The following is a 202,360-nucleotide window of genomic DNA, read 5'->3' as shown; positions in this document are numbered from 1 at the left end:
GCATAGGAAACAATCACTGACAGAAATAAAATGGAAAAATTCATTCGTGCTGTGCTTTGCATATCTCACTTTATTCCAAAAATAGCTTGCATTTCTGTTTCCAGCCTTTAGCTCTGCGTGCTTTTTTTCTTTCGTATTTCCATAAAACACACAGACAGGCACAAAGCAAAACAGATAATTTAAGCAAGAATAATACAGTATGTTCAGTTATTTCACTGGTGCAACTCCGTGTGACTCAGACATGATCCCTTCGCAGCAAAATGACACAAAATGAGGTAAATGATCCCTTCTTGTGAAAGAAACCAACACATACAGTCTATAAATGGTCAAGCACTGATAGCAACCTAGTAGCTTACCAAAATACATGCACAACAAAGACATCGAGAAAAAGAAACGTTAACCTTAACATACAACTTAGCAAATAAAAAACAAGAGGAAATTAAGAAGGTCAAGAACAAAGACGATTCTGAAACCGAAGCAAATTTGGGTATTTTATTTTTCGTTTTTATTAATTTAATATTGATATCAACTTAACAAGGATGTAAAGAAGTGAAGAATGGAATGTGTTGCTCATATGCATGAATTGGACACTAGCACATTCTGATTTTTCAGAAGGCAAGGTAAAGTCAAATCTTGTCTTATAAACTTCACCTCTTGGTCACTCTGATAAAGAAAACGTGCATCGAAACGATTTGTTTTCCTGCAGGACACTGATAGAGTAGGTCTGGTGTTGTTTGTGTATTAAAACAGCTGCGTAATGGAGTGGAAAATTAATAGTTTTTTGTGACTTAAAATGTATTTTGTAAACTGCAGAAACCTAATAACACTCCATGGAATATTGCCCACAGCATTCCTTAGACAGAAACATATTATTCCAGCAGCACCTTTGTAAAAATAAGTATCATAATCACATATCCAGTTTTGTTTCTGGACAGAAAACTAATCATTTTAAGGGTGTTCTCTAACAGAATTGACCTGTGGTAAAAAGCTTTTTCTTACATCTGTAGGTTCGGAAATTCTTTGGTTTGCAGATCTTTTGACTTGGTTTATTCCACGACACAAGCCAAATTCCTGATTGTGATGATTTACACTAGAAAGGAGAACACTGACGTTTGAGATGACATAAAAGTAGGTATTGTGGATTAATGATGTGCTGCGGGGTGTGAAAGAAAAGAATACAATGGGCATGTTCAGCCCTCCTTCAAAACTATGCAATCAAACTGTAGATTGTTTGTGTCCTGATCTGTTTTGATATTTTTCAACATTTTCCCATTGACGTTTACCTAGAAAGTCACCCCAGCCCACAGACAGTTACGTACGATTTGCTAAATTGCAGTCTGGTCTTTCTCTAAATGTCATGCCACTTTCATTTGAATCTGTGAAACACTGTGCTGCTTTTGCAATCTATCAGCACAACAAATGGTCACATATATCACAAAGTCTAAATGTAGAACTGTTTGACAGACAAAAGCATCCTATCTCTTCCTCAGAGCATGTCCAAGTCACTGTGAGATAGACCTAGTCACAAGCTTATTTATGCTGTTTCTGTGAAAGGCTTTTATTTTCCTTATTTTTATTTTGCTTTAATGATAACTTATTCCTTTATCATCAAACAAAAAAAGCAAACAGTGGCATTTTTTAAATTTCATTTTTGTATAGTCATGATTTATGCTTTTTTGGTTTCGTGCTCTAATGCCAGCTGTGCCAGTGGAATGCTTCTTTACATTAAAACCACCTTGAATCTTTCATTTAATGTCAGCTTAAAATGAGCATCTTGTCACCCCCCTGAATGAGCATATGGCCCTTCCCAAACCCATATAAAAAAAACTGCAGTGTATGTGCCTGCTCTGTTTTGTGCTTTGTATTCTGCTGCATGCATACCTGGGTTATACCCATGTAGTGGCTGTTCTTTTGAATATGGCAGTGCTACTATAGGGTACAGAATGTACTCACTACCACAAGCAGTGGATTTTGAAATACAAGTTCTATGGCTTTAAAAGGGTGCTAATTTACGACATCAGTGCCTTGTACTTTCATTTAAAAACAAATGTGAGATCATCTTGGTAAACTTTATATGCATTATCCCAAACTTTTGGTTTTTATTTTATTTTTGCTCAGTGGTAGGGGACCACTGCTGGCAAAGATGTTGGATTTACAGAGAAGAGAACATCTGCAGCAATCTCCAATGTAGCGCAGCAATAATGTTAGAGACTAGGGGTTGTCGGCGTGGGAAACTGTCAGTCCAGAAGATATATAACACCCTTTCCAAACTCCCTCGGAGTCCACTTGATTGTTCATAACACAACCCACCTTTTCGACTTTAAGCATGTGCTTAAATGCGTTAACAATGAAAAATAACTCTAGAATCCCATGACAATGAAACATTCTCGATGAAACGATGTTAGATTTGCGCCATATTAAATACCTCTCTCTTTAACTATGTTAATTTGTATGTTTTCTAGCCATTAATTTAAAATGTGACGTCTGACATTTGTCATCTTACAATACCTGTCATTGTACTTGAAATTTCAGTAAAACGATTGGACTTATTAAATCTTAAATCCAAATCTTGAAATATTTGGGTTTTACGGCGTTTATTACACATCTAAGACAAAACTATTACAATCTGAGAACAGTAAACAGCGCCACCTGCACCCTAGTCCTTATACTTTTGCAAACGTTTCCTTTCACGTTTAAAGCCAAAATTGCATTGACAGGAAAACGGTTTTGACAGAGATCCTTAGAATGTAGTTGCAAGATACAGTAGTTTTTTTTTCAATTACTCTACACATCAGGCCCTCAGTATTTTTGTAAAATAACATTTTGAAGCAGTAGTTGCAATGGAAACGACAAGACTTTTGGATGGAGTGGGTAACAGTCGGCTAATGTAAACAACACTTATTAATATATTTTCATTGAAAAAGCGTCTTTCGCTCTGCATTTATTTACAAAATGGAACAAAGTTCACACCACTTTTTCACGGCAACCTTCAATTGCTTCTACATGGCCAATGGCTTTATAGCAGATACGGGGAATGAAACGTCCTCAGAGCACATCTGGTAGCCTGTTCAAGGTTTGCTGTCGGTGAGGAATCATCCGTGTTTATGTAACGTCTACCTGCCTGATTTGTATTTTTTGTACTCATTTTTCTTTGGTCTAGAATTAATATCAGCATTACCCATCTTTATTAGCCCGCATTTATGTTTTTGTGTAAAACGGACGTACATAGGTACACATCACATTGATTACAAATCAAAACTCTGTAATCCGTTCGGGTTTTTTTTTACATTGGCGGGAACGGGAAACCTAAAGTAGTATCTCGCTGCCAACAAAGATGGCTAAAAATAATCCATAAAATCACTTCACGACTGTCGACATGTAAACAATGTAGATAAAGAGGATTTGTAGTATATCTATCACCGCATATTAAATGTCTAATAGTAAAATGTAGTTTAAAATAACATTGAATTCAGTTATACAGTATCGACTACAGTAACGCAGTTGAACACACCTCAGACTCTGCAGCTTTGGCGCCGAACCTTTCACCTTATGTGGTGCATACCAACTGTCACACATAGGGTGGGTGTTAAACACTAATGACGAGAGCTTTTCTTTAATTAAATTTCATAAACTTAAAATGATATTCTGGAATCATACAGAATTATTTTTGTTTACAAATATTATTGACGTCCAGTGTCCGCCATGCTTGGTTTCATAATTATTTAATTTAACCGACCTCCCCTACACTGGACAATTCAAGCATACCCAATTTGCTCCCTCCTCCTGTCGCCATCTTGGTGCCTGTTGTTTCTGTGTTTTCATGGGGGGGGAGAGTTTGCTTTTTCCGAATAGTTTGCTTTAAATAACTTCATTCTAACCATTTATTGATTAAAATTGATAGCTTTTCGCTCCTTCCATTCGGTGGAAGGAGAGGAATTTTCCAGTTCCCTATCGTCTCGTTGATTTGTCTTTTGTGAGGGAAAATTACCTGGGAATCCGAACATGTACATTAAACAGGTACAGTAAAAACTGCTCTTCTTCTTTGGTGGAGAAAAACGTATTCGAGAGGGAAATTAGAAACAACGCCTTTCAGATTAGACAGAGTTCCTTTGCCTTTGTAGCTGTTGGTGACTTGAATAAAATTGTGAAATGGTTAAAAATAGTTGCAACTTGGGCAATGAATGAGTTGACGTCCGTGTTTACAAGCCTTCATCGGGTAGACGTTGGAGTTTCTGTACGTCGGGTTTGAGCCTTGAAATACGACGGGAATACTGTAATCTTTTTTATAAAGGGGTAGTATGTTGCTTGCTGAACCAATATTGTTTTGCAACCAGGAGTTCGTCAGCTGAAAGAAGTAGGCCTCAGGCTATCTAAATATCTGCAGGAAAAGGGGATTTTTTCAGAGATGAGTGCTTAAACTAGCTTTCTTAGATGGCGAGCTGCTGCTGTTGTTGTTGATTCTCTTGCTGAACATTTGGCTTGTGATGTTTCTGTGCTGAATGACGTAGAACGATGGGAGCAGGGGAGAGGGCTGTCACATTGTGTGATCCGGAAAGACAAACGAACCGAGGAGAAAGTTCAAAGGTCCATCCCGCATCCCAACACCACCGGTGTTTCAATCTAAATGATTTAAAAACAAGTTTCAAATCTTAAGAGTGATTTGAGGTCCGAAAGTCTTCAAGTGCTTGAAGTTGCAGCCTGTGTTGTATCTACCCAAGTGTGCAGTTTCTTTTGCCTAGAGGCAGGTTAAGCAAAAGTGGACAGTAAACCCCAGCTCGAAATGAATACTGTTAGCTTTACCTGGGATCATACTTGCAGTACGTAGGAGGTTTTGCTCCGAACGTGACTCTGATATCGAAACTCATCGGTAGTAGCTTGGTAGTTGATAGAAGCGATGACTGCATTGTGTTTGTGTGGGTGCTTGTGAGGGGGTTCCTGGAGTCCATGAACATCCCCCAAACTGCAGCTCAAGGGTGATTTATGAAATTCAGCAACTATTGTGCTGGAGTTTGAACCATACTGGTTTTAAACATAAATGCCGCTTGCCATTTTGGGTGCCAAAGAAGCAAATAAGAAAGTAAAAGCAAAAGCAAAGTGTGAGATAAAGGAAAAAAGAATTCAGAGCTACAATTTCACAGGTTACAACAACATCCTTTTCAGAGAGAAGAGGTAATCGGGGAATTGAACATGGGGTTCAACAGATAGTGTCTCGGACAACTAAGATAAGATAAGATCACTTTATTGGCCATATACAGTTTCCTGCATTAGGAATTCATCTTTTTGCATACCCCAGCTTGCTCTCCATGAGACACAGACACACAGACAGAGAGAGAAGCTTGGTGTCAGAGCGCAGGGTCAGCCATTGTACAGCACCCCTGGAGCAGTTAGGGTTAAGGGCCTTGCTCAGGGGCCCAATGGAGTAGGATTCCTCTGCCGGCCGTGGGATTTGAACCGGCAACCTTCCAGCCACAGGCGCAGATCCTAAGCCACAGAGCAACCGCTATTTCTATTTCTATTTGCACTATTTCTGATACACATGCTTTTACCAGTGCATGTTAATACACACACACATTTATTACATAAATCAAAGAAGTAGAAATCTCTAAAATCCTATGGTTTTTACAAAAATCTCTATAGTGACAACGTGAGACACCTGATAGTAGACGGCAAGCATTTCCACCAAAGGGAAGCTAGATGGCTGATATAATGACTTAAGTCAACTTTTCTATGTTGAATAAACCAATATGTCTGGATTTTCTGAGAGAAAATACAATTAACACATTTCATTTAGCACAGTTTTAAGTATATAATACTTTGCTTTATTAAGTTATTGAAATGTTATTATTCATTATTGAATTATTATTCATTTTTGTCATTTGAAATATTTTAAGTTGAAAAATTGAAAGACTGTTTGCCTTTAATGGTTGGTTTCAGAAATTGAAATTGAAAGCGTTCTAGAATTTAGCATAATCTCTATGCAATATGATGGGTGTCACAATTTCTCCTGAATGTTTATCTTTTCAGGGTGGTGCTTAAACACTGACAATGCCTGTAAGATAAGTGTCTTTCCCCCCTGTGTAAATTAACCAGTTGTTTAGAAAACTATAGAAACCCAAAAATTGTAAAATAATTTTTAATTATAGGTGTGTTTGAAACATTTTTTCTTAAATTGAATACACATAAAGTGTATTAATAAATTGTGGAAACTAAGACCTGAGTGTTGAAATTAAATGCCTGGTTCAGTAAATTAAATTAATCAACAGCTCTTTTGGTACAAAAAACATAAGGTGCTTGGTACACTAGGACAAAGGCTGGAGAATTTCATCTAGATGTCTCCACTAAAAGTGCTGTTTTCATCTTCCTTCAGTAATTACAGCTTAAAGCACATGAAGTCATTCTATGTGGCTCATAACATGCAGTGTCTTGAAATTAACTATATTTGAATTGCAGATTTGATTTAGTTCTTTGTTTATACGGGTAGTAGAAACTGATGTAGAGGTAAGGATTTGAGATTGTAGCAGTGTATGAGAACCAACCTGGGTGAACTTCCAAAATTATCTCTACATTTACTTTACCATAATCCCTGCTCCAAGAGAGCACCTTTTCAGCACCTCCCATTAAATCATACATTTAAAACATTGCTGTGATCAGTTAAACAGGTGACAGTCACAGTAGTGATCTGACAATTAGCAATCTTTTAGAAGAAAAATGTAATGACCCTTGAGTTTCCAAGGGTTCTTAATTGGTATAAATCTTAATAAAATCAATTCTTAATTGAGAAATCACTTGACTAATAATGATCCTAACCGGACTGGTCTCACTGGGTGGTTGAGGCTGATTCCAGTGAATTCTTCAGGAATTGTCTGGATGAGATATTGGTTAAATTAAACCCAATAAAATAGAAAAACTAAATGGCCTTTCTTTTTGTAAACGTTGTATATTGTGGATTCCATATATTAGAAAGTACATTGATATAACGCTGAGTAAATATATCTGAATGTTTATTGAAAACATTTTAAAGTCTGTTCTTAATTTCTACATTTGGATTTTGATAGTTTGAGGCTAATTTCATATTCTCCATTAAAAAGACATGAAGATGTTAACATTTTAAGTTTTTTTTTTAAAAAATCAAGAATTTCTAGTATGATCATGCTTTGGGTATTTTTTAATACTTAATAGAGACTGTTTTTGTTTGGTCAAATGTGATTCTGTCATCGATTCAGAAGGGAGCCACAGGCTACAGAAGGAATCATAAATCGTTTTGTTTTTTCTCTAGGTAATTATACAAGGTTTCCGAAGTTACAGGGATCAAACTGTTGTTGATCCATTTAGTCCAAAGCACAATGTTATCGGTAAGTTGTTTGGCTTCTGAATATTTGTAAGTTGTACAAGGATTAAAAAAATATAAGTATTTAAATGTATTGAAACAAGGACAATTTGAACGATGGGCTTGACTTAGATTAACATGTAAATTGAAGCAGCAGTGGATATTCTGAATTTCTGTGTAGAGAATAACATGCATAATGAGCTTTTCGCTTGTTTTATTTTTAGTTGGACGAAATGGATCTGGGAAAAGTAACTTTTTCTATGGTATGTACTGTGTTCTAAACACGTCTGCTATACTCTTAAACATATTACCACACATGATGGTTTTTTAAATGCCACACTAATGTTCCCTATTGTTTATTATTCTCATTAAAAGAATGTAAATATTAACATTTATTTTTTCATGGATTATCGCATCTTGTCTGATAAGAATATTGTTTCTTACCAAAGCAGATGTTTTGAGCTCTGACCTATCTGTTGCTGCCTGATGATTTTCTTGACTTTGTTAACCACATTTTTCTTCATTTGCAGCCATACAGTTTGTGCTCAGTGATGAGTTCAGCCACCTTCGCCCAGAGCAGAGGCTGGCTTTGCTGCACGTAAGTTTAGAATTTCTTACAAGCAATATGCCGATAATTTACTTTGTTTTGTATCGAAATTAGTATATTACAGTACTTTTGCAATGTGATTGTTTGTATAATATGTGAACAAGCAGTAACTAATTGTTTTCTTTTTAATGTATAGGAGGGGACTGGTCCTCGTGTTATCTCAGCTTTTGTGGAGATTATATTTGACAATTCTGACAACAGGTTACCAGTAAGTATGTCAAAATGGTGAAAAATAGGATTTACTTGGAATTTTTTATAGTACTTGTAGGTTGATTTAAATTTAAAAGGATATTTAAAGTAGCACTGTTAAGAGAAAAAAATATATACTTGGAACTTATTTTTTGAGCAGTGGTTGCTCACTCTTTCTAAAATACAAGAATAAATTCCATATTTCTTCACATCATTTAATATTAATCACTGATTTCTACATGCATTTTGAAGACCGCTTACCATATGAATCATTTACTGAGTGAGCACAGGTAAAATATATATCTAATGTGTTTATAGATCGACAAAGAGGAAGTCTCTCTCCGTCGTGTCATTGGAGCGAAAAAAGATCAGTATTTCTTAGACAAAAAAATGGTGACGTAAGTACATTTTACAGTGCATTTATTATTCATCGGATGATCTTAATACAAGTTTTAAAATGTTTGGCATGTATTTTTGATTAATGTGTTTTTTCATCACAAAGCAGTCTCACAGTAAGATATCTAACATAGAAATGATCCCATTTCAGGAAAAATGATGTCATGAACCTCTTGGAGAGTGCTGGCTTTTCTCGCAGTAATCCATATTATATTGTCAAACAAGGAAAGGTGAGGTTTTACAAGTAACAGAAAAGGTTGAGGTTTTACACGTTTTCTATTATTCTAATTGCCTTCAATTTCCAATTTCATTTCATAATTTCTAATTTTAAGGATATCAGGATTTTGGTCAAGAACAGTGTTTAATCTGGATAGATTATTCAGTATGTTTTATGTTTTTTATATGAATTTCCGTGTGTGTTTTCCAGAGGTTGCTTGTTTTCTCTGTATGGTTGCTTTGATTGTTGATATCTGATAGCGTTAGTTCTTAATCCTTTATCCTGTTTTTCCAGGGAAGGGATTGTTAGAAGGTTATTAACTTTAATGATAATAATTATATGGAACTGGTTATTAGTTTGATAAGGTTAATGTTCTTTGTAAGTACTGTTAATGACTTCCTCTATTTAACTATTTTAATAAAATAAACAAGATTGCTTATGAAAAATAATTTTATCATCAGGTAATTAACATCTGACTTTTTTTGTATGTTTTAAAATTGTGAAATTGACAGTGTGACTGCCTGTTTATTAGTAATGATAGAAAATACCTTGTCATTATTCTTCAGATCAATCAAATGGCTACAGCTCCAGACTCTCAGCGTTTGAAACTACTGAGGGAAGTGGCAGGGACAAGAGTGTATGATGAACGGAAGGAAGAGAGTATCTCCCTGATGAAAGAAACTGGTAAAATTCAAATAGGGATTTTTAAAAGATTAAACTAATACTCCGAAATTTAACCAATACGTATGAACCATTTTAAAGGCTATTTAGAATATTGGAGTAACATTATTCAGTGACTGAATTCCTCCTTTTTGGAGAGAAGCAACATTTTGCTTATGTTTCAAAGCCCAGTAAATCCCAATTGGTAAAAGGAAATTATCAGGTTAAGGAATACAAGAAACAAAACTGCAATTGTAATAATTCAGTTAGACCTTTTATGACCTTAATCCAGGATTAAGTTGTATTTGTACCATTTGTTTTTGTTGTTGTTTACCAATTGCCAACTGATAATTAAACCATTCAGTCTGGAAAGGGATATGTAGTTGTATCAAATATTTGTAGCAGTATTTAGATACATTTATTTAAATTAGTTTATATTAATTAAAGAATATAATAAAGGTTACAAACAAAAGGAGGTCAACCCATTTGTAGATAATTGATCTGATGATCTCTTTCAGCTGATTCTTAATGCTGCCATTGTATTTGCTTCAACCACATTGCTAGGTAACTTGTTCCACACTACCTCAACCCTCTGTGTAACGTAGCATCTCCAAATGTTTTTTTAGATGTATAGTGGTTTCTACTTGTATACTCTTGTTCATGTTTCACTAAATTCCAATTGAAAATAAGAATTTAAAACTTAAAGAATTTAATTTAAAGAATAAAGCTTTTTCTTCCTTCAAATTTGCTTTAATTGTACAGATTTTTTTCATCATTTAGATCCTCATAAATCCCCCTTTTGATTGAACATTTCCCTGAGACTGAAAATAACCAGTAGTCTTGTGTTCTTGCTTAGAGGGAAAAAGAGAGAAAATTAATGAGCTGCTGAAATACATAGAGGAGAGACTTCACACCCTGGAGGATGAAAAGGAGGAGCTGGCCCAGTACCAGAAATGGGACAAAATGAGAAGAGCCCTCGAATACACTATTTATAACCAGGAGCTAAATGAGACCCGGGCCAAACTTGATGAGGTACATTCATAATGCATATTTTAAAAAAATCCAGATGTGAATGCATAGGGTCAGGTGTTTTTTGTTTTGATTTTTATGGATTTTTTTGTAGTCTATATTTTATTATTCCAAGATAACGTATATACTGCCAAAAATCTACAACAATGACTTTTGAGATAAAAATATATTCAGATAAAATATTCACAGTTTCTCCTACTATTTCTATTCTAAAATGAACCTCCAGAAAATAATACGCATGCTTAGCTCAAATCCCAAATGACCTGCTGCTGTGGACAGTGAAGGGGTTGAAGGAAAAAGAAGTGTAGCAAATGTTTAAATAAGTACTACAGTTCTGGAGGAGATGGTCCTTGTTAAACTGTTTTTTTAATATATTTTTTTTAAGCTGTCTTCTAAACGAGAGACATGTGGAGACAAATCCAGACAATTGCGTGATGCTCAGCAGGATGCTCGAGACAAAGTTGAGGTAAAGAACAATGAAGCAGTGTCAAGGAGAAAATGTTTGTCACTGCCAAGTACAATTTCATTTCTAAAGGCTGAATAGAACTGATCTGAGAGTGTTTAATGGTATATTGAACTGCTTTTGGAAATAATCACTGGATTTACTGTTCTTTTTCCTTCTTTCCGTCTTCAGGAAACGGAGCGTGTTGTTCGAGAACTCAAAGCCAAAATCTCTGCCATGAAAGAAGAAAAGGAGCAGCTTAGTGCTGAAAGACAGGAGCAGATCAAACAGAGGACCAAACTAGAACTGAAGGCGAAGGATCTGCAGGATGAGCTGGCAGGCAACAGTGAGCAGAGGGTAAGAAACTCAACTTAACGATTGCTAAAGGTAGATAAGAAATCAATGTTCTCTTCAATATAAGGAAATCGGTTAAGTGCCTTAATCTGAGATATTAAAGGACTTGCAGGATTCAATAGGTTTCTTTATAAACTGGATGCACCCTACTAGGACCCTCACCAGGAAAAGTGTACAGAAAATGTATGTATCTCATGGCTTTTCATTTACAGGAAACCTGAAGAGTTAAGACAGTGGAGCAAAATGTCATTAATTTCCCTTAAATCAATGTTCTTCCATTTTTTTTTGTCTTGCTTGTGGCTTTTTTCCCAGAATTGCAAGGTTAGACCCTTGCTAAAACTCTGGAGAACTGTGGTTTCCTTTTACAGTGAAGTAGGAACTGGCTGTGTCTCCACACTTCTCCGTGCCTAAGCGTACAAATACCTATCATCTACATCATTCTGTCATGCTTTATTTCATGGGTTTTGTAGAAATGGACAATATGAAAGTAAATGAATTTGTATAAGAAATAATGTTGTACTAATATAACAAAATAAAAGGAACTGTGTTTCTCTTTTTTGGGTTTATTTTTTCCCTACCACAGAAACGGTTGCTTAAGGAAAGGCAGAAATTACTGGAAAAGATTGAAGAGAAACAGAAGGAGCTTCAAGAAACTGAGCCCAAATTCAATGCTGTAAAGGAAAAAGAAGAAAAAGGAATAGCAAGGTTTGTGTACCAAAGTGATACTAGATTGAAAACTATAATGTAAATACAACTGCCAAAAGCTCAACAGTGTAGTTGGTAAGCATTCTGTGACAGCCTTTTCAGATAGTGTCCAAGAAAATGCACAGGAGACATAGGGCTGTCTATCATGATTGTAATGTCACGACATTTGTCTCCTAGTCAAAAGTTATTGTGCGGGTTTTAAGAAAAGTAGAAGTTAATATCTCCACACCTTTCATAAATCATACGAGTTCATACACTAAATGTGTTTCATTCCATCTTTATTAATTTCTCAACTGTTCCACCAGACTGGCCCAGGCCACGCAGGAGAGGACAGATTTGTATGCCAAGCAAGGCCGTGGCAGTCAGTTCACTTCTAAGGAGGAAAGAGACAAATGGATTAAGAAAGAGCTGAAGTCCCTTGATCAGGCCATCAATGATAAGAAGCGTCAGATTGCAGCCATTCACAAAGATCTGGAAGACACAGAGGCCAATAAAGAGAAGAACCTGGAACAGTACAGTGTATGAAGTTCACTTTTGCAAAATACAACTTAATTTGGAAAGAAGTGCATCTACCCTTTAATATAGGCTTCTGTTGTTAATCTGTTGTGCAGCTGAGGTGAATTTTAATTGGGGAATATTGTTTTAGTTGATTCTTTTCATGCATCACTTCAAACTAGAACAGACCTTTGCTTAAAAATATGTGGATATGATTAACGTGTTCATGGGAAAATACATTTTATCCTTTCGAGTAAGGTGAAATAATCAGTTAAAGTTATGTATCTGACAAGTAAACATTAGCCTGTAGTTTACCAGACCTTAACTGTCACTTACATTGAGCTGTATATTGCTATTTTAGTTATGCAAGAATACAACTAATTCTAATAAGGGACTAAATAATGACATCCTGAGGTTTAGCTGTTAGTTTATAGTTAATTTTGTAACATTTTTTACATTGGTAAAAAAGTATATTTTAAATACAAAGATTTAAGTGTAATTTAAATTAAGGTAAGCAAGTGCTAGACTCAAAAATATATTTTTTTGCACAAATTTACAAAATGATTCTATTGTTATTTTAATATGTTGAGGTCATGAGAAGTGACATGAGATTTTGTGTTTTTTTTAGAAACTAGATCAGGATCTGAACGAAGTAAAGACTCGTGTGGAGGAGCTAGACAAGAAGTACTATGAAGTGAAGAACAAAAAAGATGAGCTTCAGAGTGAAAGAAAGTAAGATATTTTCAAAACGATGCCTTATAACTGACGCTGGTACTTTTCTTGAATGTTCAGCATGTCCATTTTGCTAAAGGCTATCTCTTTAATCTTTCCATCAGCTTTACCTTTTTTATCTCCTTTAAGTGCAGTGCATTTGACATATCTCACATAACTGAAGAATACACTCCCTTTAGTCTTATTTAGTATAATGTTGTTACAGGTAATTAATTTTAAGCCTGGTGAGGTATAGGAGATGTTTTTTCTTGTAAAAGAAAAACGTCTGAGCTCAATGAACAGCATTTTCATTATGAGCCCAAGAGGTTTCTTTTGGGTGTTTAAAAACAGTCTTGATCTTGATTATCAGGGAGGGTTAATGGTTTTGGAAGCATGAAAGTAAAAGGTAAAAAAAAGTATTACTTTTTTCTGAGGTGTTCTTTGTGGTTTGTATCCACAGTTACCTGTGGAGAGAGGAAAACGCAGAACAGCAGGCATTGGCTGCGAAAAGGGAGGATCTGGAGAAGAAACAACAGCTTCTGAGAGCAGCAACTGGGAAGGTCAGGCACTGTTAGGTTTCCACAGGTTACCATACTGTATCCAATGTATTACCATAAGGATATATTTTTCTTGTCATTGTTTCCTGCGCATTGTTCTAGCATTGCATTTTTTTGGAGATTATAGCTCAGACAATTAAACAAGTGTTGTTTAAATGAGAGTGTTTTTTTATGTGTCAATGCATTCAACAGACGTTGATGCTGAAATTAACCTGGAACAAAAAAAAGCTGATGGGTGGGTTATTAATTCAATATTGTTGTGACTGCAGGCTATTCTGAATGGGATTGACAGCATTAATAAAGTACTGGAGCACTTCCGCAGAAAAGGCATCAACCAGCATGTCATTAATGGCTACTATGGGATAGTGATGAATAACTTTGAGTGTGAGCCTGCATTCTACACCTGTGTGGAGGTTACTGCTGGGACCAGGTAAGCAGTATAAAGGGCCCACTATTTCTGGAGTAAAAACTACAAATCGGGCTTAACTTTTGAAACTTTCAGTATTTGTATGTGCTTTACATTTCATTGAGTGGTAAAAATGTGAAGTGTGTTACATGATGTGTTTTGGTCCCCCCAAAAAAACATTTGGCAGTAAACAATTTTTCATTTGAATTTTTCACAATTATTGCTTTCCTTAGGTTGTTTTATCATATTGTGGAGACTGATGAAGTCAGCACCAAAATCCTGATGGAGTTCAATAAAATGAATCTGCCTGGAGAAGTGACCTTCCTTCCTCTGAGTAAACTGGATGTCAGAGATACAGCGTATCCAGAGACCAATGTAAGGCATCCACTCAGAAACTAGCCAACTGTATACACAGATCTATCTTATGCACTTCATTGTTTTGCACATTTCACTATTTTCTGAAATTTCCAACATGTTTCGAATAGAAAATGTACAGTAATCATATTTGCAAAGGACCGTAAATGGAGAAAATTGATTTGACAGGTCGGGGTTTAATGGTGCAGAAGCTTATTAGCACCCTGGAGAAAAAAATATTGTTTTGCATTTAAATGAGAAACTTGCATTTATAAAAGATAATATTGTGTTAGAAAACAAAACTTTTTGTGTTTATATTAGATAGTATTGCTTCAAAATGCAATAGTTAATTTGTGAACATTATTGTCTACTATATTAATACCTTGCATTATACAGTATATGCAATAATATTGGATTGTTCAGTGCAAAGTAGCATTGACATTAACAACTGAAGAATATCGGCACACTCCTCTTTGTGCAAAAGAGTTGATCTAAAGGTGCACATGAAATGTCTTTAATTCTCATGAATTAATTATAGTGTATTTATACAATGTTATCTTTTTCTTTTCTTCTCAGTGGTTCTCCTTTTATTGGTTGTGAAAATTTGGCAAAAGTTTTCCTTTAGTTATAAAATGTGAAGTTTGTTTTAAATGTATTATGTTTTCCTAACATCATGTTAAAATCATGTTTTAAAATAGACAATTATATCTATAAGCTATAAACTCTGGGTAATAAGTTTTTTTTAATGAATGAACTTTATGATTCTTCCACATTTCAGGATGCTATTCCAATGATCAGCAAATTGCGTTACAATCCTAAATTTGATAAGGCTTTCAAGCACGTATTTGGCAAGACCCTTATTTGTCGTAGCATGGAAGTCTCGACTCAGCTGGCCCGGGCTTTTACAATGGACTGCATCACTTTGGAAGGTATGCATTTGCATTTACTTTAGAGGAAACCTTTTAAGTGAAAGAGTCACATTTGTTCTTGGATTAAACAGACTCTAAGTGACTTTTGGTTTTTGGTGGATTTTGCGAGACCAAAGCGGTGTAATGTACAGGTTAAGCTTCAAATGTTTAATTCAATACCATGCTGTTTGCAGGATGAGAAGATTAGTCATAACGGATTCTTGAGTTTCCATCTGCTGATGTTTGCCTGGTTGATGATAATTGGCCCAGGATAGGTCATTTCTGACTCAGAGCAAATATCACTAACGAATTGATCAATCACCTGGTGTTTGTGCAGTTGAATGAGTAGGATTAAAAAAAAAGTGCACAGGTGTTTCATTTTGTTGTATTGTTTAGAATCCTATTTGCCTAGAACTGCCTTTCCGTTAAAAAAAATGAGTAGGAGATCATTTTCACTAAACTATAGAAATGACCCTAGGTGAGTCACTATTCTTCAGTAAGATAGCCTGCATCATTTTAAATGTTGAGCATTGTGCCTATCTAATGTAAAAGCACAGTCTTTCTAAATCTCATGTACCTATACTAACAGGTGGAAAAATGTTTTTATTTTCTTCCCATATACAGTATTAACACTACTGTAATATTAATGCTATATTGCTATTCTTGTATTATACTTCGGGTAATTCAATATAATGATCAACTAACAGTTTCTAGAATATGCCTTTATAAACAAGGCCTATATGAAATATTGGCTGTATCAGGATTAAAGCACTGGGAGGCATCATGTTGGTATGATCTGCAGAAAACTTAAGAACAAGTTGTCTATTTTTTGAAAATACCTTTAAAAATCCATGGAAATAGTCTTGGTCTAGATATGCTGTTTAAGAACTCAATTAAAAAAAATCCAAGGGAAAAATCATGGAATGCAGGTGATCAGAAGGTTAAAATGTGTGCATTAATTTAAAGTCTTTCTCTTTGGGCAGTAATTAAAAGTGACTGAAAAGCTCTGAGTTGAAGAGGGTTTTTCTGCCAATTGTCAATAAGGTTAAATTGTCACGCATCCATTTAAAAGCAGTTTCCACGATGCGTTTCTGGTTGCATTTTGTTATTCATACATTTTGAACAGGCTCATGTATAGCAGACAAGATTATTCAACGATTTGTTGATTATTTTGCTCATCTTTGTTGGGGATGATATTTAAGAATCTCAGTTCTGATAATTGAAATGGACAAGCTCATCTGCATTCAAATGTGATTTGTGTCAAGTCCTTCTGAATGTAATTTAACACTGCAGTGCTTCTATGGAGATAAGTTTCTTTCTTGACTTGGTGGGTAATCACAACCTTTTACACTGAATTGAAGTAGTAGTAATTCTAATAGAAAAAATACTTTAAGAAAAGCAGTACTTCCTGTAATATTTTTTCATCTTTGACAGTCATTCTATTAAGTGCTTTCATAAGTAAAAGGTGTGTAATATAGGTACCATGTTGTTATTGGAAATTGGATAGTTAGGAATCCAAGTCTGGATTTGGAGGATGAAGACAAAAGAAAATGAACAGAAAATGGAAAGTAACTATAGTTACAAATTGTCACAGGTAAAATAATGTAAATATTAATTCACTATTTAGGCTAAAAATAGCTGATTTCACTGTTGCTTCAAGGTAACAAAATGTAAGTTAACAGTGTAACATTCTAAATTCCCAAATGCAACTTGCATATACAGTATTAAACTTTTAAAAACTTTTATTATAAACTTTTACAGTAATAAAGATAAACCATATTCTCTTAGTAAACAGTACTTTTGTCAAATTACTGTGCTGCTTGTATCCACATTTCCCAGATTCATGATATTTGTAAAGGTGGTCTGGAACATTGACCTAATGGTGTGTACACAAGACAGACGGAGCTAAATTGGTACTTGTCTTAATATTTAAAGAAGTGTTTTATTGCTGTTCTTCAACGTGTAATGAAATAAGAAGTAAGGAGTTCAGAATACCCTTAAAGGTAAAAAGAAATGAAATGGAGCTTTTTTTTCCCTGACTCAAAGGTGACCAGGTGAGCCATCGAGGTGCTCTGACAGGAGGTTACTATGACACCAGGAAGTCCAGGCTGGAACTGCAGAAGGATGTGAGGAAAGCTGAGGAAGAACTCGGTGAACTGGAAGCCAAGCTGAATGAAAACCTGCGACGAAATATTGAAAATATCCTTTATTGACCATACTGGAACTGCAAGTGCTTTTGATTAGTTTGAATGCTCAAAGCTTAAGTAAAAGATATTTCTGTTTCGTTAATTATTCTGAGTTTTTTTTAGATTAAGATAAAAATGTACTCCTTTTCAATATATATATATATTTTTAAATGTAAACCACATACAGTATAAACACTGTATTCTAGCAATATTTAAAAGTTATCCATCAGTCATTTTTAACTCTATTATGATGAAAGGTGAATTTAGGTTGTTTACATAACATACCTTGTGGGTGGTATGAAGGTTCAGGATGAGTTAGAATCCTATATTTTATGTTTATTACAGAGGATTAAATTGTAAAGGCAATTAGGAGATACCATGGTGAGTCATTTTAAAGAGGCATCCTGCTGGGACTGCTGTGTCATAGCCCCAGATAGCAGAGCCCAGCAGTACAGGTGAAGGAACATGCTGGGTTGAAGGGATGAATAGCCTGATTGACATGATGTGATTGTTAGGATAAGAGCTGAAACTGTTTTTCAGAAATATCAATTTTATAAAGTAACAAATATAGTTATTTGTGCAAAAAATGTTATTTTACTCCAAAACAATGCTTGTTTTTAAATGTAGGTTTTACACATCGGTTTTCAAACCACTTTATCCAGTAAAGGATCGTGGGATAGTTGGAGCCCATCCTACCAACCGATGAGTGCAGGACAGGATACACACAGTCCATCGTAGGGCACGCACACACTCACACCAGGGCCAGTTTTCCTAAAAGCCAGCAAATCAGTATGTCTTGGACTATGGGAGGAAACTAGAGCACATGGAGGAAACTCATGCAAATACAAGGAGAACATACAAACTTCTTGCACACAGCATTCCAAGAATTGAACCCAGGGTCCCAGTGCCACTGCACCACTGTGCCTCCCTAAATAGGGGATTAAAATGATCATTTATAAAAAAAGTTTTAGCAAAATTGCACTTTATTTTTGATTGCTTTTAATATGAATGGAATATTTTTCAAATAACTCTAGTTATAATAAGCCTTTCTAATTAAGTTTATTTTTATTTCTAAGTACAGGTTGTTTTTCTTTGGATCAAGTTGTAATCCACTGTGTTTGTTCAGCTTTTATAAAAATACTTTAGTAATATTGCAACTGGTGTGTTAGAAAATCCTCTTTTTTTAGCTTTTGTAATGTCAAAGGCATATTTTTCTTAGTGCTTTGTATGGATCAATAATGAGATTGACCAGCTAATGAACCAGATGCAGCAGATTGAGACACAACAAAGGAAGTTTAAGGCCTCCCGTGACAGTATCCTCTCTGAGATGAAGATGTTGAAGGAAAAAAGGCAACAGTCGGAGAAAACCTTCATGCCAAAGGTAATCCTTTGGGGTCCCTTCTGGTTCCAGGCTAATTGATTTATGTTGTCTATGTGAGGGACAATTTTAAATTTGCTTTAATCTCTTAAAATATTAAATGGGAGTTGTGTTTGGTATGAGTAATCAAGTAGATCAATTAAAGGTATTACTCAGCGCCGATTAACAGCTCAGTTAGAAAAAAAAATTAACTACTGTGTCTGCCAGTATTTAAGATTGCACATATTGGTTGAAGAATTGTCATTTGCTTAATTCAATTGCGACAAAAGAATTCTGAGCTTTCGTTTAGCTTTTTCGTTTGTATTGAAAGTTGTGTTCTTTCCAAGTCTTGTCATAATGTATGAATGATACAGTTAAGGGTAAAATAGATGATAATCTGTATTTTGTTGTGAACATAATTATTGTAAACAGGTTTATTGTAACATGGATAATCTTCTTATTCTGGTTTATTACAGAAAAAGAGGGGAGTTATTTTTTTATTAATCTTTTTAAACTTTCTGCTTCTCATAGGCATTTGTTTTTTTTGTACAAAAAAGTACAAAAGCCACCAATAGGGTTGCCTCTAGTTTCTTCACACTTATATGGAAGCATGTGTATGAATAAGCTTAATTTGAGCAGATCTGGCTTGCTTTATATTAGCAACACAAACACATTACATAACAGAAGCACAAAACCCAACAAAAATATTTTTTAAGAAATAGGAGTAAATTAAGGTTATAGTAATAAGGACAATCGTTTCAGGAACTCTGTCTTCCAAATGTCCAGTGTCCCATTGTCCTGAGTTACAAATGATATGTACACAATTTTAAAATAATATTTTTAATCAAAACTGAAACAGAAGACAAATAAGTTAAACGTTATCAAAAACTGTGAATTAACAGTGAAATGTTGATGGCATAATTTGTGGTCTTAAGCTGAAAGTTGTGTGCTTATAATTGTGTCTTTCAGCAACGTAGCTTGCAGAGCTTGGAGGCGAGTTTGCATGCCATGGAGTCAACACGCGAGTCGCTGAAAGCAGAGCTGGGTACTGACCTCCTGTCACAGCTGAGTCTGGAGGATCAGAGACGAGTCGATGATCTTAATGATGAGATTCGCCAGCTTCAGCAGGTAGGAGGCAAATCAAAAGCACTAGATTACAGCTGTCTAAAATTCAGTATCTGTTGATCTAGCTGAAAGCTTATTCATGCTTATTGTGTGAGTTCAGGCAAAAGGGTGTCTCCGAAAGGGAGTCTTTTGCAATTTTAATAGACTGAGTAGGTGTAAGGCTTTGATTCAGATCTTATAAATACAAAACCTTCTATTGTTAGAGCATCTAAAACTGATTAGTAGTAATCTGGTTTCACTGACAGTCAGAAACATTTTCTTTTGTGTTTTAAGTTTTACAATACAAATGTTTTTCTTAGCTCCTTTAAAAATGTTATATTAAAACGACATTCTGAATGTTATATATTGCTCTCTGGTTGTTTGGGTGTTACTGAGTTTAACAATAGTCCTGACACCATTTATATACAAGTAAAGTATAAAAGTTTAACAATAAAACAGGAATACCAAGTAAGGACTTGTAGCTTCTATAATTTTCTGTCAACAATTTTGTTGTTGAGAAATAAACAGTTGTATAAAGGACTAATTCATATTGCTATGTACATAAGGCTATGAATTCCAGAGCTCAAGCATTACAAATCTTGACACTTAACTAATATTGACAAACTAATACATTCAGTATTAGACAAATTAACTTTTCATAAAATAAGTAATCCCTTATCTTCTAGTGTAAACTCACACTTTAGAGTGCTAAAGTACTAAACAAATGCTAAAAAAGCAGTTCCTGTACATTAATGCATCTGAATCCAAATGGGAATGGCAAGCTTTACCTACTGGATTGAGATATTTCCACAATTATGGCAGGCACAGCTACTTAAGTTTAAAGCTGCATCCCTTCTTTGCCACATACGTGATTGGTTTCTCTTCATCATTGAGGAATGTAAGTGGTGGAATTTGTAGTGCTGAAAATGTGTCACTCCTTCAACTTACTCCTAGTTTTACTCCTTTGTAAGTACATGGTAAATAAATCTCATACTGGCCTCCCATATCTAGGCTAAAAGGTGTCAGTTTGGTTGAGGTGTCACTCATTTGAGGGTTGCTGGTTTAATTGAAGTATTAAGGTTAAGGTATAGAGTATAATTAAGCTTATGGTATATAATGGTGGTACAGTGGTAAGCATTGCTGCCTTGCAGAGCTGTGGGCCCTGGGTTCAGTTCTGGACTTGGGTACCAACTGTGTGGAGTTTGTATGTTCTCCCCATGTTTGCATGAGTTTTCCCCAGGTGCTCCAGTTTCATTCCAGAGTATAAAGACATACTGGTATGTTAATTGGCTTCCAGGAAAATTGCTTCTAGCTGCAAGTCTGTGCATGTCTGTGTTTGTATCCGTGTGTGCCCTGTGATGCTCTAGCGTCCCATCCAGGGTGTATCCCATCTGGCACCCGTTGCTTGCTGGGATCAGCTCCAGCTCCCCCACACCCCTGAATTAGCGTAGACGTTTATGAAATGGATGAATGGTATAATGTTAACCAAGGGAACTTTGAAGTAATGATGGAATATAGGAGTTTTAAAAATAATTATGATAGATTTCACATTTATGATTTTAAAATGTTAAGGCTATGAAGGGAAAATTGTATTAAAGTCATTGGGTTTAGTATCCTACTGTAATTAGGTTTTGATTAAAAGGAATAACTTTTTTCCCCCTCTTCTCCTTTTAGGACAACAGGCAGTTGTTAAATGAAAGAATAAAACTTGAAGGTATAATAACCAGAGTGGAAACTTATCTCAATGAAAATTTGAGGAAACGTCTGGACCAAGTTGAACAGGTGAAGTATTTTGTATGAAACTGAAGATACCCATTAAGGTAATAATAACAGCGTATTCAACATTGTGTTATTGGTGTTTATATTTATAGGAATTGAATGAGTTAAGAGAGACAGAAGGTGGCACTGTACTTACAGCTACCACATCGGAATTGGAGGGTATTAACAAACGCATCAAGGATACCATGGCACGCTCAGAAGGTGAGTTAGAGTTGTCAAAATTAAAGATCACTACCTGTGGTTGAAGAAGCTTGATGAGTATTACAAATATACAAACATTTTCATTTTGGATAGCATGCATTTAATGGTTTTTCATTGTACATAATTGTAATATAACAAAAAGGTGATTTGTGTTGAGTTTGTGTAATGCTTTTTTACAAAACAAGTTAATAAGCTTAGGCAATAAAATTTGTATAAAAACTTTATCATACATTAATAGAATATAAGGACATTGAGTAAATGTTGTAAAAGCTGTCTTTTGTCCAGATGCATTTAAGTAATTGATCATTTTGTGCGCAACAAACATCATGAGCATCTTCTTCCAGACTTGGATGGGCTCATTGACAAAACTGAAATTGAGATTAAGGACCATCTGAAGAGCATGGAGCGCTGGAAGAATATTGAAAAAGAGCAGAATGACGCAATTAATCATGACACCAAGGAGCTGGAGAAGATGACGAACCGGCAGGGTATGCTGCTGAAGAAAAAGGAGGAATGCATGAAGAAGATTAGGGAGCTTGGGTCCCTTCCACAAGAGGCCTTTGAGAAGTACCAGACTCTCACACTCAAACAGGTAGCACATTAGTGTTTTGCGTTGTAAAAGGCAGGTGATGAAGCTTTGTTGTTTTTACCAGAGGATTTGTGTTCTGTACAGACATTCATTGCAGTCCTCTCATGTTCCAAGACCCCAGACTTGTGACAAATTGCATGAAACAGTGCTGCTGTGTCTTTACAATAAAATGTCTTACTACAGAAGTTGTTTTTATCTTCCGTATAAGAAGAATCGATTCTTATTTAGAAATGTTCAGTGTCCAGTCATGTGCGTGGTTTCTGTCCTTTCTTTATCAAAGAATCAGCAAGTGGTTACTTTGGAATCTTCAGTGACTCAACCCCTATCGCTGTCTTTGTCATTGGAACATCCTTCAACATGTTTTGAAATATACTAGACACAACAACTAGGGTCTAATTGACATTCACCCTTTTCCACAAACCTTCACAGTAAAGGAAAGTGCTTTAAATGACAGGAGAGTTAGCAAAAGAAATTACAAAGGTAGTGGAGGATATGAAGACTGACAGTCTTAGGAAAAAAATTAAAGCATTGCAGTGTTCTTGGAACAACCAGCACTTTAAAGGAGCATAGACATGATAAATAATGAAAACTGAGCTGTCAAGAGATCCATTTCTTGCTTTTCTGGGTTGGGGAAAAATACAGAAAGTGCTTCTACTGATGTTTAGCAATTGTCAGCTTTTTTTCCTTACTGAAATGTTGATTTCAATTGAATCCTTCCATGCTTATTATTTTTCCAGGATACTGGTTTCGTCTAATACTGTATACGTTAATGGTAATTTCTTAAGCCGGAAACAATGAATTTGTAAATGTGAATGGTGAATAAGAATTTTGGCAAACATTTTAATTTCTTTGTTTCATTTCTGTAGCTGTTTCGTAAACTGGAGCAGTGCAACACTGAGCTTAAAAAGTACAGCCATGTCAATAAGAAAGCTTTGGACCAGTTTGTGAACTTCTCTGAACAGAAAGAGAAATTGATTAAGAGGCAAGAGGAACTGGATCGGGGCTACAAGTCCATCATGGAACTGATGAATGTTCTTGAGCTGCGCAAATATGAAGCCATACAACTGACTTTTAAACAGGTAACACCGATACAATCCAGTACTCAATGTAGCGTTCAATCCCACATTCTCATAGTACAAACAAGCAGAATGTTCTTTTTTGTACATTTGGAAGACAAGTGATGACATTTTTTGTAAGCTTTGAATAAAGGCGCAGACAAGGTGAAAAGATTTTGTTTGGATGTCTTAGTTTTGCGACTGTCCTTAAGGTCAAATGAGTACTTTTATGTGCCGTTCTGACAATTTGCTTTCTCTTGAACTTGATCCACACTGCTAGCCTAAACACTGACTCCATTACCTGACCTGAATATTCTCTTCTGATTGCCTTCAGGTGTCAAAGAATTTCAGCGAAGTTTTCCAAAAGCTGGTCCCAGGTGGTAAGGCCACCCTGGTGATGAAGAAAGGAGATGCAGAGGGAAGCCAGTCCCAGGACGAGGGAGAAGGAGGGGGTGACAGCGAGAGAGGATCGGGCTCACAGAGCAGTGTGCCATCAGTAGACCAGTTCACTGGAGTAGGAATAAGGGTAATATAAAAATCCTGGCTATTGACTACAGACCTCTTACATCATTTAATGACCGAGATGGGAAATGTGCTTTGCAGGCAAATAAAAAACAAAACGCAACACATAATACATTTAACACCTCATTAACCCCCTAACACAAAACATATATGCATAACATGAGAACAACAAGTTAGTAGCTTCAGTAATATTAACAGTTTAGAAAAGGAAACAGAGAAGTTGGGTCATCAGTGTGTGAAACGGATACACGCATGATGAAAAAATAAAAGTAAAATACACAATTACTTGTCCCAAATTAAACAGGTTAATAGCCGCTGGAATTGAGAATAACTTGGGTTTTTGGTTATTGGGTGGTCTAAATCAGACCCGGAAATCAGACCTGTATGGAAGGTGCTCATATTCACTATGCAAGGGGTGGTCATGCCAGTCAATGATAATATTTTCCTTCTACACCATTTATTTGGAATACATGTCTATCAGCTGTGTAGTCAGGTTACCAAACTGGGCTACCACAGTGAAATTTAGAACAGATTTAATCAAAGTTCTACTGAATGAAGTCATTGTTGTAGTACACACACTAAAAGAATGGAGTTTTCTTTGGAAGAACATTCACCATTGGCTCTTTTTAAGTATGGCATTTGCTAAGGTTAGCTTGTAATCAACAACAGGCCAAGAACGTATAACTGTTAACAATTTCAATTTCTTGCTCGTGTGTGATTGTTGGATTTGCTACTGGTAGTTGTTTTTTATAATCTCGGCCCATATCTCTGATTTTTGACACATTACATTGAAGGAAGACATTATTAAACATTAAAAATAATCCATCACAGGCCCATGATCAGGATCTGCACCTTGGAGTAGGTTGACAATGACAGAGTCATCTGTAAACGTGTTGAGGTGTTTTCTACAGCTGTCTGTATAAAGAAGTACAGGATGAGGGATAACACCCTGACCTGGGGAGACTTGGTGGAAGAAATATACCTCTTTCTCAGATTGTGTCATGTGTGTATTTCTCAGCTAAAGATGTGAATCGTTTAATTTCTTTTTTGAGAGAGGTCGCTCATATTTAAGTGAACTTTGGTGTTGTGATAGGTCTTTTTTGTGTGGTGTAAGTTACTGACTCACATTAGTGATTTAAGTCCCAGTCTCATGTATATGTATCTGTGGGGGTACTGCTGGTTTTGATATAGTCTCTTGAGGTTTAGGAAAAATGGATGGGGTTAATCTTGCATCCCTACAAGGATATCAACTTCTGGATTACCACAGTTCCTTCTAAAGGTCTTTTTTGTGAAGGGGTGGGAAGCGTGGATTGTAGAAGAGTTTTATCAGAGACCACTGCAGATTGAATTTCCTCTGTCTTTTATGCATTGTTAAGCACTGATAACACAAGTTGCAAGGATAATCAAAAACCAGTTATTAGTCTAACTCCATTTAGACATCTAATGTGCTTAGGGTCTTTATGAAATTACTGTTATGTCCTACAATTTCTGGCCTGTACAGTACTTTGTCAGCTTTTAGGTATGAGATGTCAATACTGATGCTGCGAGCTGAACCCGCTCTGTTTGTGCACAGGTGTCGTTCACTGGGAAGCAGGGTGAAATGAGGGAGATGCAGCAGCTCTCTGGAGGACAGAAATCCTTGGTTGCTCTTGCTCTCATCTTTGCCATTCAGAAATGTGATCCTGCTCCTTTCTACCTTTTTGATGAAATTGACCAGGCCCTGGATGCCCAGCACAGAAAGGCTGTATCTGGTAAAACTACTAGAAATCATAATGAGTTGGGCCCAAAATGAAATTGTTAAAACTGCTATAAATGAAAAATATATTTTCACATTGAACACAGTGGTTTTATCCATTTAATAAAAAAGACAAACTACAGTAAATTTCAACAAACAATTACTCTGTGTTTAGTGTGTCTTTGGTTACAGGAGTATTGAGTATACTTACAATGCTTTAACAGCATTTTTCTCAATAATAAAGAAACTAATAATGACATGAAGAAATAAACAATCTTGGAGATGCTTCGAATTTGTATTTGGTATTTCTGCATTTAATATTCTGAGATATTATTAATTTGAACTCTTTGTTTCTCTTTAATGTACCAGATATGATTGTGGAATTAGCAGGGCATGCCCAGTTTATCACAACTACTTTCAGACCTGAACTTCTCGAGTCTGCTGATAAATTTTATGGAGTCAAGTTCCGCAACAAGGTGATTGGTTAAATCTTGTTTTAAAAAGCATTACACTGTATGATGTTTGTATAGATGAAGAACATGCTAGAATGTTTTGTTATTATGACAGCCATTTAATTTACCTATTTAAATTACATAGTCTTTTACAATTCATATTTTTTAACATGGAATTAATGCTTGTTTATTCTGTGGTGTGGGATATTATTCCTCTCTGGACTGTAGAATGTGAATTCTAGAATGACCACCTGTTTTTTCATGTGCTGTTATTTCTTTCCCTTTGCCATGAAGACATTTTGACTTATTCGCAGTGGTTCTGAAAGAACAGCTCACTCAATATTTTTTTGGGGGGGGGTGTTTGCAGGTGAGTCACATTGATGTAATCTCCGCTGAGCAGGCAAAGGACTTTGTGGAGGATGATACCACGCACGGATAAGAAACTGGACATCCCAGCCTGCAATTCGCTCTGTACCTGGCTTTATGTACTGCAGTCCAATAGAATGCACTGCTTGCTTTGCTTGACTTGTTAGTTGTACAGTTCTTTATTTACTGTTTTCTGTACTTGGTTTCTTTAAAGATAACTGCTGTGAAGACAAATACTTTTATGTATTCAGGGATGTCCTGTTTTAGAAGTTCATGGATAGTTTTGTATACATCTTCATAGATTTCAAGTTTTGGATCTGGGAAAACATATTTGGAAGAAAAAAAATAAATGGAAACCTTCGCAGTCTGTGTTTTTGTTGAGATTTTTCCACAGCCCCGACATACTTTTAATGTGCAGTTCCTGTAAATTTTTATATTAAACATTTTTTGTACTTGCAGTTACAGTCCTTTTGGAAACATTACTCTCATTTTTAATTTTGTTGACTATGCTATTTACCTTTTCCCATTTTAAGTCATTTCAATAAAATATAACCTGTTTTAGTGCATAAGTGTGTTAATGCATTTTTTATCTAACTTATGGTTTCACATGTTGCATTAGATGAAATAAAAAAATCTGAAAACCTCTTGAATCAATTGTGTTTCTTTTTTATTAAGCCAGAATCATTTTACATCTGCTAGTTTAATGTGTTTTGGGGATGTTTTTCAAATTTGTATTGTAGACAATTTTTGATGGAATAGCTGTGTTTTAAGACAGAAATAAAATTTAGGAAAAGTGATATTTCAGTGTATTGGTCACTTTTTCTTTCTTGCATATATGGCTAAATAAGTGCTTTGACCTAAAAAGGAATGTCTTCTAAATTGCCCTAAAAACAAAAGCATGAAAGGAAGTGATTGTACTTGCAAACTTTTCCATTTGGCTTTGAATGCATAGGCCTATTAACAACTAAAGCCAACATTTATTGGGTATTCCTGACTCTTAAGCCTATTGAATTGCGAAAACATCCTCATCAAGAGCAGCATTCAGCATAATATTCCAATAATAATAAACATAGAATGTTACCATTGTTGATTCTCTTTGGTTTGGTGAGGTTACTTAGGCATTTCAGACTAAGATTTTGATTCGGGGAAGAATATTTTCCATTCAAATGAGTCGAAGATTGTGGAATCTCTCTGAAGAAAGTCTTAACCCTAATCCTAACCTAAGCCAAATCCTTAGCTAGGCTAAGGGTTAAGATTCTCACAAAACGTAATGCATGTTATTTTGTATATGATGTTAATAATTTGGGTGGAACTGTGCACAGTGGTTAACATTGCTGCCTCACAGAGCTGGGTTCAATTTTAGGGTGCTATCTGTGTAAAGTTTGTATGCTCTCCCCACATTTGTGTGGGATTCCTTTAGGTGCTCTGTTTTCTTCCCACAGTCTGAAGCCACTGGTAGGTTAATTGGCTTCTGGGAAGATTTCCCCTGGTGTGTGTTTGTTTCTGTATGTGCCCACCCAGGGAGTATCCTGCCTTGCATCCATTGACTGCTGGGATAGGCTGCAACTCTGCTGTGACCTTGAATTGCGTTTTGAAACCAATATAAGATAAAGTATACAATTCAAGAATTATCCAATTCATTTATGAATTATCCAGTGCAGCATGGATGTGCTATGTCAAATTCTACAGCTTAAAACCAGCTAAGAACTGTAGAGGTGTTGCATGTTTGACCTGCAGCAATCAATGGTGCTTCTGGGCTACTGAAGGAAGCTGATCGTTATAAGCGTTTCAGTTATAATCATTCAAGATGCAGTAGTACGATTTTTTGCCTTTTGTTTTCTGTTTTTATTACAACAGCAAACAAAGATACAATACAGACAAGAGTACACATATATATATATGTAAATACATAAAAGTTGATGACAAATTATATTTTGGTATTTCAATGGATTAAAAAGTAACATCTATGTCTTTAAAAGCAAAGTCAGTATTAGAATATATCATTCAGAATGTTTTAAAAAATGGACATAATCAAAACAAATGTAATGTTTCAGAGCTGCTTTTATCATCTATATTCATCTTAAATCAATGCACAACCAGGGTAAATTTGAATAACATTTTTTTTTGTACGTCCTTAACTTTATTTGTAAACATATTTGCTTGACATCATCCATATTTTATTCCAAAATAGTTGGAATAGGATATAACTCAATATATCCTTCCCCTGTAGTTTAATACAGGCTGTACATTATTCTATAGTTTTCTAATGGACTACTATTAAGGTTTCTTAAAAGAGTCAATACCTCTCTAGAGATCGCATTGGTCACGTTATTCTATTATTCCTGATGGTATGTCTATGGAGGGTGGATGTATATTTATACATAAGAGACCATGAGAGGAGAAGTTGTTTATGGAAGCTGACAAGTTTCAGGGGAATTGTCCCCAATATCAAAGCTGCATTTAAAAAACTCCATACCTCCTACGTCTTTAAATATTAAATTGGGGAATATGGACCACATACAGTACATTGCTTATTTTAAAACATAATTCTGCATCCATTTTATCTTAAAAATAGTATTAGATGTTCTAAAATTGAAAGCATTTAGGCCCCTAGTAGTGCATTCTGTTAAAGTTCCAAAGGTTTGGCTTTTTTAAACTAAATTATTGAGATGCATAACTTCTGCATAACATGTGCTGTAAAGCACATCTTTTAGCATGCGCAGAACAATTCATGGCACTGGTGCACGACGGCGTGCTACTGTAGTTACCACTGCTGTCGCAGAGCAGAGATCGGTGTGGAGTTTGCATGTTTTTCTTTTATCCGGATGTATTGATTTCGTCAGACCTTCAAACGAGTTTGTGAACCGATTAATTGACCTCTCTAAATTAGCACATGTGCGTGTGCTCCGCGATGGACTAGTATCCTTTCCAGGGTGAGAGTGTAGTCCTACCTTTTCGGGCTTGCATCACTACGACACACTAGGATCAAGCGGTTTTTGTAGTTGGATTGTTGGAATGGTGCAGCATTGTTGACCTTTGAAATCGCATTGAATTAAAGTCTATCAATTGCATTAATTTAAATACTTCATTTAATCTCGTGACCAAAAACCGGAAGCTTCAAAAAATGTATTGCTAATTTATTTAGTAATGAAATTTAATAGCCGTAACAATTCATACGAACCAAAAATGTAGTCATATATTGAACGGTTTTGATTTAACATTTTGGTGAGGTGATCACAATTGCTGTTATAATTAGATTTTTTTTATTTGGTTAATCCGACTTGACTGCACATTGCATGATGGTGATAATGAATGATCTGCGTTTTAATGAAGCAATTAAAAATTATACGCAGCTTTAACAGAAAACCTGTCTAGCTTTCATCTTTAGACTGCAGTTTGCAAATGGCGTTGAAAGAGGTGTTATTGCTCACGTATTTTATTTTTTCAAAGGTAGGTACAGAAAGTTTGTATTGATAAAAATAAACGTTGTCAAGAAATGGGCAATGTTTACTTGTTAAATACTTTATTTTAAAACTTGATCACTCGTTATAAACAAGTCTCAGGAAAATACGAACATTTTATTAAATTTTAGCTTTCGTGAGTCTTTTTCTGAAAAACTGACTTCACGTGTTTCTTTAGTAATTAAAGCGAGACCCATTGAGACTGATTCAGAGGACTTTCAACAAAAGTTATGAAACTTAACAAAGGTGAGTGAAAGAACCCTAATTGAAGAAAATAGCCTTTAATGTTTTAGTATGGTTAAACTAACCGCAACCCCCCGCACAGAACCAGTTTTCAAACTGCAGGAATGGAGTGACATTCCGAAATCAAACTTTGGCTTTAGCCCCAAAATCAGCTGTCTTAATGAGCTCTTGCACACCATTTGTCTCCCAGCGCTGCTTACTTGTTTTTTTTTTTAATGTAATCCATATGAAAATGTCACCCTTTCTGAATCTTCCATGCGTTTTTCTTAATTGGTCAGTGAAGGGCATATTTTAGCTGGGTCCTACTTGATCTAAAATTGCTCAGATAATTTTTCTTTGTTCTTATGAATGTGATCCTGGGAAAGTTTTTAGAATTGAGAATTTTCAAGGTTATATTACACCTCCAAATGCCTGTTTCAATCTGGGGCAAATTTTACAGATATCCTTCTTGGCCTCACACCAACTCAGATTTTTAATTAATGGTGACGTCTTTGTTGATGTGAGTATAAATTGAAATTATTTGGTAATAAACATTTTCCTCAAAATGGTAATCTGAAACGTCTCAAACATTATTTTGAATTACAGTTACTGGATTTTTATCTGTGCGGTATATTTGTTGTTTTACTTTTGTCAAATGGGAAGAAGCAAGTTAATTCTAGTTCTTGAGCCTTCAGATAATGATTTCATCTTTGTGAATGAAAACGCTTTTTTCAGCTGTTCCGACTCCACAGAAAGAAGCAAAAGTCGCAGTTTCTTTATGAAATATATCAATCATTTTTGTTTTCCATAGAGTACTATTGCTTTAAGTTCAATGGGAAGGTTTCCTGTTTTGTTTTTCCGTCTACTTTTGGCCTTTGATGATGATGGTGTACAAAAGGAACAATTGTGGACAAGGAATGGAGAACTAGACACTGATGTGATTTTAGACATAACTTTAAGGACTGTGCAAATGTAGCATATTAATAAAACAAATTGACAGCTGAGAATTAATCTGATTTTTGTGACAATCTACAGAGTTCACAAACAAAAGGGGGCTTTTGGCACATCTAGTTAAAGTTAGTTAAAGTTGGTTACTAATTGATCCAAGGATCTCATGTGGCAGTTTCTTGAAGGAAGCCAGGGTGTTGGCTTTAACGAAGCTAGTTCCAAACTCCTACAACTCTTTGGGTAAAGATTTGCCTTATATTCCTAGTTTAAGATACTTTTCCACTTTTGTTCTCTGGTTCATGCTTCTCCGTTCATTCTGAAGAAATACGCTAGGTTGAATCTGTCAGTTCTTTTGAGGATTTTTAATATTTTATTGCTTTGCCTTATGAACAGAGAAAAGTAAAACTAAAATGTATGCAATGGCATGTCATCTTACAGGGAGAAATACAAACTACATGGTTCTTCTGTGTGTTCCTGGACAGAGGTATTTTTTGCAAGGTTTGTTTCTTCTTGTTTTGCCCTCAATTTATGTTTTTATATTGTTCTAATTTGTCTTGGATTCAGGAAATTGCAAGAAACAAAACAGACCTAAAATGTACAGGCTCTGAACTGAAATCATTTGGATAGCAAAAGGGAACCATGGAAAACAATGGAGTTGCAGAAGTATTAACATTTGTGCCAGGGAGCTGTGATGCTTACCAGGTGACTATTTATCGGCTTCACAGTTGTATTTTTAGTATAAGTTTATGCTGCATGTCTGTAATTCTACAGTCATTTTACATAAACTCTTCCATCGTTTCCATTGTACACCTACGTATTGTTCACATAGTATTTCAAATTAATTATGTCCTTTAATCTGCATGGATAAATCCTACACATTCTAAAAAATAATGCACTTTTAAAGGGAGTGATTTGAGTACCATTAATTTTTTTTCTATTAGTTCACAGTATGTAATGTTGTGCCTACCTCAAAGTCTTACAGATTACCAAAAAGACGTGTTATACTGAGATTTCCTTTGAATGAGTTAATCATGATTCATTTATATGTAGCACTAACTGTGAGTTCACATGGAATGAAGCAGTACAGTATATGAGTTTTGTTTGGCAAAAGCATGCATACAGGCCTACAGAAGCAGAAAGGTGCCGATTTCAGTTAACCCTGATTCTTTGTGTCCACATTGTCATGTCCAACTCTACCACTAGGTGGAGCTAAATAGCAAATTGCAGCTGAGCTGAAGGAAATGAAACAGGACATTAATTTACTTAAGAATTTGGAAGCTTGCCTTTAGAGTGTGCCCAGTGTATTTATGCCCATACACTTGACATATGAATATAATTGTTTAACGACTGTTTGTTAACACTTTGCGTCTTTTAACTTGATCATTGTGAATTTGAACAAGTAAAGGTTTATTCCATGCCGAAAAGAGAAGAAACGCAACATTTCGGCTGTGGAGCCTTGTTCAGGTGTGAGGGAGAGAAGAAAATCGTTTTCAACCTCTACTTGTTCCTTTGTAGCCTATGCATAGTGATGCAGCTACTGTACCTACTTGAACTACTACAGTGAATTTGATATCCCTGAATGCTTTCAGCCTCGAAGCCTGCAGGTTTTGTGTGCTTAAATTGGGAAAAACTTGGTGTAAATTTGTTGTTTTGATGCTCACAGCAAAAAGTGTTGTGTTGAACAGTTTATAAATTGCAGGATTTTTCTTCTTTGCTTGACGTGAGTATGCTCTGTAACACACTTGAAGATGAATGAATACCAGGGTAGCAGTGAATTGGGCTCCCATGCTCGTGCCATTTGTAGAGTAATGGAGTGCCTGGTAATGTTCTCTGCAGGTTGTCTTTGAGGGAGTGGTCGGGGATGGTCCTGCAAGTTATGGTGCTATTGATGATATCCACATTCAGAAGGAGTGCTTCTCCTGCATCGATATGGTGACGCTCTACTGTGCTTGAGAGCATGGTCTGGAAATGGCCACTCACAGCTTCCTTTCTGGGGGCTTTCAAACAAAGCTTTATTAGAAGAAACGTTGAAAAATAATAGTTCTTAACATGATACAGTGAATAAGTTTGGTTAGTACTTATAACTCCTCACATTTACTTTGTACTTCATGGGCAACAAAGGGACGCATTTTTTAACATCCCTGTGAATGTTGGGGTGGCATTGTGGTTAACACAGTGTTGGGGCCATGGGTTCAGTTCCTGGGGTAGTGTCTGCAAGGAGTTTGTATGTTCATATGGGTTTCATTCCCACTGTCCCGGGTGTGTGTTTCCCGTCCAGGGTGTGCCCTGCCTTGTACCCGTTGCTTGCTGGGATAGGTTCTGGTTCTCCTGTGACCCTTTATTAGATAACCCAGTTTAAAAAATGCAGGGACAGATGAAACCATTCTGAAGTCTGTCGCTTAAATGCGTATGCATATTTTGATTGTATTTTACTCACAGCCTACAGTTTAAACTGATATCTAGACTTCAAACCATTAAGATAAAGAATTTGTGCAACTGTTAATATACTTTAGTTTTTCAGTTTTGGACAGCATATATTAGCAATGTGTATGATAAAACAGAGATGCTTAGAAAGCCACAAACACAGCAGTTGAATTGTGTAAATACAGTACTAGGACATGCTCTGGAAAAGAGATTTTATTTTTTCCCTTTCTCCGCATTTACAGCCTGGGTGTAGCTTGACCTTTTCACTGGCTTAACCTCCTGTGCTGTAAGAACAGGCAGGAGGAAAGACACTTAAGTAGCAGGTCTCAAAAACCGCCCACAGTGAGGGAACTGTGGCCCGCATTTGGTAAAGTTATCCTTCTACTTCAGATAACACAAGCTCTCTTTCTCACAATTTCAGAATAGCTAACGCCTCTGTTAATGTTAACAAATGCTCAGACTCATAAGTGAGGAAAGCACTTAAATCTAATTTCAATGCATTTATTCAGAGTTAAAAATAACAAGCTCGTTTGCAGGTATTAAGAATGAAGGACAAAGCTGGCAATTAGTCATGAGCTGGTATTTTTATGTTTTGTGGGGATTTAAAGGTCACTCGTGACTCACTGGAAAAACAAAGATGGGTCTGAGCTTTTGACTTCCTTGTTCTTCCCACAAGTACTCTGCTTTATCCTGAGGAATGTGCAGTATAGTGCTTGTGTTCTGTATATTTTTGCCAAACAATTGGTGTAATAAAATGTTTACTACCAAAATTATGTCAATGTTCTTAATGGAAGAGAGAATGTGATGGTGATAATATACCACCATTGTATATATATAGATATATTGTTGCAGATGCATCTTGCTTTGTGTAAGAGGAGAATACCTATTTCCAGAAGATTGCAGGCACCAGTCTTGATGATGTGATTTCATTGGAAATTTGGAGATTGGGCCATTCAGAATGCCAACCAAGAAAGAAAGAAAAACGTATTTTGGCATCCATGGGTAAAGACTGTCTGTGTAAGACTTGAATGAAAAACAAAATTGTTATTCTGCTTTATGAGGCTTATTGCTCTCTACTTGTAATTTTCTATTTATTTCACTTTGATCACTAAGTTTATTGAGTTCTAGTTTCCTGCACCAGAGGTGCAGATAATCTGACCATTTGGGTGGGTGAGGAAATCTTAACCACACATAAATCTGTCTGGATTTCTCCTGAACTGCAACTAATGTAATTTGTTGTCCAACAGGTGTGTTCTGCTTCCTTCTGGTAAACAGTGTCCTCTTCTGTCCTTGTGTGACGATCTCTCCTTTGGCCAATCTACAAAACAATTGATGGAAGTGGTCAAGTGTGAAAGCAGGAAAAAAGTCTGTTTAAGGCAGTAATTTACAGTCTAGGGATCTTCATCTTGTGCGTCAGAGAACCAATCAACTTGTCAGCTATGTGGCCTGTCTTGGAAGGAACAGTTGCAGCTCCTTAGTTTCCCATAAAAGTCCCATTCCTGTAGTGACTTGATTTATGTCTCTTCTTTTTTACTGGGGGTGTGCCTATTTCTAGAAGGCTAATATGATGTGAGCGAAAGTTAAATATATATTTAAGCATCTGTCTATTTTATGAAGCTACTCCAAATTCCATGGAGGTGGTCAAGTTTGTATACTTTTAAAAGCCTGACTCCGTAAATGAAGCCCTTGTTTGAAGAATGTTGAAACCAATGTTTCTCGGCTCTATTTCCAGGTTTCAGTTGCTATTCCAGTCTTCTTTCCCTTTCAGTTTTAAATCTGGACTGGTTCTCATGAAACATAGAAGGTCATTGCCCTAACATTTTGCGTAAAAAAATAAAACTTTTTATTTGGAAAGAGTAACTGCCATGGTGGTAGTTTATAAAATATTAGGGATTTTTTTTTTTGCTAAATGCTATAGCTATTACCTGCGTTAAGATGCCCTTGTTAAATTACATTGCGTTTTAAATTTTAAGATGAAGGTGTATTTTTTTTTTACATGCTATACAAACCAGTACCCGAGATGTTGCAGTTACGAATGCAACATCTGAATTATAGTGTCATGCTCCTGCACAAGGCTGCTTCTGTTCTTTATCTTTATCTGAATGAAGCATGTTTCCTTGCTGCATGCAAGATGGCCCCCTTACAATGCATCCCAGATTTGTTCAGAGAGCACATTGAGGCCTGTAGTCCAGACACTGCTGGAATTATCTGGATTGCTGCATGAATGGCTCCTAAAATGTGATCTGATCTTCATCTAAGTCATAATAATAAATAAAGACAGTCTTATTTAACAAACAACACACACAACATCTTTCGAACAAATGGTTTATACAGTCAAGGTCATTGATGGAAAAAGTATGTGAACCTTTATATGTTGTAACTAGGGAGAGTAGCAGTGGTGCTGAATTTCTTCCATTTGTAAACTATCTGCCTGACTGTGGACTGAGGGGAGGCCCAAGTCTTTAGAATTCCTTTTGTAACCCTTTCCAGTCTTATGAGCTTCAGCAACTCTTCTTCTGTCTTTATTTATTATTATGACTTACATGATCAGATGACATTTTAGGAGCCATTCATGCTGAAATCCAGATAATTCCAAAGGGTTCACAAACTTTTTTCTCACAGATGTACATCATTAAGGTGCCAGTGGCCAGGACTTCCAAACTGAGCTCATGCTTTTTGGGTGGACTTGAGTCACCCACCACTGTCTTAACTTGAAGTACAGCAGTGCAAGATTGAGCTGGCTGGGACTCTGGTCAGGGCGAGCAGCATCTGTAGCTACTGGATACGACAGTGGGCATAGTGGAGTAGTGTGTGCAATTACCCCTTCCTCCCTGTGCCGTTTGCAGGAGGTACAGAGATGGGGTGAGTGGAGCAACTGGCAGCTCTCTTGGATAGGTATAGAGTAATTTAAGGATTTAAAAAATCAGGTGCACTTACTGGGCACTTGCCACTGTGTGGTAAATCGCAGATGGTAAATAAACTGGAATGAAAAATGGTCTCACAAACCTTATGAAATCAATGCTCAGTTCCTGAGGAGGAAAGAACGTGCTCTGTGCCTCATATATTTCTACTGCCTTCATAATCTTACTGCTGTCATTGCTAGTTCTCTAGTTTGTCCAGTCTAAGAATGGGAGATGAATGATTAAAGCAAATACCATCATCTGGTGTGTCATTTTATTTCTCGTGTCTTCTTTATCGGTGTTGCATGTATAGCAGGATGTGCTACAGTGAAATATCAGGAGTGGCTGGAGGATACTGCTTCTTAAAATGGTTAGATATACCATCCCCCTCTTCACTGGTACTGAACAAAGTGTAAATGGAATGCATAATGAAATGCTTTCACATTTGTTATGCTGCAACTTGACCTTGTCATTTTGTGTGTGTGTGTAATCCTGTTGGCTGTTCTTGCTTGGCAAAGACATTTACAACCAATGTTGTGTGTTGCGGCTTTGAGTTCATTCTTTTTATAATCCAGTTTTATTATGGTTGGAGTCATGTGTATTGCACGCTGTAGGACCTGCACTGTTAGCCAAGGGAAGGAATTCAGCATCAGAGTGGCAAAGATTTGTGAATTCCTACCGAGCTATCTAAAGTTCACATTTTACTTATAGAGAAAAAACACACTTGGGGGGGGTTATTAACATTTTTCATATTCTGCATTTATGGTGACAATTCTTATGTTTTTGTACTTCCTTTTATGCGAGTAACATTTTCATATATTCACAAATGGGATATTCAGGTTAAGTTCCCTTTTCATTACTACCATTAACCTTTGAGGTTCCTACTGTATATAAAAGAAACATTTTATTAATCAGGATAGAGACAATGCAAGGACCAGTCTCTCAAAGCACTATAATCTAATCATCGATAAATGTAAAATGAGAGAAGGGAAAATGCTGTAGCCCTTTCAATATCTGAGCTCATGTTGAGGCAAAATACTGTACCTCATTCTGTCTGGCGTATTGCTTTTTGAAAGGAAAAGCGGGAACTGGGTATTTTTAAGAGCTAGCAGCCTGCTCCATGTGCTCTGTGAAACTGTTCTTAGCATTCATCACAATCATCTTAATGTCAAATTTCACAGATATGACTAAGAAACATGCAACAATTAGTAATTCAGAGTATGAATTAAAATGAGGAATATAGCTCTAGTTCATTTTTTATCATTTATGGCGGAAAGGACAGGTGGTTTGTTTTTGGGATGACACTCTAGCCTTTGGTGAAAATTCACCAACAAAACACATAAGTACACAATTCTTAATTTTCTCTTCAAAGTCCCAGTTCTGTAATATTTAGTATCTTAACTTGCATTATAAAGTAGAAACAATCTACAGTCTCTTTCTGTTGTATTATTTCAATATTACTGTATATTAAAGTGATTCCCAAAAGCTTGCTGTAGTCATTTGGAAAAGAAACATCCCTTTTTATTTTGAAAATTCTAATTGTGACTGATATGAACAGCTGTAAAGTGCAGTTTTTCAGAGAAAGACTAATGCAAAGAGAGCCATTTTATTAACAAAGTCATCTGTAGTACAGTATATGTTGTGCTGGCAGAGGCTTAACGGGAATATATTTATGTACCGTGAAATCATCAGTCTTCTGTTAATTTCCTTAGTTAGGAAAACATTGCTTTAAATTACACTTTGGATATTACTGCTGAATAATAAGAGAAAAATTCTCAGCCCCACAGTTTTCATTTCCTTGAGTGAACAAATCCAGATGGTTAATTTGTAAATGTAGAGGAAAAATGACAAATGCATGAGCAAATGTGATAAAACAAGGGCTTAATCTTATATCTGCATAAAGGAGCTGTAGTTAGTTTGGAAATACTTTTTAAACTGAGATTTTGGACTCTGTCCATTTTTATGTGCTCGTGTAGCACTTTTGTCAGAAGGATATCCAATGGGATTTTCAAGAAATTATGAAGAAAAAAATAGATTTTTTTTTGTAAGAGTTTTGCTCTCAAGCTGAATGAAATTTCAAACCATGTGTACTTGGTGCCCACAATAAAATCTGTTCCTTTCTGCTTTTCACTGTGCCATGACACTACTTGTTACTCCAGTTCTACATTGGGCCAAAAGAAAATCAGTTTTGTTATTCAGGACTGCGATCTTGTGCTCTGTACATAAGCTTGTAGAGATCATGGTTGTCGACAGCAGCCTGTGCCCCCAGAGATGGAAGGAATTTGCCAGGTATGTTCCATGAACTTTTCCATCTGTCATTAAAACAGATGATGTGAAGAAAGGCTGAAATTATTACAGTAATTGGCTTTGCCTGACTGAAGATTTTTTGCTTTTTGACTTACCCTACACGTGGAATGAAGCCGGTTAATAATAAAATTCACTTGTTTCATTCTTCCGAGTTTTCTCCCAAGTATTTAGTTCCTATTCCAATTGTGTCATCTTTTCATAATCCTTTTGTTTCTGTTTGGAACTGAATAGTTTTTCAATTTGCTTTCTGGATTAGGACTATAATGTAACGTATGTGCTACAGAGATTTACTAGGAATTATATTTCAGCTTTCTATTTAAAAAAATGGGAACTGTTTTAGAGTGCTTTTTAGTGCACGTTTTTTTACGGATCCAGAAAAAGTGTGATGGTCATTAATTACAGCGTGCACATTCATTTTTTGTTGTGAAAGCAGTTGCAGTTACTGTTCAGGCTTGCTCCTTTATGATTGATTTCATACTTTTTTTACTTTTTACTTTCATACTTTTAAATTTTTTTTTAAAGAATCTCAAGTACCCCTTTTGGGTTATTGATACTCATAACCAACAGTTTTTCTTAAAAGCAGAATGGCAACAACTTTAAAAATTCCTGTTGTGAAGATGTTAGACATACTTTCAAAGTGGCAGGAAAATAATCTAACATGGCAAGAGAGTTACAGAAGGCAGAAGGTGTGTAGGTATAGGATAACACTAACTGGCCCATGGGCAGATATTTGAAATTGCTGATTAATTAATTGGCTTTAGAGCTCTTACTGCAACATTTTGGCTTTTCAGCATCTTACATTAATAGAAATTACTGCCACTGATGGGAATTTGTACACTAAAAAGTAAAAGCAAGGGAAAATCCCTATTTGCTTTGTTATACATCATGATCTTTGCCATTGAAGGACACAATCGTGGAACTAAGGTTTTATGTACTGGACCTTTGTGAAAAATAAACAGTCTATTTGCAGTTTGCCTATTTGCAGTTTAATTAAAGCAATTCCTTTATCGTTTTGAATGATTTTTTTAATTTGAAAGTTAGGCAGATGTTACAATGTTAATCTCATTTTTTTCAAAGGGGGTGGGTCACCCGTTGACCTGTTGATATTTTACTTATTATACTGAGACGCTTTAAAAACGCAGCAGATGTTGATGGTTTCAAATACTAATCTGTTGCATTTTAAATGCCTCTCAAGTATAGATAATGTCATAAAAATTTCTGGATCTATCGTGTGCTCACTGTATGGATTTCAGAGGCCCAGCTATGATTACTTGGATATAAGCCTACCATTCTAGCTGGAAAGGACCATGTCTGTGAAACATTTGATGTAGTGATACCCGTCAGAAAGATTGATGGTCACTTCTGTAATGAATATGAAATCCATGTTTTGCACATCCTTGTAAGAAAGGGTCTTCCCGTAAAAAAAAGTTCTAAACTGTGTATTTACTTTTTCTCCAGGAAAACTGAAGCACTTTGGATGATGCTTTTGTCATTAATACTTCATGTTTTATATGAATACATGTCTTGCATTGCTGAAAACAATTGTCAGCTGTCAAGAAAATACAAGATTTCTTTAGTGTTGTGTCGTATGGTTGGAAGTAATTTAATTTGGTCATGTTTTCTTTGCGGTTTAGCTGTATTGCAAAGCGCTATTATGACTCTGTCATACATTTAGTGTTATTGGAAATCATCGTGGTTTTCAGTGCCAGATAATACAGAAATTAATTTACGATCCAGCACTTCTGTGGTTTGCTCTCTAGTAAAAGTGCGACTGACGGTGCTTGATGAAGAACAGCACTTTCATTTTGAATGGTTATTCTTCCCAGTGAATGATTTATTTAATGCATTCTAGCTTTCGGCACACAGATGTGTCACCTCAGACAAACGGCCACCACAAAGTGTCAATAATCTGACCCTGCTCTCAGTCCAGGGACGAGCTCCAAGTGATACAGCTGCTAAATTGATCCAGCACCTCCTGAGTGACTAATGGCATTCCTCACGCTTGGACTCCCCTGTGCCTCACTGAGGAAGACTGATAGGAAGCGGGGCTCTCCACTCAGTGTGTGGGCTTGGGGCTCCTATTGGCTAAGTGGCTTTCAACTTGCTTCCTGTCATTTCCTTTAAATCTTCATCCAGTCCAGTGTCGCTTCTCCTAAAGAGCGTTTCTTCTGGCCTTCTTTTTTTTTAATTGGAGAAAGGAGGGGGGAGGGGGTGGTGGTGTTGGTGGCAGTTGCTGATATTCCTGATCCAAAACTGGAGAAGTTTGCTGAGCTTATCAAGAGCAGAGAAGTGCTGCCACAGGCTACTGCACTGTTACTTTAATACAAGATAAACTTTTTTTTCCCCAGGATCTTAGTTTGGCCTTTGTTGTGTAGGAGAAAGCTCTGTGTAAGGGGGGGGTCAGGGGTGGGAAAGGTGGACAAAACTCCATATCTGCCATGAAACAGACACGGGAAAGTGGTTTTGAAGCTCGCTACCAAGGTTTCAGGAATGGGGCAACAAAAGCGCCCAGTCGTGGTTCCAAGGAAGTTTCAGGGGCCACAGGCCTCTCCAGTCAAGTCCAGAGGTAAGAAAAATTAAATATTCAAGTTGTGCCACTCGAGAATAGCAATGTCTTAAATTGTAATTAGTTTGAGACAAGTTTGAGTGATGTGCCGTGTAGCCCGAAATTACACCTTAACTTACAGTGTCCAGGTAGTTCTATGTCTCTTGAAATCACTGTTGATTAGTTCTAGTTCTCATTTTAAGGAATGAGGATTATGTTAAAGGTTTAAAATTGTGTATGACACACTGGAAGACATGCAAACGAAGAGTAAATTATACAGTATAAGCCAATATTTCATATGCTAGATAGGAAGTAATATGTTTAGTCAAGCAGTTTTTAACTTCATCCTTTTTTAGCATCCTGTGCAGAATTTAATCTGTTAATGTGAAAATGTTTTGAGTAATTTAGGTTAGCTAGCTAAGAGAATAAGTCTAGATTTATTTAATGCAGAGTAGTATTTTGTAATCAATATTTGTATTAAATTAGTATTTATATTTAAATGCACAAAAACTGCAGGTAGCTACTTTGTAGAGCTTTGATTGGAGTAAGTAGTAAGTAGTAAGTAGAATATTTCTACTATTGTAATGGGATGCTTAGCAGTAGAGTTCAGTTTATCTCTCCATAAAGACAAATTACAGGCTGCAAAGCCTGTAAAATGGTGATATATTCAACCAAGAACATGCAAATATGGAGAATTATTAGGCTATTGTGTTAGTTTCCGATTTGCTAAATTGCACAGTTATTATTTCGTCTGGAAAGGCAACGTTTTATATTTGTCTGAGTAGTTTTTTAAAAACGTCTCTCAGTACATTAACATATTCTGATCATGTGCAAAGTTTTAGAGGACCTCTTTCGAAGCTTTATTTCTTCGGTGCAAAATTTGCTATATTTTTGCTAAATTAAATGTTCTAAAACGGAACATTGAGTTTTCTCTCTTGATGGATTATATTACCTTCAGTAAATGTTTTAACTGAAAAAATGAAGGAAATTGAGCTTTTAATCTTCTTACAATCTGAGACCAGAAATGAATAATTCGGCTAGTTATGATTCTGTCAAATCCATTGTAGTGATGCAGGCAAATATGAAGCCTTACAACTTAAATGTAACTTTTAGCATTTTATTGATTGTATCATATACTTGGAAGTAATTTAATTTGCTTGTGTTCAGATTTCTTTGTGGTTTGTAATTTATTGAAAAACTTTTTCATTTTCATAAAGAATACATTTTAGTTTCTAATCAGTAGAGAAATAGTGTAATGAATTTCTGTTTTTGCAATTTATTGAACGGATTAATAAAATCCCATTGACAATTTATCATAATCATGATCATAATCCTCCACAAATTTAAGATTAGTTTTATCCTTTTCCATGACTAAGGCATGTACATTGTTGTCACAAGTTGTGGTATTGATTTTTTTTAGGTAATTGAATCGTCCCTAAATCGCACATCCTTGCAGTAGTAGACCATCTAATTTTTGTTAATAATTTTTGGTCATTTTATAATATGATGTAGCATTTTTTTTATTTGAAAGTTTTATTGAGCATTACATTTCAGATTTCATAAATGCAGTGTGTGAATATTGTGGATTTGTAAACACGTGTGTTACCAAATAAGATTAAGGGATCTACTTAATTCCAGTAGTATTATTTATAAGACAAAAATTACCCTAGATTACATGATGGTCATCTCTTTTTTTGCATCTACAATATTCTTATTTTATTTTAGTAATTATGCCAAAGGAAAAGTTGACAATAAAATTGTCCTATCTAAATAAGGGTCACAAGGAATTTTGTTAATTTAAGACTTTTAAGCTTCATTTTGTAGATCATCTATCTCTAAAGAAAGAAATGTAAGTTACTTTTAAAAAGTAACTTACACAGCAGAGAAAAAGTAGAGAGCTGCTAATGTCCAGAGGGTTACAGCTTTGTCTTTTGCAGTTCTTTCCAAGTTCATGTTCCAGATATACAGATTGCCAAAAGGTTATGAGCAAACATCGGTGAGGGGGTTAAATAGTTTTTTTTTTCAGTAGTCAGTACTTTCAAATTTGGGATGTTTGAAACGTTCTGCAAGACCTGGAAATGCTCAAACTGACCTTGATAAGTAAGGCAATTACTTTTTTCATGTAGGATATCCTGAACAAAATAAACACAATTTGAGTATACCAGGACCGGAATCAAAGGAACTAACTCTGAGAAAACCAAATCCCAGCTGCTTTTTGTTCCTAGTGGTCCCAGTTGGCTATTAGGTTGTCTTGTTTGATGTTTGTCATTAATATTGTTGAAAATGAGGTGAAGGAGTGATCCAGTCGTTGAAGTGTGTCAGATAATATATTTAAACAAAAACAATTTACATATTTGCATAATCTGTCATTTGAATAGTTTTACTTTTTTCCCCCAGATACTGAGTGAAATGCTTTTTTGAACAATTTAAGATGTTTTTGAATTGGCTTATATTTCCTATAAACATCTCTGATTTAGGTGAAGTTTTATGTGTAAATTTAATGTTTAATAATATAATATTTGAGATTTGCTGCCGTTTCCAAAATACAAATTGAGAAAAGCTCTGATACTATAATAGACCAAACACACAGCCTTTTCTTCCAGATAAATGAGCATTTATCTTCATCTTTGTCTTCATTTCTAACATTCAGAATTAAAGTCCATTTGATCTGAAATATTTGCTGCACATAATTAGCAATTTGTTAAATTATTTAGTATGTAATAATAAATGTTGTATTATTTAACATATTTACAACTGTATATTAGTAAAGGAATTAGTTCTAATAATGATGAAGTCTTAGCAAGACCTTGACATTATTTTATGTCTAATATATCTGCTAACAATATTTTACTTTATACCTTTTAAGGCAATTAAATGATTCCGTTTTATGTGACAATCTGCAAGAGGCACAAATTGCAATTTTCCAAATTCTTACTTTCTTACACTTTTTGTTGAAGTTTTTTTAGTTACTTTTGACTCAGAAGTGTATGAAGCACATTGTTAAACCTTTAGGGGTTCCAGTTTAAAGTATCTTTCGTACATTGCCACACATAGATTAATGCTTATGAATAAAACTACAAGGAAATTTTATTTTTTAATCCAGAGATTCTCATATTTTGTGTGTAGAATATCCAATAAAGCCAAAGGAAGAATAATTTTTGCAGTATTTCACTTTAAACAATGATTTATGTTAATACTTCTGTTGGCGACCTGGTTATAGTTTTCACATTGTTTGCTTTTCTTTGGAAATATTTTTTTTCTGTGCTTGTTGTTATGAAGATTACTTTTAAAATTAAGCATCCTGCTAATAAGTGCTTTAACATACAGAGTAAAAACCAAAGTTTTAAAACTTTTATCCAAATGTAGATTTCCACTTTTTCATTTTACAGTCCGATTTTAAGCATATAAACACAATATTTTCTACTTAACACATTTTAATTTCATAATCTTGTTTGTATTGTTAATGAATGGTCATACTTATAAATTATTTCCCTGTAAGAAATATAATTTTACATTTCCTACTGTTAATTGGACTTTAAATCTGAGGATTTGCATTCTTCTATTTCCTTAAAGTTAAAGCGATTAAAATTTAGCTTTATGATCTGCACTAATGTACACATTTAATTTTGTTAGAAATTTTGGCAATTAAGAGGTTCTGGTCTGTGTCGCTGCCAAAGATTCATCAGGGTGGTGTTTGGATTGCCAAACCAGAGATACTCCAGGTTGTTTTAAATTGCAATCATCCCTGCTCAGTACGGAAAGCAGTGGTGAAGTTTTGTCTCCCTGTGCACAGCACTGCTGGAGTCTGTGTGCCTTCATCGCTCTTCCTCCCACCTGCTCCCTCTATATCACCCCGAGTGCTTGTCATGCTGGGGAAGTTGCCTCTGACCTGTCACTGGGGAGTTTGGATGATAGGCACGGAGGCACCGTTCAGGGACAAAACTTTAGTGTTTTTTTTTTCCTCGCTGCATGGTCTTTCGCAGAACATCAGCTTGAACCCCATACCACACCATTGTCAGAGCCATTGAGTAGAAAATGCCGCGGGAAAGGTAATGTAACAACGACCGAGCTTTGGGTAATGGAGTCGGCCGAGCGCGTTGCTCGATTGCTAACTGCTGCTGTGCCACATTGGGAATTTCTGGTGGGGAAAAAGGATCTTGTACATTCCCGACTACAAAACGTAACCATAAAACTTTAAGTGCTTTATTTAGGAATGGATCGCTTAGTCTTACAACCATGTTCTTGACCTTGGCCCTTAAGAGTTTTGCAGAGTTACGGTAGCTCCTTAACTTTCTGAAAAATAGTGACGGCGAATGAGCGTTTTGATTGCTTTGCCTCTTCAAGAACTTGAAATTACTGTGGCTCAAGTGGCGATCATCTAGCATTTTTGCCTCGAATCTGGATTCACGGTGAAGGTTTAGAGGTGGAAATATTCTTTCATTTTAAGGAATGAGCTTTTTATGAGCTGCAGATGACAGGAGCGTTAGCCGTTTTGCAAACGAAACAAGCACTTTGGGAACGGATCTCCATTTAAAACTTGTTTGCTGTCGTTCTGTCAGAATCAGGCCTTCCATGTTGTAGAGTCATCTAAACCCCAGGTCAGCATCAAATATCACTGCTGGAGACTGCCATCAAAGCATTGAGGAAACACAATGATGTAGATCAAATCAGTTTAAGTTCTCAAGAACAACGAATGCTCTTAGATATATGCTGCTTGTGTAACATGTCAAGTGCTCTTAATCCTTTTGCTTTGGTGAAAAATAACTTACCAAGGCATGGTATTTACTAGACTAATAAAACCGTAATCACTATACCAGTTGTCTCTTGTAAAACAGACTTAGCAGTACAGTTAAAGTGCACACGCAAAATGATTGTATGAAGGACAGATGACAAGCTGAAGTTTCACTGCTGAAGCAAAGAGAGAAGTAAAATGTTCCGAAAAATAGTTTCTTCTTAGAAAGCATGTTGTGCTTTTTTTCTGTCATATTTGTGGGTCCAGACTAAATGTTTTTGAGCTATATTTGTGTGATTTAAGGATGGTGGTAAGATTGTTTGTACCCTATGCTTTAAACTTAGTACCACAGCTTTTCAAGTAATTAAGCATTTTAATAATACCTCCCAAGGTACAAAAAATCAGAGTTGCTGTTTCAGTTGCTCAGAAAAACGAGAAATGGTATTCTATAATTACAATTGTTGAAATTCATTCTCCTTTAGTTTACATAATCGTTCACCTTCTTAATATCCCCATAGGAAAAGTTATGGAATTAGTTAATTGGGGTCACGGTGAGCTTGATTTTTTTTTTTCCCCCCAAACTGTGACAGTGATCACTCACTGAATGTATTGAGATCTTTTGTCAAAGTGGTTTTTACTTTATGGCAGCTAGAGGCAATTGGTTAAAAGATCATCTTACTTTGTCTAAACACAAGCTGGTTTTACGGAGAAGAAACACTATCAATGAGGGATAAGCACATGCTTCATTAAAGCAATTAAAAAAGTAATATTTTGAACTGTGGCATTTTTATTAATTTATTTTTATAAAGTTAATTGAGAAGAAAATGGTCACTGGAAGTTAGAACCTTGAGACCCATTTTTACTGCTGGGAATTTCCTGGAGCAGTAAAAGCTGCCTTAAATGTACAGCGGGATCCAGCATATCTGAACCCACGATGCTTTGCCTTTGATTCCAGATCTCTTACGTTTTCAGTTTTCTCATTAAACTCAATCCAGAATACGCAACTGCTGTAGGACACTCCTGGAGTAACCAGTGGATTTAAGAACTGAAGTAACTTCATGCAGTATAGCGTACAGTATACCGTATTTAATTTCTAGTAATTAAAACAAAACAACACATACAGTATAGCAGAACTGTGTAAATGAATGGTGTAATAGTAAGAGCCGGTGTCTTATATCCTGAGTCCGAGTTACAGAGGAAATAAGGTAATGGGGAACGATGGATAAACTATACTTGTTGTAAAAGCCTTGGGTATGGACAGATTACACTCAAACACAAGAATTACTAATGCGAGCTTAAGATACAGCTTTTAAATTGAAAAGCTAACACAAAATTTAATACAAACTAAAATATACTTTTTTCCTCTCCCCTCAGCAATGGATTTCTGTGGTATTAGTGGCTAGGATTGCCTTCGTCATTTATCGATAGTCTTTTTTTTTTCCCAAACAGGAAACTTAAAAGTAACCCAAACTTACCCAATTGGGTCTTAATTCTAGGATCGTGGTACATCCAGCTATCTCAGAGGATAGAAGTAACAAAAGCAAAGAAACAATCTGGGGAGAATGGGTTTCTAAACGTGAATTTACTGTATTGTACTTGGCGTGTACAAGTAAACTTGAAATAGCTTCCCAGTGGAGACCCATCAAAGAATAAAGCAGAATGCATTACAATTGCTGTGCCACTTGGTGAGCAAAATGCCTTTTACTTTTCTAGGAGTGATTTAATTAGCCGACAGGTGGTAGTGAATTTTGTCAAAGGAGCAATAGAAAAGACTTCTGACGGAGATTTTCAGGTATTAAAGGTTGTTACAATGGCCCCAGCTCAAGCTCTTGTGGGCTGTTATTTGGTCAGCCGGTATAACCATGTTCGCAACCGATTGCCTCATTATGCAGAAAGTAATCCAAACTTTTTTTTTTACAATGGAGAGATTTAATTTTCTGACATCTATATTTGCAAATAAAATCGTTATCATAGAAAATGAATCTCCACTGCATTAACAGTGTATGATTCTAGATGTTATAAAATTACAGTCAAGCCAAACTTATGTTTGTTTTCCAGTGTCTTAATCCTCACAGTCAGGAAGGTAATTTTGTTGAAAACAGTCATCTTAGTATTGACATTAAGGGGGGGATACAGTTTCAGCACCAAACACTAACCAGTGGTTAAACAGAACCTGAAAAAAACCCTAAAGGTCATACACACTTCTTCAGAACAAGTGAGCGAAACAAAGCTGTCATTTTATGTTATGAATGTGTAGCTCAGTGGGAATTATCCTGGATACATACTGAAAAGGTCTTAACATTTCATTCGTCATTGTCAAATGAAAAGTAAAAAAATAGTCAAATAGTCAGGTGGAATGATGTTTTAATGCCACCTATTCAATGGAAATGTCAGTGATTGTGGATTAATTCTCCAGGTTTCAGCAGTTTAGAGAAGTTATTTTTTAAAGAGTAAAGTGTCTAAAAGCATTACCCTCTGAACGGTTAGGTTTATAAAATCTCCAAGGCCTTATTTAAACTGCCTTGCGATGCCCATTGCCAGTGTTTAAGGCCTAGCGAGCAAGCTGCTTCACTGTTAAAAATAAAGTAAGGAATGCTTTGTGTGCTGCTAATTAAAGTCTGTTTCACATTCATTAGAATAAGCTTAGGAAAAGGCTGCGTTAACAGAACGTAATGCCCATCATGGTGGGGAGCAAATTTATTAATAGAAATTTCTCTGTTCTATCCCGTGAAAAAATATGCGTAGCAGAACTGGCAGAGGTGAAAGGTCCCTCAGCAAGATTATCACAAGCTAAATTTAAATAGAGGGTCATGGTTTATAGAAATATTTTAATGAATAAAAGAATTCTCTGAAGAGAGAATAAAAATGTAATAGCTGAGATAATGATCATGACAATGCACTGAGTACAACAGGAAGGAAAAGATAAGGCCCGGCATCTGTCATTGTAAAACATGCTACAGTATATGTTTAATTCAATTAGCTAAATCAATGTGATGTAGGTAATTAAAAGCTGAATTAAAATTAATCAACAGATTTTCTGGTTTTGTTGGGTGTTTTTTCTTCATTTCATAAAGGCTAGATACTTTTGTTATCCACACGAAGAGCTGTGTGTTCTGTCGCTCATCACATCGTGACTTAAGAGGTCTCGGTAATGAAAGCATGCATTGCACAGTCACATAGCAGGCCTACCAGACAATGTGTTTATCTCTGATTTATTGCATCAGACAGCCAGTGTTGATAAATTAAAAAAACAACAGCAGGAGCATTGCATTAAGAAACATGTAGGCTATTCTTAGTGGCAGCAAGCAGCTGGGTTGTCTTTTTCAAAGAGGTCATTTGTTTTCTTCTGGGTGTGCAGTGAATGCTGGAGACAAGCTTCTGTGAGTTTTAGTTAAATCCCATAACAATAATATTAGGAGTGTTGATGATGGAAGTGGTCCCTGTTTTTTTTTTTTTAAAAAACAGAGTAAATCCCGGAATAAAGCACTTCTACTACAGCCACAGTTCCGTGCCTGCCCTGAACAGCTGAGCAGGAGACTTAGCAGCATTTGTAGTCACTCCAATGGCATTTTGCTTTGATCTCCTTGGGAATTATTGCGGGAAATCAAGTTAAAACTGTCACGCATGTTTCAAAGGCAGCCCGCTAAGCACGTTCAGAACCATCAGGCCGAGACTGACCTTCTACATGTGTTCTGGTTTTGCGAGTCTCACTTTTACAGTTAGCAAGTCAACATCCTATGTTGCCTCACTCATTATACAGTATGTCATGGTCATTATGACCATTCCTTCCCTTGTACACTGAGATGCACTGTTTTTGATTAACTGTTGTAAGCTTTGTAACAGCAGAATTTATATTAGAAACAGTCATGTTAAGTATAATATTGTTACAACAACCAACAAATAGGGCCGGGTTCAGGAATTTTATCAGATGCTCTGGTTTCCTCCTAATCTTCCAGGTCTGCTTATCTGTCTCTCAATCCTACCCTCCTGTGCTGTGCAATAGACCGGTATACCATACAGGATATAGTCCCCATGTCATATATGCTTCAGCCATTGGCTACAGGATACTGGAACAACCAGTTTTATAATAATGGATGGCTGAACACAATTACACTGGTTCTTAATAGTCTTCCTTCCACATTTTTTTTATTTTATAACCATTTGATCAGCTGTAGGAAAATTTTGAAGGATAAGAAGGTGGCATTTTGGACTTGGTTTGAACTCAAGCTACTTAATTAAATCTTCACCTGTGTAACTCATTATCAAAAAGAAACTTCACTTTGGGGTGAACACAGTTTCACTTTTATTCACTTTAAATTGTATTTTACTACAGGTGTGATGTAGTGAAACATAAATTTGTGTTCAGATATTCTTAAATTGGCTTTGTTTGGAAGGAATGAATAGTTCCTAAGCTCTGTTTAAAATAAATGAGACATAGAATGATTCAATTGGGATTGGTGAAGCCCAGTCTCCATCAGATTTCTGTTAAATAAAATTAGGTTTGAGATTTTTAATGACCTTATGAACTGAAACTGGGAGCTGAAATCCTCTTTAGTTCTGCAGCGAATTTGATCTTACTTGGATTTATTTGTGCTGGCTCATAGAAAGTATTCTAACTGACTCGGAATTAATCCCAGAATGCATTATTTGGTCCTCGTAAATAAAGGCCTTGTCCATATAAATTAAGAATGACTCCTGCCAGCTGGCCGTGTTCACACACATCTGATACTTGCCCAGAGTCCTGCAAGGATGTGTAAGAGGCAATGTTCAAGTGTGTGCAGAAAACAATGCGGGTTTCCAAATCCCAATAACTACATTCTTTTGCTTGAAAACACTTCTAAACCATTCTATTCATCCATCAATTTTCTGACTGCTTTTTCCAATACAGCCTATCCCAGTAAGCAACAGGCGCAAGGCAGGATACACCCTGGATGGGATGCCAGTCCATTGCAGGGCAGACACAAACACACACAATCTCGCAACAGGGCTAATTTTCCCAGAAGCCAAACTGGGGCACCCAATAGAAACCCAAGCAAAGTGTACAAATTCCACACAATAAACATTTACTGTTATCTTTTCCATTGGATGTGATATACTGTATGCTAATATATTGTTGCTCAGCCTATATATGTGTACATGGCTGCAGATTCAATAAAGTAATTTCCCATTAAGGTACCATTTGGTTGCACTTAACTTTATATTTAATTTACAACACTTCTAAAATCTTTATAAGCTGTAATGCAGAAAGGGAACATTAATAGCATTGATATCCTGGTAGGACTTAACCTTGGCAGGTGATTGCATTGCACATTTATTAATATAAGTAATACTATTTTCACACATAAATGATCTGGTGAATATTTGAATTATAAAGCATACTTTGTGACCCGTAAGGTGTTACACAACAGTACTAATACAAGGCAGCAGCAGAACTTAACAACTTCACACTTACGTGAGCAGTTTAGTTTCCTCCCACTCCGGCATAACATGTGATGTGTGTCTTTGAAAGTCATGCTGTCATCCCAGCTTTAAATACTGCTATGGTAAGTGATGAAACGATGCCTTGACGTATGCTCCAAGAACACTAAACATGTTCTGAGTACGCCAAATTGTCATGCTGTCCCGTAAAAGCAGCTTCTAATGCCAAACTACAAAAAAACTGTGGTTCTAGCTCTAACATTTGAGTATGTTTAGTAAATACACAATACTCCATTGTGGAGTTTCTAATTCTGGAACTGTCAGGTTAAGTAGCTTATACCCATTACATACCCCACATACCCACAGGGAATTAGTTATCTATATCCAGACAGTATTGCTGGTACTTGATGCAGATTTATAACTTTGTGTGAGGTTATCCTGCCCGGGAGGAAAGATTGAAGTGTTTTGTCTTACTGGACAGCTAAAAATGGATTCTGTCTGAATATTTTTTTAAAGAATCACTTCTGGGGCATGTTTTTCAGTTCATGCCCAGGATAAAATGTGCAATATATGTGGATGCAGAAAACAATCCATCATTCTTGATCTGATGTCAGTAAAAATTGAAAATTTCAAATCTTTGGGCAGTGCTGCAAGAGATTGACCAGTATTTAATGTTGTTGTGCCAGGACAGATTGGCAGACAGTGATCACTATGAAATAATCTCTCCTAGAGGCTTGTGGGATTCAGATAAGAACATGTATCAGGTAATAGCACTCCTATACTGGCCAAATATTTTTGTTATTGTGAAGAATGTGGTTGAACAAAATGAGCACTAACCCCTCTTCAGGGATATAAAATGATCTTTCAGGGATATGAAGAGGCAATATCTAGATAAGATCAGACCTGGGTACAAGATATTTAAGGTGGTGTTGCACTTCCAGAAATCAATCCTTGCCCACTTCTTAGAGCTTGGAGTCCGCAATTTTCAACAATTGAAGAACCCATTGATGCTAGCTGTTTTGTATAAAACCAATTCAAGGCATTCTCTTGCAGCATGACAATGTGAGAACAAGCAGAACTCAAGCATCTGTTGACACTTTGAAATCTGATTTGCACATCTTTAGATCCCAGAAAATCATGGAAGATCATATTGTTCTACAGTGACCTTGATAAGGTTAAACGCGTGCAATCTCATGACGTACATTTAACAGTTGTCCTCTCTTCCAAGAGCTAGAAACCAGACATGTTCTTTTGTGTTATGTTTAATAGATATTAGTTATACCTGGCAAAGTACAAGTATTATACCAAGGTGGACGAATAAGCAAGAGAATTAGGCACTGTGATTGTTAAATTGAGTAGGAATATATACCAGCATCTTCCTGCTTCAACAGTTTTATTCATCAGCTAAATGTGTGTGATTGTTGAGATCGTATTATTTATTATCCTTATGTATCATAAATCACTAACAGTTGAAGAGGTGGGGGTTCCAATACAGTGGTGAAAAAATGTTTGTGAACTCCAGTATAATTATGGAAATTACATTTTCTTGCCATGATACCTTTGTTTAATTGAGACAAGTCTTTTCCTATCTAACCAAAAGGGTTTATATTGACCAATTCCACATTTATCCACAATGGTGTATGAAGTAGAAAAAATGTAATTGAAAATCAGTGTACAGTTAGTGAAATAAGTGAAACCCTAGTCTGCTTAATTAATGGGGTAGTTAGAAGAAGGTAAATATTTTGGTAACAAATAAGAACTGAGTTTGGGCAGCCTTCTTGAATATAATGGTCTTCACTATACAGATTAATGAAAATACTTCTTGCCATAACCAAAACAGATTTCAGAGGGCCTCAGAAAATGAGTAATTGATACTCATTAGTCTGGAGAGAGTTACAAAAACATTTTTTAAACATTTGGGGATCCATCCGTCTGGTGTCAAACAGTCTACAAATGGAGAATATCCAAGACCAGTTATCCTGCCAAGACCTTCCCATGAGCAACCCAGAAAATCATCCTGGAAATGACAAAGAGAAACATCGGAGGGTCTGTTAGTCTCTCTCACTGTGTTGAATGTTTGTGTTCACGCCTCTACCACCAGAAAAACACTGCACATGAATGCTTTTCATGGGTGTAAGACACTCTCTAAAAAGAGCATTGTATTAATATTAAAAATAATTAAGTAACTTTGTGGAATTGTAATAAAGAGAATTTTGTATAAACTAAAACAATTGATGTATATCATCATGGAGAGTTACTTCTGAAAGAAGCACAGGTCATTTCCATAGTGGATTGCTCTATATTAGTAGCTTAATCATTAAGATAAAACTAGAAGAATGTCGAACGTCTATTTTGAGCAAGCTAGTCATGCTCAGGTGGCTTGCTCTATCTGTGCAGTCCAGCCACAGACTTTGAACTGTTTTTCATCATGCAGATGACAAGCTGTTTCTAACTCCATGACGTGGGCGTTTTAGGCCGAGATAAAATTAACGGGTTCAGGCAACGTGCTGTGGATATCCAAACCTTGTTGGGGCCAAGACTGAGGTTTTGGTTTGTTTTTACAAATTTGGGTTGTGCCTGTGGATTCTCTCCAGAGGCAAAGCAGATTTGGACAGAGAGGAGTGGGCTGGAGGTTACAGGAACCTTAACTTGCCATATACTTGGCAACTGGTCTTGCAGTGTGACCAGTGAAATCCGCGCCTGTCATCGGCTGGCTCCCCCGCGCTGCCGCAGGCAGTGTGGGGCCAGCCATGTGTGAAGAGGCGCAGAGTGGGACGCTGTCTTTCAGAAGGAGAGTGCGCCCACATGTCCCTTGTCCCTCCTGTTCCACTGAGAGTCATAGTGATGTAACAGGTGGATTGATAATCGAAGAGCCCAAACTGGCAGTTGAAAGGAAAAATAATTTGGCCGTAGAAGACTTTGAAAGAGAAAAAAATGAAGATTTGCAGAAACTTTATTTTTTATCAGAACTGCCATGCAAACTCCCCAGTACCTAGGATTAGGAAGTCACTGGACGTCACAGACATTGCATTAAGGTCACACCTAAAAAAATCCCCTTTAAGTAATACATTATCATCTGTTTTGCAGAGAGCAAAGAACATTTTTTTTTCAAATATCTTCACCCTTTTTCCTGGGTGAGAGATACGCCATAGGAATGTTCTGACAAATTTAGCCCTAGTCTTGGTGGTGCACTGTAAATTGAACACCAATTCTTAAAGAAAACCTGTCACAGCTAGATAGTGGTCATCACTTGTTTTTGAGGAAATGTTACACTAGTCTAATCGAGACCCAGTTGCAACTTTAAAAATTGAGTTTTTTTATCTATAGATAAAACACTGCTCCATTTAAAAAGAATCAGTTAGGCAGTTGGCTACCGTAGCTGTCAAAGTCAAATTAATTTTCCTTTTTTTTTAATTAAAAGCCTGGCATTTTTCTGTAAGTAGTGAGCAGCAAAGGCACTTTCCAAAGTGCTGAACTCTTCATGATTAATGAACAAGTTATTAGACAGAAAGAAGACTTTTGAAATTTGTGATTGTAAATAACATCTGGTTATTAGTTCATGCAAAAAGGTCCTAAGGATTTTAGTTGCTATTTAATTAAAGTATCTATGAGATGATGACAGTGTCCTTCTTTACTCCTGTTAATAGTTACATGTAAGTTATTACCATGATATACTGGTTTATTAATTTGACAGAGTACCTCTAAAGCAAATGGGACTACACAGTGTACATTCTCTATCTGGTATCCAAATGGTTTTTGAATGTACACATCTGTTTCTTGGAGAGGATCCCTGGAATATCAGGTTACGCTGTCTTAGGATGAGCTAAGTCCTTTTGCTGAGGCTTGCTATAGTTAGCCAAAAATTCTTTGAGAAAACTTCAGTCACTCTGAGCTGGTCAGGGAAATTGTGTCCACTTCAAAATGAGAGTCTCGGAAACATAAAGGAAGAGTGAACAGTAGAGTTTTTTAATTCTTTCCACGTCTCCGTTAAGCTTGCCTCTTAAACAGACTAAACCAGAGAGTGTTCCAAATCCGGTAAATAACTCTTTGTGTGCTGGTGTAAAGCTCTTCAGAAATATAGAAAGTTCTTGTGGAGATAGATCACGTGGGGCGTGTGCTGCAGATTCCTTCAGGCTGCATTAGAAAACTAGTGAAACCCGATTCTCGCATCTGAGAGAACTATCTCCCTGTCAGCAAACTCATCTGCCTGTCATTAACTGTCACCCAAAAAGACATGACTTAACCCTTCAGAGTGCGTTTCACTGCTGCATGTCCTAAAATAAATAGCCTACTTATACGTGCAGTGAGCTAAGTGAAACTTAGACATTGCATTAAGGTCACATCTGAGTATTTAATTATCATATGATTTGACATGAGCATTTTTTTTTTTTCATAGATGTTCACCCTCTTTCCTGGGTGAAGGATATGCCATAAGAAAGTTTTAAAGAAAGAAGATTTTATTTTTAGATCTTATTTCTGCAAATTAAACAGTTTTAGTGTTGTAAGGATGAGCTGTGTAGTTTTGTGAATTTTCTTTATAGTGTTTGTTAGTTTGTTCCTCCGTGTTAGTTGTCCTATTTTCTCACTGGTACAGTTGTGCCAGTTTAATCTACTGTGGTTTTAGTGCCACATCAAGAAATAGACAAACAAGCTGTTAATATCTTCACAGCTTCTAGAAAACATCTGGATGCACAAGGCAGCTGGGAATGGACATTACAGTCAGCGATTCAAGTGTTTATTTCCATGTCTTGCACAATTGTGGCATTTTAACTGCCTTAAAACTGTCTTCTGCATGATACAGGCAGTTAAGTCAATTTTGCCACAAAGCTTCCATTATTTTTCATTTGGAAAGAAATCAAAACGGCATTTTAGTATTTTCTTCTCCGAGGAACCGGAAAGTGAAATCTGTGGGTATGCTGCCTCTCCTACATCTGCTGCAACAGGTCACAGTTAAAGGGATGATGAAAATTCATGTAGAATTTAAGTGTACAGTATTTCTTCAGATCGTCAGTGCTCACTGGGCAAAGAAATACCACGGGTAGTGTTTGTGAGAATTCTTTTAATCTTCGGTGTGCCACTTTTCTTCAAAGTGCGCTATGGTAGTAGCATTTCTCTTTAATCTTAGTCTTGAATTTTCTTTTTAATGTGACCTACTAAGGACAAAAAAACAAGCACTTATGTTTTATTGTATATGTATAAGCCTGTTTATTGTGTTTATTGCGTATGTATAAGTTTTTTTATCCTTCTCACTAGCAGTCCCTTGATAGGAGACATGTTCCGACAGCAGCTTGATCTATTCAGAAATGGCTTCAGAAATTGTCTGCACGCCATGCGGAATAAGCTTCAGTTCCTCAGTAGGAATTACTTGGGACTTGATCTGGGCTGTGGAGTGGGTGATTCACTTTTTCCAAACCCACAGTCGCGAAAGGCCACCAGTGTAGCCCTGGTTTAGAACAGTGGCAAATTGTCAATTCCACATCAGCAGCATCTCCCAATGTTTTTTTCACAGATTGCTTTACATAACTGAGCTGGCAAGTCGTATAATATTGAGCTGTAATATTTACTTTTGTGCCACGTATTTGTAGTGGAGAAACTCTGCACTCCGTCACTAATACCTGTCCATTAATGTGAAATCTCTTAGTGCAGTTCTTTGAAAGATAAGATTTTTATTGTTGGTTACATGTAAGGACCCTGACATGAAAATCCTGAAAAGGGAACTTAACGTTGCTGTGAAGCTTCTTTCTTGCTAGATTGGGCTGCACGTTGAGATTGACGATTGTGATTTGTTTTACACATTTTATTTTGTGGAGGGGGTGCTCAAATGTGTAATACAAATGGATTTCAGCTTTAACAGATGGCTCCTCTATTTCCTTTTGTGACAAAGTGCTGGAAAGACCTGTAAGCTTGCTTTTTAAAAAAGATCAACTGAGAGGTTATTGTTGTTGGTTAACTCAGGACTTCCAGGCTAATTGTACATGTCTGGATATGAAATCAAAATATACCTGTGAGAAAACAATTATCAATACGTATTGCCATTTTCCAATTTCTAACCACTTTAATACAGTACAGGGTCATGGGAGAGCCTAGCAAAGGGATAGACACTGGACTGGGACGCCAGTCCATCACAGAGCAGACACAGACACACAGACTCACACCAGAGCCAATTTTTCCAGAAGCAAATTAACCAGTATAATCTTTGGACTGTGAGAGGAAATTTGAGCACCCAGATGAAACCCACATGAACACGTGGAGCACATACAAACTCCATGCAAATAGCACTCCAGGAATTTAACCCAGGGCCTGAAATGTAAACAATATTAAACAAACTAAATAATTTAACATATATATACTGTATATCTACAGTGCGTAGCTGCATCAGCATGCGTAGACTGCAAAGGAACAAGTAATAGGTTTATTCCATGCTGAAAAGAGAAGAAAGAAAACACAAAACAAGGCAGTGAAGCCTTCTTTGGGTGTGTATATATATAAATATACATATATTTACACCTGTAATGTTGAGCTGAATTAATGAAATGGTGTATTTATTGAATACAAAGTTTAAAACACATAAATACATTGAAATACATTGATATTAATGTTTGAATTTACTATTGTTTAGTCCGGTGAAGTAGCTTAATCCATATAATGATATAAATCCCTTAAAATAGCTTGTGAGCGTTAGTAGGAGCAGGAGATAGATATATATTGTGATCTAATGTGTATGCTTTTCTTTTGCAAATGTCTTAAGGGTTACATGTGTGTTGTCTAATAATACATTTAACCAAGTATGATTTTTATCTACAGTATTTATACAGTTAATTTTTCTACATTCATGAAAATTTGTACTTAAATTTCAAGAATGTTTCAACCATATATCCATAGATCTGCTGCACAGTACCATACAGTGTACCCTTATTTACACAAAACATGGGCAGTGGATAGCTGATGTTGCATTTAGTGTGTTAGGGACTATATTACGGTACTAACAACAGTATTTATGGTGCCAAAATAGAAACTGTACACATTTCTAAACACGTCACACGTTTTTTTTTCATTATATATTATTATCATTAAATTATCAACAGCAGCCAGCAGCTATATAACCCTGCAATTCTCAACTGGCTACCCACTGAAGCTAAGGTTGAGCCTGGTCAGTACCTGGATGTGAGACCTCCCAGGAAGCTATGGTTGCTGCTGGAAGTGGTGTTAGTGAGGGAGTGTCAGCGGGGAGTGCCCACTCTGCGGTCTGTGTGGGTCCTAATGGCCTGGTATAGTGGCGCGGACACTATACTGTAGTGGGCGCCGTCTTTCAGATGAGACGCCAAACCAAGTCCTGACTCTCAGTGGTTATTAAAGATCCTCCGGCAGTTCTCAATAAGATTAGGGACTTATACTGGTGTCCAGGCCAAATTTCTCCCCTGGGCCTTTACTGTGGCCTCCAAATTGTCTCCATGTATGATTGGCTTGCAGTTGCCCTGCGATGGACTGGCGCCCCATCCCAGGTGTACCCTGCCTTGAGCTCGTTGCTTGCTGGGTAGGCTCCGGCTTCTCATGACACCGTATGTTAAATGACATGGTTTGGTAAATGACATGACATGACATATTATCACCAAACTTGTTTTTCACATGAGAACTGGAGACAAATGAGAGCATTCAAGCTCTGTGCTGTAAGTGAATGTAAGGGTTTAGTGTACCATTGGAATAACACCTTAAACATAGGTCACAGTTGAGCTTCAAGCTGGAAAGTCCGGAAAACTGTTGCAAACCATTTCAGATGTCACAAAAACACAAAAAGTGCTCTTCTGTTACGTTACAATCCCATTCATCATATTGGCAACAGTGCACGTTTATGCTTCACGTATAACTACACCGGCATGATACAGATGCCTCATGGAAGCACGTTCCATCATTGAACTTCCTTCCAGCAGCATCTGCAACAGACAGTGCTGCCTAGCAACCAGAGAATCCTGCTTCCAGCAGTCATCAGTTTTTAAGGCATGAATATGGAATTTGTCCCCTTTCAGCAGCAATAGGTCCAATACTTTAGCACCATCACCATGAAGCATGTTTCCAGTGTGCAGACAGCTCTTACTGTACGTCAGCCTCGTTATTGGTGGAACATCATCTTCACTGAAGAATCTGGATTCAGCTTACAGTATAGCGGTGATGGATGATAGCAAGTGTGCCAATGTCACAATGAATGCTATGCACAGGACTGTGGTTTGGAGAGGAGCCACTGGTGGAGGGGTTCTGTGATGGTCTGCTGAGGCATAACATCCATCCTAGATTAGTGATTATTAGTGGTCCATGATTATTAGTGGTCTAACTGTGATTGCATACAATGATGATGTATGCAAAACAATCTTTGTTCAGCACAGTCATGGTGCAGTACAGTAACAGGAAAATGACTGCACCCACACTGCACCTGTTGGCCAATTTTTTTTTTCCAACGGCTGTAAATTTCACCCTGTCCAGCAAATAACTCTAGATTTGTCCCAGATGAAGCATGTGAGAGGAGGAGTGGGCACCTATCTTTGCTGCCTAGCATACCGTAGCAGACACATCCATACTTGTGCAGAGGGGGGGCAGCACTTTGAATAACATTCCATGGGTGTTGCACATCAGTGTGGCAGCCTTTTGCAATCATTGAGGCTAGGAGTAGCCATATACAATATTGCTTTTGAATTTACACCTCCAAACATGGCTGATGGAGATGTATACCTGTTTTAGAAAGACTTCAGAAATCATTGATTTAGTTACTTTTTTACATTGTACACCTCAGAAACACACCACTCTGCCATCTCACACAGTCTCTTTTAGAATGCAGCGTATATTAAAAAAAAGGAATCTGCACTTGCTGAATTTGAGATGTCCTCAGACGGCGATAAACATGAAAGCTTGACGTCCTTTCTTTTGAGAGCCTTGAGCTGGAGTAACTGTACCTTGCTGAAAAGATATTTTTTCACATAAGTGACTAAAATGTAAAATACATAAAGATTCAAAGAGATACATTTGGACATATAGCCCTCTGTGCAAAAACTGGTCTGTGCTTTATAAGAGTCATTCATAAGCTTCTTCTGTCAATAAAGAAAAGTTGCCAAACTCTCCAATATTGTATCTGCAGGGACATGGCTGCCCCATTTCTTTCTGTGGTGACTATCTCCTCCTCTAGACAGTGTAAAGTGCATGGATTATTGTGTATGTGTAACGTATAACAGGTAATGTGCAACCTGTACACTGCCGCATCATGCCATAGTGAGGATATACTAGAAGATGTGTTGTACAGTAGGTTAATTTGCTTTTAGCTGCTAGCTCACTTGTAATTTTAGATAACCACACTGATGTTAATGGACAGTGATGCCTGATATTTGGTATTGGATATCTCAACAAGTTTCCCATGTCAGCCACCTGACCTGTAACAGTTAGCCAATTAGGCTTCAATATGGCTGTGCCTTGTAGATGTTTTGTCAACCTGGTGACAGTTAAGACCGAGCCACCATTAATTTGTAGCAAGAGTGAAGTGTGGTCAGTTACAGTGCATTACAGTGGAATAAAATATAAGGGCTCCAAGTGAAGAACAATTTTGCTTTGATAGCCTGGAATAGGTGACTGTAAAACAGCAATGATCCTATTTGCCACTAAATTAAGGCCATGTATTTTAATTTGAAATTAAAATGTATTGTCTAAAAATAAATTATTTATGGATGTATTATGTATCAAGGACCTGTGAACTAGGAATAATTGCTCCAGAAAAAAAGGCAAGAAACAACTCAGATAAGAAAGAATGGTTCCATTTATAATAGGTTAAGCATTTGAAGCATCGGATTGATCCTTTCTGCTAGCAAAGTTACAATGTTGACAAAATAAGCCATTTTAAATGAAGGAGAGCTCTAATACTGTGTATATGTACAGCTCTAATACAAATGTTTTTAGCTTCTTTAATGATCCTATAATCAATAAAACGTACTGTGGATATTGGATTCGTTATTTTTTTCTCTGTGATCTGATCATTCCCACACTGACCATTTGTCCTTTTTGTCATTATCATTTCTGGTATTTATTGTTCAGACTTTAAAGTGCTTTGAAATTTAAAAATAATTATACACAAGTAACAGCGGCACGTGTACTGTACATGTGGAGCAAGGAGAATGTGCACAGCAGAGGCAGAAGAATGATTAGCTACTGCTGATCACAGATTACTGAAAGTCAGCACATTGTCGCCTCACAGCACATGACAAATACTTGTAAATAGACTAGATAAACTAGTTAATTCTGCTCTCAGGTTTATTTACCTGCTGTTCTTTGGGGGATAATTTGGATATAATGAAAATTCTCCTTATACTGTAGGTATATATAGGATATACAGTATACTATCTTACAACAGGTTTAAGAGCCTTGTCACCTTTGCCTAATCAAATCTCTCTTACAAATGAGGTGATTTATTGTGAGGACTGGCAGAATTATTTGGTCAGATTTGCCATTTTTACACAGTGCCATTTTTATCATAAATAAAATATTAATTCTGTAATGGTAATTATTATTTACAACAATCATATAATAATTTTACAACAACAGTGCCAATTTTATCATAAGCAGTCATGAATGATTCATTAATGAAAATGTAAAAAACGAACCAATATACCCCAAATCGATTTATTTTTAGTTTTAGAAAATATGTTTAGAAAAAACATACATGCATCAATAGGGATCATCATTTTTTGGTGTTCAGTTATAGATCATTGTAAAAACCAGATTAACCAAACAATTTATGTTCATGAAGTATAAACTATGTATTAATGGCCGTTGCGTAAGAGATGGGAAAGAAAGCAGAGACTTACATACTTACAAGCATGTGGTTTATTTTACAATATTGGAAATCTAACACCCATGTTTATGCCTATAGAGTGGATCTGGTAGATTGAACAGCCAAGATGCTATGATGTGTTTTCAAATACAGTAATCCCATTTTGGCACTATACAATACAAAGACACCTGGCTCATTATAAGAGTGAACCAACTGGATTCCTTCACAGAAAAACAAAACATCCGACAACTGAAACAAAATTCCATCATAATGGATATGTAGAAAAAGTGCTTGGACTCTTGTGTAAAATGAATATGATTTTCTCAGGGGAAATTCCTATTATAGTAATCTGAAACTTGGAACTAAATTCTAGGTATTTGTAAATGAGTTGGAGAAATGAAAACTGTAATTCCTTTCTTTTCAGTTGCAGAGGGGTTTCCCTCAGGAATGTCATGTATCTGGTGTGAGGAATACTGTAGGTTCATGGGGAAACTTGCGGGTTTTGATTTACTTTTGCAATGTAGAACAAAGAGCGCCTGACAGATTGTATGGTGTCAGGTGAAGAGAAAAAAAAATATCTATGGTAGAAACATTTTTTTTCTCTTGAGCCATGGATCTGAGGCCAGCAATGTTAAAGGTTGGGAAATGACAAAGCTTGCAGGAAACAAGGCAATGTATCTAATCTTTCAAGAATATTCTAATATAAGACCCCTGTTCACCTTCTGGTGAAAGTACGCTGCTCTGCACAAATGTTTTTGATAGACCCGTGGCCTTCATGCCTTTTTCATGATTTAAAAAATGATAATATCAGGGATCCTGAAAGTGGAGTGCTGCTTAGTGTGAAGTGAGTCACAGGAAAGGCGATTTACATCCCAGTGACGTCAATTCCACCCACGCCTTCTATAAGGCTGAATATAAATGACTTCTTAACTCCTTTGAATTGCAGTGTGTGACACTATACCATATTTTCAGACAAACCACAGAAAATAAATCTGCAATTCCTGTGACATTTATTTAGGATAAACACCTTGTTTTGTTTTGTTTTTTGTTTCACGAGTTCTGAAATGAATTTCTTTCTTGATGCAGTAGATACAGTCCGCTCAGAATCTATAACATTGGTACCGGAAGCCGATGCACTTGAAACATCATAAAAACCTTCAGTTAAAAGAAGGGCTAAGTAGCAGTAGTTGTTGCTGCTGCCACTTATTAACGGTGTCCATCATTCTCATTCTGAGCCCATGGCTCTTTTCACTAAGCTGGCAGCTCATTCACTTTGGGAAAAGGACAGGTTTACTTCACATGATGAACGATGAACTCTGATAAGCTCTCCCTATATCAGTGCCCAGTGCTGAGGAGAATGGGCCTTGGGGATAAAATATGGTAATTTCAGTTCTCTGAATATTTATTGTGAGCATGAATATTTATGTAGCATGTATGGCTGGTGGCTCCCGAGGCCCTTAAGTCTCCAAGTTGCCACACATATCTTGGAACTATTCCTAGTCACCGCCTAAGGGTATGGCTCCACTGTTCAGTGTGCCAGCAAGCGTGTTTGTCTGGTGAAGTGCAAGTGTTATCTGAATGGCGCATGTTAATTACTGGCAGAGCTCAAAAATTCAAATTCATCTGTGAATAAAGGCGACTGGATAAAATTGGCTTGTCATCACAAAAGGTCATAGCTTGACCAGAAGAGTATGTTGCCAGTTAACTTCTGCACAGCAACTTCAGGCTTTGGGGAGGGGAGGAGGTAGTTAATTTTACATGTTGATAGCTCACATGAAATTGGATTTAACTGCCCTCCCCTCCTATGCATTCTATTTTAATCCACAGTGCACTGTTTACTTTTACATATAATAAGTGCTGATGGGGTGGGTTGGTCATGGCTGTCAGCAAGCTGTGGTCTTTCTGGAACATGATAACCGGTTGGAAGAATTGTCTGGAACATTGGAGACTTCTTGATTTCCCAAGTATTTCTTACAGAAGCCTTTGCAACTAATTTGAAACCAAAAAGGTTTGCAGGGCTTCTTGCAGTGGGAGGTTTATTTTAAACGTGATATCAGTGGAAACACCAGTATCATAGAGTGAGGAGAAACATATATCAGAACTGGATATAGAGACAATTGATAAGCTCATTGGTAAATGTAACTCATTTGTCATGTAGTGACATTTATATGTCCTTTATTTTATTGCTCAGTGTACGGTGCACTCTACCCTATCAGCTAGCTGACCTCATTAAAAACAAACATTTAATTTAAACTAGTATAAATATGTGTTCAATTGATTCATACTTAACAGATAAACTGTGTTTATTTAAGTCCATTTATGTTGGGTAAAATATCTGTACTATATACTGTCTTTCTATAGCTGTAGTATCCATTTGGAACTTGAAAGCACCATGTTTCCGAAATAATGTTTCTGAACAAATGTCTTAAATATATTATAAAATTACATTAATCCTAACTGAGTAAGCAACTAATTAGTTTAGTTACTTACAGCACTGTTTTAATAAAAACAATTCCCCTCAACTTGTTTGAGACCAGTGGGGAGAGACTGTACATTTTTAAGACTGCAGGTATGTCTTTCTTCAACCAGGCTTAAACTGACAGGTTAAAGGAACAGTCTTGAACAAAGGAGACTGTGAGGGGATGCGATTTAAGTATTCAATATTTTCAAAGGCATTCTTTACACAAAGGTCTGCAGGAGTCTGGAACACAACTACCTAAAATCACTCTTTTAGCTGATACCCTGGTATTCCTTCAGGAATGGCTGTATGACATCCTGTACATAAAGTACTAGCAAAATACCCAGAGCATAAAACTTGAGCAAGAATCTTAATTGTGTACCTACATAATATCACTTGGAACCTATCTTGTTGACACTATTTTAAACAATAACACTCTCGAAGATCTATGTACATTATACATTTTTTTCCACAATGAACTCTTTTATGTGACATTTAGCCCAAGAGGTACATCCTTGTACGTCCTTGTGTTCACTTGGCTGACAGTTAATTTCACCTGTCCTTTCTACTTCTTCTTAGGCTAATTGTACCTTAAGCACTTAAAATAGTTCCTGTGACTTCTCTCCTTGAAGTACCTTTGCCATTGAATTTGTCACTTGCTCTGTGTGGGCCCTTGCTGTGAAATGCTATCATCAGTTGTGGTGAAAAGAACTGAAAATAAGTCTGAGGAACATTAATTTACATTATCTCGGTTGTCTATAAGTATTTCAGGGTATTAAAAATAACACTTTGTGCAATAAGGTAATTGTGATAGGCTGGAGATGAATTCAAGCTGAATTCAAACACAGTGCTGATACTGTAGCTTTCTCAAAGAGCAAACTCTATTATTAAATAAGTTATTATTATTTCTTGTTTACAATGAAATGCATCCCCCACTGTACCACACAGGCATATCATCCCTCTCACTCCCCCAGATAAGCGAAGAGCTGTCAATCTGGCCTTGTTTTTTTAACTAGGACTAACAGCAAATAAATAAACATAAGGTCTTGACAGCTGCCTATTCTCAAATACTCCAGTGGGTCTTATCTGGCGCTGGGTGTCATTCCTGATGATCCTGGCCTGATAATTTGACAATCTGTCTGGATGGGTTGGCTATCAAGCACCCTGTGACACAGGCTTGTCCAGCGGATTCTGCCCCTCATTTCCCAGTAAAAGTAGCCTTAGCGATCAGATGTTATTTCCGAAACATGAGGAATAGGAGCGAATCATTCATCAAAATTTTCAATGAAATGTTTCATTAACAATTGCTTGTCATAACTATGTCTTTATTTTTATATTTCTAAAATGATCTTATTATATACTGTATGTAGCAGTAAAAGCAATACACATTTGCAGAAACTGTCTTTCAAAGATTGAAATATTTTATAAATTATTAGTCATTAAAAAAAATTGAATATGTAATTTGATTTGAATTTACTTTCAAAATCACAGTACAGTGTTTTTCAGTTAGGTACCCTACTGTTTTACAAGAAACTGTCTTGAATACTGACATTAGTGGGATATGTTAACTAGATATTAATATTAAGTCTGGCTAGGATTATATATTTTTTATGAAGACATTGCTTTTTGTCAATATTTCGGCTGAGGAAATCCAAATATTTTTCATTCATCCTTTTTCACAAATACACTGCAGAAACAGCACTTTTCTAATTGCATCAGTTCTGTGGGGTTTGAAATTAGTTTCTGAGGCGAATTTGCAACAGTGTGGAAGCACATTCTTTTAAAATCTAATTTCCAGTAAAGTAACTTTTGTGGTCAGAGCCAAAAGTAATGAATAGAATCATAATACTCCCACTCTATCCACTGGTTTTGAAAGACAGTGCTCAATAAGATTATTTTCCAAGTATTAACACAGCTGTTCAGCATTGATGGGTTATCTTGTGAAGTTTTTGTGAGGTTATTGTTTATGTCCGCTTTGTATAGGGAAATGTTGCCAGTTTGCAGACTTTGTTTGCTGTATTTCTCTTGGGGGTCATGTGCTTGTTGTAAGTCTCATCACTTTTCTCTTGCTAAATCCCATAATGAAGGGCAAGAAAAGACATTTTGCTACGTGTTCAACCATCGTTATTTTGTTTTTATCAAACAGAACTTATTACCTTGCTTTGTACAACCTGACCATCGTTGATGAAACAGGGAGACCTGCAACAGTGGAAGAATGATCTTTCATTTTAAAATGAGATCTTTCACTCCTACATTTGATATACATTAAGAAAGGGAATTGACCCCCATTTTCATATGATCATTCATTACAGATGGGGGGTTTTCATACTTAAGAGCTTTAGAAAGATTACAAACAAGATTTGGCTCATCCAGCTCATTTTGTAGATATTAGTTAGTTGATCCAAGAACCTCTTACTGCTGTTTCCTGAAAGACACCAGGATAATGGCCTCAATAAAATTGCTCGGCAGCTCGTTCCGAACCTCCACCATCCTTTATGTAAAGTTGTCTGGCTGTTCTCAGTTTTAAATGCACTTCCAGACGTTTCCACTTGTACCCTCTGTTTTGTGTTTCATGTCCCTTATCTACTCCTTCATTCTTTTCAAGGTATGTTTATTATGGCATTTATCCAACAAAAGTTACTCAAATATGTATGGAAAGAAATTAACAATAAACAACTTGTTTTGTCAAAATACTCAAAAACAAAATGGTTATTATAATAATTGACAGTTTTAAGAAAAAGAGAACAGCAAACCACGTTTGATGTCGAAGGCACTTGACAGGTAAGAAAAGACGATATTGTGCAATTTCCTCTTGATTAGCTTTCCACATTACAGTGATTATTTTTGTCTTGTGTTTAACTTTAAACTTTAAATTGTGTTTTCCAGTTTAAACATTGAAATTCTGTTCATTACAAAACACTGCCTTACTTTTTGCTTAACATCTCAGTCACTGAAGGTTTTACTTCAAACTCTCATGTTGAGTTTAGAGGTGAACCTGCAATAATCCAGAGCTCATCTACAGTAACTTTCAAGTCTGACCTGCAGTTTTCTGTTTGATAAATCATATTGTTGCACACTTATTTTGTTTAATCAGACAACTATTACTGTATTTTCAAAACAACATAGATTCATATACAGGAATACAGCTTAAATATTTAAAATAATTGTATAATAATGATAAAGAAAACATCTATTACCCTTGGTTTTCTTTATTTGGATCTTAAAAGGATAATTGTGATTCCTAAAAGTAACCTCTGCTGTCTCTCCCCTTGGCGCCTGCTGGGTACTGCACACCTTCTGCAGAAAAATATTTGTTGCACCTGGGTTACCTCTACTCTTCTTAACATATAGTGTGAGTTACTACATAAATACTGTACAGTATATATATATATTGGTGGAGCTCCTATGCCAAAAATGAAAAAGTAAAAAAAAAATGTTCAAGTGAGGAAATGTTATCTTAAGGTTTCCAGAAATTACTGTATATTTGTTGAGAAGTTTAATCTACTCTCTGAAGAGTATCATTTTTGACTTATGCTGATTTTTATGGCAGTTTAAGAAAGCTGAAGTGTTGAATGACAATAAGCTGCCATGTTAGCAAGTATGATCATGTACTAAAATATTCTTGTTGATTTAGGACATAAGATGCTAACAGAAGGTAGGACGCACAGGTCAGTGATAGATTATATGAGATTTCTAAACTATTTTAAGAATGTTACAGACGTTTCTTAATGCTCATGTATGGTTTAGTCTTTAGAATTGGTGTTTCACTAACAGAGCTTTACAGTATTTTTTGCTGTCTGACACCTGTTGTGTACAGTGTAACTCTGCAAACACTTATTAGAAATGAGTGCAAACAACAAACAGCTTTTTGCTGGCAAGTGTCTGTAAAGAAATACCCCTTCTGAACTGTGAATCCAGGCCAGACTTAAAGGCAGGTCAAGTTTCACTGGGGTGTAGATAGGACACCCAGGCAGATAAGGATAAAGAAAAGGTGTCTACAGCCTGAGAATGTGAGAGGAGTGGATAATAAATGGCTCCCACTCAGCGCTTAGTGGAGATAAGTTTCCATTTTCCATGCAAACAAAGTAATCGCAAATGATAGTTTATATATGAAATTGCTATAGGATTGGAATGGATAAGTAGGCTCCAAAAATGCCCAAGTAGGCTCCAAAAATGGGCTGCCAGCTACCCACCCAAACAGCTGCCTGGCTCCAGGCTAACCTGGCTAGTCCACAAGCTCCCTGTAGCACAGGCCTTGATCTTAGCACAGCATGAGAATCAGTGATATTGAAAAAACCTTAGAGAAGCACAGACTTCAACTCAACCCAAATCGCAGTGCCTTAAACAGGAGTGGTAATATTGGCTGAAAACACGGACAACCACAAGCGTCAAACAGTTTTGTATCTGTCTAGCAAGGATCAGTATTAGGCTGATCTTAATTTATGAAATCACTTATTTATGATAGTAAACCTTATATTTGCAGACAATACAAAACAGGAAAGGGTCAGTAAATATTGGAGAAGTAAAAAAGTAAATCAATTGCATTGCACTTACAGTACAAGAATTACAATACAGACATCAAGTGAGTGGCAAAGAAATGATTCCTGAAAAGGATTTATACATGGGAGTTCATGCAGATTCATCATATATACTGTTTACTACATAGTAATAGAACTGAACTCCATTAATTGACCTGGAATCGTCACTTATTTTTGCTAGAATAACTGAGCATTCCCTAAACATAAAAGTCTGTAAATGGTAAACAAGTATGGTTTCATAAAAAATATTAAATGAAATTAGTTAAATTTAATTAGTAAATTGCACCATTTTGAAAAAACAGGTCTTAACTACCAGTGCTAAAAGGATTCAGAACTGAACTGTTTTGGATTTATATGAAATGTACATGCTTATGAAGATGACAAAATCAATAAACACAGTATCAACCCCAAAAATAATAACAGTATGATGAATTGCTGTGGGGGTGTAGCATGTCTTTTCATGTGTTTGCTGGATGTTTATCAATCGCAGAAAGATGCCTTTCTTGAAAAACGAGAAGAAGTAATCTAACCCAAGGGGAACAGTGCTGGAGTTGGTAACGTTGCTGCCTCACAATGGGTTCAGTTCTGCATCCGTGGAGCTTGCATGCTCTCCTAGTGTTTGCATGGGTTCCCTCTGGGTACTCTAGGTTTCTCCCACAGTCCAAAGATTGATTAGCTTCGAGAGAATAATTACCCCTAGTGTGAGATGTGTGTTTGTATCTGTTGCACCTTTCCAGAGTATTTCCTGCTTTGTGCCCATTTCTAGCCGGGACAGGCTCCTGCTCCCCCAAGATCCTGTTGTTAGGAAAAGGGATGCATGGATAATTCGCCCATATAAATGGAAACTAAATGGAATTAATCGGCACATCAGAATAATGGCAACCTTTTGTACCTTATCTCTCTTCTTTTGTACATGTGAGATATCTGAAGACACCATCTGCCCTTTACGTGAATTAACTAGTGGGAGCACAGCACAGGTAAAGAATACCCGCACACTGCCCAGCACCAAAAGTAATGTTCCAGGTGCCTTAGAGCAGGCGGTCCCTCAAGCCGCGGTTTTCCAGAGTCTCTTACAAGCTACAGGAAGTCAGTATCTCAGCAGTTGCTGCGGTTCAGGAGTGCCGGCAGATTCTTCCTGCCAGCGGGAGAGCAGGGCTCGGCTGGCGGATGGCAAGCCCAGGTCCTCTGGCTAAGCCAGGGCAGGGACCCCTGCGAAAGGCAGGGTGATTGACAGCCACAGACTGGGGCTGCTGACAGATGGCAATGTGCTGTGCTTGCTCATCTCGTCCGGCCTGTCGGAAGGGAGGTGGGCTGGAGGGTCTCTCACTCCTGAGTCGGTGCCAGTGTGGGGGGAAAAAAAAAGCAGCCTACATTCGGACCGGCCCGCCCAAATGCGGAGGCGTTTTTTTTCTGCCTCACCTATCAGTTTTCTCTGTTGAATGCCCAGACGTTAATTCTTCACCCAGCCTTTCTAATGCTGACTCTACTTTTGCATACTAATACACATCTATTTAATTCCAAATAAAACAATACTAGTTGGAGATTTGTCTGAGATATGATTATCATGCTTTAGATAGTTTGGTTGGGATATTATTGTTATTATATATCTAGTTCAGTGTCAGAACAGCTCAAGATATATTTACCATACCAGTTAAATCAATTAAAGTCAAAGTGTCTGGGTTCATTCTTCCCTCCAAAGACACATGCGCTAGATTAATTGGTGTCTCTAAATTGTCCATTGTGAATTAATACTTGGAGGGTTTGCTCCCAGTACATCCAGTCCCAACTTTCAGACTTTACAGTGATTCAGTTCTCAGTGTCTGTGGTAGGTGGAGGCAAAGTATTTTCATAGTAAGGAAGTATTGAATCATTACTGAACACAATTGTGTTAAAAGTGACAAACATTTAAAACTGTACTATTTAGTTGCCTAAAGAACAGGGAAGACTTAAAAAAGTCAAGAAAGGTTTCAGTAATTAGTTTGGTAATACTACCTTTTATATGAAAGGCATTTTGTCTCTTCTTCTCCAGGCATACAGTTGTAAAGCCCTGCTATATTAGAAGTTTAGATAACTGCTGCCATGTCCTTTCTTTGTGTTTGTTCCAAGTTGCACCAGAGTCATCTGTCTCTTGGTTTCATCACTGTGTTTGACAGAAACTGTCAGCAGGTTCTATATAATTTTGTTTCTTTCACTGGCTCTTCAGTGGATTCAGTTGCTCTTTCAAATTTTAGTTACTTTAGTGTCTATTGGCTATAGAGTAGATAGTTCAGGATCCTATTGGCCTTGGTACCTTTTTCGTGGTGCATGGTAGAAAAAAAGGGATTCAAATTAAAAATACTCTATGCAAACCTCAGGAAACAGAATCTTTATACTTAGTAGTTCAGGTGGGTAGCTGTGTCAGCATGCGTAGGCTGCAAAGGAACAAGTAATAGGTTTATTCCATGCTGAAAAAAAGAAGAAAGACAACACAACGTTTCGGCCTTGGAGCCTTCTTCAGCTGTTAGGCTGCTTATTATTGAGTTTTCTTTCTTATTTTTTTCATCTTTATACTTAGTCATAGTAGTAGGTTTTAGATGTGTTAATGTATAAGAAATTTTTACATTGGGAGTTCATGTGGGCCTTCTATTGACAGAATGCCAAGCCGAATAATTAACAGCAAGTTTGGTATCCATCAGTTTATTTGGTTCTTAGCTCATAACAAGTGAGTTGGCTGGTTTCTGTTTGAATTTGGAGAAGTAAAACAGCTTGTCAATGAGGAAGATCAGTAGGAATACAACTAGAAATGTTAACAATTGTTTCAGTATATTTTAACACTGAGCAAAATGGATGCATTTTGACAAATGTAAAAATATTAACCAATATTTGGCTCTCAGATGCAACATGCTTGACAGTGAGGATTGGAGTCAAATGCCGTTGCAATTTCTTGAATGCTTTGGAATTACAATGACAGTGATTCGCAAAAGAGACGTACTGTAGCAAAAAATGCACTAAAACTAACAATTTAATGATTTCCAGAGGGTAGCCTTTAGTCCTTTAAATTGTGAAGAAAAAAGATTTTGTTCATTTTCTAGTAGCTGAAGCTCAATCAAGTGTGAACCATTATGGTCAAATTTTCTTTGCAAACTTTTTTTGTGCTTTCTGTACAATGTTATTTGCCCATTGTGATTTAATCCATCCATTTACCTATTTCTGGTCTGCTTCCCTTTGTGCGGTTTATAATATTATTGTTTTTAACAACATAAATAGTTTGTCTTCTAATTACTTGTATTTTTATTTTAGGACTCTTGATTTTATGAAATACTTCTTATAACACTTCATTTTCTACCTTTTTTTCTGTACTGAGGCACAATATAAACAGAACAGAACATAATGTTAAATTCTAAATAGCAATCAGGTGTGTTTCTGTTTTTTTTAAATATTATTACTCCTGTGGATAACAAAATACTTAGCTCAGGTTATGTTGTTTCATAAACAATTATAGATGCTCAGTGCTTAATATTTGAGTTTAAATTTCTAAAATAAACCAATTAAGAATTTGTGTAACCTTTCAAATTGTCTTGACTGAAGATCAGCTGTCTCTACGTTCTCACAGACACTTGTCACGGACAAGTTTCCCGGACATTGAAATGTTTTACTACAACAATAACTAGACTCACAAAAAAAAAACACCCTATGAGGGTGCAATTATTTTCAGAGTGGGATGGCTTCAGCATGGGAAATACTAAATGGACAAAACCCGTGCATCATCAGAATGACTATAGGTCAATGCTTTAAAACGATATGCATGCTCAGAGGCCATTAATGTGTAACATGTTGACCAAGAAATAAAATGGCATTTTCTGCAGACCAGAGTGTGAGGTGGCAGCAGAGAGAATGATTAAGTGTTTTCTTCATAGACAAATGCCATTTTCCCCTCGACAAACCTGACTGTAAAGACAGGTGGAGACATTGCATTGAGCGTTAAGATGACATTTGCATTGTTCAGGCCAGTTGGTGAGGCATTGTAAGTGTGATCATGTTCGGATGAATCTGCTTTAACACAACTTCACCTTTGGTGCAGACTGAGTGCAATATAAGATTTACTACTCAAATATACATTGATGAAGTCCTTGAGCCACCAGTTTTTCCTTTCCCGCAGGCCTCTTTGGAACTTTTTATTATCTGACAGGACAAAAGAGTACACAGTGCTAGGATTGCAATAGCACAACTTCCTAACTGCTTCAGGAGGAAACAATTTTGACCGGTCTACCTTCACCTATTGTCTGCAGTGGCACAGGGCAAGAGTATAAATCTAACAGCAGTCTTTCCAGAGGCTGTTCAGATCTACAGTACGTGTCTTTCTTGCCATGATTCTTCATGCTCAGAGTAATTGATGCTAGCTTAGTAACACTTTCATTTTGATGTTTTTTCACAATTTTATATTGTATCAGGATTCTTAATCTGTACTTTTGTCCATGTTGTTCTGTGATTGTGTTCGATAGCTATGTTTGAAATATTTGATTACAGGCATTAGACCTGAGCATTGCTATTCTCTTTTGTGCATCACTATCCACATAAAAAGGAATCAAAATTCAAAAGGTCAAATGGAAAATCAGAAAAGGTAGATTTTAGGCTGATATTCTCCAAATATGACTTTTGGATTTTTCTGCCATAAGGAAACAAGTAGAAAATGCAGGATGCATATTCAATTTATGATATTCATGGCCGTGACTAATAGTTTAAATATCTAACCATCCCCCACATAGTCTCACATTCCATCTTCAAATTCTAGGTTGAAATTTTATTAGGCCGGATTAATTGCAGTAAGTTACTGTGGCAGTTTTTAATGAGTTTTGTGGTTCCATTTAAATACCAGGAATGCAGTCCATTAACAGAGACAATGTACTTTTATAGTGGGTTTGAGATTGCATAATCACCTATTACCAGTCACACTCTCTATACACTGTAAGAGGCAGGGTTAAGAATGTATTTTTCTTCCATTTATAAGAGCAGATTCCTATTATTCATAACTGTATAAAAGTTCACCAAAGAAAGGTAATCCAAAACAAAAATTTCCTTGATATACATTACAAGATAAAGTGATAACAAGATAAAAATAAAGGGAGTCAATACAGAGTAACAGAATATCTGATATTAATTCCAGTGCCTTTATTATCTCTTTCATATAAATAATGGAAGTGAGTTTTAGCGCATGTGAGAGAGGAACTTTTTATTACTGTGCTCTGTTACTTATTTGAAAAACTGTTTCTATTAATGTAGTCTGGGAATGTGAACAGATGAATTGCACTTTATCTGAAAGATTAAAATTTCAAGCAAAGAAAGCTTTTCAAATTTTCAGAAAAAATACTATAAATGTATGTGCTGTGGGCCTTTATTGTAACAAATAATATTTAAAAAATACAATAATCTACAACAGCTGTAAGTGATGACACTCTGGAATGAGTCCAACAAAACATATTTTGTTGGAATGGAAAATCAAGTGTCTGTAAGGCTCATAGATAACTACATTGCTTCCTTAATGTTTTTTTTTAGCCTTTCAATTTTTTTGAATGTGTCATGCCTTCTTTCCACTCTTTTTCCCCCTGCCATGATTTTTCAAGGATTAGTGCAGTTCTGAATGACAAGCGTTTCAGTTTTATTTCTGTCAGCCTAATGAATTTTTATAATGGGATGAAGTTAACTATTAGGTCACAGTAAGAATGTTGAAAACATAGTGTTAGACTGGATTTTCACAGGAAAACAAAACAAAACTAGAAATGAGTTTTTAGTGCATGTAACAGCAGTGATTGTTTTACAACATGAGCAGTTTCAACTCAAAACCATTCCTTTCCCACTACCCGGGTACCTATGGAAATCTCACACATGTCTATTTACTGCTGTCTCTGGACTGAAGAGATGCGTTACCTGTGGCAAAAACACAAAGTAGTCTGCTGTTTCTCCATTCTAAACACTGCAACACAGAAGCTTGTTGGAGATGATGTGACATAGAGCAGCTGGAGAATTGCAAGTCATGTGAAGAGAGAATTTGCATAATGAAATGAGCGAAGTCATTTCTGTTTGGATTTTCACTAATGCTGACAAGTCATTAGTGAAACCTCTCTGGGGGTACCTGGGAAAGTTATATCTTCTTCCCAGTTTTTTTCAAGCCAGACCCAAATTGTTTGCAGAAACCACAGGTCATGCACTTATCCCCTAATCCTCCCAACTTGCCCTTCTGAACATAAAGATTTGAGTTACAATTAATGTCATCCATCCATTTTCTAACTGCTCTATCCAATACTGCATTGTGGGGGAACCAGTGCCTATCCCAACATACAATGGGCACCAGGTTGTGTCAAGAAGCGTTCTTTCAGGACCCTATGCAGACAGCACAGGAGAAAAAAGCATGTAAAGGGGGCTGGAAGGAAAACAGGGGGCGTGTCCAAGGTGTGCTGGTGTTCAGGGGGTGTGTCCGAGGCAAACAGTCCAAAGGAGTCCAAGGCAAATCCGAGATAGTTCCAATGTCCAAAACCGGGAGATCATCCTGACAGACAAACAGAGTTAAAAGGCCGGAGCGGGATCCGGCAGAGGGTCAGGGGAATAAAAGGGGGGTCAAGGGACCAGACGCTACCAGTCCCAGACTCAGAGGGTCAGGACGCCATTGAAGCCGATAACGCCGAGTCGCTCCTGGACTCGCGGGTAGGCGGGCTTCCGGGCGTCAATCTTCCAAAGCTGAGCCCAGATTGGCAGGAATGCCTGGCTTTTATAGGACGGGGGGCAGGAACCGGAGGCAGGTGCAGGAGATAAATACAAAACTAGGAAGGGGTGGAGCATCCTTAAGGGGAGGGGTTTACGAGCGTGACAGGTTGGATACACCCTGGACGGGATGTCGGTCCATCACATGGCAGACACAGACACAAATACACACGCTCACATGCTCACACCAGAGACAATTTTCCCAGAAGCCATTTAACCTACCAAGCCAATTAACCTTGAACTGTGGGAGGAAACCAGAGTGCTCAGAGGAAGCCCCCATGAGCATGGGGAGAACATACTCCACATGGATAGCACCCCAGGAACTGAGCCCAGAGCTCTGTTACTGCAAGGCAGCAATGCTAACCACTGTGCTCCCATGCCTTCCTATTGCCATATGTACATTTACAAAAATCCATCCTTTTCAAAACCTTCCCTCCATTTTGTATTGAGCATGCCTTTGCCATAAAATACAGTAATTCACTAGTCTCCCCATGTGGGGATTTGTTTATTTGAAGAGAGAAACCTGTAGTCCAAGCCCATGACCCTGGCCCTAAGTGTCCACCCAGTGCTCCAGGGTCATAAATCTCTCAGGTTTTCAGCTGTGCTGGATACCATTTGGAGCCAGCCTGAGGGAAGCTGATGCAGCTTTCGTCTTTTTGGGCTCCTTGTGATGACTGAGCAGTTGGGCCGTGTTCTTGAATCAATTTCCTGGAGGAGTCAGGCCCTTATGTCATATATGAGAGATGGGTATGAAACCAAGAGTTTTGTAAAAAAATGTAAAGGACTTTTACATCTTGGCTACCTTGACTTTTTGCTCTGTCTTACGTGATCATCTGAAAACATTTTGTAATGCACAGTCTGCCTCCATGTGTCAGTGAGGACAGAGCTATGTGGAGTGCCTTTTTTAAGAGTGAAATATTTCTAAACTATCCATTTATAATTTTGCACTTTTGCAATTAAGAAACTAGGAATGGCATGGCTCTCTTGATAAAGTATATAGTGCCCTCAAATGGATGAAAGATAATATCGATTTTTTTAAGAGTTGCATGTTCTGTTAGTGCCATCTAGTGGATCCTGGGCATATCAGTCTATGAAATAAACCTCATAAAAATGCAAGATTCATGCAGTGTGTACAGTAACTGAGAGCTGTTTTGTGGCACAGTTTGACCAAAGCCCATCAGTGTACAATAATCTGCTCATTTAGAGTGCAGGGCAGCTATAAACACGTTATTTTCAATTATGGATAGTTAACGGCTCTCAAACACAATCTGTTAAGTACACGAACATTCTGCAATGAAAATACATAGCCCCAGGAGTATAATCAAGCAAAATGCTAAAAGCCTTTAGTGGACGGTCAGCTCGGCAGCCGTGTATTCTCACAGCACAAAAAGCGGCTGTCAGAAAGTAGAATGTGTTAACAAGTTGGAGGGGGAAGGGTGGCTGACTGATTCTCTTTGCACTGCCTTTCATGAAAATATAGCAAAGGCTAAGAAATGAATAAATATGCTTGGCCTATCTTAATCAACTTGCTTGGCTGCCAGGATCTTATTGACATGGGAACTTCATTCTTTCATTTCTGCGACGAGTCCATTTTTATTACTGCTTTCTCAGTGTTAACCCTGCTGATCAGACACTTTGGTCAATTATTGATTTAGTAAGTATTGTGTGCTGCTTATTTTGTGTTCAAGTCTCACTTTAAAGGAGTTTCCTTAAATGTAACTGTGCCACACATACATAAAAGACACTTTTTTGCCCCTTTAAAATGGATGAGTGAGCTTATTGTTTCAGGTGTCCCTGTACAATTGATTCTTTTCTGCTTTGTTCATTGGGTTTCTAGAAAAGAAACTTGTGGCTGTCACGACACTTTTAAAACCCAGGTCTTTCCAAAACAGAATGTTGTGTATAGTACAGTAGTTACAAGTACACTCTCTGGCCAAAATAGGCGTAGTTATCATGTTGGGTTTCTGTAAGCCATCAAGAGTGAGCAGTGAAAACAGCTTGAACAGGAAACCCCACCAAAGTGCTTTGACGTTTGTTACTCAGTGCTGTCTTGTTGTTTTAGCAGAATCACCTCCAGTAAAGGCTGTGCTGAAAGCAGTGATGTGTTGAGGTGAAATGGAATTGCTCTTTCCACCAGCCTGACCAGTTTTTAATTGGACTGAGATCTGGGATGGAGACTGACTCTGTGTCCCTAAAGTTTTTACTTCAAGATGAGTTTTAATTTGAGAGCAGCTATTTATTTTATTCTTGAGTAATGCAGATCCAGCCAGGAAGATTCCAGAAAAAAGAAAGACGGAAACCCACTGATCATATCCAGAGCAGATGTGTGTAAAGTTTTTAAAAAGACCAATCCATGCAAGGCTCCTGGCCCTGATGCCATCCCTGGCCGCGTTCTGAAGGCATGTGCAGACCAGCTGGCAGATGTCTTCTCTGACATTTTCAATCTCTCTCTAGCTCAGTCTATAGTTCCTTCCTGCTTTAAGAAAACCACCATTGTTCCCATTCCTAAGAAACCCAGAGTCAGCTGCCTAAATGACTACTGCCCTGTTGCACCCACATCAGTTATCATGAAGTGCTTCGAGCGGTTGGTCAAAGCATACATCACCTCCTCACTGCCTGACACCCTAGACCCACTGCAATTTGCGTATCGCCAGAACAGGTCAAGAGAAGATGCTATTGCCACTGCCCTCCATTCTGCCCTCTCACACTTGGATAAGAAAGGAACATATGTGAGAATGCTGTTTATTGATTACAGCTCAGCATTCAATACCATAGTGCCCTCAAAGATTGTCATCAAGCTCCAGGACCTGGGACTGAACACCTCCCTCTCTAACTGGATCCTGGACTTCTTGACAGAAAGTCCGCAGGTGGTGAGGGTGGGCTCCAACATATCCTCTACCCTGACTCTAAACACTGAAGCCCCCCAAGGCTGTATGCTTAGTCCTGTCCTCTACTCCTTATTTACCCATGATTGTGTTGCCAGGCATAACTCAAACTCCATCAGTTTGCGGACGATACAGCAGTCATCGGCCTGATCACAGATGGTGAAGAGTCTGCGTACAGGGAGGAGGTTGACACCCTGGTAGCATGGTGCCAGGAGAACAACCTCTCTCTGAACATCAGTAAGACTTAGGAGATGATTGTGGACTATAGGAAACAGCAGGGAGGAGATCACACACCTATCTACATCAGTGGGACTCCACTGGAAAGGGTCAGCAGTTTTAAGTTCCTGGGAGTTAACATCTCAGAGGATTTAACCTGGACCCACCACACCAACACCATGGTCAAAACAGCACGGCAGCGCCTGTTCTTTCTCCGCAGGCTAAATAAGTTTGGCATGCTGTCACATATCCAGGCAACCTTCTACAGGTGCACTATTGAGAGCATCCTGACTGGTTGCATCACTGCCTGGTATGGGAGCTGCTCCGCCTGTGATCGCAAAGTACTGCAGAGGGTGGTGAAGTCTGCGCAGCTCATTACCGGCTGTGAGCTACCAAACATCCAGGACACCTACTCAGTTAGATGTCTGAAGAAGGCCAGGTCCATTCTCAAGGACCCCAGTCATCCCAGTCACAAACTGTTTTCCCTCCTACCGTCCAGTAACCAAAGCATTCATTGGTCCAAGTCCAACAGACTATGGAACAGCTTCTACAGTACCTTCAGGCAGTAAGATTGCTAAATAGCCAACCTGCAGCTCCTTTAACAAATCACCTGTAATGGCTACATGGACACACAGTTTTCACTGTATTCAGCATAACCGCACTACTTGTATGTATTGCATACACCATGGACACATAGCAGCTCTACTCATATTGAGTTTTATTCAATTTCTATTACATCTATTATTATGTAACCTTATTTTCATAACCTCAATATTGTGATTTTTTTTTATTTCTGTGATTCTTGTAATTTATGTGAGCTCGCGGAAAAGACATTTCATTGCCAGCAACTACTGCTGCATGCTGTATTGTTGTGCATTTGATAAATACACTTTTTTTTCATAAGGTCACAATTCTGTTTTAATATCCTCATCGTATACTTCAGAGCCCAACAGAAATAATCCGCAACACCCATATGTGTCAATCTATATACTGTATTTGCTAATAAATGTTTCCACCCTTATTTTTAACCTTTATTTTAAAAAAATGTGCTCCTAACATGTTAGATTTTTTAATTCAACACAAATTGAACATGTTAAGTCAAGTGTAAATGAAAAGAAAGTTGAAATATACGATTGTGCTTTTTATATTCAGGCACACAGAAACCTTTAAACTATTCAAAGATGCAGTTATTCTCTCAGATAATATATTTCTGTGCTATGAAACATACCACATGGAATCTACACTCCACACCAACTTCCAGGAATTTGTGTGCTTCAGCAGAAGTCCTCTGTATCTTGTTTCCACTGTGCTGGTCACGTCTTGACATATACCTTAGAAGCTGTGGACCAAATTGTGGTTAAATCCAGCATCCAAAAGTGTGCAGCCCGCTCTCTATGGGTCTAAAAATGGAGAGAATTTGATCACAGGTTTTCTGTCTTCTGCCTTGACTGCCAACAGATGGGGCTGTTGTAAATCTGTCACATTGACACCCCGCTGGGAATTAGATGCTTGCGCGCTTAGGTAAAGAACCACTTGTTTATGAGAAGTGGAAACAGGGCTTGAGGAGCGGTCAGACTGTAAATGCACTACATAGCGCAGGAATGTCAGATTGATTTCCAAACTGGAACTCTACAGTACGGGCCTAATATCACCCAGATAGGTCCTTTCATCCATTTAAAAAATAAACAGTTAAATTATAGTATATTTTCAAGTATTCCCGGCTATTTTACAATCTTTAATAATAATAATATAAGCAGTAATATTAATTTAACAACTGTCCCCCATTATATACATAACTCCTATCATTAGCAATCATGTTGGTACATTAAGGTATCGTGTCAATTTGCTGCACCACATCTCGCTGCAAGAGGCTCCCACCGCAGGTCTCAGGCGAACTTAAAATTTTGAAAAAAATGCCACAAAGCTCAAATTGCTGATAAGAGTATACTTTATGAAACGTAAATCGAATATTTAATTCTAAAACACCTTTGTCCAAAAAGTTAGATGGAATCTTTGCTTTTCCGACGTTTTCGGTTCAATGGCTTCTAATGACCAAAAAAGGGCAAATATACAATTTATTCCACAGAATATCTTTTCTACTATTCATTTGTAATTGTTCATTTGACATAAATTTATTAACTTTTATTCCCATCACCCTAGACAGCTCATTTTTCTTTGAAATGCACGTCATTTGTTTACACGTAAAGAGTGATCTATCAATACAAAATACAAAACATTTTCCCTGGTGGTGGTTACCACATTTTCATTATATCGTGGGAGTTAATTATTTTAAGCGCACTGTTACCATATGCATTTTTTTCGTTTTTTTTCATTTGTAAATCAACAATCTACAGGACCTTTTACAGAGGTGTTTGGTCCAGAAAAAAACGCGTGTGCCACTTGTTCTAAATCCATGTATGTGCTTGTGGTGTTTTAAAGTAATGCGGTAATTACTGCTCATAGTTAATGCATTGTTCTGCTTTCCTACTATGATGTAGCTCTAGAATGTTCGCAAAGTAGTGCCATCTGGTGACACGCTTGCGTGATGCAGGTATTTATTTCAAATAAAAAAATATTTTTTAATATTTAGTGGTAATTACCGTCTTCAAGGACTGCGCAGTTAAATGACTAAAGCTTTAAATCTCGTGTATGTTTCGAAACTTAAATTTGCAAAACAACCCAAGACCAAAACGGAGCCTGAAAGCAGTGTTACAATATCTTTTAACAATGAATTAAAACTTTTAAGAACATAGTTTAATGAATGACGATTACTTTCTTGTTATTTCAAGCATTTAAAATATTTGAAATTTTATTTTTGAAGCGTAAAATTTTGAAACGATAATAAATATCGATATATTGCTGTGAAGCCTGAAATGTGCACTTTTTGGTTATCAAGTTAATACGCATTTGAGAATTCGTAAAACACTTTCACAACTTTTATTTTATTATTTTTCATCAAGCAATTTATAAAACACTTTTCTTTTTAATCCTCCGCACCTTTACAACTTACAACAAATGTAATTTCAGCTGTAAATATTTTATTTTTCCTCCGTGTATTACCAAAAGGAGTTACAGTACATTGTCTGCCAGCAATAATACTGTCCTAAACTTCTGAATATAAAGCAGCACTTCCATTGTAAAATCAATATTTATAATTATGCAATAGCCTTCAACTGTTAGTATTTCTTTTTGTATGTGTCGTAAAAGTAGAAAGACACTACTCACTCAACATGCAGCTAATTGGATGGATGTATATTTTTTTATGGAAAATTAATAATCCAGACTGCGCCGACCTGCGTACATCCTTCACAATTGTTTCCAAATGTGAATCAGGGGACACCCGGAGAGCCTCGGAGACAGTCCATGGGGGTCTCTTCGAAAGGCTGGTAAACTGCACCCTCAAAACGCATCTCAACTTGTTTGCGCTCTCATTGACAAGAATGCTTGACGAGCGCACCCTTCAGAACCTTTTTAACATTGTACCAGAGCAAACTAACATTGTACCTGGTATGTTTCAGTTTGGCTTTTGTCAGGCTTCTCTTCTGAAAAGTATGGTCTCAGTATAGGTGCACTCAGTCCTATGTGTGGGAACCCCTTTAGTGTTTAATCCTGGCAAAAGTCAGTCACCCCGGACACGCATTTCCAACAGCTTTTGGCACTTGCACTGGTTAGTCTGCGAGTCGATCTGCAGTGCTGGAGGAACTGCTGTAGAGAGCCATGTGACGGGTCTGGGAACGTTTCTTTTTTTAACGAGTTTCAAATGCAGCTTGGAAAGGAGGTCCAGTAAACGCTCCTGGACAACGCGACAAACTGCAACAATGTAGGTAGGGTGTACCCATTTACCCAACACAACGTTTATTTAGCGGCTTCTTGTACTAGAGAAAGCTAAAAGGTAAGGGTTTTAAGTCAGTTTCTTATCGGATATATTACGAAGTGTGCATTCATGACTCGTGATTTTGACCTAATGATTAGATAATTAAGGTGTAAATATAAAGACATAAATACTGTCTGCTTTTACCATTTACGCATGCAATGGTTTTATACCAATACGAAGTGCGGCACAATCCTCATAAAGACGTTTGCTTTAAGTAAAAAATGAGTGACAAAATCGTATTCTCACAGTAAAGGAAACGTTCGTTTTCAGATTATTTTATTTTAGATTAGACTACTAAAATGTTTTTGCTTTAAATTGTTTTAAAAATGTTGTTGGACACACGTGGTATTTTTGTTTCCTTTTTGTGTTTTATGTTCATATTCGGGCCTATTTAAAAAATCACGGGGTCGAAGGGTCGTTCATGACTCTACTCTATAGATGGAGTAAAAGTTCCAACCCAAACCCTATGCCTAATTGTAACTAACCCTAACCATGACCATTTACTGTATCTACCTACAGTACCTGTCGATGAAATTGGCTAACTTGTTAATGTTAATAAAGGCACCACTAGGTTGGATGAAGTGGTAGGTGTCCTCAGCCAGGGACGATTATTCAATAAATTTGATCTATCATTGCTAAATGCTAATCATTATATTTGCCTTCAGTACAAAAGAACCTAACTAAATAAAACAAACTACTGGTGCCCAAGAGGCACTGTAAACCCGTGGTATTTGTTTTAGCGTTTGTTGTTTTTTGTGGTTTATGCTACTTTTTATTATCATGGGCTAAAATAAACTTCTTTAAGTGTAAACAAATTGGTTTGACTTATTTTCAACCCGCAGGCCATCGTACAGTAAAATACGATTCACTTTTAATTTAACGTTTTTTTCTGAGGACAAACCATCATCCCTTTCTGAAGGCCTCGACGTTTTATGAACACGCGTATATATGCACACTTATGTATAATTTATGCTTTTCAAATGGTATAAAAATGGTTTTGCAACCTTTGATGCTGTGCTATAGATAATTACAATCGACGTTTCATTTGAAATCTTAAGGAAAGCTTACGTTAAAACGAAAAACTTGCAATAAATGATGCATGTTTATATAAAACATGCATACAACAACGGTATTTTCGAATGTAGGATTATTAAAGAACTACTGAAAAGTTATTTTGTTTAGTAAAGTACAGTATATACTATTATATGTACAATCAAAGGCGTTAAATACTTCCTTTTCATAATGATCCCCGTTAATTATTATTATAAATAAAATCATTATTGGTTAAATAATTAGCGCATGAACAAGCTTAATGGACTCACTCAAATTATTTCTCATATTCCTTTAAAGACAAAATAAAACTTAAATGTCGTGTTCATAGCAGGTAACAGCAGTGGAGCTCCAGGATACCCACAACCCAGATTAGGCCCCATCTCGGCCATAGCGTGGGAGCAAGTGTCTCACGGAAGGGATGCACAGGCTTGGCACTCCACTATCACTGGGGCTAAAGGCATGTTCACGGTTACGTTCGGACACGCAAGAATGCACTAATTAAACCTTTGTAAATGACACTGACGAAACCCCTTTTGGAAAAGCAGCCAGTGTCAATTCAAATAAATAACTGTTACGTTCAATTCAAAAATATTTTTGCTGTGAGTTAGAATTTCTACAAATTCATACAGTGTATTTCATATTTGTATTAAATTTTTAAAGGAAATGAACATAGATCGCAAATAAATACGGTGTGAACCACCCGTTAATGATCAACTATAAAATCCCGCGACGGCTCTAGACAAGTTGATTCTCTCTTTCTATGTGAAACAATCTCCTGAATGCATCAATATTGTTTCCGCATTATAAACCATGAAGGTTTTGTTTTGGAAATCGTACAGTACCTTTCCTGCTTTGCCTCTCAGCGCGTTATTCCCCCATTATTCAATCTGATGATTGAATCTATAATTATTCAAACACAGAAGAAAACACCGCTTGAGGATCAAACTGTAACTTCTCGTTTCTGTTTTTTGTATCTCAGTGAATACTGTGGAAGCTATCGATTTGTCAGGAAGCAGATGGTTGCATTTTTTAAATATCCGACTTCAAAATTGAGTTAATTTTCTTTCACGTTTTTTTCTCCAGAGATTATTTTGTTATTCATTCAACTGTTGAAGTATTTGTCGGGTAGACGTTTACCCTCTGCAACGAAGCTTCAATGTCCCATTAGAGTACCTTGTGTTTTCATTGTTTTTGGAAGAAGGTTCTGTTTCATTGTTTGGTGTTTTGGATGGAAATATCACGTGCTTTTTTAGCCTCTCCGTTTTAAAAACACAGAGCAACGATAGGAGTGCATTTCTATGTCGCACGCCTGCTTGATAGATAAAAATCCTTTAAAACGCTGCTTCATTGTAAATTACTGAAATAACTTTCTTGTTTTTGTAAGAAGTATAAATTTAGATTTTTATCTGAGGAAAAATAGCACAATGCAATAGGTATGAAAAACAAATCTAATTAACAGAGATAAAATATTTAGTCTAAACAAAAAAGAAAGTGTTATATTGTCTTGTGAGGTTTTGACCTTGGAGGGGCGCAGAAATGTTTTTACATATTACAAAAATGATGTCCAGTTTATATGGTCCTAAATAACATTTAGTGTTATTTCCACATGTAACGTCACATAGCTGAAGTGCTGCAGCAAATATAAAAAGGAACAGTTTAAATCTAACATTCTTCAAATAATAATTAAAAAAAACATTTGCTACTTTTATCGTGCCTTGGTGGTTCTAAAAACTGTGTCATTAATCCTGCTGTATTATTGTTATATTAATGTTGCGGAATGCATGCTGATGTATTAAATAAGGAATTACAATTAATCAAACTATCAAGTGAGGCGCTTGTCAAATCAACATTCTCACCCGTGACTCCTGTTCACAGTCTTGTTAGCCACTTGTGACATTTCATCACTGACATTGCATCTGCTAGCAAATGGACCGAAGGACACAGTGAAGGCGTTGGGACAGAAGTGGGCAGATTTACAGACCACAAAGACTAACACTTTGGAATCTAAAACAGCGAAGAGTTTCTGTTGCCCCATTCATTCGTGTTTTTAGCGCATATATGAGATCTCCTTTTGGGAGCCCATGTTGGTATCCATTTCCATTCTAAAGGCTATTAGTTAAGAGGAGGAGTTGCCGAATATCCTGTGCATCACCTCATGATTCTTTGGTTGGACCAATTTGCATCTTAACACACAGCGATCTTGGTGTCGTCTTGACTAGGTGACAAGAGGAAAGGCTGTAAGGCAGTGAGAGTTTTCTAATTGTAGTTTTAACTTCCTACCATTTGCTATTTCACATTTACTACCATCTGAACTGTGTCACTATATAAAGGAAATTGGGTGTTACACATATTTTCTTTAATTTATGAGTATTTTGTTTATTTTTTCTATATTTTTTTGTCTATACATGTAGTTTGGTTTCACCATTTTAGCTCTTTGCCAAGTATCCCAATGGCTATAAAGTTAATGTTTAAGATAAAACACACATTTTACAATTGTGGTAGATTCAGCAATTTTAAGACGTGATCTAGAAGTACAACATTTCCTCTAAAAAATATCATAAAGTGGTTTGCTGTTTGAAAATTTCTGTATATTTATTACATAAGAAATGTAAATTTGAGATAGAATGCCCATGGACAGAAAGTTTTAATAAAGAACTATTATGAAGTGTTTTAGAATTTATTATTCCCTCCTGGCTCATTCATGTGTAAATAAATGTGTCTGAGTATAACTGAGTAAAAATGATACAGTAAGTGATAACTTCACACTAAGTATGATAAATTAGAAATGATAAATGATTCATTCAGAAATGGTAAATGATAAATTGTGAATGCATAATGCAAATGTAGTTAACCCAAGTTTTTTATTTATTTTGCTTTAATAGTGGCCAGGAAAAAATACGGTTTACTAGGATGAAGATAAAATACTACAAAATTATTGACTAACCTCTTAAAAGTGCCTCCATATTTCCTTGTTAAATCTGTAATCATGCAAATAAGAACTAAATTTCGCCTGGTGCTCCTCATAATGAGCAGCTGTAGTTTGCCTTTCAGCCAGCTTTTGAAAGACAGATGTGCTGTTTTCTGTTACTAGAGATGCTCAGGGGTAGTGATTCACAACCCATTGGGTCCTGGCTTTGATAACAGTCTGGGATACCTTCTGTGCGGAGCTTGCATTGAAGGTGCTCCACTCCAGTTTCATCCTACAGTCCAAAGACATACTGGCTGAACTGGCATCTTGAAATGGTCTCCCATGTACTTGTGTGAGAGTATGTGTATGTGCCCTGTGATGCTCTCACTTCCCATCCAGGGTCAGTCCTTTCTTGCACCTACAGTATTATGTACATGGTCAGGCCTCAGCTCACTGCAGTGGTTTAAAAGTGTTTTTTAAGGGGTAGAGCCCATGGGTCTGCAAGATACATTTGAAGAGTGAGTTCCAAAACCAAGAAACAGAACTAGATTTCTCTTATGTTACTTTCACCATGTGCAAGTCCAGGAAATTCAGATTTATCACTAACAAAACAGAATTCGATAGATAGTTTCTTTATATTCATTACATAAGAAATGTTAACTTTGAGATAGAATGCCCATGGACAGAAAGTTTTCTTAAATAAACTATTATGCAGTGTTTTAGAATTTGTTATTCCATCACGACTGATTGACTTTTAAATAAATGTCTGAAATTTTGAATTTTGCATTTTGATTGAAATCCTGTTATAGAATAGGTATGGAAATGGACTTTTTATTGGAATACTGGACCTGTACCAACTGGATAGTGTGCAACTGAATTGGCAGGAGCCAAATGCATTGGACAATTGTATGTGTATAGTAATCACGAATTATTTAAACTAGGGACCATGGAAGCACTTCAGTAAAAAGGGAAGATATGACTGTGTGTGGAAAAAACATCAGTCAAATTGGGAAAACACCAATGCAGACTGAAAAATGAAAGTTAAGCTGATGAAGGGAGTATTCATACAAGAACAAGCAGCAAAGTCCTTAGATTCCAATATCTAAATGCCAGGAGCACTAGAAACAAAATATTGGACTTGCATTGTACAGTAGATGCATTAGTACTCACCAGCAAATATGATATTTTAGGGGTTTAAACTGATTTACTTAGAGTTGTTGGGATGAATTTACAATTACTGGGTGTTCTGTATATTAACTAGGAGGTGGAAGACTTACATAGTATTTCATGGTGGGGTAGGATTTTCATTCAGAAACAGTATAGAAGCAGAGGAATCTAAAATAGTATAGAGATTTAGTAACTGGGCTATGATACAGACCACCCAACCCAAATAGTAATTGTAATGCTTTAGTACGCAGTGCAATCAGATCTGCATGATGCAAGGATGAGATTGAGCTATTGGGAGATTAATGTTCCTCACTTAGACTCAGATAGCCCAACTGGGAGAACAAATGCTGAGAATAAAGATGTTGATGTGGTAAATGGCTGATTGCCTATCAATCTTGTCAGAGAGCTAATCACGTGTTTGCACTGATCTGATCTATTCAAGTGAGGCAGATATAGTAAGAAAGATTAGGACAGATTAGGAAATTAATAGAAAATGAGTGTTTAAAGTTGAGAAATGTGATACTGGAAGAATAAGAACAAATTATATCCAAAGTTAAAAAGGACAGTATAAAACATGTTGGTCAGAATGGTTAACATTATCATTAATGAGGAAAATAATGCTATTCAAGGGACTAAAGTATACAGTATAACAGAAAGTACAATGAGCTCAAATTCAAGAAAGATATCAGAAAAGTCAAGAGGGAGAAAATTCTAGTAATGAGAGCCAAAATAAATGCCAAGTGCCTTTTCAATTTTTCTGCAGTTTGTAAGGGAAGAAGATCATTAAAGGAAGAAATAAAGTCTTTGGGATTAAAAGTTCCTGGAGTTTCTAGTTGGTCTATTACAGAAGACGAGCAGAGAAACGTGGAAGTTTTGAATGATAGCATACGTGTTGACAAGGGAGGAATTGCTACAGGTAAAGAGACAGCTCCACTTAATTCCAAATAATCTCAGAAAATCAGATAGAGGTGTTTAAAGCAACCAGGGGAACTAGTAAAATAGTAAAGAAATTACCTGGCCCAGACAGTGCTTACTCTTTTGTTTAAAAAAAAAGGAAAGTAGTCAAAAACTACTTAGTATTATATTTCAGGTAACTCTCAAGGCAGGGAATGTGCCTTCTGGCTAGAAAATCCAAGGGATTGAAACGATTGTATAGGCAGAAGATAATTCTACCTCTGATTTAGATGTGCTTAATTAATCCACTTTCTTTGAGCAACTAATAAGAGAAGTGGATAAGATCAGGGCATTTAACACAGTATATCTGGGCTTTCAGAAAGCTTTTCGGTAAGTACCACATAAAAGAGCAGTCCTCATACTTAAAGCAACAGGAATTTAACATGGTGTTTTCAAATGGAAACAAAAATGTAAAAAGACAGGACAAAACAGGGACTGAATTAGAACCACTGAAACTTCCTCATGCAGTATTTGTCACTGATCTAGATGGTAAATAGAGGACATTGGGCTGTCTAACATTCTCTTGAGGCCAGGACTAAGTGTGGTTGCTCTTATTTTTATAGCCTCTAGAGCAGCAATATCTTTGAATTTTGATTCAATTTGCCATTTTAGTTTAATTCTACACTCTTAACAATATAGCCGACCATAATATTTGTTGCCTGTTTTATTACCTCTCCATGTTGTCTAGTTAAAGAAAGTGACAATACTATACACCCTCCTGGATCTCTCCCATGTGTCTTTTCCAGTTCCCTGCTACCCATCTGATATTTCAATTTTAGGTTCTAATGTTACCGTGACAAAATTTACATATGCGATAACATTACACCTTATCCAGCTACTGGTAAATAAGACCTCAATGTCTTAATGTGACCAAGCATTCAGTTTTCCTTTAGTGGGTTAGGTGTTAAGTCTTTAGTCTTCCACAGCAGATTCTACTGAATGAGAGCATGATCTTCTAGAGAACAATACTAAATGTTTGTTCTGCTTTAAGAAAAACAGATATAGTATTCTTACATTGTCAAAGATCCCTGCTACTATCAGTTGAAAAGAAATCCCTACTCCACTGCTGATCTGTAATGTAATGTTTGTTTTTGGCTGTATGGTTTATGTATCAAACATGATGTTCAAAATCATTCTAGAGTTTTTTAAAAATATTTTTATTTTTATATCCCCTGAACTTTGGAATTGCCAGTTGTTTATCAACTTGGTTTTACTGCCACAACACACTTAACAGAAGGAGAGGATCGAAGAACATACAGTATGTGCATTTTTCCCTGTGATTTACATTATGAGCCCCCTAGTCCCCATAACAAAATCAACATCCCAGTTGAGGAGAGATAGAAGTCTTGATGACAACGCTGCTAGCTCCCAAGCATCTGGCACGTCACCGTGGACTCTTTTGTTTAGTGTATCAAGGATTACCTGTTCCGCTCTTAAGAACACAAGGATGGTAAGAATGAGAGGAGGCCATTCAGCTTTTCTGGACTTTTTGGTAGTTAATAGTTAATGGATGCAAGGGTCTCATGCAGCTGTTTCTTGAAAGAAACCATGGTGTTGGTTGCAATATCGTGGTCCGATAGCTTATTCCATCTTCCCACACGCCTAGTTTCAGGATAACAACGTACAAGACTAATATTCTTACTAGGAAATCCAAGGACCTAGCAAAATAGTTTTTCATTTATATTTGTGCACACAGTCCTCTCTGATTTGCAGGCTGAAGACCTATGCAAAAATATAGTGCATACCATTATACTGGGTATGTTCAACACATAGCCTATCTACACAGTAGGATCTATAGGAAGGAATTAGTGTCTGGTTCTCCCAAATCTAGATATATCGTGAGAGTTACTGTACAGTATTACATTGGTCTAAGTTAGAGCAGTCTACTTTGGAACCCATATTTGTCTATCAGAAGCTGTGTCAGGCCAGAATATTTTTAGATCAGAGTCATACCTTTAGATAAGATCATCCCAGGCTTCATACATATTTGTGTGTTTATTTTCAAAGCTCTGTGTACAGAGATTAACAAGCAGAGGTCTACAGTTTGTGATTTTATGGTTGCTGCATATAAAGTCTTCTTCTTTAGCAATGTTTTAAATGTCATTTAAAGAAATAGAGCACTACAAATGAGTTAAAACATTCTAAGTTATTCCCTGCCATCCCCCTACTAAATTCCCTACCATCTTGACCATATTCTCTTTCATGTTGTAGCAGTGTTGTTTGGCATATGAAGCACTGTACAAATGCAATTAGTATTAGTGTGGACGTTATTATTATTGTTGTGACCTGTGTGTGAGCTCCAGATGATAAATCGGGGATTTGTGGCTTTTAATTTGCTAATATTCATGGTCTTTCTTTCCATGTTTTCATGTGTTCCAAGCAATAAGAGGGACTGTGACGACACAAAATCTACAAGAAAAAAAATAACAGAGGCACCTAGTTGGTTCTCTTGTACAGTTCTTGTGTTCACCTTCTTGTGGATGAGATGTCTACAGTTCTTCATTTCAGTTCACTGTCACAATTGACATGCCGTGATTTTAAACTGTCATCTATTGTTTAGGAAAAGCTATTGTGAAATTAATCCATACTATTAGAAGTTTTCAGGAATATATTTTCACTTAATACAGCATAGTGTATCAAGAGGTTTCTGTTTCTGTAAGTCTGTAGACTGTTGCAGGTAGTTTTATGCTCTTGAATTCCTCTCTTGCAAAGGTAGTCTTAATTATAACATTACATACAGTCACTTAGATTTGAGCATCCCTGGTAAAAATAAAGGTTAAAAGGTAAAAATATCCGTGTTGTCCAAGACAAATAACAACTTTCTCTTGTGTTGCTGCCACTTCTAATTTGATTGGTTTCATAGCTTCCTCCACTCTCGTAAGGGATAGGGGGCAGGATGAGTGACGGCAGAATTTCACAGATGTTTTGATTAATAGTAGCTGATCCTAAATTTAGCAACCATGTGAGGGTGTCCATCAGAATATGGAAAGGGCATCGTAGTTAAAAAAGGGAAGCAAATAACTTTGGGCGCAGTGAGATGGAAGTAGTCTGGGAAGGTTTTTATGACGGCTGAACTCTTTTGTTTTCGTTTGCCTTTTCGCAGCACCTCTTCGTCGGAGCATCAGGAAAAGAAGCCCTTCCCTACTGGCAGTCAGCTTTCTGGGGGAGGCCAGAATCCTTTGCTCTTAACCCCGGCCAGTCTGCAGCTTGCGCAGCTCCAGGCCCAACTCACTCTGCACAGGCTGAAGCTGGCCCAGACAGCCGTGAGCAGCAACACGGCAGCAGCTGCCACCGTTCTGAACCAGGTTCTTTCCAAAGTGGCGATGTCTCAGCCCTTCTTTAACCAGTTGACTTCGCCCATGGTCAGCACTCCTCAGAGTCACGCTGGTGGGGCCCATCTGGGCTCAGGGATGTTGGCCTCCAGGTTTCCCTCCAGTGGGCTGCCCTTTCCTCCACAGAACACTGCTCTGGGGCCCCTGGTTGGGGGAGATCTGGGCTGTGGAGGAGCTCTCCAGAACCAAAATCACACCGCCATTGGACTGAATCCCTATACTGGTGGCTTGTCTCAAACACCCAACCAGCTTACTTCAGAATATGGAAATAAAATCAACCTGTCAGCCCATACAGTGTACCCCTCAGACACTGACAGGCGCAGCCAGTATAGCATCTTAAGTGGGGGTCCCAACATATCAGACAAAGGAGGAAATGGGTTTTTACCGCTTTCCAGTGCCCAGTCAAAGATGGGAAACCAAAGTGGGTTTCAGAGGGACTTTTATGGATCAAGCTCTCAGGGACCAGAGGGACAACAGGGAAAACAGTTTTGTTTTGCAGGAGAGCCGAATCCAAGTGCCTTTCCACCAGTCAACCACAAAGAACAGTGGCAACAACAGGGTGCCATGTCTAAGATGGAGGGGGCCCCTACCCAAGGGGTCACGTGGGCCACATCGAGCCAACCTTTCCACGTAAGGGGTGAGCTATACAACCCAGAAGAGCCAACCACAGACTCCAAATACTGCTCTGGCGCTGGGCCACCTTTCAGCGGTAGTACCCAGGGGTTTGTAGGATACCAGCAAGTTCAGCCAAGAGAGCAAACACTCAGGGGTGGTCCTGTGCCCCTCCAGCCACACCAGCTCAATGACTTCCACGCAGTGACTCCAGTGCACATGCCACACCATTGCACCATCTGTGACAAGAAGGTCTTTAATCTGAAGGTGGGTTTCTTTGTGTGCTGGAAATCAGCATCCCTGTCTGCGGAACTCACTGTTTGCTTTTTTTCCTGTGTTTCGATACATCTCCCAGCACCTTTTTGCAGATTCTATTTTTATAGAATGAAGGAAATTAAAATATACTTGTATACAAGGGTTGTTTAAAATGTTGTGAACCTAAAATAAAAGTCACACAAGAGAGTATTTCAACTCCTAATAATACAGAAGTAATGGTGTACACTTAAGCAGCCAGTTTGTAAAGTGCTTTATTAGTTTTATTTTTCAGGTAAATCATAATGGATGTTGAAAATATAGACTACTACAAGTGGTCCAAATTTCCAAATTTCTTACCAAAGAATGCCTACATTTAAATCAAGCAGCTATGGTAGGAGAATTATGAAGTATAGGTTTGATAAGGGCTACCACTGTTAAATCTTGCCCTAGAACAATGAATCTGAGCAGCAGAAAGCTCCATTTAAATAATTAGCGTCACCTACTGTAGCACCATCATCTTTGTACAGCAGATGCCAGACCTGTCAGAACTACTTTTTGTCTCTGTGATGGGCCAATTTGAGTAAGAATTAATCAAAAACACTAGGTGAGACCGATGAAGGTCCTTGACTGTAACAAATTGCACAAAAAAGACACCTGTTGCCAATATACTGTATACTCTATTTCCTGCACTTACCAAACCTGTACAGTACAAAGGTGCCTGTAGTCTCTTATGGACAGGCTATACACACTGGACTAGAGATAAGCAAATCATTGCAATAATGTTTGATCAAGTACACTCTTTGTGGAATATTTAAGTGGATCACTTTGGAAACCAAATTTAAATTATCCCAAAAGGAGCTTTATGAAATGTCAGTTTTGTTACACTCAACATTCCTGTTGTGAATATAGTGACAGCTGCTTAAGGCTTGATTGAGCATTGGAGTAGAGCAATATAAACATAAGTAGAGGAAACCAATCCCTTTGATTTGCCTCTGAAATGTAGCAGATTATACACTGAATGAATGGACAACATCCCCCACAGGTTCCATAGCCATGCAGAGCAAAATAGAGAAATACTGTAAAAAACCGTCCAGTCAACTTGTCTTGGGACTGCATGGCATAGAATCAGTGAACACCATCTAAATTAAAAATATAAAATAAAATGTGAATCGATTTATTTCTCCAAGGTGGCAAACAGATAGGGGGATTACCTGTAAGGAATGTACAGTAAGTATGGAAAATAGGTGAATGAGAACTTGAGTTACAGTAGTTGAACCCAGTTTGGGGCAAACAAGAGGGCTTAAAGGGGGCATCCCTGATGATATCTTTTTGTTTCAAATGGATGGCATCCTACTTTTTTACCTTCATAACTGTTTTTAAGAGCTAACAGGTTTAGAAGGAGAAATGACCCCACATGCACTCTAGGATGAAATAGAAACATTAGTCATGGATATCGGAGACCACATCTGCTGTCAAACAGGAATAAATAATGTCAGTAATTAATAAAACATACAGAGCATCTGCTAAGAAAAAATAAGTGTTAGACTTGATATCCTAAGCCTTATTCCACATTCCCTCCCCAGCTTTCATTCCAAATAACTAATATTCAAAGTCTCCACCACAACAACTGTCAAAAAATTCAAAGTAGAGAATCTTCCTTAAAATGAGACAAATAATAGAAATAGAGAATCCCACTATTTCAAGTTGAACAAACAATTCTGAATATATAATAGACAACATCAACTTGTTGAATTTCTCAGTGCCCCATGTGTATTGTGAAACAAGAACTACACTTAAAACCACACTATGAAACTTAGTCAGTCTTAAGAAAAAGCAAAGCATACAAAGGGTGAGAGGTTTAAGTCTGATTATCAGTATCCATGGAAAAATGGGTGTAATTCTATCTAATCTAATGAAACTTAGCCTTGATCTCCATTTAAAAACAGCCCTTTTTGCTAGTTCAGGAAAATCAAATTCTTTCTTAATTGGGGAAACAGAAGATAAGGAATCAACCCTATTCCTCATCCCCACCATCATGAATGGATCACAAACAAATTCAAGTACAAGAAAGTGGCTGGTAGCAGCAGCAAAACGGGTTATTACACCAGCAAAACGGTCACGTCATCTCAGCGGTTATTCAATTTACAACACTGGAGAACAGCACATAAAAGATGTTCTCTAGTCTTCATAATTTAGTGACAGCAGTATCACTGTATTTTTCCTCTTCATTATTCAGTTAGATTTGGTTGGTCTTGCATTGTTTGGCCTATTGAATGGTCTACTACTGCAGAAACTATTATTTCTGAAACGTTCCCTGCTGGGTAAACGTGAGAAAAAGATTCCTCATGAGAGTGAGTGTAATCACAGCTTGTGCAGCTTTTTCTCAGTTTTTAGGGGCTTCAGAGTCCTGTGCCCCACTTGCTTGTTTCCTAGCTGCACTTCCTTATGGCCAATGTTGTTGTTTTTTATTTTGGTCTGAGCCGTCTTAATGAAAACAGTTATTCACCAAGGAAATAGCTATTGGTGCAACAATGCATAAATACCATAGAAGAACTATGCAAAAAAATGTGATTTAAGTTTTAAGGAACAAAAATAAAGTGCTATAATTTCTAGGGTCTTTTGGAAAGAACACACAGTGCATTTGAACTCAAAGGATTCTGTCATTTTCTTTCAAATAATGTGGATTCTGACAGGATGCATTTTATAAAGTATTTCTTTATTTACAGAACTTTGTCCCTGGGGTTATTGCATGTTAGTCTTGTCATAACGTTCGATAATTTCATACTGACGTCAACTGTCCATGAACAATTACAGGACTGGGACCAGCATGTCAAGGGGGAGTTACATCTGCAGAACCGTGCTCTTTTCTCAGAATGGTGAGTACATAAAAAAAACATTACATACTAAAACAACAACAACAACAACAACAATAATAAAAATAATAAACAATATTATATGATACTATATTAATTATGTAATGTTAGTATATGATATACGATTATAATATTATTATATTATTATATAATACATTTTATTTATAGTCCACTTTTCATGAGTCAGTCTCTTCCTGCTAGTTAGTAAATAATCATTAATTTGTACTGTTCCAGAAAATGGATAGGGAAGCAAATATTGTGTATTTGATAGTCAAAGAATGTCATATTAAAGTGCCAAATTATATCTTTCATTTCATTACTGGAAGTCTAGGTTCTTTGCAACATAAGAATACTCTTTTTCCAGGTCCAAAGTACTTACTTTCTGAGATACCATTGCTTTCTTTACTATAGAGCTCTAATTTCTATGGCCCTGTTTTTTCAGCATGTACAGTAGTGTGATTGATTTTAATATTAGTGGCTACTGAAGATGTATGAGCACTTGCCGCTTTCCTGCATTCTGACAATACTCGCTCACCTGCCTTCTCTGTTTCTCAGTCCTGCCATTGGACCTGCTCATTTTCCAAAGGTTCCGGACGTATGTCTAAACTCCTCAACAAACACCACCATGACTTTTTCATCTGCTTCAAACCAAGGTAAAAATTATTTAAAGCCACATTTCAGATGCTAGAAATAAAACACGTTCAGTAATGGGGTTTATTTTTAGAGTTGGAGAGCTTCATTTGAAAAGCTGTTAAGGCTCAACAGGCTTTAGAGCTATGTAATGCTAGTGTTCTATTTATATCTAAATACTGAGGGTATATATAAATAACTGTCTAAATAAATGAAATTACTCTTTCATCTTTACATAAGCATCTTTGTTGATGCTAATTATGCTCCTAAAATATACTGACATCCTCTACAACTTCATTTAACTTAACAGAAATAATTAAATCCTTTACAGTTGACTTTCAAATAGCTGCTGTCTATAATGAACTCATTTTTTACAGAAACTATATTTTTAATAAGTTAGGGTGGCAGCAGTGCATAGTAGTGACTGGGGCTTTAATCTTGTAATTATATCCTTGGTAGAGCATTGCTATTGTACTCTTGAGTAAAATACTTCATTCACATTTTTCCCAGCTGTATAAATGGGAACAGATATATTGTAGGTTACTTTGGGTGAAAGTGTCAGACCAATAATTATTAGAAAAAATAACTTTAATATTTATAATTTATGGGCCTTTTTGTACAAGCAGTATTTTAAACAGATATTTGTTTCTCATGGTTTCTATGCTAATAATAATATAATAATAAACTTTATTTTATATAGCGCCTTTAAAGGTGGCTTCTCAAAGCTCTTTACAGGATGACAATAACAATAAATAAGAAGACTACAACAATAAATAAGAAGATTTCACAAGATAGGACACAATTATAATTACAACAATACAACAATAACAATAGAGGAGACCGTGGAAGGTGGTATTAAGAAGAGCAGAGGGGTGAAGAATGGAACCAGTTAAGTAAAGGCTTTTCTGAAGAAGAAGGTTTTGAGTCTAGATTTGAAGGAGTTTAGAGAAGGTGACTCTCTAATATCCTTGGGCAAAGAGTTCCAGAGCTTGGGGGCATAGCAGGAGAAGGCCCTGTCGCCCATACAATGTAGACAGGCTTGGGGGACAGTAAGGAGGGCAGAATTTGAAGAGCGGAGGTTGCGAGGTGGGGAGTAGGGCGATAAAAGTTCAGACAGATATTGAGGTGCCAAGCCATGTAAAGCCTTATAGGTGAGCATGAGGATTTTAAAGTCTACGTGGAATTTGACCGGAAGCCAGTGCAAGGACTCCAGGATAGGAGTAATGTGAACACTTGCACTAGACCTGGTCAGGATTCTGGCTGCTGAATTTTGGACATACTGTAGCTTGTTCAGAGTAGATTTAGATACCCCAGGGAGTAGAGCATTGCAGTAGTCAATTCGAGAGAATACAAATATGTTGATCAGCTTTTCAGCCACAGTTAATGATAGCGTAGGGCGTAGTCTTTTGATATTTCTAAGGTGAAAAAAGATGTTTTGAAAGTATGCTGTACATGTGGGTTGAATATAACCCCAAGGTTTTTCAATTTTTATTGAAGCTCAAGTACAGAGCCATCTACAGACAGGGTTACAGGACTGGCTTTACGAAGTTGATGGGGGGTACCAATAAGCATGACTTCAGTCTTGTCACAGTTAAGATGAAGGAAGTTTTGAGTCATCCAAATTTTTATGTCAGACATGCAATTAGATAGAATAGAGACAGCCACATCAGTGTCAGGTTTGGTATGGATGTATATTTGAGTATCGTCAGCGTAAAAATGAAAGCTGACGATTACAGCTAACAAACATTTGCTGTAGTTTTTAATATTAAAAATGTATTAAAGTATTAAAATATGAATGTATTATATGCACAAAAAAGTTTATGGTAGCTCAGGGAGGTGGCTTATTACTCATTTTAGTTATTAGCGAAGATTGGCAGTCTAATTTCGTTGTTATAATTTTACTTGTTTTTTTAATTGAAATAGATGTTTCCTTGGGACCCAACTCTACTTATTTAACTACTGCAGCAGTGAGAGCACAACCTCTGGCAGACCCTGGATTTTCTTCGCCTCAGTCAGGGTCACAGGTCAGTGGAACATTGTTCTGAGGTGTCTATGATATAACACAATGTCAATTTGTATCAGCTCAGATCTCACAGAGCCATTATGTGCTCTGTGAAATATTCTATATGAAATGCACGAACTAGCATTCCCGAAATCCAGATCCTATGGCAATATCCACATCCGCTCTAAATATTTTTAGAATAGCTCAGAGTTCCCTAATCTCTTAATCGATTGAATAAAGCATCTGAAAGACAATATGATTATTGTGAATTTAAAGGGTCTGATTTATGATACTTGAGAAAGAGTTAAATTTGAAATGCACAAAAGGGTGAAGGTGACCAGTTAACAAATGTTTTGAGCCAATGTGAGTCCTTCAGGAAGACTGAGTTGGGTTTTAACCTCCCACTAACCAAGGACACCCTTTGAAATTAAGGACAGTCATAAAAATGCATCCCTGCTACTTGTATAGGCCCCATTACATCGAATCTCTGTTCCGTTAACTAGTGGTTGTACTTGTAAATATAGCAAAACAGCACGTCGACTGCATGTTGAACATTAGATGTTACGAACTAAAAGATCTTCTTTAAATCCTGCGTACATCCATTTGGTCAATGTAATTTATGAGTCCTTTCAACACCAAAGTGCAAACTTTGTATACACGCACTAATATTAGCTCCAATAAAAGTCCACCTGCTTGTGCAGCATATGCTCAGTAAAAAAAAAAAACCTGTTTACTGCCAGGATAACATTATGCTCTCCCAGAATGCAATTGTCATGCTACAGTACTTGTTCCCCATTCGTTTTAAAAGGGTTGTATAGCTAAATGGTTAAAATTAATTGTTGATTGCATTCGTGGGTGCTGAGTTTTTATTGTAACTGCAATAGACAAGATTATGAAACTGTTTTACCTGTTTGTGTCAGTGGATGTAAAGAAGTTTAATTTAGGTGGAAGTACCTGAGGAGCACAAAAGTTGAGTTGTTGATGTTCTTTGTATTTTTATCTTATTACAAGTCTATTTGCATTCTGGAGGCAGAGGTTTGTTACTTCTAAGTGCAAAGTATTTATCCTTGTAGAGAGCTTATCCCGAAATGTCTACAGAGAACAGCACTGCCTGTAACAAAATTGTTGTGAATTGAAAAGCATGGCACATAAATGTTGAAAACATAAACAGAATCAGTTTATTTTCTACAGACACACACACATAAACTTTTGCAGGCCAGCAGAGACTGTAATATCACTCTCCTTCTGAGTGCCAAGCAGGCACCTGAGCACTGTGTGCAGTAATTGCGCAAATGCAACAAACAAACATAACACAATTCAATTAACATACGATTTCTGCAGTGACTCAAGTACATGCTAAACAAACAAGGATTATATTGCACTTCCTGGAATCCGTATCATAAAAATTCCATTTTACGCAGAACTGACAACAGCTTTTCTGTTCACACTACATGCTGTTGCACTGAGTGATTTGTAGTAAGGAGACATTTTTATGATTCACATTCCCAAGTTACGGTGCCACCCTCTGGTTTGTTATGATGGTCCTGGATTCCCGGAGATAAATAGTGGTCATAGTTCACCATCACCCCAGATTTATATCTTTGGGTGCAAAAATTAAAACAACCGTTAAATTATTGGATAGGAAATTTCAGGAATACATAGGACAACAGTAGGGTGTTAGTGGTAAGCTGCAAAAACTGGCATAATGTTGTTGTCCTCATGATAGCTCTTGTGTCCACCTTGAAACATGAAAGCTGAAACTGTCTCTCAGCCATTCCACAGCCTTCAGAAGCTTTGTATACTGCTGTCTCACTTTGCCACATACATCTCTCTTTGGAAATAATCTTCCACAAGTGACTAAAGAAGTCAAATATAGGAAAATAAAGAACTGAGAAACTAAGTGCCTGCCCCATACCACACCGCATACAACCTGAAAGACGTCAGAACTGCAAGAACATAGAAACATAAAGACTGTGCTTGTAAAAATGTGGCAAGAGAAGATAAAGTAACTTTTTTAACTGGACCTTTAACTTTCAGACAGCTTACACTGCATATAACTCTGAGAGTTTGGCAGCTCAGGAGTTAAGTTTCAAGCTGCGGGGCAGTAATGTGATCAGTGGATGACCAGCCCTTCTCTGGACAAACAGACAGACTTAACTGAGTCACTTGGGATTAGGTGTGGAGTGTGTGACTGACTGAAACCTGCTGTCAGCATCTTCTTCTACCAATAGGGAGCTGACTTTGAATAAACAGACAGGAATCCTTCTGGAAGGGCCAGGCTGCAGTCAGTTATCTGTGGACAGTTCTCTCCTCAGACAATTTGCTTTAATCTTTCCGTCCTCAGCGCAGCCTGTGTGCGGTGGTAATAGAATTCAGTTTCAGTCCTGTGTAATCCTTTGGTCGTGTTTTGGCATTCAGATATAGTCTCATACTGTACATCAGTTTGGGTACCCTCTGTCCTTATCAATACTACAACCATAAAATTGCCCATCACAGTAAATATATTGCTAAATGTGTAACTCAAAAGCATTAAAAAAAAGCTAAAGAAAAAAACAATATTGTATCTTGTTTCAAATTAACCTATTTATTTAAATAAAGATACATACTGTATAAATACCACTTACATTTAAATACCACTAAGGGAGATGAATGAATTACTGAATGTAGTTTGTAATAAAAATGTTATTATAATCTGCGTTGTCTAATTCATTCATCCCCGTAAGTGGAAATTAAGATAGCATTGAAAGTCTTTGGAATTGTTGTACATTTGTTAGTTTTCTGACTTCCGTTCAGGTTGATGGTGTAGTTAATACTGAATTTATCAAATGATTTTCTTGTGTTTCTGATATATTTTGAATTCAGAGGTGAAAAAAGCATAAAGGATGAAAAGAAACCTATGGTCCAGTATCTTTTTCTCAAAACCTTCTTCTATCCGTTTTCTAACTGCTTCCAATTCTGCGTCATGGGGAGCCGAATCTTATTCCAACAAGCAACAGGCACATACTGGACTGGACACCAGTCCATTATGGGGCACATTCAGACACTGACACATTTTTCCTAGAAACCAATTAACCCCCTGGTTTTTGGACGTTTGGACTGCGAGAAAACCCATACAAACTCCACACAGTCAGCACCCCAGTTCTGGAATTGAGCGCAGGGCCCCAGTGCTGAGAGGCAGCCATGCTTAACACTGCGCCACTGTGCTATCTTTGTTTGCAATCCACTGTTTGTGATTCTGATTATGCAGTTTTTATTTCCGTATTATGTTGCAAAAAAAAGCGATACAAATTTTACCTAGGGACCTGTTGTATAGCAGGAAAAGAGACTGATCAAACTAACACATACAGTATAGCAGTTTCTTATATTTTAAAGCACAAATGCTTGGAGTTTCCAATATGTGTGTGTCTGACAAAGAAAACAAAGTGCCTGTATCTTCCTAGCAATATTGCAGTTGTGTTCTTGTCTTTCAACTTTAAGGATTGAAACTGTCCCTTATTTTGGTATTTCTTGCATACTTTGTCTACTTCTTTTATTTCTTTATGAATCAGTTTTGATTTTGTGTCTTGTATATGTTATAGTTATTAAACATAAATATAACAAAATATATCTAAAGTTTTATTTTTTTATTTTGGGAATTTGGAAGCTTGATTTCCCCTCTTAAGTTCCCATTTAGAGAAAACTAGCATAGTTTAAATGTGGGAGGATGTGCTGTAATTGGCCTTCCTGCACGTGAGGTAGTCAGAGTGACAGAATGGAAGTATGGTAATTGTGCCTTCCGCTGGTAGGAGATGGCATTGCACTTAAGGAGCACATAAAGGAAACATCCAATTTGCCTGTTCGTCTGGCCCTTAGTTAAAATTATAATGCTGAGCTCTGGAGTTGCTGACATAGTAAGGACAGATATGCTTTTATTTATCACATAACATCACCAAAAGGCCCATATATACTGTACATAAACAGAACATAAACTGCGTCCCAATTGCCATGTTACAGGTGGAAAAATCTTTGTAAACAATTTAATGAGAACAACAAAAAAATCTTAAACAAGAAAAGGAAAGTACTGTAACTGAAATCAGACCCCATTTTCTGACACTTAAACAAACTGTAATAATTTAAGGAAATATACAGAACATGTGAAAATTTTAATTTTGAAACAGTGTAGATGTGTAATAATGGCTAGTTCACCAAATGTGTAAAACACTTGTTGTTCATACTTAAATATATGTTTATTTTAGAACAGTTATTGCCCATTAAAACATCATGACGGATAAGTAAAATTGTTTTAAGAAGTGAAGCACTTGAAGATGGCATTCAGGAAACCATCACACACAGCTGCAGAAAAGTTGTTTAATTAAAAAAGAATTAAGAATGTTGGCAATTATAAAACACCAGTAGCAATGTGATTAAAACATGCTGTTATCTGCTGGTATGGAAAATATTCGATTTCACTATGGGTCCCACATTCTGATGAAGTGGGCACTTTCCAGACTCATAGATAGCGCTGAGAAATCATGCAGATTAAGAATAAATTAATCAGCAGTCACTATCTCTGACTGAAAGCAGTTCCTGTTTTTATTAAATTGAAAACCCTGACATATGAGTCTCATGGTTTGGGGAGTTTGCAGGGTAGCTTCAATTAAAAGGGTTGGCATCTATGACCTCTAGCTACAGCTCTTGTATTTTCACAATTGGCCTGGGAGAGTTGGTGGTGTTGTAAGAAGCTTGATAACATGCAAACATATTGCAGCAAATGTCTCAAGTGTATTACTTGAATACTTTGTGTACATTTATTAAAATAGCAGCATGGAGCTCATGGAGAGTATGGTTCTAGGTATTGTGTGTTTGGTAGGACAAACACCTGACTGAGGGTCACAGTGTCTGTCACAGTGTTAACTGCAATAAGCACATCTATTAACCAGGAATTCATAACAGACATTTCAGCCCTGTAATATTTTAAGAACGCTTGGCTGCAATTTCAAGTAAGTTCTCCCCTGGATCAGTTTCATTAGGCAACCAAACAAAGACTGATTCCTGAACTTGTCTGTAATGTGTCTAATAGATAAACAGTCTGTTATACTCTGTTTATTGAGTTGGGTGTGCTCTGACCTTTCCTGGATATTCCTGCTAGACATTTGCTCTGGTGTGAAGCTGGTAATAAAATTATCACTTTTATATCTGATATGATTAGAGTTGGGTCTCAGGCCAAAGGCAATAAAATAAAGACATAACACCCAGGCAGTTAGGAAGATCAGTGCTCCCATTTCAAAGCTTCACCACAAGTAGCTCAGTGGCATTTGTTCATATTTGTCTTATATATGTGGATGAATATATTCTCTTGCCTAGTTTTTTTTTCTCAGATGTATTTATTTACATGTTAGTTGGTTATGTTTCTCCATTTGTTGCCCTACAGCTGTTATTTCATCGCTTCAGCAAGCAGACACATGGCCAGGCAGTGCAGTTCATTAGGGTTAGATTCACAAACACCTGTTTAGCTTGGACGTTGTCAGTGTAATGTTATATTGGTCACAGAAGTTATATATTGAAGATAACATGGTCCTGAACATGTATTATGATACATTATCAAGTTATTATGGTATATGGTATATTTGTTAAAAAAGGACAGGACAGAATAGTGTTTAACTATTGCCAATTCTTACTTTTCTCTTGGAGCATGTGAACAGTATGTTTAAGACAGTTCGGTGGTATTAAAATGAAGCCCACTTTAAATTAGCATGTGAAAATCTGCTCCCCAAGCAGATGATCAAAGTAGATATCTGGAAATAGAAAGTAAACTCGATAATTTATGATTGCTAGTTTATGTTCAGATGGTTTATGTGGATGGTTAGCTGTTGCCTTTTCTCTCTTGAGCTGTTCCACCTTGTTGAACTTGTTAAACTTCCACAGTGCCAGTGTTACGTTGCTACTGACATTGGAGATCCATTGTAAAATCAGACAAACAAGTCCTGTAAAATAATGTACCTGAGAAATAAAAAAAAACAATGTTGTATTGCACAAGATAAATCACAGATCCCTGCCCTTCTCCCACCTCCCCAACTTAACAATGGCTTGGGCCTTACTCTCCTTCCTGACACCAAACCAGATGTTCCAACTGTAAACACATCAGAATGTGAATACCGCTTGGTGGTAACCTGGAGTCAGCAAGATGACAATGATAAATGGGAACTGATTCATAGCCTGTGAGGAGATCAAATTCAATGTTAATTTTCCAGTTTTTCTGCATTTTTCCTGAAGTCAAATGCTCGAACATTTCCATGTTGTGGCTCAAAATAAAATGGAATGAACTGTCCAGAATTTGCCTTTTTTGCCATTTCTGGAATTGAACAAGCTCTCCCAGTTCTGTAGACTTTAACAAAAGATCATGGCTCAGATGGTCCTGAATTGCCTGCCCAGCAATTACCAAGTGAAGACAAAGCTAAAGATCACTTTCACTTTATTGGCCATATACAATTTCTTGAATTACAAATTTGTCTTTTCACATACCCCAGCTTGCTCTTGATGAGACAAACAGTTACACAGACGGGGAGAGAGAAGCTTGGGGTCAGAGCACAGGGTCAGCCATTTATATGGCACCCCTGGAGCAGCTGGGGTTAAGGGCCTTGCTCAGGGGTCCAACGGAGTAGGATTCCTCTGCCAGCCGCAGTATTTGAACTGGGAACCTTCCAGCCACAGGTGCAGTTCCTTAGCCACAGAGCCACCGCTCTGCCCTTTGTGTAATGTGTTAAACTGTGCTATTTACACATTTTTACATAAGCTCTTTGAGCCAAAAAACTCCAAGACATGCCAAAGTATAGTTTTTTCGATAGTATGTATAATGAAAGCTTGAAGGTTTATGTATTAATGTATGAGGGAAAAATAAGTTAATCTACTTATGTGTTAGCATAAGTACTGTATGTATTTTTATAGCTCATGTGCACAATTTAAAATTATTCCTATTAATATGCCTGTGTAGAAAGCAACAGTCACCACTATCTTCTCTGAGAAATAATAGTACAATGCATTTGGTCTGCTCTGGCCTGAACTATATGTTTGAGTTACATAACCTTTGATACTCAGTGCAAAGATCATGAAGTGAACGTCGCTTCTGTAGGTTTTCCAAACCCAACCAAAAGAATAATGTTTCAGGGTTTCATCCTGGAGTCAGTGAATACCCTGTCTCAATTGTTTATATGAAATTCCCCACTGAGTTAGGTTTCAGCCTTTTAAATCTACAGTTTTCAATTTGTAGCTGTGTCTGCAGGTGAGTGACTCATTGGGCTCAGAGGCAAGGCAAGCAAAGCACCTTCCCAGAGACTCAGAGACACGTTATTAAGTGATGATATGTATCCATTCTTTCACCTTGTCAGCTGTCTGTTGGGTTTTACCTTAACATGGCACAGCATGATTAGGTTCTCATATGAAGAGGGTTAGGGATCAGCCAGGGTTGCTATACTTGGCAATCCAACAGGATTAGCGACAAAGGGAACAGGATGTCTTCTGGAGTCAGGTAACATTTTCATATCCAAGAGGGATGACCCTTATTATCGCTGTCATGTCCCTGGGTTGTGTGTTTGCTTTGCAGGGATACATATTTATAGATTTGAGCAGTATATAACACATAAAAGTAGACACTGAAGCAGCAACACATTTAAGGCAGCTCTGTTTGAAGGCACATTCCTTGCTAATACTTTGTTGGCTGGCAGGTTGTTCTGGAACGGAAGAGGTTGAACAAAAAAGAACCAGTGGAGTATAGAGTACTGGTAGCTGGAATAAGGCTTTTCAAGAGGTAAAAGATCTGTCAATGATTTTCTTTGGCTTGATGTCATGTGCAGTTATGGCTGTACTTTAGGGGTGTTGCTGGGGCAGATGTCCCTTTTGTTGCTGAAATACTGTTTTTCCTTTTTGAATGGACTGTGAGTCATGAAGAATGTTAACTGTGATTTGCATTCACATTGTGGCTCATTTTGTGTGTTTTATTATATTTGTGATACAAAGTGCCACAGTGCCACCTCTTTTTTTTAATTAGATAAGATCACTTTATTAGCCTTATTAGTAGATTTCTTTCAAACAGGTTCCATTTAGTGTGGGATTCTTTAATGTGGAAATCCTAGGCTGTGTCCCTCAGGTATCTAAAAGTAGAAGCTGAACGAACTGTTTAGTTATTTTCACCTGACATATTTAAAAGTGGAATATGACTGTAAACTTGCTGAAAGTGTTGGGATGTAGGGTGGAATATATTGGATTGGTTTTGAAATTGAGTATACATCTCTGAAGATAACTTAGTTACTAAATTGGTATCTTTCCAGCAATTTTCAGTCTGCATTTCCTGGTGAGGGTCTCAGTCGAGTTGATGCATCATTTTTAAGGTATTCAGCTATTGCAACCATGCATAATGATAAACAAGAAAAATGAGTAAAAGATTACCTGTAGTTGAAGAGCAACATGGATTTCATTCCTCCTTCCAAACAGCTCAAATGTAAACTACTGTATAGGTTGACTTTGATGAACATAATGTAATTTCACCCATCCCCAACACATCCTTTCTTATTTCATTCTTTGTCTTTGTAAGGGAGTTTCACCATCACTTTCCAAGATGTTTTGGTCCAAAAGAAAAGTCCTCATAGGAATCCCAAGGAAAAAAACACCGCACCCATGAGGAACTCCCAAATTACAGTAGCTGCTTCATGTCAGCAATCACAAGCCTCGCAGTTATTATTGTTGTCCTAATTATTGTGTCAAGGGGGCCATATCGTATGTCTGTTTTCCAAAGCTGCTGTTCTAAAAGTTAAACTAGAGTGTTTTGGTCATGCATCCACAATTTCAAGGTAAGTCAGGATGCGGGTGGACAAGAGCTAACAGACCCTGCAGAGCCGTGTTGTGTCTGAGAGTGCTTCACAGAGGTAGGCAGGGAACAGTGTCAGAGAGAGAGACCCTGCAGCCAGATGTGTCTGCCAATAAAATACTTGTCATCACTACATAAAGTGCCTGCTTGGTACATTTCCATGAATACTTCACAATGTTTAATGGGTCAAGGTGTTGATGGCTTATGGCTTAGCACACTCTACCAGAATAATAAGAGTCCTGCTGGATCACAAATGCCAACACACCCATCGCATAAATTGGGTTAGCCATAACTGAACTCTTTGCCTGCTCTTTCATTGCCCAAATACCAAGGCTGTTGCCACATTTTGTCCTACCACTACCATTGCTATGCCTCCAGAATTTAACGTTTCATAGTTTCCTCCAACACAACATGACACTTGGCTGAAAAATTTATTTCAGACACACACAACTATTTTTGTAAAGAAATGTGCCGCCTTTGTTTTTTTTCATTCTTTTTAATTTCCACATAATCCTCGTTTTGTTGTTGAACTGACAGATTTGAGGTCTGGCTATATTACCATTTGAAAACACAAAGAGTTTCACCATCATCACCCCGTAATTTATGAAACTAAATCCAGAGCATTTTGTAACTGACGTGGTTAATTTTCCTGTTCATTCAAATTTGGCTTCAAATTGTGCAAGCACCCAGCCTGGTATACATGAAACACCAATGGAAATCAAACAAGGAAACATCACCAGTGGTGACAGTGGGTATAGTTTTTTACTGTACATCATCTCCATTAGCTTATAAGAATGAAGAAAGAAAATAGAACAAATACTGTTCATTCTCAATGCTTAGACATACTGTACTGTAGTTAAGCAGCAGTTACCACAAGTTTAGATTAAATATATCAAAATTATGTTGTTGTTCCATGTTGTGACTTTCTGTGAGACTGATTTCTGTTTGGGGGATTAGAAGAGTCAATGAATAATGTCTGTGTCTTTTAAATATTTTAGGTATAAGCACTTAAAATATTTTATGTTTATTTAAGAGTGTAATAAATTGTTGGAAGCAACTACATGGCTTACTTTTTCTGCTGTTTTAGAACTGAAGTGAGCTCATTAGTCTAAAGTATGGGTTTCAGCTATTGCTTGAAATGCTTATTTTTGGTAATGGCAGTAATTGTTGTTGATAATATAGCTTATAGTTGCAAGTTTTCTATTTGTTATCAGAGTTTCAACCAAAAACAGGGGAGGAATTTATGAAATTATCACATCTTGTAAATATTAGACATTTCCAGAGTATTTGGACGTTGAAAATTATTTCTCACTGTGTTGTAGTAGATCATATCCTCCAACTAGCAGAAACTGGTAAATGCCAGCCCAAGTGATCTCAAACCTTGCCTTCTGTTTCACATTTGAGCCTACTTGAGTCCACCTTATTTGCAGGCAGATAATTATAATCTATTATAATTTTAATTGCTACATTGTCAGCATAGAGTGTTTTTTAATTGGGAAAATTGGTGTGCGTATGTGTGTGTGGCCTTCAATGGACTGGCATCACATCCAGAGTGTATCACACTGTGTCTGTTGCTGGATTAAATGAAACAGTTTAAATGGAGGTATTCTCTTATAATGAAATCAAAAAAATGAAGAGGCTCTGTCAAAACACCTCAGTATAGTGGATCAAAAGGTTTGATGCATAACTTGCCCTGATGTAAGGACAGGTCTAGGTGCAATCCTGTTTTTTTTTTCTTGTCACTGTCTGAATGCTGCTCCGTAACTTTAACAAGAAGTGCTTTCTCTCTTAGTTCCCTCTGAGGAAGTCTGGCCCTGGCCGAGTCGTTCATATCTGTAATATACCAGAAGGGAGCTGTACGGAAAATGATGTCATCAACCTAGGCCTTCCGTTTGGGAAGGTCACCAACTACATTCTCATGCGGTCTACTCACCAGGTACGGGCCATTGTGCCAAGCCTGACACACATGCTGTCAGTCAGCTTTTCATTACCACGGCTCGGCAGAACCACATAACTGCCTGTGCAGTGTTTAAAATTAGAATGACCAAGAAAGCTAAAAATGATGTAACTTTTATGGAAGGATAACCAGTCTTCATTTTTTACATCTGGTAATTTTTTCTTTTTTCTCTTCTCATTTCTCATTTCAAATGCTCTTCTTTTTCTGGACACTACAACACATTAGTGATCAGCCCTTTGAGATGTTAATACAATAAATCACTTTACATAAAGAATGATTAAACCAAAAGGTGGTTAGCAATTACAAAAGCTGGTTTGTACAGTTGTTTACACAAGTTTATTTAGTTAGGGGCACCTAATTAATTATTGAAGATGCAATGTACTAATGCAACCCAATATTCTGCTGTCACATTTTGTTAAAAGGCTGTATTGCCCATTTTACTTTGCATTTTTATAGATTTTCTTTATTTTGATCAGGCCTTTTTGGAAATGGCTTACGTTGAAGCAGCCCAAGCCATGGTGCAGTACTATCAAGAGAACCCGGCCACGATTAATGATGAAAAGCTGCTCATCAGGATGTCAAAGCGTTACAAGGAGCTACAGCTCAAGGTGAACCCCCAGACTTCGTCGCAGAGGTTTCTGTTTTTTTAACAAAGTGCTTCCTTCAGAAGGTAATGCAGTACTAATCTGTGTGTTAACAGAAACCTGGGAAGGATGTAGAGTCAATTATTCAGGATATTCATTCACAAAGAGAGAGAGATGGCATGCAGGATGTTGAGTGGTAAGTAATCAATTTATTTAATTCTTTAAAATGTCGACTCTAAAGATAAAGGTGAAAGATCCGCCAATATTGATTACCCAGAGCCAGGCAGTGAAAGAATATCCTTCAGCATTAATATTCAGAAGAAGAAAAAGAGTATGAATATCAAAATATTCTTAAAGTTCTAAAAGGACTAAATTGTAAGGGTTTCCTCTACTTTAACTAATATTGCGAAACTAGTTTTTAACTAGGGGTGGCACAGTGGCACAGTCGTTAACATTATGGATGTGGTTAGTAGATAGAAAATGGATGAATAGTTAAAGTCTTAGGTGTTCATATTGATTACACTACAGAGCTAACCTCTGAGAAATGTAAAGCACAGTTCACTCATTTCCTTAATATGCAGTTTTTGAAGCTCCAATCTGAAAGGAGCTAAAAGTCAATATAATTGCTGTTTTTTGTCTGTAATAGAAGCTTGTAAGTGAATATTCAACAGTACAGCATCGAGCCAAATGCCTTCAAGTCTTTCATTCATCTGTTTTCTAACCGTTTCTAACAACTTTGAGTCGCAGAGCAGGCAGAGCCTATCCTGGCAAAAAGTGGGCACAAGGCGGGGTACACTCTGGACAGGATACCAGTCTGTCTCTAGATAGTTAAAGGCTTGAGTGTACATTTTGACATTTTGAGTGTACTACATCTCAAGACAGACACACACACATAGACACAGAAACACACACTCACACCTAGGGCACATTTTCCCCCCAGCAGTGCAAGGCAGCAATGCTAACCACTGTGCCACCATACTGTGCATCTTTATTTCTTTTCTTTTCCAAATAAGCTCAAATAACTGTTCAAGTGAATATAATGTGTGATAGAATATGGGATAAAGTTATAAGGAAGTCCACTATGGGCATAGGATATGCCCTGTGGCATTTCCGCATTTTGTGTTGGAAAAAGAAAAATATCCTGCTGTCTCGGTTCACTAAAATAAATGCTGTCTTTTGTTCTCCAAAAAAGAAAAACAACTAAATTAATTAAAGTTGTCCTGGGGTAATTAAACACAGCTGTTGTTAATGGCAGTCCTGTGCTAATGATATACAGTATAATTGTGGGTGTGGTAGACTGGATTGAGATCAGGTACTGTATGTGTGCTGGAAACTAGGTGCTTTGACAAACTAAAGGAGCTGTTTTTTGGTTTTGGAGGAGAATATTATTTTGGTGAACCAAGACAAAAGTTTTTTTTCTTTTTTCTTTTCACCACAAATGGTGAAAAGCTACAGGCAGAAGAAACTATGCCATATCCTAGACCCATAGCATACTCTCCTATAACGTTACCCCATATTCTGGCACAGAGATGCATTGTTCAGTTGCTTAGTATCTAAGTTCAGTGCAGCATATATTGTCTGGAATGTAAGTAATGGATGACAATGTAACGAGCTTTGTGGGTTCTCAGTTATCCCCTAGAGAGGCCAAGGTCCCGCAGCCCCATCAGCCGGTCCCTGAGCCCCCGCTCCCACAGTCCCAGTTTCACTTCCTGTAGCTCCACACACAGCCCCCTGGGTACCAGCCGAGCAGAGTGGAGCAATGGCCTGAGTGAAAGGAGAGCCTCCTGGGACTGGTCCCCTCATGTGCGCCGGGAGGAGGAGAGGGAGGAGGGCTTCTGGCGGAACGAGGATGAGGACAGGTCAGACAGCTGGCTGCAGGAGAGGAGGAAGCCCTACCTGAAGCTGACAGACAGGGCGAGCCCCAGGTCTCTTGAGGAGAGGGGAGAGCCCACCAGGACCACCAGGGAGAGGTATCCAAGAAGCAGCCCACAAAACACATCCTACTCCTCGTACCGATGCAAAGAGGATGACTTCTACAAGAGAGAGCCCAGGCATAAATCTGACAGGCCTCCCAGACCCCCACACCAGCGCCACGAAGCAAAGTTGAAGAAGAGGGATCCCGAAGAGGGCTACAGGCCGAAATACTCGCACAGCGAAGCAACTGAGGATGCTATAGCCGCCAAGTCAACGGAGGACAGGAGACAGACAAGCACGGATAAGGGGCAGAGTAAAAGGCTGCACAAGAAGATGGCAACAGAGAAGGAAGAACAAGTATCAGATACCCAGGTAAAGAAAAAACTTTGTTATTCCTAGTCTGAAATCATGAAAGTTCTTAATATTGGCTAAAATGTTGACATTCAATTCTTAAAATCTAATAACATTAAATGTTTTCAAGGGAAGAAGCATAGTGAAAAAAAAAAACGTTTATGTCCTGCTCAGGGCAAAAGGGCAGCCGAGTATGTAATGCTGGAACAAACACCTGAAAACCCTTGAGTTTGGCTCCCCTACACTTTATCCTGCTTCATACATTTTGGGCCACTCATAAGATAAGAGATAAGATCACTTTATTAGCCATATACAATTTCTTGCATTAGGAATTTGTCTTTTCGCATACCCCAGCTTGCTCTCCATGAGACACACAGGCACACAGATGGGGAGAGAGAAGCTTAGGGTCAGAGTGCAGGGTCAGCCATTTATATGGCACCCCTGGAGCAGTTGGGGTTAAGGGCCTTGCTCAGGGGTCCAACGGAGTAGGATTCCTTAGCCACAGTGGCACCACTCTGTCCCATAAGTCACATGAAAAATGCAATTTCTGGTAGGTTTAGCAGTAGCGAAGCTGTACCATTCTGTATTGAGATTGGGGGATGTCTGATGAAAGTGAGAGTTGAATTGACATGGTGTGGAACAGTGGGCACATTCAGGGACTTGATAACACAGAAGCATCCGCACCAGCACACAGAAATTGTGTTAGATATAATTTCTGTCTTCTGTAAAATGTACTTCTTCATTCCAGGGACAGCAGAAGTACAAGGATCAGTCAGTATCTCCTAACCCAAAAAGTGAGGAAATGAAGGGATCTGATCATGAAAGAAGCAAAGAAACTCAGGTACACAACCCCCTTTTTTAAAAAAAAAGTTTCCCATAGTCCTTCTGAAAAACTAATGCCATTACAGGTATTCTCTTCATTGCAAGACTTACCTTCATAATAATGAGCTGAAGGTTTTTATTTCTAAACGGTATTATTATGTTTATAAGATCTTATGATAAGAGAGAATTGTATCGTTGTGGAATTCACTGAAACTTTCGACAGTGATAATACCTCTCACTTTTCTAGTGACAGTGACTAACCAGCGTGCTTCTTTCACAACAGCCAGAGGAGTCTGAGAGCGGGAATGAGACAGAGGGAGAGTCTTGGTACCCACAGGCTATGGAAGAGCTGGTCACAGTGGATGAGGTGGGGGAAGCAGAGGACTGCATCATTGAACCTGACCTCCTAGAGCTGCAGGAGGCTGAAGAGGCACAGGCTGAAGAGAAGGCAGAGAAGGTCTCCACAACCATAGACACTAGAGACACTGGAGAGCCAGCAGAGGAGGGTGGCCAAAGTGGCAGTGACACAGGCCACACAGCACAGGACAGCAGGGTAGAGGTCAGACCAGAGGAACACACTGAGCACAGATCTCCCTGTAGGGAGATCTCCAACACAAGCCCTCAAGATCCCACCCTTACCTCTGACCCTGAATGTCAGATATCGATGGAGCTTCACTCCGAACTCGGGGATTTTCCGAGCAGGGAATTCCAGGCGGCTTTCAAGGAGGCGTGTTCCTGCACAGACTCGGAAAGAAGGGAGGCTGATCTGCCAGCAGCAGAGGAGAGGTCTCTCAGTCCTGAGGATCTCGATGAAGGCAACAACCCTTTAGATGTTCTTAGTAGCTGTAAAAAGGGGGAAAGGGTGACGCCGATTGCAAAAGCTGCCACTGAAGAGACTGGAAGTGAGGATGAACAGTATGTGGAAGCACAAAAAAAAGGTATTTGAATATTTTTCAGCTCGTGGCACTTCAGTCTCAAGCACTTGTAGAACATATTAACAATGTCTTGCTCTTATTATGTTGTGGCACGTACAGTTTGGGTTTGTAATTTCTCAATGCTGGTATCTTTCCATGCTGAAAAGAGACACCACACTTTGGCTGTGGAGCCTTCTTCAGGTGTGGAAAAAGGCTTCACACCTGAAGACACACCTGAACACACCTGTAAAAGGCTCCACAGCTGAAATGTTGTGTCTCTTTTCTTTTCAGCATGGAAGAAACCTTTAGCTGTTCCTTTGCAGCCTACACATGCTAACGCAGCAACTTACTTGATTTTCACAGTTTTACAGTTTCTCTGGTTTACTCTTGAACCTTTTTCACTGTTAATTCATTTAACCAGTTCCACAGAAGTGTAAGTTCCCCACCAAAAAGTTCAAATATCTGCTATTAGGTTTTCCTTTAAAACCATATTTGATATAAGGAAATAAATGAAGCCAAAATAAAAAGACATGAAGTATATTAAAGTTTATCAGATTAACAAAATATTAATTATAGAGAAGAATGTTGAGATAAAAAATTTATACTGATACTGATTTATTTAAAAGTAGTTTGTAGAAAGGTTGCTATTTGAAGCAGCCTGGAGCAGCCTTAATTCACAGGCCAGATGAAATAGTGTCCAAGTCCCATACACTCATTGTGATAGTTTAAAATTTTTCCAAAACAAATCTGACTCAATAATTCTACCACACTACCTTGGAAAGTTTATTGAAGTAAGTGTTTGGTTTCTTGACTACTGTAGATGTTGCTATTAAGACTCAGAGCCAGTCTCCCAGACACCCAGAGGTAGAACCTAAAAATGTTCCATCACCACCACAATGGGATCAAGAGAACATTTTTGGTGAACACAGCATCCCTTTAGGTGAGTCCTTTCTTTTTGTGCACACTCCAACACCTAGCTGTGCTGGGATTTTTTCCCAGCTGCCAGAAATGAGCCGAGCTCGTGTTTTAACTGAGCTGTAGTGCAAATAGTCCTCACCAAACGAACTAGGTGTGAAAGGAACCTATTTTAAGATGCTTAGCATCATGTAGCAGACTGACAGGCTGTCTGTTAAATTACCGGTGATTTAATCCTGCTAATATCTGTATACAGACATGATAGTCTCTGCACTGGGGATAGCTTGACTATTTTAGGGATTTGTTTGGTGTTGTGTGTAGTTGATTCTATTAGGGTAGATGTTTGCAGTCAGTTATGCCATTGAGTGATCTCTATGCCTCAGACCCAACTGTTTAATCCCTTTTTTGTCTGTGAATAATTTATACTTACAAATAAAGCCTGGTAATATTATGAACTTCTTCAACTCTTAATGTAATGAAAATAGCCCTTAAAACTGTAATTGACATCTTCTTGTAGTACTGCAGCCAGCTCACAAAATACAGAAGCCTCACGTTCTCTTTTGTTATAAATTTCAAATCAAAGTCAAAGTCAAACCTCCACCCAGCCACCAATTGCAGGTTCCAAATGTTTGTAATAAGTGCGGATTTCTGCTTTCCCAAGGCCTCTGTCATTTAGTTAAGGAAAAGCTGATACCAAGAAATGGGTTGTAATTTGGTTTGATTGGGATGTTTAACTAAATTATGACTTAGGGTTGCACAGAAAACATTATTTATTTCTTTTAACTTGTCTGTCAACATGTACAGGGGTAGAGTTTGTCGTGCCACGGAGTGGGTTTTATTGCAAGCTGTGTGGCCTCTTCTACACCAGTGAGGAGACGGCGAAGATCACCCATTGCAGGAGCACAGTGCACTACAGGAACCTCCAGGTGAGAACACGCTGAACAAGTCAAAAAGTTTTAAAACAGTAAAATATAAATGAAATGTATGCTACAAAAGTACAAATAAATGCACCATAAATGTGAAGTTTGATGGATTGATAAACTACTGTAACATGTGGGGAGTGAAATCAGGTGCACTAACTCATTAGCCATATTGAGAATATATACTGTATGCATATGCAAAAGTCCTTCACCACCACAATGATATTCTGTCAAGATGTTTGAACATGGACAAGAGAAACAACCATTTCGAATTTACTGTATGTGTTTACACATATCAAAGGTTTCAATTACAAAATATTTACCTCTTGAAATAACATTTATTAGCTAAGACAAGGCAGTTTATCATAAATATTATGTTAGCAGGGACAAAATCCCAAAATCTACTGCTGGTTAACCAATCCCGAAACAAAGCACGGGAACAGAGGTCACTCAGTGACCAATTAGCTGAGTTGAGGAGATGAAATAACAGCTCTTGGCTTCCACTCATTAACCACTAAACACTCAGAATAACTGTTGACATATCTGTGATGTGAAGAAGTTCTAGCTGTATTATACATCTTAATTTACCTCAGGGCTGCAAGAAATGTGTCCATAATAAGTGGAAAATAGTTAAGGAAGGAGAGATGTGGCGTGACCCATGTGTGACTTGGATAGTCAGTGGGTGAGAGGCTCGCCGGGTGCCGCAGTGTGATCTCTTGCACTTGAAGAATGCACATGGAGTCACGAACCCTCTGCCCAACCCCCCCACCACCACACCGCAGGACTGAACTGGTGTCACAGAACACATTCAGCTGGCTTTGCAGATCCTCAATGGGGTGCAGCTTCCCAAGGCACAACTTCCTTACAGGCCAGGAGCAACAGGGCCTTGCAGATTCTGGCCTGTATTAAGTTGCTCATTAGTGCGCAGGCTGCATTACTTCCCCAGTTAAAGTCCCGACACAGCTGAAAACCTCGGAAGGAAAGACTCCCTGACATTTGTTTGGTTGAATTCCAGAGTGAAAAGCTGAAAAGCAGTTGTGCTGTCCATCAAAATAAGGCAAACCTCTTATCCAAACAACATGTTCCATGTTACAGCCTCACCAAGGGACAAATACTTTGTACTGTGTGAGGAAAATGCTAGTCCCGGTGAAAGATGTTGGCTTTAATTGAGGCCACTGGAGAAAAAAGTTCTGTTTATATGGAGTGTACATGTTAATGACACAAGGGAAACGCCTGCTTCTTCAAACACGTTTGACATAAAAGTTAAAAGTGTAAAAGTTGTTTGCCTGCATTTTTGCTGGTTCTGTCTATAACAAAACAGACATTCAAGATAGTGTTTGAGAGACTAAGTCCCTTTCTTTAGTTATGGTCAGAAAAGGCATTGAACACCTGGAAAAAGACTCAAGAGCCGTGAGGTAGTGCTAACAGTTATGCCATCCTGTTGCATCACAGTGTGATGTGTGATCTTAATTAATACAGACACTTTTGTGATTAAAAGAGATTTTTTATTGTTGCTGCATGAATGTAATTTTAGAACCAAAGCAGCCTTTTCAGGGTAAATATTTAGAGAAATTGTTTTAGAAAACATAAAATATTCAAAATCACATCCTAACATAATTTTGAAAGGACGATTTGACACATTGAAATGAAGATAGTTTTAGCACTTTAGAAAGAGATTTTGATGATATTGCTGTAAACATCAATTAATTAAGTTTATTTAGTTTGGGTTACCTCACCAGTGATACGAAATTCCAGTCTTAAATCCCAATATCCATCCATTTACTATCTGCTTTGACCGATACAGGGTCGCCGGGGAGCTGGAGCCTATCCCAGCAAGCCACTCCCAATAAATGTTTATTCCCAGCCATATGCTGTGGATAAAATATATTTTAATACTGGGAAAAAATAACATAACTATGACTAATGAGTACCAACATTATATTAATAGTTGGTAGGTTGTACTGTAAAATCCTGAAGGGTTTTGGGTTGTGATAACTAGAATGATCTCCCACTATCTCACTATTATATTAATAAATTTAAATTCATTACGGCTCTTTTGTTATTACATTTCAGTCTATTAGGCTTGTACAGTACCTAATTTTGGGCAGTGAACAGAGAAGCACTAGAACAAACTCTGGACAAATGTGAGGAAAAACATGTTGTATCCAGTACCCTTTATCTTGGGGACCAAACAGCTATCACACTTTGGTGTGGATAATATAAAGAAGCCAAGAAGCCATCCTTCCCTGCATGTTTTGGGGAGTCAGAAGGAAATCAGAGAAAAACATGTTAGCACATGCAAACTCCACGCTACAGTCCACCCCAGTGAGTCCGAACCAATCACATTGCATCCCCGTGCAACTCTCACTAGTCAGGACTGTACCTTAACTCAGATTCAGAAAGGGTCTTTCCTCCAGATTTGAAAAGGTCTCACGTTCCTCTTGCTTTCCTTGCAGAAGTATCTGTCACAGTTGGCGGAAGACAGCTTAAGAAGCTCCCAGAAGAACACAGCCAGCACGGAGGAGGCTGGGATTGTCCCGCAGTGCAAGGAGCTGAATAAACCCTGTTGATGATAGGTTGAGCTGTGAATTGATTACTGGAAGGCTTAAAAGCAGATGGATGTAATCCTTCAAAAAATGAAGAGCTGATCCGACCTTCCGGAATTAGACAGGCAGTGGAAATCTTGTAAAGAGTCGGGATAACGGACAGTGTATCCTCATTAATGTGAAGTAGTATATTATGGACTCTAAAAAACAGCAAACATCCCATGCAAAAGTACTATAAATGCCTGTGGGAAGACTGAACTGATTCTTTATCTGAGTGCTGACTTTATTGAAATGTAGTCGTTTATGGCACTGGGAAGTGGTCTGACAAACTAAAGAATGCAGGAACACATCTCATCAACATCCACATCAACTCAGGGTTTTAGTAACACTGTAGATTTTATAGAAGGTATTGCGATGTGGTCAGTCCTACGCCAGAGTGTTCTTTTGTACATGCTGTGACGCTCAAGATGCTATGTACGAAGCTGCAGAACTAAGACCACAAATAATTCCATTTTTATTATTCATTTTCAGGATCTTATATTATCATACAAACCACATTCTACTTGTTTTTACAGTTTTTTACAGTAAGGGCTTGTATCTGTACTTTATGTGTGAAGTAAAAAGCAATGTCCTGTGGAGTTAACACAAAATGCACTTTATGTCACATTGGTATAGTCATAGTCCAAGTCATTTGCTATTCATATGTTGCTTATCCTCATTTTTAGGAACCTCTTTAGTCTTTGTTCTGCAGTTTCCGTTTAATCTGGCAAATTGATTGTGTCATTTTTTATTTTTTAACAGTCATCCTCAATTATTTTAAAACATTTGATTCTATTAAAGAAGTTAAAGTAAAAGAAATTTACTCTTATTGCCTACAGCACAATACATACAATTAGATATTAAATATGTAAATAATATAGACTTTAAAAAATAGATTTTCATAATTAACTTAACTTTGATTGTTTTTCTTTGATTTTTAGTGTTGTTCTCTTCTACTTTTCACCCTGGCATTTGCTGCAAAAGTTTAAAATGACAAAGATGAATGTCAGAACAGGAATAATTATATGATTATAGACAATGTCAATTTCCACAAAATCACTCTGCCAAACTAACCTATTGTCCCTTAGGAATTGATTGAAGGTCATCAAATACAGTTTAACTCTTCATTTCTGAAGTGTTTTCGGAATGGTTGGATATCTCAGGTTCATCACAGTAATAACTGACTATTGTACTATATTCAGTGGCAAAATTAAAATTCTCAGCCACGCAGACCCTCTGATATTAATAAGAAAATTGAGAACTTGTGAATTAGAAAATAAGGAAGGGAATAGTGAAGTGAATCGAAAGAAAGAGTCATGAGATGTTAAATCAAATGTGATACATTCAGTACGACAGGAACAAAGTCTTATTTGATAGCTAGATACAAGTAACCTAGATGAATCCCAAGAAACACTTTTGTCCCAAAGGACAAACTTATGATTTATGATCATTTAAGATAATGAGCACTTTATTTACTTAATTGTCCTTGGCATCTGAGACAATAGGTTTAAAATATGCTCATCACAAAGTTTTTCTTGTAGCTGTTAATTCAGGCACCCTTTTATAATTGACGCCTGGGCTTTCAACCATTACCTTATGAATGCATTAAAAAAAAAGACAACTGTCAAAAGACTAAGCTAAGAGCTCAGTTTGCCATTGATTATACCTGATTTAACTCCTTCCCGTGCAGGACAGTTTGTCCCACAAGTAGTAAGGGCACATTTCTAATAGTATTTGCCACTGCTAATTTAAACATGCTTTTTTCAGAAAGGAAGGCTGTCTCTTAGTGTTGAAAAATCAAGACTGCTGCACCAAAAAACAAACTGACAGAATGGAATATTGTTGAGGAGGAAGATGTACAACAAAATTACCAAATGGTCTGCCGTGGGGGAAATATTCCTTGAGCAGGGTAGACACTATAAGCATCCACATACGACAAATTGGCTTCTAAGAAATCTCACAGCTGGCATGAACATAAGTCACAAAAGTCAGTCCGACATGAATGCCATGTTCATGTAACCTGTCAGTGTATTCCTGAACAGTAACTTGCTGTGTAGATAGATTCCTAAGTTGCTGTGCAGTGTTCTGGCCATTGCAGCTGCTGTCTGAAGGTGATTAAGGAGAAGCATGAGCCTGTTCTTGTCTTGCACACTTGCACACACTCACGCCAGGGACAATTTTTCTAGAAGCCAATTAACCTACCAGTATGTCTGCAAACTGGGAGGAAACCGGAGCACCTGGAGGAAACCAACACGAACACTGGAAGAACGTATAAACTCCACACAGATAGCACCCCAGGTGTGGAACTGAAACCAGGGCCCCAGTGCTCGCAGCTAGGCTAACCACTGTGCTACCACTGTGCTGCCATGTTCCCCCTCTATAGCCTTCCCTACCATTGATATCACGATTTTCATGTACCATCTGAGAAGTGCACTCATATTGTTTCTGAAGGAGTTTGTCACGAGTCATTTCATTCATCATTGGATTATCATGGTATCACTGTGTATGAGATGGACTCTTTCTTTTTATTAAAGTGAACTTGCCTGATGTGCCTTTTTAAATACTGCAGTTACTGCACATTTCCACAAAGGAAATATGTACATGAAATTATTCTACACTTCAAGGATTTTGTGATATGTCAATATGCTGTCCCTTTTTACTAGTTATTTATGTGCAAGATGTTTTGTGTGCAAACCAAAAACTAACGATAAATTTGCCTAAAAAATGTTATGCAGTTTCTATATCTTGGCAGTATAGAACTACTAAGACTGCCTATCAAAGATTTTTTTCTAGAAACACTTATATAACTGCGATACGTATTTAATTGAAAACGGGTATAAATTTGCCTTTGCATGAACTTTAATTTACTCTTAAAAGTTTTGATAAAGTGATTTGAAAACTTACAAGCAATGGCAAACACATTAGGCCAGTCCATTAGATTGCTCAGGATTTCAGGTAAAACTGCAAATTGTTTTAAAATTGGTCAAGCATTTGCAATTTTAAATTTGCTACTTTGAACCAGTAATTCATTTTAAAAAGGTAAGTTTGGAAATAATTAACACCTTGTTTCCAATCTTTTTCTTTAATGTCTAGCTCAGAATTCCTAAGGTTGTAAATACCCATTTCAAACACTACAATGGGGTTTTAGACATGTAGTTGTTTTTTGCAACCATTATTGTAAATTTCGAACTCAATAGAGGCACGTACAGTATGTGGCTTAACTTCTGCTTGCATATTTTTTATAAACAAAGGTACTGACAAATACAAAGTGAGACATTCAGGGAATAATTAAAGAGAAAAAAATGAAGCAATGCTATTACTGGTGAAATACTTGAACTGGACCATTTGTGTTATTATTTATTATGGGGTTTAAAAACTACATGGGTTTTGTTGGGGGAGGGAGTAATTGGATTTTGTTTTCTGTTTTCTGTACTGTGAATTCTGAGACACCCAGAAATATTGGTGAATTTTATGTTTTCTTTAGCTTTCAAATTTAAATTAATTTAGAGATGGTCTCAATAAATGTTTTAAAAAAAGACACTAAGCCTGGGTGTTATTTTTCTTGTTTTAATGCCAGTGTGGGGTAAATATAAGGTATAAGAAGACATCCTTCTTCAGTAAACAAATACATAATTTATATGTTCTTGCATTTAGACTAAAGGCTGCTTAAAAATTACATTTCACTGAAGTATAAAATATATAATATTAAGTTTCAAACTCACTTTTGATAATATGTGTAACTGAGTGTGTTATGAGTTAAAGACAGTATTTTTCAAACCGATTGAACTGTTTCAAGTGCAGCTTGACCATGTTGTTGTTGCTAGGAGACTAAGAAAGTTCCACACCAGGGACAGACACATTGCATCTTTTGTGCTTTTTATTTTAAATGTACCTCCCACACCAAAATCAGTGCCCCCATTTTACAGTGGAATTAGTTACAGTACGTTTCCTTTGCACTTCTGTATCCATTATATAAACATCAAGCTTCAATATAAACATCCATTTCTGACCTTGCAAGATACAGAAGGAGAAGGCAGCATGATGTGTTTGTACTCTGTTTTGTGCTTGGTGTTGTGGCACAGACAAGGAGGACCTCTTTACTGCTCCGCTGTTAGAGTGGTGGACACAGTGCGTGCAGTATTGTAAACAATTTTGAATACAAAAGGATACATGTGTATATGATGCCCATTGCACAATATAAATTAATATATTTTCTGTAAAAATGAAATGATATCCAAAACAGTATTATAATGACTTGCTAAAATGTCATGGTTGTTAGGCATCCCATGAAGAAGTGCCACACCATTTCAAGGCCTCTGAAAGAATATGGACAGTGATAGCAGTGAAGAGTTTTCAATATTTAGTGAACATTATGGCTTTTTGAAACACACTTCTCATGATATGAGCATAGAAAAGCAAGTTATGGTTAAGGATTGTTACTCCTACTGACCGATTGATACCTAATTGTATTTATATTCTGAGAGAGATTAAAGAATCTGGTACTGTTGACAACAGGAAAACAAAATCTATCCGGAAGTGATGTTAATCTCCTCAGAATAAATTCCCTCCTTGACAGATGTGAATCCTGTAGAGATCTTGAGAATGACCTTGCTTCAAGTTCAGGTGTTAATGTCTCTCCGGGAACTGTAAAATGCAGAGTAGCACAAAATGCTCCCAACTGCCATATAGTAACTGGTTGCAAGCCATTTCTGAGGTGAGGAAACATACAAAGACAAATGAGCAAATACTTCTAAGCATCTACAAGGTTAAAGAGGCACAAACTGCACAAAGCCCACTCAGGAGGGAGAATATGTAATAACTTCACCGAGAAGAGACTAGAACACAAGGATAGAGATAATCAAAGCAACCCAATGCTACCACAGCCAGGCCAATCACAAGAGATGCGACCCAGTGAGGACTTCTTGGACATCTGTGCCGACAAAGCTGCTGCAGTAACCCCCTCTTCCAGGGGCTCTGTGACACTGATTCTGCACCAGGAATAGGCTACATTCCTACAGGGCTGAGCTACAGTACAGTACAGCATTCATCCTCAAAGTAAGCTTTCAAGCAAAACATGGCACTATAAAATATTAAGGAACAAGTAATAGGTTTATTCCATGCTGGAAAGAGAAGAAAGAAAACACAATGTTCCGCCGAAACGTTGTTTTCTTTCTTCTCTTTTCAGCATGGAATAAACCTATTACTAGTTCCATTGCAGCCTACAGTACGCATGCTGACGCAGCTACCCACCTGACCTATAAAATATTGGACCCATCATGAAGCAGCATACCAAATTGTTTAGGAAAAATGTATCTTGTGATCATGAGACCACGTGATACGTTGTTTACTACCATATAATGCCCCATGAATAAGAATTTAATTTTTTAAATGTCTACGATAGTAAGAGTCTTGTGTTCAACCATAAAATGTCAAGCATTGCCAGACCCTTTAAAAAACGACAAATTGACAATTATTTGGTTCTTTTTAATCTTATTGTTCGTGCTGCTGCTACTGCTGTAAAATACATTTCTTGAATACCGTGTTATTCTCGGCCGCCCTGACTCTAACGCTAAAGAACGTTTTTCAGTTTTAAATGGGGAGGCGCCCTCTAGTGGATAAATTAACAGAGGAGCAGGGGGTTGATCGTTTCTCATCTGATTGCAGAGTGCAGCATGAAATTTAACAGAAGAATACCAACAAAATAATTGCTACAAAGGAAACAAGATTACATATGTTTTTATTTTCCAAAGAAGCCTGTAGTCTTAGTTATTAGTTTTGGGAACTTATGTCTTCTTAGGTTTAATATCATTCCTACAGAGATCCTTCATGTGTCAAATAGGCATCTGTAGCTGCTGCAGTACTATCGGTTTGATTAAAGGTTTTGGTGCCTGTCTGTGTGGAGTCAGCATGGTCTTCCAAAGACAGGCAGGTTAGGTTTCATTGGTGAGTTTAAACTGTCTCTGTAATGAAAGCCACCTCTCATCCAGTGCCATTGCAAAGTTCTAACACGTCTGCAAACATGATGAGTTTTTTTTACTTGTTCTTTGTAAAAAAAAAACTATAGGAATGTCCTATTTATAATTCCAAGCATATTTGCAGACCCATGAAATGGCAGGTCGTGTAGATGTGAAAAAGTACTTTATCAAGTACTTCACTGATTCACAAGGAGAACGTGGGGAAGACCAGACTAAGCAGAATTCAGCCAGGACTTTGGTATTAATGCCCCCCTACTTTTTCTGAGTTTTTTTTTTACGCTTACATATCTTTCCAAACTACGAAAAAGAAGCATTGTATTTAAGAATTTAATAAACATAGAAAGGGAGACAGCATGATTGTATACATTATTTCATATTTTGCCATTAATGACAATAATCCATTTACCCATTTTCTTACCACTTCATCTAATTCAGTGTCGAAGTGGAGCCGGAGTCAATCTCAGCAAGCAATGTGGACAAGGCAGGGTATTCCCTGGACAGGACAAACACACTCACACCAGGGTCAATTTTCCTAGAAGCCAATTAACCAATCTACAGTATGTCTTTGGACTGCCGAAGGAGAGCAGAGCACCCAAAAGAAGCCCACACGATCCTGAGAAGAACTAACAAATTCGACACAGATAGCACCCCAGGTCCAGAATTGATCCCAGGGCCTGAGTGTTGTGAGGCAACAATGCTAACTCCTGCGCCATTGTGCTGGCCAATAACTATAATACTGTATATAATAAAATAGTTTTGTATTTTTAGTTCTGATCTTCTGTTCGTCTGAGGAAGATAAAGACCTGTTGTCTTATCTGGTTTAGTGTTAGTGTCTGTGAGTGAGACATGCTGTTATTGTTAATGTGATGTTTGTATGACATGAAAAGTCAAGGGTTTAGATGCCTGTGTGGGTGCTTACATTCTTTAAAAATAGTATTCCTGCTCTGCCGCGCACATTCTCTTTCTGTATTCAGGTCCTCATGATCCTTTCAGCTCCATCTGCTTTTATATCGGCAGAGCCTCACAAGGGTTTTGTATGATAAAATAAGAATAATGCACAGCACACCTATCTAAAGTGAAAAAAACAGCTCAAGAGCATCTCTCCTATCTCCCACGAACAAAAAATAAATGGTCACGCAAAGGCACAGTGCCATTGCAGTTAAGATTAAATGTACCAAAGAACAAGGCAAGGCCATGTTTTTTGACACACAGTAGTACGTGGAAACGACTGTCTTAAAGACACAACTTCCTTAGCCAGTTTGGTATTGCAATGGATTTGATTCCTTTAATCTTCAGTACAAGGCTCTTGTGCTTGTGCTTTTGCATTTCCTTTCCCCTGTCTTAAATCTAAAAGACACTAGAATGGAAAGGCTAGAGAGTGATCTGTAAGCAACCAATCTAATTACTGTGTACTAACAAGTTCCAGTGCTGGCTGTTGATGAGCTTAGTAACCAATGCAGATTCCAGTACACACAAAAAGAGCTTTTAATAGAACAGAGTACTGAATTAAAAATAATAATAATAAAGGCATCAATGTCAGGATACTGCAGGTCTTTTCAATCATCTATTTGATTGGACCTAAAAAATGGTTCTTATCCAAATAATTAGTTCAACTAAGTAATTAAGATTAGGGGGGGTAGTGACTTCTGAAATACATTATCATATGTTACAGTACCAAAGGACAGTTACTTTAAAGGAATTTAGACTTCTTGATTTGATATAAAAGACTCATGCTTTCACAGCTCTGATAACACTCTGTGTCATCTTCCCTTGCTTTGAACCCAGTGTTTCTTTCCTTCCAAAGCAGTGTAACCAGAGACAGATCTGTGACCAGCATACTTCAGTGGGCACAGACAGCTGGCAGTTCCTACAGTAGATTTATGAGCTCAGAAAAGAACAAATGAGGTGAGTGGCTTGCTGACATCCAACTAGTCAGAGCCTTTTGAAGAGCTGTTTGCAATCATGTGTCACCTGTAAAACTTTATATCCACCCTCTTCTACAATGACAGGCAATCTGTGCAGCATAAAATCTTACCACGTCTTTTTTTTTTAAACAAGATTTTGTTATTCACGGTGTTCAGCATTCATTTGAGACACTGAGCTTAGAACTCCCATGTTTTTCACATTGCTATCACAATTATTTGCTCTCCCTCAATAAAAAATGAAATAATTACAATTAAGTAGCCTGTGAGTTAGTGAAAATAACAAGAAAGTGAACCTCTCATTAAACTTGAAAAAAAAAACAACAGTTTGGCTTACAGTTTTGTGTGAAAAGAGCAATAGTGTCCACACCCTGAGCTGTAAAAGCAGAAGATGAAAGCCTTGTGAATTACTTCATTTTCACAGGCTATCCAAAAGTGGAAAATAAAAATCCTTATCAAGGACATTTGTGCACCAAATATTTACAAGTTTTCTTGTAAATGAGACATTGAAAGGTAGCTAGCCAATTTTTTGAAAGACAATGTTATTAATGTAATGCCTTCCCTTCTACTCTACTGTTAACTGTTGTCGTTGTCAGGGTTTCTTAACACCACCTTATCTTTTTCAGTTTCTAGGTTTCACACAAGGTTTATTTATATCAAAAGGAGCTTTGCCACCATAAATCAATGTTCTTCCCACTGAAAATGCAGGGAATGTACTGATTTAGCAGTTTACATTGTTAAAATATATGCTTACTTGAGCATTTTTGAAAGCAACTTCACTGTTTTATTTCAACAAAAGCTCATTTAAAAATGTAATGTGTTATAAAGTAAGTTTAATGCATGTGGAGGGTAATTTTGCACAAAGCAATTGCATAAAAATTTCGATGATTAATTCTCTGAAATTAGGCCCAATTTATCTAGGGTAACATAAGACTTGGATGCATGTCACCATGGTAACAAGTAGGCCATCATGCAGTGAATCAAAAATAAGTATATATTACAAACCACAGCGCAAGGAAGAAGAAAGAAAGGTTTTAATATTAATAATCTGCATGTTTACTAGAGATTAAAACTTAAACCAAAGAAAGAATCCATTCATTTTTCTGTCTATACCTGTCTGTGTATCTGTAAGTTTATCTAAACACAAAACACTGTATTATTGCTTTTTATCTGTGAACCAAGAGAGCACTGTACGTTGGATTGACAGTGAGGAGCTGTTATTGAGCTGCCTGTCACAGCATGGAGAGTGTTATTTACACCTGGATGAGGCTTAGTTTTGACCACAGTGCTCCACTTGACCCCTCTGTAAATGGCAGCTTCATTGCTGCAAAGAGGAGCAATTGGCCAGCGTCCCAGACAAGGGAAGTCTCACTCTCTTACTGCCGCCAACACGGAGGTGAGCCGTGGATCCACTTATCCCCCTTTTCCTCAGGAGGCCTGACGCCATCGCGGAGCAGCCCAGAGAGACAGTGGTACTGTACACTGCTGAGCCAGAGCAGTCCGGCTCCAGTCACATCTAATGAGCAGGCTGCCTTCCTGCTGCTTGGGCTGCTGGCCTGAAGGTGATCAAGCGCTGCATATGAGATAATATCTGTCTTTTTTGTATCTGTCCATTGCTGATTTGTAATTTCTTTTAGTGGGATTGTTTTCTCTCTCACTCGTTTAAATCCAGTGTAATCAGACTCATGCAGGAATTTAAGCAACATGATTGTACATTCTCAATGTGTGTTATTACTTTGGACATTTCATTCATTGCTTAATGTGAAACAGCTGGATTTTTTTATCAACTTCCCCACAATATACTGTGTATCAGGTATAATTTATTTAAAACCTATTTTTTTTATAACTAAGCACGGTTTGTTTTCTGGTTATTGTGAAAGGCACTCTAGCTGCGGGTTCTGTATTGTTGTACCCAGTCTTCTTGTGCTCAAATTATCCGGTTTAAAAGTTACCATGCGGAGAAAAAGAAATCCGCGCATGAAAAGAACGCTCTGGGTGCTTAAAAGAGAGTAGTCCAAGGACCGAAAGTTATTCTTGTGAGGTTGAATAGTAAGCTCTAATGACTCCCTATAACTACGCAAATAATTTTCATGAACTGAAAATGATTCAAATACATAGTAAATACATTTTAAAGAATTTGTATGTATGGGACCATCTTCCTTTTCATGCGTGCTGCTTCACATTGCTTTGAGAATTGCAAATAATGCATCATCAACAGTATGGAAGACAAGGGACGCATATACAGTAGCAGGTTTGTTAATCTAATATGCGTAACCGCATCGTTCGTAAATCACATGTGTTAAATACTTTTTATCACGGAAGTATTTTACACGCTTTTGAAACAATTTGTGTTAAAGCGCCAGAAAAGAGTGCAATCATATCCAGAATTCCAATGTCAGGAATTCTGATGATTCTCCAAAACCTCATTTTATTTGTCATTGTAGTGAAAACCTGCTTTTTGAAACAGTACTTTAAGTTGTATCAGATCCAAATTTTGTAATTATTTTGTCTAGTTTTGTTTCAGAAGTAATTATCAATGGATACTTACAACCTGGTAACCCTATATAAGAAGTGTATAGGGCTACCTCACCACAATGCAGTCGATTTGTTTAATTAACGCGCAGCGGTAGTACAGGACCGCCAACCTGTAGGTGGCAGCACATAAAAAGGTGGAATTGACTTGTTTTATTTATTTTCGTAAGTGAGTTTTTAAAAAAACATGCAGTGGTTCCGATAGGTTGTTGAAGTATTCCGCCTCCCTTCCTCTGACCAATAAAATGCAGGGGTGGAGATCATGTGACATTGTTGCTGGGCAGAGAAAACAAAAACAATCGAGACTTGGAAGTTGCAGCTGGGACTGGGTTTGAGTGAACACAGTAGGTTAGTACAACTAGTGGATACTTTTGCGGTCATAACATTGCACTCCAGTTGTAAAGTATGATCGCTTTTGTTCAAATTTTGTAATGTACGAGATTAAGAAAACAGAAATTAGGTGTTTTTGGAAGCTCTGATTGTTGTTGGTTAAGTACTGTAGATAATAAACATAGTTAACACTAAGTTGGCATACTCGGTATATAGTACAAGACTACAGGTATTAGTAAACGAAACAAGGACGTTAAATCAGAAACATGGCTCAGCTTCTTTTAGTGCTGTTGAATAATTAACTGCACCTGCTTTGCTGCATTCAAATTATGGCATCATGCTAATGTAGTGCAATTGATGCGTTAGTCTGCATTATTCTAAGCATTTACTGTAATGGGTCATTTAATGCAGTGTTTATCCACGGTAATGTATACATTTGTCATTATTTTACGTTTTGCATCAGGTACTTGTTTAATTTATCTGCTGGATTTGCAGAGCGAAACTCGTAGAATTTTCTAGAAACCAAGTAGCTTGCCAGTGGTACCCCACTAATGGTGGGGACCGTTTACATCATCTTTACAGCAAAATGTTTGAATGATGCTCTGGGGTATCGCCGTGGCTCAAAGGTATAGGAAACAGGGAATAAGAAATCAAGATCGTGTGTGACACAATGCTGTTCCCGCAGAGAAAGGGGGACAGAGGATCTCCGGGCATGTACGGACAAGTGTGTGACTTCAATGTCTTGCAACTTTCCTGCAGAATTTTCGTTTAGAAAAACACGTACACGACGTGCAGGGAAAGCCGTGTCTGCAAGTGTGATAAATTTGCATTTTTTGACGGAAGGATAATAACTTCGGCTTTTGTTTTGCTTTTGCAGCGGACCGCTTTGTGCACCATGGCGACCGAAATCGAAGCTTGGCTTAACGCTAACCACGTAGGTAAGATGCCTCGTTTGCTACACTCCCCCTACAGCCAGCTCGTTTTTTAACATTTCATGTTTTTTTTCTTGGATTTTAATGTGTTAGTTATGGACTTTCTCTTACTTTATATTACCGTGGCGCAAAATGCACGAAGGAAGTACAGGCTGTTATTTGTCGCTGAAGTTGGGGAGTCAGTTGGAAAGAGGTGGGTAACGCTGCTCTGGTGTTTAAGGAATCTGCTCTTGCATCCAGAGTGACTTGATAAAACATCCAGCTGATGGAAAGACAAAATGCGGCGACTTCCATACGTAGCTCAGAAACGACGAAAGACTGGAGTTCAGCATGTGCCAGCGAGTATATTTTATTAATTTTAAACGGCTTGTTAGATCTTCACTTAATGAGGTAATTGAATTGTACATTCTGCTTTCAGAGTGACGATTCATTTGATAAGGTTCTGAAATTGAGTTGTTAGTTTTTACGGAGAGCACTTTTCTCTAAAGAAAAGAATGGTATATGCTCTTAGAGTTGTATTGCAATCTTGCGTTTCTTTTCATTACTTTAAAAGGGTCATATCTCTAACTTCTAGTTATTCAGGTATCTGTAGTTATACCTAAAACTATAAGGAGGTTAAGTAAGTTCTGTAAGCATTAATTACCATCTATCTGTATGGTTTAATTCTGAACCACACCTTGCATTGACATGTTTAATTAAAGTGAGGCAAGCCCTTTTGCAGACATCACAGTCTTACATATGCAATTCCTGTTCACACAAAGTCATTTGAGCTTATTACGGAGATTATTGGGGGTCTTTTCAGTTGTTCTGGAGTGTCCTTTGCTGAAGTGTGTAGTTCCATACAGCTTGATTTTGCTTAATCTCAAAGTGTTGTGTAGGAGCAGCTCCTGACTGACTGTGATGGACTTGAAAACGCATGCAGAGAAATTCATGTGCTGCTCTCGCCACTAACCAGCTGCTCATTTGTAGTACGGCATTCTAGTTTACAAATACTGTTTTAAGTTTCCACAAATGTTGTCCACATCCTGTTTAAAATCGTGTCCAATAGATAAGTCACCTTTCTCTTGTTTGCAGTAGCGCAAACTGATCATCGTCAGTGTAATTGGGAGAAAGCAAATCTGAGCCATAAATCTGCTTCGTGAATCTCCTCATTTGGCCAAGGTCTTTTTATGTTTAGTTGAAGAAATAGATGCAGTTTAAGATCAAACTTAATTCAGTGGTACACTACCATGCATATCTTTGGCAATGGGACTTTTTTTTCCCAGTAGGACTAGCTTTGTGCCTTGTACTGCTAGAAATGGCAAAAGGTTTAGTAAGTAGTGTGACCAAATATGGTGGAATATTAATGAATTAAGTCTGATCTTAACTGCAATGGTAAAAACAGTGGAAAACATTGTTTCATTTTACACCTGAGAATTTGATGTTCTTGACTTGTCCTTTTATTACCTGTACTGACCTCATTCCAGCTGGCAAGTTTAATGTCGGATGCCTCACTAGACTGTCGCCAGAATCAGATTTGTATGTGTTTTTAATGTTTGTCCTGCGTGAAAGTACCATCTGAGTGAGGAGCAGAGCAGCTCTTGTCCAAGTGGATTTCTTCAGCACATCTTGAGAGACCTGTACTCTATACATTCAAAGACGTGCAGTTAATAAAGATGCTTTAAGCTTCTCCTTCCCTTTTTCTTCTGCTTTAATAGATTTGGCTCCTGGCTACAGTGGTTCACAGAAGGCAAATCTTTGTTTTCCTTCTGGCCAAACAGAATTATGCTGGAAAGCTTATCAACTTAAGTTTAAATGAAGGTTTAGGCACAGGGAAGAAATCTGTGGAAGGAGTTTGAATGTCAAGAGGCCAGTTTGATTGAAACAAGACCCATGATCTGTACAGGTGGTAACAGCCAGCCTGTTTCTTTTGAGATTTCCATAGTGGGGGGACAAAAAAATGTGAGTGGGACTGATGAGTGAATTGTCTTCTACAGCAGCCGAAGCTTTGAGTGACTCCAGTCCGTCTGGTGAAGACGAGAAGGTGGAGACCACCAAGCTGGACAATGAGATGAATGGGAACTGGATCACCTCTCCCACAGTTACCATCCACGAAGCGCGGGTGAAGGCCAAGGCCAAGAGGCGGCTGAGGAAGAACTCCTCCCGAGACTCTGGCCGGGGGGACTCCCTCAGCGATAACGGGGAGAGCACCCGCAGCCCGCTGGTCACCCCTACCAGCCCCAAGAGCAAGCTGCTGGACAGAAAGTCCCGGTCTGGGAAGGGCAGGGGACTGCCGAAGAAAGGTAGTTTTCTGCCAGTCTTGTCTGTTTTTCTGCAAGTCCTGCTTAATTCGGTAGTTATCTCCAAATATGTTGCATTAATTTTTAAAAAGATAAGATTATCAAGTAGCAGGTGAAGAATCCCAGATGTGATGTACAGAGTAAACTCGTAAATGTCTTTTTGTTTGTATGAGTTAGAAGGATCCTCAAACAGCTAGTTTTGCTGACGCCCAGTTGATGCAATTACCTAGATGAAAATGTATTTGATTTTGGACTACCTTTTACAGATAAAATAAGTGATATCCAGTTGATGTGAAAGTAGGTGCTAATATCCAGAACCTGTTTATTTGACCTACATTGCTCTCTGTTTCACTGTAGGTGGCTGTAGTAGTGGTTGGGTCTTCTGTTCATCTGGTGTACCCGTTTGGGGTTGAGCTCATACGTACAAATGCAATAGCACAGGATTTCAGTGTGTTACCAGGTAGTGCATTTTATAAGGGATCAGAGCAATTGAAAACCCCCTTTCTTGTAGTGTCAAGTGAATTTAAAAATTAAGAGTTGCATAAAGTGTTTATTCAAGTGCCGAAGTGCTTGAAAGAGTCACTGAATGAAGTGCTGCACAGATGTACCCCGTTGCCCAGATGCCTGCTTATCATGGGAATTGTGAGATCACTGTTTTTAAGGGGTTTACTGGAGCCATGTTTTTCTCCTGCCTGGTTTACTTACTAAGGTGTGATATAAAAGTGTTTCAGACAGGAGCACTGAATACAAACACTGTAGGACCAGTGGTTACATCCTTTGTCAGTCATTAAATAGGGTGTTTCCAGTACATCTGAATTTGAGTTGGATAAGTAAAGTTGATAATTACTTCAGAATTTAATTTTCCTTTAAAAAACATAAATCAGTGACTGCACAAAACTTGCATTAAACACAAGGAAAGCAAGTGAGGCTTTGAAAACTCACTGGTGAGTCAGGCATGCCCTGATATTTAGCAGCAAAGACATAACATTTGAAAAGGTAGTGTTTCATGCTGTGCTTTCTACATGGCCTTAATCAAACTTACATCTAACCTTTACACGGATGCGATACAAAAAAGCCTATTGCCATTCACCTAAAGGTTACAAGACACGGTAAAATATCTTTTGAAATTAATTTGCTAGGGGATTAAGATGCATAACTGATATTCTAGTTGCAATTTTTAGCTGTTACCCATCAGTTGGAGAATCTGACAGTGATATTTTCCTTGTTGTATTTCTGTAGTAGAAAATTAAAGTTTGCTTTTTGTCATACAAAGAATTTACAGATCAAGAAGATACATTTTGTGTAGGTGCACATCTTGTATGCAGAAAAACTACATATGGTGCTTCATTGTCAGAACTCTTTATTTTTAAACCAGCCATTTGTAAATTGGGAATAATCTTTTGACCGATGTAGCCCAGCCTCCTCTTTTAACCACTGCTGGTGTCTCTTACAGTTTCTGTTGACCCCAATCTTGGAAGTACGTACTGAGGGGCTACGTGCTGCACGATGATGACTTTGAGCCCCGTAATGAATGAGATAAAGGTGGACTTTCCTGTTAATCCCTCAGAGTACATTAGTCTAAGTCCCACATGAGTTATGATAAGATGGAACAATATGCCTTCTTTGGCAGACTTCCAGGGCAACATTGTTTTTCCAGGTCAGGATCAATTGTCAGAAAGTGCTCATGGTGCCACTGAGCAATTTGCTCGACTAGCTAGAGCTATTTTGCTCTCCTCTCATGTAGGATACCAGCCATTGTACTTACTATAAAAAAACAAATCCTAATTATGTCAGAATGGCTCATTTTAACACCAAGTAGTGTTTAGTTTGGGCTCTGCAAAGTAGCCCATTGAATTACTTTACTAATATGAAGTTTTATGTATGGAGATGATGGAGATGGTACCTTTATTAGGTATAATTGACTTGTACTTTAATATTTAGTTTTTTCTTGATAAGAAAAAAAGAGCTGAGATATACCATCACCACTTAAATAATCACATATTTACAATGTACAATGTCTGTTGGAGCCATTGCAGAACTAAAACCTGTTAAACAACTCTGGTTGATGCTGCAGTGGTATGTTTTAGTTGACTGGCAATTCTCATGACAATGACACAATTCTCATTTATTGTATCTTATTGATTCTAAGTCATTTTTTTTAACCTATATCTGCAAACTGGCAAAGCTGTCTTTTACTAAATGTTTGCACCTGCTTAAGATGACTAACCCGGAGGTTTGTGTGCCTGGAAATGATTGAGCTCATTTATAAAAGCAGCAAATGGAACACAAAGATCGATTTAGGCTAGGAACAGAGATCAGATTTTCTTTTTGGGTGTGTTTTTTAGCCGTTTTCTTTAGTTTCCAGGGTTAAACAGATGGTCTGCAGCCCAATAACTTACAAGGACAAATACAAAAAAAAGTGCTCTGTCGGAGACATTGGAAATGAGTGAGTGTGCATTTGGTCTTGGAAACCAATAGTAAAGAGGTGAACCTGCATGTGCGCCTGCTCTTGCTACCCTTATATTCTGAGCAGGTTCAGCAGCAATGCGAATAATGAGAAAAATGTTGTTTTTTCTTTTAGTGCAGTTAAGTCTTTATTTGACCAATTTAACTCCTACACCTCGGTCATAACCTGCTCACAATTCAGTGAGACTTCGATGCAGCACTGCAGACAGCTTGGGGTTCATAGCTTGGAATGCTGTACCTTTCAGCATGATACTTCACTTGTATTGCTCAGATAAATATTCTGCTGCCTCAGTGAGTTCTTTCCATATTGTCATCGTCAATGATGGTTTCTTCTTCACTGATTTTGTCGGTTTAAAAAAAGGATTGCAACCTTAAAGGAACAGAAGGGGCTCCCTGTGGCAAAATCCTCAAAACTTTTATGCTGTAAAGCTGGCTGATATGCCATTGTAGTATCCATCCATCCATTTTCTGTTTTATCCAATTCAGGGTCATGGTCAGCCAGAGCCTATCTCAGCAAGCCATGGCCACAAAGTGGGGTACACCCTAACCGGGACGCCAGTCCATCGCAAGGCAGACACAGACACCCACACACTCGCGCCAGGGCAGTTTTACCAGAAGCCAGTTAACCTACCAGTATTTTTTTTTAACTGTGGGAAGAAACTGGAGAACCTGGAGGAAACCCACGCGAACATGGGGAGAACACACAAGCTCCACACACAGGCACCCCAGAGCTCCAGGGTTGAAAGCAGTTCGTTTGTGATGTAGGATCAAGTGAAGCTGAAACCCGAAAATTCAGCCAGATCACATATATACAATAACAGCGGTGCAGTTCTTGATCAGTAGCCAGGTTTCTAGTGTTTATTATATTTACAGTTCTGTACTATTGATCCCTGCAGTACACCAAAAAGCACCACTTGGGGATAATGATTATGTTGGATCTTGTTCCTGAGGAGTATGTTTTTTACTCTCCATTTGTAGGTGGCGCTGGAGGTAAAGGAGTTTGGGGCCCTCCTGGCGAGGTGTATGACCTTGAAGAAATCGATGTCCGAGACCCAAATTATGATGAAGATCAGGTAATGATGGCTGAATTTCTTGCACTCCTGTCCAGGGTGTGAATTCTTACCTGCCCAACTTAAACTTTGCCATTAAATTTGGAGAACAATTAAAATTTTAGTCAATTATGCATAAATTATTTTAATTTATCTACATATAATAGCATCTTATAAGTTCGTAAACCTCTTTACTTCAAATGTGAACTCATCAATCTTTTGGAGTTTTTGGAGTAAAGTATTGAACAGTTTAACATGGACCAGTAGAAAGTGCAGAAGAGAATGGAGAGGCACAGTCGTTTTATGTGCATTAGTGTATGTAACGAAAAAGAAGCATTATACCTATATTAGCCCACTGCTCCTAAATAGCTCTGCATATCAAAATTTCTTTCCTCTTGAATGTGTTCACTGTGACGTATTTAAATACAGATCATTTCTAGGATCTACAGATTACTCTTTTTGGTACATGAGTACTCCTTATTTTTGTGGAGCTTATCTAGACTTGGTTTTGCTTCTCTTGGTGTTTATAAAATTTCTTTAACATTCTGTCATAATACTCTTAACATGCTTGCAGTTACTGAGTGATACTGTGGAAACAATAGCTGTGTTTTGTTTAAAGTTTTTAAATACCATCAGATACATAACAAATGTTTTGAGTAACACACTACTTTAAAAAATCCAGTAAGGTACTGTATGAATTGTGTTGCAAGATGTGGATAATTGTGGAAAAGCAGTACTGAACCTTTATTAATAGTGATATGGAAAAACCAGAGTATCAATCAAGTATCAATTTAAAAAACTGAAATAATGTTAACATAAAAAATATTATGTGATGCTTAGCTATGTCTTTTATTTTCCTACTAGCTCTGTCTGTACTTTGTTTGGCATAATGACAGTGAACAAAATTTAAGTTAACGCCACTACTTGGCTTTCATGGTCCTGTGATATTGTAGGTTATCACAAAACAAGGCCCCTACTGTTAGCATAAAATGTCTTGGGTCACTGCTCTGCAAGATATAAAGCACTGATATTCTTTGTTGTTTTAAGTATTGTACTGTGTATAAGCAACCCTTTGTGTCCTAGCTTACAGTATGTATCACAAGATCAGATGAGTTTGTTCAAGTTTGAATCAGTCCCATTAAACAAATACTGCCAAAGCTACTACAGTTCAGGAGGAAAGTACTAATGGTGTGTGTGGGATGGGGGAGAGTGTTGCAAAATTGTAGACCGCATAAATAAAGCTAGACCTAATTAAAATCCAAATTTATGAAAGTAATATTGTGTGAATAATTCCCCTAATTCCTGCAGCATTGTGAATGAAGGTAGAGCCTTGTTAATGGAACATGTAGCCTTACAGTACATTACCCTTGATTGTGCAACAGCAACAAGTACTTTCTCCATGGTTGATTGTGTATTTTCTATGACACCCTGGAAAATCTGGTTAATATACTATTTTTGCTTTTCTTGGACTGGATAATGTGGAAGCTAAGCACAGGGAAATAAATCGGGGTTAGACTGCACTGTGGTAAAACTGAATTGCACAAATCCTCACTTACTGTCATACTTGGAGCATTTGTGAACAGCCAAATATAGCTTTTAATGAAATGTTCCAAATAGTCAAGTTTGTACAACAGTTTTGGTTTTGGTTTGTATGTGCTGTATAAGTAAGTTATCATTCCTTACACAGTTGTGTAAAAATTGTTTTGATCAACTTTGTGGTGGCTTTAAGTGGTAAAACTGCCAGTTCTTTTCTTCTTGTATTACTTGGGTATAGAGATTTTATGCTGTTATCAGATTAAACTTTGACCTTTGTCCTTATTACCACAGGATACTGATTTAGGGATCACTTTCAGAAGTAAAGCTCCTTCAGTTCAGTGTAATTGAGACGTTGCAGTATAAAGAGGTTAAAATATCCAGACAAATTTTCATTGATGTAACTGGTTTCACAGGAGAACTGTGTCTACGAAACTGTGGTCCTTCCACTGGATGAGGGGGCCTTTGAGAAGACTGTGACACCGATTGTGCAGGAGTACTTTGAGCATGGGGATACTAATGAAGTTGTAGTAAGTTATTGCTCTGCATCTTATTGTGAAAACTTTCACTTGACTGCAGTCTTGCCTTGCTTGAGCTTTGAGATAATGCAACCATTTGCAGAACTGAGCCTGTATTCAGTTAGTTTTTTTATAAGCCTTTAAAGTGCAGAGGTTATCCATTACATGCTGCAGTCCCTATACATGCAAATTAAGGAAGGTTTACAACCATTAATCTTCAGTGACGAATGTCTTAGGAACATGTCTAAACTATTTTTTTAGAATTCAGCATAATGGCCTTATGTGGCTCTATTTTAAAGCCTTTAAATGTTTTTGTAAACATAATAATAAGAATGCAGGTTTAGGAGAAAAGTATGTGTTTTTGCTATGGAGTATTGCCAGGAGAACCGTATATATATTTTTTTAAATTAAGGATAAAAATGGGCTTCGGACGGATTTTTACTTCCCTCTGTGGGCTCTTAACCAAGGTTCAGTTTAAACAGATTCTTTGAAACTGTGATTAAGTGCCTTAGTAATTTTTCTCTTTTTAAATGAATGTTTCTCATCTAAGCAAGAGTCTTTGAAGTATAAATAGGGAAAGTCTGTAATTATGATGGGAACACCAACGACGACGATAATGGTGCTGCAAACAGCTGAGTGGATTTAAAAGCAGTGAACCAAAAACTGGTATCTAGCAGAAGATCCTGTGATTTCTAAATGCAGAAGTGTGTGCAAAATTCAAATCTTTCAAGAGCTTATTTTTGTGCACTCTAAATTGGAGCTTTTACTTTCAATCTGCATTTTATACGCGTCCTGACCATGTTACAGAAAACAAAATTATTGGAGTAGTACAAAAGATATGCTCATGATGAGGAATACCACCACCTGATAATTCTGTCATAGTCTACAATGGGGACTTCCTTGCAGAGCAAAAGACACAATCATGTGAAAGGAAGTCCCTACACAGGTGCAAGTGCTTATGTGCAAAGGTTTTTAAAAACCTATTAGAGAGAATTCTTTCCAAGAAGAAATGGTGTTTTAGCTACTGCTGCACACAGTCTGATGTTCCTGTCCTTGCTGCAGGAGCTGCTGAGTGAGTTGAATTTGGGAGAGATGAAGAGTGGTGTGCCATTGCTGGCAGTGTCCCTGGCCTTAGAGGCCAAAGCCAGCCACAGAGAGCTGACCTCCCAGCTGCTGACTGACCTGTGTGGGAAGGTGCTCAGCCCTGATGATGTGGAGAAATCATTTGACAGGTTGCTGAGGGAGCTGCCGGACCTAGTCTTGGACACGCCTGGGGCTCCACAGGTATGGGACACCCCACTAACAAACAGTTTCTTTTCTGCTGTTTGTATTGATTGCCCTTGGGGGGATGCAGGGGGGTTCCACATCTTTTTCTTCCACTGTGCGTTTTGCTATGGGTTTCCTGTGATTAAGGTTAGAGAAGCTGAAGTGACATTTTTATGATGTGAGGAATTAACTTCTAATATGGTAAAAAAAAGTGATCTGGAACATCAAAAAAGCAGGAGTTTTCTTTTGTGTAAGAAGACGGTGAATCTTTTTTTTAACTAGACATTTTTTTGGGGGGGGTTAGGCATTTTTGAGACGGCAGAAGACAAAAGTCTGCCTTGTGCACTGATGTCCACATACTTGTAATCTCCAGTTGTTTCTGTCAATGTAGCGGTTTGTCATTTGATTTGTCTGTGACAGCCCTCAGTTATAAAACTGAACAATATATAGGATTGGTAGTTTTCAATGTTTGTTTGAAAGTAACACCTGTTTACATGAGAAATACTGCCTTTTAAGGAAATCGGAGGTATACAACCTTTCTTTTCAATAAGCCACTGACATTTGTCAGTTTGTCAGTCCATTTACAATTCCATGGATCTTATATGCTGAAGTAGTCAACATATCTCTTATACAGGACAAGAACACATTGGGGACTAAATGTGTTAAGAGGATTGAAATGGTAGATGAACAAGTGATCAGTGTCGCCCATCAGCTGTATTCAAATTAACAATAAGTAAAATTATCAGCAGTTCAGCGCAGCACTGTGGCACAGTGGATAGCATTACTGCCTCGCAGAGCTGGGATCCTGGGTTCAGTCCCTGGAGTGCCATCTCTGTGGACTTGTGCGTTCTCCCCATGTTTGCGTGGGTTTTTTCTGGGTGCTCCAGTTTCCTCCCACAGTCCTAAGGTGTACTTGTAGGTTAGTCTGTATGTGTCTGTGTCTGCTCTGTGATAGACTGGTGTCCTGACCAGGTAGTATCCTGCCTTGATCCTGTTGCTTGCCAGGATAAGCTTCTGCTCCAGCTCTTCTGTGACCCTGTATTGGGTCAGAAAATAGATTGATAAATGGAATTGGTGGTTTGGTCTGGAAATGGACTTAAGAGGAACCAAGCTTTTTTCACGATTATCAATTAGTTTTTTCTCAAACTGAATTGGCTCAAAATTAAAGTGTTGTGATGAAAAAGAAACGCAGGAAACTTCAAGCCCAAACAATATACATAAATTCCAGCCTCTTCAGAAGGCTTTGTTGAGTGAATGTAAATGCACAATTTACCTTTTAAGTGGACTTACCCCCAGGGCTTTTTCTAGAAGTGGACAGTAGTTCATTCCATGCCCCCTTCTTGCTGCTTGAAAACCTGGCTTTTTGTTGGTTAGTCAGCACTGCAAATACACCTGCCTCGGATTCCACTGTGGAACTGTTTTTCCTGGACTTTATTACACAATTGGTCTCCAGCTGACTGTTCGGCAAAAAGAGCCCGTCACAAGCTTTTCACGTTGTCTCCCAATTTTCCCAGGTTTTGGCTCAACTATTATATTTTCAAGAATTATAATTTTAAAGTTCTTGAATTACAATTTTACTGTTTAAAAATAACAGTGATTTTAATTACGGAGCACATTTCTGGAAGCTGAAGAATGGAGAATAAAGGAATGGAATACAGCCTTAATAAAGCCTGCGTAATAACTGGTGTAGGAAGAGTATTTGCAATAGTAAAATTTTAGATTGTATCTCCCCTCCTCCGGTCTTGGCAGACCACATCAGCTGAGGGCGAATTCTGAACAGGATGCTCTGTGGTATGCGCTTACACTGCGCACATTTGATGTTGCTATGCTACAGCTTGGTGAGAGATGAATTTCAGCTTTTTCCTTTCACCCGCGGAGACATGAGATCTCTTGCTATTGTTTCTGCATGAGCCAACTGCTAGCTCAGCTTAGGAAGTGTTTAAAGGTCCCCCTCCCTACCCTCTGTCTCTCATTCGAAAAAACACTGCAAGCTTAGTTCTGCTTAGGTTAAGAGGAGTTCACTACTTTTACAGGCTCTGCACAGAAACAATGGCTGTTGACTACATGTATTGTTCCTGGCAAAATGACTAGACCAGTCTATTCTCATCTCTGAGTCGGGGGTATGAGCATTGCACAATGTAAACAAACTTGTGGGCAGTGCTTTTAGTGCCACAAAAGCTAAAAACAACTCATTTTGTATATATACTTCATATGCATTGCTAGTAGCATTCCAGAGTGATGCATTGTCATCAAATTAAAAATGACCCTGGCTCAAAATCTTTTAACAAGTTGCTGCATTTACACTGCACATGCTTACTGTTCAGTCAGCCCTTTTCAGTGTTAGGATTACGTTTGTTATAGTGATCACACAATCTGTGAATTTTTCATTTCAGCTTGCATGAAAATAGCCCTGATCTGTACGATTCAACATTCAATATGTTGTGGATGTTTGAATTTTATTAAGAAGGTATAATAGTCAAACAATGAAGCAAACTGTTAAGCAATGCTGAAGTCTGAAAAGCATTTTGTGCTCATCATCTCCAAACAAAATACAAACCCTCCAAATCTGTCCATGTGGTCCTTAAGTACAAAACGATGAGCACAGTCTTGAGCTGTGGGCAGAGAGCTGCATTGGAACCTGACGACACCCAGGAGTACAAACAGCCCTGCTGGAACTGACTTGACCACCTGCTCTTGCCAATTTGACCACAGAAAATACTGAGGTTAACAGTGGAGAAGCTTAAGAATTGAGGAAAGAGAAATTATTTCCATCTCTGGCAGAAGGTCCCATGGGATGCTTAGCAGTTTTAGTCAACAGTGTGGACATCAAACATTCCTTTTCATCATATAGAGCATTGTGCTTGAGAATAACATAAGCCACATGACAAATGACGGTGACCCTCTATTGATTAATAATACCAAAATTTCACCTGTCTGTACAGGGCCCTGGGTAAGAGGCAGCTGATAGATATTGTTGTACATTACAGTGTAATCTTTTGTTAAATCTTCAGTTTTTGTTGCATTTGTACAATGGTTGTGGTGTAAATTTTGCCTTGACAAATAGATAGATAATACTTTATTAATCCCTTAGTGAAATAAAAGTCTATCCATCATTTTCTAAGTTCTAATGCCCTGATGTACAACAAAAGAAAGATACTGCTGCTAAATGTACAGGTTAAAGATGTTTTAATTCCTGATGTATCATCTGCTTTGGTGACCTCATCTTTATAATTGCAATTGCTTTTGTATGTTTTCTGTAGCTTGTTGGCCAGTTCATTGCACGAGCTGTTGGGGATCAAATCCTGTCCAGAAATTACATTGAGAGCTACAAAGGCAAAGTGGACTGTGAACATGCCAGGTACTAAGAGCATCTTCTGAAATAATCTTTTCAAGATTTTACTCTTGTTCTCCCAGGAAACAGCTCTTTAGCTTTAGTACCTGATGAGAAAAGGCAGAAATCATTGTTGTACATAGGCATTAAAGAAATTCAGTCTGCTGTTTTTCTTCTTTTTCCAAAGTTTATTGACAGGATAAAACCCTTTGCATTATCTCGTTTGCAAGAGGGTCCTGTTAGAATACTTATATAAAAATAGACAAAATACAACATATACCACACAAAAAAAAGTAAACATACAAACTATATACCTGCCATGAAAGGAGAATAGAATAAATAAAATCTGAAAAGTAATGAGAGTATAATTATTTCATTTACAAGAACATATGGTTTTTAAATGTAAAATCAGTTTTTAACATACTGTGATCTTAGTTCAGAAGATTGGTTGTTCCAATCCATCAGAGGCTTATAGTCCAAAGCCTTACTTTCAAACTAATGGTATACATTGGGAACTTTAAAATATCTCCTCAGATTGTCTTAAAGTATAACCTGTGTTTTGTACTGAGAGAAGTTTAAAATAAGTAGGACCATTTATTTGAATACATTTAAAAAGACATCGATATCATTGCAACTGGCTGTTACCTTTTAGAAAGCAACAACCACTGAAGTTTTTTATACATTAGGCAATGCTGAGTTCTATAAGGACATCCAAGAATAAATCAGCACTGCGCTCGATCACATCCAGCTGAGTCTTGGATGGTCATCATAGGATAAGACCGCAATAACTGGGTTACAAGTATCTTTATAATCTTCATTGTAAAATGCTCTTTAGTGTAGAGTATCCCAAGCTTATAAAAGCTGTTTTCAAAATGCATATCCTATTTTACATGTTTCACAGGTGTAGGTGTAGAGATTATGTATCCTAATGTACAGGAATGTAGATGGGTGATGCTGGCCTTAAAACTGGAATACCATTGTTTAAGTGTTGGTTGGTGTTGTCATAGCCTCTTTTCTCAGAACAAATCTGAAAGAACAAATCTTGCAACATAATTCACCTCACCTGTGTGGATGTGTTGGCTCGGTTTCTTTAGAAACAGTTTGTATACATTGATATGGGGAGTTGGCAAGATCCCCCATTATAGATGTGGTGTGTTAAAGGTTTAAGATGCTTGTATTTACAGAGCAGCCCTGGACCGAGCAGCAGTGCTGTTAAAAATGAGCAAGGGAGGTCTACGCATAGAGAACGTGTGGGGAACAGGAGGAGGCCAGAGGCCTGTCAAACAGCTCATAAAAGAGGTGAGAAACCTGAATGGTAAATTCTTAATGATATTTATGCAGATAAGGACCGTGTGGCTTTTTCTGACAATTTTTTGAGGGACATTCCATTTTCTAAAAAGAATGCAGATTTGGTGGAATATTGTTGGAACCTTTGAAGCACAGCATGCATTCTTCCCTGTAACAAATTAGTTCATGCTAACTGATTTGAATATTATAGAGGTTGCAGAATGTACTAGCACTGAGATTAGAGATGTATTGTCATGGTAAATCAAGTCAATTTATGATAAAAATTAATGCTCAAGTTTGCATTTGCAAAGTGAAGTTTATAATAGTTTAATTTATAAACGCTGTTCAAGGTGGAAAATTAGAGCAATACTCACACATTAAAAACCTAGGTTTTTAGTGAGATTTTAAAAGGTTGTCAGTCACAGAATTTCTAATGGTTTGGCCAGTGAGTTTCACAGTAGAGGTGTTGAATGCATAGAGCCTTTTTGAATCAGTAGATCTCGATTTAACAGCTGGACTGTACTCATGTAGTGAATTAGTTAACTTGAAGATAAACCATTCGGTGCCTCAGGTAAGTAGAAGAATCTTTAATTGTACTGAATTTGATGGTGCCAATGTAGTTTACAAAGAGGGGATTTATGCAATGATGCAAGATACTTTTATCCTTTATGGTAGCACACAAGCTGCAGTATGGATATATACACATGTGAATGTATATACTGTATATAGAGGTGTTTGTGTGGGTTGGAGGCACGTACTATAAATTTGCTGGTTTGAACCACTACTACAGTACATTGACAGAAATAACTGAAAGCTGGCTTGCTATTAGGTTTGCAATCTAATGTCACTAGCGCATTTTTGTCCATAAATCCACTATTGCTAACTGCTGGGAAGCACTTTTTGATCTCCAGATGCAGACAGCAGTGTTTAATCTAGAAGGGATACACTTAGACATAACAGCTAGATACACTTAGGCAATTGATCTTCATGGAAGAGCTGTAAAGGTGATTACAAGACTGTTAGGTGCTGGCTATATCTGATAACAGGTTCTGGCTCTCATTCCGTGGTGGTGGAGCATGGAGAAACCGTAATCGGATCATCAACTTGCAGTTGTCACTGTGGGGGAGGCTATCACCTTATTACACTGATTTACTAGTGTTCAGTTATTTGGTTCTGTGGGTTAATATAGAGGCTCCCCTACATTACAGTGTTACTCCTCTTCTTCCAGGTTAACTTGCTTCTGAAGGAGTACCTGTTGTCAGGAGAAGTAATGGAAGCAGAACGGTGTCTCAGGGAACTAGAAGTGCCTCATTTTTACCATGAATTTGTCTATGAAGTAAGGCCACATTTGTTTTTTGAAACCCACTAATTATAACTATTTGTCCTTCTCTGTAGCATACAGTATTGTGAAAAGTGGTTACCCTATTGAGATTGCATCACCTACATCCCTAAACCTTTAAGTCTCTCCCTCTGAATCCAAAAGATTGCAAAGAAAATGATTGCGCTTGTGCTTTTTTCAATAATTGCCTGCATATTTATCTTGAAAAAAAAGAGAATTTGTAAGTAACCCTCCCTTGTCAGAAATTAGCTTTTTAGTGGCTTATTTCAAGTACTAACTTAAGTTTAAATTAAAAAAGGGGTTATTTTTAGATCACATCACCACAGGCTGGCAAACTCTAAAAAAACTGGCATAATTATTATTTCTTGCCTTTTTCACTTGAATTAAATTATAAATTCATCATTATTGCACAATATATTGACTTCTTGTCTTCTTGTAGGCTATAGTCATGGTCTTGGAATCGAAAGGAGAGACGACCCTCAAAATGATTTTACAGCTACTCAAGTTTCTGTGGGAATCCTCTGTCATCACTGTAGACCAGATGAGTAGGGTGAGGACGCCATCTAGTGTTATAAAGCAATATTACATCTGACTTTTTTCCCCATCTAATATCCAAAAGTATTTATGATTTTGAAAATCTGAAGCACCTTTTGTTTTTGTTTTTAATTGATGGTTAAAGCTTTTCTTACCAGAGCTGGTAAGAAACTTTTTTCAGGTGGGGATTTGAAACAAAAGAAAAACCGATATTCTAAGAAATAGGAACTAGGGAATATTTTGATCTTTACAACTATAGTATTACAAATTTATTCATTACAGTTCATTTTTAAAATAATTTTAGTGAAATTCACTGATGGTTAATGTCCCTTAAAAAATCTTTTCCAGGGATTTCAACGGATTTATGCAGAAATCCCAGAAATTAACATTGATGTTCCATGTGCTTATTTGGTGCTGGAGCAATTTGTGGAGCAGAGTTTCAGTGCTGGCATTATTGGCAAAAGGCTGAGAGACCTTTGTCCTTGCAGGTGAGTGGTGGTCTGCTGTCAAACATGATATACAAATGGAGCAGTTTCTGTAAGAGACTATGTTTGTGCATGGTGCGGTTTTTCAATATAAATAGCAGTAGATTTGAGAAGAAGGTACATTCCCAGTTTTGGTCACTTAAAACAAGTGTCACTTTAAACTTGCACCTGTTTTTAAACAAACTGATGTGTAGGACTGATCAACAGTTACCGTAAACGTTTGGTTGAAGTCATTGCTGCTCATGGGGTTCACACCAGTTACTGAAAGCATGGGTTCATATACTTTTTCCGACAAAGACATTTAATTTTGAAAATTCTGATAACTAAATGAATGATAACGTATATCCCTTTGTGTGTTATTTGTTTTATTGGGTTCTTTTTTATCTATTTTTATGACTTAGATGAAGATCTGATCACATTTTATGTCAAATTTATGCAAAAATTCAGAAAATTCTCAAGGGTTCACAAACTTTCTAGCACAAGTTTAAGTTGTGATTTGGCTGACAGCAAATGATTCATGTGTGACTGCAAACGAAAACGTTTATTCCAATATGCATGATGTTTGGACTTTTGTTTTTTTCTTACCTGCAATTTGTTTTACTGAATTCCATCATCAAGCAGATTAATAGTTTTCACACAAGCTAGTCTATTTACAGGATCCTGATTTAGATTTAACTGAACATGCCTTCCAACAAGAAGGCATATTTTTTTCAGCTTCCTTTGAGTCAACATCTATATTTTTTTTTATATTTTAAATTTCTGTAACTGATTCTTTGAACAGTTTAAAATTTAATGTGTAGTTCTAATTGTATGTTAATTGTTATTCTTTAGGCCAACCACTCTTACTTTGAGTATGTTGTATTAATAGCAACAGAAATAGTTTGGAAAGGCTTGTTTAGCACAGGGGTGTTTTCTTATTTTTTTTGCATTATGATGGCTATTTCTTTTGGGAATATTATTTTGGGGAATACTGGCATATTAGCAAATACTAACACTAGGGATGCTAGCAAAATTACTGTTCTCTTTGTGCTTTGATGCAGTATACTAAAATGAAGCCTGTTCATCCCTATCTCTCTGATTCTACATTAAAATGCTTGTTTTAGTGTTTTTTCCCTATTTGGAGGTTTCTGGAGTTGCAGGGAGAAGTGTTTTTTTCTCATTAAAAACTTTTAAGGTCTTTCCATGTAATAACTGCACTTATTTACTAATTGTTTTTTAAAGGGGACGGAAAAGATTTGTAAGCGAAGGAGATGGAGGATGCCTTAAACTTGAAAGCTGCTGAAGGGAAACCATGGAAAGCTCTTTGTACCAGTTGTACTCGGAATCAAGGAGATGTTTTTACACTTCATATTCTTCTTGTAACGGTTTAGGTACAACTACTTTCCTGTATAGAATGTTTTTTTTTTTTTTTGGAGGGGAGATAAAAAAGGCACTTATGTTGGATAAAATGCAGGACTTGGAAAGGACATCCTTTGGGATATTCTGAATTTAGCTCACTCTGAAAGTGCCAGATCTTCAATTACCTAGTCATTCCATGTTTTGCAATTTCACTGCCACTCCTTTTTCCTGACAGCAGTGTTTGTCTGAAGCTTTATACTGGGGATACGGTACAAGTGCCCCCTCTGTTGGCTGCTATTGTTCATATACTGTGCTTATTTTTTTTTCTCTTCAAAGATTTAAGAGAAGTTAAATTTGAAATGGAACAAAGAAATTCTAAAGCATTTAAGGAACATTTCACAAAATGGTGTCTGGAACATCTATTTTTGTATTTTGGAACACTGGAAAGTGGAATGTACCTAGGGTCTCGCTCAGTGTTAATGTCGAAAATAAAAATCAGAAATACTGAAAAGCATAATTTCCTGGTAGTGTTTTCTTTTATTTCAGTTTTTACATGAATACTTAACATTTATGGGGTTTAAGGTTAACATCAATTTCAAATAAAAAAAAAATAATTATACAATCATTGGTCCTGGTAAGAGTTGAGGCAGGACTTCACCCTGGGCCTACACTTGCCCATCGTAAGGCACACAGGGAAAATTAGCAACACCAGACAGGTGTTGAGACAACTAGACTCCATTATCTAAATTCAGTGCTATTGTCAGCATTGAGCAAATCATCAAATCCTTCTCAATGTTGGGGGGAAGAAGGTTAAAGTCTGCTGTAACGAAACTAATATATCTTTTCAATTCCCTAGATCTCTAATGCAATTAACAACTCATCTGGATCTTTCTTCTTTCAAGATCTTAACTTTACAAATATTGCTTATTTAAATAGTCAGATGACCTCTTAGTCTTATCCCAATTGAACATATTTGTTTGAACACTGCCTACTTTCTCTGCTGTATGATCTCTTAGATGCTACGACACACAATGTGTTGCTATGACAATTACTGGAGGGCTTGCATTTCTGCCAAATTTCCAATCAGATCTATTGGCTCCAAAAAAGTGATACCACAATCACCAGTAAGTTCCAGTACTTTGTCTCTAATAGCAAATTTGCTGTTCAATACTTTTCCCACATCTTACCTGATGAATCTGTATACAAACTTTTCTTTGTAGCTTAATAAGAGAGCAAATGTTAACCAGACTAATCCATTAGAATTGTGGAGGCTACGGGATGTCATAAATTTGAATGTTTTGATATCTAAAATATTTAGAATTAATTAGGTCAGAAGGAGGGGTAGATAGGATGAGACGTAAGGTACTGTCTACATAGAAGTCCAAGATTGATTAATTTGGGTTTGTGGATGGTGCTTTAATGTTAGGTTTCTATGCTAGGTATTTGGAAGAGGACCTTCCACATATTCCATGTCATCAAGGAGGAAGAAAAAACTACAGACCACCAATACTTTCAATTCTTGTAGAATATTCTGTAAGTGTTTTGCAATGCTTGTTATTTTATTTTCCACTAAAGGTCTGATTATAACTTTGTAGATAAAATACACTTAAGAAAAATACAACTGTAGTGGAAAGCTTTGATAAGAAAATGCTTTATTACATAAATTACATTTAAGTTAAATTTGTGACACTAATCCAGCACTAATGTTGACAAATAAGAGTAATGAGCATCCATCTCCACACAGGTATGTGATAAACACATCAGGGCAACCAATAAGCAATGTAAAAACCTTTCAATGACATGTTGCGAACTTGAATGTGAATGGTTTAATTTATAACAAGCAAAATTATTGGTGCCTTAGTTGGACTTGTCATTTTGCTAGTTGAGCGACATTTAAAGGAGCTTTATGTACTGTTGTAATGTGTTCAAGACATTAGGGATACAAGAAACAAAAAATGGAGACGAGGGAAGTCATGGAACAGATTCTGTCCTTTGCACACTTCTCAAATAGTGCCAGTCTAGTTTTAAACCAAAAACTGCTAGCTGTGCGCAGATTTTCATTATTCCAGAAGGAATGGAGATGTCAATGGCTAGGGAAAAGGAGAGCCCAGTCAAGTCAAAACAACCAGTGTTCACCCTTTCCCTCTATTTTTATGGTTCTGAAATAATGGCTTTGATTGTCGGTTAATCAGTTGAATTTTAGAATAGTTACTGTGATATGTAAAGATATTAGGTTGTTTGCAGTGTGCTATGAGGGGAGCTGCTACAATGTGTAGGGTGGCACTGCCACATATCCATCTGCCTACTGAGAGCCTGGCTGCTCCTGATGCATCTGCTCCCGCAGTGCCATTTCCTGCTGCCGCACGAGTTCCTGGGTTTCTTGTTGCATCTTTTCCAGTTTTTCCAGGGTGACTGATTTTAGAGGCAGTAGCTTTGGTTTACACAGCACCATAGTGGGCACATCCTCCATAGACAGCTGCCCTGAGTATAAAGAGAGATTTTACAATCACTTTTGCTGCTATCAAATGTAGAGGAGTTCTTCTAGCCTTACATTTGCTTTCAGATTTATTGAAGAGTGGGGCACAAAATATTTCTATCTAAAATCTCAGAATAATCTCAACAGTAAATGTTTCATGAAAGACCTGCCTGATTTTGTTCTCAACTATCTGGAGGTATTTCATCATTGCATTTCATCAGTGCATTTGTAGTAACACGTTCACTGCACATAAATTGTTGTGAACCTCAAGCAGATAATTTTCATTGCCGTATTGATGTGTACAGAGTGGCAGATAGACACAAAGAGGTCAACGGACTTGCCCAGTGTCAGCTGGGATTCAGTCTTGGATCTCTTGGCCACCAGATGTGATATGTGCACAGACTATTAAAAAGCAGAGCATGTTCTTCTGATCTCTGTTTTGCATTTTCAGATAGCTTAAAACTCTGAGCACTCCACAACAGGTCGGGGGCTAATGCATGGAGAATGCTTTGCATTATTTAACCTAATAAATCATTCTATCTGAAGCAGCTGAATATCAGGTGTTTGAAATAGCAATGATTAGTCCAAGCATTATAAAGGGGTTTGCTAGCTTTGTGCAAATTATTTAAATAAAGTGCTAATATGTGATCTGAATAAATTAACAATAAAATAAATGTTAAACTATCAGCTACTTGACTGTATTTAACTATTTTGTGTGTTACACTATAACAGTATATGTCTCAAACTGCCCGTGTGTGCTGTTGTGTGTGCTTGCAATAGATTGATATCCCATCCAGGGTGTAGTCCTTCCTTCTACACTATGCTTCTGGAATAGGCTCTTGAGTTCCCACGTTTAACAAGAAGAAATGGTCCTGATGTGCTTCTTAAGCTATGAAACAAACTCTTGGTCAGTAATAGTGGGAAAAAAAGGCATGTTACAGGTCAGTAAATGCAATTTCCATTGCTGTGCGAGAAAAGATCATTATGAAAATGCATTTCTATTGAAATGAAAGTAAAGAACTTCTTGTCACTTAAAATGAGCAACATTTAAAAAATGTAAAATGCCATGTTTGAATAGCGCATATGGACATTTTTCTTTCTTGAAGAAAAATTCAATGCAGCAAAATAAGCTGTTCCAACACTTGTAAGTCAGGTCACTGTGAGATTTCAGTGTTGCTTGTGGTAAACAACTGAAAGGAATGTGAAAGGAGAAATGCAAGCACTTTGCAAGTCTGGGCACTTGAGTCTGCCCGAGGATAACCTACAATGCTTATAAGCAATTATTACTCTGTGCTGAGGTTAAGATTAAGTATGTGCCAAAGCAATTTTTTGACTGCATGGGTGTGTGCAGAAGACCATAAATTTCAATTAAACACACCAGCAATCAAGTATATGTGTTGATGTTTGCCGAGAGATATTTGTTGATCAGTTTCTTGTAAAGCCAATGGTTTAATAGGGTAGTCCTGCAGACAGAGATAAACTAAACCTACTTTACCCAAAGGTTAATAAAAAAAATTAAAAATAGAAAAGTAGATGATGACTATTGAATACCCTGCATATAATATGTTCTGTGTATGTATATATATTTAATGCATTTTTATGTAAGGGAGAAGCTTCAAATTTCTTATTTCAAATGATTTGGAGGACACAATGTTCATTTATACAGCATTACAATTCAGTAACATCCTGCATTACAGCACAGCCCTTCAACATGTATTCCTCTCTGGCTTCAGTCCAGCAACACATCACCTGCCACAGTGCAAGTCGAGGCACTGTTACGCCTCTTCAGATCGTTACCAGTTCTGAATTCCAGGATTTTAAAAACAGCTCGTTATTCAGGTGAAATCATACACTCATTGACTCCCCTCTCTATTTATCGCAAAATGTAAACTGATCAGATATATTCTACTTCAAATCTTCGATACCATCTCAATTTCTATGGTTTGAACACAGTTTAAATTTACTTCCCACACAGTTTGGAAAGTTACTAACAGCCAAGGGCCTTTTTTCTCCTAATTAAAAACAAGGCACTGCGTGTTCCAGATTTTATCTGTATGTTTAAAGTAATTCAACTACTTTACAGAAATTATTAAAGATAAAATAAGGTTGGCTATTACCTATCCATTTACAATTGAACATTGGAAAGACCCTATTTTGTTCACTTATTAACTGTACATTAGACTTTATACATTAAAACGAACTTCTCTGAATTTAAAGATCTTAGAAGTGCTTGTTTCAACTTTTCTTTGGGACCTGGGCTGAGATCTGAGTATGAACTGTAAATAAAGAACAAACACTAAATGAGAACAGTTTAGTTTACTTTCTTAATGTAATGGGAAATAAGTCAATCCTCAAAATAAATTGGTAAAAATCATGGTTAACAGGTTTGGCAGGTGTTGGGACTCAAAACTGGAAAGTAAAATCAGTCTGGAAGTTCTATATATTCTTCTATAGTTTTGCATGTTAAAAAGACGTTTAAGATAGGCAGCAGTGTACTGATGACTGAAATCCACATCAAGGTATGTAAATGAGAATTGTATTCCTGTGCTGATTATAATGGAAACTTAAAACTGTTCATATAAACCTATCAATATAGTATTAAATATCTTAACTGACTTGTCTGGATGTTCAAGTTCTTTAACACAATTCGATAGCTTTTCACAAATTTTCATTCTTCATGTAAATTTGAAAGGACTGGTGAAGTAAGCACATGCCTTACAGTGTGGAGGTTTAAGTGACTTGCGCTAAGAACGGCATCCCATCTAACCATAGTGCCGTTTAGAAAAATACACATGATGAACAAAGAAAATAGGACAAGAGAGCCAAACTAGTTTTTTTGCTTTCCCAAATGTTTGCTCAATTACTGGATCATAGTGTGCAATGTGGATTGTTCCATCCAGGAAGGACAAGTGACTGCAGACTCAGATTGTCAACTGAATTGACAAGTGTATTTATACTTCCAAATTCTTTAAAACTGCCTTTTTTAGAATGCATATTTTAAGAAAGTGACTGAATTGTATTAAATCGTTTGGTAACCGTGACAAGAGATATATTCAATAATATACAGTATTAACAGTTTTAGATGAACCTTTAAAAAATGAATAGTTAATATCTCAAATTAAAATTCATTCATAAAACCAGAAGAAAATACCTTGTTTGGGAAGAACTTCTCTGAACATTGACTTCACTTCAGGCATCTTCTGAAGGCTGTTTAAATCAAATATATATAATTGTTTGTTAATGAAGTAGATGCTAAAACATCTATGGCTTCCATAATTTACAAGCCCTGCTATCGTTATTATTATCTGAAAAAATACGCAAAGGGAAAGTGATGGCAGCTGTAAATAATTGTACTTCTTGGGTACACAATGCTGGAGTATATATTCATTGCTGTACTGTATTCAGACATTAAAGTGTCAACCGCCACTTTATTGTATATTGGTGGTTTACTATAGGACGTAAAAAGGGAGAACATACTGTAGATGTTGGACGCACACTTGATTTCTGTGTCTGTGAATGAGACCTTAAATCAAGCTCCTAACGACGTGGTCATTAAAGATCGCAATGGTGACCGTGGAGGTCCTTCTAACCCAGTGTCCTGGCTAAATTGACAGAGTACCCCACCAACCTACACAAACTACCGACTACCGATGTGCGACAAAGGAAGTATTCATGCCGATGCTACACCTGAGTCGGACATTTACTTACATCACTCCCACACAACGATTCAGGTATGCACGCAAGAAGTTACAAAATCATCTCGTGAAAAATAGCTAAGTGAAAATCAATAACCGTATTTTAATTTCAAGACAGCTTATCAGTTAAAACTCAATGGCATTGAAATCGATCTAACGCATCACATTAAATCAATTAATCCATTTAATCTGGCGATCACGTCATTACTACATTACGTTAATCGAAAATTTCGAATGTGTTGTTTTTGTGTACCATAAACAGACTACAGCCGTCCAACTAATTAATTTACTCCAAGATACAATGTACGAGAACGTGTACAAAAACATTAAAGACTATATAGCACGAAAAAATTAAATATAAAAGATCCAGTATCCTCAGAACCTTATTCGAAACAAACCTGAAGCAACAGCCGTAATCCTACACAGACGCCAGATCCGGTTACATAGAAACGACGTCAAGTCGTAGAAACGCAAAAGAACGCGATTGCGCAGCAGTGGGACATCGTTTTGCTGTCTGGTAAATGTAGTTCACTTGCAATAACCCCTTTAGCGGCCAATGCGTTGTATTTGCATATCAGTCGAAATGAATAACTGTTTAACTGCTTATTTTATTACTTAGAATATTTTAATAAACTTAAACTTTATTTATGATAGCATAACTGCAGGATACCTGTGTGACCTAAATCACTCAGTTGCCTGTACTTTAAAAAAGGGTGTGTATGTGTGGGGGTGTCTTTGCGCAGCAAGGTGTAAATGACGCGTACTTTTTTTAAAAAAAACAATGTTGAAGTTAATTTTGTAACTAAATTACTGCTTCAGAAAATGTGTCACGCGATTTAATTGGCGGAGGGTGCTACGGTCTGCATTCCGTCCCATTTTCCAATTCCAAGTCGAAAGTTTTGAATTGTCTTAGTTTACAAATTGATTTGTTGTCTTAAGTTTTTAAGTGTATCCGACTACGACACCGGCGTTCGACGTTTTTTTACACACGGTAATGTACACAGTTCTTGGATTACGTTTCTATAAATACTCCGAACATCTATCTACTAGATGTTTCGATAGCATTTAAACATCAGAATACGAGAAATCCAGAGACACCGTCCACAATAGTAGGACCCCCCCATCAGATCGGACTTTGGTGAGCAGAAGGACCAGTTTGAAGAGGGCGGGGTGCATTCCACAAGTTTGTGCAACACCTGCAATACAATCCAGTTCTCTTCACGGGATAAGACGAGACGTGGGACTGAACCCCCGTGTTCCGCTGGTTCCTCCAGTTTTCAGCAAGATCCCTCCAGTTCTTGGGATTGCATGGGCCCGAGAACTGGGTGCTGTTTCATGCCTTTCAAACTATACCGACTATACCGTTGATTTGTCTGGTAAATATGTGGCCCAGTAAATATATTTCTTAGACAATGTTAGTCCAAAGAGTTCCCTCGTGCACTTTAAAGATACTAGAAAGCACTTCGTATTTGGGAAGACACGAAAAACAACACTTGCACCTGTTCTCAAGGCGCAATACCGCTCTTGCTAAACACAACAACAACAAACAGGCCGGATATACAGCAACGGTCGGGGAAAGAAGACCAGAAGAGCGTCTGATTGTCCGAAATCACTTTTTTTCCACTTTCACCTCCCGTTTTCTCTCTGTCATTCCACCCCCACCCCCCAAAAAAACACCTTTCTCCGTGTCCAAGAAAGTCTCGTGATAGAGTGGTAATGCGTGCGTGTGACGCAGGCTGTGGAAGGAGGCAGGCGGAGGAGCCGGAGCGGCAGCAGTGTAGAGAAGGAGGAGGAGGAAGGAAGGATGGCGGAGTCACACCTCTGAAGGTAAAACCGAGATATTCTACGATATGTGCTGATACAGTCCTACATGTCTGCATGTATGTGTACGGCGGGGCTCTAAAGTGACGGTTTCCTTCTCCGTGGTGTAGGCTGCGGTATGTTCTCGGGGCGAGAGGGGTGGAAAAAGGCACTCTTTGTTTCGGCTTCGGAATGGCCGCGGTGGATAGATGTTTTTTTTTTTTCGGTAGGGGAGCGGAAAAGGGCACCGCAGAGAAAAAGGCGAAAAGGATCGGAGAGGGGGTGGCCCAGGGTGTGAGAGCCACCGCGGCCCGTGTGTGCGCGCAGGGAGGCAGGGTGGCGGTGCTCTCGGGCGGGCTGCCGCGCCGCTGTCACCGGCAGGCGGCTGCGGACGGGCTGGGGCTGAGCTCCGGCGGCGGGGCTCCAGCGGTCGGGCTGCGGCTGCCTGGCGGATGACAGCTGGGGTGGGCCTAGGAGCCGTGCGCTCCGTTCCGGGTCGGAAGAGGGGGAGTTGTGCGTGTTGGTGCGGACGGCTGCTGCTGTATTATGGATTTCTGAACGATCGGGCTCAATCAGCCCGTTTCCTTCGCCTTGGTGAGGTGTGTAATGGCAGGGCTGTCCGCTTGCCTGCCTTGTTGCTGGATTGCTTGGGTACGGCAGCTGTAAGAGGAAGGACCGTACTGTTGTTTACTTCGTAGCCGTATGGATTTCAGAGGTTGATGTTGGCTTTTTAGTAACGGTGTGGCAGTTTTTCTGCCAAGTTGCTGGAATGGGAGGGTATCTGGTGTGGGTAGGCAGGATACCATGCTTCGCTAAAACACCGGGCTCTTTATTTCAACCGACTAGCGAAGGGGGACGGAACACTGAAGCAAGGTTTTATGTGCTATTGGCATTGTCAGTGCATTTTCAAAACCACCACGATGAGCGATATTATATCATGTACGTCTAGGTGCGTGTGTCGTAGAATGTGTTTGGTAAATGTCAGATGATATTTGGAGGCAGTGGGACTGGATATGCCGACTAACGTACCAGTGATTGGTTTTTATTCCTGCGGTTTTGAGCCAACTGTGTAGGTATCGATTTGTGTGACTAGCTGATATTTATATGAAGACCGATTCTTCCGATTGCAGTGTCATGTATATTAATACGAGGCTATACCATTGCCTGAGTGTCTGTCAGCGCAGAACGGGGAGACAGGCTCGTTTAGCTAAACCTTGAAACGCAAACGACTGGTTATGCTTGTAAGTTTATCCCCCCCCTCCAGAAATCTGAATGGTTATTAGAACTAAGTTTTTTTATTTTAATTATTGATCTATCAGAGATTGAGGGATGCGTCATTGTGTAGTTTATGTATATTTGCGTGGCGTTCATGTTCGAGATTAACACATAGTTTGTGGGGATATGAATACCTGTCCAAAATTAAAAGTATTTAAGCTCGGAAGAAATATACTTACTACGAATGAAAACGAAAACTTTTTTTGGTCTGCATTGCACCTACCTTATAAGATGGTTCTTATAAGATAGGAGCAAAAGATCCGAGATAAAAGGCGGAAGGTAGTTATCTCCCCGGTCCAGAGTCTCCGATATATATATTTTTTTATTCTGAAAGATGCAGTCTACATCATTACGTGACATATAAACAGCGAAATTCATTCCTCATCCCACATAACTTTAATTAGAACTGTCTTTACGTTCAGAGCTTCTCTGCTCCTGGCCGGGAACAACTTTCAACTGTATAATGGCAAAATGGATAATGTAATCAATCACTTCTTCATCAGACACCACGGCGTTGTCTTTTAAAAGAAGAATGCCCGATGATGCATGTAGGTACACATTTTGTGATTCCTAGCTGCGTTTGTACCTTTAAACAAGGTACTTCATTCACTTCAGCTAAGTCACTATGTGTGAAAACATAAGCCTAATCTTTTACACTTCCAGAATAAGTGCATCTAATTCTCAGATAGTTGTGGGAATTCCATAACATTGGTGGAATTCTTTTGGATTAATCAGATTTCTGTTTTATGGAAATGTTTTAAGATCAACTTTTTAAAAAGATCCTTGATGTAGCTTTGGGCAGTCTTTCAGTTTTTTGTTTTTGCAGTACCATCAGCTTTCCTCTGTGGGAGTATTATTAAAGTTACTGCCACTACATTCCGATACACTATATCAACATCACTGTCAGTCTGTGGCAACAAAATTAAGAGTTGGGACACATATTCCCATTATCTCTTGTATTATTTAAAAAAGGATGTTATTTTAACTTTAGACTTGTGCTGATATGCATTTTTTTGTTATTTTTGTACTATTCAGTTATTTACTTTCTATGTCACTTAATCATTTTTCTGTTGACTATTGACGGTTAGATTGACAAATTTCAATTGAAAACCTTTTCCTCTGTCGGGAAGTGAGAGTAAAGCTTACAAAGACCGGTGATGGGAGACCGAATGGAGATTAAGTGTGTGACGTTGGCTCTTTTTTTTGACCACGTCTGTCCATGCAGTAGAATTCACTGGGTCTGCACTGATGTCCTGGTTTTGGAAACGACCTGAGCTGGCAATTTAGTTGGAAGGAAAAAAAAACAATGGCAATCCAGACAGCACATCCTTTACCATGTTTCTTTTGTAGTGGGGATTTTATTTTTACGTTGCTAGTGAAGTGTGATGGGGTGGTGGGGGGTTGAGCGTCTATGTGAAGTGTTGTTAGTTTGTACATTGCAGAGTACTGTCTGAAAGCTTATTTCAATTAGTTGGTTTCTTAAATTAACAGGCAAGCAACAAGCGCAAGGCAGAGTACACCCTGGGTAGAACACAGCCAGTGACACACGCGTACCAGGGCCAAGTTTCCTAGAAGCCAGTTCACCTACCAGTATGTCTTTAGACTGTGGGAGGGAACGAGCACTCAGAGGAAATCCGCATGGGCAGGGGGAGAACATGCAAACTCCCTGCAGATAGTACCTCGCGTCTGGAATTGAACCCAGGAACCCAGTGCTGCAAGACAGCAATGCTCACCACTGTGCCGCCGGTATTTGATTAATATTATCCTAAAATGTATTTAAGGAACAAGTAAGAGGTTTATTCCATGCTGAAAAGAGAAGAAAGAATACACAACGGTTCGGCCGTGCAGCCTTCTTCAGGTGTCATGCTGACACAGCTACCCACCTAAAATGTATTTATGCAAGCAACAACAAAAGAAAGTATTTATGCAATATCCAAGTCATAGTCACATTAGAGTTGGTCTAAAATAAGAGTGTCTTGTACCTGCTTTTCTCTTCCGGGATTTGCTGCATACTCAGACAAGGGCAGTGTGGATGGAAGGGGATGTTTTTTACGTTGGTGAAAGGGACGCGAGCCGACTTCTGCCTCGATATGCTTTGCTTTGGACTTCACAGGGTCAAAATGCACAGGGCCCTTTCTGTTTCGTAGGTAAGAGCTGTAGGTTTGTTTAGTTGCCAGGACCTGTTTAAATGACAACATTGATTATTAGATTATTCAGATAGAACATGATGCCATCCAGAAAATCGTATTAAGGGGTTTATATTTATACCGTAGCTATCGGAGATTTCGCCAAGACAACATTTGGACCCAGAAATCAAACCGGACATGTTGATAACTAGTCTGGAACCAAGAAGAGACATGTTGGTACCTAAGACATAACCAAAGAATAATTATGTTAAGACAAAAGTAACATCAGGTCCAAAACCAGTATGTTATTGTCGAAACAAATAGACTAAAAACATTATTGCAATAATAACACATTCGTCTTACTAACCAAAACGATGGCTTATTCAAATGGCATAAATGTTGTACAGTCAGAACCATTACTTTCCGGTTGCTGCCTTGTTTTGGCCATTTATTGAGTCCATTATTGTCTTGTGTAATATGCAATGTATGGGTGTTTTATATCTTAAACACTGCAGCCTGAAGTAAAAAGAAAACTCGACCATGCCAGCCCACACTGGTGTTTCTGGTAAATAGCCTACTGCTGATCTTAAATGAGGTGGGGGGTTACTGTTAACACCTAAGCTGATGGGAAGCTTTTCTTTTTAATGCGCCATATTAATCTCTTCTTAACAGTATTTTTATAGTTGCCTTTAAGAGAATATATGCTTCATTTGCCTCCTCTCCAGTATTGTTTCTTGTTTGCCAGTGTATAATGTTCAAATTTGTTGCTTTGGTTTTGTGATAAAAGTGCCATATTATTGCACAAATACAAACATGTTAAGGCTGCACTTTTAATCTGTTTTATTTTCCATCCATTTTCTAACCACTTCTTCCAGCTCAGGGTGGCAGGGGAGCTAGAGTTTATCCTGGCAAGCCACGGGCACAGGGCTGGGTGCACCCTGGATGGGACGCCAGTCCATCACAGGGCACAAACAAGAAACACTCTCAACTCACATCAGGGCCAATTTTACCAGGTGGCAGTTTACCAAGCAGTATGTTTTGGGATTATGGGAGGAAAACCACATGAACATAGGGAGGACGTAAAACTCCAAACAGTTGGCACCCCAGGAACTGAAGTCAAGACCCAGTGGTGCCAGGCTACCCCCTGCCCCACTGTGCCGCCCGTATTTTACCACATCTTTTTATTAACACCTGCTAACATGGAAACATTTAATGACAGTAGTGGAATATCACAGAACAAATATCACTGCTACAACATATGTGATAATGGATTCTTCATAGTTGTATTTGAAGGGTTACAGGAAAAGAAATGTAATTATCTGACTATGACCATAGGCTTTCTTTTTTTAACGACGCGGGGACGCGGCAAACCTTTTATGATATTCATCTTATCTGTGAGCTGCGCAAGTTGACACCAACTGGGTGAGCCTTAAAGTTACATGACAGCTTTGTGTGGCTTGCAATAGTGTCGTTATTGACCGAAAATGATTTACGTTTAGTATGTGATTTGTGGCGTGTGGGCTAGTGCCAAATTGCATGTAGATCAAATTTCAGTCCACTGTGCATTTGATAAGAACCCTTAAAAGCGAAGAATATGATTCCTGTTAAAAATAGATCTGTCTAGACAATTATTTCAGCATCCCGTCTTGCATATTCTTTTGCAATTAAATATTGTTCAAACTTCTAATGTCACACTTTATTAAACGCTTTCGTCTTTGTGTCACCGACTACTTGTGGAAGGAAGTGACTGATAAAGGATTTTTTTGTGGCAGGGTGCGAGCTCGTTTCATGGAACAGGTATAAGAATATCATATGTGGGGCTGCAGTGTGAAGCCTATTGTTTTCCTGTTTGTGTTTCTGACTGTGTGAATTTACAAGAACAAAGAATTACAACCTGGCTGGAAAATGCCCCCGTTTCCGTAGCTTGATATCTGCGATCGCGGGTTCGAGCCCGGATCATGGCGTTATTCGGCAGTGGCTGGGATTCCCCGAACGGTGACACACGATTGGCTCAGCGCTGTGGGGGGGAGTAGGTAGTCAGGACTCGTGGCCACACAGCAACCCTTGGGACATCCCGGGCGCTCGCAGCCCTGTGGTTCTGTCGGTGAGGAAGACGCCTCTTCCTCTGATCGGATCTGATCCTCCCGTTCTGGTGTGTTGGTGCCGAGCTGGCGTGGAAAACACACAGCTTACTCTTCCAAATTAGGTGGGTGGAGCGCGAAAAAGATTTTAGGATTTTTGTGAAAAATCCTTCTGGGTAAAAGGAGGATATTAACATTTAAATTTCGCTTTTAGAGGTTGTAACGTGAAATCAACAAGCTTTAAGGAACTTCAGTGATTTTTGGGCACGATTTCATTGGTTCTAATGCAGGCTCTAAAGAAAGTTGGCCATTTATTGTAGGTAGATGTGGACTTTAATGTGTTGTTTTCACAAAGAGCACATTAGTTTTGTAATTTAGGCATGGCACTTGTTTTGGAAACCTCACACTTGGGTTTGAAATGTAACTGTTTCGTGTGTGATGCAGTTAATGCAATGTCCACATGCTAGTAAAGTAGTGATGTGTTTACCTGTGATGATGCCTGAAGTCCGGCAGCAAGTGATGCCACTGTAGGCATGATATCTTTCCTTCATATAACTAGCAGGGTGATTTTTAATGTTGTGTAATGCATAATTGCTTAGTTTTGCGCAGTGTCAGCATTGTCTGCCAGTGTCGGGTCATTAGCTGTGCTTGTAAAGTCAGTGTGAGGAGAAAGAAATCCTGGCAGTGGCTCAGAGATCTCATTAAGATTTAAGAGGAGGAGAAGTCTGGTGTCTCTTTGCAGCAAGTGGTAAAGAAGAAGAGGGGAAATTCCTTTGAATAAGAGCTTTAATTCAAGAGACCCTGCTACCTGTTCACCTGCCAAAAGGTTAAGTCTTAAAGAATTCTGTTGTTCCTGTTCTTCATGCGAGAGTATAGCTGTTGTGGAGTTTTTCATCATGAACCCATCGCCTGTGCTTTGAGCTAGCAGTTTTGGTGTGGTGGGAATGGAAGAGGCTAAAAGGTTTTGACATTCACTGTCATTTGGATAATCCTCGGTGGAGTTTCACAGAATCCTGTACTTTGCCCTTGGCATTGATACAGTGGCACTGGAGGCCCTCAGCAGGTGGGGAAAGAGCACGGGACTTTCCTGCTTCCCTGTTTGTATCACTGCCTTTCGTTCATATCCATTATATACAAAAAGTCTTTTTTTTTTTCCAGTGTTGACAGTTTGAAAGGCATAGCAAGCTTGAATGTGCTCTTGTAATGTACATCCTGTACAATTTTCATACATCTCTTGGTGCCACTGTCATTTTACTTTATAATGGGTAACATTTATAACATTAATATTGTCATTGAAAGTTTGCACCAATTTGTGAGAAATCTTGATCTTAATTTGCTACTAAAGCCTTGCTCCTTAAATTTCTAATGTATAGATTCATCCTTGCTTTTATAAAAAAAAACAAAATACTCTGTATTCATGTACATGCTGATCATAATGCTTCAGTTGAATTTAATCTTTTTTTGTCTGAACATGTTTGCACGTTGTTCCTTATCATACAGCTGGGAGGTGATTTATAACCACAGTGTTATCAGCTATCCGTTTGGCTGTTTCCATAATGTTTGGTTATTCCCTGCTGATACTGAAGTTGAATTAAAGCTTGGACTTGCACAATGTTGGACAGGAGACGTTAAAGGCCCATGTCTTGGTAATTCTGAAATTAATGATCGTGAAATTCTTGATTTTTGTAATTAAGGTTTGATATCCAGATGGATGTGTTCAAAGAACCAAGTTACAATCTGCTTTGAGCTATAAAGAAACTGCTTTGCATCCGACTTTGCTTATTACTGTGGCGTACTTGGGCATGAGTAATAGGTGTGGTTTCAAGCTGTGCTATCGAGTTTTGTGTTACAGATGTTATAGGAAAGCCAGTCTCTTTGTACAGTCTGCTGACATATCTGTAGTCCGGGTTGTGGCATTTCTTTTCTTTTTTGCACAGTCAGCAACTTTGTAAGCAGATTGATTCAACTTTTTCCTTCATGTGCTGACATGAAATTTTCCGTCCAATCGGTTGAAAGCACACTGTAATTAACACAAAATATTAAGCAGAAGGATGTTGTAATTCTTTGGACTTAAGGAACTCATTTCCCCCCCAAAAAAACTAATTTTGTAACTGGTAACATTTAGGAGAGTGGTTGGATAACTAAGAAATGGATGTTTACTGAATTATTTTTATTTCATACATCACTCTTGGTAGTTGGCACAATAGTTAGCACTGCAGCCCTCGGTTCAGTTCCTGGGGAGCTATCTGGGTGGAGTTTGTACATTCTCCCTGTGTTCTTGTGGGTTTCCCCTGGGTGCTCTGGTTTTTCCTCCTCCAGTTCAAAGAGATACTGGTAAGTGTATTGGCCCTGGTGTATGTGTACGTGTCTGTGTGTGCTTTGTGATGGACTGGCGTCCTTTCCAGGGTACCAGTTGCTTGCTAGGATAGGCTTCAGTTCCCTTGTGACCCTGTACGGGATTGGTTAGAAAATGGTTGGAATTACTGATGTCTATATTTGGTGCCACCTGCATTTTAGTTTTCGCACACAATGGAGCTTTTTCCTGAGCTCATTCCGTTGTTTTTTGAAGGCTGCTTCCTTTATTGGCCTGCTGTTACACTGTATGGCTTTTGTCATTCTTGGCATCATCAGAAAAAAGTTGGCTTACAAGTTCTATAGCCATTCTCCTCATCCCCCCCCTGGTCTGGTGGACCAGTGCTGACCGCTCCATTACAGGCAGGGTTAAAAGGGGTTGAGTTTAGAAACTTGTTTTGTATTTAGCCTAAGTGGTCCTCAAAGGAGGATGAACTTTGGATCTGGTCCCCTGTACAAAACAAAAAAGGTTGAGAAACACAATTTTATGCCACACTGGCTGCCCAGTAACTCTTTGTTTGCGCTTGGAATAGCCGAGTATTATTTGCTGGAGAAAGACGGCCACTTCATCATCAAGTGGCCCTTATGTAACCGTTGCAGGTGACTCGGGAAAACGCTTCCTCTGCTTTCAGCACTCCTGGTCTTGATGATGGATTCCTGGAGCCATTCCATAGGTGACTGCTAGAGGGAAAAGTGGAGAACTCCTGCGCAAACTTGTCAACTCCCTGGAGTGTGAAGGGTTTCTGATTCACTTAGTAGGCTTTTGTGTGTCCATTTTGGGAATGACAGTGTTGCCTGGATTACTTACTGCACTGATATTTGTTGTTTTTTCCCCCCACTTGTGAGGGAATGTAAATGTTTTTTTTTATTAGTAGTTTGGCTTTAATTTTCCTTTTCGTATCCCTCCGCTCATCCTCTTTTCACTTTAGAGTGCTTGGCTTCTGATTTCTGACACGTTGTTTTGAAGCTTAGAAAGCTATTTCATTAACGACGATTCTGTCCCAGAACTCTCCAAAATTAAGAGAGCCTCGCAGCTAAAATTAGGTCATTTTCACGCAGCCCATATTACAGACACAGGAAGCTGTTGACTTGCATCATGCCGAGTTTCTCAGTCTCTGTGTTTGCACGCTCCCCTTCCTGTGGTTCTCGCTGCTCGTCTGTTTGTCGCCGCGGCCTGCCCCCTTTCCCTGCCCGCCTCACTTCTGTCTCGATTTGCCTCATCACTTTTTCGTGGGGTTATTTTCAGGGTCCCTCACCCCAGGGAGCTTTTCTGTATTTGAGTATTTCACACGGGGAAGTGTGGAGGACTTTTGCTTTTTGTTTTTTTTTGTTTCACATAAAAAGTGGCTTTGGTTTTTCAGGGATTTCAGGGTTTGTGGTGCTGCATTTATTTGGATTATTTTTGCCTGCGGTGTGCTGCCGCAAGTCCGTGTCTTCATCAGTGCGCCGAGCTGTCTGCTTCTGCTCTTCATTTGGTCTCGCTTTTCCAATGTGAGAAGTGTATAGTGCTGTATCCCTTCTAGGAACTTGCTCAAAAAAGATATCTAACAAAATCATTCTAGGAATATTTAAGGATAAAGAATGAGTAAAACGTTATGGATGGCATTAATAGCCCTATCACATGTGGTCACCATATACCGTCCTTAAGACTAAGTCTGAATTCAGGCTTTCAGGTATAGACGTGTTTCACACCACAGGTGTTCAGTAAGTCTGGTTATAAGTAGAAGATTACCTGAAACAGTACTGAAGGTAACTGACAATACTTGCTCAACACATTACATACAGCACCAGTTGAAATTACGGGCTTAATCCTTTGAGATCCTAGTGTGGCTAACTGGCTAAGACAGTTCTTCTTTTCAAATCTGCATTATGTGTACTGTTTGTCTGGTCTTACCTTAATGCCTTAAATCAGGCAAACTTGTACAGTATTGTTGGGTATGGGTTTCAACATAATTCCTTGAATTTGTGTAATGCTTTTCATCCCAATGGATCCTTAAAGTGGAAAAATGACTTCCATTGAATTAAGGGGAAAATTTATGAGTTAGATTGAGCAAAACCAGATGGATTAGTCAAGACACTGGGGTTAAAAGTCCCTATTGTTAAGCAACATTGTTATGGGATCTTTAATGAATAAGTAGCCAGTTATCTGAATTTAATGTCTAATCCTAAATACAGGCTTACATTTGGCTTTAAACCTGCTCTTTGAAAGGGCTGATCTTGTAAATGCAGCGATACTTTGTGGTGTTTTTCCCCCATCACCTCTAATTGGTTAATGCAAATATAGTACATTGAATGTGACAAAACAGTGGGTAGTTAGCATACTTCTAAGCTACAAACATGTTGTTCACAACACTTTATTAAGCTTTCCAGCAGCAATATAATTGTTTTAAATACCGGGTCAGTCCAGACCTTTCTTTTAGATTTTAAGGCTTCCAAAAAACCCAGAAGCAAAATCCATTCACAGTAGGTCCTAAGGATTTTTTTTTTCCCCGTGTCGGGTGTGCATTGTGCATCTGACTTCAATATCTTAAATTACCTTAGTTTTAATTTAGAAATGTTAACTGAAGTGCATGTGTAATTTATGTTTTGGTGCATGTAGATTATTTTAAGAGAATGGGGATCCTCATCTTTTTTTTTTGAAGGATGTTCAAGCTGTAGGCAGTCTCTCAGCAAAGGGTAATGTGTGATTTCACTGAGAAAGTATGTGGAGTGTTTAAGGTGCTTCCATTCGTCTTGTTATTTAATATGTAAACAGAATGGCATAGCTGCCCAAAAAAGGACCTTATAAAAATAAACATTCCCTGAAGTGTTCTTCCAAACCAGGAAAGGCATAAGGCTGTGAGAGGCTTGGCTGTGTCTGACATAACACTGGCTTGGGATAAACTAATGGAATGAAAAGTTTTGGAAAATATAGTTTCTGTTGTTGTTGTTGTTCAAATGCTCAAAAGCTGTTGTCCACGGTCATGTGAAACTAGACATCCTGGTCAAGGTACATACAACTCAGACCTTAGGGAAGTGTTTATATATTATTGAACCACTTGTCGGCATTGTTTTGCCAAGACGTTATCTCCCTTGAAACATTGTTTGTAAACAACAAGTCATATGTCTTTTTTTTAAGGTAAATTTGTCAACATTTTTTAATTGGCATGAAGTGACTGTGTACCTCACTGTAACTTGTTAATGAAAGGGGGTTTGCTGTATACAACAAATTAGGTTTCCGACTTCATTTCAGCTTTGTGATTTTGGTATGTTCAATGGAAGCATAACAAATACTACGTCTAAGTTTGGGACCTTCAAAATGAACTTTTAGATGTGGTACTGAAGGTGGAACATTTTAGTTCTAGATGCATTTCATTTCCTTATCTCACATTTTCCTCTTTCCTTGTTTGCAATATCTTTTCACTTTTTCACAGTTAATTTTACATGTGTGACCCATTTGTGCTTTTATTTATTTTAAGAATAATACATCTGCTGGGGAAAAGTCACTACTTTAAACATCAAGAGCAAACAGAAGCTTTGCTTTTATTATTATTATATAACAATTTTTATTATAATTGTTTTAAGCATTGGTGATTAAACATTTGATTCCAAAGTATCAGAACAATGTTTTTCAAGAAAATGCAGCTATAAGCATTTTTGTGTGAAAAGCAATGTGCAGTGGGCCAGACAGGCTTGCTTTTTCAGAAACGGCCTGCAAGCTGTTTCCATAGTGACTGTTGCACAATGAACAACTGAGGTGAGGAGCTCTGCTGGCTGTTAGACCTCTTTAACATTTCACATTTTGTGTTCTCATTGGAATTACCCCACTACTGTAATTAAGTCAATGACAGCTAACTAAAAAGATGTTGGCTTATCAGTGCCATCAGTTTGAATACTTGTGACCTTAAATGTTGCTGCACTTTCATTCCACCAAGGAACTGCTGTAGCACAAGCAGAATCAAGTGCAGAGATCCCTCCAGCTAGAAAGGCAGATTAATTTTAAGCTGCTTTTCTACATGCAGTGTCGTTTAGTTTTGATTATGTTCCGTTATTTTCCTGTTTCTTGACATTTGGCGTAGAGACTGTATGCCATTTCCAGAATGCTATGGCACTCACTCAGGCAGTTCAAGGGTTACATTTCCTTTTTTTCTCTTAATTTGTGTGGCGCTGCGGTATTGTCAAGAGCCATTTAGTCTGAATTATATTGAGACTCAATGTCATTTAGTCTTTTGTAAAACTTCAGTTTCAGTTCGGTTTGATTTTACGCTACATAGAAAGGTTTCCGCCTTTTAACTTCAGCGAAAAAGGTAAAACTGCAGGTTTCAGGGTGAGTTTCTTGTGGGCTCTGACTAAAAAGGTCCTGCTTCAGTTGAATTAAGGGCTTTGTCATCTGTAGTGCTTTTGGTCTACCTTTTATATCTATTAGAATAGATTAAAAAACGTAAGGCTTTCTTTTTCTCTAATTTATTACTGTTCAAACACTTCTCCCTTTTGAAAATTCTTAGAGCTAATCTTATAGGCTGCTGTGCAGTCATAGCCTGCAGAACCCCCCTGGAGAAGTCATAGAGGGCTTACTGGTTAACTACTTTGTGCTCTTCTGCCGTTTCTGGATAGGAAGTACAGTAACTGATGTTGGGGAAGAATGAGAAAGGACGACTTTGGCTTTTACGTCTAAGATATGCTTCAGAGCAAATAAGCATCACTTGTGCAGGTCATTGAGTCCATACTTTTGACTCCATTTCTCATCTGGATTTTTGACCTGTTGTGTTTAATATATTGTGGTGCTTCATCATGATTTGACGTAGAACCGTGTTTTTGGTGACCTGGCTGAGCAGTGGCTTTGCAGAAATCATAATTCAGACATTAGGAAGGTCTTTTGTTCTATACTGTATATTGCCATCTAATCTGAAATGTACTGTGCATAATTTTCCTTTTTGAGCGTTAATCCATGTGTGAAAATATGCAAGTCTGAGTATTTAAAAGTTCCATTGACAATAACCATTCCTGCTGCTGAGCTGGGAGAAAAAAGTGATTAATTGTGAGGGTTGTGCCAATATACTTTGTGATGGAGTTTTAGTTAATTACAATCACTAAGAACTTAAATATAATTAAGTATTCTTGTAATTTTGCTTGTTCAGAAGCAGGGCGAGTGACCAAACTATCCTAGGACTAGCACTCATTTGTTTTAGACTATGAGCGAAAATACAAAGCTGGTATGAGTAGGCAGTTTCACTTTTCAGGTTTTAAAGAGACATCTACTTGGTCAGGCAAAACAAATCACTTGATAACAGCACATGAGCTAAATGTTTACCGCAGTTGAAGAGCGCTTATCTGACAAGTTCATAAAGCAGCAGGAGAAGCTGAGCCTTGTGCTGTAGCACCCAAGTGTATTGTGAAACTTCTTCTCAGTGATTGGTCCATTATTGAGGCCTGCGACATTAATGCGGTTTTCCTAGCTATTACTACTAATCTGTTGCTCAGACTTAATTTCGTATTGGAGTAACTGTGCCATTTATTCACAGTGTGCCAACAGCCATGCTGTTCTTGAAGCATGTGTCTCAGCCTCTGCAGCATCAGCCAGTGGCACCTTCACATTATTCTGGACTGTCCCCAGCCGTTCAGTCGTGACAGGAATTCCTGTTTGCTTGTACTAGCCTGCAGCTGCACCTTTTAAGTGCAGAGGATCGACTGCTTTGATTGGGGAAAAAAAAGGCCTTTTAAATCCTTAGTTTAAAAATACAGCAGCTTTATTCATAGAACCATCATGTCAAGGTGCCGCTAATATATGAGGGTGATGGGACAATAATCAATTGTTATAATATTAGTGTTACGATCTTTTTTCATGCTAAAAAGAAAAGATAATTTTCCACTGTTGTGTCTGATACTTAAGTTGAGAGGAAATCTGGCATTGTAATATTTAAGTGAAGCATGTGGTTAACTGTGGGTTTGCATTGAAACTGTCTGGTTGCAAAACGTGTGATATCCGTGATCTCTGCATGCAGACTTTTCACTGAGTTAAACCCAGAAGTCTAGAAATCCTAACCTGAAGTAATATTATATTTCTCTTTTACTCTCTGCAGCTTCTGCAATTTTCATGTTGCATTAGTAGCTTTGGATTTGACATAGGTACACTCCAAGGAATCTTAATAAATTAGTAAGGGCTATTTGGTTAGCATCAGTGATTGTATTTAACAATGGGTTTAAACTTGTGTTTTTCTTGTTATGAGTTTGTATTCTAGTGCAGTTTTAGTTCTGTGCTTTGGTTTAAGTTCAATTTTTGCAGTGTGTGCTCTTAAGTCTTTTGATTTCCCCCATGCCTGAAGCAGGCTAAACAGTTCAATGAAAAAATTTATTTAGCTAATTATTTTATATGAAGTGTTTATATATGAAGAGTGGTTATTAAATGAAGAGTGTAGAGCTAACACAAAATAATTTGTGTTAATTGTGATTTCATGTATATAAATTGTTTTAGGTCTGTCTTTTAGTCATCTATAAGTTCTTGGGGGAATTACATTCTTGCAAATGTATGTTTTTTTTTACAAAGGATTGGCAGTAGGACAGCACATCCATCCCAGAGCTTTAGTTAGTAGACAAATATTTATCTAAATGAGCACGCAGGATGAGTCTGTGAGCCACTTGAACAGAAGAGACAGCCTGTCCTTTGCTTTAATGTCCCACAGAAAAACAACATCTGGTGCACTTTTAGGGTCATACCATCAGATTAAAAAAATATTTTGGACCAGCTGACTCCATCCCATTACTATAATATAGTAACCACTCTGAATGTTCTGTGCAATAAAAAAATTGCAGTAGTACACACGGGTAATACAGATGGGTACCGCAAGTACTAAAAGTGCTTTCAAGTTCTTGTAGTTAATGTAATGCTCATCCAACAGTGTGCTGTTAATTTATACATATATCTTTTATTTACCCAAAACAAGATTACAGATGAAGAATCCTAATGAGCAATAATATTAAGTTATTTATATTGAAATACTCCTCAACAGCTCTGCCTGGCCACGACATTCATTTATATCCATATATTCTGCAAAGACCATGCACTGTGCTGGCTAACAATTGTCCTTGTTCATGATGTATATTATACAGACACTTTGAAGTCCTGTTTTAGGACATACATAGCAGTGCAGTATTCTGTTGCAGAGAGATTATATTTAAAAAATAAGAATCTTTGCACTTAAAAGACAAAAGGTGTAAATATCATCACTTATGGCAGGTTGCGTAATCAAGTACAATCTTGCTTAGATCTACAAAATACAAATGTTTGGTTATTTGTATAGACTGTCTTGTTTTTATGTTGTTTTTTGTTTATAAGTAATTTTGATGTTGGAGTGTTTTGACTGTGACTAAATGAATAATAATAACAACAACTTAAAGATGTTACTGAGTATTAAGGCTTCTCAGCTGCTGTTTCACCACAACCATTCTAAACATAGAGGAAAATGATGCCTTGTTCTTCAAAGAAGAAACCAGTTGGGAGTGAATTTCTTAATCATAGTTTGATATCCGATTGCAACTCCTCTTTAAAATATACACATAAGCAATACTTGGCGAAAAGGAAGGTATACAGTAGCTACAAAAGCTTGTGCTCTTAGTAAGGCTAGAACCTTTACTGTATTTTGTCAACAAAAAGGCGCTATACAGATATAGATTTGCTCAATAACTAAAGCTAAACAGAGCATCTTGAGGAACGGACATACGTCAGATTTTTTTTTTTAAATGGAGGCTGATCTGAAAGCTGTTTATTCACCGACCTTTACAGAGGATGTAAATGGGGGCCTGGGATCTATTGCCTAGCTGGAAGGACTTCGCTGTCTGTAGGGGGCTTTGGCTTTGAGGATTGTTACCAAAGTTTAAACTCAGCAGTATTGACCTTTTAACTGTTCTGATCTGTAGCCAAGAATATTCTTTTCAAGTAAGCTAAATGTGAGAGGGTGCAAATGACCTATTAATAGGACCAGCTGACACCTGCGCTGTTGCTAAGTGTTTTGTTTTAATGATTTTACTTTACAATTTTGATTATGTACAACCTTGTGACTGGTAGGGTGGAAAAGGTATTTTGGATTCTGCTAATCATCTTTTCAGAAGTAGCGAGCAAAGATAATTCCTACCTTTTCGGAATGTCAGTATGTGGTTGGTTCTTAAGCGTTGGAAGATATATATGTTTCTTTATACTGTACTTTGTATGGTGCTACAGTCCTCATTCACAGGAGGAAACAACAAATGTGAGTCTCATTTTTGTGATCAGGTCTTATTGTATATGTGTACTATTTTTTCTGACGGTAGTAATGGGTTTCTCATCTTTGGATTTCACAGAAAATAATGGGTTTGGAAATCATGTATATTTTTCATTGCATGCAAAAATAGAACAGTGTCTTGAGAGGAAATTATAAACTATATAGTTTTTTTTTTTCAAATAAAACACGGTCATTGTTAGTTGAAACATTATAGTGTACTGCTTGAAATAGGTTTTTTTAATAATTTTTTAAGCACTCTTGTGTGAATTGTATTCAGTGATTCAACAGAAAAGAAATATCAAGAAACTAAAAAAATGAAGATGCTTTAAAGATGCAGAAAGTTTATATATGAATATTTTTTTCTTTCAGCAGCTTTTATTAGAACTTTCTCAAGCATTTATTTATCTTTGAACTCTGTAGTACAGTATACAGTATCGATAAGTCTCTTCAGATAGAGTAAATTGTTGAAATGTCTGTTATTTTCCCTTCAGATTTCATAAACAGTTTGATAATAAATAACTGATGCCAAGTTATAAGACTGCATATGTATCCAGTTATTATTTATTTCAAAACTCTTTATCACAATGATGAAGTTTCCATTTATCTTAAATGCAGAACCACAAAATACCGTGATAAATGATATTTGCTTTTTACTTCTTCTGGGAAAAAAAAACAGAATTCCCCTGGCACAAGGATTATTATTGTGATATAAGACATCAGGAAGTGTAGACCTAAATTATGGGTTTTATTTAATAGTTTTTATCCGTAGTTAAATGTAATCACACTATTGGTAGTGTATGGTTTACTATTTTCTGAGATTTTAATTAATTCTTACATGGTGGTATCCATGCAACACCCAGTGGAAGCTGTTAAAATATGGAAATCGGGGTCACTGAGTTTTTGTGCTTTAAAGCCCAGTTCTGTTTGCTTTCCTCAGCTAAACCTTGAACGTTTTTTTTCCATTCGCCTTTGAAAGGAATTCATTAATACAGAGGAATTCTATTTATCAGTTTGCTGTTTGCATAGGTTGGCCATATGACAAGGTGGGATTTTAAAATTACCCTTAAATTGAAAGACTTCTGATCAGTATTTCAGTATTTACATGCAGGCTTTAATCACCAATTTTAATCTCATCAAAGACAAAATACTGAATGCACCATTACAGTTTAGGGGTGTTTTTTTAAATTCTGTCTTTCTTTACCTCCTGTGTGTTTTTTTTCACTGATGACATAATACCTCGATTTTGAATGATCATCTTTGCTATGATGCGGATATGCATTTGGATAATGTTTCTACTGTTAGTGTTTTCTTATGTAAAGAGTATGTTGTGAGATAAGTATGTGATGGGATTAACGTTAAATGAGTTTATCAAGTTTTGTGCAAATTTGTATAGCATTAGTGAAATCCCAGTTTTCTTATGGACAATGTACACATACTGTTTATAGGCATATTAATTTAATATAAATTATAATATGGACAATGTACAGTACGATTGAGAACTATGTATTTTTTCTTAGTTATTATTGTGCCAAGAAGGAAATCACATTTGAGATAGTCTCTTGCCTCTTGTTTTAATGTACAGGTTTTTAACAGTAAAACTCAAAACGGGGAGGCTTCCCAGCATCTCAGAAAGAACAGAACGGTGGTCGCAAGAACCATTTGCCTGATAACATAACATTGAGTGAGATAACTACATTCTACCAGTATTTACATTTCTGACAATAGTTCATCGGGACGAAAATGATCAGTTCTTCTCTCTGTTCTTTCTGTTCTGCAGAGAATCCTGAGGATGCAAACCTGGGTGACCCTTCACAGCTGAACTTGCTTCACCCCAGACCGGGGCTCACGTGCGGTTCAATTAAGTATGTGGCAGATGGATGTCACAACAGATAAGCTGCTTTGACTCATTTGCTTTCCCCTGGAATTCTAAGAACTTTGTATCGCAGGGCTTTTGCTTTTTTATATATATACATGTATGTATGTATATATGAAAGACTCCATCCCTTTGTTTTCCATCTCTGTAGAGATTTACAAACAAGCATTAACAAGAGAGACCCAGGGTCCATGTGCAGCTGGGTGAAGGTGGTGCCGCTATGAGTAGTACTTTAGGAAAAGACAAGGACTCGAAAGAGAAGGACTCCAAAGGTCCTTCGGGAAAGGAAAGGGAAAAGGAGGCCAAAGCCTTGAGCAGCTTCAGTAAAGATGGCAAGGAAACTAAGACCAAAGGGAAAGATGCCAAAGAAGGAAAGAAGGACACTAGTGGGGCTCTGCCTGCGGTGGCCTTTTCTGTGGACAACACGATAAAGCGGCCAAACCCAGCACCGGGGACTCGCAAAAAATCCAGCAATGCCGAAGTGATCAAAGAGCTCAATAAGTGCCGGGAGGAGAACTCGATGCGTTTGGACCTGTCGAAGAGGTCCATACACCTGCTTCCCACGTCTATCAAGGAGTTGACGCAGTTGGCAGAACTTTACCTGTACAGTAACAAGCTTCAGAGCCTACCTGCTGAGGTGGGCTGCCTCTCGGGCCTGGTGACTCTGGCTTTGAGTGAGAACTCTCTCACCAGCTTGCCAGACTCTCTCGACAACTTGAAGAAGCTGCGCATGCTGGACCTTCGGCACAACAAACTGCGGGAGATCCCGCCGGTGGTCTACAGGCTATCTTCCCTCACCACCCTTTACCTGCGCTTTAACCGCATCACTACTGTGGAGAAGGATATAAAAAATCTGTCCAAACTCACCATGCTGAGCATCCGCGAGAACAAAATTAAGCAGCTACCTGCTGAGATAGGTAAGCTTTGCAGTCGTAGCACAAAAAATATAACCGCTTTGGTCTTCCAGTTATCTGCCCCTTATGCCCGAAAGCTGAGTGTTTAAGAAAAGTGCCCTGTCATGCTTGCGTGTTGCTGTGCTCGCACACAGAGGGCAATGAGGAGATGCAGGCAGACTCCTTCAACCTGCCCGTCTGTGAGACACTTGGCTTTTAACACTTCACAGCCAGCGCCACTCCCTTCTGGAAGTTCACTGAATGGAGGAGGCCACATGGCGTATGATTAGCGCTGGTGCTGCTCAGCCAATTGGGGAGCCCTTGTCAGAGTTGATGGTGACCTGACCCAGGGGCTGGAACCCTGATCTTAGAGCTCAGCCTGCACTTGGGGAAATCCTTTACTGGTTGAGCCTTTTGGTAGGCCCAAGTGCTGTAGATGTAGTAATAAAGAAGCAGGAGAAAGAAGTACAAAATCTTTGGTAAACATCCTGGTTCATTTTATTTAATAAACAAGATCTAAAATGTTGACATTTATCATCACATTGGTGTTGTATATTTCATTTAGAATCATCTTTTTTTTTCTTGTTCTTTTCCCTATGTAGTTTGAAATTACCAATGGTTAATCAGCTCAGCTCGCCACAGCAGCTCTCATAGCTGGACCTGAATGGGAGAGCTAACACTGATTACAGGAGTAATGCAGCTGTCAGTAACAGCGCTGCACGGTTGCAGGCACATGACAAGCTAATGATATCCTGCTTATCCACCCCTGGCAGGGCTCAGCCATCCCAGGGACTTGTGGTCCCAGGCTGCGAATGCCGTAGCCTAAGCTTGAACCAGCAATGTCTGTAGTAAAGGACAGCTGGGTTTCTTCACTTGTTGAGCCATGGGGGAGCGCCAAAACTGTGTTTTCATTAAATACGCTTTGTTTTTACGTAAGTTTTATTTCCCTGCCTTTGAAGTGAATACTGCCTTGTGAATTCTGTCTTTTGAAGACAGAGTGTCCATAATTCTGGTGTTTTACTTTGGTAAATACAATTTCTTAACTGATAGGCATCCATGCATAACACTGCCAAGACATTTATGCAAGACTGGCTAGCTCTCTGCTTTTTATTAAAAGGAAACAACAGTTATTACATACTGGTGTAGCTCGTTATTACACATACCTGAAGAAGGCTCCACAGGCTTCTTCTCTTTTCAGCATGGAATAATCCTTTTACTTGTTCCGTTATTATGTACCTATACAATTAGAAATCCTCAGTTTTCTTTACATTAAAGACAGTGAACAGTGAAGACACCCTTCCAAACAAGGTAGAGGAGACAGGATTCTCCTACCCATTGACACACTCTGGGTTTTTTAGCCACTTACAGAAGGTTCGTAAGTGATTGAAGGAGAGTTACAGTATATCCTTCACTTTTTTTTTTTACCACAGGCCTGCGGGTACCAGGAACATTGCAGGGGATAGGCTGGCATTGGTCCATAAGAACCCTATTTGAATCCCAGCTTCCCTCCCTGGCAGTGGTAGTGACAGTGAACAAACTGTGCTGCAGAGAGTCCTGGCCAGAATGGTTCCCAGCCTTGTCTGGGAAGAAAACCATCTCGTCTGATTTTACTAACCAAGTTCTTAATCACAGGCTAATTGATTTTGGTTGTTTAGTTTGTGAAATTAGCTTTCAGTTATTAGAAAATAAATTTGCAGGTGGTACCAGCGCTGCCCCAGTTTTTGAGTTTCAGTACTGATCTCATTCAGGTATCTGTAAGTGTGATGCCCACTTGACTGTTCATGATTGATTGATCAACTAATAAGAGCTGTTTAGTCAGAAATAATGGCCAGCAGGCTGAGAACAGTGTAATGTTCTGTATATTGACTGGGGAGAAAATACCCTTGATGGGTATTTTTGATGGAACTGACCAAAGAAACAAATTAAATAAAAGTTGAAATTAGCAAGCAGGTTAGTTAAGTCCTGAAATGCCAGATGACATAGTGTTCCTCCAGGACCAAGGATTGGCACCATTGCCATAGAGCCTCTAACCTGTGAGCACCTTTACTGGTTGGGCCAACTGGGAACTCCTCTGTGTTTAGTAATTTATTGTGAATTACTATCACTGCATTTATCAGAACACAAATGCACCCAAATGTCATTCTGAGTAATTCTGGCAGACAACTGAAGTATATGATTATAAGAAATTGCACTGTATTCTGAGCTTAAATCATCTTGCCGGACTCTTATTTAATATACCATCAGAGTACAGAAAATGATTAAAGTCTAATCATCATTATCTAATGCCCCTGTAGTTTATACTTTTCAGTAAATTGTCCAATTCCATTCAGAATTACTCCAACATAAAGGAGATTTAAATAATAAGATAAGTGGGATATGCTTGTTTGGCTGAGAATTGCTTTAAATACTTTTTAATGAACCAAGTCAAAAATGCACTGCTGCAGTGGCTTCTCTAAGGAATATTTCTAGATCTTAAGTTCTTTTGTGTATGGAATAACACATTAACCTCTTTCTTGCCCTTTTAGGGGAGTTATGTAACCTCATCACACTGGACGTAGCTCACAATCAACTTGAACACCTTCCGAAAGAGATTGGAAATTGCACGCAAATCACTAACCTTGATTTACAGCACAATGAGCTTTTGGACCTTCCAGAAACAATAGGTAAGCTTGTTTTTGTAAAATTAACATGCATCAATTTGTACTTGAATGCTAAGGCGTGAAACATCTGTTTTGTAACACAACCTAGCTCGATTTCAAATAATGACTCTTTAATGGAGTGCCTGCTACCATCTCTTGCTGTAATTTGAACTGTTTTCCTACTTTCTGTGGGTATTTTCTTTTTCTTTGAAATGTTTTTCAGTGGATGTTTTGGTAAACTGTAGTAACCTAACTGGGTGACACTGCTCTGTGTGTATCCTTTCAGTGCGGTCAGCAAGACTTTTGGAATACCTAGCAAGTTTGGGCTTTACATGTAAAGCAACATGGGGAAATACAATGTTATTTAAAATGGTTTAATATTAAGATTTGAATGCAAGAGGTGTAAAGCATGTGTAGAGCATTCAGTAATGTTTAATGTTGAAAGAGATGCACTATAAATGTAGCTTGAGGTTTTCAGGTTTAGTGGGGTTTTGTGATGAAGTGTACATACATGACACACCCTGTACATGCTACTTTTGCAGGCTTTGAGGCTTTGGTAGAGAAGTTTTTTTTTCTGCCCTTGTATTCATTATTGAAGCAGGAGTCATGCCATACGTTCAAAGCCACTTAATTGTTAACTGCACTTAAAAATTAGCTGCTGATAATGTCATTTTAAATGTAATTCTTAAAGCTGTCATTTTTTGGAGAAAGCGGTTCTAGTTAACACTTCATAATGTAATCTGCTGATGGATGTGTAGCACAAAACACCTTTTTTTCATGACGGGTTTATTTTTAAAGATTCACCCTTGTGGGAGCTCCACCTCATTGATATCAACAGCACCAGCTGCCTTGTCCTCTTGCTTTCAGACCACAGAAGTCCACAACAGGAAGGACATCCTCTAATGGAAAAAATAGTCCAGTTTTCGCAGCACAGTCTTATTCAGTTATAGAGCACACTCAAAATAAGGAGGTCCCCTTGTGTGCTCCTAATCCCCTGCCTCCTGGTGTAACCGGGGAGTTCTTTACTAAAAACATGTCAATGCCCACTGATAATTGACATTTTAACCACCGGCACCCGAGCTTGCTTGCTGCTATGTGAAAAATACATGACAATCTTAGACTGAATACAGTTCAGTCTAAGATTGTCATGCACAGAGAGGCTGTAAGTAAGCCACGTGCTGTAAACGAGGATTTTCTGTATTTAGACTGTATTGAAACTGAAAAAAATCTGACAAATTTTAATTTTTTTAGTTAAAAAATTAGAAAGTGGTTCTTTTTGTTCAACATTTAACCACCCCCACTGAGTTCTTTACACTGCAACTTTCCTTTTATAATATTTTGCCTCAAAATGACATTGCAGTTTTCAAGCGTGGTTGATTTGTAAGCATGGTATAGTTTGTAAGGACGATTCAGTAGTTGTTAATTGTGTGATTGTGTAAATGGTGTTTTAGTTATTTATCAGCTGAATCTAAAGCTGCAGCACTCAGTCATGAGTTTATGGTCTTTTCTTTTTCAATTGGGGGGAAAAATACATTTTTATTTTCTTCAATCCAAATGAAAACCTATCAGTATCAGATTGGGCTTTGATCAACAACACCTTCCATCAGTTGTCATTACCAGAATATCAGAAATCACAAGGCCATTAAGACATGGGACAGAATACTGAGACAAGTCTAACTTAGCTAAATCTGGTGTACTTCATTTCTCATTTTTATGTTTCAGGTAATTTGTCGAGCATAAATCGCTTGGGTCTGCGGTACAATAGGCTTTCGGCAATCCCTAAATCATTAGCAAAGTGCAGAGAACTGGAAGAGCTAAACCTTGAGAACAACAATATCTCTATGCTACCAGAGGTAAGTGGTAAATAAATTCCTTAGAAACTGAGGGGAGAAATAGAAACTCTTTTGAGAATGTGCAGGAACATGTTACACCACAAATAAATGTACAAACTGAACAGGGACCGAAATGGAACCCGAGAAAGGAGAGGCTTCCACTTCTGCAACTTGCAAGTATTTTTTCATGCCAAATGCTGATTATGTAATAACATTTAGTCAGCATTTGTTAAAATGTCTTAAATGTCAACCAGCTTTTAAAAGTGTTGCTTTTAAAAGGAATGCTTTTAGATGGGGGCATGCTTCCCTTCAGATAGCAATGATATTTTTTGCTTGCTGTTTTCTAACATTAAATGGTGGTGAGAATGTGTAATCATGCTTGACTTGTATTACCTGAATAACTAATAAATAAATAACAAATTGGAAGAGGTGAACCCTAAGAGGGGTAAAACTTTTACTAGGTAATGGGTTTTCTAACATGTTTAAGTAACAGTACTGTAAGTTCATGTATAAATATATGCATGTATAAGTCTGTAATTTGGGCACTACAGAAGTACTTTTGCTTTTGCTATAATGATGTGATCACTTCATCACATTCACATATAATGAATTTCCCAGTTTTGGGATAATAAAGGTCTTCTAAATCTAATCTAATTTCAAGAGTTAGATTGGATGCCCGTTTCATGGTTTTTATATCATGGTTATATCAGTTTATAAGTAATCAAATTATAAATAATCTAAGAAGCAAGCTATAAGAGGCATCTGATGTGTCATAGTATTAAAGGTAATTTGTGGCACCTTTAAGATTATACTATTTTTTTCTAAAACAGTGGGTTTTAAAACCTTAGAATCCTTAACCAAAACACCACAACATTTACACAGAACCTCCTTTTTATAGACTCCTGTGACATTTAAAGGCAAACCAAGATTTTCTGTGGCTGATCAATAGGTCATACATTGTTTGTCTTTAGCAGCTCTTTAAATCTGATGTTCCTCACATTAGGAAACCATCTGTATTCTGAACAATTCAAACAGCTTTTCAAAAAAGCATAAGCTGTTGCACCAAGAAGATAATTCAGGTGCGTTCAGTCAGTATTCAATTACTTCCAAGGTGGCGTATGATAAAATACTTGAGAGTTTAGTGAAGTTATGTCTACATACATACTTTTATCACTTAAGTATTTTAAATTCATTCATTTTTTGACATTGCATCATATCTAAGTAAAAGACTGTTCTATTGAAAATAATAATTTGTGAATTAAAGAAATAGGAGTTATCATAAAAAAAAAATTATAATAAAATTATGTGTAGCAATGATAGCCCTGCATCACATTGCTTGTTAGTTCAATTTTTTTTTAATTAAGTAATTTTTTTTTGCTGGAATAGCAAGACTACAAAGAAGTGTGAAGAAGTAAAAAAGAGCTTTTTATAAAAAATAAGATAAAGTAATCAGGAAACTATAGCATATTGTCTTTCATTTTATTTTTTGAAGAGATTCTCAAGAGTTTAAGGGCTTAAATCCCTGAGATGAGGTTATGAATGTACATAGTCTGTTTACGGCTAATTCATAAACATTCACAAAATATTTCCTGGATATGATATGGAACATTTTAGACTGGTCCCTTTCATAACAGTCTGTGGATCCCTCAGCTACAGAGGGAACATTCATATCTAAACAACAATACATTTCTTTTTCTAGAAAACTGATCATGCAACAATTCCCTGTGACATATGATATTATAGAGTGCACTAGAAATACTATTTAAGCACTTTTTTCTGAAACACTTTCTGAACCACAATCTTTTAATCTGTAGTGTGGTATTTGGACACCTTTTTTCAAAGTGCATTTGTATTTCACATTAGAATGGGTTTTGAAATTCCATTTCAGCGGTGTTAATGAAATTCTTTTCAGAGACCCCAAAAACCAACATACAAGTTGTATAATTAAGAATTTAAGAAGATTTACAAATGAGAGTTGGCCCTTTGGCCCATCTAGCCTGTTTGACCATAGTTCATTCATCCAAGGATCTCATGCAGCTGTTTCTTGAAAAGCTTTTTCCTCACTCCCACAACTTTTAAATGTGCCCCTTCACTCGATTTGTCTCCACGTTCCTAAGGGTCTCCTTTCTAGTCTGATAAACCTGACGAGTTTAACGCTGGCCAGAAACTGCTTCCAGTCCTACCCTGTGGGAGGTCCCTCACAGTTCTCCACCATCTACTCCCTCAACATGGAACACAACCGTATCAACAAGATCCCTTTTGGCATCTTCTCCAGGGCCAAAGTGCTGAGTAAGCTGAACATGAAGGTAATGTACATAGCCTAACTGCAAATTTAGGCCTGGAAAAACAAAACTTGTGTTTAGGTGTTTTAAGTGAGAAAAATGAGGCACTAGTTTGGCATTCTGTTTGTGTATTTTTTTCCTCTTTGTTTATACCAGTGAAATGGGGGTACTGCGTCTCTTTGAAGCCCTTTTTGCGAAATGAGTGAACTCAGGTGACCCATTGCTGTCTTATCCGATCACAGCATTGTCCATGTTGTGGTATTCATGTTCGCAACAAGCCAGGCACTGCAACTGGCAAAACCGGCAAGTTTCTGCTTTGCTGCTTTGGGATCTGAAGCAGAGTATTAATGCTAGTCCTTTGAGAGCATCTTTATGATTATAACATAAAATTATCTTGGAGAAAATAGTAAACTAAGCTAAATCGGTTGAATATAAACAGTCTGAAATATTCCCCCTTTTTGTAGGCTTGTGTGCTTGCATATGTTAATTTGGTAGCATTAAAACCTGAGCATATGAGAGAGTACAAATTAGCACTAGCCTTCACATGCAATTGGATTTAGTCATCAAAAAACATTTATTTTGCACAATTTTGGCAAAGCATATTTTCAAGATAACACTTTGAATAAAACCAAAATATTTGTGCATTCTGAATGTAAGGTTAAGTGTATCATTTTTCTTTTATGTAAACACTTTTATACCAGAAATCATGTGAAAGAATATATTGTGTATATATGGAAACTTTTGAGAAGAGTTTGTGCATTACATGGACAAAACTATTTCTCTTGATTTTACTTTTAAGGTTTTATTTATTTAGCTTTTTATTATTTTAATCATTTAGTTTCTAATTCAATCCAACCCAAGCTATATGTAATTGTGCTTTGCAGTAAAGTTGCTATGATGACATTAATTAACAAAGGTGATTATGGAGAAAGAGATCTGGTTTGAAGTGGCTTGTGCTCAATTTTGCATAGGTTAAATAAAAAGGCAAATGACTGAAATTGTAAAGTAGCTTGAGATCCACAATGTTTTTTTCTATTTTCCAGAGTTTTTCTATGTGAAACTATGATGTTGCATTTTTACCTAAATCTATAAGAGTTCACTTCTGTTGGCGAGTATTTTTTATAGTATGGGAGTTTTGATATGTAAGTTTTCTAGTTAGTTTTGTTATGATGGGAGTGTCACCCAGCTTTTGTTCTAAAAAGAACTGGAGAATTGTAAAAGATGACTCTTAATTTTCACCAATCCAGTTCATCCTGCAAGCATTAGGGCTCTTTTCCATTCCATCAGATGGGATTTGGGCTGGAACTGCCTGGAGAGATTAATCTAGCACTGGGAGGATTACATTTTCAAATCCAGATCTGCTTCGCTTTGCTAAATCCAATCCAAACCAAAACATGTCACTACAAGAGCAGAATACAGAATTCCATCCATCTATCCACCCATCAGTTTTCTAACCGCTTTATCCAGTACAGGACAGAGGGGAAGACTGTCCTGGCAAGTCATTACAAAATTGTTTTGTGAAAGGATGTTAAATTGATTTTCACATTCAGGAAAATCTGAAGGGTTTTAATGGGATCCTAGTTTGAGAAAATTTGTTCCTGTTAATCAGGCTATAGCAGTGATTCAGTTTAATTTTCATGACCTTCATTTTTTAGAGGAAATAAAAAAGAGTGCACAAAAAAGGGTTTTTGTCTGTTTATTTATTTTATTAATTATTTAGGACAATCAGCTAACATCTCTTCCACTGGACTTTGGAACTTGGACCAGTATGGTTGAGCTGAACCTGGCCACTAACCAGCTGACAAAGATTCCGGAGGATGTGTGTGGTCTTGTCTCTCTTGAGGTAGGCTTTCCCAGATCTGGCATCTCAGGATACACAACTTCTTTTATTAATGTTTGTTGAGAAAATGCTTATAGCCGATGTTTGTGGAACTCCTTGAACTAATCATGGTCGTGAATTGACAAATTAACATTTTAAGCTGTGTAGGAGTTTCAGTCAACAGTTAGCATTTCTCTGAGCTAATCACAGGAGGGAAGTCCCTGAACTGAATTAGAGCATTAAACAAATGAATACAAAGAAAAGCTTTCTTATGTTGCAGATTAGATTGCTTTCTTAGCATTTGTATCCCATTTTTTGAGTTACCCATGCCAAAATGGGGTAGTTTTTAAAGTTGATTGAATTAACGTTTTTATGCAACAAAATCATTGAATTTTAAGTCTACCATTTGTTTAAATGTCTTATTTTACTTGAACTTATTACTACCTCTAAGAACACAAGACAGGTAACTATTGAGGAGAAGCCACTTGACTCATTAAGCTTGCTAGGTGTCAGTGAAGTCTAGGAATTTTTCTGTACTTGTTTTTTGCATTGTATACAATCAGAGTTTGCCCGTCACGTCAGAGTATCCACTTATGGATGAATGTAAATAAAATAAGAGGCCTTAGAATTTTTATAATTATTAATCATAATTGCTTACGTAGTGCTGTGGACTCTCCACTCAAAAACGCTTTACAGGTAATGGGAACTCTCCACCACCACCAATGTGCAGCATCCACCTGGATGATGTGATGGCAGCCATAGTGCGCCAGAACGCTCCCCACACATCAGCTATCAGTGGGGAGGAGAGCAGAGTGGTATAGAGGGAAACAATGGGAAATTTGCCCAGGACACCCGGCTTGCACCCCTACTCTTTTCGAGAAACACCCTGGGATTTTTAAAGACCACGGTGTCAGGACCTCGGTTTTACGTTTCATCCGAAGGGTGGTGCCTTTTTACAGTATAGTGTTCCCTGTCGCTATTGTATATATACCTTAGTTTTTTTCAGGTCTCCCATCCAGGTATTGACCAGGCTCACTCCTGCTTAGCTTCAGTGGGTTGACAGATGTGAGATGCAGAGTGATACGCCTGCTGGCTGTGACATAGCTTTATGCATCATTGATTTATTTGTTTATAGTCATTTTTAAGTAAAATGAGATACTGAAATGTCAAACCATTTCTGTTATTTTAAAATGAGCCCCATTCTAAATGGCATGGTTAAAACCTAGGTTTGTCTCAAATAATGTGTTGGAAGTTTTCATCGAGGCATTGAAGCAGTGATTTGAATTTGATTTTCTATGTATGAAGAGGAGAAACAGATTAAAAAATATTTTTTCTTGTAGGGACTGATCTTGTCGAACAATCTTCTGAAAAAGCTGCCCCATGGTATAGGTCAACTGCGGAAACTGCGAGAGCTAGATTTGGAGGAAAACAAGCTGGAATCTCTCCCTAATGAAATTGCCTACCTGAAAGATTTACAAGTAAGGTTACCTGGGATGATCTTCCTCTTCTGAAGGGTGGTGTGTACAAGTGAAATGCATTAAATTTTATGGCACTAAACACATACCAGTGTTTTTTGTTTGTCTGTTTTTTTTTAATTTAACACTGTAAATCTTTTAAATTGCTCCTACCATCTTTTCTTACTCTTTTTTTTTAAAAAACAGATCTTATGATTTTGTCATTTTAATCCACACATTAGAACTATTTTTTACTTATGACACCACTTTCACAATCTCAGGTAAATTTCAGTGTTACCTTAAACACCCGATTATTATAATGACAATCCTGCACATTACAGCTGTGAACAAACATCATTTTTACATTCCTTTAAAAAAAGAGCAAAAATAGTCTATTTGAAACCGTATTTGCTGAGTTGTTAAGGGTAACAGTTTATGAAACTTCATAATTAGTGGTATCATGTGGAAGTTTGAGATCATCCTTGTGAGCAGCAGCTATGTATTTCATTGTCAAGTGTTATTAAAAGGTGTCATATTAAAATGAAAGATACTTTAGATTAATCTGTGGATATGAATGTATTTTAATTTTTATTTGATAAACAGATGATCTGAAATAACAGATGAATGCAATTACAGAGAAATTACATTTCTTTGGTGTGCATTTTTCTAAAAAGAATTGCAGATAGTTTGTTATACCTCCAGTTGTCTCAGCATTGTAATCTGGTTTATGTCTCAACTCGCAACTAAGATTCCCTGCACATGTGGGAGAATGAGGTAGTGTAAGCAGATTCCTCTGACTTGCCTGCCTTCAAGCTACTCGTTTTTGAATTGAGTAGCAATATAGCAATGTACTGAACATTCAGGCGCTGATTGGAAGAGAAACATCCCTCACCACCAGCACTGCATGTCTGCATGCGCCTGGGAAGCACAGAAGACTCAGTGTCACTTAAACCCCAGCCAGTTAATCCCACTCCTGCTTGAGGCACCCCAGTCACAGTAGGCTAGTGACATGACCCGTGTTCAAAGCCATGTTCACAGAGTTATGCCTGCACTCAGGCAAGCAACTTAAATGTTTGGGCCACTCGGGAGGCCATCAATAGCATGTTTTAACACAGTACTGATCGACATAAAAATCTGTAATCTGGTAACAAATGTGAACAGTAGCATAAGCTCTCAAATAATTAGACGAATCTTGCTTTTTTAATTCAGCTTTTAATAGTTGAGTTTAAGTTGGGAATGGACTGTTCTCTTTATTTTTGCAGAAACTGGTCTTGACTAATAATCAGCTGACCACTTTGCCCAGAGGGATCGGTCATCTTACCAACCTGACTCACCTAGGACTGGGAGAGAACCTCTTGCAGCACCTCCCTGAAGAGATCGGTAAAAGAACTCGCACTGTATTGCTGAAGTTCTTTATGTTTACCGTATGAAACTGGCAGGAAGGGTAGTGTGGCATTTGAAGTAATGACTCTATTCGGCATTTAGAACACGTGAAAAAAACTGGAATGATAAGTTCTGTCATATCTAGGTGTATGTGCACACAATGCATTCGCTTGAGTATGTAGTTTCAACTTTTACTCTCTCAATAGTGTTATTCTAGAGTTATTCCATGTTAGAGTACCCTTAAAAGCTTATGAGACTGTATTTGTATTGCTTTCTGCAGGTACACTGGAGAATCTTGAGGAGCTGTATCTGAATGATAACCCCAACCTTCATAGCCTTCCCTTTGAACTGGCTCTGTGCAGCAAGCTGTCAATCATGAGCATTGAGAACTGTCCTCTCAGCCATCTGCCACCTCAGATTGTTGCCGGGGGACCCTCCTTCATTATTCAGTTCCTGAAGATGCAGGGCCCTTACCGGGCCATGGTCTGAAAACCCAATCCTATGTGTCATACACTGTAAAAAAAGATAAAGAAATGCATTATTGTTGTCATGAATATATCTGAGAAAAAGGCAATTTTAATAAGACTGCATTACATGTTTCTGCTAATAGAGGAATCATAGCCATTTAGATTTTTTTTGGGGTTTTTTAAATCATGTAAAAAGGAAAATTGTTTGTCTAGGTTTTCATTGCCAGAATTGATAAATGTATATTAAATTACTAGCTGCTGAATGGCAGTTCTCTTTCAATTTAAAAGTATATTGCCAACAAAGTTGCAGTAATTAAGTTTAATGGATTACAGATGGTAATTATAAGTACAAAAATCTAATTGTGCAAAAAATTTTCATTTTTAGTGATTTTTTAATTTTTTTTTGGGGGGGGGGGGGCTTCTAACTGCTGCCATAATCCTGTTTTCTTTGTCCCCTGACTAATTTTAAGAATTGTCTTTTATGATGCAGATTATTTTATGAAACAGACATGCATGATTTCAAATTCAGTGCCTATCAAGGAAGAAGAACAGCTACTTTTAGTTGAGAAAGCCTTGATCCTAACATTAGCTATATTTTTCCCTTTAAAATCCACCCACCGGTTTTGTTACTTCACTGTGTGTTTTTTTAAGTTTAATTTTTCACATTTTACTTTAGAAGTGTAGTATTGTAAAATGCTGTCTCCTAAAACAGTTTCTGTTTTAGAAATATGCAAGAAACAAACTTGCAACGATACAGTAAATCTCCTATATATGGTAACACTTTACAGTAAGTGACTGTGATTACTTCATGATGAATAAACAAAATATGAATAACTTACAGATATATTGTGACTTCGTGTGCATTTCATATTAACTCGGTAAGAAATACTTCATATCTAATTACATTAAAAATACAAACACCTATCGTAGAGTGTTACCATATCAATACTAAAACAATCATTGTATTTTTATTAATCAGAAAATCAGTTCTCTAAAAAGCTACAGCTCTCTTCTCATCCCTTCTGAAACCTGTTTCAATGGTTAGCAGGAGTACCATTCAATTGTCATATTAAAGTTGCAGTGAGATGGTTAGGAAATTTTATTCTTCTTCCTGAAGTGAAACATCCGGAAAATAACAGTATCACACATGGGGATGGGGGGAAAGAGATGAAAGGTGGTGGGATTTAAAAGACCAACAACCGTTATTTGACATCAGTGTATATATCCTTATGCAGTGCTTGAATTTTGATTTTATGTCTATCCTTTGGCTAGATCTTAATAGTTTGGCGATGATTTTGTCATTATTACCAAGTGGAATTGAACATATCAAGCATAGCTAAAGATCACCACAAGGAATTTAATCACATAGTTCCTTAACCTTTCTTAAATTATGCCAAATACCTTTTATATATATATCTGTAAGGTTATGGCCTTCCCAGAGCAACAGTATAATAAATTCTCTAATGTTTAATTTAAATTTCCTTTTAAAGGCTACCATTTTGTTTTGGAATCCTGTGCTTTTGAACACTTTTATGTTTCTGCATCACCAGATCTGAAAGCTTAGGTGTATTGAGCAATGCCGTCTTAACACTGTCCCATTATGCTGCTGTTTTGTGCACTTTTTATAGTTCTGGCATCATGAATAGGTCATATCTGATTCATTTACATTTTCTTTGTAACATTTAGACATTAAATAGGGGCATTTGTTTTTAACATGGGGTGTATTTTGAGTAAGATTTTATACAAAACGTTTTTGCTTTTTTTATAATGGAATATTGTCAGATCTGCGTTTCGTTAAATCTCGCTGAACTCCATACACTTAAACTCAAAAAGGGTCTGGTTATGTTTATTCACAATTCTTAAAATACCCATATCATGCAGTTGACAGTAGAAGGAATTACAGTTTATGTAAGGTATTTTCAGTCAAATTTGCTATATTTTAATTCAGAAGCCAAAATCGTTTTTTTAACAGTTAAGCATTTTCATGATTAGTATTAAAACACCGTGGTTGTGCATGAAAATCCCATCTTAAGTTACCAAACAAAGCTCTCTTGTTTTTGTAAAAATGTAATGTGGCCACGAGTGCCACAGTGCTTCATTGCTTTGTATTTAATTTTTTCAATGCCCGCTTATGGTGGCAGCTTAAGATGGATTTTCATGTGGCTGGTCACAAAATGGTTTACATCATGCACTTCATCTTTAGAGGTCATGTGTAGCAAGGTGAGAGCACACCCCTTTTTGGTATGGAACAATTCATTGCTGCTTTATTCTACCAGCCAGAATTCATTGCTGCTCTATGAACTCTTGAACATATGCTGTAAAAGGTGAAGGGAAATACACAGACTATTGTGAAGTCTGAAATAAGACCATTGTCAGTGTCAGTGGTTCTTAAAGAACAAATTATTTGGACATTAAAAAGGTGCATATTCAAGTCTAAAATAGTTCTAAACACAAAATCTAAAACAAATCCTTCTCCATACATGCTTAACAAAACCTCGAAGCAGTACAATCCTGGTTTTAAGTAAAAGCTGTAAAAGGTACAGATGCAAATACTTCAAAGCAGATGGGCATAAATATAGCACATCTGTATAATGAAATAAAATCAATTTCGTTATCTTATTCACTGCATATTAATGTGCCATTAAAAAAACAGAAGTACTACGTAGCAAATTAAACCAGGGTAATAAAAGTGGAACTAGAAAAGACTTTGTGCTATAAAGCTCAGAAAGCTTTTCTTAAAATCCAGGAATGTAGCTCTAGGCATGCTTATAGAGTCTAATTAGTCCGATGCTCTTTCTGCTGTGAGCAGTTACTTTGTTATATCTGCTGTTTTATTTTTATTTTGCCAAGTTGTATTTTTTTCTGGTGGATACAAAATTAAGTGACCCAGTGCGTTTTTTTTAAATATTTACTGATGTTTTGTTTTAGCAGTCATATATTGATATTGTGTGCATTAAGGTCATCTTTTTTGGATTTTTTGACTGTTTTTACAGATGTCTTGTGAATCTCTTGCCTTGCAATCTTGTACATAAAACAAGCATGTTCATTTTATTTCTAATCATAGTGTTGCAGGAAGGGGGTGTAAAAGTGAAAACTTGGCATTTAGCACCTGCCAAGATGTCTGATGATATTCTAGTGCATCTAAAAGTCTATCAAAAGCATTGTGCAGCAGTGCCTAACCTTGCCTAATCTTTTTTCAGCCTTAAAGGGTAAATCATTTCATGTTCTGTATAGTTTCCTGATCACCATTTATTAATTTGTTAGCTTTTGATTAGCACATTATTCATTTTCTTGTCTTTTGAATACTTAACTACAATGTCATACAGTGAATACGTACTATGTTTGCCACTTTTTTTAATGACCATTTACTCTTGAGTTACTGAAATAAGCCTGAGCAATAGGCTGCCTTACAAAATTAGATACGATATGAGTGACTTAACTTTACCTGTGCTTGCCTGCCCACACTGCTAATTTTTGTTCAGTAGATCGGTTTCTTTAGCAAGCTTGAAAGAAAATGGAAAACTTTCATTGATCAGGATTTGTAAGGAATTAGAGAAGAAAAATAGATGCTTTGCAGTGAAATGTTTGAATTGGCTAAGACCAGAACCAGGTTCCTCACTGATGCCTTTGTCTGCTTGTCAGTGGCCGTGCACAGCAGACGTCAACAAAGCCATGCTGCCGTCTCTTGTTTTGAATACTGGTAAATAAAAAACGTTTCCTTTATTATAGTGGCAATGGTATGTAAAGGATTTTTTCTTCAAATTTTAATTCTCATTGAGTCTGAAGTAGCTGAAGACACTTTTGGTCACTGTAGGCTGAATTTAGATTCGTACTGTAGTAACACATGGATTTTCCAGAAAATACAATGATAAGACTACCTCTTTCTGAATCTGCAAAGTTGGCAGGTACACCATTTCCTCCATCTGAGATATTGACAGTTGCAAATGCATTAAACGGCGTTAAGAGTGTATCTGTGTATGTGTTCTCGGCCAACAGTAGACATGGTCAGGGCTCATTAAACCTGACAAGTGAGGGATGCATCATGCCACGTGAAGGATTCCTGTCCACCACAATGCATCAATGTGGAAACATTGCACTGATCTATAGTAAGGTCCATAATCAATTACAAATGTCATCCACATGGCAGCTCCGAAGTTAAGAAAGCTGCATAGCACTGGGTACAGAGCATACGTAGGGTGTGGAGCCTCATTCAGGCTTGTTTATCCCTTCTCACCACTGACGCCTTGGATTGAGCCCTACACCTGTCCCTCTGAACGCCCGCTGTTCTAGGAATGACAACCATTCTGCTCTCCTTTTTGAGGATTTGCATTGCTTGCAGCCCACTTTTTGTGCAGGAGCCCGTTCTGGCTGATTCTTTTCCTTTCCTGAAGGAGACCACAGTTAAACTTCAATTTAAACTTCATCTACAGATAAACAGGCACTCAGATGGCATTTTGCATGGACAAGATATTTGATTTTTATAGAAACAACCAGAATCTCTCTCAATGACCTTTGTACATATTTAAGACAATACCAGTCTGGATTTGACAATATTCAACTATTATAATAGACTTTAACCTGAGCAATAAAACATGATTTAAGAGAAGAGAAAGGCAAGTGGTTTTACTTTAAGTAGGAAAAAATCCAAAAAAATGGAAAAAATCTTGGAGGATTAGGATGGTATAAGGGTAAATAAACAGTGAGGGGCACAAATCTGGCATTGACTTTGTTGTGGTTTGCTTCTTAATACTGTACATAATACAAGCTTTTTATTGCATACAGGGAAATACATTTTAAGTACATTAAAAGACACCAATGTTTACTTAATTGTTAATGTCAAAAATCGTTTTTAGTTTTTTTTTCTCCCATCATATACTGAAAGTTTGATGCACCTACTACTAGGTTGATAGCCCTACTACTTTTCCTTGCCTGTTTTTGGCACTGCTAAATATAACTTTTTGCAAATGAATGCTCATGTTCTGTATGTACATACGTTTTGAACTGTAATAAATCTATATACATTTACAAAAAAGTAATGTGATATATTGTATTGTGTAGCAATGTTTGCTTTACCTAACAGTAATGCAAAATGAATGCGGTTTGTCACATATCAAACTTGTTGCCTCCTTGAAAAAGAAATGACTTTCCTTTTTAAATGTTTTTGTCTGATTGCTGTATTTTTTTGGGAGGGTATATATATATCATCTATTTGTACAAAAGCAGCTTTGATGAGGGGGCTGTTTTACAAAATGAGTAGTTTGCAATGATTTGCACATGCTGAACACATCATGGCACAATCTAAATCTTCTGATATTAAAAGGCGCTGGGTTACTTTTTTTTCTGCCAGACTTTATACTATTGTCCTGGACCACATCTGAGTCCTATGAAACAAAATAAGTACTTTTGTACATTTTATTCTTCCCTTGACCTGAATTACATATGTAGTAGATATCCAGCTGGTATTTAAATAATAAATACTAATTGGACATGTTCAGGTCAGGCAGTTCTTCCCACCCCTTACAAAGCCTGGGATACATTTTTTTTCCTTTTATCAATGGAACTGGTTGTTCACAACTTGTTTGTGACATCGCAGTACTGTATTGGACATTGAACTGCAGTGGGACTTCAGGTGGTTCAGTCCTTGGCATTTGATTTTTTTCAGTTTTGTTTTTACATAGTGCCGTGCCTTTTAATCTTAATGCTCCTAGACCTGGGCTGATATTGAATTATTACTTAATTATTTTTTCTTGCAGCTACATGCCATGGTCATTAAGTGGTGATGTCATTAGTGTAAACTTTAAAACAAAAAAATATCATTTTGAATTTCTGCTGTTTGTATCTTTGTCATGCCTGCACAATGCTTTTTATTTTAAAGATGAATCCCACTTTGATATGTGTGGAAAAGCTCTGGAAATGTATAACTGTACTTTTAATCCAATTAATTGTAATGTTCAGTTTATGTTACTTCAATATAAAAAGACGATTGCCTTGTCTTTTTTATTTTATAAGTCATGTTGTATTGATGCATTCATTATAAAAAAAAGTATATTTGTACACATGGGGCTACTGAGTCATTGAACACGATTCATACACAAACCTTTAACACATTCAATTGCATATTATACATAATTAATAGGACATTTACTTGTAGTTTATTATAATCACATAAATCACTTTGTCACACCAGCAATACGGTCACTCCAAGCACCACAAAAATGATCCTACCTCCTTCAAAATGTGAAAGCCACTGCTTTTCTTAATATTCTTGTTAGTAAGAAGACAAAGCGGAGAATGACTTTCATTTATCACCCAGAAGTAGTTTAGCATTAAGTAGTTCTGTATCTAATGGTATATGTAGAAATTAATATTTAAGGAACGGGGGTCTGTTAAGTGTTTAGAGTGAGTCTATTAAACACAAGACAATTTCCTTGCTACCAAAGCAGGTGCATGAAAGTATCCTTATATTGCTATTACGGGTATCTGAAAGTATTAGGCTTCTTGGTGTCATCATTAAAAACACTTGCATCTGTATGTGAACCAAATTTGTTGTCTTTTAAACATCAATCAATGAAGAGGAGGTATCCTTTATGTATAGTGAATTAAGCCTACATGTACCATTTTAAGTATACAGTAGCTGAACAAACATTACGAAGCAACATTGGAAAAAAAATAGCTTCATACGTGAATAAAACTACTTGATTTTAATCTATGAACTCTAACAAGCACAATTGCAGCACTTTTAGGTAGGATTCTATAGAATAATTCATTCCTAGAGATGAGAAAAGGATAAACAAATTGTAGTGTTATTCAATTGACTAAATTTGTTGGATTATATTTTCTATTAAAATGATGGGATTTATTTGGGAATCCATACAGTAATCAAATCAAATGGATTATAATCCACAATTATGACAAAGCTAACATTACAAACTACTGTAGTTCAAAGCACTGATTGATACCTTGTAGTTACCATAAGAAACGTATTCCCTATATGTTTAGTCTGTCTATACAGAAGAATAGTTACAAATGAGAGGATCTGATCTGGCCCATCTAGGCCATTAGATAATTAGTTGCTAATTGATCCAAGGATATTATCCAGTGGTTTATTGAAAGGTGCCTATGTACTGGTTTGAAAAACACGGCCAGGATGCTTGTTCTGTTCTCTCACAGCACTTTGGGTAAAAAGGATTGTTCTCAGTCTTAAATACATGACTATGTTATTTAAATCTCCATGTAATTTAAATTCCTTTTAAATTCCAACTTTTCAATTGGCATTTCTTGTTTTACGAATAAGTGGTGCAATCATCTGAAAGCAAAAGAGTTATGGAAAGTTTAATGGAAATGTTGTCGCCAACAGGTATACAAGATCTTATCAGTTGAGAAAGGCCAATTGCATTAGCAAATTGTTGTAGCAAATATTGGGTCAAATAAATTCTGACCCTAGGTATTAGTGGCACAATGGTTAGCATTGCTGCTTTGCTATGCTGGGGCCCTGGGTTCAGTTCTGGCCCTGGAGTTTATATGTTTTTCCGTGTGGAGTTTGTATGTTTTTCCCATGTTTGTGTGGGTTTCCTTTGGGTGCTCCAGTTTCCTCCCACATTCCAAAGACATTTTGGTAAGTTAATTGATTTCTGGGAAAATTGTACCTGGTGTGAGTGTGTTTGTCTGTCTGCCCTACGTTGTATTGGCATTCTGTCCAGGTTGTATCCTGCCTTGTGCCAGTTACTTGTGCCACCTCCCTCACAATCTTGAATTGGAAGAAGTGGTTAGAAAATGTATGAAGTATTGGAATTCTGAAACCTACACAAACACTGACAGGTTTTCTTGAAGTCTACTGCTCATGAATTTTCCTATTTCCATGCTTCTAAAGTTTTACTCCAATACTGGCACGTTCCATCTTTTTTTTGTCCTTGCAGGTTATGGTTTACAAGAAAACAAGATACGTGAGCTGGTTCCTCAGTCAGCAGATGAAAACCCCCAAGGCAATCTGAGCATGCATTCATTATTAGCAGGCTGCTTATTCCTGTCGGGCTCTTGTTTGTCAGGAATTTGATCCCAAGAAGTGTAGGTGCAAAGTAGGTCTACAATGTATAGAAGGAACTAGTCAGTTGCAGAGTGCAGACACAAGATAAGATCACTCTATTAGCCATATACAATTTCTTGTATTAGGAATTTGTCTTTCCGCATACCCCAACTTGCTCTCCATGAGACAGACACAGAAAGTGAGAGAAGCTTGGGGTCAGAGCTCAGGGTCAGCCATTTATATGGCGCCCCTGGAGCAGCTGGGGTTAAGGGCCTTGCTCAGGGGCCCAATGGAGTAGGATTCCTCTGCTGGCCGCAGGATTTGAACTGGCAATCTTCCAGCCACAGTACCACCACTCCGCCACAAGCTGACAGTGACCGCTTAAATACACAAATGAACTTTTGGAATGTGGAAACCTATGTTAGGGGTCGGCAAATCCACCAGACACCAAAAGACTGTCTTTTATATTATAATAGAGCTTGGGTTTCATTACATCTGAGCTCTGATTGACTTAATTGGATCAATCAAGTGTTTAATTACGAACAGCTGACATGTTTTCATTACATCTGCTCACTGACCCTATGCAACCTGCAGGACGAGGGCTGCAAACTCCCTTCTGACATAAACAGAGGGGGAGAACTTGCAAAATCCATTCAGAAGACACATTAGTGCAGAACTGAACGCAGGACGGCAGACTTGTGAAGTAGAGGTTAACTGCTTCAGCATTGTTCCGCTTCCCAGGCAGTATGAAGGGAAATCAGAAACTAGATTGCCACATGTGGTGCGATTATAAAACTTAAGTTCAAATGTTGTTCTGTATCAATGTGTGCTCATCTTTCATTCTACTTTACTGACTCAAAGACGTCACAAGCTGCAGAGAGCATTTGGCCTTATGATGTTGTGAGGCTCACACACGTCTTCTGTCATTTGTGCAAGACATTTGTGAAAAATCACTTGTAATTTCCTACATTCTTGGGAGTTTGTGGTGAGCTTCTGTTTTGTACTAAACAGCTTTCCAAAATGCATTACTTTTGCTTGATCTTAGAGAGACTTTGCATTGAAGAAGAAAAAAAAGGTGCTGATGTAATCAGGCCAAGCATCCCAGGACAACTGGGGTCATATCAGAAAAGTTATATTCTTTATTTGTGTAAGAAACATTCAGAGAAAGTTATCTCATTTATGTTCTCTATGTAATTTTAAACAGTTTGGAGTTGCATGATGTGTGAGAATAATTATTGCACTCCTGGTCTTTGGTTGAATTTCCACTAGTCTTTGTTTCAATCAATATCACTGGAAGAAGAAGCTTTAGTTACTGTCCATAACAGTTAATTTGGTGTGAACACATTATGGTGAGATAAGGCTCTGGAGCATTGCAAACCTTTTGGGTCCTATACTGGTCTTTTCAGTCTGTGTTCTGTGTAATTGTGAGGGCTAGAACATGCCCAAGAGAAGAATAATCTAATTTGTTCTGTAAAAAAATCTTCACATGCGAGAAATGATTTCCCGATGCTGCCACTTTATCAAATGTTTAACTGAACTTGTTGGGGAAAGAAGATCTTAAGATGCTCCTTTGTAATTGCAGCACAGTGTGGTCTTGCATTGTCCTGCTGGAAATTCAGCACTTAATGACTGAACTGTAGAACTGAACAGCTGTTGGATTAAGGACTTCATCAATGTATCACTGAGTAAAAAGCTTGCTCTCAAATTAAATCAAAGTATTCTTCTATTGAGAGTTTCCTCCCACCACCCTCATCCTTTCATTGTCCCACTGGCTGATTTGAGCAAAGCTGTACCTCACACTCACTATTGTGTCTCCACACAGGCTGTCTTGCGTCATGTTTGTTATGGTCAAAATGGCTGCCATCAGGCAATAAAGCTCTCCATCAGGCAAAAGAGACCTCCTCAGATAGCAATTTTTTCTGAAAACATTAACCCTTAACCCTTAAATGGGCTCTAACCATGCAGATAGTGAACTATACTCACTTTGCTGATGTTCTGATAATTTTTGTGGAATTCCTTCTGTATAACCACTGCAGGCTGAAAACTAATATATAAATGAATATGATGGATGGTATGTTCCTGGGCACTTCTGGTGAACTTCTTTCTTCTAGGGCATCGTCTGTCCCTCAAAGAGTCTATTTGTGTGGACTAGTCCACTGAAGTTTGACAAAGCACACCTCCAGGCAACTTCTCAAACAGACAAGCTCCCTTTAATCATGCTTGTGATTTTCAACACTAAAACAGCATGGTTGTATGTATTTCATTTAATAAAAATCATGCCCTTTTGAAATAGTTATTTATATTGATTATTTGCTCCTTTTTTGGCAATTTAAACTCAAAATAAATGCCAAATGTGAGCACCTTATAAATTTCTAAAATCACTCGACTTCAGCTCAGTATTTTGCTGTTCCAAGGAACAATACTTGTCAAAAAAAAGAACTGCCTACTAACTACTTAAAATATAAATAACATTATATTCCTAATGAGCTACTGATGTTAAACTTATTTTTTTCCATAGTGAGTCTATATGTGTACTGTATATTACTATATATACATAACACAAAAAGACCACCTACTAAAATATTATGCTAATAAAGTGCATAGTAAATAAAACTAAAAGTGCACGATAGACACAAACTTCTGCAATCTAACTGTACTTAAAACTTTGTCAGGACAGAAAGTCCATCAAAATCCATTGCATTGCATTCAGTGTATGAAAGTTTTTTTTTTCCACACAGCTTTACTTGAAATATCAAATTGGACTTCATGTCTGTCAACAACACTGGGGAAAAAAATCCCAGTGAGAAACTTCAGCGAGAACAAATATATCAAAATGAATTTCTCTAAAGCCCCTAATCAATAGAAAATGATTTTCTGAAGGCGGCAGCGCATTTGATTATCCCTGGTTTCACAAAATTGTGATCTCAGGATTACCGTATAGCGTAGTATTGAGGCTCAGCTTTATCACAGATCATACAAAATCTCTTTTCGAGTCCCTGAACACATTATAATAATTGAACACTGTTCTCTGGACCTGGAACAGAAGTGAACAGACTTTTTCTAGTGCTTTGTAAAGAATATCAAATATCTTCATATATAAAATGTGTAATTCTACATTCTGCTTCATATACAAATTACTTTGCAGAATGCTTCATTCAGACCTGCAGACAATTCATAAAAGCCATGGAGAGGATAGAAATTCTACATCCACAAAATGTATTGGTTTACTGGAATTTACTTCACATTATTCTAAACCAGGCACCAGCTATGTTGTTCATGTATTAGCACTTATTTCTACACCAGGATTTGGAAGATAAGAATGATGCCGATGAGGGGAGGCTCATCTTTCAGACGTGCTGGAATCTGATCTCCCTTGATACCTACAAAAAGAAGCTGTAAACTCCCAATAATGTAAAGTGACCACAAAAAATCAGTGGAGCTGGATAGGAATTCGTAGTCTATTTCAAGATTGATATCAAGAGACAATTGCCGTCAGAAGTGGCAACTTAAAAAAATACTCCCAAAGCTAGAGCCTGTCTCATACAGTGGCATCCAACATGATCTGAGAAATGTGGATCAGCTGCTAAATGCTCAGTCTTATAATGGACTAGAACTGTCTCTGTTATTAGACTCAACCTGGGTATATGGCCTGACGAGTTCCAGCTATAAAAAGGGCAGGCGACATAACATACTGTGTGGAGCTAGTGACCAAGATTTCTCCGGCTGCTGAATTCTCCTGAATTAATGCTTGCATGTTATTTTGAAAGAATGATATATCCTCATTTATAGCAAAAAGTGTAAGATTATCTTCCTAGCTTCTGCTAAAATAATTAAATTTACAAATATTTGGTAAATAATACTTGGTGTATAAGTGTAATGCCCCTGACCTTTTAATGTGAGTAATTAAATGAGGCACTATAGACTTAAGTAATAATACCATGTTATGGCATGCATGCATTTTATACTGTGTATTATAGTTCTGGTTAAATGAGAATAGAGTAGAAACTATAGCTGTGAATGGAAAGAAGACAAGTGTGGGGGTTATAAGGGAAGGCTGCAAACACAAAAGAAACCACTGCTACCTAGTAATTTCTGACATTACTGTACATGTAAATGTAAATTAAAAGACACAATTGCAAGTAGAAAGACTGATTAAGACACATTCTTGCTGGTCCAATGTCAAAATAATGCTTGTTTTATTATGGAACTACTCCCTCCTTCAGATTCCTAAAGCTGCAGCTCATTTTATAGATGTTGTATATTCTGCTGATACCCTCAGGGCTTGTGCTGATCAAAATGGTAAATATTTACACAGACTTAAGCATCTGTTTACTCATCTGGTAGTACAGCCATTGGTAATTATTATTAGTAGTGATCAGCATTCTTGGCTAGGTGGAAAAGTGAGAATATGACATTAAATGTTATTTATGCAAATCTGTATCATTAGCATATTTATGTATATTTGGGCTTGTATCCTTTGAATATTTTAAATGCTGAAAAGGTGAAGTATTCTCATCCATATCTTAAATATTTAAAATGAATAAACATGAGAAAACTCATAATTTAAAATTATGAAAATCAGTTTCACCCTTTCTTATGTTCAACTTTCAAATTGTTTAAAAGAGGACAATGGGGAATGGCGGCAGTGGACGTTTCGGTTTTGTTTTCTCTCTTCTCTTTTCAGCATGGAATAAACCTTTAACTTGTTCCATTGAAGAGATATGGCAAACAAAACTCATAAATCCTGGACAGCCAACTCAAACTGTTTTTATTTGACCTATTCAAAGCTTTAAAATGACCTGTCTTTGGTAATAGATAATAAGAAGACAGTGTGATGTTGGTCAGCTCCCCTGATCATTTGCATAACTCAATTGGCAAGGTCACAGAGGAAGAGCACAATTACAACAGCCAAACAAGCCTAATCAGCATGTTTAAGAGGTGGAAAGAAACTGGGGCTCATTAAGTGCCCCAGAAATCTAGTGTCCTGATAAATAGATGGCACATATCAGCAGGTTTAGTGTTTCCACCTTTATGCGGTTAAACACTAATAGCAGTGTTTATCACTGCTTTCGTGAAGGTAGGAACTTAACGAACTGATCCAGATGTGCCACTTAAGTTGACAAGAGTATCCAAGGATAAAATCCTCCCCACAGGTCACTAAAGGTGGTTGAAAAAAATCTTCAAGCCCAAAGGCATCTATTTCAGCTGCCACAGCCCCTTTGAAAGTCATACAGTATCTGGGCAATTCACTGAATCTAGCTCAACATACCAAATTCTGCTCCTGGGTTTGAGAGAGCTGAGCCACTTAGAGCAATCATACAGTAGGCTTGATTAAAAACACAGAAAAAGGGGAAATATGCACCATCGGTTTCATTAAAGTGGTAGGGAACTCCCATAGAGGTCCAGACTCTCTCTAAATACCTCCTGCTTCTTGTCCTTAATATTTCTAAATATACTGTAATTTCCACGCATGTGTCTCGATTATTGTATTGTTTCCAATCTTGAATATGAATTTGAATTCCTCAGTTCCATTCAGAAGTTTGAATACTTCAGTCAATTCCCCTTATAGTTTCCTCTGTTCCAAGCTAAAATGACATTTATTTTTTTATTCCTTTGCAATTCCCAATTAATCAACTTAGGGTCTTCTGTTTCATCCTCTTTGCGATTCTGCACATGAAGCCAGCAGCATAATCAGTCTGCAACTCACAGCTGGCAACCCGCTGTAGCTAAGCAGGTGTGAGCCTGATTGGTACCTGGATGAGAGACCTCCTGGGAAAAACTAAGGTTTCCAGGAGGGGACCAGAAGGTTCCACCTACTTCTCTTGCATCATTGAAAATCACCAAAACAATCCCAGTCATCTTTTCTCCACCATCAACAGACTGCTCAAGCCAAACTGCCCTACCACATTACCTGCCTCATCACAACTTTGCAACACATTCTTAGATTTCTATAGTTCTAAGATTGACAACATCCGGCATCACATTCTCTCCACTACGGATATAATTTCCATACCTCCTCCCTCCTCATCCAACTTCTCTGGTTCCCGTCTCTCCAGGTTCTCTCTTCTTGACTCAGCATCCCTAAACAAACTAGTTATGCGCATGAAACCCACCACATCTATTTTAGATCCCATTCCCACCACTTTATTCCAGTCCTGTTTCTCTTGGGACTCTGTCCCATTGTCCTCAATATAATACATGAATCCTTGAGCACCGGCATTGTACCAACTGTCCTCAAAGCTGCTGCTATTACCCCCGTGCCAAAGAAGCCTAACATGGCTCTTGACAATCTTAACAACTTTTGCCCCATCTCCAACGTACCCTTTCTCTCTAAAATTCTAGAACGTGCTGTCACACTTCAGTTTCATAACCACCTCATGACAAACAACCTTCTCGAACCCCTCCAATCTGGCTTCCGTCAACTTCACAGCACAGAAACCGCCCTAGTCAAAGTCACCAACGATCTCCTAATAGCTTCTGATTCTGGTTCTCTTTCCATACTCATCCTTCTTGATCTCAGTGCTGCCTTTGACACTGTTGACCATAACATCTTACTTTCTCGTCTCGAGACTGTGTTTGGAGTCTCTGACACTGCCCTCAAATGGTTTAAGTCTTACCTCACTGATCGCTGTCACTTTGTCTCTCTCAATGGGTACAGGTCTGAAATTGGTCTTGTCAAGTCTGCTGTCCCCCAGGGCTCAATACTGGGCCCCTTGCTCTTCAGCATTTACATGTTCCCACTTGGTCAGCTTTTAAGATCACATGGCCTCAGCTTTCATTTTTACGCTGACGATACTCAAATATACATCCATACCAAACCTGACACTGATGTGGCTGTCTCTATTCTATCTAATTGCATCTCTGACATAAAAATTTGAATGACTCAAAACTTCCTTTATCTTAACTGTGACAAGACTGAAGTCATGCTTATTGGTACCCCCCATCAACTTCGTAAAGCCAGTCCTGTAACCCTGTCTGTAGATGGCTCTGTACTTGAGCTTCATTCAAAATTGAAAAACCTTGGGGTGATATTCGATTCTGGCTTAACATTCAACCCACATGTACAGCATACTGTCAAAACATATTTTTTCACATTAGAAATATCGCAAGACTACGCCCTATGCTATCATTAACTGTGGCTGAAAAGTTGATCAACATATTTGTATTCTCTCAAATTGACTACTGCAATGCTCCACTCCCTTGGGTATCTAAATCTACTCTGAACAAGCTGCAGTATGTCCAAAATTCAGCAGCCAGAATCCTGACCAGGTCTAGTGCAAGTGTTCACATTACTCCTATCCTGGAGTCCTTGCACTGGTTTCCAGTCAAATTCCACGTAGACTTTAAAATCCTCATGCTCACCTATAAGGCTTTATATGGCTTGGCACCTCAATACCTGTCTGAACTTTTATCGCCCTACTCCCCACCTCGCAACCTCCGCTCTTCAAATTCTGCCCTCCTTACTGTCCCCCAAGCCCGTCTACATTGTATGGGCGACAGGGCCTTCTCCTGCTATGCCCCCAAGCTCTGGAACTCTTTGCCCAAGGATATTAGAGATTCACCTTCTCTTAACTCCTTCAAATCCAGACTCAAAACCTTCTTCTTCAGACAAGCCTTTAATTAACTAGTTCCATTCTTCACCCCACTGCTCTTCTTAATACCAACTTCCACGGTCTCCTCTATTGTTATTGTTGTATTGTTGTAATTATAATTGTGTCCTATATTGTGAAATCTTCTTATTTATTGTTATTGTCATCCTGTAAAGCACTTTGAGAAGCCACCT

General features: G+C 37.6%; 4 protein-coding genes and 1 long non-coding RNA gene across 15 annotated transcripts; 4 read left to right on the top strand and 1 right to left on the bottom strand.

The window, feature by feature from the left end:
• Positions 1-3,775: 3,775 nt before the first annotated feature.
• On the top strand, positions 3,776-27,346 carry smc3 (structural maintenance of chromosomes 3). The gene is made up of 29 exons (XM_006630780.3): positions 3,776-4,017; positions 7,277-7,352; positions 7,552-7,590; positions 7,858-7,925; positions 8,071-8,142; positions 8,442-8,521; positions 8,671-8,749; positions 9,303-9,420; positions 10,253-10,428; positions 10,811-10,891; positions 11,060-11,224; positions 11,805-11,926; positions 12,232-12,445; positions 13,050-13,153; positions 13,593-13,692; positions 13,959-14,119; positions 14,329-14,470; positions 15,228-15,378; positions 17,404-17,556; positions 18,773-18,924; positions 19,870-20,028; positions 21,679-21,786; positions 21,876-21,984; positions 22,329-22,576; positions 23,440-23,652; positions 23,963-24,154; positions 25,724-25,901; positions 26,255-26,361; positions 26,705-27,346. The coding sequence occupies exons 1-29, from the start codon at positions 4,003-4,005 to the stop codon at positions 26,774-26,776; spliced, it is 3,654 nt and encodes a 1,217-aa protein (XP_006630843.1). The 5' UTR covers positions 3,776-4,002; the 3' UTR covers positions 26,777-27,346.
• Positions 27,347-29,465: 2,119 nt separating this feature from the next.
• On the top strand, positions 29,466-122,293 carry rbm20 (RNA binding motif protein 20). Of its 6 annotated transcripts, none has more exons than XM_069189209.1 (16): positions 29,466-29,636; positions 30,343-30,410; positions 31,899-32,036; positions 92,356-93,463; positions 96,266-96,327; positions 96,880-96,977; positions 98,878-98,978; positions 109,588-109,731; positions 110,229-110,360; positions 110,453-110,532; positions 111,965-112,622; positions 113,350-113,442; positions 113,707-114,361; positions 115,158-115,277; positions 116,057-116,178; positions 118,629-122,293. In XM_069189209.1, the coding sequence occupies exons 3-16, from the start codon at positions 32,026-32,028 to the stop codon at positions 118,740-118,742; spliced, it is 3,498 nt and encodes a 1,165-aa protein (XP_069045310.1). In that variant the 5' UTR covers positions 29,466-29,636; positions 30,343-30,410; positions 31,899-32,025; the 3' UTR covers positions 118,743-122,293. The 6 variants fall into 6 exon arrangements, with proteins under 6 accessions (XP_069045310.1, XP_069045309.1, XP_069045311.1 ...); XM_069189208.1 differs by lacking the exon at positions 29,466-29,636 and adding an exon at positions 29,777-30,153; XM_069189210.1 differs by lacking the exons at positions 29,466-29,636; positions 30,343-30,410 and adding an exon at positions 29,777-30,153.
• Positions 122,294-129,451: 7,158 nt separating this feature from the next.
• pdcd4b (programmed cell death 4b) lies at positions 129,452-148,390 on the top strand. 5 transcript variants are annotated; one of them, XM_015347447.2, is made up of 12 exons: positions 129,452-129,534; positions 130,394-130,454; positions 132,425-132,730; positions 136,172-136,266; positions 138,192-138,305; positions 139,356-139,577; positions 142,820-142,917; positions 144,075-144,189; positions 145,406-145,513; positions 145,956-146,066; positions 146,399-146,538; positions 147,757-148,390. In XM_015347447.2, the coding sequence occupies exons 2-12, from the start codon at positions 130,412-130,414 to the stop codon at positions 147,815-147,817; spliced, it is 1,413 nt and encodes a 470-aa protein (XP_015202933.2). In that variant the 5' UTR covers positions 129,452-129,534; positions 130,394-130,411; the 3' UTR covers positions 147,818-148,390. The 5 variants fall into 5 exon arrangements, with proteins under 5 accessions (XP_015202933.2, XP_015202935.2, XP_015202934.2 ...); XM_015347449.2 differs by having other exon boundaries at positions 129,518-129,534; positions 130,394-130,450; XM_015347448.2 differs by having other exon boundaries at positions 129,523-129,589.
• A 1,871-nt stretch (positions 148,391-150,261) lies between these two features.
• Positions 150,262-155,674, bottom strand: LOC107077394 (uncharacterized). The gene is made up of 3 exons (XR_001478433.2): positions 154,443-155,674; positions 153,501-153,556; positions 150,262-150,349 (listed from the first exon to the last, which is right to left on the bottom strand). It is a non-coding gene; the product is annotated as an uncharacterized lncRNA (long non-coding RNA).
• A 102-nt stretch (positions 155,675-155,776) lies between these two features.
• On the top strand, positions 155,777-190,282 carry shoc2 (SHOC2 leucine rich repeat scaffold protein). Of its 2 annotated transcripts, XM_015347446.2 has the most exons (10): positions 155,777-155,871; positions 173,690-173,774; positions 173,937-174,702; positions 177,204-177,341; positions 179,040-179,170; positions 181,267-181,455; positions 183,152-183,274; positions 184,591-184,728; positions 185,967-186,084; positions 186,368-190,282. In XM_015347446.2, the coding sequence occupies exons 3-10, from the start codon at positions 174,006-174,008 to the stop codon at positions 186,574-186,576; spliced, it is 1,743 nt and encodes a 580-aa protein (XP_015202932.1). In that variant the 5' UTR covers positions 155,777-155,871; positions 173,690-173,774; positions 173,937-174,005; the 3' UTR covers positions 186,577-190,282. The 2 variants fall into 2 exon arrangements, with proteins under 2 accessions (XP_015202932.1, XP_006630841.1); XM_006630778.3 differs by having other exon boundaries at positions 173,690-174,702.
• The last annotated feature ends 12,078 nt before the right edge of the window (positions 190,283-202,360 follow it).

The sequence above is a fragment of the Lepisosteus oculatus genome, chromosome 4 (genome assembly GCF_040954835.1).
Source record: "Lepisosteus oculatus isolate fLepOcu1 chromosome 4, fLepOcu1.hap2, whole genome shotgun sequence".
Taxonomy (NCBI): domain Eukaryota; kingdom Metazoa; phylum Chordata; class Actinopteri; order Semionotiformes; family Lepisosteidae; genus Lepisosteus; species Lepisosteus oculatus.
Note: the sequence above shows the minus strand (reverse complement) of the source record. Positions and strands in the feature narration are given on the sequence as shown.

Bases quoted from the DNA above. Each gene is read 5' to 3' on its own strand.
- smc3 (XM_006630780.3), top strand. The intron at 15,379-17,403 runs GTATGCATTTGC...CCTGACTCAAAG, and splicing joins GGACTGCATCACTTTGGAAG to GTGACCAGGTGAGCCATCGA. The intron at 26,362-26,704 runs GTGATTGGTTAA...GGGTGTTTGCAG, and splicing joins GAGTCAAGTTCCGCAACAAG to GTGAGTCACATTGATGTAAT.
- rbm20 (XM_069189206.1), top strand. From the start codon at position 41,404: ATGAAACAGACACGGGAAAGTGGTTTTGAAGCTCGCTACCAAGGTTTC. The intron at 110,533-111,964 runs GTAAGTAATCAA...GTGGGTTCTCAG, and splicing joins GGCATGCAGGATGTTGAGTG to TTATCCCCTAGAGAGGCCAA. The intron at 112,623-113,349 runs GTAAAGAAAAAA...TCTTCATTCCAG, and splicing joins AACAAGTATCAGATACCCAG to GGACAGCAGAAGTACAAGGA.
- pdcd4b (XM_006630845.3), top strand. From the start codon at position 130,187: ATGCTGTTCCCGCAGAGAAAGGGGGACAGAGGATCTCCGGGCATGTAC. The intron at 132,731-136,171 runs GTAGTTTTCTGC...CTCCATTTGTAG, and splicing joins CAGGGGACTGCCGAAGAAAG to GTGGCGCTGGAGGTAAAGGA. The intron at 139,578-142,819 runs GTATGGGACACC...TGTTTTCTGTAG, and splicing joins ACACGCCTGGGGCTCCACAG to CTTGTTGGCCAGTTCATTGC.
- shoc2 (XM_015347446.2), top strand. From the start codon at position 174,006: ATGAGTAGTACTTTAGGAAAAGACAAGGACTCGAAAGAGAAGGACTCC. The intron at 183,275-184,590 runs GTAGGCTTTCCC...TTTTTCTTGTAG, and splicing joins GTGGTCTTGTCTCTCTTGAG to GGACTGATCTTGTCGAACAA. The intron at 186,085-186,367 runs GTAAAAGAACTC...TGCTTTCTGCAG, and splicing joins GCACCTCCCTGAAGAGATCG to GTACACTGGAGAATCTTGAG.